Source organism: Calonectris borealis, chromosome 13, assembly GCF_964195595.1.
Source record: "Calonectris borealis chromosome 13, bCalBor7.hap1.2, whole genome shotgun sequence".
Lineage (NCBI taxonomy): Eukaryota > Metazoa > Chordata > Aves > Procellariiformes > Procellariidae > Calonectris > Calonectris borealis.
Window position 1 is genome coordinate 7,354 of NC_134324.1, and position 284,783 is coordinate 292,136.

A 284,783-nucleotide genomic window follows, 5' to 3' on the forward strand; every position below is an offset into this window, starting at 1 on the left:
GAGCTCCCAACCATGACGGAGCAGCGGGGAAATTAACGAAAGTGAAGGCCAACAGCAGCAACACGAAGCGACATTTGGCTTTAATTCTGATCACGTACTTAAGCGGCTCTCCAAGTCTATGCCTCGAGCCTATGAATGACTAGCCCTTTTTTGGAAGGACCAACTTTTTTCCTTAAAAGTCCTAGACTGAAGACTCCACTGAACAGAACGTGGATTGAGCCACAGGACAACGTGCCATCAACACTCTCAGGAAAAAAAAAATGAAGTAAAAATCAAGTTTAAATATCAGTTTCCATCGTGTCTCATTCATTCCGTTTCTAGTGATACCTGGGTGCTCCAAAATTCACTATCCTGACACCACGTAGTACTACAAATTGAGTTATGCCTATAAAAATAAAAGGCTATTTCCAACCTGCCCATAAAATCAGTATGAACAAACAAAAGAGAAACACTTGAACTTAAAGAAGGACACAGGCAGCTCTTAATTTTTCGTAGATGAAAGCTCATTCTTTTCCCTGAAAGGAAAACACTCGTAACTACCCAGGGTTAGTTACGCTAACGAGGGTACGTAGGCACGCTCTGTTCACGGCAATTGTTCATCAGCTTTTCTGCACCGGCAGCAAATTTGCCTTTTCCCTGGGTTTGACGTGGAGCACCTGCAGCGTCCTTGGACGCGCCAATGTTTCTCCTGGCTCCCCCGGCCCCACACGTGCCATTACCTGAGCAGCAAGCGGCGTCAACCACGCAGGATTTTCTTCACGTGACGCAGAAGGTGACGCTGGGAAAAGAGGAGGCACAAAATGAACCTGTTTGTCGCACCCAGCCAACGGTGAAAACCCAGGGAAGGATTCTGCCGTGCGGGGCCGGGCTGTGCACCCCGGGAGCTCCAGCCGGCCGGTTTCGCTCCCCTTTGCCGGGTACCGGGGAGACACCGCCGCCTCGTGCTGCCGCCTGCCCCCCCGGGGGACCTCGCTTCAGCCCTCGGGAACGGGACCGGGAGAGACCCTCCACGCAAAGAGAGCGGATCCACGCGTGGCGTGGATTTAATCCCCGAGGGAAGAGGCCGGGCTCCCCGCTGGCAGAAGGACAACTCGCCTCCCTGCCGCTCGGAGCGCCTTGCCGGGGACAGCCCTGCCTGCGCCTGGCTGCTCTTCAGCCGTGCTGGGAGTGCAGTCTGGCCGACGGATGCTCCGGCAAACAGACACTGCAGCGAATCGCAGCTCCCGCTCGTTACAGCTGCTGGTAATTTTGCCTCTGGCTAAGGCATGCCCCAGACAGCGGACACCCCGTCTCGTTCCAGCTCCTGCTTGCGACGGTTCTGGCTAATTGAAGCTCCAGCTCTGCACCGTTGATTTCAGCTCCTTCTCCTTACAAGCTCCAGCTATTTGCAACAGCCTGGGCTTTTGACAAGGTCGTAAACCAATCGCCGTCAAAACTCCACTATTAGGATAAAATATCATAGTTGTACATTGTATAAATATCAATTAGTTTGTACGACTAATCAGTTAATAACTATTCGAAGCAGTCGACAAGCAAGAGCTGGACTCGAAGAGGGCGTGCGGGGTCTGAAAAGCAGAGACCACCTCTTCCCCCCAGAGACCACCGCAGACGTTGAGTTGGGCCTGGTGCGTGCCGGCCTCCCGCACTTCGGGGTCCAGCAGGACCAGAGCCCCTCCCCCCGGGGAGGGTCCACGCACCCTGCCCACCTCCTGCTTTCCCCCGCAGCCCCCAATGCCCTCCCAGCCCCCCGCACAAACGGCCAAACCGGCTTCTGCTTTGGGCCCCCAAACCAGCTCACTTGGCACCCATTTCTGAGCCCAAAAACCCAGCTGCTGCGCCTGTTCTCAAGGCCCAAAGATGCCCCCGGGGAGGGCAAGCGCTTGTGTGATGCTTCGGGCAGAAACAGGGCTGAAAGGTCCGATCCCGGTGCCGGGGGAGCAGAGGCGAGCTGGCTGGGACCAGCTTTTGCTCCTGGAACAACCCCAAGTCCCTGCTCCGAGGTCTTCCCCTTGAGGCCCTGGGGTGGACCTGTCCCTCCCCTTCAAATGCTCCAGCAGTTTCGGGGGCAGAAGGCCGTTTCTAAGCCCTCTCTCCAGCAGCTCCTCCCTCGACTCGGCCCGTGAAGCCCCCAGGCTCGAGCACCTCGCTGGGGCGGGCGGCCTCCATTGCCTACAGGCTGCCCGTCTGCCTGCAGGGAGGGCTGGGGGGTCCCCGGCCCCACGGGGCGACAGCGGGGACTCGCAGGGAGGGTCTGTTTGCACACAGCGCCCACCCCCGCCCCCCCGCCCCGGCCCCACTGCGCGGCCCCGCTAGGGCACACAGCCCCCCCCCCCCCAGCCCCACTCCCCAGATGCTCACAGCCCCTCCCCCGCCTGGAGCCCCCCCAGCCCCCGTCCCCGGAGCCTGCAGGACCGCCCCCCCCCCCGCCACAGCCCCACTCCTCGGCTCCCCGGGCCCGCGGCCCCTCACACTCACGCTGCGCCGCCGCCTCGGTGCAGAGCCCGCCGCGCGCCCCGTTGAAATACCCTCCGCAGCCAATCAGCGCGCGGCTCCACCGGACCGCCCGCGCGGGGCACGCCGGGAGTTGTAGTCCCCGTCCCGGGACCGCGCATGCGCACGGCGCCTCGTGCAGCCCGGCTGGCTGTACATCGACACCCGTACAATGGAGGTGATCGTGCACCGACCCTGGTGCAACCCTTGTGCCCCCCCATGCTCGCAGCCCCTCCCCGGTGTTTGCAAGCGCCTCCCAGCCCCAGGACCCCCGGTGCTCACAGCACCCGACCACACCATTTTCCAGCCCCGTGGGAGCCCCAAGCCCCACTCTCAAGCCCCACCAGGACCCACAGCCCCACTCCCCAGCTCCTTGGGGGACTGCAGCCCCCGCCCCCAGCCCCACTCCCCAGCCCCCCTAGGACACACAGCCCCCCCTCCCCGGCCCCCTCCGGGACGCACAGCCCCCCCCAGCCCCCCTCCCCGGCCCCCTCCGGGACGCACAGCCCCCCCCGGCCCCCCGGGACGCACAGCCCCCCCCGGCCCCCCTCCCCGGCCCCCCCCGGGACGCACAGCCCCCCCCGGCCCCCCCGGGACGCACAGCCCCCCCCCCGGCCCCCCTCCCCGGCCCCCTCCGGGACGCACAGCCCCCCCCGGCCCCCCTTCCCGGCCCCCCCGGGACGCACAGCCCCCCCCCCGGCCCCCCTCCCCGGCCCCCTCCGGGACGCACAGCCCCCCCCGGCCCCCCTCCCCGGCCCCCTCCGGGACGCACAGCCCCCCCCGGCCCCCCCGGGACGCACAGCCCCCCCCGGCCCCCCTCCCCGGCCCCCCCGGGACGCACAGCCCCCCCCGGCCCCCCTCCCCGGCCCCCCCCGGGACGCACAGCCCCCCCCGGCCCCCCTCCCCGGCCCCCTCCGGGACGCACAGCCCCCCCCGGCCCCCCTCCCCGGCCCCCTCCGGGACGCACAGCCCCCCCCGGCCCCCCTCCCCGGCCCCCTCCGGGACGCACAGCCCCCCCCCCGGCCCCCTCCGGGACGCACAGCCCCCCCCGGCCCCCCTCCCCGGCCCCCCCGGGACGCACAGCCCCCCCCCCGGCCCCCCTCCCCGGCCCCCTCCGGGACGCACAGCCCCCCCCCCGGCCCCCCTCCCCGGCCCCCTCCGGGACGCACAGCCCCCCCCGGCCCCCTCCGGGACGCACAGCCCCCCCCGGCCCCCCTCCCCGGCCCCCCCGGGACGCACAGCCCCCCCCGGCCCCCCTCCCCGGCCCCCCCCGGGACGCACAGCCCCCCCCGGCCCCCCTCCCCGGCCCCCCCCGGGACGCACAGCCCCCCCCGGCCCCCCTCCCCGGCCCCCCCCGGGACGCACAGCCCCCCCCGGCCCCCCTCCCCGGCCCCCCCCGGGACGCACAGCCCCCCCCGGCCCCCCTCCCCGGCCCTCCCCGGGACGCACAGCCCCCCCCGGCCCCCCTCCCCGGCCCCCTCCGGGACGCACAGCCCCCCCCGGCCCCCCTCCCCGGCCCCCTCCGGGACGCACAGCCCCCCCCGGCCCCCCTCCCCGGCCCCCTCCGGGACGCACAGCCCCCCCCGGCCCCCCTCCCCGGCCCCCTCCGGGACGCACAGCCCCCCCCGGCCCCCCTCCCCGGCCCCCTCCGGGACGCACAGCCCCCCCCGGCCCCCCTCCCCGGCCCCCTCCGGGACGCACAGCCCCCCCCGGCCCCCCTCCCCGGCCCCCTCCGGGACGCACAGCCCCCCTCCTCAGTCCCCCGGGGGTCCGCAGCCTCCCGACAGCCCGCCGTGCCCGCCCGCGGCACCTCAGACTGCCGCCGCCGCCGCCGCCGCCGCCGCCGCCGCCGCCGCCGCCGCCGCCGCCGCCGCCGCCGCCGCCGCCGCCGCCGCCGCCGCCGCCGCCGCCGCCGCCGCCGCCTGGGTGCAGAGCCCGCCGCGCGCCCCGTTGAAATATCCTCCGCAGCCAATCAGCGCGCGGCTCCTCCGGGCCGCCCGCGGGGGGCACGCCGGGAGTTGTAGTCCCCGCCCCGGAAGTGCGCATGCGCACGGCGCCTTGTGCAGTGCGGGTGCCTGCGCAGGGACCCCCGTGCAACGGTGGGGATTATGCAGGGACCTTTGCGCAGCGGGGGGTCGGTGTGTGGAGACGCCCATGCAATGGGGGGGGCAGTGCAGGAAGACCCTTATGCAATTGGTTGGTGTGCAGGGGACCCTCGTGCAATGGCGGGCAGGTGCACGGGGACCCTTGTGCGATGGTGGCGATTGTGCAGGACCCTCGTGTGACAGTGGTGGTTATTTTTCTCGGCAGTACCCTTGGGTTCGGGAGCAAAACAGCCGGTGCCTGAAACCACTGGGGTGTTTTGACTGCTGCTGAGCAGCCTCGAGGCCGCCTCCGGTTCCCACATGGCTCCCATGGTGTGCGTGGACCCTCCTGCAACGGGTGCAGGTGTGCAAGGAGGGTGATCCGGGGTAGGCGTCCCTCTCTGGAGGCACCCAGCTCGAGCTGGCACCTAAGAACTAATCAAGGAGTAATGAGGAACCTTCTCTTGCACCTGACGTTAACCAGCGGGATCCCAGGGTCAGACCCTCTTACGGTGATTGGACCCTGGGGAGGTGGCAGAGGGTGCCCTGGACAGGTTGGGGGGGTTCCGTGGGGAGGAGGGGAGCCCCCACCCCCCTGACTGTGGGCACTCCCCCCAAGGAGCAGAGCATGGTGCAAGACTTTAGGGAGGATGAGGGCTAGCAGGTCCCCGAGATGGCAGTGCCGGCTCTTCCCAGTGTCTCCCCAGTGCTGGAGGGGGTGTGTGTGTGTGTGTCTCATGACCATGTGGATGGGGGGGGGGGGGGGCGGCCTCAGGATGGGGCAGGGGGGGCATCCTGGGGTCCGGGAGGGACCCTGGGAGTGGGGTAGGTAGGGGGACATTGGGGGACAGAGGTGTTTCTCGGGAGATTGAGGACACCATGTGGGGAGTTGAGACTGGGAGGGATGACCCTGGGGAGGTGGGGGGCACCGCGGGGAGAAGGGATCCCACCCCCGACACCTGCAGCCACCCCCAGGGGCAGCTGGGACCCCGACCTACTGGCGGACCAGGATGGGAACCATGGGGACTCACTCATGGATACTGCACAGGTAATAAAATAGTTCATGCTGCACCCTGTTGTAGGGTCTCTGGGGTGCCCTGGGCCCTGGGCGCCGAGTCCCCATGACAGCCAGCCCTTCCCGGGGGTCCCCAGGCTGCCGTGCTCCTCTGGCCCCAGCCGGCGGGAGCTGTGTCCTCCCAGCCGCTGGCCACGCAATGGCAGCACCGACCCACGGCCACGCGGAGACAGGGCTGGGGACACGGCCAGGGTTGCCTGCGCTCCACCTGGGTCTGCAGGGCTCGGGCAGGGGGGACCCGGCATCCTGCAGCTCCGCTCCCACCCTGGGGACCCCAAACACCCCCGGGGGTGCGTCGCTGTCCCTGTCGCTGGTGGCAACCGGCATGGGGGGAAGGTGACAGTGAGGGTCCCCGCCAGTGGCCCGGAGTTCGTCACCACTGGGGGGACAGGGGACAAGCAGGGCCAGCACCAAGGAGCGACGGCAGCACAGCCTACTCTCTGGGGGTCCCCACCCCCTGTCCCCAGGGGTCCCCTCTGTCCCCGTGTTTTATTGGGGGAACACAGAGCCCAACGACCAGCCGCAGGGACAGGGGACGGGGAGCTGCCCCAGGGATGGGGACAGCACCGGGACACGCCGATACTCTTGGGGGTGCTGGCATGCGGGGTGGGGGCACCCTAACCATTGCCGCCCGGGATGACGAATGCACCGGGATGAGGGAGGTACCGGGATGGGGACGGCGCATGGAGGGGCCAGAGCCGGCGCGCGAACGCCGGGCTGCAGGACCACGCTTCGGCTTCGGGGCGGCAGCAGCGAAGGCGGCGGCGGCGGCGCTGCTGCGCACCTGAGCGGTGCCGGCGCTGCAGTACCGCGATTCGGCCACGGGGCGGCAGCAGCGAGCAGCGGCCGGGCGGCGCGTGCACGGGGGCGGCACCGGCGCTGGAGGTCCGCGCTTTGCAGGCCCAGCGCCCGCCGGCACCGCGCACGTGGGGCGGCAGCGGCGTTTCCTTACCGGAACGAACCAACGAACGCGGCGGCATCACCCCGCAGGCACCACAGTACGGCATTGCCGTTACCGGCGGACGGCAGCGCGGAGAAAGGGGGCGCCACCGCGCATGCGCGGCTCAAGGGCTGCAGTACCGAATTTTGGTCGCTCGGTGGCAGCAGCGAGCAAAGGAGAGCGCATGCGCGGCTCAAGAGCTGCAGTACCGAATTCTGGTCGCTCGGTGGCAGCAGCGAGCAAAGAAAGGCGCGCCACTGCGCATGCGCGCCTCAAGAGCTGCAGTACCCAGTTTTGGTCACAGGGTGACAGCAGCGAGCAAAGAAAGGCGCGCCACCACGCATGCGCGGCTCAAGAGCTGCAGTACCCAGCTTTGGTCGCTCGGTGGCAGCAGCGAGCAAAGAAAGGCGCGCCACTGCGCATGCGCGCCTCAAGAGCTGCAGTACCGAATTCTTGTCGCTCGGTGGCAGCAGCGAGCAAAGAAAGGCGCGCCACCACGCATGCGCGGCTCAAGAGCTGCAGTACCCAGCTTTGGTCGCTCGGTGGCAGCAGCGAGCAAAGAAAGGCGCGCCACCGCGCATGCGCGCCTCAAGAGCTGCAGTACCGAATTCTGGTCGCTCGGTGGCAGCAGCGAGCAAAGAAGGGCGCGCCACGGCGCATGCGCGCCTCAAGAGCTGCAGTACCCAGTTTTGGTCACAGGGTGACAGCAGCGAGCAAAGAAAGGCGCGCCACCGCGCATGCGCGGCTCAAGGGCTGCAGTACCCAGCTTTGGTCGCTCGGTGGCAGCAGCGAGCAAAGAAGGGCGCGCCACTGCGCATGCGCGGCTCAAGAGCTGCAGTACCCAGTTTTGGTCACAGGGTGACAGCAGCGAGCAAAGAAACGCGCGCCACCGCGCATGCGCGGCTCAAGGGCTGCAGTACCCAGCTTTGGTCGCTCGGTGGCAGCAGCGAGCAAAGAAAGGCGCGCCACTGCGCATGCGCGCCTCAAGAGTTGCAGTACCCAGCTTTGGTCGCTCGGTGGCAGCAGCGAGCAAAGAAAGGCGCGCCAACGCGCATGCGCGCCTCAAGAGCTGCAGTACCGAATTCTGGTCGGTCGGTGGCAGCAGCGAGCAAAGAAAGGCGCGCCACTGCGCATGCGCGCCTCAAGAGTTGCAGTACCCAGCTTTGGTCGCTCGGTGGCAGCAGCGAGCAAAGAAAGGCGCGCCACTGCGCATGCGCGCCTCAAGAGCTGCAGTACCCAATTTTGGTCGCTCGGTGGCAGCAGCGAGCAAAGGAGAGCGCCCCACCGCGCATGCGCGGCTCAAGAGCTGCAGTACCGAATTCTGGTCGCTCGGTGGCAGCAGCGAGCAAAGAAAGGCGCGCCACTGCGCATGCGCGCCTCAAGAGCTGCAGTACCCAATTCCGCCCGCCGGGTGCCACCGTCGCCTCACCGGCCCTTTCCCCTTCTCTCCGCCCAGTTCGTACCATCGAAAGACGGTAACTGCTTACTGGCGGTACTGGGCTTCGATTTCCCTGCCCTTTTCCCACTCGCGGCCCGGGCACTAATCTTCATCGCCTCTGTACCAAAAAGCACCCGGTGGCTCCAGCATTTCAGTCCTTTCCCTTTGGCCGCTTTACAAGTCCCGTGGTTGTTTCTGCCCGTGCCCCCCAGCCCATTCCCCGGGGAGGAGAAGCAGCACGGGGAACCTGTGGAACAGGTTTCTTTCTAACCCGGAGGAAGCCCCAGGGATCGCTGTCTCGGTCGGCAGGTGGCATCGGGATTATGGGAGTGACAGCGGCGACTCAACAGATGCTGGAGAGAGATTTAAAAAAAATAAGGCCACACGGGTGACACCCTGAGAGCAGGGGAGGGGCAGCTATGTCCATCAGGAAACCGCGCTTCTGAGCAGACCCGGTGCCAGTGGCTGACCTGCAAACGAGCGATACGCTGGTGGTCCTGGGGCTGTGTTGCGGTGTTTGCACCTTTCCTCGCCTCTGTGCTATCAGCACTCTGCTCTCCTCATCCTGCACACACGCAGGGCTTGCCACTTGGAGGAGAGACACTGCACGACGTCACTTACCACCCTGCCCTCCAGCGTGCAAAGGAATTAGAAATGAGGCAGGGAAAGCCAAGAGGCCTGCTGGTGTATTAGGCGTCCTCAGCAGTTGACCGTAGAGCCCGGCAGGTTCCATCCTTGCTCTGTGCTTTTGTAGCTTGAACCCCCGATTGTTTTGCCATCGAGACTGCAAGGCGAGGAATACGCCTCTACTCGAACAAGCAAGACCCCTGCCAAATAGCTGAGCTGTGCACAGTGATAGGTGGCTGCCTGTGACCGACACCTTTTTCTGCTAAAACCAGAGCACGCTTCCCTTGTGAAGAGCCATCGGCAGTACAGAACGTACCTGAGCTCTCCTTGCACCGGCTCCCCAGAGAACGGCGTCTCAGTTCGACTGAAGCGTGCAGCAGCCTGTCGTCACCCCAGCCCCTCGCCCTCGAGCAAGCGGCTGCCTGTAGCAGCGGCAGAACCGCTGCTGCGCAGAGGGGAAAGGAATGGCTTGGCCTCAAGCTCTGCGGGCTGCCTGTGGCCCCTGCGGAGCCGACGACCTCGGCAGCCCATACAAAGGGCGAAGCTAGCAGCCTGAGAAGGAGTCACAGGGTGCTGCAGCTCCTGCCACAACCCTCCTTCCCAGCCTGCTGCTGGAGCACAAGGCACTTGAAAGCAGCAGGAAAGAACAAGGATGGCAAGATGGCAGGAATAACACGGAGAGCCTAAAGCGTTTAGCCAGCAGGGCTTGCAACTCACCTTGTGCCGTGGTTTAATCCCAGCTGGCAACTCAGCACCACACAACCGCTCACTCGCTCCCCCCTCAGTGGGAGGGGGGAGAGAACTGGAAGGGCAAAAGTGAAAAAACTCCACTTGTAAGGAAAAGGGGGGAAAAAACCCCCAAACAACAGAGAGAAAAACCCCAGACAGACAAGCGGTACAAACGAAAACAATGGCTCACCGCCAACCGACGGATGCCCAGCCAGCCGCAGCCCAGCAGCGGCCCCCCTGCCAACCGCCCCCCGAGTTTTATTTCCTGACGTCACAGGGCCTGGAACATCCCCTGGGTCCGCCGGGGTCAGCTCTCCCAGCGGTGCCCCCTCCCAGGCCCTCGCGCACCCCCAGCCCGCTCGCCGGCAGGGCGGGGCGAGGAGCAGCACAGCCCCCGGCGCCGTGCAAGCGCTGCTCAGCGGGAACTCACGCAGCCCCGCGTCACCGACGCCGTTTGCAGCACAAACCCAAAACGCAGGAGGAGGGAGAGCGGGGTGGGAGTGGGGGGCGGGGGAGCGGGAGGGGGGTGCCAGAGTTTGGGCGGGGGGCAACGGGCAGGTTGGCGGGGCAGGCAGCACCCCAGGGGTCCGGGGCAGAGGGGTTACGGGGAGGCAGTGCGGAACACGGGGGGTGGGAGGAGGGAGAGGAGAGAGGGGGGCAGTGCGGGCACGAGGTAGGAGGGCAGGGGATACGGGGGGCGCGTCACGGGGAAAACCTCGCACGGGGGGAAAAACCTCGCACGGGAAAGGCGGGGCGGACACCGGGAGCGGCGGGGGGGCACATGCGTGGGGGTGACCTACGCCAGGGGGTCCACCCGGGACCACCCACAGCAGAAAACTCGCCTGGGATAACCCGCAACAGATAATCCGTTCCCGATGACTGACCCTCGCTGGATAACCACGAGCGATGCCCCTCAAGTGGCTGGTGTTTCACCCCAAATCTTCCCCAAATCGGGGCGTTTTTTGCCTTTCCATAATATCAAAATTGGGGTTTTTTCCTTTTCCAAAACATTCCACCATTTGGAGGTTTTTCAACGCTTTTTCACAACAAAAATTGGTGGTTTTTGCTTTTTCGTTTTGTGCGTGAAAATGGGTTTTTTTTGCTTTCCGGCTGCCCAAATCCAGGCGGATTTGGCTTTCCCGGGAGCTCCAAGTTGGGTATTTTTCCCCCAAAATTGCGGGCTTTTTTTTCCCCACCCCTTGCAGGCCCCGAATTAGGGGTTTTGTGGTATTTTTAGGCCATGGCGGCAGGTCCCGCTCTGCGTGCGCAGCCCTGCAGGGGAAAGTCCCTGTTGGGGGAACTGGCCCCCAATCAGGATGGGAAAAGGTGGAAAAGGAGAACAGGGAAGAGGCAGCTTTTGAAAGCGCTTTTATATCTTCAATAGAGGGGTGTTTCGGGGCGGGGGGGGGTGTGTGTGTGTGTCGAGTTTTAAAATCCTTTCTATAAACAGGGTTTCTTTGCATTTTAAAAACCTTATTATCATAGACATTTACACTTAATGTATTTACACATATCTCTCTATATATATTTAGTGAATATATTTATGTTTCACTTATATCCCCCTGTTTCCCACTTATTATATATACTACCTGCTCAGACTATGGATCTGTTGACTTACATATTTTGAACACTTAAATGTCTTTATAGACTTCTCTATTTACACTTACATATATTTACACCTATATCTTTATAGACTTAGATTTTAGACTTAGATGTCTATTTACACTTGTACATAATCTCTTAGATTACATATAATGTCTATGTAGACTCTCTATGTAACACGTAGTAAGTGTAGATAGCGGTATCTATTCAGACCTTTTTCTATTTTAAATTCCTTCATGTATAAAATGTATCATCCTTTTTGCATTTGGAAGTTCTTTATTTTTTAATTTATAGAGACGTGAGTTATTTTTGTATTTTAAAACCCCATATACATCTTTCGAATTTTTTTATACTCTAAAATCCTTTATATAACAGGGCAGATATAGGTTCTTATTTTGAAATCCTTTTCTACGTATAAATTAATATTATTTTTCAATATATGTAACAAGGAGAGATTTTTTTCTATTTCGAGGCCTCACAGATATATTTACAGTTTTTAAAAATTTTTGAAACCCCCCCCCATGAATTTTCAGGCAATTTGGGCTGTGACCCCCTTTGGGGGGGGGGGGAGGGGGGGACATGGACCCCCATGACCCCCCATTCCCCACTCACCTGCTCCTCCACGGCATCATCACCCCCGTGGTGATGCTGGGGTGCCCCAAATGACATCATCACCCCTCCAGGCCCCCCAACCCCCCCTTTTTATTCACCCCCCCCAAAAAGACACAAAACGAGGGAAATGGCCCCAACCGGCAGCTCGTTACTTTAATAATGCCGTGTACGTATGTACGCACGCACCCCCGCCAAAAAGGGGGGCTCTGCTAGAAAGATAAAGGAGGGGCGGCCCCGCCAAACGCTTGCAGCCCCCCCCAGCCCCCGTCCCGCAGGCTGCCAGCCGGCCCCTCACCCTCAGCACGCCCAACGACCGGCAGGCAAACCTGGGCCGGGGGTCTCTCCTGAGCACCACGGGACGCTCACAGCGAGGCATCTGAAAAACAAAAATCCCAACGGATATTTCAGCACGTTAAAAAAACAGCACCGAAGGCAGCAGAGGAATTCGGTCAGGACAAGGGAGAGGGTAGCAGTCGAGCTAAAGGAGGATGCCAGGCAAACGGGTCAGCTCGAAATACAACGCGTCCTTTAAAAGCTCGAGCGATTCGAACGCTTAAAATCAGCGTGAAGACTAATTGACGCGATTCTGAACACGTTCTTAGCAGAGAAGTAAACGCTCTCGCTGGTGTCGGAAAACGCCTCGTCCCTTCCTTACAGCACCGCTGCCGGGAGATAACCCCGTGAGGCTGCAGGACAAGGGCGCGCCGTAATCAGCATCTACGCTCACGGATCCACCGCCGCAGCTCCAGCCCTTGCGCTGCTGCTGCTGCTGCTGCGCATCTCGCTCGCTTGGCCGATAAAGCTGAAAGTGAAGCGTAAAACTTTGAAGAGTAAAATGAAAAAGAAAGAACAAATCTCAGCAATTCATTTTATGCTAAAAAGGCGTGCGCACGCTTACATACGTACAATGAGAAGACTCGTACTATAAAAATATTTGATTTTCCTTTTGCGTTAATTGAAATTGCGTAGCTGTGAATTCATACCGTTAAATTATCTACCTCCAAGCTACACAGCTATCGTTTGACCAGGGGTTTTGCGTGTGTGACATGACTAGGAGGGACGCCTGGCCAGCTGCGCCGAGACCGATGCTACCGAACTGCTGGGGAAACGCGCCGTCGAAAGCGAGACAGAAATAAAGTGCTTCAGAGCACTCTGCCAAAAGATCAGGAAAAAAGCCCCTAACGTTCCGTTGCCTCTCTTTTTAAACGTTTAGAGCAACTACCCAACTGCTTAAGCACACCTAATAAATTATACGCTACAGCTATTTAGCAGTTGCAGTTTAAACAATGCAAGTCAGTTTGGAAATTAGACAATTTTAACTTTCTTTTTAAAATTTCATTTATGATAGAAAAATCAGTGAGATAAGAGATCTCCCATACGGTTTATACTTTTTTTTTGGGGGGGGGGGCAGGCGGTGGGGAATATCAAATCCCCGGTGCTGCAATACATCAGGCTACCAAAAAGGACTGGCAGGTTTGCTAACGCTGTTGGCTGTACCCAAGCGTGCGGAGGAACGCGTCTTTACGATCTCTCGACCGTTACACCCGAGAACCAAAGATCAGCCATACGTCGACTATTGGAAGATGTGCTGCGCTTGGGTCCTTGCAAGGAAATCGACTTAACTCCTTTTTTTTTTTCCAGAGAGAGTGAAAAGTCTCCTTGCGGATGACTTCTACTGCCAAGCACGTCATCTCTGAAGATCCATTCTGATGGGAAGTTTGTAAAAGGCAACTCCTTTGAATGAAAAAGATTTCCATTCTGGAAAATCTCTTTCCAACCGAAGTCAAAATTACGCGCTGCAGGTTAGGAAAAAGGACATTATAGAATCAGTAACTCACCGAAAACACATCAGGACTCTCTGTCGCTAGTTACGAGGCTGCTACCGCTTCTCGGGAAAGCCTGGAAAACACACCGAAGCGACGCCGATTTGTCCCGTGTTGTCCACGCCTCTTCTTTGACCTTGATTGCTTTTAGCACAGATGCTAGTATCTCAGTAAGGTTTTCCAGTGCTCCTGTAAGGTATTTTAAACACTGACTGACTGAAAAAGCATAAAGCTTTTATCGTGAAAACAAAGCCTGTTTCTCCCGAACATCCGAACTCTTACAAACGGTTCCTTTCCTCTTCTAGTCCAACATTATTTTCACAGCACCCTTTAATAGCAAGCACACAGAAACAGAAGACTCTGCTTTCAGGAAGAGAAAATAGACGAAGGAAAGCAAGCCTTGAATAGGCATACCACGCTCCAGAACAGACCTTTATTTTTAGTATTTGTGTTAAAATATTTCATGTTAAAAAATCAGATAGAAGGAGAGCTGCCACATTCTTCGTGTTAACTGTAAAGTCCACACTACAAGCACCTTAGGAAAAATGCAGACACATATCACAGGCATACCTTGTACTTGCAGACCACTATGGATCCTTTCCATCCGTCTCGTACTTTCACGGCAGTTGACATTCTGCTGAGAGGAAAGGAAAAAAAAAAAAACACACCACGTTTAGCACAAAGCTTCCTTTTCTGTGAAGACTACAACTGAGTGGAGGAGAAAGTATTTTGCATCATCTTTGGTGCAGTTGTTGAGACAGGCCACTAGAGCTTATGCATGTTTTAGACAACCGTGCCTTTTCTTTTGGCTCATCGGCAGCTTTAGTTTCGCTAGAACTCGCTTGCCTAGAGACGCGCAGGTGACAGGCACAGACACCTACGTACGTTTTCTCAAGCCTAAGTAGAGCCGCGATTTCCTCACCCGATACGTCCCAAGTTGAGTATTTTTGTTAAAGAGTACGGCAACCCGTCCGTCCTCGCGAACTCGCTGCAAAAGAGGAATCCTTTTTTCCAGGCCGTTTCTCCAAACGGTCGAGATCTTTGAAAACTGCAGTTGTGCCACCAAACCTGCTCAGGGTCCCTGCCAACCTTCGACCATCGTTAGATTTAACAGGCACACGCTCTATTCCGTCTTCCAACAGCAAAAATACATAACGCCCCCAGACCCCTAGCGCAACCCTACGGACGTCCACACACACCTCGCTGTTTTGATGAGGAGCCACTGAGCACCCCTGCGAGCACAGCGGGATCATGCGCAAGACCAGTGTCCTGGTTTCGGCTGGGATAGAGTTAATTCTCTTCCTGGTAACTGGTATAGCGCTGTGTTTTAGATTTAGGACGAGAAAAACGTGGATAACACGCTGATGTTTTAGTTGTGGCTAAGTAGCGCCTACGCTAGTCGGGGACTTTTCAGCTTCTCAAGCCCTGCCAGCGAGAAGCAGGGAGGGACCTTAGCCAGGACAGATGACCCAAACCGGCCAAAGGGACAGTCCTTACCATATGACGTCACGCTCAGTACATAAGCTGGGGGAGTTGGCCGGGCGGCGGCGACTGCCGCTCGGGGACCGGCTGGGCATCAGTCGGCCGGCGGTGAGCAATCGCATTGTGCGTCGCTTATTTTGTATATTCTTTTATCGTTACGATTGTTTCCCCCTCCTGTTCTGTCCCATTAAACTGTCTTTACCTCACCCCACGAACTTCACTTTTTTTTCCGATTCTCTCCCCCACCCCACTTTGGGGGCAGGGGGAGCGAGCGAGCAGCTGCGTGGTGTTTAGCTGCCTGCCGGGTTAAACCACAACAACCAGCTTCACCTACGCCGATTTCAGCGAATGCAGCTTCTGAAGCTTTAAACTGAAAACCGTATCTTGACACTTTGCCGCGGCAGAAACGATCCGTAACTAGAACTCTACAAAAACGCAGTAACGCACGTTGCAAACCCACAGCAGCGACAGCTTCAGAAATATTTCTACCGGGAACAAGGGAGAAAAAAAATACAGTTTCATCTCACGCACAGGAAAGCAGCAGGCAGAGAAAAGGGTCGGCATTCGTAGCCCTTGCAGAACGCAGGCATTCTCCTTCCATTCCTAAACCCGCCTCTTAGGTCGAAATATCACAACACTACTACGGCAATATCGAGAGCAGGGAACAGCAGCCCTGCCGCTGGATGTGCTACTGACTGATGCTATTTACGTAGCAGGACACCTAGACAGAGGGGCACGTTTTTCCACACACAACCCTGAACTTCCTGAAAATTTATGTTTACCAAAACGAGCCATTTGGAACACATTGCCAAACAATGTTTGGCAATAAAACTTTGATGTGTTTGACACACACAAATTTGGGGTAACTTGCTACTTGCTTCCTGCTGTTGTTGTTCTTCCTTCAGAAGAAATTCTACTTGTAGCCAAGTTATTCGCTACCGGTTCAAGCATTTACCTTCCAGGTATTACCAGCACATTTACACAGGCGAGGAACTAAATCGCTCTTCTAAAACTACCCGAGTGAAAATTACAGCCACGGAAGAGGAGTGACAGAGAAGAAAAGGAGAGGTCAGGCAGCAAGAGAGCTCTGCAGGCTGCCACCAGTCAACATCGCACTCTTTTAAAAAAAAAAAAAACCACAAACCAAAAAATAACACAAACACAAAAAGCCCACAAAAACCAACAACAAAACAAAACCTTGACGTTGTACCTTTTTTTTTTCTTTTGGAGCTCGTCCCTGTCTCGGCAGATTGTCTCGTCAGAGCATGAAATGCAGATGATCCGTATCCCGATGACATCTGCACGCGATGAACACGTGTTCAGAAATAGTCCAGATCTGTAAGACCGGTGTCATTTGTGTGGTTTTAATAATCATAACTCCGTTTTATCGACCGATGCATTTGCGAGGAAACTAAGTAACTTTTAAACGTAGCCTCTCCTTGGGGAGAAAAATGCGTTAGGGAGTGAAAAAAAAGATGATTCAGAGCTCCCAACCATGACGGAGCAGCGGGGAAATTAACGAAAGTGAAGGCCAACAGCAGCAACACGAAGCGACATTTGGCTTTAATTCTGATCACGTACTTAAGCGGCTCTCCAAGTCTATGCCTCGAGCCTATGAATGACTAGCCCTTTTTTGGAAGGACCAACTTTTTTCCTTAAAAGTCCTAGACTGAAGACTCCACTGAACAGAACGTGGATTGAGCCACAGGACAACGTGCCATCAACACTCTCAGGAAAAAAAAAATGAAGTAAAAATCAAGTTTAAATATCAGTTTCCATCGTGTCTCATTCATTCCGTTTCTAGTGATACCTGGGTGCTCCAAAATTCACTATCCTGACACCACGTAGTACTACAAATTGAGTTATGCCTATAAAAATAAAAGGCTATTTCCAACCTGCCCATAAAATCAGTATGAACAAACAAAAGAGAAACACTTGAACTTAAAGAAGGACACAGGCAGCTCTTAATTTTTCGTAGATGAAAGCTCATTCTTTTCCCTGAAAGGAAAACACTCGTAACTACCCAGGGTTAGTTACGCTAACGAGGGTACGTAGGCACGCTCTGTTCACGGCAATTGTTCATCAGCTTTTCTGCACCGGCAGCAAATTTGCCTTTTCCCTGGGTTTGACGTGGAGCACCTGCAGCGTCCTTGGACGCGCCAATGTTTCTCCTGGCTCCCCCGGCCCCACACGTGCCATTACCTGAGCAGCAAGCGGCGTCAACCACGCAGGATTTTCTTCACGTGACGCAGAAGGTGACGCTGGGAAAAGAGGAGGCACAAAATGAACCTGTTTGTCACACCCAGCCAACGGTGAAAACCCAGGGAAGGATTCTGCCGTGCGGGGCCGGGCTGTGCACCCCGGCAGCTCCAGCCGGCCGGTTTCGCTCCCCTTTGCCGGGTACCGGGGAGACACCGCCGCCTCGTGCTGCCGCCTGCCCCCCCGGGGGACCTCGCTTCAGCCCTCGGGAACGGGACCGGGAGAGACCCTCCACGCAAAGAGAGCGGATCCACGCGTGGCGTGGATTTAATCCCCGAGGGAAGAGGCCGGGCTCCCCGCTGGCAGAAGGACAACTCGCCTCCCTGCCGCTCGGAGCGCCTTGCCGGGGACAGCCCTGCCTGCGCCTGGCTGCTCTTCAGCCGTGCTGGGAGTGCAGTCTGGCCGACGGATGCTCCGGCAAACAGACACTGCAGCGAATCGCAGCTCCCGCTCGTTACAGCTGCTGGTAATTTTGCCTCTGGCTAAGGCATGCCCCAGACAGCGGACACCCCGTCTCGTTCCAGCTCCTGCTTGCAACGGTTCTGGCTAATTGAAGCTCCAGCTCTGCACCGTTGATTTCAGCCCCTTCTCCTTACAAGCTCCAGCTATTTGCAACAGCCTGGGCTTTTGACAAGGTCGTAAACCAATCGCCGTCAAAACTCCACTATTAGGATAAAATATCATAGTTGTACATTGTATAAATATCAATTAGTTTGTATGACTAATCAGTTAATAACTATTCGAAGCAGTCGACAAGCAAGAGCTGGACTCGAAGAGGGCGTGCGGGGTCTGAAAAGCAGAGACCACCTCTTCCCCCCAGAGACCACCGCAGACGTTGAGTTGGGCCTGGTGCGTGCCGGCCTCCCGCACTTCGGGGTCCAGCAGGACCAGAGCCCCTCCCCCCGGGGAGGGTCCACGCACCCTGCCCACCTCCTGCTTTCCCCCGCAGCCCCCAATGCCCTCCCAGCCCCCCGCACAAACGGCCAAACCGGCTTCTGCTTTGGGCCCCCAAACCAGCTCACTTGGCACCCATTTCTGAGCCCAAAAACCCAGCTGCTGCGCCTGTTCTCAAGGCCCAAAGATGCCCCCGGGGAGGGCAAGCGCTTGTGTGATGCTTCGGGCAGAAACAGGGCTGAAAGATCCGATCCCGGTGCCGGGGGAGCAGAGGCGAGCTGGCTGGGACCAGCTTTTGCTCCTGGAACAACCCCAAGTCCCTGCTCCGAGGTCTTCCCCTTGGGGCCCTGGGGTGGACCTGTCCCTCCCCTTCAAATGCTCCAGCAGTTTCGGGGGCAGAAGGCCGTTTCTAAGCCCTCTCTCCAGCAGCTCCTCCCTCGACTCGGCCCGTGAAGCCCCCAGGCTCGAGCACCTCGCTGGGGCGGGCGGCCTCCATTGCCTACAGGCTGCCCGTCTGCCTGCAGGGAGGGCTGGGGGGTCCCCGGCCCCACGGGGCGACAGCGGGGACTCGCAGGGAGGGTCTGTTTGCACACAGCGCCCCCCCGCCCCGGCCCCACTGCGCGGCCCCGCTAGGGCACACAGCCCCCCCCCCCAGCCCCACTCCCCAGATGCTCACAGCCCCTCCCCCGCCTGGAGCCCCCCAAGCCCCCGTCCCCGGAGCCTGCAGGACCGCCCCCCCCCCGCCACAGCCCCACTCCTCAGCTCCCCGGGCCCGCGGCCCCTCACACTCACGCTGCGCCGCCGCCTCGGTGCAGAGCCCGCCGCGCGCCCCGTTGAAATACCCTCCGCAGCCAATCAGCGCGCGGCTCCACCGGACCGCCCGCGCGGGGCACGCCGGGAGTTGTAGTCCCCGCCCCGGGACCGCGCATGCGCACGGCGCCTCGCGCAGCCCGGCTGGCTGTACATCGACACCCGTACAATGGAGGTGATCGTGCACCGACCCTGGTGCAACCCTTGTGCCCCCCCATGCTCGCAGCCCCTCCCCGGTGTTTGCAAGCGCCTCCCAGCCCCAGGACCCCCGGTGCTCACAGCACCCGACCACACCATTTTCCAGCCCCGTGGGAGCCCCAAGCCCCACTCTCAAGCCCCACCAGGACCCACAGCCCCACTCCCCAGCTCCTTGGGGGACTGCAGCCCCCGCCCCCAGCCCCACTCCCCAGCCCCCCTAGGACACACAGCCCCCCCTCCCCGGCCCCCTCCGGGACGCACAGCCCCCCCCAGCCCCCCTCCCCGGCCCCCTCCGGGACGCACAGCCCCCCCCGGCCCCCCGGGACGCACAGCCCCCCCCGGCCCCCCTCCCCGGCCCCCTCCGGGACGCACAGCCCCCCCCGGCCCCCCCGGGACGCACAGCCCCCCCCCCGGCCCCCCTCCCCGGCCCCCTCCGCGACGCACAGCCCCCCCCGGCCCCCCTCCCCGGCCCCCCCGGGACGCACAGCCCCCCCCCCCGGCCCCCCTCCCCGGCCCCCTCCGGGACGCACAGCCCCCCCCGGCCCCCCTCCCCGGCCCCCTCCGGGACGCACAGCCCCCCCCGGCCCCCCCGGGACGCACAGCCCCCCCCGGCCCCCCTCCCCGGCCCCCTCCGGGACGCACAGCCCCCCCCGGCCCCCCTCCCCGGCCCCCTCCGGGACGCACAGCCCCCCCCGGCCCCCCTCCCCGGCCCCCTCCGGGACGCACAGCCCCCCCCGGCCCCCCTCCCCGGCCCCCTCCGGGACGCACAGCCCCCCCCGGCCCCCCTCCCCGGCCCCCTCCGGGACGCACAGCCCCCCTCCTCAGTCCCCCGGGGGTCCGCAGCCTCCCGACAGCCCGCCGTGCCCGCCCGCGGCACCTCAGACTGCCGCCGCCGCCGCCGCCGCCGCCGCCGCCGCCGCCGCCGCCGCCGCCGCCGCCGCCGCCGCCGCCGCCGCCGCCGCCGCCGCCGCCGCCGCCGCCGCCGCCTGGGTGCAGAGCCCGCCGCGCGCCCCGTTGAAATATCCTCCGCAGCCAATCAGCGCGCGGCTCCTCCGGGCCGCCCGCGGGGGGCACGCCGGGAGTTGTAGTCCCCGCCCCGGAAGTGCGCATGCGCACGGCGCCTTGTGCAGTGCGGGTGCCTGCGCAGGGACCCCCGTGCAACGGTGGGGATTATGCAGGGACCTTTGCGCAGCGGGGGGTCGGTGTGTGGAGACGCCCATGCAATGGGGGGGGGCAGTGCAGGAAGACCCTTATGCAATTGGTTGGTGTGCAGGGGACCCTCGTGCAATGGCGGGCAGGTGCACGGGGACCCTTGTGCGATGGTGGCGATTGTGCAGGACCCTCGTGTGACAGTGGTGGTTATTTTTCTCGGCAGTACCCTTGGGCTCGGGAGCAAAACAGCCGGTGCCTGAAACCACTGGGGTGTTTTGACTGCTGCTGAGCAGCCTCGAGGCCGCCTCCGGTTCCCACATGGCTCCCATGGTGTGCGTGGACCCTCCTGCAACGGGTGCAGGTGTGCAAGGAGGGTGATCCGGGGTAGGCGTCCCTCTCTGGAGGCACCCAGCTCGAGCTGGCACCTAAGAACTAATCAAGGAGTAATGAGGAACCTTCTCTTGCACCTGACGTTAACCAGCGGGATCCCAGGGTCAGACCCTCTTACGGTGATTGGACCCTGGGGAGGTGGCAGAGGGTGCCCTGGACAGGTTGGGGGGGTTCCGTGGGGAGGAGGGGAGCCCCCACCCCCCTGACTGTGGGCACTCCCCCCAAGGAGCAGAGCATGGTGCAAGACTTTAGGGAGGATGAGGGCTAGCAGGTCCCCGAGATGGCAGTGCCGGCTCTTCCCAGTGTCTCCCCAGTGCTGGAGGGGGTGTGTGTGTCTCATGACCATGGGGATGGGGGGGGGGGGGCGGCCTCAGGATGGGGCAGGGGGGGCATCCTGGGGTCCGGGAGGGACCCTGGGAGTGGGGTAGGTAGGGGGACATTGGGGGACAGAGGTGTTTCTCGGGAGATTGAGGACACCATGTGGGGAGTTGAGACTGGGAGGGATGACCCTGGGGAGGTGGGGGGCACCGCGGGGAGAAGGGATCCCACCCCCGACACCTGCAGCCACCCCCAGGGGCAGCTGGGACCCCGACCTACTGGCGGACCAGGATGGGAACCATGGGGACTCACTCATGGATACTGCACAGGTAATAAAATAGTTCATGCTGCACCCTGTTGTAGGGTCTCTGGGGTGCCCTGGGCCCTGGGCGCCGAGTCCCCATGACAGCCAGCCCTTCCCGGGGGTCCCCAGGCTGCCGTGCTCCTCTGGCCCCAGCCGGCGGGAGCTGTGTCCTCCCAGCCGCTGGCCACGCAATGGCAGCACCGACCCACGGCCACGCGGAGACAGGGCTGGGGACACGGCCAGGGTTGCCTGCGCTCCACCTGGGTCTGCAGGGCTCGGGCAGGGGGGACCCGGCATCCTGCAGCTCCGCTCCCACCCTGGGGGGGGGGGGGCGGGCATCGCTGTACCTGTCGCTGGTGGCAACCGGCATGGGGGGAAGGTGACAGTGAGGGTCCCCGCCAGTGGCCCGGAGCTCGTCACTGGTGGCGGGACAAGGGACAAGCAGGGCCAGCACCAAGGAGTGACGGCAGCACAGCCCCCTCTCTGGGGGTCCCCACCCCCTGTCCCCAGGGGTCCCCTCTGTCCCCGTGTTTTATTGGCGGAACACAGAGCCCAACGACCAGCCGCAGGGACAGGGGACGGGGAGCTGCCCCAGGGATGGGGACAGCACCGGGACACGCCGATACTCTTGGGGGTGCTGGCATGCGGGAGGGGGGAGGCACCCTAACCGTTGCCGCCCGGGAAGACGAATGCACCGGGATGAGGGAGGCACCGGGATGGGGACGGCGCATGGAGGGGCCAGAGCCGGCGCGCGAACGCCGGGCTGCAGGACCACGCTTCGGCTTCGGGGCGGCAGCAGCGAAGGCGGCGGCGGCGGCGCTGCTGCGCACCTGAGCGGTGCCGGCGCTGCAGTACCGCGATTCGGCCACGGGGCGGCAGCAGCGAGCAGCGGCCGGGCGGCGCGTGCACGGGGGCGGCACCGGCGCTGGAGGTCCGCGCTTTGCAGGCCCAGCGCCCGCCGGCACCGCGCACGTGGGGCGGCAGCGGCGTTTCCTTACCGGAACGAACCAACGAACGCGGCGGCATCACCCCGCAGGCACCACAGTACGGCATTGCCGTTACCGGCGGACGGCAGCGCGGAGAAAGGGGGCGCCACCGCGCATGCGCGGCTCAAGGGCTGCAGTACCGAATTTTAGTCGCCTGGTGGCAGCAGCGAGGAAAGAAAGGTGCGTCACTGCGCATGCGCATCTCAAGAGCGGCAGTACCGAATTCTGGTCGCCGGGTGGCAGCAGGGAGCGCGGCAAGAGCGCCACTGCGCATGCGCAGCTCCTTAGCTGCAGTACCGAATTCTGGTCGCCTGAGGGCAGCAGCGAGCACGGCAAAGCCCTGTTCTGCGCATGCGCGGTTCCCGGGCTGCAGTACCCAACTCTGGTCGCCAGGTGGCAGCAGCGAGGGCGGCAAAGCGCGCCACCGCGCATGCGCGGCTCCCGAGCTGCAGCGAGCGTCGGTAGGAGAGCCACCGCACATGCGCCTCATGGGAGCTGCATTTTGCGGCACGGCGGTTCGGGGGACGGGCGGTGCGCCAACGCGCATTCGCTCTCGAGGCGCCTCCGCAACGCATTTTGGGGAATGACCGTAGCGAGAAGCCCGCTGAAAACCAACAGAAACCGGCCACAAAACTACACCGCGTGCTGCGCCGTGCGGGCCGCGGCGGTAGCAAGGAGTACGCCTCCCTGCGCGCGGCGGAGAGCAATGCAGCCGCCAGGCAGTCAAGTCCGTAAAAACTACATCTCCCAGCATGCACTGGGAAGGACATAATGGCCACCTAGCAGCCGAGTGCCGGAAGACTACACCTCCCGGCATGCCCAACATGGCCGACCGGCAGCCCCCGGCCCCAGGACTGCAGCTCCCGGCATGCCGCGAGAGGCAGCCTTCCCTGCTCTCTGACCCTGCGGGGACACCGTTCCCCCACGTCCTTCTCCCCGCCGACGCGCCGGAAGCTACGCCCAGCGTTGAGCGCAGACCTGCGCTCCCCAGCGCGGGTCCGGGCTTGCCATGGCTCCGGCTCAGGCACCCCGCGGTCCTCCTGCACCCGCCGCTCCGAGCCTCCGCCACGGACCCCGCCGCCCCCCCGCCTTCCCCGGGACCCGCTGGTCGATCACGCCGCCCTGCCACCGGACCCAGAGTCCCCCCCCGGTGCTCTCCACGCCTCGGTGATCCCCCAGCGCCCGCTCCTACCGGGCCTCGGCGCCACCCAGGACGTTCGCGGTCCAAGGGACGCCCGCCCCACCCCCTCTCACCTTCTCCCTCGGTGCAGCCGCAGCCCGGCGACCGCTCTGCTCCTCCCTCAGCTCACACCGGCCCCGCCACGGCCACCCGGGGCAGGGCAGGATCAGCCCCTCCACCAGCAGCCACCCCTTTACAGGGAGGGGCAGTCACCATCAGCCTCGCTGCCTGCACCTGGGGCTCCTCCAGCCCCGGCCCACAGCTGGAGCCCAGCAGGAACGGGGGGCCATCACCCGACCCCCACAGCACATCACCTCCCTCCCGGGCTACGTCAAAATATAGCCCCAGAGCACACAGGAAAGCATTGGGAAAACTCTGCAATGGGAAAAAGATAAACAGAAAACTTTATGGCACATTGTAAGATAAACAAGGACCTGAAGCACACAAAAAGGCTCAGGGGCAACCCAGAATGTGAACTGAGAGGTACAGAGGGCACTGGGGCACACTCACAACACAAATGAAGGACCTTGCTGCACAGCAAAAGGGCCCTAAGGCCTGTCGTGGGGCAAAAGGTGGCTCACAGAACATTTCCTGCAGGCAGCCCCTGACCCTGTGGGAACCCTGTCTCCCGGCACTGCTTTTGCTGGCCCTGGCCCTCAACTCCAGACATTGCCCACGTAGCCGAGAGTACTGACAGCAAATCCAGGAGCAGCCTGGGGACTTCACAAGGCGCTGGAGTGGTCCCAGGTGCTGTCAGGATGATTGGAAATGCCACTGACAACTCTCAGATTTCCATAGCGAAGGGGAACTTCGGGAAATCCCCAAAGGGAAATCCCCCACAACCCTGTGAACAGCACAGGGCTTCCTCCGAGGTGGTTCATAAAACCTTGGGACCAAGCCCCTCATACAGTGTGTAACCTCCTCCCCCAGACACTGTCCTGACATACTTTTTTCTGAGTGCAAAGGGACCACAAGAACCACAGCCATGAGTGCAAAGAATAAAGCTGTCAATTAATTAATGCACAAAAGCAACAATTGAGAGTCAGTCTGCCACGGGGCTCTGTGCCAATACACTCCCGGTTTGCCTGCAGCACCTTAAGACCAGCGTTCATCAATCCAGTTGCCAAAAGTCGGCTTGGGTTACTGCTTTCGATGTGGCAAATCACTGAGGAGCTGTCCACGTCCTCCAAGCTTTCTCCTTCAAAGGTAGGATTCAGGTCTGGTATTTGAGAGGATCTGATCTATATGTGCTTCTGCCCTACCCCTAGGCAAGAGTCCTGCAAGAAATTTTCACAGCTCTTACCTCCCCACCACCACAGCAGTTTGGCTTACTGTCCTGTGCCTGCACCGTATCGATCCTAGACCTCAGATCAGAGCACAGAACTGAACAGGGGGCACAGGGGAGGTAACCGTGGTGATCCTAACCAGAAGACTGTTGCACATCGAGGAGTTGGTGATCCACCCAACAGTTAACCTGAGAAGGCGCAGGTCTGTGCTGTGCTGCATGTATAAGTTGGTTTTCAAGCATATTCCTTGCTCATAGGATAAATTTAGCCAGCTAATCGTAACAAAGGAGTCTGTAGGCAGCTCCCACTTCACATTGGCAATTACACCACCTGCACGTCCTTGTCTTTTATCTTAAAGCAAAGCAGCAGTTTGTCATGTGAACATTCTTTTGTTTGATAGTAGAAATAATGAATGGAATTATTTTCTTCTAAGAGAATCCCATAAGAGCTCTAAAGACAAAGATGCCTGCAGAATCTCCTCCACAGACAGGATCTGCACCGTGTGCCATGCCCTGACTGGAGGTCCCTCTGATTCTGCACAACTTGGGGTTCCCGGCATTTGAAGAGATGTAAGATTGTCTACACTATTCCCTTTTTCCCTCTAGAGTTAGCTTCAATAAATGGAATTTCAGTCAATATTTTATGGACTCCAAGTGCCTTTCCCTCTGGGATCATAACAAAAACTACCCCTGGTGCATTACAGTTACAAACTCCAAAGAAGGTTTCATAGCCTACTGTTTATTTTCTAAGGATTTAGACCTTTCAACAGTATGCCATCAAACTTGAACTCTAAATAATTTGATAAACTGCAAATCTCGGAACCCAAACGCTCATTGGGGATTTAGAATTTGTTTATGAGGTTAGATCTAAAATCCTGTGCCCTGATCAGTAAGAGTAAACTGTAAACTCCGGTTGATAAACACGGAGCCCTACAAAATAAAGTAATAAAGCTCAACTCTTGAGTGAGAAACCATGCAAAACAAACTTTAAACAATAAACGTTAAGTGAAAAACTCTGAACTCTCAGTTTTAAGGGACAAATACCAAAGCGTGTATGACCAGGAAGACAGTAATGAGAAGCTGAGTAACTTCAGCCCATAGTTTTAAAAGTTTCCGCTTTATTTGGCAGAGCAGCAGAACATGAACACACCAAGAACACTTTACAGTCACTGTTCACAGGGTTGGTTTCAGCCACCATTCATATGTGACCATATGCATGAATCGGCCCCTATGGTTGCAGTAAGCTGCACTTCCACAGAACCTACCTGCAACACTGAGAGCACTGATTCATCTCCACTGCAGACAATTAATATTTGTGGTCCTCTCAGCTCCACGGGGAAACAACCAGAGCCAGTGGGGCTACATCTGGCTGGTGACCAGTCACCAGCCGTGTTCCTCAGGGCTCAATCCTAGGGCGAGTGCTGTTCAATATATTTGTCAATGATCTGGATGCAGGAGTTGAATGCACCATTAGCAAGTTTACTGACAATACCGAACTGGGAAGTGCTGTTGACTCTCTTGAGGGACATGAGGCCTTGCAGAGGGATCTAGACAGACTGGAGCATTGGGCAATCATCAACAGCATGACATTTAACAAGCATAAATGCCGGATTCTGCACCTGGGAGGAAGTGACACCGGGCACAAGTCTAAATTGGGAGAGGAGTGGCTGGAGAGCAGCCCTGCAGAAAGGGATCTGGGGGTGCTGGTGGGCAGCAGGCTCAACAGGAGTCAGCAGTGTGCCCGGGCAGCAAAACACATCCTGGGGTGCATCAAACACAGCGTGACCAGCCGGTCAAGAGCGGAGATTATCCCACTGTATTTAGTGTTGGTGCGGCCTCATCTGGAGCACTGTGTGCAGCGCTGGGCCCCACCATTTAAGGATGTTAAGGTGCTTGAACACGTCCAGAGGAGGGCAACCAAGCTGGTGACAGGGCTGGAAGGCATGTCCTCTGAGGACTCTGGGTTTGTCCCGTTTGGAGAGAAGGAGGCCGAGGGGCGACCTCATTGCTCTCCGCAGCTTCCTGGGGAGGGGACGTGGAGAGGGAGGTGCTGAGCGCTTCTCCCTGGGATCCAGGGACAGGACGCCTGGGAATGGCTCAAAGCTGCGTCAGGGGAGGATCAGACTTGGCATGAGGAAACATTTCTTTACCCGGAGGGTGGTCAAACACTGGAGCAGGCTCCCTGGAGAGAGGTGGTCGATGCCCCACGGCTGTCAGTGTTTAAGAGGCACTTGGACAATGCCCTTAGTAACATGCTTCAACTTTTGGTCAGCCCTGAAGTGGTCAGGCAGTTGGACTGGATGATCGTTGTACATCCCTTCCAACTGAAATATTCTATTCTATTCTATGGCACCTATAACCACCAACCAGCACCTCTCTAAAGGAAGTGGTACCTGCTGAGAGAGAGAGAAGCATTTATGACAACCAGTAAGACAATTCCCGCAGTCACTAATGCTGCCTCAAAAGCCTTTTCCTCTGGCAAGCAAATCCCACCCTGAGCACTCACCGGAAAGTATCTCACAGACTGGCCCAATGCTTGGGCACAACACAGGAGGAGATGGTGATGGCAAAGAACTCACGGGGAAGCCCAGAAGAGGCATCAAGGAACTCACTGAGGAACTCATATCCCAGAAGAGCCATAGGGGACCACTATGTCCCTGAGGAGGAGAAGGCATCAGGCTGCTGTGCCAGCGCTGGAAATATCCAGATCCCAGCGTGGTGTGTGGATGCCTCGGGGACAGGGGATCCTTATGCTTTGGAGCAGCTGTACAAGCTGTGCAAGGCTTGTGGATGCTCAGTGGAGGTTTTAATTAATTAGCACCTGGTTTAGCTGGTGCCCGTGTTTTGTGCGCAGGGACAGAAGTAGCTTCAGAGTGCCCAAGGATGTCTTTCCCCTCTGTTTTTGTTTCCTCAGTTCTCCCGTAACTAAGCTGGGGCTGCACTAATTGTCCCTTACTCAAAAGTACCTTAAATCTGTTTAGTTCACCAGTTTTAAACTTTCATGTTGCTCACCAGCACTCTTGGGCATGCTTGCCACAACGAGCTGACCTCCTCCCAGGGATGCCGTGCCAAAATTCTGCTCCGGGGCCTATCTGCTTCCCCGCAGCTCCAGGGTGTCCGAAGAGCCGTGTGCGCGCACAGGCCCACGCTGGGGAAGAGCCTTCGGGACCCAAAAGCGAGATAAGGAAAAGGGAAAGTCTGTCCCGAGTGTCCCAGCGCTGAGCGTGGCGGGGCCCAGCCCGCCCCGCACCCCTGCCTGCAGGCAGCGGCCGCCGCCGGGCCGCACTCCTCCCGGGGATGCGCTCGCCTCGCCGCTGTTCTCGTGCCCTCAGCACCGAGCGCCGCCCGCCCCCGCTCGCTCCCGCGCTACTCCCGGGCATGACGCCTGCGCCTGCCGCGAACACGGCAGGAAGGGGTGGCGGGAGCGGCCGGTTGCCTGACCCGCTACCGAAACACCAGCGCAGCAGCGAAGACGGCGGCGAGCCGCGCGCCGCCGAGAGCCCGCAGGCGCCGCAGTGCGGGCACTCTGTACTGCGCATGCGTCACGCCGCCGGCTGCAGTGCCCGGTGTACTCAGTCGAGGGCAGCAGTGCGCGGCAGGCCACAGTGCGCATGCGTGCTCTCGGCGGCTGCAGTCCTTCGTTGCAATCAAGACACGGCAGCAGAGCACCTGGCAGGTTGCACTGCGCGCGTGGTACTGCCGTGCGCAGTACTGCTCCAAATAAGTCGTCATTGCGCATGCGTGCGTCGGCCGGCAGGCTGCAGTACCGGGCTTTGAGCACTTGAGGTCAGCAGTGACCAGACCGGCTGCCGGGGCGCGTGCCAGCTCACTCGTGTACTGAAGCCGTCCCTGCTCTGCGGACGTCATTGCCGGAAGCGCTTCCCCGTGATATCCGGCGTGCGGGCGCCAGTGGCGCGTGCCGGAAGGCTCCGCGGGGGAGCGCTAGCGAGGGCCGCGGGGACTCCCTCAGCGGTGGCTGGGTCCGGTGCGGCTGCTCCGTCGCTGTTGTTTCTCCGGGGGCTGGCGAGCTACGGGCGCGGCCTGAACCGGGCCCTTCGGCAAGTGCACAGGACCCGCCCGCCCTCCCAGTCCGGGGCCGTCGCTGCCCGGTTCGGGTGACAGCGGTGCCGTTCTGCAGACGAGCAGCCTCGATGGCGTTTCGGTGACCCGGCAGGACCCGAAGTGGGGCTGGTGGCTGTGGCTGTGCCGCGGTGGTGGGAGGATCCCTCCAGCGTGGTCCGCGGCGCGGTAGCTGCGGGGCCCTGGGAAGGGGCGGAGCGGCGCGGGAGCGGCCCCTCCTCGATGAGCCCGCGGCGCTTGTCTGCCCGGCGACGGGGCCGCTGCTCGGGGCCTTGGGCAGGAGTGGCGCCTGGGGAGCGCAGCGGGGGTCTTACAGCTGGAACGGGGACTGCCTGGTCAGTCCGTCTGGGGCCCTGCGGAGCAGCGCTCTGTTAGTGCTCTCCTCATGTAATTCAGTGAACTTTATTAGTAAGGTTCAAAACAGATGCTTCCAGGGAACTTCTAATACAGCCCTGGATTTACGTTGTATTTTGCTCCTCCTATGGTACCCTGGGGCACTGGCTGTCCCTTACTGCCTGCTACCTGGTTGGCATCTCAGTAAATAGTCATAGTTTTTCATGATTTCTGAATTCTGTGGGTTTTTTTTTTTCTAGATGTAAGAATCTACAAGTGACCCCGAAGTTAAGTTGTATGCTGGTTCTCCCCCACCCTCCTCTGATATTTAGGATGGAGTAGGTACTAAAATACCTGAGAAGATAGATGATTTTTGGTCCACTGAAAAACTATGCAAGTTGGAAAAGGTGGGTTTTCTTTAATTTGCACATAGTTCTCAATAGCTGTTTTTCTGTGTGCTTTGCAATGTAACCTGCTTGTTTTCAGAAACTTGCTGTTGTCTCTGGAGAGACTGATGTCATGATTCCCTTATAGGCAGGGATTCCCTTACAGGCAGGGAATCTATGGCAAGTAGAAAGCAGAGAGCAGGAAGCTCAGCAAAAGCCTCAAAACTACCTATTTATGAAAATATTTTGAATTATATCAGTAACGTATGAATGTCGTCTGTGAGAAAAGAAAGTCTGGATGTTGACGTCTGGCATTTTGAGTTTTAACCATACCACTCACTTGAGTGTGGATAGTTACTACGGCTGTAGTCCATATAGCTTTCTCCTGATGCACAATGCTATTCTCAGTCTTGTTCTGCTGCGATTTGTAATAAGACTCCAGAACAGAATCTCATCAGCCTGTTTTGTCTTCTGAAGATTTCTTTATTACAGCTGGAGTAAAGAAGGGTATGTTTCACTTGTTTGTTTCTGCAGCTTTGTCAGGATGATGCCAGTGCGTTGGTCAAGTTCCTGATGTGAGTTACTGGCATTGGGTACAACCTTTTTTGCCCTGTTTATTTGATGGAGTTATGAACAGAAACTGGGAGACTGGAGACTGAGAAGAAAGAATTTCGCCTTACGCTGCAGTGCCCAAACTGAGACACCAGATGTGAAATTCACTGAAAGGAAGGGGTGCAGAGTTGCCCAATATGGATTTTGCAGTAGAGGAGTGGTGAGTATATGCTTACAAGCTGAGAGAGGAGCTGGTCAAAAAGAGAGCCATGAAAGACTGCGAGTAGTAGAAGTGGGAAGGCAGAGTAGGAGCCTTTAGACATATGGGGATTAATTTCCCTATTTCCTTTGGCACCTGTAAGAATAACTAAATACCTTTGTGATTGTACGAACAAGTCTGGCTTTTGTGCAGATTGCTTTGACTTGCAGCTCCTTGTCTAACCTCGCAATGTATTTGGCAGTTCGGGGTAGCGGTGGGTTGCTCGGAATACTTCGGCAGGTGCCGCTGGTGGGGCGGGTGCCGCCGGAGGCCTGTTCGGCCCGTCGGTGGGGGCAAGGCCAGTGACGCGCTTCACCTGCGGCGTGCGGGGAAGGTCCGCCCCGCCCCGCGCGAGGGAGCGGCGGGCGTGGGGTGCCTGTTGGCGAGCAGGGCTGCTGCGGGCTGGCAGCGGTCTGGGACCAGCTGCCTCGTGAGGTGCCACCCGGGGAGGCCTGGCGTGGGCCAAGAGCGTTTGCGCTGGTGGATGCCAGTGGGCTGGGCTGAGATGGTGTTGGGAAGGTTCCGGGGCAGGGGAGGGCAAGGGTCGTGTTGTAGCAGTGAACTCGGCACTCCCCCCAAAAGCTCTGAGCCCCGTGCCTGCCCCAGCGCGCCCAGTGGCCCCATATCCACTGCTAACCTCAACCCCCCGCACCGGCCTCAAACTCTGCCCCCAAACTCCCGGTGTAGTTACCTGCTGCTAAGCATAACAGCTTGGGTTTCTTAGTAACAACATTGATTTCTGAAATGTTTTCTAATGGATATTACATGTGATCTGTGTTATCCCCCTGCCCCGCGTCCCGTCCCCCCCCAAATTCCTTTTTTTCTCCTAATGGAGAGAAAGGAATTTTCAGGATATTTTGGTAAACAAGATGATGGGTGGATTCATAGATGATATTTGCTTGCTTGGTTGGTTGGTTTTTGTCTCTTTTTCTTCCAAACCGTCTTTCAGAATGCTCTGTCTATATAACTCTCTAAATGTGCCCAGTCTGGTATAGTATCACATTGCAAAATCCTTAAGGGGAACATGAAGATAAAATTTCAAGCTAAGGAATAGCCTAAGAAAATAAAAGGGTCAGGAAGAGCCAAAGAGAACACTGAAGGACTATGAGAAATCTCAGCCATGCTGCAGGACACAGCATGGGTTTTAGGCACGTCCTCAGGGAAGGAGAAGTGTGTTACTCCAGCTGATGGGATAATGGGCACTATTAATTACCAACTTTAAATAACACAAGTGTTGTAAAAGCAGAAGGAACTATAGATATCTGGTGCTCTGGCCCAGCAGATCATGGAGCACATGTAAAGCTTTAAAAACAAACCAACCAACCAAACAAAAACCCCCAAGAACAACAGAACATGCCAAGCAGTTAACCTAAAGCAAACTATTTAGGCTTCAGTAACAGAATTTTGTAGCTTTGTGTATTGAGAAGTTATTCCATCAATCACAGTTAAAGCTTTGGAAAAGCTCTCTGAAAGTATGATAGCCTAACTGGTCTCAACATTCTTTTTGCTTTGTTTTGCAGGGTAATCCTCCAAAGGAGGACACTTCAAGAGAAGGAGCTGGTCGTAGTAATACAGTAGTTCATTTCGGTGGTTTTCTTTGAGGCAAGCATCCAAGTATAGGAGACGTATCAAAAAGGTAATAGGTTTAAAACAGCAGAAATTAGTTAAGTGCTATCGCTCTTCTAGGCAGTTAAGCATTGAAAGAAATGCAAGTTAAGTGTTTCTATATGGAAGTTTGAGAGGGAGTACTGAGTAAAAGAACACCAGAAGCTGCTTGGAGCTGTGACAGAACCAAGTTTGCTCACTGATTCAAACTTTTTAGTTTTTATTATTTTCTTACAAATACGAATGAAAACAAACCAAACAGTGATGACATTTGTCTGAAAAACAGAGACTATTTGTGGATCTCTTTAGATAAATTAGGGGAAAAAAGATGGAAATAAGGATGCAGAGGACGGTAGTTTTCCAGGAAAATGGACACAGAAATGGGCAATTTTCATCCATACTCAGAGCTTCAACACAGATGACTGTACTGGTGTTTAGCTGAATTAAATGAGGTTTATATCACCGATGAGACTATGTATTTAATGATGTTTATGTTAAGTGGAATTAATTTTGAAGCTTAAACCATTGGAAATGCAACTTCAGTCTGACTGCTTGATCAGAATAGCAAACTAACAGAACTAAGATGCTGCAGACCTCTTAGAGAAAACCTGTGTAAGAAAACATCTCTTCTAACTACATACATGTAATGTCTATACTGTGATAGAAGTTTGCGTGCATCGGGAACAGAAAAAAAGCCCTTCTAAAGCTCTGTTTCCATTCAGAAAATGAGTCTTTAAAATTTGTCTGTACAAATTACCGTTTTGACTGTAGCGAAAAAAAGGCTGTATTTCCAGTATTCTCCTTCCCTCCTCATCGTGAGAGCTACTGTGGTCTACTGGATTCAGTTATTGTTACGTGGTCAGGGCCATTTTGTCTCGATGACAAACATATAAACCAGTGTCAATTAAAGGAGGGCAAAGAACAAAGAATTAGGCAGTGGGACAGAATAAATAGAAAAACCCAAGTACTGCAAGACACTGAAGATCTTTAGTGGGTCACAAATAAGTAGATATCGCAGATCTTTTGGTTTTTTACTGGTTTCTGGGAAGAGAGGGAAGTTAGAGTACGGTTAGTGAGAGTAAAGGCTGAAGAGCACAATAGTAGAAATTTTTAAGGAGTGGATTTAAGGCTGGTACAGGCTTTGGTGCCTTCCCCCCCACCCCACCCCCCCACCCCCGAAATAGGCGATTTTTAATGCTACACTTAAATATTAGAGTTAAGAAGATCAGGGGTTTGAGAGCTCATTTTACTGCAGGATCTTGCTAAGCTCAGGAGAATATGATGGAAGCTGATGTCGGTTATAGGGAATATTTCAGGGTTAGTTCTTAGGAGGGTATGAATCAGTGCATTAGCTGTGTGACTAAGTTATAAGTAATGTTACAGCTGGGGTTAGGATTAAGGAACTGAAAAGAGCAGCTGGATGAACAGAGATTAGTGCAGGATGTTTCAAAGTTTGCACAATTCAGATGGCAGTAAACAAAATCATCAGAAATCAAAATAATTTCTCTTATCTTGGGATGGCTGTCATGGTACAAATGAAGATTACGGCAGTCGTTAGGTTTTGTGGTTTATATGTGTTTGAAGACAGTACTGATGGAAAAAAAATCGTGCTGCTTATATTTAACCAAGCTCAGGTTCTGAGCTCTGTGAGGTCTGGGGCAGACATTCTTCTCTGAATCCAGGTATGCCAATGGAGTAGGTTATTTCTCAGAACTGTTTTCATTACCTTGCAGTAGGTTACCTCCTCTACTGGCAACGTACATCATACGTGGGCTTTCCTGACAGAGCTGGGTTAGGGAGTGCTCCCATAAGTTCCTCAGTCACTAGTTTGTTGAGAGAAGTAACTTCCAGCAAGCACTAGCAGAAGATATAATCTCCTAATGGCAAAGCAGGGCTGTTTGGAAGACAGCTATCCCCTCCCTTAAATCAGAGAGGGAATCATGTCTCTTGCTGCTTTCAGTTTAACTTTAGAAAGCAAAACAAAACAGGAGGTTCCTCAGTAGTAAAGAACTGTGAAGAATACATCTGGGTTTTGGCCTCTTGGCAATCTAGCACCTGACAGAAGGTGTTGGATATGACTCTCTTCTTTAAACTGAAACCTGTCTGAGCAAGACTTGTTCCCACCTAAGAGTGGTTTGTTTTGAATTAGTTTAAATTGACTAGTTCAAGCTGAAGCTCTGTGAATTGGTCACAAACTGAAATAAACGCCCTAGTCAGAGCTTTCAGTGGTTGAACTGCAGCAGAGGGACATGATTTCCTTGATATTTTTCTGTGTCTGAGTTTCATAACTGGACACCTGCAAATGTAAATTAGGCATCTTTATGCATGCAAACTATCCAGTTTCAGTGTTAGTAGCCAGTGGTAACAGAGGATAGGTTTGTTTCAGAAGTAGCTGGCTTGGGGAATTAGACACTGTTTCTGTGACTTTTCCGCAGATGCAGAAATGTTGGAGCTTAAGCACACAGGTCTGTGTTGTGGAAATGTGACCGAGAAGTTTGGCTAGGTTAACACCTGTCTTGCTAACTCCTTTTCCTTTCTATTTTCTAAAGCTCCTTAGAATGGATATCTCTTTCCCCATATTTATCTCCATAAAGTTTCTATAAAGGTATAACAGAATTGTGGCTAATGCATCCTGTAAAATGAGAGAGCCGGGGTTTACCTTTTGGGATGTGGCTGCTTCTCAGTAGCATAAGCAAATAACAGATGTGGAAATACTCTGCAGGAAGAAAGCATGACATGAAACAAACATTTATTAAAAAGGACTGTACAGACAAATTAAACAGGGAGCACACTGTTATTCCTACTGGGCACAGGAGTAAAATATTTAAAACATAGAAGCCAGTGAAAATGCCAGATATTACTAAAATATCTAAATGCTAAATGAAAACCTATGTCGGAAGAATTAGAAAACTGTAAAATAAAGGAAAGCACTTTTATGTATTTAAAGTGCTAGTAAGATCTTAATTTCTTGACGAGTCTGCTATTTAGAGTAACACATCAATGGCTATTCTTTCAAAATCAGATTCTATAACTTGAAGCCATTGGCAAGTTCAGTCAGTCAGTGTCCTGTTTAGAAAGCTAAAGTTGAATTCAGGAAGTGCAAGTATTAAGATTTGGCTTACATTTTCTCTATAGTTAATAGGGTCCTTGGCACTAAAGTTTGAACAACTGATCTACCCCAGCCTGAGTATGAAAATTCCTATAGCAAAGCCTTTAGACACAGTAGAGTGTTCGCATCCTTTTAGCATGAGCTTAAGGTGGGGGAGAGGCTTGTGATTTTTTTGCCATTTGGTTGCAGAACAAGAGGACTGTCCTTTGAGGCAAGTGAGGAACTAGGAAAAGATTCTGGAAACCATCTGTAACAAAAGAATCCAGTGATTTTGTTGTCACTTGAACACTCCTTGAAAAGGGAATGACAAAGCCAGAGTTAAAGCAGACTTTAGTAATATAAGTCTTATAAGCTTTGAGAAGAGTCTCTTTGTGACTATTAAGAGAATTTAACCCAAATAAGAATGAATTTAAGCCAGGTGAAGAAGTATCCTCAAAGAACCTTAGGTTCAAAGGAAAAGGCTGTTGTTGCTCCACGGAGCAAAAATGCAGTAGACTTGTGGTAAGAACTGTACTTCAGACAGCTTCCTCCTCTGACTAAAAGACAAGAAATCAGTATTTCATAATGATCCCTCTAGTCTCTTGAGAAAGGTGCCTGGGAGAAAAAGGCCTGGGGCTGTCGCAAGAAGAGCTTTTCAGTTAAACTTCTCTAGTTAATCTGTGAGAGAAAAGGAGAATACTGGTTCCCTATGAAAGATACTGCTTACCTCCCTCCACTCACCCCTAGTATCCCTTAATACCTAATACAGATTTTGTCTCCTTGAAATAGTTAGAATCATAGAATATTTTGAGTTGGAAGGGACCCATAAGGATCATCAAGGCCAACTCCCTGCTCCTCGCAGCACTATCTAGCACTAAACCGTATGACTAAGAGCGTCATCCAGACACTCCTTGAACTCTGACAGGCTTGGTGCCGTGACCACTTCCCTGGGGAGGCTGTTCCAGTGACCGACCACCCTCTCAGTGAAGAACCTTTTCCTAATGTCCAGTCTGAACTTCCCCTGGCGTAGCTTCATTCCATTTCCTTGTGTCCTGTTGCTGGTCACCAGAGAGAGAAGATCAGCACCTCCCCCTCCGCTGCCCACCTTGAGGAAGGTGTAGACTGCCATGAGGTCCCCCCTCAGTCTTCTTTTCTCCAAGCTGAACAAACCAAGTGACCTCAGCCGCTCCTTCTAAGTCTTGCCCTCGAGACCCTTCACCATCTTGGTTGCCCTCCTCTGGACACATTCTAATAGTTTGATGTCCTTCTTACATTGAGGCATCCAAAACTGTGCACCGTACTTGAGGCCGCACCAGTGCAGTGTAGAGTGGGACAGTCACCTCCCTCGACTGGCTAGCTGTGCTGTGCTCGATGCACCCCAGGACGTGCTTGGCCCTTTTGGCTGCCAGGGCACACTGTTGACTCATATTCAATTAGACTCGTTCTCAGCAATGCAGGCTATTCATATGGCAGAACTTTGTAAAGGATGTGAAAACAGATTTGTAAACGCTAGTACATGATTGATACAAACACAGTATGTCATATTCACATTTTTTTTCTTTTTTAAAAAAAAACAAACCTTGTTAAACACGAGGGCACAAGAGACGAGTTTAAAAAAGTAAAAATACAAAAATGCCATACCAAATTAGTAAATGGTGCATCCTTAAGCATACTTCAGTTTAGAGCTCTAGAGATCTCCCAAGAAAGAAAGAACCTGGCAAAAGTAACAGTAAGGTGAGAGCAGCTACAACTAACCTTATCTATTTCAGAACTGTAAGTCGAAGTTTCTACAAGTCTACCCTTCTATTTGCACTACTTCATTGCAGACCATTCACCCATTCTCACTACTTCTTAAATTTATATACAACTGTCATCAAAGTATGCTGCTCTCATGCATGCACTTTGGGGGAGTCCATATACTGTCCTTTAACTCTGTGTGCATTTTCCCTTAAACTCAACAGGAATTGCTCTGAACTGGGCACACAGCACGTGGCTGCTCTGACATTTAAAAGTAGAATCCAGTATTCTGGATTCCAGTGTTAGGAAACATGCATAATGATAGAGTTAACGCACTACTGCCATTTGGAGCGTGGGGTCAGACTATCCTCCATTATTGCTATCTCACAGAGACAATCCCAGTAATTCAGCTAGCAGAATCTGCTCTTCACATATTTTCAGAGGCTCGTGGTCTACATTCTGTCTCTGCTGTTGACAGATGTTTATTTGGCTATGCAACATTAAAATGGGAGAATACGAACTGAACTTGGCATAAATTAAAGGACTATATTCAATAAAATACTCATGTACTTTATGGCGGAGTTGGGAAATCAATGGCAACCTATGTGATTTGGCCAGCAAAATTGGTTTATGTGGATTTGTACAGGCCCCAGCATTTGGCAAAGATCTGACCAGAGACTTGGGGCTTCCCTGTTCTTCCTATTTAACAAGCAAAGTTCTCAGTATAACCACTCTAGCATAATAGTAGAGGAAAACCGGGGCTAAAGAGAGAAAAATGTAAACAGGCAGTCCCTGCCTCCTGACGTTACTGAAAAGAATATTTAATACTTGAGGTCAATTTAGACAACAAAGGCGGTGACAAAACTGGGACTAGAAATGAGTAAGTTTTAAGCCCAGGTTCTGTAGTTGGGTCACTGCCATCCTCCCTGTTGGAGGAACTGTTGTTACAGGAGGTGAAACAAAGGGAAGACATGGATACAAGGAGTGGTCTAAAGGATCCTTCAGTCAGGGTTCTTTTGGCAGACATACAGAGCAAGAAAAAAACCTGGGCTGAAATAAAGCTTACTTGAAAATGACCTATTAAAAGATACAAAAATAGGAAGTTTTGGTTGAGGGAGGACAATGACACCAAAGCCAGGCATTTCTGGTGAAATACATAATTTTTAGTTTACACTGTTCCTGGTGCATGTTACTGAACTTCCCTGTGCTCCAGTGGAGGAGATTTTGGCTGTAGAAACCAGGAGTAGAAGACGTGCAGGATAGCTGATGTTGCAGCCTGTGCGCGTAGAGATTTGAGATATTTCATGCATGTTTCCTAGAGAACCACAGTGAGCTGATTGGCCATAGAGCCGAGGAGGAGCACTAACAGTTCATTTGAGCCTTGTACTTAAGTCAATCAGTCTTCTGACTGCTGAAAATAATATCGTATTAAGATGTTAAAAAATCACAATTACATAATTTTTAGGAATTCATACACAGCCAGCAACTTGATCCCCCTTCCAAATTTTAAGTCAAGTTTGAGGGAATGGTACGATCAAACTCAGTAAATCAAAACTCACGTGTGTCCTTAATGCACTGATTTCCTGTATAATCAATTTCTTTTTTTCCCTGAATATTTCCTGTATAAAAAGAGCTCTACTGGATACCCAAACCTATGCAGTCTTACTAGCTTGGAAAACAAATTGTTCTTTAGTGAAACAAAGAGACAGTCTGCTATTTCAGCACTTCAAATAGTCTCCTGTTATCAGGAGAAAACAGAATAATCTTTTAGTAACATCTGTTTTTAAAAAGAGAACATAAAAGCATTTGTGGTGATCGCATTTGGCCAATAGGAATAGCCTGGCATTTAGGATACTTGCATAAGAATTCTACTTTGTTTAGGAGTCCAAAAGATGGAATGATCGAAATGTTAAACTGTAGCACCAGTAATACTTACTTTCCTAAAACCAAATCCTAAGGACTGGAAGGAAATTAAGACAGAACAGGAGCATTGTGCTTACATTGCATTAAATAGTAAAACAATGGGTCGGTCGTACTTGAGTCTGCACTTCAGTAAAGTCTGGCCACGTTTGCAGTTCTGCTGGAAGAGTACTGGAACAGGTCACGCGTGTGCTTGTCAATCCTCTGGGTTTCATTCGTCCTGTTTCCTCTTGGGCTTTTTGGGATTCCGAGATCGGCTCTTTGCTTTGCAGAGTGGACATATGGGCGCATTCCGATGAATTTGTTGGTGACACGATAAACATGCCTGAAATGCGACATTGCAGCCTCTTGTTACAAACATTTAAGTGGCGTTGTTACACAGGTTATTAAGTATCGTATTCTAAGTTACAGTACAGAAGAAAATAACTAAGGCTTCCTGCCTTCAAAGGCAAACCAACGCTACATTCTATACAATCCCGGTCTCTGGATTGTACAGTAACTTCAGAGTATCTCATTGAATTGAAACCACAGTTCAGCAGACACATGGTTCAGGCACGCATCAATAACTTTAACGTTAAAATCTATTTTGTGTTAAACATTCCACGTGTTTTAAAGATGTTTACGTGCATAATAGCTCACTGAGTCAGAGAAGTTACAGTGAAGGGCAACTGTGATGTCACAGAATTCAAGCAGCAGCGGGTGATTAGATGAATTCTACATATTTAACACAAGGTATAGAACTCTGCCCTTTAACTTCCATTTGACTGAAGCATATTACTTTCAGAAAGGCTTTTCGATGGCCTAACTCCAGATAGTAAGTACATAACTACGGAGTGTGCCTATGTCAGTTTGCCTCCTTAGTCAGTGAATCTTTGGAACTTGGGTGGGATGAATACTCCTATGGAATTACTTAGCTCTTTTTACGGACTACAGAAGGAGCAGGGTAAAACTGTCACTTAAGTGCCTCTGGTTATGTTAAATTAATCCATATGTCAGGCTTGACTTGAAAACCCCAGAAGAAACAATAACCTTTCCTGGTAATTTGTACCATCAGTAATTACTCTCCCTCATAAAATATGTGCATTGCATCTAATATGAATCCATTTGAGATTAACTCCCAGCTATTAGTTCTTCTTTTGCCCAGCATTTTTTTTTTCTTACATGCCTTTCTCCCACATGAAACACAAGAGGAGTGGGAATTGCCTACATCTCTGCTGATGGAGACTCTTAAGTCATAAAGGAGTCAAATGATACAGAGCCTTCTCCTCAGCCCTTGATGACTGGTGCTACTACTTTAAGTCTACTGGGGTTGCTCTCGATTTGAACCACTGCAGGAAAAATCAGAATCAGGACACGTCATTTTTCCTTTTCGTAAACATTGATCAACTTTATAAACGTAATACATTCCAATGGCAAAAGAGAAAACCCAGCGCGTTCCATCTCCTGACCTTCATTGGAGGTGGCTGTTGTCTGAAAGTTGCTGTCTGTCTGGTATCTTGTTTCCTAGCCACTTGCAGCTGTTGGGCAGCCGCTGCAGCTGCAGCCAGAGACTCTGGGATGGGAGGCTCCTGTGGTTCTGTCTGCCATTCTGCTTTCTGCTTTTCAAAGTAGCTAGACAAAAGAAAAACAAATAAAAAATATAACCGTCTTCTGGAATATTCCATTAGTTTGTAAAGGATATTTTGTGTTAAAATATAATGGATCACATTTCCCTATCATGTTCCTCCACTAGAGTCAAATTGCCTACACTTAGACACCACTTGGACTATTTTACAAGTAGAATTGACGGTATTTTTCTCTGCATTTATACACTTCAGCCAGATTCCAGATTGTCAGCTTCTAAGATATCTTGATGTACGACTGGATATAAATCTAATAGGATGGAAAATAGGCAACATATATATTTAATCTCTAACAGCTTTAGATGCACCTCTGTCAAAATTAGTTTGTATATTTTATTCTGTTAAAATGAATAACTTTTGTATGCAGTAGATTAATACATTCTTTGTAGTGTCAGGGTGCTTGGAATGGAAAACAGCATTTCTGAAGAGATGTGAAAGAAATCCTGAAAAGTGTGTGTCTGTGAAAATGATGCCAAATGTGTTGGGCGTTGAGAGATGTAAGTTTCTTAAAACATCACTTGCATTTAAAACTGATCTGTTAAACAAAGGACACTGTTCTTTGAATAGTAGCTAATTCTGTCACCCTCCTCCACCTAGGTTATACCTAAAAATGAAACTGTAATTTATTATCCAAACCTATTCCACATCTAGAGTAAACTTACTTGTTGACAGTCATAGATGTATGGCTAAATGCCACTGCCATGTGCATGCAGCAAAAAGTAAATTTCTGATTAGCAGTAGCACAAACCAACTGAAGAATACTTGTTTTGTATCCCTTTCTTATATTGCATCCTACCTCTGCTTGGTAAACAAGCGAAAAAAAAATTATTTTCAGGAAAAAAAGTCTTGCTAGAAAAGGCAGCATATGGTATAAAAATCTAGAGAACCAACCACCCTTGAATTTTTGCATGTCATGTGTAGAGCTTGCAGCTTGGAATAATCTAAATTTAACTTCCAACAAATTCAGACTGAATGTTATCAAATACATGTGCTCCCACATCCCTTTTTTGTTAACTTTTGTTTTTCATGCTTACCTCTTAAGTTCTTTTTTCCACCTACCAACAAAAGTAAAATGACAAAATAACCAGTAGAATCGAGAGAAGATATAAAGCCAGATAATGTTTGCTTTGGAGACTTACTCAAGGGACAGTTTCTCTTCCTCCTCACATAGATCTGGCAGCCTCTGCAATCCCAGAGTCATCCGCAAAGCATCTACATGCTCCTTCAGGGGTTTGTACTCCTCGTGCAGGCGACGAGTAGATTCCAAGAGCTTGTTGAGATCGTTCTCAGACTGCTTGATAGTATTCTCCATCTGAAACAGGAGGGTGGACATGCTTTTAAAGAACTTCCTTTAATAGCTCTCTGATTGAGCAAGAGACTGTATCAGAAAGAAGATACTTTTCTCACTCAGGTTGGAAGAGATTGAAGACAATGCAATAGTAAAACAAAGAGTGAAGACACTGAGAGGATGAAAACTGGGCAAGGAAGAAGCAACTGAAAGTGACATGAGATGCATTTTCATTTAAAAAAGGTGCACTCAACCTATGTGACCTTCTGAACAACAGAAAAAGCAGGTAGACAGGCTACAGATAAGTCAGCAAGTGAGGAGCTATGGAAAACTCTCAAGGGACATTAAAAAAGAAATGAAAGTAGAATAAACTAATTTTCTGTGTTTCTAAGATACCTGAATACCGATGGTTAGAAGTAAACAAACAAGCTAAGGAAAGGTTCCTGCTTCTCTTACTTCTCCTGCAGTAAATGGGAAAAGCAGCAGAGAAAAAGACAATCTGACAGGAAAAAGAGGGAAGGATGAAACAGAGGCTGAGGTTATGCAGCTGGGTAGGGGAACAGACGTTTCAAGTGATAAATAAATGCAGTCTGCCCATCCAGTACATAGCTTGTACTTGCTTACAAGGAGCTTTTTTTTTCTGGTGCAAAGCACGGATACCTTCAGAGCTAGAAACCACTGTACAGTCATGTAAGCGCCCTAACAGTAAAATCTGCAGGTTTAAAAATATATTCCCCATTTAGCCCCTCTAATTGGCTAATCTTCCTTGTTTATAAACTGGTTTTCTCTTATTTGTATTACTTCCCTTCAGGCTGGTGCTTCTTAGTGTTTGGTGGTTCCACTCAGTGATGAAGGTCAGCTCTTACTAGGAACTTAGTAAATATAATATATTTTCCCAAAATCTCTTTTTTTCCAAAAACCTCCAATCAAAAGTCCCACCTAGCTGCCAGAGTTTCTCTGTTTCCAGGTGCTAAATAAGAAAAGACTAACAGGAAGAACATTTTTATATGAGACTGCCAAAGGGATGTTACTGTGGCTACTGGTAAGTTGTAGCCACAATGGGCTTGGTTATCTATCCTCTTGGTGGAAGTGCTTACTATGCCAACGTTACAAAATAACCTGCCCAACACAGACAGGAAAAAACAATTATCCTGAGGTAAATTTACTTTGCAGTCTTTGTAGGATCCTAGGATGGTGTTGTAAAGTCCAGATTATTGAACCAGTGATAGTTCACTGGTGTGCACAATTCCACAAGCTGTGGAATGATTCATATACAACTGTGTCTTAGTCAGGCTGTCCGCAGCTGGACTGTTGCATACCACATTAATATCAGCATGGATCAGTCGCAGCTCCTCCACGTGGGCCATCTTCTCTTGCAGCAGCAGGTCCATTTCTTGCTTGTATTCTTTCAGGTGCCTCTCCTCAGACTCCAGGGCTTCAAATTCTGCTTTCAGTCGTGCCTTTATTTTTTCCATCTGCAAAGTCTTATTCCTGATCCCCGTGATAATTAAAAATGTAAAGAGACAACAGTAAGTCACTGCAACATATTTTTGTGAGGTGTCACTTTATATGTGAATAGATGGAAGAAGGTAATAGCAGTAATAGACAAGGGTGAGACTAAACGTGTCTGAGAAAGGATGAGGTGCAATGAGAGAACTGAATTCTAATCCCAGCTCTTTTGCTGAGCTTTTCAGTGCGATGAGAATTCTTATACTGAGTTATGAAATTATCAGAACTTTGTCAGACTTCAACAGTTATGTAGATTCAGAGAATTTGTACCACTAGTGTTCTACTGCATCAGTTAACTCGGATTAAACCCTAGCTCCAAAATAGAGAAATCCAGAAAATCTGGGAGGTTTAGCACAGGATTCTGAGAAATGTAAAATGAACTGAAGGTGATTATAGTGTCATATACACTGACTAAAACTATGTGGACAGTAAGCTGAACTGCTAAAATACTAACTTCAACTTCAGGTTAAAGAAAATTCCAGAGCAATGACATATCAGAATAGTAAAAACTCAAATGACACTGGCCATCAACAACCCACTTGCAAGTAACTCTGCATTCTCTTGGTTCTTTGCTAAGATCTAGTACCTGTCACATATTTGTAAATGTTTCTGCCTCTCCTGCATTCTGATATTTTTTTTCTTTTGTGCCAATCTGTAATTCCACAGCAAAAATGTTTAGATACTCAGTCCTTATCTCTCTTCAAAGCTAATAATCAAAGGGTGTGAGTTCCAGTCATCAGACAGTTTTAAGCAGCAGAACAGCCTACTGCTGTTGTGATTCAACACTTGTCCAAGCTGTTGCACAGAACAAACAAACTGTTCTTGTTCCTGCGATTTAGTTAATAAGAGGCCTTATTTTTCCTGTGCTGGAAGTTAGAATATGATACTGGGTAACCAACGTGTCAAAAACACTTAAATGTTTCTAATAAGAGGCTGCAATGTAACATCTCAGGCATGTAATCCAGACTTCCAGGACTCCTTGCTTTACCTTGTGTGAAAGGAACAAGAATGTAGCATTCCTTTTTAGTCAGGTAACACCTAGTACAAATGGATCCATACTGGTTTCCAAGTGCACTGCTGAGTAACACAGTAGGCTTCCTACAGGCATGGTGTAAAAGGGGGCTGGGGAAGAAGAGGTTTGCATTCACATTTAAATATCTTATTCCTATCCCAATGCAATGTGTGGTCAGTTTGATTCAAATTCACCATAAGCAGCAAAGCTGACTATAGAATGCAGTCTGTAGATTATAGGAAGCTGCCTATCAGATTAGCAATGAAATCCCACAACAGGGATTTCACCCCATCCTAGAACAGGGAGCTTGACTTCCCTTCCCACTAGGCCCTGACTTGCTCCCATTGAAGCAAGCAACACAGACCTGACGTTTTTAATGGAAGCAGAAGGCACTGAGCCCCCCAGAGGGAGATGGTCTATCACCTATTTCTAGGAAAGGGGATTCCTAAAACTCTGTGGGGCATTTGTTCCCTTTACAAACTGTTTCCCTACCCAGTCTCCAAGGGCTCTTTCTGAAACTGCTCCCACAGCACTGAGGAATGGATGGTTTATCTCAGTGTTATTCTAAATCATACTTGTAAGAATAGGAGAATATATATATCCTGGGCTTTAACAGAGTTACTGTTTTCTGTCACTCCAACCAAAATTCCCAAAGAAATTTTAAAGCTAGCCTGAGGACTCTTCTTTAAAGTATATGGCAGGTGTCTGTGTAGATTTTATTCTTGCTTTCATTTGACCGAAGCTCGCCCTCTGTCACCATCCCTCTTCGGGAAGCGCTGACATGGTGCCTGTGAATCCTCCTCTCAGTCCCCTCATTTCTGTTTCCAAATCTGTCTTTGTGAGTTCAGTATCTGCTGGTGCACCTAGTTTTGGTAACCTTTTCTTGAATGCGTGAGACATCACTGGTACAATGGGCTTCCACCATTTGCTGAAGAGCGTGGCAGAAAGCAGAGTCAGTCCCTGGGACAATTAATTATGGCTATCTATTCCAAGTATTATAGCTAGTAATGTAACCAGGGTTCCTCCCTCTCTCACTTCAGGAGTTTATAAAGCTGCAAGAGATAAAAATGGTATCATAAGTAACTTCCCCAATATGTATTCCAAAATGGGCTGCCTGGTAGGGATAATATGAATGAAGGAGATTTAAAACGGAACAATTAAAAGATTGAAGGTCAGAGGGACAGCTGTTTGTTTCCTTAGAACAAAATAATACAAAATTCTGCGTTGCATCAGTACTTCAGAAATAATCTTAACAGTAAAGTTGTTTCCTCCATATAAATAAGTCATAGGAGATACGGCTTACTATTCTTAGTGGTGGCAACCCATGACTGTTACGAAAAAAAATACCAGACAGTTGAGTAGAAAAGTATTGTTCTTAGTCTGCAAAGTATGTGTTGTCCCATCTCTTTCTACAAATAGTTTTGGGATGCTAGACACACAAATATTTTTGCTTGATCTTTGTTCACCTTTGTGGTATTGTGTGAAGAAGGCCGAGGCCCATACACTGCTGCCTGATTCACCTCCTTGATGGGTAAAATGCGCTTCTTAGAGGTGCTGTTACCAGCCAGAAGTCTCTCTGACCACCTGCACGCACTGCTGGTGGCAGCGCCTTTGTCCCCTGCCCTCTCTCCTCTCTCCCCGATAGCCCCTCTCCAGCTGTTGTGTCCCAAAACACTCTCATCACTCTGGGGTTACCCACTGTCAGCACGCCTTGCACCTCCCAGCTACATCCAAAATCACTGCCCTCACTTTCCTTGTAATGTGTTTTGGCTTTTGGATGCATGAATTCCTGCTCAATATAGACAGCTCAGGCTTTGTCCTGAAAACCAATGCCCTAAGCCAAAGAGTGAAAATGCCCTACCTTAAAGCTAAGAAAAAGGCACGCCCCCGATGTGGGCACACATGATGCCGTGCCTTGCTGTTCATGAGCCCCCTCCTTCAGTGCGGCCTGCCATTCACATACGAAGGAGGCTATATACGGATTCCTGGTGTTCCTCGCACGGCACAGCAGCGAGGGCCAGCCGCCTGCCCCGCGGCCCGCCCTGGAGGGGACAGCAGAACAAGCCTGCCGGTGTCCCCATCCGGCTCCCCGGAACACCCTGCCACCCCCGCACTCGCCGCCCTGCTCGCGGCTTCGGGGTGGTGGCCAGAAGCAGGAGGTAGGAAGGCAGACCTCCGCGGGGTCTCCTCGCCCGCCTCGGCCCCTCTCCGCCGTCGGGAAGCGGAGGGCAGGGCGGCAAGAAGCCAGCCAGGCGCGGCCGCTTCCCGGGCCCGGCGGCTCCCTCCCGTCGCGGGCGCACGAGTCCCAGCGCCCCGCAGGCCACAGCCCAGCGCGGGGCTGAACCCGACCCCCGACACCGACCGCTCGCGGGGGCCGGCGCCCGGCAGCTGGGCAGCCCTGCGCCCTTCCGCCGGCCCCCGCCCGGAGCCGCCGCGCTGCCCCGCCCGGCCGTGCCGGGGCATCCGCGCCCTGCTCGGGCGCCTGTCCCTGCCGTCCTCGGCTCTCGGCGCCATGCGCTGCTTTTCGTGCCACCCCCTTCCTTTCCCAGCCCGTCAAGGCTCCTGCCGGGAGCGAGTGGGGCGAAATAACAGGTTTATGACAGAGCGCCTCAGGAATAAGAAATAATAATTCAAAGGGCTTAAAAAGAACCACCCGCGGCCCGACACCACTCCCCCAGCTGCGTGGGGCTGCTGCGTCCTTCCCACCCGCGCACTCTTCCTTCTCGTGTTATCACTCGGGGCCAATTCGCTGGAAATGCACGACCATTGCCGCCCTTCACTGCGCATTCCAGCGGCGATTCCCAGCAGCAGATGCTCTTTCCCTACTTAGAAAAATGTATTTTCAGCTCTTATCATAAAGGCCAGCGGTGGTTTTCTTTCCCTCAGTAGCACAATAGCTACTTTCAGATCGATGCAACTCCTCCGCTCCCCCGAGGAAAGAGCTGCTTCACGTAACTGATGCGGCACAAAGCAAACATACCTGATCTCCTTGATGCTCTCGAGTTTGCACATAATTTCTTGCTCATCTGCCATGCTTTTCACTCCCGATTTAAACCTCCCGTGAAATGTACAAAATGCCAGGGGAAAAAAAGAAAAAACATACAATAGACACAATGTAGTCACCCCCTCCTAGCATATGGTCTCTGAGCCTGTGCGGTAGGCTCTAGTGGGAGCTATGGGACTTAGAGTCCAGCTTCCATTGCTGCCTAGGCAGATAGACAGCAGAAAGACTACAACACCCACAAGGCAGAGCAGAGCTTTCCTGCCCTTCTTCCTGCAACTACATTTTAAATCAATTTGTCACACCTCATTATGTCAAAGGTTGTTAGGAGTGCAAAAAGCACAGAAGGCTTCCTCCTGAGATCTGTGCAATGTTCAGCATTTCGTTAAAATTATCGAGTATGCATTAAAAGACTGTTGAATGAGTTCATGATTTTGATTAAAAACTTTTTTGACATAAAGGCATGCTGTAGCCATTATTACTACCATGCTGGTTTCTACTAGATGCTCTGAGTGAAGTGACTGTGTCTGGAGTTCCGAAAAGACACATTTTTTTTCTTTAGGTTCTTCTTTTTTATTTCTGCTACTATACATAGCGCTTGTAACTATGGAAAAGAAAAACAGAATGCAAATAAAACTGCTGGATTGAGGAAAGTGACCATTTGTCTTTCTATGGACATTCTAGCCAAGAATATCAGAGCACTTTACAGAGATTGATGAATAGACTCTCAGTCTTTCCTCAGCCAGGTAATTATTTTCCTTTGGCTTCTGTAATGTACTAAGCACTGTGTTTTAAGTTACGAAGATAACAGTTATATCTCAGCACTTTGGAAGGTCTCTTCCAGGATCTGTCACAGTGTAAATTCATGATCCTTCACTTGTATGCCCAAGCATTTACCCTGGGGTTTATCCGCTCTGATGGTCAGGGCTGAAGGATCAGCACGTTAGAATGAACATTAAGCTCAAGGTCTAGACAGTCAGTAGGGAAATCGGATTCTGCAAACACAAACTTCTGTGTGTTACAATGTACAAGCAGCAGTACCATAGTCTTAGCAAATATAGTGGGCCACTCATCAGTCAGTAGTGTGAGGCTGATGAGAACAGGGCAATTATTCTGGAGTATATTACAGAAATCTTATATGGAAGTACTTAACCTCAACACAGATCAAACTTGCAGGTGTCTGGTCTGGGACTCTGAAAAGGAAGTGAAAAAAAAAAATGGACAGAATGCAGAGGAGAGCAATGAAAATGGTAAGAGTTTTGGGGAACACGAAAGATGGCTGAATGCAAGACAGTGTGGCCGTATTTACATGGGCATGTGGTAGATCTGCTTGAGTTAGGGCTTATGGTCACAGAACTGAATGTCTTGAGCCAGTTGCGTCTAGGGTTGCAGACTAAAGGGCAAGTGGTCCCCCTCATGTATAAATATCTGTGCCTGGAAAGCTAGAAAACTAGAGTATGAGGTAATAAGCAGACAGTGTGAGCCATTGGGGTGTTGTGCTCTGGCTCCAGCACTGAGCAAATCATATGATATAGACGTAGCTCATAATAATAACAGTCTTTCAGTGTGAAGAAGGTGTTAGAAGAGCCATCATAGCAAATAATCCACTAGGTCAGCTGAGAGAGAAGCCTAAAAAGTAAACTATTTAATGAGCAACACAGAAAGTTTAGGACAGATTTCAGTAAAATGTCTGACTACAGAGTGCTTCATTAGGAAAGGCCATCTGGGAGGTGGAGTCGTCTCCGTATTGCTTTTAAGAACTACTTAGATAAAGGTGTCTCCATACTAATCCAAGTGCTCAGATCCTTGCTTTGAGGTAGGGGTTTTGACCTGATCAGGGTTGAGTTACCCTTACAAATGTGGCACATAGCCTGCCACTACAATGACCTGCTCCTGCTTCTTTAGTGACCTCTCAGCATGGCCAGGGGCCTGGGGACTGGATTAGTTGTCACACATAAGCGTGGATTTAAGTGTCTGCATTAGGTTCTCAAGCCAGAGAATGCACTCTTGAGAGGGCTGAAAAATGAAAGTATGTGTCCTGGCAGAGGAGGACCTCTCACCAGGAGTCACTGAGAATGAAAAAGGGTAGGCAACAAGGAGGGTTTGTCTGGAGAAGGGATGGGGCCTGAGACTGGAGTGGAAGCTGGGAGGAAGGCAGGCAAACAGATCTAAAAATAAAGCTAATTTGGAATTTTTGTCTATCCAAGGCTTCAAAGGGGTAACTCCTACTTATCTGTAAATATTTCTACTCCTGCTCATTTATTTTAAAGAAATTGAGGTGTGTTCTCATTCAGTTGCTGATGCATTTATATCAAATATTGTCTGGAACTTTCCCATTTATTAAGTGTCATGATGAGGAATCACACATCTTCTCTTGTGCACTCAGCTGAGCTAAAACTAAAACTACAATCAAAATATCACTTGCTACCTTTGGAAATGACATGCATAGTCTGAAACAAATGCAGAAAACCTACTGAGAAACCAGGCACAAAAATGAAAGCAAAAAAGAAAAACGCAAAATGTTCTGTGTAACAAAAGAGATTTAGGCCTATAGAAGGGAATGTGACAGGCTAACATTCCCTCTACCTTCTCTTGAGTTCTTGTCAGGAAGGAAAAAAAGGCTTAAATTCCTGAATTCTGATACCAGGCCAGTCTCCAAAGAACTTTTGCTGGTATATACCTTCTCTGCCCTGCCCTGCTTGCCTAATGATGATGTTTAAGCAAACCTTTTGTAACTGAGGCAGCAAATGTTTATCAGTGGGATTTTCTTTTTCTTACACAAATTACATTGAGTGGTCAATGTAATGTAACGCAGATCAGACCCTGTCCCCGGCAGTGGGAGAAGCTGAAACTCCCCAGGGATGCAGTTTGGCCCTTTTTTCCTGCTTTCACTCATCACTGGAAACAAGTGATCCAGGAAATCAGGTCAGTCATAAAAACTCTTCAGCACTCAAGGATGACATCAGAACCAGTGCACTGCAGCTTTCTGCTCATTTTTCCTTGATAATAATAGCTTTAGTCATCTTTTTAAATGCTTTTAATTCCTAGTGATGTAAATGGGAATTTGGAATGAATGCAGACTCCAGTATCAGACTCCCATTTATTTTAAAAATTGGGTGCTTTAATAGCAAAAATTATTAGTTTTCATTAAGCACAGATAAGCAGGTTTTTTTTTTTTTTTGTCCCCTTTGGTTTACCTGTGTTCTCCAACCTGCTCTTTACTATTCTCTTGTTCTCTGTGGCAGTCTGTTTTCTCTAAGTGCTTTTACTGCTGCTTCTATTTACCACTGTTGACCCTTGTGCTGCTTTGGAGCATGGACCCCATTTTTGTATACACCTGTAAAGTAATATAAATTTGCATGAAGTTATGAAGCCAACATAAATCTTGGAAACTTAATGCCATGTATTACTCCAATACTTGGTAACTGAACTCACATAGTCTAGGTAAAATAGCTGGTTCTGAGCTGAAAACTGATCTTGGAAACTCTTCACATGCCATAGTACCCAGCATTTCACATGGAAGTTTTGTGCAGTATAATGGACTCGAGGTGTTGGGAATCACCCTTACCAATTTTCTACCCGTTTTTTTTTTCCCCAGGGAAGTTGTAAACTGAAGCTGTGGAGAGGCTTGGATGAAGGGTGCTGGAAGAAATAAAAAGCCAGAAAACACGCTTCAGAGCTGAGCTGCTGTGACTGAGGTTTGTCCTCAGTCTGAGGCAGGGAAGTTCCTAATAGCTGGAGTGAACAGCCCCAAACTGAGATTCCTAAAATAGCCATAGTAAGGAAAATAGCTGAATTGATTTTTCTATGTCCTGCCTTTCACTCTCTTACTATCTTAACCATAATAAAGATAAATCCCTTGATAGATTGCTGTTGACCAGCTACTGAAGCACCTGGGCTGATTCAGGATGTGAAGCAAGCCACATTCTCTCAAGGATTAATAGTGAATAGTTTGATTACTTTTTTACACTTCATTAGTAAATTGGTATTTGCTTTTCAATAAATGGTTTTCATGAGAGTAGACATGCCAGCTCTAAGACCATGTGAGTTGTAGGTAGTTGGTATCTCTGAACAGTGAGATCTTCCCTGTCATGAATTTCATCACATTAGCGTCTACAGTCTTAAGCTATGGAGCAGGATCCCTTCATAATTAGCACTGTAGAAATCCAAGGACAAAAGCTGGTGCATCCTGTTCCAAATAATTTACCTAAAGATAAGGCAAGAAATAAGAGGAGAGAATGAAGAAAAAAGATGAGAGCACTGGACATCATGAGAAGCAGTGGTTGACGTTCACCAACTTGCCTGAGCAAGTGGCAGTAGTGATCAAAAATTCCCCTCAGACAAAAGATTATTAGTGTTGATAATCTATTTATTGTTAATTATAATTAATAACCAATAGTTACAGAGAGTTAAAAACTCAGATAACTTGCACAAAACATCTACCTTCTTTTTCTATCAACTCCACTAGACAATAAATTAAGAAACAAATTGAAGGTTTCAAGCATTACAAAAATTATTTCGGAGTCTCTTATGAATCTTCCAAGTAATGATTTTGAGGATTTATCTGTATTATACAAATGCAATTTTTGCAAATGCACTCTTGCTGGCATTGCAGAAGATGTATTTCTGGAACAGATAATGAATAAGCAGTAGTTGTGAATGGGGAGATGTTTTAGTTATTTTCTGCATTATTTAAGGACTTTTCCCTATGATGTCATGTTCTTCAATTAAAGAAAAAAGAAGATGAAGGAAAATGGTGGTAGGCATCAGCATCCTCTTCATCATCTCACAGCTTTTGTAAAGAAATTAGAACATTCAAGGTCTGATCCTGATATAATTTGAGTCAATTGCAAACTCTTGCTGCCTTAAAAACTGAAGACTGTAGGATTGAGCCCTAAGTGAGCTGTGTGCTCAAAGGGGGCAGGCTTCTTTAATGCATGATTTAAATAAATGAACTAATTGATTTGAGGGGGTAGGAGACAAATCAGCTACATTGGGCCAGTGAATCTTGTTGCTAAGACACTGAGGGAGTGAGAGCAGGCAGGGTGAGGATATGAGAGGAAGAGAAGGAAAGTCCCCTCTAACAGGAGTGGTGAGAATCCCAGCCAACGTTTGCAATGTTTATCCTACTTTTCATTTCTGATTTTACAGGTTAAACTAAAAGGTCGAGGACAGAAAATGAAAATGCAGATGTTCAGCTTGTTACTTTACTCTGCTTTGAATGACATAAAGAAAACAACTTCACAAAGTGTTATAAAATATTTGGAAGTTCTTAGACAGGAAGTGAGCCAACCCACAAGCATTAGCAATTATTTTTCTCTCCATGTTTAAAAAAAGGACAGAAAATACTACATCTACATATTTCAAAGTACTTCAAAGCGGTCGCAAATACTTATGGTGTGTTATATGAATTTAGGAGTACTTTTAATGATATAATACAGATGTAGGGATGCTGTTAACGTTACATAAACAATAGCTGAGGAACAATTCCTATCACCTTTCTTTCTTATGTCTGGGATACAATCTTCCAGTCCACTCCTGCATTGCTAAAATTCAGATCACTTATCTGTTTGGGCTGTTCTTGTTTTAATAGAGAGGATGGCGGCTCTCTCTTCACAAGGAGCTACATGCAGAAGACAAGGGGCAATGGGTAGAAGTTGCATCAGGAGAGTTTTCATCTCGATGTAAGAAAGACATTTTTTATGGTGAGAACAACCTCCCCAGGGATGTGGTAGAGTGCCCATCACTGGAGGTTTTCAAGATGCAATTGGACAGGGTGCTAGATAATGTCATCTAGGCTCCCTTTCCCAAGAAAGTTTAGACCGGATGATCTTTCGAGGTCCCTTCCAACCTGGGGTGTCCTGTGATTCTAATACTTCACCCATTGTATTTGGTTTGTGTGGCAAGGGTTTGGTAGCGGAGAGGCTGCAGGGGCGGCTTCGGAGGGTGCCAGAAGCTTCCCCCATGTCAGACAGAGTCAGTTCCAGCTGGCTCCAAGGCAGACCCGCCGCTGACCAAAGCTGAGCCCAACAACAACGGTGGTAGTGCCTCTGTGATAACATATTTAAGAAGGGGTAAAAACTGCTGTGCAACAGCAGCTGGGAGAGAGGAGTGAGAATATGTGAGAGAAACAACTCTGCAGACACCAAGGTCAGTGAAGAAGGAGGGGGAAGAGGTGCTCCAGGTGCCAGAGCAGAGATTCCCCTGCAGCCCGTGGTGAAGACCGTGGTGAAGACCATGGTGAGGCAGGCTGTCCCCCTGCAGACCTTGGAGGTTAACGGTGGAGCAGATATCCACCTGCAGCCCACGGAGGACCCCACGCCAGAGCAGGCACATGCACCCTGAGGGAAGCTTTGGATAGTTGGACTAGATGATCATTGTAGGCGTTACGGAAATTACGCATGCCAGCCACCATAACAGGGTTCGACTCTAGGTTTCTGCATAAGCTGAAAGACAGATTTCTTTGTGAAAGTACTTTTTATTAATAGCGCTACAACTCAAGCTGGTGCCTCCGAAGATGGACCCTGAAGAAAGAAATCCCTGGGCAATTATATCCTCACAATCTAAGTTCCCCACCCCTCACGCGATAGTTTGGACCAATAGTAATATTAAGGTCTGGGGTCTTCTTGCTTTTTTATTGGTTTGATTTATTTGCTGTTTTGTTACTAAGCGGTTGCCAAGTGTCATCTTCTTATACAATAGCACATCCTCTTAGATCGATTTTGGCCGATTCTGTAGTTAGCTATTCGGCATGTTGTAATATGTTGTTACAGTTCATATACCACAATCTATAGGCTTTGTCTACTCTAGCTATTAATGTTTAAGCTGCTAGCTCTAAGTTTTGACTAACTTTTTCTACAACAGTATGTCCCTTCCAACTGAAAATATTCATTCTATTCTATTCTATTCTATTCTATTCTATTCTATTCTATTCTATTCTATTCTATTCTATTCTGTTCTGTTCTGTTCTGTTCTATTCTAAGCTGTCACCCCGTGGAGAACCCATGCTGGAGCAGGCTCCTAGCAGGACTTGTGGCCCCATAGAGAGGAGCCCAGGCTGGAGCAGGTTTTCTGGTAGGACCTGTGGCCCAGCAGGGGACCCACGCTGGAGCAGTTCGTAAAGAACTGCAGCCCGTGGGAAGGCCCCACGTTGGAGAAGTCCGTGGAGGACTGTCTCCCGTGTGAGGGACCCCACGCTGGAGGTGGGTAAGAGTGTGAGGAGGAAGGAGCGGCAGAGACAATGTGTGATGAACTGACCGCAACCCCATTCCCCGTCCCCCTGTGCCGCTTGGGGGGAGGAGGTAGAGAAGTTGGGAGTGAAGTTGAGCCCGGGAAGAAGGGAGGGGTAAGGGGAAGGTGGTTTAAGATTTGTTCTTATTTCTCATTATCTTGCTCTGATTTAGATTGGTAATAAATTAAATTAATTTCCCCGAGTAGAGTCTGTTTTGCCCATGACAGTAATTGGTAAGTGATCTCCCTGTCCTTATTTTGACCCATGAGCCTTTTGTCATATTTTCCCCACCCTGTCCAGTTGAGGAGGGGGAGTGATAGAGCGGCTTGGTGGGCACCTAGGCCAAGGTCAACGCACCACACCCATCAAAACATCATTGGAGCATATTTAAGACAGTCTCTTGGGACTAGCAGCTGCTTTGTGTAAGCCTGTCTTTCCCCTTCATTTCCCCAGAAGAATGAGACTTTAAAGGTTTTTATATAGTTTAATTTTTGCTTTATTTATGCAATACACATCAGTTTATATAAAAGCAAGGTCAAAGAAGTACCACTTGTGCTCAATATGCATAAGGGTCAAAAACCAGTTGGGTGTGAGGTGTGTTAGGTCTCATATAAAGTAATGTAAAAAATAGAAGTATAAACTTCATTATTTGTACAAAGCTACAAATAATTAGCTGTGCAGAATAACGAGGGGAAGAAATTACTTAAAAGCATTCAAAAGAAATGAAGGCTTGAGGTGAACTGTATTTCATATCAGTAGGTAGATTCCCATTGCTTTCAACAGGTTTTAAATCAGACTCTAGATAAATAGCAGTCTTCTGGAGCATGCAATTAGCTTGAGCTCAGTATCCACAGGAAATCAGTGCCTGCTGTGGTAACATACCCTGTGCTTCTCTCAGTTGTGGAATCAGCATGTCTATTTTCTAGTGCTCTCTTCCCTATGCTGCCTTTGAAGTACTGTGAATCTTCTTTGCTGTTTGTATCCTCTCAACTCTCCCTGGTTTTGGTAATGTAGCGGCATTTTTTCTCCCCACCGTCGAAGAATACAGTCCTTTATATGCTGCTTCTGCTATTGCTGCCAAATTTCTAAATATTTTTTTAGTGTAACTTTCAGCAGACAAAATGATAGAGGAAGAAGAGGGAAGTACGTACTTTCACAGCTGCTATCAGGTGAGGTAGCAAGGTGAGGAAAAGGCACAAGGTACCCTAGAGAGATTTGTCAGTGTTCTGAAAGATGTACACTCTGAGATCCCTAGTGCTTCTAGGATGAAAATCCTTTTCCAGATTGCAAAGTCAAGAATCAGTACCTCATGAGGCATGTTGCTTTGAGAGTAGAGCAGAAGGCCAGAGGTCTGGACATCAGGATTGCTCTTTCAGCTCGGATGCTAATACTTGCAGTTCAAGCACATTCAAATTGGTAGCATTCAGCTTTTGCTTCACGGCTTTGGTTAAGTGTCTTAATGTGTTCGTGTTTCACTTTTCCTTGTATACAAAATGGGTCTAACAGTTCTTTATACGGTCTGAAATCACTGCACTGATATTCAATGTCTGTTCTGCTGCTATTTATAAACTTTGATATGTGGGATCCAAATAATGACCAGTTTTTCCCAGCATGCGGATTAGATTTTTTGAAGAGAGCTAAGGGACTTAAGCACAAAACTGCCATTCAAAAAAAATCTTTCAGCTAAGCCTGAAAAATTCAATCTGGTTTCTATTTGATCCTTTCTAAACCAAAAGCTAATAGGCACATACATTTCAAAACAAGTTGCAGTATTATGCAGAATGAAATCAATGCTAAAATACTTCCCTGCTCCATTGAGAACAGGATTGAATTTTGTTGCATGAAAAAAAATTAGCCGCTTCCATTTAACAGTCTTAACGTCAGTCCACAGAGCCTTGTCATTGTGACGACAAATCTGGTACAGAACAATTCCGACTGCAAGAATGATTTTTTTCTCCCCCGTAGGTAATAATCCCGGCTAGAGCAATCAATTCTACAAGACTGGATGTAATGATGAAAATTTTTCTTTCTTAGTATATGCTAGATAGAACACACTAATGTATATTCTTTTCTAATTTCTTCACTATTTTGTTAAAAAAAAAAGTAATTCTGGGTACAGAATACCTTGAGTATTTTAATGTGTTAATTAATTAACACATTAATTAATTAATGTGTTAATTAACACAGTGTGCAGTTCTGGACCCCACAATTTGAAAAGGATGTTAAGGTGCTTGAACACGTCCAGAGGAGGGCAACCAAGCTGGTGACAGGGCTGGAAGGCATGTCCTCTGAGGACTCTGGGTTTGTCCCGTTTGGAGAGAAGGAGGCCGAGGGGCGACCTCATTGCTCTCCGCAGCTTCCTGGGGAGGGGACATGGAGAGGGAGGTGCTGAGCGCTTCTCCCTGGGATCCAGGGACAGGACGCCTGGGAATGGCTCAAAGCTGCGTCAGGGGAGGATCAGACTTGGCATGAGGAAACATTTCTTTACCTGGAGGGTGGTCAAACACTGGAGCAGGCTCCCTGGAGAGAGGTGGTCGATGCCCCACGGCTGTCAGTGTTTAAGAGGCACTTGGACAATGCCCTTAGTAACATGCTTCAACTTTTGGTCAGCCCTGAAGTGGTCAGGCAGTTGGACTGGATGATCGTTGTACGTCCCTTCCAACTGAACTAATCTTTTATAAAAAAATGTGTGCAACATGTTTTATGAAACAAATAGCATTTAAAGAAATATTAGAGAATAAAGACTAATGGAGAAGAGCCCCCAATGAAACATACAACAGGACTGAACTTTGGCTAATGTACTGCTGGATTCGGTACAAGTCACCATAAGTAGAATGGGTAGCAATGTTGTCAAACCTGAACATCAGAAAATGGATGAGTCAAAATGGTGCATCCTAAGTTGTGAAATTTGCTTTAAATTCCTGAGTTTTTTAAGTGGAAATGGATTCTTTCTGTATCCCATTGGGTTTTTGAGCCTTCAAAATGTATTCAAGTCACATTTGCAAGATTTTTTGCTACAACTGGGCCACCCCAATTGTATTGGCCCACTGTATATTTTAAGGGAAAGCTGATACTGATTTCAGGAAGCTTTGGGACGCCGAAGGCAGTCATCAGCAACACTGAAGCTGATAGGAGGCAACTACATGCTAGCCCTGAGATCTTGAGAGCATCTAGTCTTTAAATGTCAAATTCATGCAAAGCCTAAAGTGTTAGCAGATTTTTTTGTTGATCTTTCAATATATACGGTGTGTAAGAGTTTGAGCCATTAGCATCCTAGCGAACTAAAGGTTTAAGTACCTGCCTATGTTAATCTTGGCCCATTCCAAAGGTGTGCCTAAATATATATCTGAATTTAGTCATGTCCTTTATTTCATCCTCCATTCCTGTAATCTGCAGAACCGGGAAAACACAGTATTTTCACCCGTACTGCCTGCCATCCGTCTGCCCTCCCTAATCCTCCCCACCTGGTTAGGCGTCCCCACGGGACAACGCAGAGGGAGGCCGTCTCCCTCCTCCCGTCCTTTCCTGGACCCGGGCACACGAGCCGCCTCACGCCTTGTTGCCAAGGAACGGTGCCGTTAGCCGGTACGACGTTGGTTACGAGCACGGACACGCACCAGCAGTGCCCTCGCTGCGCGCGCGCCCCGCACAGCACCGGCAGTCGCCTCCCCGCCCCGCGCGCCGCGGCGCCCCCGAGCGACCGTCGGCCGCGCACGTGCGCACGCTCGCGCGCCGCGGAGGGCGCGCGGCTCCGGCCCCCGCGGGCCGGGAGGGAACGTGCCTGCGCCGCCCCCGCGCCAGGCGGGAGGGGGAAGGCTGCCGCGCGCCGCGCCGCGCAGGCGTCGCGTGCGCGGTCTCCGGGAGCGCGCAGGGCGCCGCGAGGAGCCGGGCGCCTGCGGCAGCGGGGGCTGGGCGCGGTTGCTAGGCGACGGCGCCCGGGCAGCGGCGTTGGCCCGGCTCAGGCGCAGGCAGGCATGAGGTGGAGGCAGCGGCCCCCGGGCTCCCTCCGGCGCTGAGCCCCACTCCCACACCTTCCCCCGTCCTTCCCCGTCCCGTCCCGCCCTGGCTTTGCTCCTCCACCCCCCTCCTCCTCTCCCCTCGCTCCGGCCTGCCCTTCCCCCTCCATGCGGCGGGAGCGGCCGGAGCGGGGCCCGTGCCGCGGCCGCGCCGTCCCTCGCCTCTCCGCCGCCAGATCCCGCAGGGAGCCGCGGGCGCTGTCTGCAGCGACGACAGCGGGTGAGGCCCCGGCTGGGGGAAGGCGGGTGGTGAGGGAGGGCGAGGGGCGGCCCGGCGGGGGGGGCGCCAGCGCAGCGCCCCGGCGGTGGCGGAGCTCCCTCCTCCCTGGCAGCCGGCGGCTCGGCGGAGGGGGTCTGCGTGCTGGGAGAGGCCGGTGCGACGGCCCCTGCCGCCCCGCCGGGCGGTCTCCGAGCCTGGCAGCAGTCGTGGCGCGGCCTTCTGCCGCCCCCCCGGCCTGGCTCCGCGGTGAGAGCCGCCGCCTCTCCCGGCCACGCCGCCGCTACACCGGGGGCGCCCCCGCCGCCCTGCGCGCACGGGGAGGGGCGGGCGGAGGGGCGGCTGCTCGGCCTGGCCTCGCCTCTCCCTCCCCCCGGCGTGGCCGCTGTCCTTAGCGCGCTGCGGACGGCCCCGCGTCAGGTGCCGCCTGAGCGACGGGGGCGCGGGGCCTTCGCGCCGGGCTGGCGTAGTCGTTCTCGCAGCTGCCTGCAGGAGCATTCCTGGGGTCCAGGAGGCTGTTGTGGCAGAGCGGTCGAAATGGCCTAGACAGTGGGTAGGGAATCAGGAAATTCGCCTGGTTTCATCTAGTAATGGTAAGTGCCAAGGAGGGATGGCGAAGACTGCGTTAGCACGCTGTTTAAGAAGGTGTTCAGTGTCTGAACGAAGGGTAGCAAGAAACTTGCATTAACGAAAGCGAGGTGGTGAAATAAGGAGATGACTTTTGTAGAGGATACCTGATGATCACTACTCGCATCCTTCCATTTTGCTTTATAGTGCAAATGTGAATAAGGAACTGGTCACTTACTGCAGTATACGTGAGGTTTGAGTTACTTTTTCTAATTGGTTCATTTAAAAATGTCATTTTTCATAGATGTCTGCCTTTCTAATTGTCATTTAATCCTTTGGAGATTATATTTCACAAGAGCTGTATATTTCCTTCAAAAGTTAGCAAACAGTAAAATTGAATCAAAAGCCATATTGTGTTTTCTTAAGTTGATAAATGTGGATCTAAATTTATTCAGGTTTATTGAGATACCTGTGATACTTTTTTACTTTTTTTAAAATCTTGCAATGTGTTTCAGTGATTAGCATGTATTGTCATAAATGGGAAGTAGGAATAGAAAGAAAATTAAAATACTGGTCATTTATGAACTTCCATTATGCATATCAGTAGTTCTGAATGCCTGGGAGTGTGCAGCATTCCAGATCCATCTGATTTCTTATGCTTGGTATGTTTGTTTATTGAAATGGATGTGTCTGTCAAGTAGACATTTTTCTACAGGAGGTATCCTTTATTGATGAGATACATCTTTTGCTTGCCAGATGTTATAACTGGGCTATGGTATGTGAACTGAAAAGTGTATTTCACAAGTGTAGCTAATGTCACTTATAAAATTAACTTTGCCTCTTGCTGGAAAAATGGGTTAGTGGGAATGTCAAGGTCATCCTCAAATTTGGAACAATTTAACTGCAGTTGGATTATGTCTTTTCTTCTTCACTGTCATATGTTTTCCATATATCGATCCTGTGGCTGTTGACATTTTCCAGACCCGTGATCTGTTTGTCTTCTAAAATGATCTAATGCTTAGCGAGTTTTAATAGAAGCAATCTGTAAAGCTTCCTAAGTCAATTTCATTTGAATGACCTCTTTAAGATGTATTTAAAAAAAAGAAAATCTAATAGCATCCAAACTCACTATTCAGAAAGAAAGGAAACAAAAGGTGTTAAGAGAGTGAATGGATACCAGTTACACTTTATATGCAGATGAACTAGAATCGTAGAATAGTTTGGGTTGGAAGGGACCTTTGAAGCTCATCCAGTCCAACACCCCTGCCGTGGGCAGGGCCATTTTCAACTAGATCAGGTTGCTCAGAGCCCCGTCCAACCTGACCTTGAATGTTTCCAGGGATGGGGCATCTACCACCTGTCTGGGCAACCTGTGCCAGTGTTTCACCAGCCCCGTTGTAAAAATATTTCTTCCTTATATCTAGTCTAAATCTACCCTCTTTTAGTTTAAAACCATTCCCCCGGTCCTGTCGCAATAGGCCCTGCTAAAAAGTTTGCCACCATCTTTCTTATAAGCCCCCTTTAAGTACTGATAGGCCGCAATAAGGTCTGCCTGAACCCTTCTCTTCTCCAGGCTGAACAACCCCAACTCTCTCAGCCTTTCCTCATAGGAGAGGCTTTCCATTCCCCTGATCGTTTTCATGACCCTCCTCTGGACCCGCTCCAGCAGGTCCGTGCCTTTCTTCTGCTGAGGGCTCCAGAGCTGGACGCAGCACTGCAGGTGGGGTCTCACCAGAGCAGAGTGGAGGGGCAGAATCACCTCCCTCGAGCTGCCGGCCACGCTTCTTTTGATGCAGCCCGGGATATGGTTGGCGTTCTGGGCTGCGAGCGCACATTGCTGGCTCATGTCCAGCTTTTCATCCGCCAGTACCCCCAAGTCCTTCTCGGCAGGGCTGCTCTCAATCCCTTCATCCCCCCACCTGTATTGATACCGGGGGTTGCCCTGACCCAGGTGCAGGAAAGTAAATTCTTACTGTCAACTGCTGTGAATGAGGTAAGTTCTGGCTCTCTGTTCTTTGATCTTTCTGGATGCCTTTTCCAATGTAAATTATTCCATTGTAGACATCTACTGGTTTTGACTTTCCTAGCCACTTTACAGTTTGCAACTGAAATGTCATTTTGTTAAACATTTATAATTCTACTATAGATCTGTGAATAATAGAAATAAAACAAATTGCTTCTGTCACTTGCACTCTGTTACTGTTTAGATCAAGAGCAGAAGTATTGGAGCTTTTGGGAATAAGGAAGGCAGCAGGTAAGTTCAGTTATGGAAGCAGGGCTTGGAAAGATGAAGAAATGTAATTTATAAACTCAGAAGAAGTTTCCAAGTGTTGCCACATTGTAAATTAGTTTGACATATTGATTTGTCCATCTCATAATGTAAAAAAAAAAAAAAAAAAAAGCTGTAATGCTACTAGACCTCACACACATCCCCGAGAATGCTATCTTCTTTTGATCATGGAATCTGTGAGACATAAAGGGCTTTGAAGAGCCATGTGTACATGGATGGACAAATATATATTTTTATATATATAAACTTACATTTTTTGTAAATTCATTGTAAAAGGCTATTTTTTTCTAGGCATTATAAATGAAAAACATGTTTGAGTAATAACTCTGATATTTTAAAAAATTCTTTACATCTGTTAATGTGGTTTTTTTATTTCCTGTGAATTGTCCCTTTTTGTTGATAAGCTATATTTGATACGATATATTCATGGTAACACAGATAATTCATCTGGAAGTAGGAATACCACGACCACTTTTACAGATCTAGGCTTTCTGATGCCATGATATGTGGTATTGTGTTTGTTATATTTCAGATTTAGGAAACATATTTGGAAGTGCAGAGCTAAGCAGTATAGCATCTCCTAAGATGTAGTTTTATTGTTTTGAGGTGAACAATTTATTCATGAGATTGGCCATAATAAGAAAAACTCTTCATTAGGTGGCAGTTTTGATTCAAATATATATGTTCTTTCTATATTTAAACAAGTACTCCAGCTAAGTGTCTTTGAGTTTTAAAGGTAACTATTGTATTTCATTTTCTTACATGAGTTACTTTTGACATTGCTTGCTAGAAAAGCAGGTTGAATCACCATATCAAAATAAAACCTAGGCTTTACATGGTTTGTTGTGGGCCTCTTCTAGAATTTCATTAGAATATCATGATACAGTATAACTAAAGCCTTTTACAAATCCTAGCATAGGCCAAGGCACTTGTTGGTTACATAGTTGAAATATAAGAGCTCCTTTTCCACATTCAGTCCATCTGGAGAGAGTCCCCTCATCGAGATTAATATCTGTTCTGATTATCTGAGTCAACTTCTATTTCAGTGGTCTGGAGTAGAATGCTATAACAGGGACAGAGTATGAACCTTAGGCTAAAGCCAAAAGTTTAGACGGTAATTATTTTTAGTAAGGGTATTCACAAGAAATTTAACATATATGCTCCTTTAATGAGCCTACAGACACCTCAGCCAAATCACATAAAATCAAAACTAAGTCTGAGAATTTCAACCTAAAAACCACATGTGATTGCCCCCTTTGACCCCTCCCACCTTTTTTTTTTTTAAGATCAAACACTAATTTCAGATTCTTTGCCAAGTCTTTTCCTTTTCTGATTTCTAGGTTGTCCTGAGTTAAAAAACAAAAAAACCCCCACCCCCTAAGACAAAATAACCCACCACACCAAAGAAACTTCCTCTCTCAGGCTTAGTCCATATATAGATCTCTCTTTAGAAAGGGAGAGATGAAGTTGCTGGAGCATAGGGATTTGCTGTTTTCATTTTTGAAAGCAAAGCAATAGGCTTTTTCTCTTGTCTTCTTGAAGATGACTTTCCAGCTGCTTCTCCTTGGAAATGAGCACTGTTGTCATGATAAGAATGAAGGAATCTTAGAATAAAAGAAGAATTAGTTTGGATTGGACTTCAGGAGGTCATCTAGTCCAACACCTTGCTCAAAGCAGATCTAATTAGCGACAGACTGACTTTGTTTTTGCAAAAGCAAGGTAACAGGTGTGAAAATCTAAAGTCACAAGATGCCTTTAAGCTCCTCTTGCTGCTTTCCATAAATGTACTGTTTGATGCTTACTGAGCGAGGTGTCTCCCTCTGCTTCTGGCATTTTTTAGTAGCTCTAGAAAGCATGTGTCCTAACAGCTGAGTACATCCTGCCTCTTGTTGGATGGCATAGCATGTGAGGATCTACCCAGTATATTGAGACCTTTAGAAACAGAATACCCTTTGTTTTTCAGGTTTCTCAAAGATTGCTTCTGGATGAAATTTTTGTTAAAGGAACCAGGTTTAGTCTATCAAAGTAGTGTTCTAAATATTCAATTGCAAAATTAGAATTAGTGTAAGTTAAGATGATAAGATGCATCACATCCTTGATGTGTCTTTGACTTAGCTGCAATCACAACTTTTTTTTCATTCCCAGAGCATTAATGAGTCATTTAGATCTGCAGACTAGGTAGTACAGAACAGCCTGCTATCAGAATGTGGATTAGGAGAACCAGTGTATTGCTTTGGTTTTAGATCTGAATACATTATCTCAGTTTATAAGGAACTGCTGACAAGTAATCTTTTAAGGGGTTACACTCCTGCTCCTATTTTATGTAATGGTGTCAATTGAAGTGTAAATGTTGCCTTGGTAGGGCAACAGACTTTTTGAGTAGCGATAATGCCAGCTGTAACTGCTTAAGATTATTAGAAAGAGAAGATTGGTGGAAAGAGATACTGTATTATTGTCAAACACCTTTTTTTGAATGCATCTTTACTGTCTACTTCTTTCTTTTTTTTTTCTGTCTTAGGAAGTGTGGTTGAATACCTAATGCAATGGAAATATTCCATTTCCTTCCTTTCAGAAGTCTGGCCTGTACTTTATACTTGTCTTGTGCTCAGTACTACTTGTTCTTTCTAGGTCAAGAAATCAGTTAACTCCATACCCAAATCATGTATCTTAAGAAACAGCTAAAACGCCACTTCCTCTATTTATAATTCCATCTATGTCCATCCTATCCCTTTGAATTCGTACTTATGAGTGTGACAAAATGAATGAAATTTGAGGTAAGATGCTTAAATTCTATACTACCTATACGTTTCTCTTCAGTTCCTACTTGATTTGTAGTTGACTCCTTCACAAGCGATTTCAAGTCCTCTATTTATGTGACATGCTAGACCCAGCTTGCTTTTATGTATAATCTAATACTGATATCAATGATCATTTGAAGTATTACTGAAATAAATTTGAAGTACCTCAAACATTGAGGTGATATTGTAGTTTCTTAGTACAATTTTTTGGTTCAACAAAACTCCACAATATGCTAAGAATGAGGTGAAAATGGGTACCTTCCTACCAGGTTTTCTATTCTATGATATTATTTCTATTCTATGTTTTGAATTAAATCCTGTAGTCATCACCAAAGCAAAATGATTTCTTTGCAAGTTTAGGCTCAGTAAAGGCTGTAGATTTGGGCCTAGGGATTCATCACTTATTTGCACAGCAAAGAAAACGTTTTATTTAATGTTCCAATCTACTGTGACCTTAGTGTTTAACAGGTTTTATTTTGGATTTTCAGAAGTGGCCATGGTTTCTCAAACTTCTAGCTAATCGAAATGCTTTTACTCATTTCCTGTTGTCTGTTAACAGGATCATGTTTTTCTTTTCCTGGCATTGTCTGAAATGGTCTCTAGGTTAATTTCTGAATCCTTTATGAAAGGTTAGCCATGGAAAAGTGCCACAGATGTTCAGTCATACTCTTTAAACTTGTCAGACAATCCTGCAGGGCAGATACCTAATGTTTGTGATGTACAATACTACAGTTTGAGCAGAGTTAGAAAAATGAAGTTCTGAGCACCTTCTTTGAGGTCTTACTTCTGATGCAGCGAAGTGCTATGCTTTTCTGTTTAGTGTCTTGCTTGTTGAGTGGAGGTTGAGCATAATAGCGTAGTAACTCAGTACCATTTTTGCTAAGCTGAAGAAGGAAGTTTTCATCAAGGTCAGCCCAAAAAAGATCTGTAACTTTGTAACCTGCTGGAACTCAGTGGCAGATGTGGGAAGTTCTTTTTTTTTTTTTTTTTTAAGTCTTGATCACTAGAATTGTAGTATTTCGTCTAATTTTGCTCAAATAAAAAGACCATAAAAAGGCAGAGTTGTGCTCATTAACTTTCACAGTCTGGGCAGTAAGTAGTGGGTCTTGGATGTAATTCAGCTGAATGTCTTGTCGTTGCTGAATGACACTGTCACTCTCTGATGCCTTGTACAGTAGTCCAGCCAAACACCAATCGCTTGCATTCAGCAATGTTGAAATGGAAAGTGAGAAACTGAGGTCCTTAGGGGGGTAGTAGCACCATTACTTTCTTGTATGACAATGCTTGTATAAGGTATTTTTGTCTACCATGATGGTTCTTTCTTGCCTTTGTGTTGCAGTATGTTGTTCCCCTTTGCACAAGTGCAATTATTTTTTTGAGATGCACTGTAAACTTGATCTGTGTTTAAAACCAAACATTTCTCCCTTCACTCCCTCCTCAAAAAAACCCCACCCAATCCCGTTTCCAGCTGGCATGCATGAGCCCATCAGCCGCTTCGTACTGTAGGGAGAGTCATAGACAAGTAGGTTCCTAGCTTAGGTGTTTTGGTTAAGAGTCTATGGCAAGATTGCATCAATCTAGGTTTTCATACCCACAGATATTCTCATCAAATTTGAAAATTAACTGATCTGCTAGCTCAGTGGCTTACCTTACGTCATTGGCAGTGACCCTGAATTTCCATAGTTTTCGCACACAGCATTCATCATTTGTTTTAAACTGAGCCAACTGTGGTAAAGGGATTTCAGGGACAGTGGGCTAGAAGTTGGCGAGGAAGAACAACTGTGTGACTTAAGTTTTTGCAGCATTTGGGAAGGAAGAACTCTATTTCACTTTTCTAAATTGGTCTGTGAAATGTATCAAGTGATACATTGACAGATTCAGAACTTAAATATATATATGGACGTATCTATGTATGTATGTATGTTTGTGTGTGTATGTATGGTGGGTTTTTTTCCCATCACTGTTCTGGCTAGACAGGACACATGTAGGCACAAAAAGATACAGAAGATCAGAAAGGTTAAGCTTAGTGGTATTTCTAAAGTCATTACTAGTTTTATATATTCTGGTGTGTGGATTCTTCAAATTCAGTCCTCTCTGCACAGCTGAGGACACATTACAGGTGTTCCCTCAGCATTTGTTGAGAAAGAATATCCCCTTCAAGGTTGGGTGTTGGTGATGATTACATTCAACTTAACTGGTAAGTCAATGCTGAAAATCTTCCTTTGCTCTTTGCCTCTGTAAGAGAAGTGGGTTAAGTCACATTCCTTATTGCTCTACTCCAGAGGTGGTTAAGGGAGGGAGACAGATGCAGAAACAGAAATGGCAAATTTGCTTTTCTTCTAAAATACTACATCTGAATTGATTCAGAAGGAGGAAGCTTCTAAATAAAAATTATTACTAACCATAGCCAGCAGGCTATTTTTAATTGCGGTTTCAATATTAATTTTCAGGACAAGGTGTTCACTACTGGTGTTACCTGCTAGTACTTTACTTTAGACTTAATGTATATCAGTGTTTTATTTCAGATAAGTCATAATGAGTAGAAGAAGTAAAATACTTTTCTTGATGTTGTTCCAAGTTTGGCTTGATAAAAGACTATACAATATTAGGCCTTTGATTTGCGTAAATTTAAGGTTTCTCTGTTCATCAAAATGACAGTGTTGAAACTTCTCATTAACATGTTGAGACTGACGTTGCATAGTAAGGTAAGAAAAAATCCATTAAACTGAATCAAAATGCTGTCATTTGTATGACTTTAATTATCAAGGGACTAAAAACTCTGATCTGCCATTTTAACGCTTCTGTTAAAAATGCTATTTGACTTAGTGCATACTCTGGGAATACTGATTATACATTTCTGTAAATGTATAAATGAGGGGTAGATCTGTGCTCAAGTCTTTGGTTTAGACCATCTCTTCTAGAACGGAGAAATTAGTTGGTTCAATTTATTAGATTAAAAAGTACAAAACCTATTTGAACATGTGTTCATTTTAAGTATCTTAAAATAAGAGTATTCCTTTTAAATACGGAAGATTCCTCACTCCTCAGTGAGCAAAGTACCGTAAGTGATGTTAATGCCAGATGTTTGCATCAAAAGGCAGCTTCTTTTATCTTGGTTAAAGCCTGATATACTTGTTTTCCTTCACTGAGTGACTCGTATGTATTTTGGACTTTTTATGGAAGCTGTATCAGAATATATATGCTATACATCTGTCAATGATTTGATGCTTATATGAGTGTTGTTTGCTAAGTACAAAAGCTCTTAGGGCAGTTGTAATAAAACTATGTAAAATACAGTTTTAAAGGGAATAAAAGGTCAGAATTCTTTATTCCAGGTTCTGGTAGATAAATTCAGAGTGCTTGGTCATATGATCTTGTGGACATTAATGCGAGGTGCACTTCAAACTGTGACTATAAATTATGAATATTATATTTTTGCAAAAGCATCACACTTTGGAGTAATTTTAATTTCAAAATGGCCAACTTAAATAGGAAAATTTTCTACAAAGCCTACTTTATCCTGTTTTCCTACAGTCTTTCAACAATTGACACAGTAAATGAAAATTAAATGTGCTAAGCTACCGCATTTGTTACATGCTGAAAATAATTCATTCTAAGGTTCAAAAAATAAATTGGTGAAAGTGATTAATTCCTGTTGAATTACAACATATGTATTATAGTGGTATGCGTGTGTAAACTGTAATGTATTCCTGTTATCTGTGTTTAAAATAATAATAAATATGGAAATCTAGTGGTTCGAGGTGTATAAACATACAGGCAAAATGGTACAAATCACCAACCCTTTTTCTTTTTATTAAGGACGAAAGAGAATTGCACATAATATCATGCAGCACAACTTTTCAAATTTTTTTTAATCCATTCTGAAATACCCAAATGTTAATTTTAGAATATTTTCTGCTTTCTTCAGTTGTGAATCTGTCTCAGCAGATGTGTACCACCTAAGTGTGTAATTAGAATGAGAAAAAGCTACCATTTTTATTTGTGACTCATATACTTTGTCAGCTTCAAGTGCTTCTTTGTCAGTAGATGAAATAGTTCACTACCTCAGAAAATATTCAAAGCAGCAAGCAGTAATGTGTAATATCTGTACCGCTCCTGAAATAAGAATACAACAAGAAGATTGTGTCTTCAGTGCCACGAAAATGCCAGTGTTGAGTTGTGTCACTTTTTTCATGAGAGCTGTAGAAATGCAGTTTTCAAAATTAAGGGCTAATCCAAAGTCCAGTGCCATCTATGCATCTTGAGCTGCTCTTTGCCTATGTCCTCTGACAATACCTACTGCCTAACAAGTACTGTTTTGTCACATTCCTGAAGACTTGTGCAATGCATTTCAGGGTTTTTTTTTTTGTGCTGCAGGCCCAAATTGTAATGTCTTTAAAATGGTCATTAGTCGTGTTGGGGAAGTTTTTAAAGATCACAAAAACGTACTCCGAGAACGTGTCTTTGGAGTAACCACTAGTCTGTGCTGCAGCACACTGCAGTGTTGAAAATCCTATCGGATGTAGTGTTTCTGAACACTGAATAATTTTTAAAAAGACTTCTCTTTCTCTTTGTCTCTACTCATATTGTTTCCATGGTTTTAGACTCTTAATTTACTGTAATCAGTATGTGTATAACCAGGAAGTTGTCAGCTTTTGTGTTAGTAAGCTTATACACTGTCTAGACTGCAATCATGAGGCATGGTTGTAGTAGATATATAGAATACCAGCCCTACCTGTTGTTTCGTTGTGAAGATGATAGAATGGATTTCATTGATTCATGCATTGTAGAACAAGTAACTTGGGATCATGCTGGGTTTATGCAGTCTGGGTTGAAGTCCGTGTTGTTATGATTTGGTTGCTCTTAGTGCCTGAGCTAGCTACGTGAGTAGTAGTTTGGATATATGTCTTTGTGTACTTCAGTCAGCTTCTGATGATGTAGAAATAGCCACAGTAACCAAAGACCTGGCTAATCAAAGATCCCTCTTCCTGTGTGCCTGTCTTACAGGGAAGAATCTATACAGAGGAACATTCTAATGGTAAGTTAGTGAAATGAAGAGCAAAGAGAGATACTAAGACATTACAATTTCATAAATACTACAGTACTCTATTACTGAGCGGACGTTTTCCCTCTGTTTTAATACTAGCAAAATTAAATAGATCTTTCAGTTTGGTCCTTTCTGAACAAAATATAGTTAATTTTGCCTCACTCTTTTCTCTGAATCACGTTATCAATTCTACTAGTCAGTCGTGACTGTGCTGAAAGAGGTGTTTAGTAAGAAAACTTGGTTGCTTAGCAATGAACATCATGAGAATTAAAATTTTAAAGCTGCAGTATATATATTTCTGGGTTATAATATCTTCAAATCAGAAATTGGTAATAGGTTTCATTTTTCTCCTTAAGTGTGTATTCATATTTGGCTGTCTTTGGAGAGCATGTAACTCATACTAAACACTAAATATTCTGTCATACAGTGTTATTGTTTATGATCTGTGAGATGAGCTTTTATTCCATCTTTGAGAAAATTTTGAGGCATGCTGACTCATTTCTCAATTTTGTAGTTATCAGCAAAATCAAGTGTTACTCAAATTATTTATGTTTTTTAATGTTTGTTCTGTTTTTGCTTGCAAGTGGATTTTATTTTTTTAATTTACACCTGTGTGATAACTCCTTAATGCAGCTAAATTAACTTTAAAAAGTGTACAGTACAAGCAATAACAAAACAAAAAAAGTGGAAAATTGTCTGCAAGGATAGTTCTGTAAACTGATTATGCATGCTTTTTTCCCAGTAACTTTTTTTCTGTACATGTAAGGGCAAAGTGAGCATAAAGGCAATGAGATAATAGAGAATTCTCAATGGATCACCTATTGCTTCCAGAAATAGAGCTCAACTAAGATATCCCTGTCCAAAGACTTTGCCTGAAAGCTGTCATTTTATTCTACATGATGCGTGAATTGCTTGCTCTAGATTAAATGTAATCCATCATTCACTCTTGTACTCTTCAGTCTGTTACTACCCTGGTAAAGATATAGTGTGTTTGCAGGCTAACTTTCTGTCCAGAGTTGAGATTATCACTTTGTCCTCCTCCTTCTTCCTTCGGTAAAGGGTCCCAGAGTCTCATCACTGTTTCCTTTCAGTCTTTATTCTATACGATGTTATTGGGGAGTTAATTCAAATGGCTTGAACTGCTCATTTGCTTCACAGATGTCTCATCTACAAATCTTCTCTCCTTTTGCTCAAACTTCTGGCTTGAATAGAATTTTACAATTTCCCCCTAAATGTTCAGCTTCTAATTTAAACTGAAAGTGGCTGAAACCTGCTTTCATTTTTTTTGGATACGTGGGTCTGAAATCTAGGAGTCCTTTTAGACTTGGCTATCTTCTTAGACCCATGCAGCCACACTACTTCTGAGATTTCTCAATATTATGGCCAGGGACATGGCTGAGATCGAGTCTTCCATTTCTGTTAATCCACCAAAACATTTATCCAGGCTCTCACTTCATATTGAGATCCTTTCCTAAGCTGCTTATTTTCATGTATATGTGTATGTTTGCACACGTGCATATTAAACAGATAATTTCTTTCCACTTGCCCCTTTCAAGCCACTCCATAAACTCCCTTTGTGTGTTCACGAAGTACTACCTTCTAAAGGTGTCTGGACGAACAGTGAACTGAAACAATACCAAAATGTTTCATGTAGTCTTTCTGATATTCCAGTTATCACTTGTTTAGTTCATTCATAGCCTGTCAACATAGTTCTAGGTTGTATTTTCTTTTGGGCAGGGACTATATAGTTAGAATAGAATAGGAACTGATTGAGGTCCCTAAGTACAGCTGTACTACCACTGCTAGATAATGTAAATCAGAAAGAAAAGGAATTCTTCATTATTGTCAGTATTCTGCAAGATGACGTGTTTGAATTTCTGAGAAGTGCAGTGTGGAAAAACAAACAAACAAACTATACTATACTATTGCAGCTTTGAGGTTTTTTAGTCTAAATGCCGGTGAGTTAATTGCCTACATGTGTTGCTGCTGACTGGAAGTTCTCTCAGAGATGTGGCACTGATTGTGGTTGTTTTTACAGGTATCAAAGAAATGATGAACTTTGTCACTTAAAGTGGGAAGCAGGAGGAAGATTAATAGCCAGGAGTTGTTTTCATATGGATGTGGAAAATGTGAACTTTTATTTTAAAAAAAAGTTTTGTATTTTTGCACATACTTTCTTTTATACTATATGTATACAAATTATGCATATTACATGCAGGCTATCACTTTAAAGTTTGGATATTACGTTTACTCCATCTCTTTCATTGTAGAAAAATTTAGTGGTGACTTGGCCAATTCAAAAATTAATCATGTGGGCCTTGATGCCATTGTTAGAAAAGAAGTTGACTATATGTGGCTTTAGGTGTTTCCTTTACAAAACAGAAGTTTGAAGGTTTAAGTGCACCGCATGAGATGTGTGCTTTGTACGGTTACTTTGTTGCAAAAGAAACAGTTGTACTGCTGAGGTAGGTGGTGAATTCAAGTCACTGATCTTAAATGCTTTGGCCATACAGAAAACTTATTTCCCTGATATGTCTACGTAATAGATGACTCCTTTATTTGAAGGAGAACTGCGTGGCCCACTAAGGAGGGATAATGTACTGAATGTTTGCCACACTGTAGGTGGAGGGGTAATGATAGCAAGTAGATGTACTTAAGTGGAAGTTAGAAATAAACTGAGACCAAATATAGTTTCAGACATAGTGGTACAGAGCAGGGACATCAGCTTTCCAAGAATAGGGCATCTGAGCCTTTTCAGAGTGGTGGTACTGATTACATCTGGATTACTGGCATTGACAAAGGCAACTGACTGACTGAAAATAGATACTATCTGTACTATAGTGATCCTGGGCTCCAGAATAGGATTGCAGATTTATTTAAAAAAAAAAACCAAACAACTGCAATTTGAGGACAAGTAGTAATTAGTTTCTGTAGCTATGCCTTTTCTCACTGTTGAGAGCTGGCTTGCTCAGGGACAAGGGTCTGGATCATAGTCTGAACACACATAGTAAATCTATAGTAATAACTGTGGGGCTATAGGTAGTTCCAGGGGTTGCAATAGGGTATAGATTGGACTGCTCAGGGCTGTGAAGAAATGAGGGAGAGACCATAGTGCTGTTTTTGTAGCTGAATGATGGTACTGCAAGTCTGATTTCTAATCTGGAGGGTGTCAAGAAGGGTGCTGTATTAAAGTAGTGGTAGTTGCTGCTGCTGCTTTCTCTTACTCAGTTCTTCATTCCACTATGTTTGCTGGCTTAGGAGCAACACAACACTACTTCCTTCCTAGGTGCCTTCTCTCAAGGGTCAGTGGGAAAACTTGGTCCTGTACTGTAATATTTTTGTTGTTGGTTTTTTTGTTGTTGGATTTTTTGTTTGTTTTGGTGCTCCTGACCCAACAATGAGATGACCCTCAGTTTAAGAGACCTATGCATTTGGGAGCAAATCCTACAATGTCCCAAGTCTGTGGATGCAGTGGAACAGTTAAGTTGCACAGGTGGAGTGACTGGCTAAGAGTGGAGAGATGTTGGTGCAAGCTGACTTGTTTCCTAGGAGCTCTTTGTATAAATGTGTACAGGATTGTAGAGATGGGCTCTGGAGACTGCCTGCCTCATTTTCTGTCAATGTGGCAGTTGATGCTAAAACAGGTTATCTAAACTATTTGACAAAAGTTGCGCCTTCAGCAATTGGCTTTCTGTGCTGGGTGTTTAAAGAAAATGGGGAAAATCTCCTTACTTTTCCAGAAGTTACAATGTCTACATATTGTATCTTTTTTTTTGTGGAAGATCTGTGATATATCTTGGTAGAAATGACTACAGTTGGTACAGACAGGACCTTTTGACTTTTAGTACTTCCCTCACAAGATCCTAGATGGATATGAAGAGGAGATTTTTATAAAATGCTGTGATTTATTTTTTAAATAGTTTGAAGATAATTAGAGATTTATTTCTTTTTTTAGCGGATCTTTAATTCCCATCTCAAATATTTGGAAGATAATGGTGATCATTATGTCACAGACCAAATATTTTCCACTGCTATGCAAGAGAGAGATGAGACAGCTAAAATTTCCCCAGTTAGTGGCTTTCAACCAAAGGCTGACATGAATGAAAACAAAGGCCAGAAACTCCAAGATGAGTCATAGAAGTGGGTGTTTCCATAGAGTGCGCTTTCGTAACAGATCCACCAATCTATCACTAGCGACCAAAGAATAGTAAACCACAGCACAGGACTGGCAGGGAGCACTCCTCCTAGATATACAATACTGCTTCCTAACATGGATTGTATCTGAGCTGCTTTCTTCATAAGCATGACAGAAGTAAGTATGACTGCAGCAGTGATAGAAATGGTTCTTAGAATTATATTTCTTTGTTTATATTTTAAATAATTTTTGAATTCAGGATTATTTAGATCTGACTATGATCGAACTATCTTCTTGCTAAAATAAGATCTTACTTTCAGGGAAGGACAAATTAAATTTATGATAAGTTGCTTAGATGATGTTAAATAACAGAAAACTAGAGATATATATGTGGAATTGGGACAATGCAACAAAATGGTGAAATAAGTTTATATGCAGATAACATATATTATTTTCCAGCTAAGAAAGAGGGAAAAAAAATTAAGAGCAAAACTTGGATAGTTGTCATTTACCAAAAAAAAAAAAAAAGTTTGAAAAATCTAAATGTGGAAGTAATAGTGATAGTGTTACCCAAATTATTTTATTACTATTAAAAAAATCATAGTCTCTTTAAGTGAATCCAGCTCATTTAATTAAAAGTTGGGAAGGAACATATTTTGCTTGTGCTTTACATTAATATTTAAGTGTTAATAAGAGAATGTAAATTTGGTCCTCTAAAAATTGGTTTAAATGGATTACTTCTGGAAAATAATTTGTTGAAATAAAACCAATGGAGAAGTTAACAGTAAATTTGAAAACCTTAACAATCTCCTTTCTCTTCATCATATTTTCAAGGCTATTTCCAGTCTTAAGATCCTTTGGTTGATCATTCTTACGAGATTTCCACTGGCAAAGGGGTTAGGATTATTTACTAGAGGTGGAAAAACAGGCATGATAAGTTTAACAAAAGCCAAAAACATTCTTTTGACATTACGTTTAAAGAAATGATGACAACTTGGGAAAAAGAATGGAGATCTTTAAACTTGGACCAACAGAATCACACTGTTCTTTGTCCAGTGCCGAGGCAGTACAGTGTCATAAATTTGAAAAAATGAGTCTTACCGCAGGTATTGTTCCTTAGTTGCAATATTTTGTAAGCTGAGGGTGCAGTGTGTTGATAACCTGTTTTTTTAATCTTCTTTTATAATCATTTTTTATATCCTTTTGTTTTAGTTTTGGCAAGTTACAAGGTTATACGTGAGGCCTAATTAAAATCCAGTCCAGATTAAGCTGATTAATACATCTATGTTGGCAAGTACTTGGGTTGTAAATATACTGCTATTAGTGCTATGCGAGAGAAAATCACCTCAAATGAAAATAGAGAGTACTACAATAATAATGGTATTTAAGTATTTAGAGGGATACTCTTTGAATGCGTAATATTAAAGAACAGCAAGTGTCTAAATCTAACCTAATCTAAGTCTAACCTAAACCTAACTAATCAACATTGGAATTTCAATGCAAGGAAACTGTGTTTTTATTCCATTTTGCATAAAGGGCTTAGAATATGGTTCTTCTTTATTAAAAAATAGCGTTGGTTGACTCAAAACTTGGCCTTTTAGGTTTTTTTTGGATATAAGTGATTAACATTTTCTTTAATTATCTTGATTTCCGAAGGAAACTAGGCTTTTGAGCAGCCCTCTCTGCATGCGTGTGTGTTTGTGTTTGCATGTATGCGCATCACAAAAAGAGCATGAACAAGTGAGAGCCATTACATTTGGCACTGTTTGGAGTAATTTTGAGACTATTAATGGTTATCAGTCAAGCTAGCCACCTTTGCTGTGTACTTTTCTTGCTTACTTAAGAACCACCGAGTTGTAGCTGAAAATGTTGCTGTTCATATTCATCAAATGAAATTTGCACTCAGACTGTGCTTCACATTATAGGAGAACTAGAACTATATTTTAGAATATTCTATTTTATTCTTCTAAACCTTTTTTTTCCACTGTACTGTTAATGATGGGAGTAATTCCCTCTTAGCCACTCTTAAGAGGTCACAAGTGAATTGAACAGAATATGAAAGATCTTTATCCCCAAAGCAAACAAAGCACACAAATAAATAAAATGTCAATCTAAGATACTTACCTAAAATTGCTCATTTGTAAACATACATATTCTTAAAATACCTACCTTTAGTAGTATTGAGTACTTTCCAGTGTCACTGGAAACGTGGGTTGAAGTTCATTGTATTCTGGATATATAGCTACCATCTCCACCAGTATGTAAATTTACCACAGCGAAGTGAGATGTATAACTAAGGAGCATAAATTAGAGTGCAGTCTTGTAGAATGTTACTGTTTCACCTGTTTAAGATAATTGTATATTACTGTGTAAATGTTACGCAGATTAATAATCTTTGTTTCACTTTGAGACAATTTTAGGTGGTGGTTGTTGTTGTTAGGCCAATAGGGACCTGTCTTAGAGATCCTTTGACATTTTTATGGTTTTTGATTATAAAATTTTATCACTTTTCTAGACCTGTTGTTTTCTGAAACAGTCCCATAGGCAACAGAAATCCACGATTTAATGTAGGGAAAAATAGTCAAGGAAGAAAGCTTTCTGAGATGAGTGGTATATCAGGGGCTACGATTTTCAGCATCTTATTACCTAAAAAAGAAAGGATATGAAAACTCAGAATGAGTAAGCTTTGACTTATGTGCACACTGGTGGTTCTTTTATTTTTCTTTTGTGGCTTATAATGCTTTTTAAAATGTCCGTAATGTTTTTCAGAAAAAAAAAAGATCAGTTTTTCATTTTAAAGATACTTTTAGTATCTAAGATTTTGGTGTTATGTTTATTATATTTGTTTTACATCACTAAATTAATGTATTCATGCATGTCAGCACTTTCATTATTATTCTCTTGATTTCAGTATCTACTGAACTTCGTTCTGTGGAAAAATTTAAAGTTCTATTTTTAGGAAGAAAATAAAATAAATAATAAAATGAACAATGCCAGAGATGCCCTTCTTCTAGCTACACTAGACACAACTTTCCCCCCAAGACAGATTCCAATACTTATTTTTAGTCCCTAGATTTGGCATTAGTATATATCAAGGGAGTTACACTGCTGTACATTAAGGGAGTATTTCTCCCACTATTTGCTGTTTTGGAAGACCACAGTAATTAAATAAGAGCCACTGTGGTCTCTTGGGGATATAGGAATCAGATTTTTAAAAAGCTTTTGAATACAAGGGTATTTTATAATGTCCTGTATATAAATAATTCATGTACATTGTTGAGTGCTTATGCTCTTTTGAGGAAAACTTTGTCTTCTTTTAACGCTTGCTCATAGCTTGAAGGAGTGGAAGAGATGCGAGAGGAGACGAAAAAGATGCATGAAAGAGAGACAAATTTATTCTTAGTTACACTAGTGACCAACAACCCCCCAAAAAAGCATGAGTTATACTTCTGAATTTTTATTTATTTATTTTTTACTTCTTTTCGAGTGCATGAGGAGCTTATTAGGAAAGGACATCTTTGACCAATCTCTGTTCCAGTGCCAAAGTCGTGCCTATTTTGTGTCACAAAAATTCTCATAGGAGTCCTGGGAGAGATCTTTTTATGCATCCACGGCTTATAATCTACAGCATTCATTAGAACACAAAGGTAACTGGCTATGCTGTTAAAAGCAAAGGAAAACTGGTGTCAATACTAGGTCTTTCTTCTGTGATTGCTGTTTAAATCCAGGATCATGCTTCTCATGCCTCTTCAGACTACATCTTTGCTGACAGAAGTCTCTGCATCAGCTTTAAAACTGCTCTTTCAGAAGTTTGGTACCTTTTTATTTTTCTTTCAGTCTTTCTTCTCTTTGATATTACATCTAAAAGAAGTGACTTTAACAAAGGCAAGATTTATCAAAATGAGAAAGTGCATTTAAAATAAATGGTTTCTTCAAGACTATTACATCGTTATTTTTTGTTACTCACACTGGATCCTGCATTCTCAAGTCTGCTGTTTTACAGAGGAAAGTGGGACTTGCAGCTTTCTGAAAGTAGGCCTCTAGCTAATTACTTTGGTAATCGATTTTCTCCAGTTACCTGCATTTATACCTAGGTCTTAGTTTATCATTTTATCTAAAACATGCACTGCTGTAAGGGCAATTCCTTTTAAAAACTATTTTTCCAAGGCTTCGTGACATCAGTTCAGCCCTTCACAGGTCACTTGAATCTTCTGGTTTGTCAGACCTCTCATTAGAATTCCTTGAACAATTTTTCTTCTGGTATAAGACAAGAATTATGAGTGTATATCCTGATTTTTTTGACAAAATGTAGTAATATCCATCCTTGATTTTGGAATTTTCAGTGCAATAGGTACAGTAAACAGAGCACAAGATGATCATCGTGTAGAACCTTTGTTGTTGACCTTTACATGTCTAGCAGCCAGCTTGCAGTAGACTTAACTTGTTGGTTCTGATACTAAACCTGAGGCTGAAATGGTTATGTTAAATTTTGTGCATACTGGAACTCATCAATTGTCCCTGATGTAGACAGGCTGTTCCTGCAGTAGAAGGCTGCAAAGACAGGTTTCTAGTCAAAGTGGTGGGTCACCCTTTTCTGTTTTATTGTCTTTAAATATTACTGAGATAATCCATTAATTCCAGCTGTAAGTTTATTGTGTGGGAAGTGTAATTTTTTTTTTGTACATAGAGTAACTGGGGGAGGGAAAGAGAGTTTAATTTGTGATTAGAGAGACAACATAATTATATGCTTTATTATGATCAATTTTTACACAGAAATGTGAATGACTAGGGATCTCTACTGACTTGTAAACAAAAATCATTGTAGTTGAGTATTTCGCAGAATTTGTCAAAAGCTAATTTTCTTTTTTTTTTTTTTTAAGGGAACTTCATGTTGGTGGTGTTTATGCCAGAACATAGTAAGCAAGGCAAATTAACTCCAGCCTCGTGTAAACTTTTAATTGGCCAACATGATGCAATTGAGTATGAATTCCAGGTGGCTTTGGAAATGAAAGAGAACTGAGCTCTCTGGCTGGAAGCTGAACGTGATGACGGCCTGGTCTATGGTAGGGAAGCTGAAAATGGAGAAGAGGCACTCCAGAGAAGACCGAAATGTGGAACAAGATGCTGGGGAATGCAGTGCTGAATCTGAGGAATGGACGAGCTCAGAAAGTGAACCTGAGCAACCATACTTCAGAAGCAGCTGTAGCAATACTCAGTGGAGAGAAAAGGAGGTTTCCAGTAAACCACATCGGCCACTCTGTCGGTCCCCTTGTTTGGATCGCCCAAGTTTTTCACAGAGCAGTATCACACAAGACTTGAAGCTAGACGAATGCAAAACAAATTTGGACAAGGAATACCAAGCTAAAATGGATTTTGCTCTAAAGCTTGGGTATGCAGGAGATCAGATCCAGGCTGTACTGAATAAATTGGGAGCAGATGCGCTCATCAATGATGTTCTGGCAGAGCTTGTGAGACTTGGCAACAAAAGTGAATCAGAGGGACAAAGCAGTGCCAGCAGTACCACTAGTACTCTGGTGCCAAGAGGCCCTTGCCCAAAGGAGATAGCAAGCCCTGAATTGTCACTTGAAGATGAAGTTGTGGATAACAGTGATAACTTGAGGCCAATTGTCATTGATGGAAGCAATGTGGCTATGAGGTGGGTCTCCCTGACACAACATTTGTAGCTGTAGCATGCTTTGTGTGGATGGGTTTAATTTTTCAAAGTCCTTGAACAATGCTGAAAATTATTTTTCTTTAATGTCCAGAGGCAACTAAATAGGAGAGGAACAGTTGGTTCTTTCTAAAATGACATGCAGTGTATGCTGATGATATGCAGTGGACTTCAGGGTGTTTGAGCTCCTGCTTATAAACCTGCTCAGAATTCAAAGCAATTTAGCTGTGTCAGTACAGGGATATGCATGAGCTGAACGTGCTGACTCACACAGCTGTAGTGCTTGTGATTTCAGACGTGTGTACACACATGCACTTGGCTGCTTGGGTCAACACTAACTCAAGATATATCTGTCCCACGCCACTTTCGAGCATGTCTGTAGAATACACAGTTCAGCTAGCCAGTGATTTGTTTATCATTGAGAAAGTATGATTTTCCATGAGGGATTTCTTTAAACAGTCTGTTTAGTGATCAGTGATACCAAGATTTCCTCAGGTAGTGTTTGCATAATAGATTTCCTTCAGTATCAGCTTTCTGCTCTAAAAGAATTTATGATCTGAATTTTTTTTTTCAATGTATTAAGAAAATTCAGATTTTTATAGGTGTATTGAGTACTCTGAGTTGTGAAATATATAAGCCCCCCAAATCCTATAAGAATAATTTATATACAGGATTTTCCAGTGCCAAGTTGTGGTTACATCAATCCAGAAGACGTTTCTGTCAAGCAACATCACCAATATTGGGTTTAACTTTTTTCTTTCCTTCTATTCTGTGCCTGTTGAATTTGCAGTCTCTGTACTGCTTGAGTTACTCCTGAGATAATGTGGCAGCAACTGGAGAAAAGTGTGTGTGTACTCCTACTATTGCATAGCTTAGAACTGATACTTTATTTATAGAATCATAGGATATCTCAAGTTGGAAGGGACCCATAAGGATCATCGAGTCCAACTCATAACAAAATACATTGTACAATCTGTACAATTGTACAAATGCAATGTACAAAAATCTAAAGAAAAATGCTTTAGCAACATTGCGGCTTCTGTATTCATTATTTAAGATGCAAGGATTTGGACTACGCTGGTGATCCTAAGCCTTAGTTATACAGATGGTATTAGATCTGTCTGCCTTTGGTCTGTTTCAGTGTTAACTTCATGTAACATTTTGAGCCCAGGAAGAGCATGCATCTTATGACGGTCCAGTAATCTGTGATGTTGTTCTATGATAATAATAACAACAACAACATTGAAGTAAAATTTTGAATGATAAACCATAGAATATTGCTAAAGACAATTTTAATAAGATGCAAATCTCTTTAATTATGCAGCATCTGCTCTACAGACTGAGAATATCTGAAAAATGCAAGGGTTATACACTTCTCATGCTTAAAAATACTGCAATTATTGATGATACAAATGGAGGCCTTGCCTTTATGGTAAAATGTATATGTTGTAACTGAAAGGTGGCGATATATGGAAAATGGAACCATTTCCATTTTCAGTATTGAAATTTTCTTTAAGTAAACACTTTTGGGGGAAGCTACACAGAACTAACAGCTTGGAACAGGATGGTGCAGCAGCTGGATGCCACTTCCTGTACAGTCAAATGCCAGCTGCTTTAAGTAGTGGGAGGAGTTCCACAAATTCCTCCTTAATTACAGCCAACTTGCGTGGACTGCCCACGCACTTCAGGGCTGCTATAGCAGAGTCCTCTCCTGTGTTTTCTGCCCAGCACTGCTACCTAGGCCCCTTGTGTGTTTTTTCTAATAGGGAGCATCATTGGTGCCTTTGGAGTGTTCTGTAACCCTCCCTGACCTGGCCACTCAACCACTTTTTCGTGGTGAGGATCTCACTCCTCAGTACAGCATCACTGAGGTGATTCAGTTAGCACCTTTTGCAATGGATGGAATGATTTGAAGTAGTTAATTTTCTTCACAAATTAATATAGAAGTCTCTTCAGAAATAATGACTGGTCGGTGCCAGACTAACTGGGCAGCATCACTCCTATCACAATAGATGAAAAATTGCAGCTGTGTTGAGAAAGGCAGGGGGGGAAATTGAATTACTATATTTTGAAGACTGTGCATCAGGAAGCATAGCATTGGTTTACTAGTCTACCCTTTTCAAATGCAGTTTTGGAAGTAGTTCACTTTGCTAGCCAAACTGAAGTGTAACAAAAAGGGTTGGTTTTGTTTGGGGTTTTTGGGGTAAAAAGGGCAGATCAATTTTTTTTTCTCAAGTAGTTACAATATTAATTGAAAAGAACCAGAACCCTTAGTTTTTCTTATTCAATTATATGGTGTAGCAATAATATATGCTGTTTTTCAGACAACGTTGGCTTGAATCTAAATATGAAATCCAGCTATAATGCAAAGATCTGTGTCTCTCCCTTACCTGAGTAGACTAACTACTAAGGATATTATAATTAAATGTTGCCATCTTCTCTTATATATGTGCTTATGTATTATTCAGGCATTCCAAAACTATTTCCTGAGAGGATTTAAAACCAGATTCTTTAGTTCACTCTTTTTTAGCAAATCAAGATAGGGGCACCCATGAGGTAGACTGAGTAAGATTCATAATTAAGCTTTTACTTAGTTTCTATCAAACCTCTAAAGAATTTCTTTTTTCCTTTGCAGAAGCTTCTTAGGCCATTTTAAAAATTAAACCCCTTTATCTGAATTGTGTGCTGTTTTAGAGACTCCTGTGTGTTTCAAAAAACAAATTTTTGATGGTGGCAGGGCTTAAACAACTTTGAGAGAGTTTCTTTCCCTTAAACAGAAAAAGGCCTAATTAAAAATGCAGAACATTTAGTATTAGAGAAACATATTTTTTTAATCTAGATGTTTAAAAGCACCTATCACCCATGGCAGCCAGCATTGTTAGTCCATTCCTTTTTTGTTATTGATAACTTTTTATGCTGCTATTTAAGGTAAGCTCAATTTATTGGGGAAAGTGATATTTTTCATTAGCTCAGCTAATAAAATGAAAAAAAGGAAACACTTCATGTTTATTTTGTTTTGCTTTTGGGATAGTGAAATTTCACCATTTCTAGAGTTTTAAGTAGCAGTAGTGTTGCTGTAATCTGATGGCTGAATAGCTCTGGACAATTGTCTTTTTCCAATTATGAGAGCTGGTCTAATAAAAAGGTTTACCTATCTTTGTAGGTACCAGACTTTGTACCAGACTTTGTTTCCCTTATATCCTTAGACCACGGCAGCTTTAGGAAAAAACAAACAAACAAAAAACCCCCCCAACAAAACCACCACCACCACAAAACCCAAAACCAAATGTAACTTTTATCCTTGCTGTTTCTAAAACTTTTGCATGTTCTTCAGCCATGGCAATAAAGAAGGATTTTCCTGTCGGGGAATTCAACTAGCTGTTGATTGGTTTCTGGAAAAAGGACATAAAGATATCACTGTGTTTGTACCTGCATGGAGAAAAGAACAGTCTCGACCTGATGCACCGATTACAGGTAACAGATCAAGATTTTCTTTGACCCCTTGGTTAAAAAGAAAAAAGTGTGTTGCATTAAAACACAACCATGTCATCTTTCTGATGGGTTCATGATTGGGTTGCATGATGATATTGCACTCAACTGTTCGTTTGAAAACACAACAATTTCACTGGTGAGGAAACAAGCATTTAAGTATCTGCACCTGTAAACAATGCTTTTTTTTGTAACATTACTAGATCATTTCAACACTTCTGAGCAGTAGTAGTCATGATTTTCCCATTAGCAAACATTGTTAAGAATATAGGAACTGATTCTTAGTTGCTGGGTGAGTATAAAATAAGTAGTATCAGGCCAGGGACTCATTTAGTAGGATTATCTTGAACACTGAAGAGGCAGCATGTGTTTTGACCTATAGAAAGTACTTAATGTTTTACTCCAGACTAACAAGAAGGCTATTGTAATACAGTAACAACTGAGTTCTTGACGTGTTCAGGAAGATTGAGTAAAGGTACATGGTTGTTTACAGAGGAGTAGAGTAGTTATAAAGCTTAAATATTGAATATTTACCCAGTGCTTTGAAACCTCAGAAATAAAATGGCACTCTGCATCTAGGTATTTTTTAATGATAAGGGGGACCGTATATGAACATAATTACAAAATATTTTGTCAGAAAAGAGGGCAAGAAGTTTAATATTTCAAAGGCTGCATTTCTTCCTTCTAAAACTTTTTTAAAAGCTGCTCAACTAAAATTATTTTACAGATCAAGAAATCTTACGTAAATTGGAGAAAGAAAAAATTCTTGTTTTTACCCCATCTCGGAGAGTTCAGGGAAGAAGAGTAGTTTGCTATGATGATCGATTCATAGTAAAACTTGCTTTCGACTCAGATGGCATCATTGTGTCAAATGACAACTATCGGGATCTTCAAAATGAAAAACCAGAATGGAAGAAGTTCATAGAGGAGCGGCTGCTAATGTATTCTTTTGTGAATGACAAGTATGTTTTTTTCTTCAAAAGTAAGGGAATTTGCTAATTCAGGATCCTCAGTAAAAACTGAAATTCACATTTCAGTTCTTTCCCCTTAGATTTATGCCTCCTGATGATCCTTTAGGACGCCATGGTCCAAGCCTTGAAAATTTCTTAAGGAAAAGGCCAGTTATTCCTGAACATAAGAAACAACCGTGTCCTTACGGTAAGTGCCTAAGTCAGATTGATTTGTGGTATTCAAAGGTAGGTGAAGCAGGCAAATAATTAACATCCTGTCATACTGGGGGAAAAAAAAAGTCATTTTTTGTGTTGCCAACCAAGCACTATACCCATTTTTATACCCTTCATATACACATTAATAAAAAAAATGTAGCAGAAAATTAAGGATTACCAGATATACCTTGTGGATAACACAGCTTTTTGCTATTTTCTTCTGGTTTGTATTCAAGGAAGGAGATTCATAGCTACACAAACTGTGTTAGAGCTGTTTTGTTCTATATAGCATAGAGTATGTGGTCAGTATTGAAATCATGAGCCAGTTGGAAGAAAAGTGATGTGTCTTGCCCTTGATGCAGTCATATATGTGGATACAGGTAGCAGAGTCTGTGACTGCCTGTATATACAATATATATAATTATTCCTTAGGGGGTTAATATAGAAATATTACTATTGAGAAGTGGTGAAATATATAAAGAAAAAAGATAGCAACTGGTGGTATTGATTAGTTTTTGGTTTATTTAACCTGAAAACACTTTTCTTCCAGGTAAAAAGTGCACCTATGGGCACAAATGTAAATATTACCACCCAGAACGGGCAAACCAGCCTCAAAGGTCAGTAGCGGATGAGCTTCGAATAAGTGCCAAATTATCTGCTGTGAAAACTATGAGTGAGGGAGCCTTGGCCAAATGTGGCACAGGGCCATCCAGCTCCAAAGGAGAAATCAGTTCTGAAGTGAAACGCATTGCCCCAAAACGTCAGTCAGATCCAAGCATTAGATCAGTAGCTGTGGAGCCTGAGGAAAAGTTATCAGTAGCCCGCAAGTCCGAGGCCAGCTCTGTCCCGTCTCTGGTTTCTGCATTAAGTGTACCAACGCTCCCTCCACCAAAAAGCCATGCAGCTGGTGCATTAAATACTCGTTCTGCAAGCAGTCCGGTGCCAGGTTCCTCACAGTTCATGCATCAGAAATCCTCACTGGAACATATGTCCAGTGTGCAATATCCTCCTATACTAGTCACCAATAGCCATGGCACCTCAGTTAGCTATACTGACCAGTATCCCAAATATGAATCATTGGGGGACCATGGCTATTATTCCTTACTCAGTGATTTCTCCAACTTGAGCATAAGTAGTATCCGTAACACAGATTATTACGGGGCTGATATGGACCAGGGGATGTATTCTAGAAACTCAAGCCCCTGTCCTGACAGTTGCTTAAGCCATACAAGTAATGATTCTTATTCCTCTTACAATGACTTGTATCTGGGTGTAGCAGATGCCAGTCCAGAAGACAATGTGAAGATCCACAGACTGCCATCGCAAAATCGTCTTCAGCCTTTTTCCCATGGTTACCATGAAGCCTTAAATAGAGTTCAGAGCTATGGAACTGAAGAGCCTAAGCAATCCCTTCGCAAACAGTCAGTTTCCCACCTAGGCCTACATGCCCAGCATCCAGTTGTTGGAGCACGGTCCAGTTGTCCAGGAGAATACCCTGTGCCTCAAAATGTTCATCCATCTGCACAACCAAGCCGTGCCTTGGTCATGACAAGAATGGACAGTATTTCTGACTCACGGCTTTATGAAAGTAACCCTACAAGGCAAAGAAGACCACCTCTCTGTCGAGAGCAGCATGCTAGCTGGGATCCACTACCATGTGCATCAGACTCTTACACTTACCACTCATATCCATTGAGTAACAACCTCATGCAGCCATGTTACGAACCTGTAATGGTAAGAAGCATGCCTGAGAAGATGGAGCAGCTCTGGAGGAATCCCTGGATTGGGATATGTGGTGAGCCACGGGAACCACATATCATCCCAGAGCATCAGTATCAAACGTACAAGAATCTCTGCAATATTTTCCCTCCAAGCATTGTCCTTTCTGTGATGGAAAAGAATCCACACATGACAGATGCACAACAGCTGGCAGCTATGATTGTTGCCAAATTAAGAACAGGGCGTTAAAGCATTACAGCCTCTTTTGGACAAATGAAACCATAGCGTATAGGACCTGGGGGAGAACTTAAATGAAGAAGGAAGGGGCCAATCTATTGTAAATATTTTCTACTAAGATAGTACAAAATTCTGTACACAGTAGCAATCCTATAGATGCTGAGGCACTATATAAGAGTTGATTGTATTGTAAATTTTAAGATTTTAAATATAGGGATTTTTAATAGTATTTTATAGGAAATGCATACCTTGCTGCATGGATAGCTCATTAAGAACTACAATGTCACGTTCAGTGTCTCAAAGCTGTTACTACAAAACTATTGTTAGCAATTATATTGCATGTATTAGTGTACACTTTCAATTTGCTTATAAATACCTAATCGGCCTTTAAAAGTATGGTCTATACACACCCAGATGACTTTTAGGGTTTCAGCTTTGTCATTGGACCCTGCCTACTGGCATATTAAATATTGAAGAAAAAGTAAACTTGACAAAAATTAAAATACTCAATTTGTAAAAGGAAAAACTGTTTTCAGCTTTTGAATGTCAGTATTGTTGTTGGTACTTAAATTTCAAAACTGTTCCCCAAGAGTTTGACTATCTATTACATCGTCCAATATGTTGGCTCAATCCAACAGAAGCCAAATACTTTATTAAATTAGGACCAAAACATTGAGTGTGAAGGCTTGAGCGCCATTCAATAAACTAAAAGAAGTTTAACTGTAGCTTCTCTCTTCAGAATTGCCTCTCAACTGTGCAGTAAGCAGCTGCTGGCCCAGATGACTAGACAAGCAGGAAGTAAATTGTCAGTTTTATGTAAATTGGATTACTCGACCTGAAGCAGCGGAAACTGGATGTTTAACATGGAAGTTCATCAGTAACTACAGCCCTTCCTCTGGGGGCAAGGATGGTGTCTGTGTGAGCCTAACATTCAAGATGCTGTACAAGGTCAACTTGAGAAGGGGGTGGCGGGGGAAGGCTGCTTCTTGAAAAGAGATGCTACAGTTTGGGTTTGTGGCTACGCTGGCCTGGTTTTTTGCTCTTCAGATCCACGCAAAGGTGTGCATTTGCCTCATGAAGGCTTTTAGAGTTCCTGTTTCAACAGGTGAGATAATTTTGTGTGGCATTGTTTGCGCAACTGGTATCTTGCTCAGGGTGGGAACCTTTGTAGCTAAATGTCTCCAAAAGAGGCGTTTATTGTTTTTTAAGCTGCACTGACTGGACGCCCTTTTTTGAAACCATTGTATATTTCAACATTTCGAACCATTACTAACTCGATACGTCTCGAGCTAGGACTTGTTGACTTCTACTGTAGTTTTTTTCATGAAAGTTGAGAAGGCCTGGTTTATGGCCTTTTGTTTCTTCATGAGAAGGTGTGACACTGCCTAAATGTTTCTTACTGTGAAACACACGGAACGTGAGGCTGCAGTCAGGGTTGTTTCTGGTGTTTTGATAATGGCTTGCATGCTGCTTTCTAGTTATCTGTTTGTCTGAGGAACAAAGTTATATATTTCCTCCACTTGTGTTACTGTAATGGTTGGTTTGATTCAAAATATCTTGTGGGCTCTCTACCATGTGCAAAATATGTTCCTGTCATATAAAAAAACCCCAAAACAAACCAACAACAAACCACAATTACAGGTGCAACAACAGTTAATCTACTGATATTTGATAACCGTATCATTTCACACAGGATAAATATTCTTGTGTTGGTACAGGTAACATATATAATGACCATGTCATTATGTATTTAAAATGAGTTAACTTGAAGGTGATTCTGTATTTACACTTGGTATTTAAAAATAACTTAAGTTTTAATTAGTTGGTTATCATCTCTGTTAATGAGGAAAAAAAAATCTTCAGACATTTATAATAGTTGGGGAAAACAGATTTAACTCTTGGCCAGTTTTCAAAAACATTTCTTACTAACCAGCATTTTATATTTTTAATTTGCAATTAATTCTTATTCTCTTCTCTTGCATGGCATAAGCAGCTGAGAGCAATGCCTCAAATAACCAGAAATGACCTTTTGTTTGTTGATACAAATTGTATCTCTTTTTCTTGATTGTATAAAAACTGTGTATAAAAAAAAAAAAGAAAAAAAAAACTCTAGATTAACTTCAGTATTACATTTTCACCACAACGTTTGTGACACCATGTGTCACAGGGAAGTAGCCCATGAGTAATTATGGATCTTTTTTATTTAAAATGGGCACTTGTAGTTTATAGACAAACAAGGACAACTTTTCAGAACCAGTTTATTATGTGCACAGATGCTGCGTGTACACCTCAAAGCATTACATAGTTATCTTTAGTCTATTTATTAAGCAGATACATTCTTGCACTAAACTTTATGTAAAAATGTTGCTGTTGACTCATCTGCATGTGTTTAAAAATGTAACAATATAATTGCTATAGACCCTGCTTTATTCTTAACAGATTAATTTATAAACTATTGAGGTATAAAATGAAGTTTATTGTGCACTCATGTTTTCCATCTTGCATGGAATTAAATATTTGTATGTAGAAAAATGTTTGTTCCCTTTTTCTCCAATTATATAGATAAGCTATTTTAAGAGAGGCTTAGTAGGTGTTTTTGATGTTTTCTAACGTGGAAAACTGAGCAGAAATTTCTGTATGAAGTGTTGGGTGGTTTATGGAGATACTCATTTTTGTAGGATTTGTCTAGTCATTTTAATTTTCACTAACTTTTGTCTTACTGATAGAATAATTCCTTTTTAAACAATGGGAATGCTATGCCAATACAAACCCAGCATACTATTTCCCTAAGGCACTTTGAGGGCAAATTGTCTTTTTCTAAGAAGTTATTAGCATCTATCATGCATAGAGTTACAGGATGAGCAGTGTAGCCTTGTGGAAATAATTTGCAAATTTTGTGCTTGTTTAGTCCTCCTTAGAGGTAATGAAACTTCTGTATGTGATGTAGTCTTTCCTAATCAACTGCTTTAAGTGATAGTTCAGTCATCCACATCTGTTTTCAGATATGTTTACAAGCCGATTCAAACACTGACACATTCATTAACCTTCAGCGCATAAGCTTAGATTTCTTCTTACATGGAAGAGTTGATCTTATTAACACCTGATCATAACTGTCTATATTGTAAATATAAGACTTTGTATAAATGCTCTTTTTGAGAGCATGGTATTTAAATGTTTTTAAAACTGTAAGAGAACAGTTCTAGAAACTATATTTTAATAAAATCCATGAAATTACAATTCTAGATGGGGGGGGGGAAAGGTGGGAAGGTAAAATCCTGGCCTACTGCAATCAGCAAGAGTTAAGCAGTAGTCTTCAGTGCTTTACTGGGGCCAGAGCATTCTCTGGGAGTTCTGACCTACTGATCTTTCTTCTTTAGCTATATTACTTTCACATGATTTGTCACTTAAAAGTGTATATCCTTAAATTCATGAATCAAAAAATCAAATGCTTTATGGGATGTCAGTCTAAGTTATTTAATGTTTTTTGTAAGAATTACATGTCAGTAATATATTAAATTGTACATATAGATGATTTCATTACTGTTAGTCCCGTTGTTGTCCTATTGAGCTGCAGTAGTTGGCTTTATTCATTTGTAGAATTAAACATTACTGTTTAATCGTTGTAAAATTTTATAAATCTCTTTGGGTTTTTTTGGTTGACCCAAATATAATGTAAGTCTTAATGACAAAATGAGTGAAAATGGATGTTAAACCAGTATGTGGTATTCGTAAATCTCTGTAGTAATAAGCGTGCACTGCTCTAGTTGCTGATGCATGTAAATTCATTCACTAGCACGAGTCTGTTTAGCTTTTGTAAAAATGCTTTGACTGTAAACTTAAAAATAGAAGGAGTGGGTGTGGTTGCTTAGAACAAGCAGAAGGATCCTCATTAAAAAAACCAAACAAAACCAAAACATCTACATACTTTTAATGCTAGTTTGCCTCAAATCGTGAATTTTGGCATTTTGAAATTCTTAGTGATAAAGTCAGAACAGGCAAAGAATCTGTCCAAATAATTCAGTTAAAAAATACTTGTATACATGCACGTCACCCTATGATGTATACCAAACCACAAACAGGAACACTTCAAGGGACATACTTTGACTATAGTAATTTTTACAACTCCATGCTGAAGAGGAGGAACATGCATCATTTCTGTGAGACTTTGCTCCACAGAGTTGAAATATTACTTGACTTGCCAAAAGTTTACCTGAAGCATTAGTACTACAGGACTCATAGTAGTCAGATCATTAGATCTGTCACTATTATTTCTATGGTGAGTGTTCAGCTTTAATACTCCTCTGATGTACCTATAGCTTGTCTGTGTGACAGAGCCCTTATTAAGTGTATTTCTTGCAGTATTTCAACTGGAAAAATACAAGTGCACCGTCACTTAAGTTATTCTCATGCCAGTGTTTGGTTAGCCTTTGAAGAGCCATTATACAATATCTGTAATTTTGGTCTGTGGTATTTAAAGTTTGTAAATGTATTAAAAGAATTGAGAGAGGAATCTAAAAGAAATATAGGCTATTACCTGTTTCCCCCCTGCTCTGTGTAAAAGGTTTGCACAATTATTTAATAATATGAAACATGTTATACTTTATATAAAAAAATTTGCTTATTTAATAAAACTGAGAGCCACTGGATTATTTGTTTCTAGCTTTTTATTTTGTAACTCTCTTTAGGTGAGAGCTCCAAAAAGCTGTTTTGTCCAAAACAACTGTTGTAGTCCGTCCAAATTATTTCTCAATATTTTTAGCTGATTTACTGAAAAATACCCAGATTCTGAAATCATACATAATGCTTAGATTTTCCATCTGTGCTTAAATGCATCTGTGAAGAACTGGACAAGAGTTTTACTCTTCTTTAAAAAGCAGAGGAAAAGGTACTATTTAGGTCCTGTCTTGTCAGAATAACATCCTATGTCCATCTCTGTATTACACAAATTTTCTTTTGCTATTTAAACACCTAATCATTTCCCTTACTATGGGGGAGGTGATACAAAGTCATTTACTACCATTGTTTTGACTCAAAGCACTTTCACTTGTTGGGGGCGGGGAGCGGGAGTAAAGCTAACAAAAGGAAAGTGACATACAAAGATCATCGCTATCTGGATTTGCCTGAACTCACCTGGCCAGGAACCGGGTGATTCAGAAGGCAGCTCAAACCCAACAAAATACCTGTATTACATAGTTGCTTTTTCCTAGGCCCAGGCCCTTTGTGTTTAATTTACATCCTCAAGTATACCACTCCTGAAAACAAGTACTAATTAGATTCCACAGGATATTCTTACTGTTCCAGTTTTCTCCCCAAAACTGTAACCCCTGGGTAGAGCTGAAGTCCTTGTCAGAGTAGCTGCCTTCAGGAATGAGAAAACAGAATATTAAAGACTTGAATAGCCAGGAACAAATTATCCTAATAAGGTTCCACTACTCTGTCCAATTATTTACACTGAAGAGAAATTCAAGAAGTGGAAAAAGCCAAAAGGGATCACAGGCCACAAAAGCAGTGGACCCAGGCCTTAACTTCCTCAGCAATTCCTATTTACATGATTTATTCCATATAGTCCTAGCTTCTATCTCCAATCCTTTCTATAGCTTCCCTTTGGAGATGTTTTCACACAGTAAAAACCTGTCTGGAGAGATTAATTTACAGTGAAAAAGCAGTCTCAAGAAGTCCTGCCAAATCAAGTCGTTTAGGAATACATCAGCATTGCCTTTCCTATCCCCACTCAGAATATGCTTCTAGCAAAGAAAGCAATTAGCATTTTGAAAACAAATTTTACCAAGTAAACTTTTACCAAAGGGGAAAAAAATTATATGTAGCACGCTATTTTGCCAGCATGACCCTTTCCTTTTTGGACTGTTATGTTTGCATTGACAGACCTCAGAAGTACCAAATACAGGTAACTCTTTACTTACGTGCTTTTTAAGTCATTTGAACTGGCTGCCTTTAAATGTTAAGGCTATCTATGCATTTATTGTGTATTATTCATAGCAACGTAGTCATTTCCCAGGTACTTGGCGAAGTAGCTACAAAATTGTTCCTCCTGTGAATTAATCAGATCAAACAAACACTGAGTTTCATAATCCTGAACAGAGCAATACATAATTGTCTAGGTTTTACACTTTTGGTGTTTTAGTAGAAGCCCCTTCTTCATTTTTTAAAAATCGAAACATTTATGTTTCTTTTCTCCAGCCATTCCCAACTTCTCTGTTTTCCCCTTTGTTTCAAGCCTGCTCCCACCCCCCCCCACCAGTAACACTTTGTGTAAAATTCATGCCATTACTACGGCTTCTCCTCAAGTCTTGGTATTCTTTTTTTGAAGGATCTGGCAGTTTTGTGCTTTTCTACAAGTCATCCACAGCACTGGATTTAACTATTTTATTTGACTCTGCAGTTAGATCAAAGACCAGGATTTTTATTCCATAATTCACTAGGTGGGGTAACGGCAGATGCACAGGGCAGTAATACAGCTGACAAACTATAGTAGCACATGATTTTACCAAGTAAACCTTTACCAAAGGGGAAAAAGGTTACGTACAGCACAGTATTTGCTAGCACCACACCATCCTTTTTGAACCGTTATGCTTGTTTGCATTGACAGACCTGAGCAGTACCAAATACAATAATTTAACTAATTGGATACTCTATCAAATACAATAATAAAAGAACAAATCCTCTTCACTCAAAATTTCCTAAATAAGCTTGAGGAACTGCTGGGTAAAAGGAGAAATTTCTAAAAATACCAGAAAGGGGAAGGGCTTACATGAAAAATCCCTCCTAACAGAAAGAGAAGTTTGTTTTCTTTTGCATTAGCACTGTTTGTTTTTAGAGAAGGAAATGTACAACATATCTTCCATTTTAAACAACTTTTGGCTGTCTGGTAAAGAGTAACTGCAGTAGAACGGGATGACAAAAAATTAGAACAAAGAAATAATACTTACATTACGGACATTTAGCTAAGCCGTTACTTGAGAGCCAGATGAAAGCATCTATGAAGTTGCTGTTCTAAACTTGCAATTCAGTCCTACCCGATGTACTGCTGAAGTTGTATGTCCTTTTTTGTATCTCTTTCTACAGAACATTAGCACGTAATGTCAGCAGTAGCTCTAAAGAGCTAAAAAGATTCCATTTCAGAATGCTGCACTGACATGTTCCTGTTTCTGTTTAGTTTGTAAATACTGCAAATTATTGGACTGACTCAGAGAAAGGCTCTGTCTTACCCTCTAACAGGTACACTCCAACAAGTTCTTACTAAGGAGTCCTGCAATAAATATATCCTTAAACTCCTATTTTTTGTCAGGTAATTGCAGAAGCCTCCAAGTTCCAAGAACCTTTAATATAGATAAAGATGAATTTAGGAAAAACTAGCTGGAAGTCCTTTTTCTCAACAACTTTCCAACAAGGTAGTCAAGTCCATTTCTGCAGTAATCACACTAGCTCTCAGCAAAGACCACAGTATTGGTTATCAACCTCAGCAAAATCATGAAATAGAAATAACATCAAAAGAAAACTTTAATTAAAAAGAGATAGTAGCAGCCTCAAGACTATCACTTGAAAAAAATGGTGAGAAAAAGAAATGTCGAAGATATTTAAGCACTACAGTGCATTCAGCCATGCTATAACTAGGCTTGATCCCTGAAGCTCCATGTGAAATCCTAGCCAGATGAAAACTGTAGCACAATCTTATCCTGGCAAAATCATGCAAACTCATACAGGACAATATTAGCGTCACTGAAATAGGAAGGGCTCAACAGTCTGGCTAACAAGGACCAGAGGACACTTTCCAGAATACCTGAGTGAAAAAGGAAAAACAGGATCCAGAAAGAAGGTTTGCCTCCAGTCAGTTTTATTTACTAACCATGAAAATAATCAAGGAACACTGAGGGATTCCGAAGCACTTTAAGTGTATTTGGCAAACATCAACTAGAGCTAAAAGTCATGATAGTAGGTAGGCAAGACAATGGTTACTACACATGGAACTTAAAACACCACCTTTATAAAATACTGATTTTACATGGTAAAAATCAGTAAATCTTCACGAAAAAAAAAAATATCCTGGAGTGGCTATTTGCCCATCACCATTACTAGTTCTTCCATGCCATTTATTCTATGCAATACGGAAAGCTGCAGAGCACTCTGCCATCTTAGAAAAGTTGAAGGCCACTTTTTATTTTATGGAAGTCATTCTGGGTCCATAACAATCCTCCTGTCACAGGAATATTCAACTCTGCAGAGCTGTGAGAGGAAGAGAAATAAAGCACATAAGCACTGAGTTGATTTAGAAGCCCATGTCACCAAAGTAATTTTGATAGCACTTTAAACTTGCTAAGAAGTTTTATTTCCCAAACAAAATGTAATTTCTCATTTTTAGCTTTGAACATTTAGCTGCTGGAATGTCCTTAGTTTTTAATCAGTTTATTCAAGAGAGGCAACAGTCCCAAGGTGCCAAAGGTACCAAAGCACAAAGCAAAGGAAAGGCTTACCAGTTACTAACAACTGTGAGGGAGACATGACTTCAGAAATAACCACACAACAATTTTCATCTGAACCTTCATCTGTCCTTTGCAGCTCGGAATAGAAGCTAATCAGGTGAAGTGCTAACACAGCAAGCAGTTGACATGAAAACAGTCTGTCACAAGTTACAGATGTCACAATGCCTATACATTCTGCACGTGGAAACTAGCCATTCCTATGGCTTTACAAAGAAGTCACAGAAACTAGTGCATTTACAGAGAATTTAAAGGAAGTTGTTGTTTGGTGACACTCACAGCACGCTAAGTAATTTCTAATTTTAGAAGGTGGTTCACTCAAACAGGCGTAAAATCCCTTTTTGTTGCAGAAGTTACCCAGTTAGGGCTGAGTCCCAGGAGATCCCCCAGACAGGGACCCATTTACGTGACTCGCTAACACAGCATACAAGGGAACAAGTAAGATTTTATATACTGTTCCCAGACATAAGGCACTGTCAAACACAAGGCTCAAAGAACAGCTAGAGAACATCTGTAAACCTTTCCCTGTCTAAAGTTTTACTATGTGAAGGAACTTAAATCACTACCATGTTGTTAAGTAGGTCAGATAAGGGTTTGTTTTATCATTTTTATTCATTTTATGAGAACGGTGAAGAGGAAAGCTAAAATTTATCAATAAAACAAATCTTTAAAGGATCCACTTGAAACCTAGTATCTGACATTGTGAAGGAGAAAAAGGGAAAATCTGGTTGTTTCGTGCATGTTTTTCACTTTCTGTATTCATTATGCCCAAGGAGAGGTCACGCACTCCTAGCTACAACCTAGCATCCTCCAGGATAACAATATATTCCTTGCCTATTCACTGTCTTTACCCTTCAGCACATATTAACCATCCCTCTCACTTACCTGCTTATGCATCTCATCCTTAGGACAACAAAATCCAGTCATTATCCATGGCCATTAAATGATAAATCCCATTTTTGAAATGTCAGTGCAACTGCTTGATGCAATCCCTAAAGCAACTCTACCCTCAGAAAACTCTCCAAGTGGTCATGATTTGCCAAATTTGCCCCTGCTGTCAGGTAAAACTGACACTGGGAGTAAACAAAAAGCACACGTGCTTATCACTAAAAACAACATGTCTGCCTGAGGACGACAGCAGCTATTCAGCGCTTCAGAGGTTGCCACAGCAACACTAAACATAAACTTTGACAAAGCACACACGCAGCATACACCAGAAAACCCACCAAAGAACACAATCTTTTGTGACCAGGGAGGAAGGAACTTGGACCTGAAGTATCCAAGTATCACAGGAACTTAATGTCTCATGTTAAAACAAAACCAAAAACCTCTGAAGACAAAATAATTTCTGCAAAAAAGACTGAGATGTTTGGAAAGTTTTATTTATACAGCAACTGCAAGCTATACACCGAAAAACTCAATGCCTTTTCCGAATGTTCAGTACTTGAATAACTGGCTATATAGCAGAGGTTCCTGCTCAGAACTCCTCAGAGACGGATAATTTCTCCTTTAAGGTCAAAACACCTCTTGGACACTCCCTGTTCGGAGGAAACACTGCCAGAGGCCTTGCGGACAAAGCCAACACAGAAACATCACAGCTATCACACCCAGTGTAATGACCTGACAGTCTTCCTCTGGCTGCTGGAAACTCTCCCGAATTCAGCCTGCTAACGGGCTGAGTTTTCCTCCCTTGTGATGTATACTCCTCATTATTCATGACTTCACAGACCTGCTGTCATTCCCAGGACAGGGACTCAGGGGACAGACACTGACATCATTCTCTGCCTTAACTTACTCCTTGAGGGTTGCCAAGAGCAAGACCGTCACAGATAACTGCTTTTCAGGGGGGGGTGAAACTGGAATATTGCCAAGCAGAGTAATAGCACTTTATTACTTGGGATTCAAGGGAGAAAGTGCCTTTTCCATAATCAGTGCTACTTTGTCCCCCAGCCACTTGTTTGCCACTAGTTTTTTCCAATAGTATATCTGCAAAGACAGCTAAATATGCAACAATGGAGTACAGCCTCAAAATTCACTGGTTTTGGTTGGATTCAGCTCTTTTTGAACTATTTTGCTTCTCTGAGATTCAGGTTATTCTGTTTTGGAAACAGCATGCTTGCCTTCGGGAAGATCTGATGGCAAACCAGAGACACTGTGTGTAAAGGGTTCTACAAGAGGCCCAACTGTGTGATAAGTGGCAGGCAGAAAAACAGGAGCAGGGAAAGACCAAAAAATGATTTATTCAGCAACCTTGTGGGGGAAAACTTTGTGGATAGCTAGGCTGTTGTTTCTAGCATAGGGAAAGCACATTCTCCAACTTTCTGAACCTCCAGAAACAACAACAAAAGCAGAAAAAGAGGTGAAACACAGGAATTGAGATGGGCTCTTGATTGTCTCTCAAGATTGAGTTCATCTTTAAAAGGGAGAGAGGTTGTCAGCTGAAACCCATTTTTCCTGTTACGTAATCAACTTTTGCTACAGATTCATAGGAACTATTTAGTAAGAAGCAGAGACCTCAAACAAGGCAAGCAGAATTCAGGCAGATGTTAAACAACATAGATTAAACGCATCGTAAGATCACCAAGCGCTCCATTCTCATCTGTGGACCTGGTGAATTAGGGCTGCAGCAAGAGCTTCTGCTTCTGTTACATGACTTGTCCAAAGCCCTTTTTCCAAATTAATGCCAAACTCCATGCTCCAGGAAACCCCTTCTGCAGTTCATTACTTTCATTTGCTTTAAGTCTGCGGAGCCAGAGAGAAAGACAAAGATGGCCACGGCTTTTAGAAAGGGAGTGTCCCATTGCCTATGCTGCAGATGCTTTTTCCAAGCATCTTATGGATATTTTCCAAGTAAAGCATCAAATTTTCACAATCTCTTATACCATACTGCTGTACCCCTACAGTGATCCTGGCAGAACAGCCCTCTGCAGATAGAGAAGTTGGAGTGCAGTATCAAAGAAGTAAACAGCAAACACCCCTTCTGGAATAGCCCATACAAACCCCTTTTGAAGGGGAAGCAGAAAACCCACATAGCTGAAAGACAGTGGACAAAGCTTCTAAATAGAAGAATACGTGAGAAGTAGCCAAGAAAATCTGCTCCCCTCTGCCTCTGGGCAAGTCAGACAATCTTTCCGATGCCACATGGCCTTTGACAAACGGAGAAGCTGCTATGCAAGGGAAATAAGAAGAACGAACAAGCTGCTATTGTAACACTCCTGATGAAAGTTGGATTGTTTCCAGGCACAGCTACAGGAATAAATCAGGTTCTGGTCCTTTTTATTTGTGGTAACAACAGGTTTTCCTCACGCTTCTTTCTGAGGTTCTTCCTTGGCCTCCTGCTAGGCTGTGATCTGAGTGGCAGAAACTGTGTGCTCGTTTCACCCACACAAATAGATGCAGAAACATGTGTTACATTTGGCCTGGTATGTGTTTTTTTCATTTTCTACATGGGTATTTTGTAGTAATACGAACTGCATGACACATCACACTGTTCAAAAAACAGCCAAGCGGAAGCAGCACATGAAGAGAAAAAGAAAACCACCTCCTTGGCTGAATACAGATGAAGCTCTTGCAATCGCTCCTTTCTGCATCTTAGGCCACATGGAAAGCAATTACTGGGGGCAAAGGGGAAAGCAACACCTGCTGGCTTTTTCCAGATTCTGCACAATGAAGCACTGAAATCTATATATCTGGCTTGCAACCTTTTAGTCTGCAATCAATATACAATCAGCCCTCACTATGACTAAATCATATTTCAAAATGCAGTCCAGCCATCTTCCTCCAAAGGAACCTAGTGCTACTGATAAGGGAAGGAAACATTAACTGGTCAATTAGTTTGATCTAGACCGTTGCAGAATTTGATCTGCCAACACAAGGGACAGACTTTTCTTTTGACAGATTATTCGCTGCTTGTGACCCACTTGCTGAAATGGTTTACTGGTAGTCCTAGAAAAAACTCAGTCACAGAGGTGAAAGGACAGCATAATACTTGCTAACCTATGGGAACTCTACCATTTAATGAAAATAAAAGATATTTAAAGACTGTTTTTTTCCTGTAGTCAATCACAGATCAAAAGATCTTCAGTTCTGAAGCCAGTAAAGAAATGATCATCCTTTCAAAAATGAGAAAAAAAAAGATGTATCTGTTTCTTTTGCAGGCTGTAAGACTCCAAATACTGTTAGGTGAACAGAAGTTGCACAATGAAATCAAATCCACAGCAAACACTCCCATGTTTGCTGTCTGAGTAGCCAGAACTAGGTGCTTCAGAAGACAGCACAAAACCAAACAGAAACAATAAAATATAGGTATTACAAAATTGCTTTTTCCTAATCCCAAGCCCTCTGTGGTTAACTTGTATGTCCTCAAATATACTACTCCTGAAAACAAGTACTAACTAGATTCCACAGGATAGTATTACTGTTCCTATAAACACCTGAAATTGGTTTTCAGTTTAGACAAAAATGGTTACATGTGGAGGCTTCTATTCAGTTACTTTTTAGGTCATTACTAAAACTACTTCAGCAGTTTATTGCTATTATCAGTTTTCATTGAGGAAGTAGGAAAAGAAATGAGCAGAGACATTTTCATAGAATCACTGAGGTTGGAAAAAACCTCTTAAGATTGTCTAGTCCAATCCCCCTGCTCAGGTCATCTGGAACAGGCTGCCCAGGCCCACGTCCAGCTGGGTTTTGAATGTCTCCAAGGATGGAGACTCCACAATCTCTCTGGGCAATTTATTCCAGAGTGACCCAGCTCAAACAATTTGCTGACAGCTATGCCTAGCATGCCCTTTTTCTTAAGGATAAGAAATGTCACCTTTGCGTGCTCGCTCCTGCTCTTTGAGGACTCTGCTTTCTGTAATTCAAATTTGTCCCAGACCTTTCTACTACTGCATTGAGACTGAATTTCTAGAAAACAAACCCAGTATGCTACACCAGGTCACTGCATACCTCTGATGCCATTATATTTACTGTTTTTTAAAAAAATCTTTAAATAAACAAATTGAGGTTGGTCTTCCACAGAAAGGTTTCCATGAAGTTGTCCTCCGTGACTACCATTGTGACTACCAGACATCTTGAATAGTTTAAGCTAAGCGAGAGCCGTTCCATGGCTATCAGTAGTCTAAATTGTGTCCAATGCTGCATCACAGTGCATTTATTCATACTGATTTGCATCATCCAATTGCCTAGTTTTAAGAGAAGGAGGGGGGGAATAAATCACATGCAGCAACATTTAAGATACTGCTTCTAGCTGAAATGCATTAATTAGGTGTCTTCAGCTAAATGCCCTTTCTTCCATTTCAACAAAATAGTTCTCGATGGTCCTGGGAAACCACAAGGCAAACAGTATCAGGCAGTTAGGTATCAGAAAGTATCTACCATAAGAAGCAAGCAAAATATGTCATGCCATTGGAATGTGTGCAGATAAACAAATTCAGCTGCAAACATAGTCATAAAATACACCAGACTAGGGAAGAACAGATAAACTGGTCATCCTAATCCCCTTTGCAACAGACAAGTCATTTTCAGAATTGTATCTTCCACTTCACCTTGAAGCTGCCTCCACATTCCCGCTATTCCCTTGCTATCTTCTTGTATTCCAACTATCTCTGTCTGTCATTTCCTAATAAATCCAGGAACCTCTCTCCCCCCTTAGGAAGGGGGCGAAGCCTTCTGCAAAGAAAAAAACTCCCAAGCTTTACACTAATCGCTTCCATTCAAGGAAGGGCCCAACAGCTCTGTTCTGGTAGCACAACCCAGCTTTTGCAGTGCACCACCATGCTACTCTCTTGAAAAGACTGCATTAAGTCTGTAACAGTACAGAACAGTGCAGGCAAAATACTGCTGTAGGCTCAAATGAATGTGGATGTTAGAGAACGTTTTGAGCCTAATCTCTGTTTGGTTTGCTAGTTTAGGGACAGACAGAGCTTAATGTTGAAAACAAAACTTTCTCGCTCGATACAAGACAACCTACGGCAGATAGAGCTGAGGTAGGATACACACCAGCAGAAGTGATAAGGAGGAATGAACTTTTTTTCTCACCAACTCAATCCTATTTTTCTAGTATAAAAATCACTTAGACTGCCATGCTAATTCTTCACAGCATCAACGAGATTGTCTACTCTGGCAAAGGGTGCCTCTTTATTTCCAGCATTCAAAAGCAGGCTTCCTGCCTGCGGGTGCACCAGCTTCCTGCTCCGCTGGTGCAATCATGCTTTTCTTCAAACGAGCTCAGGTTCTAGGTCTTTCAGATTCTGTTGTAACTACTTCAGTCCACTCTCCATCCCCACATCTCTGGCAATAAGGGAACAGAGGTTTGTCATGAGAAATGGTTTGTCATCTCTCCCTGCTCCTATTCATGCCTAAATATAAGATGAGGAAACATGCCTCCAGCCATCAACCCATGCTCCTTTCCCACAGGTTTGCTTTTTCTCCAGTATCAAAAGCAGTTAACAACAACAAATTAAAATCAATCCACCTTCTGGATTTGCCAGTGGGTTTTGACTCCTCTTTTTCCTGTCTTTTAGGCTAGAAAAACTCTTTGAAGCGGTACTGTCTTGTATAGCTTTACAGTCATGATGCCACCGGTGCCTTAAGGCTCTTCAGTACCTTTGTGCCACAACTACACGCAGTATAGAAGCCAAGGAGGTATGAACAGAAAGAATGGTATGATTTGAAGCAAAGCCTCAGGTTCTTTTGAGGCACCTTCTGGACAACAAGGTCTTGTAACTTACAGGAGAATTATGTAAGAGCAATTATAAATCTTGTCATTGACATTATTTAAAATGAGGTCTCTTCAAAGATGACAGCAGCAAATTCTGATTAAAGCAAGTTTCAAGGTAATTTACAAATTCCTAGAAGGAATTAATTATATACCTCTATGGCAATTTCACCATTGAATATATGCTGAAATTGTTTCATATTAAAATATGAAGAAAAGGCATGCAGCAATCTACACAGAAGACTACTTTCAAGACAGTATGAAAAAAATAGCCTACAGTGAGCAGAAATTGGTAACTGCGACCTTTGCTATTTTAAGTTTCCAGGATACTACTTTCCAGCATACTTCTGCTATGCTTAGCTGCTACCACGTTCCACCCAAGAAGTGGCTGAACTTTGCAGTTAGCAAGATGATTCCTTATGCACCTGCTTTGTAAATTGCTTTGGTTTTCTCTGCAGTAAGAGTTCGAGAAGTACAAGTAATTCTATGCTACACAGAAGAGGCAACACACTCTGTGCAGGTCTGCAATGCAGCAGTTAGTGGGGACTCATTCTGCTTCTATAACATAATCATGCACTGCACTGCAGCAGAAATCAGTTCTTATGCGATTTCTTCAGGAAGTTAGCTACATCGTGTACATCACTTTCCCTCTTCTTTTATTTCCACGGTATATGAAGAGAACAGAATACTGTAGGTGAAAAGTGAATGATACCCTCAGCCTTACCTGCAAGATATTTACTGGTGGCTCAGGCTTCCCCTCCCTTTTTTAAAGCAAGGTTTCTAAACCAGTTTGTGTAATTGGTTTCACTGATGGCTAGTTCCACGGCAACATCAGTATAAGCCTCTGCTAAGCACCACCATAGAAATTCCACCCTTGCCCCCTGGACAGGCATTGCAGAAAAGGTTTAATTCTCTCCAGGGTAATCTACTACTTTGCACTATAAAATGAAATGGCAGCTTCCTCCTAACCATAAAACTACGAACAATCAATCTGTCATGAATTCCGTAATGTCACCGCATCTTTCTTCATATCCTTGCAAGCACCAAATAACTAAGCATTACCTACAAGAAAAGCACCAAAGAAACTGGAAAAAAAAGGTCCTTCCAGCTGTCCATTTGCAGGTATCAAGAGGAGTGTTTTGGCACATGTGAGCAAGAATTTATAATGCAAATTTGGTTTGTCTCTTCCAGGAACAGAAGAGCTGTGCGCCTTGGCAAACACTTCTGTTCTGGTTACCGGCAGCTTATTCTCCAAGTCAAGGTAGAGGTCACAGTCAACTGTGTAGGCAAGTACCACGGCACAGAGCGCACTGCTTCCTGAAGATAACCCATGTTATTCCAAGGTTCTTGTCTCTGCTAAGTATCTTCAGCAAAATTTCCCATTACAGTTACACAAGTATGGTACATAGCAGAAACTCCTGGAAATCTATATCCTTCAGCTAAGCCTTGAGCCCAAGAACCTCTTGGAACTGGATGACAGACAGTTTTTTCTATCCTATAGCAACATACTTGCTCTTCTTCTGTGTACAGACAGGTTGACCTAGCATTTCCCCATAGCCATGTCTGTTCTGTATGACTCGCTGCTACTTTTCATATACTCAGAAGCAGGGATCACTTCCTTCTAATTTGTTGCAAGCAATGGAATCATAAACAAGTCCTAGAAAGTAAAGCCTGGAGAACATTACCTGAAGTATGGATAAGTAATGGCTCACCTGTGGAAAATCATTGAAGAGTGCGTTCCAAAGAACAGCTTACAAATAAAGAAGATGGTTCATTTGTAACTATGAGAATCCATTTCAGTATCTAATTAGCAGTATAAATATTTTTCTCATTTTGTTTTAAAACTAGAGTGATTCTACAGCTATGCATTTTTTTTCTATGCCCATGTAAAAATCTGACTTTCCAATGCTTTTTACAGCATGGAGGGGAGAAAAATACCCCGAAAAGTTTATTATGAGAAAGAGGCCTTTTAAAAAACAGCCATGCATATTTCCTAGACTATTAACATTCAGGGAGAAGGGACGATGAATGCATCCTAGGAGACCTTCCAGAGCGTGCATCATGGTGTAAGAGTCCAGGTTTAGCTGCACATCAGTTCCAGTATGTAAAAGTGTTTGCACTAGCTGAGATCAAAGGTCTGAGCTGCCTGCCTCCAACTATGTACAAAAGCAGACGTGTAAGCAAGCACACAAGCACACACAGAACAGAAGAATAGTGTTCCCAATTACCCTCCCACCTGCCAGCAGTTTGTGAATCAGAAACCTGCTGAGCCAAAGGTCAGCCTTGTGTTTAGATGCACTTGTTGATATGTGGGTGTTTGTTTTGTGTTTGGAGTTTTTTCTTAAGATCCTTTAAATATGTGTCTTTGCAAACTATTCAAGCAAGAATCTCAAAGCACCTTCACAGACATCATAACTCCCAGTTCCAGCTTCCATGTTAATGACACTGTGATGCTCTCCTCTTGAAGGATAAGGAAAGCAAGTTTTGGAAAACCAGAAATCTTACCCACTTTGGACATTTAATGGATTTGCAAAAATCCTAACACGTTTTACCTCCCAAAACTCTTTCCTACTACCCTTATATGCTCTCCAAAACCAAAGAATTAGATCACATTTATTCTGAAGTCACAAAAGGTGATATTAAGTCAGGGACAGACTGGAAGCTTTACCAACTCACCATTTAATCATAACACTCAACCACTGCTTGCCAGTGCTGTAAAACTGCCGAGACTTGAAATGCTTCACATGACTCGCTGCAACAACTGAGCATCACAAAAGCAGCTACAAGTGTCAAAGTTTGATAAGAAGGAGAAAGGAACATAACACTGAAGGTGCAGCAGGACCAGGTGCACCCAGTGGTTGCTTGCTTCATGGTTCTGCTTTCCAGTTGTTAGGAACTATGATGGAACTTTAAACACAGAGGGCTTTTTCTTGTTGGAACATAACCAAAATACATTGGAAACACTATGTAGAAAACATCTCCAGGTCAGCTGCCAGCATCCACAACTGAGCCTTTCTTATGAAGAGCTAGCAAGCAAAACTTTTAACAGTAGTAGGAAGAAAGATTTAGTGGGGATTAAATGAAAGCAGCCAAAACCAAAGTAAAAACAATGAGAACACAGTTAATTACCTTGCTGATGACAAAGCAATAGAAATGGCAAGGTGTTTTGCCAGCTGCAGGAGCAGCTAGCAATATACTGATGGCGCAGACTTTTGAGGAATTTGGGATACAGGAGAATGTTGTCATGGTGATAAATCTCAATTCTTCACCTTCCCTGTGAGAGTACAGGAACATATCACCACTGTTGGCACTTGTATTCAACTACCTGCTCACTCTCACCACCACAGATGCTGGAAGCTGCAGCAGAATTACCATTGGTATGGGGAGGGAAAGGGAGGCAAAGCAGCTGGGGCTGGGAGACCAACAAAAGAACAACCAGATCATCTCTCCAACCACCTGCAACTAGAGGATTAGAGGTAAAGAAACAGACAGAGCTTACCAAAGATCCTAAACCACTGCTGTTACCCCATAATGTGTGGAATAAAAGCAGCAAGGATAAAATATTGGTAAGCACATCAGCTGCAAAAATTGGGCAGCGCCATAGCAATAGTTTCTGCTTGCTGTTTTCTCTCAAAAAATACTCAAATTTCTCAGGAATCCAGAAATAGAAAAGCCTGGTGGCTTTTTTTTTCCTCTTCTGGGGGTCTTTTGCACTACCCCTCCTGCTATCAAGCTTAGCCTATTAGATAAGAGGAATTTGGCAAGGATGGAGTTTGTATAATCACATCTAGGCTCCCTTTCCCACAGAAGGTTGGACCAGATGATCTTTTGAGGTCCTTTCCAGCCTGGGCTATTCTATGATTGTATCACGTTACTTGGAATGGAACAGAGATGCTCGTGAGATGATACTCCACAATAATTCGACCAAAATTTTCTATTCTTAATTCTACTCTAAATTTTATTTAACAGAGCTGTTTCCACATGCAGAGTAAAGTTGTAACTAATCACACTTCGATACTAGCACTCACTTTAACTCCTGCTGACACTAGCAAAGATTTTGTTGATGTCCAAAGCAAAATGACAAAAAACCCATTTATTAGTAATTTTAGTGATTTTTTATTAACAAATGAATTGAGTAATACGTGCTGTGGATTTTCAGACAGCAGACTTTAGCATGGCCAAGTTCTAGCTCCTTTAACGTCTACATTAGTGGTATGATATAAAGTTTATATCTAGAGGAATTCCTTTGCTTGTAGAGCAGAACCTGGAATCATTAGGTGATTTTTAATTCCTGTTACTCTAGAAACCACTCCAAGAAATATACTGGGATTATAGAACACATGAAGTCTACAACACAAATCAGAAAGGGCACATGCTACATGATTTCAAGTAGCAGCTTACAAACAAGACAGAACAGTGAATCACACTATTCCACACACACTTCATTACAGCCTCCATAATGATGATTCCAGATACCGTGCATAGAAAAAACAATTGAGCCAATGAGGATCAGATCAAGAAACCCCCATCCATCTCTTGTCAGAGCCCGCTGGCTAGATGCCAAATGGTACTGATTACTGTAGCCAATTAGAATTCTGCTGCAGCTCCTTATTCGTATCAGTGATCTCACCTACCTAAACATCAAGTCGAACAGCTTTATGTTTAAAGTCTCTGAGATCAAGTATTCTATCATTTGTGACTACAGTGAGAGTGCCGGGCTCTGCAGACTAGAAGCAGATATGCAGCTTCCAGGAATTTGCCTTATTCCCAACATGGAACACGTGCAAGAAACATGATTCATGGCTGGCTGACACCAAAGGGTTATTCCGCTGAATCAAAAGGGATTTTTTGCATTTAGTACAGATTTACTCTTCTTTTTGGGATGATAAACTATAAGACGACAAATGGTTACCTGCTCTCTTCACAGTCTGAGAGGAAATTCATGCAGCGCTCAAAGCATAGGTCTTGTCAGTGACTAATATAATTCAAAAGGACTCAAAAAGGAAAGTCATTTAACCTCTCGATATAGAGGCAGGTTTGGTCCTGCGTCTCGTAAAAGTGTTAGAACCAAGGATTTCATTAAGTACTGCTCTTCAGAAAGAGGAGCAGTAGGAAAGGATAGTTTCTTTTTGAAATCTCTGAGTAATCTCTGAGATGCTAATTTTACATTTTGATTGGATGAATCAAGCAGAAACAATACCCTCTCAGCAGGCCTGAACTGACAAAAGAACAGACTAGTCCCAGGGAGGATGACCAAGAGGATGGAAAACAATGGAAACCTTGCTCTTTGGAAGGTTTGGAACTGGAATCTAATCTGAAGACAACTCTGAATATGTGAAAATATGAATATGTGCAAGAGCTCTTCCCAATGCAACACCCCAGGCTGCATGACTGTCACTGTTATTCATATTTTCTGGAAGCTACTAGATTGGGTCCATCAACTACAGGAATCACTGATTAGAAAGTTATCCCATCAAGTGTTTAAGAAAATAACTGCCATTCATTTATATTCTGAAGTGTTCCTTGGATTAAAATACATATAAGCCCATCTCCTATTGTATATGTGATGAAATTGATTTGACAGCTTACACGCTGACAGCAGTCAAGTTCCTTTGACTCGAAAGGGTGAAATAATGACCCCATTAAAATGTCTTCAATGGGATGGTTTAACTGGATAAGCTGCACTTAGTAACAGAAGTGATCTAACTAAAGCTTTATAGAACGCCACTATTATTTCCATGACAACCTGTGTTTCTTTACTGAGATCAGATCTGCAGCTTAAATTACTAGCTGCAGCTCTGAAAAGGTCACTGGGCAATGCCAACATACTGTGGCTGAGGATCAGAGCCCCAGTTAATAGAAACTGAGTTTTCAAGCCTGCTGAGGCTGTGCTAATAACTTCCAAACTGTTAAATAGCAGTATCTCATAATCCTTGCAATGGTTTCTTTGAGAAAGAGCAGGAGGAGTGAAGATGGTAAGATTATAAACTGGCTTCCTCAAAGGATACCATGGAAATCACGTTTTTGATTGCCAATTATGTCACTGCATTTAACTTTCAGATAGTGCAAAAGACCCAAGGAGGTGCAAAACAAGAGTACATTCCCAGAAGGGAATGAGAACAGCAGCAATTACAAATAGCAGCTCTCAGACAGGAAAAGATGAAGGAGACATATGCAGAGAGGTAAGTGTTGAGTATATTCTTTCAGCTTCAAAGGATGGCTGTTAGGGCTTCATGAAGTAACTTCCTATGATACCGGTGAGTTGTCACAGCAATACAGGTAGCAATACCTTCTGTCTGACTGTGTCCATCAACAAGGCAAGCATACTGTCAGATTAATGCAGTACAAACAGGCAGGAAGAGTTTCCTGTTGCAGTAGGGGAGGGTGAGGAGAAGAGAGTTTGTCTCATGCTGGGTTCACCAGAGGATGAATAACTGGGACTGCAGTGACATAGACCTTACTCAGGAAGCGTACTATAGTCTCCATTTCAAGCACACAGAAAAGAGAGTTGATGTGAAACTCTCAGCATATTCACCACCCAGTTATGTACAGCCAATTCCTTCCTCAAGTGTTACAAAAGTAATCTGCAGTCAACCACTTCCCGTGGCTACCTTCTCTCCTCATCTTCAGGCTTTCCCACTAACGCATCTCAGAGTGCTCCAGCAAACCACTGTGCGTTTTCGAATGACTCTTCCATACAAGATTAGCTAGTCTGGGCAAACTGACATTGGGGGAGGCTAAATGACTTCCAAGGCTTCTGGTCCTTAACGCTTCAGTTGCAAGGCCACAGTTCTTCCCATTGAAGTTATTCATCCCAGAGTATCACCAGGCAGATTCTGCACCAGCTCTCAGTACCTTGTTCTAAAAATTCTGCACTTCCAGACTAGTAACTCTAAGGGATCAACAGACTGTATCTTACTAACAGCATTAGACAACACTGAAAGTTGCCAGCACAGTCTGAAGAGCAGACTGTTATGCTATTACACTGGCACTGCAAAGGTCCTTCCAAACACACACATTACTTGAAAAATCCATGAGAAGCACATGCTAGAAGTAGATGCTAGAGATAGTAGTAGATATTTGGGTCAAACTATTTAGTCAAACAGAAGTAAAAAGGAAATCTCATACTTAATTTTTCACATCATATAGTACAAGGCACAGAGAGACAAATGCATTTCATGGTTCAGGGGCAAAGGCCTGCCCACATCATTACTCACTTTGTATTGGGAGACTTCCACTCATCTCTCACTGGCTGATCAAGCAGGGACATCATGGAATAATTATCCAACATGAGACCATCAGGGTCATCTGTCTGACCTGGGAGTTTCCCAAGAGGAAAGTCTTTCCATCGTACTTCATCTGGGTAAAAACAGTACATAAACAAGAAGTCTGAGCTCCCCAGCAGAGAGATTTTCAAAAAACAAGATCTCCCCCAAGTCCACAAATACTGTCTCACGTAACTCAGCCATTCAGCAAAAATGAACAATCTCAGGTACTCAGCAAAAATAAGTTTGAACTACAGTTTTAACTAATTTTGTTTCTAACCTTACTATCTCTTCCAAAGAAAGTCACTGTAGTATGTGAGACAACAGGGACGCATGTGGAGTCATGTAACATCACACAGTCTACACAGTGCAGCACATCCAAACCACTGTGACACAACGCCCATTAAAAGAAACCCCACAGTATTCTAGAGCAAGCCTTCATATTTACCTTCCTCTTTTAAACTTACTTTCCTTTGAAACATACACACCGACTTACATACATTAATTTTAAAAAATTAGTCTGCATACATGTTGTGGTTTAACCTGGCAGGCAGCCAAACACCACACAGCCAAACACGCTCGCTGTGCGGTGTTTGGACACCAGGACACTCGTGTAAATGGAAAGAGCCATTTGTACACATATGAAGATACAAACCAGCACCTTTGCATCCAGTAGCTCATACCTCCAGTGAGACTAAGCATCTTAACAACTTGCTGAATTAGCAGCTGCCCAGTGACTAAAGAAGAACTGAAGCCACAAAAGTAGACGAGTATAAGGCTGGGGAAGTCTAACCAATAAAGCAATTCTGGACAGACAGGTGGGCTGGGATGAGATGGCAAATAAGAAGAATATGACAATGTCTTGGAAATTCTGCTTTTTTTTTTTTTTATGAGCACCTATTGCTGTTTCCTGTTCATGACTTCACATTTGTTAAATGTGCCTTCCAATGGGGGACAGAAACTGCACAATGGGAAACCATCCATCACAACTGATAACATCAGTGAGTCCATTCCCTTATATTGTGGTGCCAAAATTTCAAAGGCAGTTCACAATAGGAACTCCATATCAAAGGAAATCCCCCTTTAAATTTCATTCTTATTCCACATCTAAATGAAAGATACAAATTATTATGTGTCATTGTTTGACAATAACATTTCTTAAGCCTATGTGCTTTCTTGATACCAGAACACTTATTTCTGGAATGCTTACTAGCAGCTCAGCAAAGACTAGCAGACAGAAGCCTTCAGAAGGTAAGACACTTCACTCCTGAGAGCCAGCAATAATTACACAGACTATTTGAGAACCCTGCTAATCACGTACAACTTGGCCATTTCCTTCTCTTTGCCTGAAACTGATTTGTTTTGTGTACCTGGTATCTGCTCAAAAACCCAAGCATTGCCCTAAAGAACCAGCAGATTTATTTGTTTTTCCTTTTATACCAGTCTTGGGCATTTAATAGAACAAAAAAATCTTGAATAGGATAGTGCTTTCTGAGTGTTATAATTTTACAATTAAAAAAGGTGCAGAAAGAGCAGTTGGTAACATCCAACTCTACGGCAACTCTAAGGCAAATTACCATTATACATATTTAACAGGCTAAGCCCTCTCTTTGGGGAACAACCTAGTAAATAGTTTATATACCACATGCTGTCATGGGTTTGTACATACCTACTGGCTATAGTTTCAAATTGTTTAAGGATGGTAACTACACAGATTTTATTCAAACAGAAATTAAGTTTAGCCATGAACAACTACATAAACAGAATCTTCACAAAAATCAGATGATTCAGGACACAACGCGTGCTCCTTCTGTGTAAGCTTTGCTTGATCTGAACCAAAGTCACTGAAGCAGAGGACAATTTTGCTTCTGTTCTCAAAATGTCCAGCTCTAACAAGCTGTTAACATCAGCATAACTAAGCCAAGCTGCTTAGGCAGATCTCTTTTTTCTTTTTTTTTTGACTTGGGAAAATTTCCCTGTGAGTGGGGTACAAGAGTTCATTGTCTTCTAATGGCTCTTTTCTTCTTCTTCCTTTAAATATCATTTTGCCTCCAACTCCTCTCCACCAACCTCCTCCTCCTGTCTTCAAGTCCCTCCATAAATCACTCATCCAAAAATCTTCTTAGCTACAGAACCCTCCACCCCAAGGAGAAAGTACAGCTACCGTAATAAAGCTAACAGAACACTGGATATACTGTTTATTCCCTCTAAAAACTTGCCTTGCTCCTTTCTTTTGCTTGCCACCATGTCAAAACAGCAATTTTCCTGGAGCATGGAACTTATGAGCACATGACTGGTGCTTTCCAGCACAGCCAAACTGTGCTTTCAAATACCCCCAAGTCTGACAAACAGAAGCCCAAGAAACATCCATATTTTCTTTGCCATTCACAGCTGGCATACATGCTGCCCCACCAACTGGATACATTGAAATTTTAAACAGTTTGGAAAAGCCTGATAAAGAATTTAATGAGGGACTAACAACATACTCCTGGAAAAAAGCACTCACAGTATTTTAAGAGTTTAAGAGAGATGACTGCTGTACATAAACAGAAGACTGGAAAAAAAACCAGTTTACAGTGATTTGGCATTTAGATGATTTTGAAGCACACTTCAATTCTGGCCAGGCCCAGAGGGCTGAGATGCCTTTGAATTTCGATTAACATTTGCCAGTGACGAAAACTGTCTAAGTCTTACAAAGTCATTTTTTACCTGCAGTGATCTGCCAGGCGGACCCTTGCAGTGCTGCCCTTTTCTCAGCAATAGCCACCATGTTACCAGAATGAGCAAGTCCTTCCAAAGGATTTGTTTCAGTTACCATCTCTTCTTCCTCCTCCTCCACCTCCTCTACACCATGATCTCTATCCAGCACATCATCTTGTTTCTCTGCAGTCTGCCCTTGACTTTTAACCTGATTTTCTTGCCTGGCCCTCCACTGTAAGCTCTCTATAGTGTAAATTGGCTGTTCACTGCAGTCTGAAGAGAGTCCTGGACTGGACAAAGGGCCACCTCCTTCCGTGTAAACAGAAGCAAGATAGAGAAGGTTCTTCCGCGAAGAACGTGGCAAGCGAGGTCTCATGATTGTGAGGATCCTAGAAAGGAAAAGGGCAATGTAAAAGTCTTAAAAGCAAAAAAGATTCCAGATGAAAGTTTATCAAGCTGAGCTGCCTTTTAAGTGTGAGTTTCTTCCAGGACAGCTCGCTCATATATCTCCTCTAATAGGCAAATCTGATTATTCCCTGGTGGGTGGATGCTGGAATACTCCCTCTTTGTGACTAAAATTAAAGACTTGGGATACTTCTAACTGAATTCCTGCTTTGCTGTTTTCATGTGAAAAAGTTACCACCTGTGCTAAATTCCTATCACCTGTATAAGCAGTCACATCTCTGCTACCAAGTCACTTTTCTTCTGACCAGGTTGCTTCTTTAATACCTCCCCAGATAATCTCCGCTTTCATTTTGAAGGTGCAATCCTTTTAAATTCTCCTCCTTCTTCTCTTCGTAGAATCAAGGGGGAGATGAGCAGCAACAAGCAGGGTTTTATATGCACCTGCCACAATTTCTACTAGATGCAAAGGAAGGGAATGGAACGCAGCTATAACTCAGCATTTCACAAGGGACTGGCCAAAGCTGTTACAGAACACTGTTTGCTGTCCCTCTTCTAGGTCACAGGATCAAACTTACAGCTGAAGAAGGTGTGGGGTTGCCCAGCAGGGAGCTTCCAAGCAATTATCAGTCAGTCTTATCCACTGCAAAGGAACTTTATGGAGGAACAGCTCCTTCATGGACACCTGTTTGTTACAGTGTTGTCTTTTCTTCCCTTCAAAGAAGATAATGAAAACAACAAGGTGCTCAAAACTCATTAAAAATATGCCCTTTATCCCTTTCCGTTTTTATTGGAACACTCATCTTCAAATAAGTTGGCATTCCAATCCAAGTCCAAGACGAGATGTACTGACCAAATACATCAAGGTTGTTACAAGGGACGGGCCAATGCACTGACAGCTAGGTTAGCTCCACGAGGCATGACCACAGTGAGAAGCAGACATTCCCAAGCTGGTTCTGTGCATGCCATCCCCGACAGGAAAGCCACAAGGTGTGTTTGTACAGAATTGACCCAAATAAATGCAGTATACTGCTTCTGGGACCTGAGATCATTCCGGATAGTACTGCAATGCGTAGACTTACCAGCTGGGAACTACTACGATTCAGGGATCTGGGTACATAATAGATATGCTCAGCGCTGACTGAAAGCATCAAACATGAACCCATGACTGCCACAGTTACTGGCAAAATCTTGGTGCAGACTGAGCCAGACCAGGAGAGGACAGAAGAGGCGGCAAAATTAACCAGCTGGAAACCTCCGCAGGGATACACTATATTGCAGTGTAAGAGTCCTGTTAACAGAACTCCTGTGACACACTTCGAACAATTAAAGCTCTCCTGACTCTGAAATGAAACATACAGTTTGCCAATTTAAACAGTTCTAAGGAGTTAGGAACAGAAAAAATACTACTTAGTACTTTTGTGTAAGTTTAGAAGGCATGAAAATCCTGTGATAGGATTAAAAAAGGACAGCAAGACTATATAAGTGTCTTGCAAAGCCAGGCTTCTGTTAAGTGAGGAAAGAACTGGGAACAGGGAACTCATAACAGGTTGCATATAACATCTTTATTTGTTATCTACTACTGTTGCTTCCTACAAGTACTAGTATCTAGAAAAAATAGCACTTAAGGGCCTGATCTTTCATGGGAGAGATTGGCTTTTCCTATCTTGAGGAGGCTGCAGCACTTGCCAGTGACAATTTCAATTTTTTGCTAAGAAATGCATGATATACACAAGCTGCAGGTTGAAAAGTGTAAGAAATGCAACAATAAAAGCTCTATGTTCACATGACAAAATGTAATAATTAGATTATTGCACTTTCCATCTAAAGCTCACACCACTGTCCCAGTTTTCACAATAGTACAGAAGAGACTCTTTGTTGTTGTTTTTTTTTTTTTTTTTTTTTACACACAGAAATTCCAGACATACTCACCAGCGTTTACTTTGGCAATACCAGTCAGCATCTCAGAAATCCAGCTGATCAAGAACTGAGGCCGGAGTTCTGAAGAGTCAGAACATTCCTTCAACTCCATAAACATTTTCTCTATTAGGATCTGTGTAAAACTTCGGGAAAGAAGGCCTGTCAGCAAAGGCTGCCAAAAGCAGTAAAATGTCTGAGGAATTCTGAACTGCCATACCTCTTTATTTGCTGCAATAAAAAAAAAAAAAAAAGAGAAGCCAAAAATCACTGTTTTGTAATTTTTTGTGAACCACAGGTGTGACACCTGTTCCAAACTAAAGTAGTTTATTCTGAGATCACTGGTTCCGGGGTATTTCCTGGGATCCTCACTGAAGCTGGAATTATTATTTTCTTATGCTAGGGAAGTAAAACAAGCAGCAAATTGATAATTAACACAACAGCTCAGTGAAAGCAAAAAATACAATGCCTGGTCTAATCACATGGTAAACCACAGGGAAATCCTCCTGTTTTGCTAATGCCTTTCCAGTTTCAGCTTATTTCAGACATAATGAAGAGCTATTCTGTCTAAAAATACACTGCAAAGAGAAGGCACATTGAGCAAAGCAACACAGCATCAAAAAGCTCCTAAATTTTTACTACTGTAATATAGTCACAGAAATTTGAGGATCTTTCTTGGTAAGTTCTTTGGCTGGTGTTTCCAAGAGGTCCCAGGGAACTAGAAAAATTATTAATTTTCATTGCCTCTAGGTACCTAATTCTCTTGCAGAAAATCCATGCAACTCCACACGTATGGGCAGCAGCATGGAACTAAGATGCAACTGGTGATGACGCTCAAAAAAAAAACATTTAGGTTTGCTTCAAATCTTCAATGTAGAAAAGAAACTAGTGGGAGTTCATGAAATCAGTAACTATTGCAGCTAAGGGCAGAGATGCAAGCTTTGAAAGACGTTTTGGCCAGGCAGCATTCAGTGCTGAAAAGCTATCTTTCTGTGGTAAGAGATTTATGCAAAAGCAATAGCTAAGCATGGCCATAAGGGGAGACCTGGAGAACAGGTCAAAAGATGTTTAAGGACCCAGATATATGAAACATATGCAGAGAATTACAGATTTCAATATAATGAGAAAAACAGAACGGACTTGGACATAACACTAGCTATGCACTTTTTACTTATGTGGTGCCCAAAACACTAACCTTCATACTTGATATTTAGCATTTTCAGACAATCCATCTTTGGGATGAGAAAGCCATCACTGAGAAGAGCTTCAGCCACTGTCTCCCTAGAGCAATCAGAGAGTCTTATTAATGCCACGTACTCCTTTACATATCAAAACACCACTTGCACCAGTTCTGAAACAAGTTTGAGAGCCAAATACCTGGAACTATGAGGAGGTGATGTAGCTTGTTGTAAGGCACTAAAATCATATGCCAGTTTTGGGCTGGATATATCCCACTAGACTTGGAGGGAATGTGCAGTTGTGCAAACTGGAACAGAACCAGAACGTTGAAGGAAACCTTTCTGCTCGAGTTGTAGAGGCAAATATCTTGATATTTCAAAAGCCCAGGAACATTTGTCATAAACATTTCAAAAGCCCAGGAACGTTTCTCATACTGAAATACCTATGGTTTGCAGTATGACCCAAGTCTTCTGCCAGCAGGCCACCAAGATTTGAAGACGTCTGACCCACAGAGCTAGGTTACATTTCAGGGGAAAAGCCAACCCTGTTGACTTGCTGGCAAGACACACCTTAAGGTGCAGTTCACACAGCTGTTCAGCAGATAAGTCAGTTAAATCCAGTTGCAGTAGGGTCACAACTGACTGCTCTTCACTACAGCACCTACAGCTCTTTTTTGGATGTCTCTTGCCCTTGTAACTATCCTGCGAACTTCAGTTAGTTTCACAGCACTGAATGGTCCAGCTCAACGACCACTTCATCTCCTATTAGGCTGGCTTAATGCAAGTGGAAGACTGAGGGGACCCACATAGCTAGGCTGAACCGAAAGTAAAATACAGCAAAAGGGGCAGAAGTAAAATTCCCACAACTACCCCAATATCCAGCCATGGGATTCTCTTGAGTTCTTCTGTTCATGCTTCTATCCATGAGCTTGTCTATCCAAGCAAAGATACAGCACTAAAATAAACACTTCTCAGAATAAAAATCAAGGTGGCCATTTTCAAACACTGAATAAATTCCACAGAAACAACTGCTTTTGCTATCAGACTCATTGGATTTGGAATGGTAGCACCCATGTCAAACACGGCATATTTTGGTATAGAATGCATGAGAAAATTTGTCTTCTCCAATAGGGGTAACTTCCAAATCTAAACATCCAGGCATGAGGGTGACTTCGAAATCTAAACATCCAGGCGTGAGGGTGACTTCGAAATCTAAATATCCAGGTGTGAGGGTGACTTCCAAATCTAAACATCCAGGAGTGACTTAGATCCAATACAGGATTTTTATAAATACAAACAGCAGCTGAAGATCTCAGAATGCAGAAACAACACACACAAACACTAAACCACTTTGTCATAGTAGATGATGTGGTGGGAGATCAGAAGGCAAGTGGTAGAATGTAATTTATTTTTAAAATTAAAATCCAGCTTCAATCCTTCTCTTCTCTGGAAACTGTTCCAGCATAATTACCATTATTCCTACATGCAATGACTGATCATCACCAACTATTAAGGACATCTCCATGCAGATGGCAGCTTCAGTAAAGAACCATTTAAGCAGAAGAACATCTGACTAAGAAAGGTCCACTGGGTCAGTTCTCTGATGCAGACAGGAGAGGATCCTTTGCAGTTAGCTCATTTTGCTTTAGGTCTAAAGGAATCTGCCCTCTGCACAATCCAAATTACAGGGTATGTCGATAAGGGAAATGAAAGGCTTTACTCAGAATTACATAGGCATTCTAAATTAAAAAAGCACTTTCACAGGTCGCTTGACATATTCAAGAGAACTCCTAAACTCTATTATCCCTGAGTCCATAATGCAAGTTTCCAAACCTAATGAAGTCACAACCTTGTCAAATGCATTCCGTGCCAGCCTTCCTCCCTCCCACGGGGTCTATTTTCCGTGAGTGAATAATCAAAAAAATTTTCTCTCTTAAATGAAAGCAAGCCGAGTCCTTAAAATAAGCATCTTCAGAAATACATAGGAGACTGCAGGAACAACCCTGTCGTCAGCTGAGAAGGAAAGTACCAAATGGGATCCACCCAAGGGTACTGAGAGAGCTCTTTCAAACATCGAGCCACTTTCAATCATTTATCAGCAGTCCTGGCTAATCAGGGAGGTCCCAGCTGACTGGAGGTCAGCAAATGCGATGCCCATCCACAAGAAGGGCCGGAAGGAGGATCTGGGGAACCACAGGCCTGTCAGCCTGACCTCGGTGCTGGGGAAGGTTATTGAGCAGATCATCTTGAATGCCATCACGCGGCATGTACAGGACAACCAGGGGATCAGGCCCAGTCAGCACGGGTTTATGAAAGGCAGGTGCTGCTAGACCAACTTGATCTCCTTCTACGACCAGGTGACCCGCTTAGAGGATGAGGGAAAGGATGTGGTCTACCTGGACTTTAGTAAAGCCTTTGACACCGTTTCCCACAGCGTTCTGGAGAAACTGGCTGCTCATGGCTTGGACGGGCGTACTCTTCACTGGGTAAAAAACTGGCTGGACAGCCGGGCCCAGAGAGTTGTGGTGAATGGAGTTAAATCCAGTTGGCGGCCGGTCACGAGCGGTGTTCCCCAGGGCTCAGTGCTGGGGCCGGTCCTGTTCAATATCTTCATCAATGATCTGGACGAGGGGATCGAGTGCTCCCTCAGTCAGTTTGCAGATGACACCAAGCTGGGCGGGAGTGTTGATCTGCTGGAGGGCAGGAAGGCTCTGCAGAGGGACCTGGACAGGCTGGATGGATGGGCCGAGGCCAATGTATGAGGTTCAACAAGGCCAAGTGCCGGGTCCTGTACTTGGGCCACAACAACCCCATGCAACGCTACAGGCTTGGGGAAGAGTGGCTGGAAAGTGCCCAGAGGAAAAGGACCTGGGGGTGCTGGTTGACAGCCGGCTGAACATGAGCCGGCCGTGTGCCCAGGTGGCCAAGAAGGCCAATGGCATCCTGGCCTGTATCAGAACTAGCGTGGCCAGCAGGAGCAGGGAGGTGATCGTGCCCCTGTACTCGGCACTGGTGAGGCCGCACCTCAAATACTGTGTTCAGTTTTGGGCCCCTCACCACAAGAAGGACATGGAGGTGCTGGAGCGTGTCCAGAGGAGGGCAACGAAGCTGGTGAAGGGCCTGGAGCACAAGTGTGATGGGGAGCGGCTGAGGGGTCTGGGGTTGTTTAGTCTGGAGAAGAGGAGGCTGAGGGGAGACCTCATCGCGCTCTACAACTACCTGAAAGGTAGTTACTCCCAAGTAACAGCGATAGGACGAGAGGAAACGGCCTCAAGTTGCGCCAAGGGAGGTTTAGATTGGACATTAGGAAAAATTTCTTTACTGAAAGAGTGGTCAGGCCTTGGAACAGGCTGCCGAGGGAAGTGGTGGAGTCACCATCCCTGAAGGTATTTAAAAGACGTGTAGATGTGGTGCTTAGGGACATGGTTTAGTGGTGCACTTGGCAGTGCTAGGTTATTGGTTGGACTTCATGTTCTTAAACCTAAACAATTCTATGATTCTATTCTATGATTCTATACACACACACACATATATCTATAAATAAAAACATTCTTGCCAAAACTTCTCTCTGAACAGTGAGCACACAAGGCAGTTAAATGCAATTGCAAAATCTCTCTGCAGTAGCGTCACTACTGAAGGGTTTGGCTCTTTGCTAGTTTTGCAAGCTGTGAGTTGTGAAACAGTCCCACATTCTTGGCTGCTCTAAGTGGGGGATTTCCCTGCATATCAGAGCGGCTATTTTAAAGAAGTTGCCTGATCATTAGGAGTCACTCAGGAAACCACGAAACAGCTAACAGAAACAAAACCCACAAGACAGAAAAAAATACATTTTTATAGTCATAGAAACCAGCTTCCTCCTCTCGGTTTTGTCTTATTTGAAGCCTGTGCTTAAGGGAACCATCAAAAAAGCCTTATTCAATGTAGCACAATGCAGTGAAGACAAAGTTCTTATGAAAGCATTACTGCCAGATTTGATTACTTAAGAAATGACAGATACTCTAGAGATACTATACCATCAGACTTTTTTGTTGGAACAAAGGATCTGGTGATGCTGTTTTTCACAGATTCTTGCCCCGTCCTTGAAATTTCTTTAGGCCACACCTAGTATCCGAGTTTCATACCCTTACCTAGGTTACTGGGCTGGAATTCCAAACAAAGCTCTCAGAAAACTGACAGGGAAAGCTGGAAACGAAATCAGGCCCTTGAGATGTGCCATCTAGTTCTAGGACTTTCCCAGACAGATGACAAACTTCTTAAACTGCTTTAATTTTGGAAGCAGCATCTCCTAAGCACACCAATTCATTGGTGCCCTGTAATCCATGCTATCACCTACACCTCAGGGAAGGATGTGTAAAAATTCTATACTACTGCCACTTTACCTTCTAAAGAAATGACTGCAAAGCAGTGAAATTCCCAACACATTGTGCAGGAATTAAATGTTTCATTTGTAATGCACAGCTATCCTAAAATATTTCCACAAGTAGGACTTTCTGAAAGACAGGAAAAGACTAACCCTTCCATTTGACTTACCAACATATAAGGACACAAGCCTACACATTGCAATGACAACACTGAAGCATCTTAAATACTCATTCACAATAACAGCTTTTCAGAAGAAAAGATTCATGCATAGGCACTTTTGGACTAACAGAAGCTGTTTAACAGAACATGATAACTGCACAGATTCCTTCCAAGGTAGAGGTGGTGTTTGGGGCAGGATGGTTACTTTTCAAGTCTTCTCTGCATCTGCCAGACCAGAGTTTCCTGTAGAAACAGTAATGCAAAAAAGGCTGCCACATTCTGGTGACAGCACCCTGTACAGAACAGCATTCCACTGAATCAGATTCAAGCAGCTTAAAGCTGCACTTGAATTCAAGCCTGTTAAACTGTTCCAGAGGTGCCAGGCTGACTGCAGGAAAACAAACTCTTGCTTACTTGCCCACTGGCCAGATACACCACAAGCAGGCCTACACAGGTTCCCCCCCAACTCCGCTGCTCTCAGAATATTTGCTCAGGAGCACCCTTCAGAAGCAAGGGGCAAAATGTAACCAAGCTCGGCAGCAGCAAAGCTACTTATGACAAGCTGTGATAACTGTTGATGCTGAACACAAGCACCACTTTGAGTCAGACTACTAGTATCCTGGAGTTGGGAAGTGCTCTGGAGACATTGTGTCCTCTGCAAAGCAGAAAACTGGCTATTGATGTTAGGGGGTATGGGTTTTTTGTTCGTTTGTTTGTTTTAAAGTTACTACTTCCAAAGAAAGACTAGAGATTCCCCTGTTTACTGCACACTCCTGGGTCAGCAATGGCTCCATGTTAGGATGATGTTAGAAAACTCATCATGTGCTGTAATCTTTTCATTGAACAGAACTCCAAAGAGGCTTCCCTTCCCCTGCCCTCCAGCCGTACACAGACAGGCACAGTAGTGAAGGTTTAATCAACAGCCCTGCCTCAGAATCCCATCCCACTTACTTGCTGTCCATTCTGACAGTTTAGGCACTGATGAGATGGTGAAGAGTTCTTCTGAGAATCACCCATGAAATATATAAAGATATAATGTGATATGCTTAAGATGGAAACTGGAGATTATTTAAAGGGAAAAATGTTAGCATGGTTTGGTTGTGCTAGTAGTAAAGAACAAGCATTGCAGAGCCCTCGGAACTGGCTGGGTATTCCAAGTGTTTGTATTTTCAAATATGCCATCAGTTCCAAGGGTTTCAAAAATGAAGCTGCTCCAAATCCCCTCCTCACCCCCCAGCACATGGTATTTCGCAGCTTGATGAGGAGAACAACTTTGAAACACTGGTGCCTCAAAGGCCACAAATACAGTCACTAGCATCTAAATTCTATGTTTGAGTATTCTGGGGGAAGATTTAATTTGATACGTGAAGTAGATTCTTGATTCTTTTGGAAATTCACCCAATCGGGGTTGAATGTACTTTGTGCAGCTGCATGGGACAAATAGCAAGAGCTGATGCAACAGATGGTTCATACAAAGATGATGACAAAGAACCACTAGAACGTGATTTAACACACTTTCATGCGATACCACAAGCATGTTTTGCAGAATTAGTGCACAGCAAGCGAATCAAAAGCACAGTATTTTCCAAATTAAGTACTTGTTTTGATCATATACTTATAGAACAGTACTGTTATGAAAACTAAGTTTTGCACAGACGTAAACTAACAGGAGAGCATGCCAACAAGGCAGCATTAGAAAGACCTCAAATACATGATTATCTTAAGATCTTCACTACTTTGGTTTTCCTATATGGAAAGGGACTTCCTACGATCTTTTACCTGTTACCAATGTGTTACAACTATTGCTTGAACGTTTCCTGCAAAATCCATTTCACATGAGATGAAGTCTCTTGTCCTCACTCGAACCTTTCAAAATCCTTGTTTCGTACTGTGGCAGCCTGTTTCTCCTCTACCATCTAGCTGATGCCAGGTTCAAATACCTATTTATATATAAAAGCAGCTGCACTTGGTCCATTCGTGTTCTGACAGTGGCTAACAGTGGCTTAGGGAGAGAGTATCAGAATCACAGGTAGGTACAGTGGCTTGCTTCCACCAGTACCTTCCAACCATCTAGCAACAAGACAGTTTAAGTGATATAGAAGTCGCATGTTTAGTAAGTTATGCTTCTCGTAACAGAATCTTCATGCCTTCTAGCTCATTACTCCATCCTCAGCAACCGATGGGCAATGCAACTAAGGTGCAAGTGTCTTCCACAACATCTGATAACCTCTTAAACTAATCAGCAGCTTGTATGGCATATATATTTATATTCAAAACATCAGGAGTTATAGCTCGTATCATCTCTCTACAGTTACACTGATTACATTTCTCAGAGTGGGACAAGATCTTCATGCAAATTTATATAGTAATCATGTCTCAACACACTGGGTCCTAGAGGCCCTGTAGTAATAGAAAGATAGAAAGTATAGAAGAGGCCAAGTATTGCCCTGCAATTTTGAAGAATTCTAAAGGTTACTGTGAAATCAAAGTCTACACAAGGTTGTTGGGAGGGCTTTTGAAGACACTGAAGATGCTGACACGCCTTGGGGCCAGCACAGCTAAGTCAGGGACAACACCCTGGAGACCGTCTGGCACAGGAAACATTACTCATTAACACAGACTAACAATTCAATCCTCAAAGATGTTGAGGAAATCAACCAATTGCTTTATCCATGATCAGCTGAACAACATGGCGAAAAGGTAGTGCAATAGGTCTACAGGCCCAGCTCTGCACTGTACCTTTCCCCTCAGTTCCTTATCAGAGACATACCTGTTCTCTTGCATCAGGTCTTTGATCTGAGCCAAAATCCAGTCCACTTCTGAAGAGGAATCGGACCACAGTTCTCGAGACTTCGAAACAGACTGCACAGTCTGCATAACCTGAGTGAAGGAAAAATCCAAGCATTAACAGAAAACATGCTCCAATGACGAACAGAAAGGCATTGCTATGAAGAGAAGATGCACATGCTATACGTACTTCACCAACAGCACTTCAAAAAACTCACGGAAGTTCCCCTTCCTAGGAATATATTAAAAATTAATATAGGCCATGTCATACTTGGAAAAGGCCTGAATTAAAAAGGCAGCAGCACCAAGGAGTCACAGTCCTGGCATCCTCATTTTGGTTCTAAACCTTGCTCTCCCTGACTTCGGCACGAACCAGGACAGACTCATTTTGAATCATTAACTCCACATGTGGGGTGGGGATGAGGTTGCCTACTCAGGACAAGGTTTTGCCAGCCATATTATGCATACAGTAGACCAAAATGTCAAATCAACACAGCCATTTAGGCAACCTGTAATCAGCTGAGAGCATCTGATGAGACTACCAGGTTGTACCAAGAATGGAAGAGAGAATATTGGAGGTTAGTACTCCTCTGAAAGTTAGTGATTTCTTGGTTTGAGTTATACCTTATCTGAGTCTGTCCAGCAAGGTAAGACATGTCTTCTACTTATGCTCACAACCTACCCAAGTGGGAATTTTACCATCACCACGTTCTATAAAATATTGGCATGAAGTATGCTACATCACCAACAAGTATCTAGCAGATTCTTTCTGGAAGACAATAACTACTGAGAGAAAAAAAGAAATTATTTTTCCTGCCAGGTAGGAATGTAATGTAAAATGAGACTGGAAAACCAAGGTGTCATTTTCAGGACTATGATAAGCTCTCTTAACCTCTATGTGCAAAGCTACTACTGCATGCAAAAGATACTTTAGATGAAATCAAGTGTAAAGACATGATCTAAAGTGACTGAAGAACCTCTAGCCTACCCATACAAACAATCAGACAACAAAGTATACAGCCCCCATGACAGAGCTTATTTTGGCCTAGTTTACACCTTACAGATTTATATAAACTTCTAAGTACAATAAGTAGTTAACAAAATAGCTAGAGAAGTATCTGGATCAGAGACTGTACAGTTACACTGTTATAAAGATGACTTAGGTATAAGTGATTCTCCTTCTTACATGAAAAAGATTAGAGACAGACTATATATTTATGCAGGGAGACTCGCAGCAGAGAGAGCACACCCTGCAGGGAGACTAGCAAAGATACTGTACCAGTCTTGCTATGCCAATCCAGGGTGTTTAAATACAAGCCTAAAAAAGCTTCAAGTAGTATTTATTTGATATTTGAAACATTCAGTTGCTGTCACGGTTAGGAAATTATTTGGATGCACCAAACTATCTGCCCTTAAAGGGCACAAGAACAAGTTCACGTCATTTTTTTCAATCAATTTCTAAGTTTCAGAGATTTTATCAGCTATAATCAGTTTTACATTACAGGTCTATTGTTGTACAGAACAGAGTTTCAGAGGCCTACAAAGGACCAATGTGCTTGCATCTATTCAAATTACTGGCAATAGTCATTAATGCCTAAAAGTAGTATTATACTTTTTATTAAAGACAAACTTCAGTTAAGAACTTGCAGGTACCAGCCATAAGGAGTAACACTCCTTTGCTGCTGACAGATTTTGGCAAGTCGTTTACCCATCCCTACTCAGTGTACCTCAGAGTGGCAAAAATGATATAATAAAAGAAGCTACATCCACAATACATGTATCTACAGAGCATTCTTTTTCCACAATTCAGGTGTATTTTGTTATAGTTGACAGACTTTCAAGTGCACCACTTGAAATCAGTCAACAGGAAAGGCAGCTTACAGGGTGAACAAAGAAATTTCAAAAGCACAGTATGCAGCATTCAATTAAATTAAGGCATATAACATAAGAGTTTATCCTTCAGCCTGTATTTACACCATTTCGATGAGATAAGGAGAGTTTCACACGAGCTTTGAAACAAAAGTTTTGAAATTACTCTTTAGCAATTGACTGACCGCTCCTTTCCTCCATTCAACCCTGGCCAGTTTAGATTTTGAAGTTGCATTTTCCTATTCAGTTTGAAGTACTTCCCTCTGTTCTGTTAATATGTTAAGAGGTCGCTCACCACATATAATCAATTTGTCTCCTTTACGATGCAATGCAAAATGTACAAAATAAGCCAGTACCAAATACAGAAAGGGAACAATGAACAAACGAGAATCACATTATATATTCCAAACCCAAGACAATGAAGGAAACTGGATGTTCATTTTCAATAAAATTCCAGACCCTTGTTCTCATTGCTGATTAAGTCTACGCTTCACTAGAATGTTAGCACACTCTCTCCTTTAGCCCTTAATGATATTAATCAGAATAAAAGTGAGAACAGCTCCCCAATAACAACAGTATGTTGGTGAAGTCATATCCAAAGACATTTTACAGGGTCTGTAACCCAGCTCTCAACACATCTTACGAACTATCCCATTATTAAGAAGGGAAGCTGACCGGAGAGGGTTTTCTGGGGCAAATTATTCACAAATCTGAACTGCAGCACCTCAGCCACTGGGCCACTGCAAAAATATACAATGTATGATAGAAAACATGAGCTAATGACTTCTGAATGACAAGTCTCAATTTCCAGAGACACTAGGATGGACGAAAACAAACTGAGTACTACGCACCTGCACAAGGAAGACCTGGGATCTCCAACAAGTACATACCATTTTATAAAAATGAACAAAGTGTTTGCATTAGAAACCATCACAGCTCAAATTGCTTGTTCTCTGCAGTGAAGCTTTACTTTGGCAAGCCGTGTATGACAACACTAGGAGAGATATCTGAACAAGGAAGTAACCAAGCCCCTCTCCGCACATGCAGCAGTCACACGGGCTACGCACTGGACAGCAGTACTACTTTAGGCAAGAGTACACAACCTGGCAAGCCTTGGTAGCACGTTGGACACGGGCGTACTGCCACCTCTGCAGCACTGATACATATATCACTTCTGTATCACTGACGCTTCTGGACAGATTCAAACTGCGGGAGGACGCTACAGGGAGAAAAAAGGGATCCCTGCAGTTATATGAAATATAACTGAAACTATGAAAATATGAAACTCCTGGCACAGCAACTGTGTCGTACTAGCACTCAGATATTTCAAATGAGGCCTGGCCAAGAGTACCATTCTTCAGTTTGGGCAAGAATGAAGAGATGACTTACTGCCCCAAGCAGAAAAAGAGAAGAACCAAAAGTGCTGATGATTAGACTGCACTTACCCGAAACTGCTCAGTCTTGTAGGATAACAGCACATCTCTGACTTTTTCTAGAAATAAATATAAATATATAGTTTAAACAGGGAATGGATCAACTATATAAGCGAATTTTGTATCTGGGCAAGCTGCTTAGTTCTGCTGAACATACACTCAAGGAAAACATCAGTCAAATGAAGTCATAAATTGTGATTTGGATAACATTCTTCGACTCCTAGAGCTCCCAGACTTTTGCAGCAACATAAATTTTATCAAGTGGGGTTGAACCAGAAGTTCAGTATTTTATCACTAACAGTGGGCAAAGACAGGCAAGTTGGATAAATCCAGACAGCTCAAAAAAAATCCCTAAATAGATCAGTTTAGGAAGAAATTGCTTCCATAGACAGTTCATGTTCTGATGCATATTTGTATTCCTTATACTTGCATTTTAAATCTATTGCAACAGCACTGTGTCACAAACCAACCATATCCTTATTGGACTTCATTAAACTTTAATTTACCATCTACATGAAATGTCCTTTCTCTATCCACGGACCACTTTTACTGTACCTGAAATAGCACCATCTTTCAAAATACTTCACCATTCAGGTGTCATTGCCACCTATCAAAGATGCCCACCACCCAGTATCAACTAGATAAAACTTCAGATGCATTTGAACTGTAGGACTGATTACCATTGCCATTCCACTACTCTGGACATATAAATCACTGAATCTACTGTATCATTCTGTGGTTCTCTCTTTTGGCAACTGGGGGTGGGGTGGTTTTTTTTTTTTAGGGTAGCCAGGGAGAGGAAGGAATAGCACATGCTTGGATCTCATCCAACATGAAGTCAGACAGGAGCCCAGATATACACTCTGACAAGAAAAGTGGTAAGTGCTGCTGCCAAGTTTAGTACTGCCCCTAGGTTTGGACTGTTCTAATAAATTCTGTATTAAACTCAAAGCGCACAACAAATTAGCTACTATTTTCTGGATCACAGCTACTGTATCTAAGTATTAATCCGTTATAAAGGAATCTAGAAAAGACTTGCAACAAATCCAAAGATTCTGAAGCCAGAAAGATCATTACAGTCACCTAGTGTGACCTTCCAGGGAGCAATAAGGGTCACTTCAGCATTTCTGCACTCTCTGCACCTTGGATTGGGCTGCTGTAACCTGTTGGGTGAGTTACTCCCCGTAAGCACGCCATGTTTTGTCAGAAAAAATTATGACTAATTGGTTTTACTGTTTGAAGTACTGTTCAATACCTCACATGCCTCAAACTTGCAGATCAGCCATCTAATCTCAACTCCTGCTTCCTCCAGTAAGTCATTCAAACTAGAAATCCACTTTGAAAAAAAGCTCCTTATTTTGGATTCAAAGACTTCTGGTGATGGAAAAGCAACCACTGGAACAGTTTACCAAAGTTTTCCCATTGTTTTGCACTTTGTATCTTAGATTATGTTCAGGTTGAGATACCTGTGATTTTTTGCTTTTTAATATTATTGGCAGCTAGTGATTTTTCTGTCCACATGCAAAGTATTTTGAAACGGGCTGAACTGCTTTTATCCTGCTTTTGCTCAAGTTATGAATCTACAGAGTTTTGAGGGGTATAAAAGGACCATAGCCTTCTTTGTAGTAGTGGCCTCAATACTAAAACTGTGGTTGTCAAGAGACTACAACTAATTTTTCAATGCTTGGTCCTAAACCATCCCAGCATAACTGTTGCTACTGATTAGGATACTCCATATTCAATAGAAGTAAAAGATTTTATGCTAAAAATTCAGTGAGCTAATACCAGAAAAGTCAGTCACCCCAAGAATCCACCTAGGCCCAAAGAGGAATCCCAAAACCTGAGCTGAAGGTGTATCTTTATGCATTGTCAGGGCTTTAAAACTGCTTTCTCTAGCATGGGACATATCTAATCCTCGTATCTGCTGTTGTTCTAGGGACACCTACCATGGAATTCCTTGTGTTTCTGACAGGCCTCATGCTGTGGGGTTCGAATCTCCCATGCATCATTGTCCAACTCTGCATTTGCTTCCACCCCTTCCTGCTCCTCGTCCTCGTCCTCACTTTCTTCACACAAGTTATTGCCCAGCTGACGGCTCCAATATGTCTTTCGTAGCCAGTCCAGCACAACATCACAACCTAAGGGAGAAGAGAAAACATTCTCTTCTCAGAGAGGTTTTCTTTGTTATCGAAAAAAAATAATATAGGTGATGCATTGCTAACTTGCATTGTGGAAAAAAAATGCTGTTAACAAGTTACGAACCCTGAAATCACACACAACTCCATTAATGAAAAGGTGAAGGAGATTTAAAAAAAAAAAAAAACAAAAAAACACCACAACAAAAAAACCCCACAAGCCAGTATCACAGGCCTGGTAACACCCACCCACTGTCTTTTTGGCAACAAAAAAGATTGGACACTGCTATAGCGCTGCACCTCACTCAAGCTAGGCCAAATTTAAGCAGAAACTAAGTCCCAGCAGTGGCGTTCTGATGAGAAAATGAGTCAATTCTTTAGTATTACCATGATCAACATAGTATCTATAACAATAACATTAACTTTTTGTGCAGACTACACTAGGCATACATTAGATAGAATGGAAAGGAAACCCCTTTTTCTACATCACTATTTCACTATGCAACTCAATCTAAGGACCCTGCTGAAGGTTATTTAACTGGCTCCTCAGTGCTTAACCCAAAATTCCCAGGAATCCCTTCAAATGCCATGAGCTGGTCATTCATTCAGGCTTGCAATACCTACTGCATTTCTCCCTAAATGGGACTTCTTTAAGAGTCTCAGGTATCTCTAAACCATCAGGAAAAGCATTCACCTCTTTCCCTGAGATGAGCTTCCTGTGCTGTAAAGAAGCAAGAGGACTGAACTATTGTTTCCAGTATTTTTTTCAGGGAAAGGAGAAAGTCTCTGAACACCTTCCCTGTGATGCACCACAGCCTGGAGCCACTGGGCACAGTTCAGCTACCCCCACAGGGCAGCGGCAAACCCTCCCAGTGTCTCATACCACAACTCTGCCTGCCCTGCCCTGCAGCGCCCCAAAATGGAGGAGGGATGCTCCCCTCAGGCTTCCCACCGCCGGCAGCACTCACCCTTGCGGCACAGAGCCAGCCGCGGCAGCTTCCCGTGGGTCAGCTCGTGACGGAGATCCACAACCCAGATGGGGATATCCACCTGGAATTACAGCCACTGGCGTTACCCCACAGTTCCCACTGCATCACGCCACAACCGTACGCAGCCCTGCAAGGCTGCAGAGAACCTCTGCCCTGGGAATGGCCTCTTCTGGGCCACCCCTGCACCGCAGTCCCCCAGCTTCCCACTTCAAGGTGGGCTGAAATCCCCTGCTCTCTGATCCCGCTCCTCCTGTGGCCTAGGATCCATACAAACTTGGGATTTCACAGTTTAAGTTCTTCAGTGTTACTTGCAACAACAGATGTCTTTTTAGACAGAGGTGCTATGTATAATTTAATGAGATACTGAGAAGCAGTTAGATTATGTTTAAAGTGATGAAACATTCTGGATGACAGTTTGTATATCAAAGATACAAATCCTATCATATATAATACTCAAATCATACACACTAAGTTGCATGCAATTTTTTGCAACTTTCCTAAGGACTTTAACTATGCAAGACCTCTATTTTTAAGCTTGATCAGTTTTAAAAGGTGAGAAGCAGCACTATTAAAAACCCAGCAAAAAAAATTCAATTCATCATTCTCACATAGGGGCCCCAGACAAGGCTGTATATATAAGAGAGTCTCAAATACTGTCTGTCCTTCACGTTCAAAACTTGCTGTTCAGACCCAGATATGATGCTCTGTGCAGCTGGCAATAAAAGGACTCAAGTTGGTCCTGCTACTACAATTACACCTTGAACCTTCCCTCCTCCACACAAACAAGCTCACCTCAAACGAGACACGAGTTGAAAATGCCTGCAAATGTGATTAAGTGCTTTTTATATATAACCTTGCTTGTCAAAGACCAGAATTTATAAACCATAGATTTAGCTAGGAAAGAAACTAGCTAGAAAGTAGCTAAAAAACGAAAATGTGTGGTGTACATGTCAAGTGGTACTATTTACATGTAAATCAAGACTTTTGATCACACGATTCAAAATGCTTTAATGATCATCAGCCTTTGTTACTCGTAATCTGACTTTAAAGAACAAAGTTTTAGATCTAGTTACATCAAGCCTCTTTAAAACTCTGCAGCTGGAAAGAACTGGCATCTATATCCATTATTTTGGTTACAAAAGAATGACCTCCCACAACTCCCTCCACCCAGTGTTGTTAAAAGACAATGCATATGTTCTCTGTATATACATAAGCTATCGAGTAACTCTTATTAAATATTTACCTCTCTGGCTAATTGTCTCAGAGGAATGCTGACCATTTTCTGTTTCCTTTCTGTGATCAAGTTGACAAACCTGCAAGCAGGTTACAGAAAAGATAAATGACTATCAAGAGCTGCAGAGAAACTTGGAACCCCAGAGACAAACTCCCCACATGCTACAACACTGTGGTCCCAAAGATGCAAAGTGAAATTAGACAGCTGAATAATGCTATCCGTCCAGGTCTCTCTCTCTCACAGCACACAGGTCTTCAGAGCCCCACCTTACAAGAGCCAGCCCATAAGAGAGGATGAGCTCATGCGACTTCAATCTGCCAGATGAATCCAGGACCTTGCAACGAATCAGTTCAGCGGTGCAATCCACTGCAAGAGGCATTTTGGGACCATACCTAGAGAGAAAGGAAAAACAGGTGAGCAGTCTCACAAGAATACACTCCCTCTGCAAAATGCGTGGCTTTCCAGCTACTTTTTGTGCTTTGTGGTACACAACAGCCTGAGAAACAGTATGCAGAAAGACAGCATCAAAGACCCTTTCCAGAAGACATTTATTTGGAACAGAGTGATCACATGACTACTCCTAAGCATATGTTAAATGAGTACTTACTGATATGCTACGCACATACACAATACAAGATGCCATACCTCGACTGGTCTTGCATACGAGTGCAGCAGGGGCAACACAAACAGAATAAGGGGATTTGGAGGCCTCGGATATGCTCACTGCAGCACTCTGCCTTGAGAAACCAGCCTGTGAAGCTGCGGGCAGGCAGGGCTTCTGCCTCCCCTGGTGCCCACGGGGCCAGCCTACTTCTGGCATGAGCTACATGCCCGAAGGCTACTGCATGAAGAAGGCGCCCTGCAAGACGGAGCTGCCTGCCCGGCGGCGCCGGCGGTCTGCACACACAACCCCGCCGCGGAGCAGCACCGGGGAGCTGCGGCCGGGTCCCGGGCGCCCTACGGGCCCAAGACAGAGAGCGTCGGGAGCAGCCTGGGGCGGCGGGCCGGCAGGGCTGCTCCAGCGACAGAGGAGGCAGCCTGGAAGGCAGCGCCGGCCCCGCAGGGCCGCAGCGCGCTCCCTGCCCGCCGTGTGCGGCCCCTACCGACTCTTCCAGGCCGAGACCCGGTCCAGCGCTTCCTGCTGCAGCCGGCTGTCGCCGCAGTACAGCCCCACCATCACCTGGTCCCACTCCGCCCTGCCCCTCCATGCCACCACAGTCCGCAGCGGCTTGAGCCGCTTGCGGGCCGGCGACAAACTCGGCCGCCCGCGGCGCCACGCCAGCTCCGCGCAGCCCGCCATGCCGCCGCCTGCGCCGAGCTTCCGGTCCCCGCCCCGAGGCGGGGCGCGCGCGGGCCGCTTCCGGGGCGGGCGGTGGCGGCGGTGGCGGCCGGCGGGGGCGCGGGGCGGGCTGCGGGGCGTCGTGAGCCTGCGGGGGCTGTCGGCCGGTGCGGGGACGCCGGGCTTGCCCGAGGGCTGTGGGACTCGTCTCCCGAGCGAAGGGGGATCCTGCAGGGATTCGCAGCAGGGCCTGTGGTCCGCGGCCAAAAGGGGCTGGGGCGTTTTGAGGCGTGCCCTCCCCTCACGGAGCTGGGGGGAGCGGGGGCGCTGGGATGTGTTTGGGGTCAGGGTGGAGGGCGGCCGGGGGGCTTCTGGGCGGGGTGCTGGACTCGGTGGGCTGTGGACACGGTCCCCGCGGCAGGAGGTGGAGGCAGCCGGATAACGCCGGGCTGCAGGCTGTATCTGCGTGACCTTACCGAGCCCGGCGCTGCCGTGGGCCCGAGGGGAGAGGGAGGAGGCAGCTGTCGTGACTAAAGCGCGTATGGTACAGCTGCTTCCAGCGTCCCTGACCTTCCAGCCTTGGCTGTGCGCATCTGCGCTTGCAGAAGACTTAACTGCTCTTCTTCCCAGTTGCAACATTTTACATATCAATCATCAATAAATGATCCAGGCTATACATCACCTTATTTTTGGAGGCTTTTTTTTTAAACTTCTCTTTTCACTGATGTGTTTGCATAATCCCAGGAATACACTTCTGTTAGAGGTCAGAGGGGAGGTAGAACTGAGATACGGGATGGGAAAAAAAAAGCACTGGAGGTGGGGGTCCACAGAAGCTACTTACGCTGGGTTTGCTGGTAGAAAAGCTAAGCCTGTAGGTTCTGGTGCTACTTCCAGAACCTAAAGAGTAGCTTGGTCTTTCCCCAAGGCTGTCAGGACTTCAGGATAGATGAAGCGCTTTTTGTTCAATATTCCGAAGCGAGATTTTTTTTGCAAAACTGTTAATCATCCTCACCAGCTTCTTATGAACATTATCTGAAGAAATCCTTATACTGGAAAACTAAAACTCTTCTTATATTCTAGCACAAAGGCAGTTAACGAAGCCCCCTGTGATTTAGGCTAATATGAGTGTGCCTGAGTGCATAGTTGAGACCACGTGCAATATGAGTGAACGGGAAAAAATTATAGAGCTTCTGCCCTGTACAAAATACTTACTTTATTAAATACCAAAGATTATGGGAAAGAAATGCTGAATGAGTTCTGTTAAAATAGCATCTTTGAAAAATGCCTTAGTTCGTTAAAGTTTCAATCTCCTCCCTCCTGTCTCCCCCCAAAAACATCTACCTTGTTCTTTGGTTCTTCTAATAAATGTAAGCCAGATTGAAACGAGTTTCATTACTCAAAATAAGTGTAAGGTTGAAGGAACAGATTTGACATTCGTTGCCAAACTCCCACAGTGCCTCATGCAGTGAAAGCGAATTCTCAGAAGATATGAGGCAGGGAGAAAACTTGGCCAAGGCTCTGTTCTCTGGAAATGGAGTTGTACTTTTCATCTGCTTAAAAAATGTTCTGAAAGGACAAGCTGTTTACTGCAATCAAAGGGTCTTATTCAGAGCATAGAACACTGTGTGTCATTTTGCTTGCCAGATTATTTCTGGGTCTCAGAAATCAACTGTAGTGCAAAAGTTTTAAAAGGCAAATACTGCAGTGCTGTGGAACAGATAGGATACATCAAACTTGTTCAGATCACCTGCTTCCAGAACCTCAGAGACATATCAGAAATTAAATTGAAGAGAGTATTTTTCATTCTTATTCTCTGTGGAGAGGGAGAAAGATGTGAAGGGTTTGGTGGCTGTTACAGGGATGGAAGGGAGCAAGGACTGAGCAGCATAGATTTCACATGCTTCATGTGCTTTCAGAGTCTGGATCTATGGGGAATTGCGCTTGTGCTGTTGCTCTGCTTGTGATGTCTGGCTACGAGGTTGCTCAGTACAGAATTGGGAGGTAATAGGCAAAGATGGCTTGTTGCCCAGAATCTCCCACACAAGATTGGCAGCGATTTGCCATTCTAGTTTCTGCAGCCTTGCTGTGGTGTTGGCTGAGAGAAGAGGCCAGGACTGTCTACGGTGTCCCTGTAGTACTTTGGGAATCTGGGTGGTTAGGGTGAGTGAGGTTACTTGCACCTGCAGATGAAGTGCCAATGAGGAGCAAGGAACCAGACTGCTATCTAGGTAAAAGGCCTAAATGGAAAACCTATTTTTTAAAAGAAAAGAAATTTCAGTGTGTCAGGGTAATGTAGGTAGTGGATTAAAATGAAAAATCCAGCAGGTGAAATGTGATAATACTTCCTCTAAAGAGACATGAATCTGCTTTTCATTTGTATAACTGAAAAGCAAGCCCCCAGAGCCTTCATGAATAGTCTTGCTCTTGCTGGGAATAAGGAAATTCCTTTTCCTACTTTCTTTCCAGAGAGTTTGAAGTAAGCAGAGGCGATACCTGGAACCGGCCTTGGAATGTCAGCTGAAAGGAAATTTCACATGCAGCATGTCTTTCTTGACTGGGATTAACAACTTTGTGCCAATCTTCTTCCTGGAGTAATCAATGACAAAAAATGCATTTAAAATCAGTGGTTGCAAAAGATTAAGCTTTGGGTCATCCAGAAATGAAGAAAAAGCCCTTTAAACCAAAAAAGGAGAGAGTGTGACAAGAAGATGGGAGGTCAGGTGGTTTTCTGTTTGTTTGTTTGCTCCTGTTGTTTTCTACACTATTTTTCAACTCAAACTTGAATGAGGCACAGCCAAGAAAGAGCCATGCTCTGTCTGCCTTTCTGTGGCTTGGTACTTTAATCTCTAACTGGTCCCAAGAGATTTGAGCTCCATATATTTCCCAAACACCATGGCCCTTTGAGATTGTTAGTAGAGCAGCGGGTGGCAGAGCAGTCAGAGCATATCTGGCCTGGCAGTGGTTGCCTTCTTGTTTGAGTGTTCCTCCTGGAGTGGGGAGCGCGACTGCTGATAGGGCAGAGAAGAAGGGAGAGGGGCCTCTGCATCTTTTCAGTGCTATTGGCTGGTTTTGTTTTCTGGCATCTGTGAGACTTGAGCTTTGGAGACTAGCCATTGAACATCCTGTTTTCACTGAATTTGTCTCTGTTCTTCCCAGTCTCTTCTCCTTTCTTCTGGTGGCAGAGTTGCTGCAATAGCACCAAGGTAAGAATATGAAACGGCACTTCTTGGCTCATTTCTCACATGGGGATTGTTATGTTTGAGCAAGAGGTATCTGGCATTCTAAGCAGATAAAGGCAAGTTTAGCTGGGATCTCAAAAATCACTATGCTCTTTAGAGAGCTAGGCAACAGAGGCCAATAACGTAACTCCAGATTTGTCGAGTGCTGAATTAAACTAACCTGCTTACAGTCCTGCTGCGTGGATTCCTGTGCAGCAAGTACTAAGCAATGCCTGCACACTTTTAGTCCTTATGCTCAATCCTGCTCTCTTTGAAGTTAGTGGAAGTTTTAGGGTAAAGCTGCATCAAGCCTTACATACGTTGGGATTGTCAAGGTCAGCAGATGGGCAGTAATTCTCTTGTGCCATGAGTGTGTGACCAAGCTGCGGCTTCCAGCCTTTTCTGATAAAGCTGAATGAGGTGCTGTATGTAGTTCTTTACTTCTGGGAGTCTCCCCTGGTGCAGAGCTTGTTTTCCTGCTGATCCTGGATGGAAAGGTTTGTTGCAGAAGTGACCTGTGACTCCCATGCTCAGCACTTTCTGCAGAAAAGGGAGGAGGGACAACAGGAATTCCTGTGTGCGTGGTCTCAGCACACTGAGCAGCCATCTCTGGGTAAGAGAGTCAAAGCAGGAAAGACAGACAGGCTCACCCTGTTACAAGAAGAGAAGGGCTAAGAGAAGGTTGGATGGAAATGTGTAGGAATGGAGGAGAGGAAATGGAGGGGTACAGACAGTCAGAAGTGGATACATGTGGGTGAAAGACAGCCCGAGTCACTTTCTCAAGAACATCCTGCCCCTATTCTGCACCTCTCCTACGTGCTCCTGAGGCTACAGAGATCCTTGGTTTCCCTCCCCTTTCAGAATAATATTCATAAAGCAGGGCTCGACTTTCTTCCAGGTATGTTGGATTTTGAAGAGCAAAGCAGGGGATGTATTACAGGAAATAAGGAACTGAACATGCTTTCCAATGCCAGAGGCCTTGGCAGCAGGTTCTGGTGCTTTCTGAGATGTCAGCCAGCCCTGAAGGAGGAGGCAGTATATAGTTTTGCATTTCTAGCTAGTCCAGGAATGCTGCATATGGATTCCAGGTAAGGAGCAGCTTCCTGCAAAGGGAAAGGTCATTTGGCTCAGTGGGACTCTCTACAGGGAAGACTCAAAGAAAAAGCCTAACTCAGACAACCTAAATGTTCCCACCAGTCAGCAGCATCTCTTGTGAAACTTGTTATGCCAGGCTCAACACAGGACATGATGTTTAAAGACTTGTTTGGAGAATAAGCTGTTGATGACTGTTTTACTTCTTTGGCACATGCAAGAAACTGCTTGTGGAGAAAGAAATTGGGGACGGAGATAGAAGAACTAGACGAGGGGAGAGATAGTGGAAGGAGTCTTGGGAATGAGAACTTTACCTCAAATAAGTTTATTGCAATGATTCTCTACAGTATATGAACAAACATGGTGAAACAAACTCTGGGCTGTGTGCTCTGTCCCCAGGGGGAGAAGCTGAGAGAGCACAATGCAAACCAGATGTTTGCCATTTTGTTTAATGCATCTCCTGAAAAGTGCTCAGGCAATATGGCCATGGAGCAGAGTCTAGGAACAGGCACTGAACATGATGAGGAGTGGCAGAAGTGCATTCCTCCCTAGAGGAGATGCAGGTTTCAGGTACAAAATGTGCTTTAAAAGCAGTGGATTGAGGCACCCTGGAAAACCTTTCTGCTCCAAAACTTTCGTTACCTCTTTTAATTTGTGTTCTTCTCTTTTTGACTGAAGATAAACAAGAGCCTATGAAGACTTGCACCTCCCTCCTCCCTCACAGATGGAAGGCTCCAAGGAAAAAATCATCCTGAATATTGGGGGAGTCAGATATGAGACATACAGCAGCACCCTCCGGACCTTCCCAGGGACCAAGCTCTGCAGCCTAACAGAGCCCCATGCCCCAAGCATCTACGACTATGATCCCACCACCAAAGAGTTCTTTTTTGATAGGAGCGCTGAGATCTTCAGCTACGTGTTGAACTATTATAGGACCAAACATTTCCACTGCCCCATTGATACCTGTAGGTCAATCTTAGAAGAAGAGCTGGCTTTCTGGGAAATAAATGAGACACAGCTAGCATCCTGCTGCTGGCTGAAGCTGAATAACAAAGAGGTGCAGCCAGAGGAGTTTAACATTTGGGATGAAAATGAACAGACTGATGACCAGTGCCTCATAGTCCAGACAGAAAGAAGGGATTTCAGCTGGCGAACCAGGTGGCAGCCAAAGATTTGGTCTATATTTGAAAAACCCTTTTCCTCTTTCGGTGCGAAGGTAATGTCCATATGTGGAGATGGACACAGCCTGTGTCCTTTGGAGCGGGTCTATGAAAAATGCTAATGGGTTCATAGCTTTGATAAGTATGCTTTGAGTCCCAGATTAAAAAAGAAGATAAAATTCTCTCTTCTCATTAACAGACACCTCCTTCTTCTCTCCTCCTCTTGTCCCTGTTCTCTGTATAAAATGCATGCCCCGTGCCTCTTTAAAATGTCAGGCATGCAGGACAACAAACGCAAGTCAGAGGCTGCAGAGGATGTTTTCTGTGCTGGTGGTATTTCTGGAGCCAGTATTTAGTGCTGAAGAGGCCCTCAGTGTGAATCTGTCCACATTACTCCAGCTGTCAGACATTTCCCCTTCCTTACAAACTCTGATGTTCTGGTGTTTTTTTCTTTGACTCCAATCTTCTCTATTATTTTTCAAATCTGGAAGGAGAAAAATGCACTCCATGTGAACAAAACAATGGTGATTTGAGAAAGATTAGTCTGGGATTGTACTGTGGCTGTGGAGAGGATCCTGGGGTTGTGGTGGGGCAGTGAGGTTATACGATACTTGTTTGTTGGACTAATTGCATGTGTGCCCTTTCATCCCTCTGCAGTGCTTGGCTTTTGTTTCTCTGCTGTTCATCATTGGAATTGTCATCATATTCTGCGAAGAGACCAAGGCACAATTTGAGTTCTTCACCTCTGTTGGCTCTTCTGAGGTCTCGCACGATGACCATGAACCCTATTACCACCAGGCTGCCTACTTGCTTCATCTGGAGCTTTTCTGTGTCCTCTGGTTTACTTTTGAGTTCTCTGTGCGATTTTGTTTCTGCCCAGACAAGAAGTTGTTCTTCCAAAATCCCCTGAATGTGGCTGACTTCCTCTCCCTCTTCCCAGTTTATATTGAACTCTTTGTGGCGGGGCAGATTCAGAGAAAGCCAAGCCTGGGGCTTTGGTTGGGCTTTGTTCGCATTGTCTATCTCTTCAAACTCCTGAAGATATCCAAGCTGATAGAAACGCCACTGATCCTCAGGGTTCTGTGCTACACCCTCAAGTCTATCCTTAGAGAGATTTGCATCCTGCTGATGATTTTGGCCTTTGAGACCCTCTTCTTTGGCTCTCTCTTTTTCTATGGGGAGTTGCTGGGTAGCCATCCCTCCTACACAGGGGAGCTGCACTTCACTGACATTCTTGTTTGCTTCTGGTGGGCTTTGATCACACTCACTACAGTGGGCTACGGAGATATTCTCCCTCTCACTACAGTTGGCCAAGTGACGGCAGCCTTAGCTGCGATATTCGGCCTGTTAACTATTATCATCCCAATACCCATTTTCCTGGTGAAATTTAAAAGCTATTATGACATTGCTATCTTCAAACAGAAGCTGAAAAGAAGCAAGAAACATTAACACTTCAGAACCTCTATTCCCCTTTGCCTTTAGCAATAAACATTCAGCACGGTTTATTCCCTTTGGTGGGAAGGGAGTGCAAATAGTTCTTACTGCATTTACTTGCTGCCTTAGCATATTTCAAACTATTGGTGAGGCCTCACGTTGCAGTACTTGATATACAACTGATCAGACCTGTTGAATCCCATGGGTCTTTCCCATATTGTACTTCCTCCCATGCTCTTTTACATGCCACAGTTTCTCTCTCTCATCTAACTGTTTGGAGACAGGCTGTGATGCTGCATTATAGCCTGAATCTGCACAACATAGCCCAGTTCCGTTACCTGGGGCCACAGCATGTTCCCTCAGCTGGCATACAACCCATGATGCTAGCTATGCCCTCCACCACCTGACAGATCGTAATCTCATTTTGCGTGCTGGGAAAGAAGATTTGTACACAGTCTGGCTCTGACAGGGAGGAGGAGGCATGGATATATCTTTTTTTAACAGTGTTCTGTTTCCTCATTTTACCTAAACAAGCCAGTACATCTGATTTGCCTGCACTCACACATTGATGTAAAGGCGGCAGCGGGCTGAACTGAATATCTGTGGTCCTGAGAGCCAGCACTGTTTGATCATAGAATCACAGAATCATTTAGGTTGGAAAAGATATTGATAACCTGCTTTGCGGGCTCACAGGAATTGCTGTGGCATTCGGGTAGCAGCAAGGGAGCCCTCCAACAGCAAATCCTTTTTGGCTCTGCTGAAGTCAATGGCCTTGACCTCAGTGAGATCAAAATTTCATTGGACACTTCCAGTGGATCAACACATTTCAACAGTTCTTGATTTTTATGTAACAAAGTCACCGAGCTATTAGCCAAAATATCTATATGGTTTGTGCTATTCAAAAGGAAGAACATAAGCGACAGTACTCAATATAATTCTAATGTCATTTACTTTCTTAAGGCATAGATATAAACTAGGAATATTTATCTTTTAACTGGATAGTCTTAATTATTACCTATGTTTAATTTTGAAATAACAAATATTGTTGAGGTATGAAAAAAAACCACATCCCATTGTTTATATAGCAGGATGATGTGCTAATATTATTTTGTTTAGTAAGTAAAAAATTCTGTATACAATAACATTTATGTATTTAAATTTCATTAAGGCTGTATTTTAATTGCAACTTTGATTAAGTTTTGTCTGTCACTATGATTTTTCTGTTCAGGATAGCATTTTAAGGCTGCTTTATTTTTATTGAAACACCAAGTAACTTCCCTCTATTCCAATGCAATTACAGTGAATTAGTTTTTGTCTAAAGAGAAGGAAAAAACACTGCAAACATTTCAGGCACAAAGCACATGAGAAGCTGGAGACACTCTGGCAGTGGAAGGAAGGTCTAGGTGTTCTCCTGCATGCACCTTTGCTATTCATAGAGTGGAGGGGGTGAGCAGGATGCATGCTGGTGCATAGGAATTTTTCTTAATTAGATTGAAGTGGTGCTATGTTTTCTGTGGACATATATCACCTTCTTGGAAATTCATATAAATTGCAACAGTTTAACAGAGATTTACCAGGTCCCTTCTTGAGTTTTCCCCAGTCTAGGAAAGGGTCCACGATATAATCATAGGCCATGACCCCATTTTAAGACTCCAAGTCAAATCCACTGGAACAGTTAGGTCTTACTGGCTGCGAAGTTAGGAGGTGGTTCAGAATGCTGCAGTGCTTATTTCTTTGTTTAGCCAGCTCTGTTGGTGTACATCCGTTTTTCAGCAGATGCTTCACGGGAGACAGATTTTCTGTAATTGAAGGGAGCAGCCTTCACTGCTGCCCCCAGAAGAGGGTGCTCTCTAAATGCACATGGCAGTCCCATTTCTGCACAGGAAGCATGATGTGAACATCAGAACAGGGTATTACACTGCTCTCTGCAGCACGACTCCATTTAGGTCCAAATGTACGTTCCTGTCACATCAGTTAGTGTCCACTCCTGTTGGTCATAAAAACAGAAGTTACAGCAGCAACATCAAGCCGATGTCGATGTGACAGAGGAACTGTAGTTCCTCCGGATCAAAGGATCTAACCCTGCTGAGAACTCAGCACGGGTTTTATCAGAGGAAGAATATGTACTGTAAGCTCAAAAAACCTGCATGGACTTGGTGGCAAGTGGAACTGGCTAGATCAACAGTTGTTCTGTTAAAGAGCAGTATATGGAAAATCATCATGTACAAAGTGTTGCCAAGCTTTAGTTGGATTTCAATGCCTTGCTCATGATCTTCGAAATGTAGATGTTATGTATCCTTGGGGAAAGAGTCTCATTTTCTGAGAGTCAAAGTGCTATATATATATAAGGAAAACAATGACTTAAAAATACATTTACCTTAGACAACAGTGCAATGAATGATATAATTCACGCCAGAGAATAATCATCCAGCCGAGTTTCAAAGTGCCAAAGACAGAAATTATTATCTTGGCTACATGCTAGAGTTGCCTCTTTGTCCAGTCACCAGAAGATACTGTGGAAAAAGAGCTTTCTGTATATTAGTAATACATAAATCATAAAACTATCTCCATGCTTGGGTTAGGGATTTGAAGGCTTGGAGAACAGATATCTCGGGGCTGAAAATAAGATTAGTGGTTTTCAAAAACCCATTTAAGTTATAGCTGTCATTTGTGAAAACACCAGAAGGCAACTGTGTTGAAATGGAAGGACATAGATCACAGACTGTCCTGCAGGAGACTCTAAAGTACTTGTGACTTCTCTAATCCTTAGGGTGTGTTTCACATATGCCTCAAAGCAAAGAGAAGTTCCTCCAAGATAGAGGTGTTGCCAAGATAGACGGTCCTGTTATTTGCCCAGCCCGTTGCCACAAGGTCAGCTGGATCACCTGAATGCGAACAGAAAGTGGTTTCTTACTTACAGTACTTACAGTACTTACAGTTTTCAAAGTTTAATACCTCCTGATGTCCGCCTTCACCCCAAACTAGATAGGTGTCCAAGCTGTGGCATATGTATGGATGCAGGACTAATTCAACTCCAGCAGTGAGGAGTGGCAGTGCTACTCTGGTTTCACTGACATCCACGTGTGGAACTGCCCTGGCAGTCAAAACATCTGCTCTTGAATCCAAGCTCCTTCGGGCCTTCAGGCCTCCCCAGTCTGGGCCTCTGAGGGCATCCGAGTCTATGTGGTCAGTAAAGCATGGGTCTAGCTTGCTCTTAAGACCATCTTGTGGGTTGGTGCCTGCAAAGTCACCTCAGCCCCCGCCCTAGAGTGGAATAAAGAGGGACGGCCTGAGCAGTCACAGCATCTTGGCCAAGCTCTTCTGCTTGGGTGGCGCGGGCAGCAGGACACGCTTTTGCCGCATTGCTAATCGCTAATGCCACAGTTAAGCACGCGGCAGACAATTTGACCACGTGCTATATAGCCTGTCTGGGACCGGTCAACGACGTGTGTCACTGCAGCGGGTTGACCCCAGCCAGCAGCCAGATGCCCACGCAGCCGCCTTCTCACTCCCCTCCTCAACAGGACGGAGAGAGAAGGTAAGATGGAAAAGCTTGTCGGTGGAGATAAAGGCAGGGGGATCACTTACCAATTACCGTCACAGGCAAAACAGACTCAACTTGGGGAAAATTAGATTACTACCAATTAAAATAGATTCAGATAGTGAGAAACAAAACCAAAAATCCAACCAACACCTTCCCCTCCCTGTTTTTTCTGGGCTCAAAGTCACTCCTCCCTCCTGACTCTTCTACCCCCTCCCACCACCCGCTTGGCTGGCAGGCTCAGCTGTGCCCTGCCGCGGGCCGGCTGGGGCCGGCTGGGGCCGGCTGGGGCCGGCTGTGTCTGGCACAGGGCGGCCCCCGGCCTCCGCTCGCAGAGGACCCCCTGCAGCCCCCTGCTACCGGCACCCAGTGCAGTTGTGGCTGAGCACGTGCTCCCCTCCCGAGACCACCGCGCGGCGCCGGGCAGGCCCTCTCTGAGCCCGCCGTGCCGGGGCAGCGGGACGAAGGCAAGGGAGGAGGCCCTGCTCCCGGGTGGAGGTAAGCACAAGGGTGAAACCATCCTCGACGCGCAAGCTCATCCGCCCCTAGCTGGGTGCAGCACACTTAGCCATCGGACTTCGATGAGTCCTGGAGCTAGAAATCACGGCGGAGATGCTTTCCCAGCACAGGCTGTTCATGTCAGCCTGGCTGCACGGCCGTCACGTTTTTCCTAGCTGGGCCACGGACACACAATCCTTACAGAGGGCATGGCAGGCTCTTCCTGAAAAAAGGGGAGAGGGTACGAGCTTTGACAGCGGACTGTGAAAGAGCCTGTGGCAGATTTCGGTATTGAGAAGGCCGGGATGCACAACAGAGAGCAAGAGAAACTGCTGCCATTTTACATCAGTGCACTGCCCCCACCCGAACCTTCAGCTTCCCAGTCGCTGGAGCATTGGACATTACAAGATGTTCTTTGCTACAGTATTAACTACCCAAATGGGATTCAGGTAAGTTTTTCATGTACAGTGAAAGTGGACTTTGTCAGGATTCCCATCCCAGATGGGATCCCAGCAGTTGGTAATGTGCTTTTATTTTGAATCAAAATAAAAAGTCAAAACCTGGATCTCTCTTAAGAATCAGATTGTCAGGGTGCAGTGGGGGCCAGAGGCTCCTGAAGGGTCAGGGAGCCAGGAGTCAAGCACAAAAACACAACTGCCAGAGCAAGGTCCTTGTCAGCCGGGACCCAGCTACAAGTGCCAAGTGAGGCGGGGTGAACAGGGCAGACCCAGAGATGGCAGCCAGATTCAGCCAAGACAGGCTCCTCATCACGAGGCAAATTTGTGGTGATAAGAAGTGAATCTGCAGACCAGGATTAGGATCACGTCCAGTGACAGTTGCCAGGGTCACACCGTCCAGTGAGCACCAGGTAGGTCCGGAGTGAAGCAATCACTTTGAGAATACCAAATTGTCTCATTTTGATTCGGTAAAACCACTTGATTGCAATAAATGCAAAACAAGAGAAAACGTCTGTATGTGTTTAACATGCAAACACAATAATGTATTAACACAGATGTAATGTCCAAAATAAGAAAGATGTAATGAGGCATTTCTAGCTCATCAAAATCCTTCCATCTTTATTGATCCAAAAGTAAAAAAACCACTTTTTGCAGAATCATAGAATCACAGAATCATAGAATCATCTCAAGTGGGAAGGGACCCATAAGGATTATCGAGTCCAACTCCCTGCTCCTCACAGGACTACCTAAAACTAAATCAGATGACAAAAAGCACTTTTGACTTCTTTCATGAAAATATCAGTAAAAAGAACACATTCGTGCAAAACAGCTTAGGATTTCCCAGCAGAAAATTCCCGTGTGTATGCTGACCAGTGCTGCTAAGTTGTGCTGACCTCTGAATCAGCATGGAATAGATATAGCTCCCCCTCTTTTCATGTTTCCAGTGCTCCCCAGTGTGGAAGGATGAGGAGTTGCTTGTCACTGGGAATCATCAACACAGCTTCACACAGTGCAAAAGTGATGGGGAAAAGGGGCCTGTTCTTGGCAATACGGCTTTGCCAAAGGAGACAAGAGCCCCTTCCCCTCTCTAGACCACGCTTCTCTCTCTCTTGTGGAGCCTTTTAGCTGCAGATTTCCCAAGCGAGAGGACCACTGCGAGGAGTTGTGGTAAGGGAAAAGCATTGCTGCCTGCTGGTGTTATCCACCATAACAGCAGTTTGTGGGACATTTCCCTGATGACTCCAGCGCAGCCCAATAAAGGAAGGTACTGAGGCTTATCCATGCTTATGACCTGCTCCTTTGGCCCTGCTGGGGAGCTGGTAACTGTAGCCTCTGATCAGCTTTCAATCTCTTTTGCAGTGTTTGGGTGGGAGCAGGGAGTCAGGTCTCAGGCCACAGGTGATCTAGGAGTCGATGAGAGCAATGGAATGGAGATGGATTGTATTGGACTCCCAGACATGATTTTTAGGTGGGTGGTTTCCTTAACCAGCCATGCCATGCACTTTGTGCTTAGAAGTCACTATCTTCCAAGGTTGCTACATTCACCCCCAATCTTGTTTCCTTACCCTATTCCAAAACTCTTTCCTCTTTCACTTAAAAATAAAGTATTTAACACAAATTGTCTCACAATGGGTCAAGGACCAAGCTGTTTCTGATGCCCTGCATGATAAATAAATTTGTGGTCATGAGGTCTCCGCTAGACCCCCACACCCTTTGGCACTTCCGTGTGAGAGTGGTTTCCAAGCTAGGTTTCTGAAGAAGTGTGTTGTGGCTGCTCCCCATCCCAGCCAAGCACTTTCAGACTAGCGTTGTCCACTCGCAGGACAACAGAGCAGGAGCAGCAGATAGAGGAAGAATAAAGCTGCCTGCAGCAAGACAAAATGAGCCATCCTGGTTATCAGTTTTCTTGCTTGAATAAGATTTTGAGGCGTAACTGCACAAAGTGAGGTTCTTTGCTGCCACTGCAAGTGGAAGCCTGACCAAGGTAGCCAAGTGTGCTGTGTCCCACACCCTTTTCTTGCATTGATTTGCAGCTATTTTCATGCTCCATCTCCCTACCCCATTTGCCACAGTGGGAGCAAATTAGCTGATGCGATTTGATCTTGTGTCTTCTGACACAGCTGCAGAACTTATGAGGTGAGCAGGATTCAAACTGAGGTAGAGGACTACTCGCAGTGACCATTCATCACTGTTAGATAATATTAACTCCTACTTGCTTCCCGGCCGGTGACAGTGTGCAAGCGGTTAAAAGTTCGGTACTCCTGTCCCTCTCTTCTAAGTCTCTTTTCTTAATATTGTCTACACTCGATGGGCTGAATTTCCAGTGGTTTTAGCCATGTTAACTCCATAGCATCCCCAAATACTCCAAAGCATGTGCTTGCTGCTGTGCTTCCTGGGGTTGTGACAACTCCATGCTCCCTGTGCTTTGAACTTGGTGCAGTTATTGGACTCAACCTGCCCAAGGCTGGGACGAAGAAGCCATAAGCCCCTTGCCAGAAATCTCTTGGTCAAGTGTTTCATTATGGGAAGGGTCAAACCCCATCCACTGCTTCTCTCTTCTCCTACAAAGGCTGTTACAAAGATGGATACTGTTCACAGAAGGGATAGGATGTCAGACTTACTGTACCCATGAAATGGATGAGAAGGCCACTGATGCAGCTCAGGACACTTTCAGAGAAACAAGCCATGTTCGCGGCTACCCTGTATATTGCCAGCACCGTGGCTGGTTAGAGTTTGTTGTGCCAGTGAGGGCAGTGACTTTCCTGGGCCCTCAGGGTATGGAAAATGTAGGGTTTGGTGCAGCAGCACACTCCCACAATCATTCAGCCTGCATCTGCACAGGGCATCTGCACAGCCTGTCTGTGGGCAGAGTGACTCAGCAGCAAAGGGAAATTCAGTTGCGGATGGTGAAGCCCCAGGCTCTGACTCACAGAAAGCAAATGCATTTGACATATGTGGGAAGTGAATGAAAGTTCCCAAATCTGGATGTTTCTCAGGACTCAAGAACAAGCACCCTCAAGAGATACACTGACTCTCTAACTGACTGGTCATGCTATTAAACTTTTGCTCACTGAAGTGCAAGTAGTGCCCCTTCCAGATATTTCTGCCTTGCTGTGTGTCTGTGTATTTGTAGCGCTGCTCTCCTGGACATATTTAGATTTGATGTTGTTGCACTTGTCCGAAGAGGTTTTCATTCAGATCCACTAAGTCTGCAAAGAAGTGATGGAAAATCCTTGGTGACTGAATGATGGGAGAGTGTGTGGTGTGTGTGTGGGGCCTGTCTACTTGGTGTGGCCAGGCAGCTTGTAACCACTCTGATGCTACCACATGTTGAACAAACCTGTTTTCAGACTAAAGGTTGTGCCTGGAAAAACAGCCGCTTGCGGTAAGGCTATATCGTTCCTATCCAACACTCTGAGTTTCCTTCTTTCAGCCTACTCCTGCCTGCAGAGGAGCATTGGAGGAAGACTGGTGAGGAGTGACTCTCTCTCATAATTCCCCACCAAAGGCCTTAATTGCAGCCACTCTCCCTCCTGGTTGCCAAACTGCAGAAGTCATTCTCCAGTGAGGCCACCTTTGTCACTATTTAAGAAGGAGGCATGGCTGTTGTAGTGAGGTGGACTTTGATCTACTGCTTGCTTGTGTCTCTTTGAAACAAATCTCCATCCCACCATTTATCTGGGAGCAAAATACGAGTGAATATCCTTCCCTCGCTCCAGCCTCGCACAAAGTTGACCCTCTGTGCCCTCGTGTTAGCACTGTTAAGAATCATATCCATATCTATGCACATGGTTCTTGGCAGCCAGTATGGTTTCATAGCATAGATCAGGTTGTAGTTTTAGGCCATTGTTTTTTGTCTGTTAAAAATCTTGTGACAGAGTGCACAATTCTCTCTCACATTGCTGCCTCGGAGGTATATTTAATAATAATAATTAGAGTGCACAGGACTCTTCATCTTTAAAGTGCTTCCTAAGGATGAGCTAATTAGTCCACACAACTTACCAGTGGGTAAACCCTTACAATTTGTGTTTGGGATTATTAAAGAGAGGAAAGCCTCCACCCCTCATTCAGCAAAGCATTTGAGATTGTGCTTCATTTTAAGCATGTCTGGGAGTGAAGTACATGTTTAAGTGGGCTTAAGATCCCAACTACCTGCTTGGGGCAAAAGCTTCCTATTTATTCCAGGCCAGGATAGACCCATGCTGGAGGATAATGAATGTGTGAGCATTGCTGGGATGGTCTTCAAAAATCCTGCCTTTCTGGCTTCTGAAACTTAAAGTGAGCATGGAGTTGGGACACTCAAAAGCTAAACTCAAAGGGACTGAAATAGCTATTCAGCAATTGTTTATCATTTCTATTTTATACTTAATTTTCTATTTTATACTTAGTTTTCTATTTTATACAATAGAACTGTATTAAGTATACTTAATATATAACATTTAGCTTCCCAAATGTTATAAAGCAGATGCCCGGGGATGTTATCAGTGGGCAGACCAACTCGTGCGGCACAGAACCTGCTGTCTCTACGCAGGATAAGCTCTCATCTTGTGTGTTTGTTAGTGGAGGAGTAAATTTTCTATGTGCAGCCAGAGTGACTGAGAAGTCTGGTGTAAGAGACTCAGCTGAGGGACAAGGTGGCCAGGAAGAGAGGGAATTATTTCTAGTGTGATTTGTGAGCTGGGTGCTTTACACCCTCTTCATCCTATAGTGACTTCTTTTTCCTGCTGGTCAGACAAGCGTTTTTCTCCCTTTTTACACTGCTTTGGCTCTCTGGAGTAGAAGCGTAAAATATTTTGGATACCTTTTTTGTTATAAACGTCATAAATGTTATAAATGTCATAAATGTTATAAAACCACAAATCAGCTTCCTCACAGCCCTGATTAGCTGCCTCAGGTAGTAACATCATTGGTAATAACATTGAGGACATAGAAGCATCGGCTTTAATACAGTTTGTATCAGCTTGTCACTGACCACAGAAAAGTATTTGAGTAACTTAAACCACATCTTTGTGGTTCCTGTTCCTTCTGCTAACTGCTCTAAATTGCACTTTACACTTGCAGCATAGATGCAGGGTGTAAGTGCCTCTGCCTCTATTTTTTTCTAAAAGGTTTTCCTGTCTTTCTGCTCTTGAGCTTTATGGACTGGAGATTTGCAATTTCTAAATGTGCTGAACAGAGCCATGGTATCCTTCAGGGAAACATGAACTGCCCCAAAGCCAATTAGTCTAGCAATGCTCCTGTTTTTCCTCATTGGAATCCCTTGACTTCCAGATACTTCCTTACATCTTCCTCCTTCTTCCCTCCATGTTAGCAGGCTGGAAAGGACAGAATATCTAACATTCATGCTGTGCATCCCTGGTCCAAGCAGTGCCTGAAACCCAGCCCAACCCCAGCACCTTCACTCACCCTGGCTGAAACCTGATGTTGGCCTCAAATTGTGGCACAGTCTCTGGGTAAAGTTCACTTGCATCCTTCCTCTGACCCAAGCCCTGAAAGTGTGGCCTCCTCCTCCTTGGGGTCCATCAGCCTATGCCATATATTTTCAGATGTGCCTGTGTGGCAGAGCTTCCCCAGCCACGGGGAAATTCAGAAGCAGAACTTTGCCAGGGAGATCTCTTTTGTGACTCATTTGTGCTAGGGAGGGGAGATTTCTTTTTCGTCTCTGCAGCTTGGAGAGGTACATCCTCCAGTGCCTCAGCAGGCCACGTTTCTGACTGTGTCTGGGCTGCTGTGCTAACACAGCGCGCGTGGGGCCAGCGGGGGGATTGTGCTCTGGGCGAGTGATGCAAGGAAATCATCCTTTTAAAATATGCCTTTCTGTCTCCCTCCCCCATTTTCCTTTTTCCTCCTTCAGTGTTGTCACCTTGTAGTATTTTAATCGGAGGAAGCAGATATATCAAGGAAGTCAATGGCAGGGGCGAGGTGGGTGGGGGGGAGGAGAGGAAGAGGAGGAAAATCACATCACAGCCCAGTCTGCCAGTGTAAACACTTGATGATTTCCTGTTATTGTAGCCTAAAATGTACCATGACATCATTTGCGGGCCTCCCAGAATCACCCAGAAGGAGGAAAAGCCAGCATTCCCAGCCCGCCCCCAGTGTGAATCCAGGGGATTCAGACCCTATAAGGCAGTGAAGCTCTGCAAGCAGCAAAGATAGGATTTCGAAAGCTTTCATGTTCTTGGCAACGTGGAAATTTCACAAACAGGAAAAACTGCTTTTACTTTTCCTAAAGGGGAACTGTTTATGCCTCATGAAATATTGATGCCTTGAACCATGGTTACTTTAGAAGCAGAACTGAAATATAAGAAATGCTTTTAGCTGAGGACAAGCACAGGGGAGCCCCTCACCAAAATCACATCGGTTCATTGTTCCCAGACATCCACTTTTTATAGTACCCACTTTTATTCCAAGTCACTCTACAAACAAGATGGTTAAGTCAAAAGCTGTATTATATAAAACAGTCCAATATGGAACTAATTTGATAATTTTGAAAGGTGAAGCTAGCCCTCAATATAGCAGAGATTGCCAGTGAAATGTTCTTCCTCCTTTCCTGGGCATCAAATCAATAGAGACATTTACCCAGAAAGCGAAGAGCCTGGATACACGAACTATCCTGGAATTTGACCCAAGGGGTCAGATTTGTGTCTCAGTTACTGTTAATCCTGAATCACTGCACTCAGTCTGCACCACTGTAAGGAAGAAGAGAATCAGGTTCACAGGGATGGGCTCTCATAACTTTTCTGAGAGGGATAATAACTAGGCTGATTCTACACCACACCCTTCAGCTACAATCTCTTTGGGCAGCCTTTCAGATAGACGACAGTGGGATATCTGCAAAATTTGTTTTTTCCTACGCAAGGTAACAAACTCCATAAATACAGTGCTGTATTTGTAATCATTTTGACTTATACCCTCCCTTGCACACCTGCTAACTGCTTGGCAAACATCAATACCTTTTTGTTCTTGAAACAGGAGAAATTAGTGTTTTCATGTTATATGTAAGGAAACTGAGGCACTGAGATTAAATGAACCACTACCTTACGGAATAGAATACATTCTCTTAATGTGGACTTAAACCAATCCCATACCTCCAAATAGTATCAAAAAATCAGATTTGTCTTACCATAAAGTAGACTTGAAAAGTCTGAAGAAAGTCAGCCTAAAGAAGAATGATACAAGCAAGTCTAGTAAATAAAGCACACTTGGGATTGACATTAAAAACAAACAGAATGGTTTTGCAGTTTACTGGACAAAAAATAACAACTACGTGTAAGTTTTGCTGTTATTACTCTCACTTGGACTTACTGGAATACAAAAGTGGGTTGCTCCCCATGAGCTATTTTTGGATAGGAGAACCAAGCCATTCAATTCTTCACCATGCTGAGCTCTTTCCAAAGCTATATATACAAGATGATTATCACTCATTAAGTAGTTTGCTCTTCATTCCCAATGCTGCAGGGTGCAGCACTGGGAACTGAAGCGAACTTAAGTTTATGCACAATGTCAGGACCCAGCATCCAATGACATCAAGGGCTAGGTTCTGATGACAGCATCAGGAACCTGTGTATTTATGCCCAGCTCTGCAGTGAGCGAGGTACCAGGAGAGCAAATTGCTCAGATACCACTGTGATAGCTGTGGGGTGTCGAGGCCTTGAATTAACTTTTATTATTCTGTATCTCATCAGAGTGCTGAGGTTCTCGGGTGGGCTTGGCAATGGAGGCGAGGAGGGGAGTTCCTTCTTCTAAGCAATGCATTTGCCAGACCTAGTGTGCAGTTATTCTGTCTCTGGGATTTTTGCTGAGTCATATGAAAACACGTGGCCGCTAAACGACAGGGGAGCCAGCAGCAGGGCTGAGTACCTGGCGATAGATGGATGATTGCAGTTCTGGGGGGGGGGGGAGGTGGTTGTGGAGCTTTGTGTGGTGTGAATGTTCATCTGAGACGCTGTCTTGTGTGTTTCTAGGATATTGATCCTTGTTTGTGCAGGAGAAAGTTTGGGTCATGTGCTGAGTCTCTCCTGTTTCATTCCCACAGTACAGGAATGGCTTGCCTACACAAGACTGCTCTTCACTTTGTGCTTCGCTGCCTGCGCACGGCAGGCTGCTTCAGTTCTCGGCAGGGCAGGTTAGTGTCACATGATTTTTGACAGCTAGCCTTTGATGCTAAACATTTCCCATTTTGGTTTTATGGCATGATGTGATGCCATGTTTCCTGAGTATGACAAAGATAAAATGGCACAGTACTGTGATGTAGTATGCTTGGGATTTATGAGAATACTTCATCCCTTATGACAAATATGAAGTGGTGTAGAGAGAAGATTAGTAAAGATGACAAAGTAGAAATGATAGCAGTTTAGGTTATGTTGACGAGTTTGGGAGAGCAGCAAAGTGTGCTTGATTGCCGCTGATTTGTACAGGATTATCTCTGCTTATAGCCAGGGTGAATCATCCCGGAAAGTTTGACTCCATTTATTGTGGAAAGCTAGGCAAAAACAAAGTGGAAGAGAATCTGGAAGAGCAGTCATTCATTAGGGCAGTAAATCCAGGTTTAAGACTCTAAGTCAGACCAGAAACACATTGGCCTGGTGAAACAAGGAGCCAGTCCAGAGGTGGCTCTTTCTTCTGGCTCAAATTTATTAAGAAAACATTGCTGAACTTGTTTGTTCCAGGAAGATGGATCAAACATCACCTGTCCATGCCCCTGTAGATTTATGCCAGATCAAATCTCATCTCTGCTGAAGCGTGCTAGCATTAAAGCACGAAATCAGCTAATCAGACAGAAATGTCCTTGCCTGCTCCAGATGAAAAGTTTGTTGTCAGCGATCCAGAACTCTGTGGATCCAGTATTAGGGTTCACAGAAACACAGCCTGTGTGAAAGGAAATAATCTAAAAAGAAATAAACATCTTATTTGTGTTTTGCTGGTCTACTTCCTCTAAATACTGTAAAATGGAAACTGCAAGAAAATGCAACTGGAGGGAAACTGACACACTTCACATATATGATTTGGCAAACCAGAGAATACTGGGCAGTATTTAACGTAGTCTTTCCCCTGAAAGTTTAAGGCTCCTGGTAAAAGACATTACCCCAGTGTTGCAGATGTAGTGACTGAGACATGGAAGGGGCAGATGACTTCTTCAAATTGGGGCAGAGTTTGGATCAATACCCAGAGTGATGCTCAGCACCTGGAATATACTACCATTCGGGGAGGACCATGTAGCTAACAATGAAGAAAGGGAACGTGGCTCTGAAAACGATCACTCAAAATCCATTTGACTGAATGTCACACAAACCAGAGGACTTAGACTGTGTTTAAGAAGCTAGCCAAGATTGCTTGGGTTAACTTCTCCAGGCAACGTCATTAATGCTCGTTTGACCTTATTAAAGGTCGTAATAGGGAACTACAAAACATTCCCAAACTGTTTCATCATCTATCTATCTGCTAACTCAGAAGGAGGAAAAAATTGCCAAAGGAGCATCCTGCCTAAGCCTGTTCTGAAATTTTACATCTCTCTACTGTATATTCACTAAAAGAGTCCACCAGACTGGGTTCCTGAGTCTCTGGAAACCAGGAAACCTTCTCTGTATTTTGTTCTTAGTGAATGCCATTGAATGGTATCAGAGACAGTGAAAAAGAGAGTCCCTTGATACCTGTGTAAGAAGAGAGCCTTTGGACACTGTCCGTACAGGGTGGCTGTGCAGATCAGCAGCTTTTTCTGGGTAAGCACATTCATGGAATTGTGACTACCTGAGCCCCCAGGGCACTCTAGATCTGGGTATATGAATGCAAGTGGGTAGCAAAATTCCAGCAGCGAGCTAACGTAAGGTCAATATGCCTGACCAAGGCCCTTTTCAGGAGAGACTGGAGAAAGATTCAGGTAATTTGAACATATATTCTGTCCTCACACTTGGCCTTTTAGGTGCCCTGAAGTCAATAGACAAGATTCACATGACAAGTGGATAGATATAAAATTAATGTCGGTGCCGAAGAAATGGACCTCATGAAGTAACCTGAGAGAAACCCAGGGAAGGTGTTGGCTTTTTAAGCTTTGTAGTTTATTGGTGTATTTGTGTTTTGGCCTGCTGTGGACATGCAGAGGCCTGGGGCAGGGACTGAACAAGCATGGCAGGGTGTGGTTGTAGGACTAATAAAGTAGGTTAGTCTATATAGGTTTTGGGGAGGAGGGAAAGGAATGTCTGCTATCTTTTAATGTCAACAACCCAGGATATGTGATGTATTATGTGGCATAGGAAGCTCCAACATATACCATTTCAATTAATTCAAAATCATCTACATCTGCATGGAAAGGAGGAAAAAGCCTGAGGAAAAAAGAGTTTTCTGTGGTCGTTTGTGGTGGATGAAGCAGCTTCCTAATTTCATTCTGTTTGAAGTAGGTGTCAGCAGCCTGCACACATCTACAAGTCAATGCTTTTGTCTGCATCCATGGGAGAAATGGGCCAGGTCATCCGAGGCCAAGGAATGTCTTGGGAGATCAGCTGCTCAGCAACCCAGAAAAGTAGGTGGGCACTGTTTTTTGACATATTTTGTATGTATCTAAGGAACAGGATCTTCTGGCCAGAAATAAAAAGTCCCAAATGTCAGGCTCAAGGCCTCCACACAGGGACTGGAGTTTGTACATGGTGAGCATTGCATTATTTTGACATTTCCTTGTCCTGTTGCATAATATTGATACCAGCCATCAGGCTTGGGTGGACTGAGCATCACCTGTGCAGAAACGTGCAGTTAAGGTAACACTACATTGCCATCTCTATTCTGAAATACAAAGAGCTACTCAGCACTTGTCAGCCAACCCCCAGTAATCAATATCTGTTTTCGTCTTGTTGTCTTGTGTCTTTTATTTGTCCAGAGAAACAGGGCTTTATATTCCCTGTTTATTTACCAAGAGCAGAAGTGCTGGGGCAAAGGGAGTGGATCAGCTTCCTGCATCCAAGATCTTGGGCAAAGATCTGGAATGTGAAACCTCTTCTTGTGGTTACTGCAAGTCCTTAGCAGTGTTTCTAACAGTACTTTTAACACTTTCCCACCATAAGATCCCCACATGCTCAGAGGATTCCCCAGGGACCAGTGGTTGGACTAATAAGGTATAAACTAGTTCTGAATAAGGCAGATTCCCTGTCAATCCACCAGAATACTTATAATACCAAATGAATCCTGGGAAGCTGAGTAATGCCCTAATCTTTTTCACCTTTGGCCCTCAGAGTGCATTGCAACTGTTAATTAAGACCGTCAGCATCCCAGTAATTAAGGATTAATTGGGGAAACTGAGGCAAGACAGAAGAACTTGCAATGGTTCCTCTTGAGATTAATGAGCCACTCTTTCAAAGCAAACCATTTTCTCAGAGAGAAGGCATCAACCCAGGGGTGCGTTAATGAAATACAATGTGGTGTGGTGATGTACTTCACCATTTTTGCATGTTGTAGTGGGGCAATACAGGGTTTATATTTTGTTCCAAGAAAGCTCAAGTTATCTAGGCAGGCTATGCAGGCGGTGTCTGACCCTGTGTTGGTTATTGTGGGAGTGGCTCTAGTTATATGTTTGTGTTGCTGAAATGAAATATTTACTGAATTGACATTGCCTGAAATCTTTACTATATTGACATTGTAAATAGCAACACGAGGACGTGATGACCACGGATAAGAATAAGTTTGCATCTATGCTCTGTTATACTATGCTACCCTGTCCTACCTTACACCATCCTATTCCTATACTTATGCTTCTGAAAGCATTCAGCTCCTACAAATGCGTCAAGGAATAATAGAAAACAGGAATGGACCCTCAAGAAGCCACCTAGTACATATACCTGTCTTTAAAGCAAAGTTAACTATCCAACTTCATCCTTTCTGACAGTGCTGACCACTCTGCAGGAAATGAAATACTAAGGTCAGCCAGTGCACAGCGGAAGCCCTTGGAGGCCTATGGCAGAGTGAGTTCAGCATCTAATGCTGCCCTCCACTGCCGTTGGTGGCACTGACAGGACCTGCGTGCCAAGTCCAGGACGGGGGCATGCCCCAGTTTCAGCGTAGGACCGAGCACCTCTCTGGAGCAAATCAGCTGTGTTCACACATTGTGCTGAGGCCTTACCTTCAGGTGAGCGCAGGGAATGCAGTTCCCTCCTCTCCCCGTGTCCAGCTTCCTCCACTAAACAAATGGTGCATTTGGATATCCACCAATGTTTTGACAGTGCATGTTTGAGGGGGAGAGAGAGAGAGACTGTGTCTGAAGTCAAACGTGGAGCACTCTAGCACCACCTCATTGATCAGCCTACCTTTCACTGTAGAATGGACCTTCTTATTGTGCTTCACTTTTCTTCCTTGAACAGAAAATATTCAAACCCAAATTCCTTTATAACCATCCTACATCCTCCAAGATGCAGATCCTACGCAGAACTGGCTCTGTTGCCTGTGTGTCAAGCAATGTGTGCATGTATGATGTTCTGCAGCCCACCAGTGGTCCACAAAATGGGTATTAGATAATGCTGGATGACTTTTTGAGGCCCCTCATAAACCTACTTTCTCTGTTCCCATGACTCTGCAAGAGAAAGCAAGAAAGCTACTTCCTTTCTTGTTTTGGGGAAAGAAGGTTATTTACTTCTGTAATATACAGCTCTTCCATGCATTAAAGCAGGTAAATTTTCAAGTCTCCTCTGGGAGCACCAGCAACCCTCTGGTTTTCTTACCTCTGAAGCGCTGTGGGGCAGCCCACTGTGCATCCACTCGTCCTGTCAGCAGTTCCCATTGCAGAATAATCTATGGCAAACACAACCATGTGGGTGAATGCCACTAAACAAAGAAAAATCTAATGGGCTGTGGTTTCTGCTCTCTTTATTGATTTTTCCTAACTACAGCCAAGTAAAAAGGAAAAAGTGGTTCTCGTATGGTTCAGCTGTGCAATTTTAACCTTACTGGTGTAAATCCCCTGAGGAAACAGGCAGGATGGGTGTGACCTGAGGGAAACCCTGTAACTACAGCTGCGTTAGGGTTTTGCTGTGGCCAAAGGCAAATAAGGCCTAGGAAAGTTTCTTAGCTCTTCATGTATCAACTCAAGCAGAAGATGGAAATTTGTCACAGTGGAGGAGGATCAACCCAACAAGCTTCTATTATTCATTATTCAACTCCTAGACAACACAATGGAAAACTTCCTATTAATGACTTGGAGGGGTGAAGATAAATTGTTCACTTTTCTGCTATTATTATCTGAAATAAAAACCTTAAACACTCACCTGATGGACTCCCATGACCAGATCAGAATCTCAGGCTTAGTTTTGAAAAAATACAGCTTTTTGTCTTCACAGTGCTGATCCATGTCTCATACTAAGGTGAAAAAGCCAGGTAGCAAATGACACAATGATTAAAAAAGCCAAACCTCATGATTTATGAAACGCATCATGGTTTACTGGAGCCTGGCTTGTAGTTTTAGAGTACTAAACACAGCCAGTAGTGTGGACCAGTCCTTCAGGGAGAGTATCTAATATAGCATAAAGCTTAAAACTAAATCTTCTTCCAAAGGAGTGGTAGTTTAATCACTTTCAGAGATATGGAGCCAAAATTTCTGTTATTGTAACTCTGGAGCTATATCAGTAGAGTATTTGGCATCCATTGGGTTAAAGTGAAGCAATATTGCCAGCTTTCATGATTTAATCTTGAGTTTTTAATATACTCAGCATTTTTTATGAACCTGAGCTTCTGGAATTGGATGTGTGGGGGTATCTCATATTCTTTTTGCGCAAAGTTCAGCATGTTGCGACACATCCCTGGGACTGTTGGAAGGCCATCTACCTCCTTGGCTTCAGTGATGACTTCAGACATCTCCTCTGCTCTTGAGGAGCCATCCTTTTTCCTTAATGATTATTTTTAGCTGTACACTAGCCTTTCACTGAGAGGGACTTTGGTATCTTGATGGCCGTGTGGTTTCTAAAAGGGAATTACCAGAGAGCTTTTGTGTTTTCAAAGCACTGTACAAACATCAGTAAGCTAATCCTCCCTGCCCCCCAGGATTGCTGAGGATGGAGGTTTCTGGTGGGGAAGGGGGCAGGCTCCTGGACTTGGGGATCTTCTCAAAATACGTGTTTGGGCTTGAAAAACTAGTTTTGACATTGGGGGCTTTTTTCCTTGTCATTTTAACTCAGGGGATTTTCCTTTCTTAAAACAAACAAACAAACAAACAGAAACAGGTTAAGTGAGAGAAAAAAATTGTAAGACAAAGAAAAAAAAAGTTATGGCTGTGTTTTAAAAGTGGAAGTCTGTGTTCGCTGTGAAGATAGAAGAATTCTGAAACAGAACAGACGTAATTGGGACTGGGTGTCTGCTTCTCGGTGTCTGTTGCTGAAGACAGCCACTTCTGGGACAGAGAACAGCTAAGAACACAGCATGTATGTATATATCTATATATCTACCTACCTACCTATCTGTTATATATCTATCTATTTATGTAGTCACCTATCCATTCCTTTTTTTTATAACCCACTCACTTTGCTGGTACAAATATCCTAAATGCCTTAATTCTCTGCTTTAGGATCAGAGATGCCATGTGTTTAGTAAAAACCTAAGAAAAATAAGTGATGCCATCTGTCACGCCCGTGTCTCACTGGGCGGGGTGGAGTGTGCTGTGTGGTGCACCACTGTGTTTTGCTGTGGCGAAAAGAACTGGATGCAGAGTGTGTCGGGGAGTTAGGGTTGCCCAGGGGTGCCCGCCTCTCACAGTCACGCAACCCTGACTGCAGATCACACTGTGTAGTGTTAACAGGGTGGGAGGGGATTCCCTTCACTTCCGAGTGAATCAGCTGGGTGGGAGAGGTAGCATGAACGTTCCCAGATTAAACTGCTGCTCTAGGCATCTCCCGCACGATAACGTTCTGGGGTTTTTTGAGTCTACTTCATGTTCTAGCCTAGAAACAGCTGCAATACTTACCTAGACGACATTGTCATTGTCAGGGTGGAAAAAACTGCCGTCTGAGCAGGAGCCAAGGGTAATGTCTTCAGTATATAACGTTCCTGCATTGGAATAAAAATGGCTGGCAACTGCCTGTATATTTTTAAGGTTTCCAAAAATAGATCTAAGTCTCAGGCAAAATGAATGAAGCCAAGACTTAGATGGAAAGAACTGGTAAAGAGTCGTTTGTCTGAAACAGTTAGTGCTGAGATCATCTTCCATATTATACGCCACTACCTGGAAACACGGGCCAGTTTTCTTCTCCCTCTTTATGGCTGTCTGAGCCCTACATTCCAGTGCATTGATTCACTTGACCAAGTTTCAGCAGAGTGGGGAGAATCGACTTAATGCTAGTGGTGAGACTGAGAGCTCCCTCCCTGCTCTGCTTCTGCTCTGTAGGAGCTGGAATGCCTGGAGCACCAAGTCAGGCTTGGAGCCCTGGAGAAGCAGAGGGAAGTTAGATTGTAAGCAGCTGCTCCGTGTGTGAGGAGAGAAGGTTTCTGAATCACAATGGCAGGTGAGAGAGAAGGTTAGGGGGAGATGGGTGGGAGTAGGGGCCAACTGGAGGGTAAAACCTCTGGGGAGGTGCACGCTTACTTTCCAGGAGGAATTTGACGTCAGTAAGTGAAGCCTGAGTCCATGGGTGAGCCTACGGCATTTTGCGGAGGGGAGAAGGAGAATTTAGGAGCCAGCTTCAGAACTGCAGTGTGGTGCTCAGTGCACCCGTGGGCTAGCCTGGCTCCCAGGGATGGCTCCACTGGCCTGAGGCTGAAGGTGCTATTCTGGCTGCATTTGAGACTGTCTTCCTTGGAGGTCACTGTCCCCACAGAGGTGCCAGTAAATCTGCATGTCTCCTTGCTCCCTAACTCAGTTCTGCCACCCTGATCCAGGTTAAAATCCATTCTGCTAAAAATGTTTGAACAGGTTCAATGGACACACAAGCAAGCCTGGATCGTTTTGACAGGTAAGTATGTCTACATTAACAAGTAGTGTGGTGTAATAGAAGCAGATCTGGAAAACAAAAGAGCTGCTGCTGAATATTTAACATTCACACTAAATGTGTTTCAAAGGGAGCTTATTTTGGACTTGCTCTGTTCTGGTCCGATTAACTGAGTGCCTGCCAATACCTGGAGCACAATAGATGCATCCCTGAAGCACATCTTCTGGCTTATTTTCATCCAAAAGGAATTCATTTCACCAGGTACGAGGCTGCACCATGATGGGAAACAAAATGCAGTAAATAGGAAATTAATTTCAAACCCAAACTCCTGATCTGAACTAAAAAGCTAATGTGGATGTGGCTTACTTACATAGTTTCGTGGTTGAGGAGCTGGTAATCTCCAGGAGAGCTAGAGGTGGTGATGATGGGGGTGTGTGAAAACTTCTCAGTCCAGCCCAGTTACAGCCTGAACACCGCACTGGTCTGCAGCTGAATGCACTACAGCCCAAACCACCAACCCATCGGAGGCAGGGCTGCCTGGGGGTTAGCACCCGGCCTTTTCGCTGCTACTGCTTCCTGATAGAGAGCTGCTACTTATGACGGACGATTCTTGGAGGAATGATCCGGCCCCTCTCCCACAGCGGCCCCGCTATGCTGTTGATGAATGCAAAGGGGAGACAGCCTTCGGCTGGGAATATTGAAGTGATGGGACATTTGCTTGGGCCTCCCTGTGCGCGCAGGAAGGCAGTGAGCAGCCTTCTGCAGACATGAAACGGGGTCACAGAGCAGACTGTGCGTGCAAGAGCCTACATGTGCTGCCCCTGGGCACTAAATGCTCTGGACCTAAAGAAAAAAGAGGGCAGGGAGAACTGTCCAGGAGTCAAAGGGCTGTTTTTTACTGAGTTTAACATAGACCCAGACTTCATCAAACTGCAGCTTTGTGCTGAAAGCTGATGATGGTACGGCAGCAGCTTATTTAACGGTCTGTAGAAACTGTTGCTCTGGCTGCAGCAAGCTCCGCCTCGCTGGTTCTCTTACCCACACGTGCACACTCACACAGCACAGGGACTGTATCCTGCAGCCCTTGGCGCTACTGACATGCTCAGGTAGGAGCAATGCCAGGATCTGTTACTCCCTCTCGCTGATTTAGTTTTGAATCTTGCCAATAAGCAAGGAAGTTTTTAGGCCAACAGGCTGCACCACCCGCTTTCTAAGATGATCAAGATGCAGAAGTGTATGTGCTGTAACACTGAGTTGTTCAAATCCTATTGTACAGAAATACAGACGGATTTCTACCTGTGCAGAGTGAATGGGTCAGATACATGATCCTGACTTTCCAGCTGTTCTCAACACCTGCAACATGAGCACAGAGACACTTTCCAAGTAAAGGGGCATATTTTAGACCATTGCTGTGCATGATGATACAAAGTACTAAGATGTGGAGAGTGAGACTCCATAATCATCTGCATCTGTTGTGCAAATTTGCAGTTGGTGGGATTTGGATTAGACTCCTGTGCAGTTTTTCCCTTTTTATGTATCACAGAGCCTGGACAAGAAAAACAGCTGTTGTTCCTGTCCTGCCATCTGCCTCTCTGGTTCTTGCTGTTAGCAGTACTCCAAAGTACTTGAGCTATAAAACCTCAAAAGGCTTTAAAAATAAACCCTTCGCAATGACAGCTTCAAAAAATATCCAGGAAACATTTCTTTTAAATTAAGAATTTAGATAACATGTACAAACATTTATTTATAAATAATTAACATAAAGTATAGAATTTGCACTGTTGCCTGAAACCTTACGATGACAACTTTGTCAGCCCCCTCTAAGATAGCCAATATTATTATATTACTTTTATAGCTGGGCTAATAAAACATAATATAAAATCATCCAGTCAGCCACTGGCACAGCTCACAGGACCAAGGAGAGCTGTCTTCTAGTCTCTGTCCCTAATCTATAGGACAGTACTTTAACAGCCTAATTTTTCTTAGGCTGGGGGTTGTGGATTTTCAGTGCCTCAGCTGCTTTTACTTTGCTCATGCAGAGGCAAATTGATCAGGCATTTTTTGTAAGAAAAAGAAAGCTGTGATGTTTGAACAGTGCAGGCAGGTCCTGTGTTGATGGCAGTCTCAAGACTGCCGAAGAAACGAGGTTTGTTATTGCTGTCTCTGTAGAGCTCTCATTTTCCTGTTCACTGCTTTCTACCCCCATAAAACAGGCTCTTCATTTCCTCTTCCATCCATTCTTTCATTCTTTGCTTTCTACAGCAGCACAGAATGACTTACTGGTCAGAGATTCTCCTTGGAATGTTTTTTGAAGATATTTTCATGGGTTCTGGTTAATGAGGTTTAGGAGAACACCAGAATCCAGAAATTTATTTGATTGGGAAAAATGGAGGGATAGGAATGAATAGCTTATATGGGCTCTTTCATAACATATTTTTGGACTAGACATCAACCCCTAGGCAGAGTCCGTTTCGCTGCCATCTCAGCACAGCTGCTTTGCTACCTAGTTGATTGGTAACAGTCTCCTTGCTTCAAAGGCAATTGCAACTAAATTTTAATAACCACTCTGTAGCCAAAAAGTGAAAGTGAGAGTCTGAACCATGATGAGCCAATAGATCTTTCCTTCCTTGCACCAGCATCAAATGTGGCATGTAGATGACTGGGCACTTGAATTCAATTAGAACCTTTTTAACTCCTCCAGAAGCCGTTTGTGAGGAAGGCACTGGGTGATTCACTCATCTCTGTGTATCAGGTCCCTGGCTGGTGCTAAAGCTAGATCCTGTTTAATCTCATAAATTACTCCGTATAGCAAAAGATGCGTGTGTATGTGTGTGTCTGTGAAGAGGGGATGGGCAAGAAAAGGAATTTACAAAAGGTGAAGAGAAATGTGAGATGTCTTTCCAAAGGTTTCTTTAAATGTAAGTTTACGGCCCTTGTAACCAACACAAATGACAGGTCATTGTTTCACCCATCGCTAAAAGGCAAATTAATGGAGGATTTCCTCAAGCCCTTGAAAAAGTTAAGAAATTCATAATCACTTGTTGAAAATCTGGTCCTGATCTGCATGTCCTCTGAGGAGCCGCTGAGGACTCTGGGTTTGTCTCGTTTGGAGAGAAGGAGGCCGAGGGGCAACCTCATTGCTCTCTGCAGCTTCCTGGGGAGGGGACGTGGAGAGGGAGGTGCTGAGCGCTTCTCCCTGGGATCCAGGGACAGGACGCCTGGGAATGGCTCAAAGCTGCGTCAGGGGAGGATCAGACTTGGCATGAGGAAACATTTCTTTACCCGGAGGGTGGTCAAACACTGGAGCAGGCTCCCTGGAGAGAGGTGGTCGATGCCCCACGGCTGTCAGTGTTTAAGAGGCACTTGGACAATGCCCTTAGTAACATGCTTCAACTTTTGGTCAGCCCTGAAGTGGTCAGGCAGTTGGACTGGATGATCGTTGTACGTCCCTTCCAACTGAACTATTCTATTCTATTCTATTCTATTCTATTCTATTCTTTCGATGAGCAGGCAAGCCGTACAGCTCTGGAGGACCGGACTCCTGAAGACTGCAAACACAACAGTCCAAAAATGTGTTCTGAATGGTCACCCAGAAGATAAAGCCTGGGGAATGAAGAATGGGAGGGGGCAGGATGTACAAGGGGAGAATGAAATACTTCAGTAAATACTGCCGCTTTGAGATCCCTCAGCTGATGATGACAAATGTGAAGTTAAACAGACTCGCCTTCTTTTTTTTTTTTTTTTGAGAAATATCTTTATAGATCATCAGAATGGCGGAATAAAGGGTGAACAAATATCTGCGACAGCTTCCCTGGATGACAAGTAATGAATTGGTTACAGCTACAAAGATCATTGACATTTCATCACAGAAATTGTTGTGCACCTAATGAAAGCTCAACAAAGACTAGCAGTCGCTGGTTATAATCAGTAAGCTTCTTCCCCTGAACCAAGGCTGGCAAACTACTGGCACTTGTGCAAAGAACTGGTATTTCTAATAAATTTGGAACCAGTTGCCAAAATAATCTGCTGTCACTTCATTATTCTCAGTGAGTTAAATTCAGCCCTGATACAATTCTGTTAGTTCCACTGGAGGTACAGGATACAGGATGAATATATTTTGCAAGGTGTCCTTCCTCTCTGATTGCAGAACTCCTCCTTTGTCATGAACGAACCCCATGAACGAAATACAAAAAGCCCTGCCAGTCTTTACAGTTTTGCATGGACTAAAACCTTTATGGGTGAAAAGTAAAAGTCGCCACACTCTGCCCAATGTGTCACAGCACCACTGGTCTGCCTCCACTATCTCCTGTCATGATCGGGCTCTGTTTGCAGCTAGAGACTCCTGCTGTCATATCTCATGGCGGGTGTTGGTGATCCACGTGCCTTTGGGAGGGCCAAACCAGACTGACCTGAAAATCTCTCTCAGAACAGGCTTCTCCCTGGTTCCTGTTCAGTAACACTCAGTTTGGTCCTTCTATGGCCCTTTTAATAGCCAGACCAGATTGACCTGAAAATCCCTCTCAGAACAGGCTTCTCCCTGGTTCCTGTTCAGTAACACTCAGTTTCGTCCTTCTATGGCCCTTTTTCAGCGTCTTGGACTGACTCTGTATACAATTACTCTGATTATTACATGTTGAAGCCTTCAGAAGACCCCAGTGTAAATAAATGCATTCCCGATAGACTCCTACCCAGTGGTCACCTGTATCAGAGCTATCTGGAGCCTGGTACTCAGCCCCAGAGGTTCGGCTGGGCGTTCACATTCTCTGGCAGGCATGGAAGGAAACGCCTGGTGGCCTTCATTACAGCCTCCAAGTTCCCGATCTCTGAGTCAGAAAGGCAGTGGCCCTACATGGTCATCACACTAGTACCATCATCTTGGCTCCACATCAGCCATCCCAGAAGAGGCAGAGCAGGAGAGAGGGAGGGAGAGAGGAGAAAACTCCTAGAGAGCCTGTTTCTTTGGGGCACTGAAACTGCGAAGATCTTTCCTGAAGACTCCAAGTTGCCTCCCTTTCTGCAGCAAAGCCTGTTAGTGTTGCGTGTAAGCTCTTGCTGGGCTGAGCAATTGAATAAAAGATTTGCTAGATTTTATGTCTACAAAGCCTTGAATTGCCCTGTTAAGAAAGTAAGGTGGGTGAAGAACAGAGCGGCAGGTTTTGTTAGGTTTTGGAGCTTTATTGTTTTTTCTGTCATCGTTTGTTTACAGTGAGGCTTTGCTGGTCTAGACAGCTCTGGTGGGTGTCCCACAGGCTTTGTGCACTGCCTCAGGGGGTAAAATGCAGTGGGTAATGTAGTATTTTACCTCTAGCTCCCCACTTCCAGTATGTTTTTAGTTGACCATGACTACTGTAAATGCTTAATGGCCTCTGGGAAATACATGAGTAAGCATGTTTCCTTTTGGATACACATCACACCATCAAACCTCTCAGAATAAATATCAGTGGAGGTACTTTTTAGATTAGATATCTTTTCTAAAACTGAGAGCCCTAGCTTGATTCCTCCTATCACCCACAGCAATAATTCCTCTTCACTAGTTTGAGATGGAACAGACCAGCGGGACTTACCCCACCTTCCTGCTCAGAGGAGAAGGCGTCAGTGTCAGTCTCCAAAGCTCACACTGTTCCAATTCTGCATAGATTTCAGAGCATTTCTACATTAGTACCTTTCACCCAAGCTGGCAAAATATATTCCCATTCATTGTTTTGTCCTTGCTAGTTATGTCATCTGTTATTTGGGCTGTAAATATTTGGAGTGAGGTCCCAGAAAATCCATTAGATTTCCCTTTGTTCCCCACATTGCTGCAAGCAGTACAAGGTGCAGAAAGCAAGCAACATAGAGCACTTGCTCCCACAGATCAACTGAAGAAGAGAGAATTCTAGCAGATGGGCGGTTCTTACATTTTTTTCATATGGTTGTTGCATACATTGCACACCCTTTGTCTGGTTTGAAAGTCTCCTCTTTAGTGTCTTGCACAAACACAGCACATCCCCAGACACACAGGGTGAGGTGAGTGGTGTGGGCCATTCAGTGAGTCATTGTCCCTAGTCCTGCCTTCTCCCTTGTTCCTTGCAGGGCCTCACTGGCAATGGGGGACTTGTACGCCGGAGGGAACTAGGGCTTTACAGAGCATGAAATCCCTGGGATTTCCAGGCAGTTCCAGCTATTTCTGCCCTGCGGAATGGACAAGCCTGGAGCTGGGACCATACACTGTAATGAGTTCCATTTCTTGAGGTGGAAAGGGGGTCAGATAAATGGGGTCACACATCCAATGGCCCCATTAGCTTCTGCCCTGTCCCAGCAGCTGAGTGGGAATGGAATTATTCTCAGCCTTTTCAAATCCTGCCTCCCTAGATGTGGTATGCTCTCCCTTTCCTTTGCCCCTCTCATCCTCCCGGCTTGAGAATCACTGCAAAAGATTACTCAGATGCTCAAGGCATAAAGGTGTTAAAGAGGCAAGGGTGTTTAGAAAGAATGATTGTGTTTGTTTGGGAGAGAAGATGCTTTTTACCTCTAAACACAATCAATCACTAAAATGATCCAAGGTCATCATTGAAGGCTTCTCACTGTGAACTTGTAGGCATTAATATCTGAGCAGAAGGAAACTGGAAGAGCAGGAGAAAGAAGCTTACCTGCGATTCAAAGAATAGCTCATAACCAGACTAGTTAAATAGAGGACAATCCAGGACTACTGTGTGATGAAGGTGTAGTTCTCATACTATGGTAACAATTTCATTTTGTGCCTCCTTTTGCCTATGTGAATCAAACTAAATTTCTTTCAGCCTTCTGAAATACAGAACACCTTTGCTTTGCTTTTTTTTTTTTGTTCATTTTTTTTTTTTTAACTACACTGTGGCAAGCTAGATAGAATAAGGCCTCTATCTGTTGTCAAAGCTACACGAAGGGCAGTTCAAGTTGCCCAGCATTAGTCCAAAAAAACTGTATGCTGATGAAATGGCCCCTTGTTTAAGCGCTCATACTAAATGATTCTGGTATTTCAGACCAAATAATTTATGTCCTTTTTCTGCTTAAAAAAAGGTACTACAAAAGGTTTGATGTAAATGAAACCAAGACAATAAATCCCCAGTGAAACACCAGACCTCCTCCCAGGAGAATGCTTAACGTCATCCTGGTCTAATCTAATTCTGAAATACTTTAATATTATTTGGGCTCTGAGCAGTTTGGAAATAACAGCATTTCTGAGGCCCTGGGTAATGTTACTCATCTCTACAGCCTCCTGCAGGGAGGATCTTTAGTCAGCTGACACTTTTACCCCTTGGAATCTCATCCTGCAGTCAGGGAGGAGAGATAATAACCCCTGCCTGCGGCTATCAAGGAATCCACTGATGTGCTTGTTCTCACAGACGGCCAGGCAGGGAGGGCTCAGCAAACCACCGTTCCTCCCCAGCAGCTGGCAAAGGAGAGGTCTGTGGGGGAGGTGAGATCTTGGTGCAGCACCTCTGCAGCAGGAATTCCTCACGGCGCTGTCGCTGGAGCATCACGCAGTTCAAATGTTTCAGACATCTTGTCCTCCCCCTCAACAGGGAAGGGGAAGAGGAAAGGAAGAAGCACAAGAGAAGTAAAGCGTAGAGACTCATGTGCCTGTCACAGGGAAGCCTTGTCTTTCAAAGTGGCATGAATGGTATTTTGTTTGGCTATTGCTACGAGTAGTAGAGAAGGACAAGAGAAGTGGCTGTGGTGAGAAAGAAGAGCCTGCCATGCTGTAGAGTTCACTTTGCTTTGTCTCGCCCTTTCAGACTGCTTGTAGGCTGTTCGACATACGGTTTACGACGTTCTGTGCACACGGCCAATGCCTGGCACACTATGAGTGGGAACGCAGTTGCTTCGGATCTGATTGTTCCGCTGGCATGGGGCTTCATTTGCATCATGGCTCCTGTCGTTAGCACTATGAAGAAAATGTTAGGTCCCTGGATGCTAAACTATGGCTCCTTAAATTTGGCAAGGAAATAGCTAGACTTTTATCATCTGAAGTTTTATCATCTTCGTGAAAAAGAATGATTAACTCCTCCAAACAGTTACCTCAGTCTTATGAAGGAATGTTGGAATAGAAGTCCCAACAGAAGCAGAATCAGGCTGTCCCCATCATATATGATATTGTTGGCATAGTAATGAAGAAGTCTCCACAGAGCCACTTGAATTCAGTGAGAAAGCTCACACCTAACATTCCTGGATCCAAACCTAGCAAAAATCACAAGCAAGTGCCTTTATTATTCTGGATCTCTTCTGTCAATATCAATTTCTGTAGGAAACAGGTGGAACCCTTTCATGGAGCAGTCTCGTTTGACTTAGTCTAAGAAAGTCCCAATGTAAAAACAAGTCAGAAAAGGAAGAAAACTTGGTAAAATAGGCTCCTAGGGACCCTGTGATTTTTTGTGTAGGAAAGTTACACCAATTTACATCAATCCAATTATACTGATGTTTTTTCCTATGTAGACACAAGCATAGAGATTCTAGTTTAAGTGAAACCTGCATATTCAGATGAGGCAAACAAAGCTTATGGACCCCATTTCCATCTCCTGCCAGGCGGCAACAGGAATAGTTTTATTACTCTCTATGTAGTATTTCTCCTAGTTTACTCTGGGGTGAGGCAAGGCCTTGTCTCTTACAAACTTCATTTTTCTTTTTTATAGGGTGAGAACTATTCTGGATTTTCTCTTTCTCACATAATGCTGCATGGTGAGGAAACATCACATTGAAAAGCAAATCAACACATTTTATAAGCTTCTAGTTTAAAAATTATTTGTGTTATATTACATATACATTTACAACAATATTATTCCTTGGGGAAAAAAGAGAAACTTCCTTTCTGCAGATCCTCAGGATTTAATTATGGGTATTTACAAGGTATTTTTGAATGAACTGCAATTTTTAAAGATGTACAAAGTGTTGTTATGAATTCGATGTCAATTCCCAACATACTTCAGTTTAATATTAATCCCAGCAGAATCCTGTAATCAAATTAAAGAAAACAGTTTACTCAGCAGGAGTCTGTGCTGAACTGCCTAGTAGAGCTTGGCTTGCTCTCTTCCTATTTTATATCTGAATTTATGTGTTCTCATATTAACACAATCTTCATTTATTCAATATGCTGGGAAAAAAGTAGGTATGAAGTACAGCTAGTCTGCATGGTCTTTCCATCAACCGAGACAGCTTAAAGATTGAAAATGTTTAGCAGATTTGACAAGAAGACACAAATTCAAGAAAAATAGGACAATAGGTTTCTATTTTCCCTAAAAAAATAAGACGTTAAATTTATTGAGAACATTTAACTTCTTTCTTCTGGACACAAGTTGTTAACTTTAAAAAGAATGACTTTTTTTTTTTTTAATGGGAGAAAATAGGACTTGGGTTGCCATTTGACAGTTGAGATGGCTTCTCAAATGAGATGAGAGGACTTCTTTAAATCCCCACGAAAATGCTGGACCTTGATTCCCTCCATCAGTGCTTCCAAAACACGGATGGCACGGGAAGCTTTGGCGAGTGGTCCTCGAACTATTTTCATCCATGAATTCCATTGCTCGTTTATATCACGTGAGTATGGCGGTGGCCCCCGAGAGGGCTTGGGGAGCGGAGGTGGTTTGCCTGCCAAGCTTCAGGGAGCCACAGCCCCTCGTGCTGTTGGAGCACCTGGAGCTGGATGGGTGCTTGGTAGGCGAACATGCCGCTGTGAAAACCTTGCACCCGGCAGCACGCTCACCGAACGCGCCGAGGACCGAGGGGGCTGTTGCTGAGCACCACCCCGAGCTGCTCCCCAAGCGTGGGTGACTCAGGCTGAACGAGAGACAAAGGCCTCTGTCACACGTCAGCGCCGTGGTCTTCCTCTGAACGGCGCCATCCCTCCCTAAAATAGCGTTATTTGTTTAAATGATGCTTTTAGCGAGGACACCTGGTACGCCAACACCCGCCAGCCTTCGGGGCTTTCTCGGCTTTCTCGGCTCCCTCGGCACCTCGCGCTGGGGCGCTGGGTGCCCCCCGGCCTTGCCCCGCTGGGCCTCTGCCGCTCCGCTCCCGGGCCGCCGCGCAGGGGACCGCTCCGACGGGTGGGCGCGAGCGCTTCGCCCTCCACCCGCGGCGAGGCCTCCGGACTCTCGGCGGCGACGCCCGGCCCGGCCGCCCCCCGCCGCGCCGCAGGGCCGGGCCGGGCCGGGCCGGGCCGCGCCCCGCTGAGGAGGCCGGGGCGGGGGCGCCGCCGCTCCAGCGCCGGGCGGAGGCGGCCGGGAGCGGGGCCGGGGCCGGGCCGGGGGGCGGGGCCGGGGGCGGGGCTTGCGCCGGGGCGGGCGGGCGGAGGGGCGCGGCGCGGAGTCCCGTTAGAAGCAGCGCGGAGCCCGCGGAGAGCCCCACCGGCGCAGGAGGAGCGACCTGCCGAGCCCAGTCCGCCGGAAAGATGCCGAAAACGGTGGGTGCCGCCGGCGCGGTGCGGTGCGGCGCGGAGGGGGGGCCCCGCCGCGGGAGCGGCTCTCGGCGGCGGCCGAGCGGGGCTGGCGCCCGGGGCGGGTGCGCGGGGCTGGGCGGGTGTGGCGGCGCCCGGGCCTCGCGGCGGGAGAGGACGGCGGCGCCGCGGCTGCCCGCGGCCCGGGGGCTCTTCCCGCCTGGGCTCGCCGGCGCCCCGCCGGCAGCGGCCGCGGCGGGCGGCGGGGCCCGGGAGGCGCCGGCGGCCGCCCCGCGGGGCTGAGGAGAGGCGGCGGGCGGGAGTCCTGGGGAGCGCGGGGCGCCCGGCGGGCGGGGGGGAGCGGCGCCGACCGCCCCTCCATCTTGCGCTCCCGCCGCGGCACCCCCGCCGAGGGGCCGGGCCGGGCGCGGGGCGGCGGCCGGGCCGGGGCTCCGCTGGGCCGCGGCCGCCCCGGGGGTGGCCGGCTAAGGGCGGCGGGGCAGCGCCCTGCGGAGGCCGCCCCTCCTCTCCGCCCTGTCCGGCGGAGCCGCGCCTGCCCCGCACGCCTGAGCGCCGCGGGGTCGGGGTGCGCCCGGCTGGGGAGAGCGCGCTGGATGAAGCTCTCCAGAGCCTGGTGGGGAATTAAAGAATTCTATGGCCGCCTCTCACGTGCTCTGTGAAGAGGAGAAGCTGGGGTTTTCACAACGTGTAATTAGTCAGCTTGAGTTGCTAGGGAGCCTTGTCCCAGCTTGACTCGAAGTATTTCTTGGCTGGAGAGATCTTAGTACTTCAGAAAGTCTGGTCAAGTCTGTACTTGACTCTCCTCGCAGCAGGAGTTCGGTGACTAATAAGGAGCATGGGGTTTTTCCATTTAATTTCTCCTGGTTGGAGTAAAAGAATTGGTCCTAGCCCTTCATTGATAAAACAGGAAGGAGCAGGCTGGAAGGCTCTGGATGTTTCCTCACTGGGAGTGATCTGAAATGGCCTAAGAACATCTGATGTTTAAGCTAGGAGTCTGTGGTTTACATACAGGAGAGGAAAAAAAAACCCCTAAACAAAAACCCACCTCTATGCAAGTGGAGGTTGAAATGGAGTCCACCCTGATTTTTTTTTTCAGATAGTTTGTTCCTTTAAAATAGATAGAAAATGCCTGTTTGACTGACTTCTGCTTTTCCTGCTGTCTTAAATGCCAGCTCTCTGAGACAATAGCTGGATTTTTTTTTTTTAAACATCAGCATCTTAAAGGACATCAAACTCAAGCCATTTAAAGGTTAAGACAGTATTTTCTGAAGCTTTAGAAAGGCCTTTCTTCAAACATCAGCAATGATTAGTGAAGATTTACTTCCTAAAAAAAAAATAAAATACAGGCAACAAGTTCAGTAAGATTAGCAGAAGTAGCTCAGGTTAGGGACTTCTGTGTAAAAGGCAGCTGAGAGCTTTTAGCCAGAGAGTTTACAGTTGTGATGAGTGACTTCTTTCAGTGTGAATCGGCCAAGAAATCCTGAACACGTTGTGGAGACGCTTCTGAGGCAGGGTTCCCACTGGCAGGCTGAATCCAAACGCTGTGACGCTGCACTTGCCAGACGGTGCTCACTGCAGCCGCTCTATCTGCAGACACACCCTGGGCTGGATGCACGTTCTCAGGCTGCTGCTTTCTGGTTCTGACAGAGCAGTTCTGCTTTTGGAGCTTTTAAAAACTGGAACAGATAAAGAAATGCAAGTGCTTTGCTGTGACACTGTGTATTGCACACCGCAGATTCCGCAGAAAGCGGTTCAAATGTTTGTGCCTGTTGAGGTACGGAGCTGCAGGCCTCCTGCTCTATCAGCCTTCGGTTTCCTGCCTCTTCTGCCCTAGTTGCAGACCCAACTGAAATAATATTTTAAACATTATTTCTTGAGCTGTGGTTTGCAGGAACAGGATATGCTGGCATAACTGTGTAATCAGTTCTTCATGTGAAAGAAACATGACTACTAGTGTGCTAGCTTAGGACTTGTTAATAGCTACTTAATTAACAAAACAGTAAAATGCAAGTGACTTTCCTCAATCAAGGTCAAATGTGGGTGAAACTTGAGCAGCTAGATGTAGCTATATGTGGGCTTCATCACAAAAATAAATCCATTGTGAAGAAGGCAGATGGAGGAAATGTTCCAGGGAACAGTTCTGGCTGGGCAGGAAAAACATTTGTGTCTAAAGTGTTTGGTAGCTCTTATCATTCATCTCACCAAGCTTACAGAACATGCTGCTGCGTGGCTTGAGCAGCAAAACCTGTCGAGTTCTGAGTCCCTACTCCTCGCTAAGCTAGGCTAAATGTTAACACATCTAGCTAGAGATTGCCATTTTGTTACACGAGATTTGCTACAAGTGGCACTATGCTTTGGTGCACTATTAATAGGAAGCCAAGATTAACTCTGGTAACCTTTGAACTAGTGGCACATGATTTGCTGTTGTGAAGTGTAATGTCTGCACAATCCAGGGGTTTGGGTGCTGGAGGCCTTGTAGGCTACGTAGAAAGTCCATTGTGGATTGGCATGCCGATTCTGCTGTGCTCTCCACAGGAAAGCTTCACTGTTTTATCTAGAGTGATCTTGTAGTTAAGCAACCAGCTCTGGTTCATAATTGTTTTTTTTCTGAAAAGTTTGCAAGATGTAAACAGTTAAAGTGCACACCAAAGAGGGCATATAATTCCCCCCACACTTTGTACTGCAGAGGGGTGGAAGGAGTTGAATGCTAAAACGCCTCTTGCAAGCCGTTGTCAAGCTCTGAGAAGTCTCTCCCCCGGTTGTGAGAAGCCTGTCTATGGGCCATGAGCAGGCTCCGATCTCATGCTTACTGACTAGTCCACCGAGTCACTTCAGGCTGGGCAGAGCGGGAAGTCGCACTCTGCTCCAAATCCTGATAGAAGTGAATGAGGTGTCGTGTTGGTGACTAGTCCAAGCCCCATAGTTAATCACTTGAGCTTTAGTATTACAAAAACCATCTTAGTTGGAGGAGTGGGAGGGAAAGCGACCTTTTTTGTACCAGTCATGCCTATTCAATGGGCTAATACTTTACTGTATTTTTAGCCGTTAGAAAAAGCAACGTTTCTGTGTCAGGATTCATTAACTATTTCGCCTATGAATGTACTTACTTTGTGCCTATATGAATGGATAGGCCGCTGAACTTGTGAGCATCGTCGTGTATGAGATGTGCATTCAACTGTCCTGTCATTAGTACTTGAGTAGTTCTGTTTTAGGTAACGTAGTCTTTACTTGTAGAGAAATGGGTTTAATCAGAGCTAGTCTTGTGAATACAGAAAGCTTCAAACTAAGGCATAATAAAGTTTGGACTCCTCTTATTGTATTAGCAGAACTAAGCATTTCTCTCAAAGTTCAGAACATAAGTGTCCAGGTTTCTAGGGCAAAGTGTTACTACAGAGAAGATCAAGTTGGACAAGCATGAAGCCTTCAGCACAAAGAATAGTGGAATTCATAGGTCTCAGCTCTATGATGCTGTTTAAGATTTTTTTTAAAAAAGTCCTTTTTGCTGTTGCCTTTCCCTTAATGCTTTCTAAAACTCAGTGTAGCAATAGCCATTAGGGCCTTCAGGGACTCTAGCTTAAATTGATGGTCCCAATTCCCAGTTGGACTCCAAAGGTCCTTGAAGCATACCTCCCTTTGTTCTCTGGAATGACATAGATCTGGTTGGAAGAAAGGTAACTGAGGGACTGGGGTAGGTCTCAGGAGAATCCTCTGGATAATTAGTTTCTTGATGTGTAGCTACTTGCTACCAAATACTGCAATGAGATGGAAGCTATGAGCAGAGTGCTACACTTGTTTGGGTGGTCCTTTTTTTCTTGTGGAATTTGCTAGAGGTCTTGGAAGCTGAGGGGGAAGGGTGGACAGTGATGGAAACCATGACTTGTAATGGATGGACACTTTTCTTTTGATGCCCTGGGTTTGGATCCTGTTGTGCTATGAAGGAACGCTAGAAGCGTTCCAGATGACTTATGTCTTATCTGAGGACGAACCCTTTGGTGTTATATCTCCTCCTCTCCCTCAGTATTACTTGGGAAGCTTGGCAGCACTGATCAAAGTTAGACAGGCTTTGGTGTGACATGGGTACTAGCTTGTTAGGCAAACTCAATGCGTTGTACCTTTCTTCGAACACTATCAGATACATGGAGTTGCTGTAAAAAGGTGTGTTTGAGCCCTCAAAGACCTTGCTTTATACAGAAGTCTGTTGCCCCTGTTGGTGAATTTCAGATGACTTTGTACTTCAGAAGCAACAATAGCTAAAACATGCTGAGTCCACAGTGCAACCAGGTAAACTACTGGACTGGTATACGATGAATTATCTGTAGCTTTATACCTACCATGGGATTTTACAAACCAGGAAAGGCCTTTACACCCTAGCTTGTATTGTATTCATCAGCTTGGTTCCTAGATTCTGCAAGAATAGCAAGGTTTTACCTCTTGTGCAGATAAAGCAATTAAGCCTGATAGTGAGCAAAAGCTTCTATTTGGTACTTCTGGGCCTTCTATGTTAAAGTTAAACAGGGAGTTTAAATACCATTGATAAACTAGCGTTCACTTTGTTTTTATATACTGGTAAAATCTCGCTTCCCCCTTTTATGGCAAGCCTTTCACCTAATTGGCAGTGTTGTCCAGAAAACATCCGCTATAGTGGCTTCAGACTGTAGTGAGCTAGAACTGTTCTGAGAGCCTGATCTGAATTGGTAGTCATGATCCAGTTCTTAAAACTCTAATGTGACAGCGTTAGGCCTAAGAGTGCTTATCATACCAGAGGTTCTACATGTTAGATTAAACGCGTTAGTTGAATCCTTCCTTTCTTTTTTGACCTCTTGATTTCTTGCTTGAGGCAGATGAGCAAGAGGCAGGTTGGTGAGGTGCACACAATAAAAGGAGCCCAAGAAAAGCTCTAGATCTGCTTCTTCTGCTATAAGAATCCTATGGGGAAAAGAGTGCCTAGTATCAGGGGTTGGTCATCCCTCACCTCTTGCGAATATCCTGTCCCCTTAACGTTTACAGGCAGTCCCTCTCTTGGGCCTGCAAGGGGTTGCAGCACTTTCCTCGGGGTGACTGCCTCGTCTGATTAATCACCCCTGAAGGTTACTTGCAATTCTTGCTTTTCTCGTGAGGATAGTTCAAAAGATGTCTTAATATGGACTTCTTTTTTTGACAGGAAGTGGCATCACTGCCTCCAGAGGCACCTTGTTTCAGTTGTTTTATGTATAATGTCTGGTCTGAAGTGAAATCCTCCTGCACGGAGCTCACTGAAGTCCCTAAGCAGCTGCATGAAAGACAGCTGACGTCCTGAAACCGGATGGTTCAAATGCCGTCTGTCTTCGCGTCTTGCGAAGCTGGGCGTGCGGGGGGAGCAGGACCCTTCCCGAGCTGCTGGGCTTGGTGTGGCCTCGCTGACCCACGGACACTTCTCAGAGAAGCTCCTCGGGAAGAGGCAGCGCTGGCCCCGCTCCAGGTTGCAAAGGAAGCTGACTAAAAGCTTCCTCTGGGTACGTCATCTCCTGGACCCCTTCCTGGCTTGGGCGGCTCAACCAACCTTACTTGGCTGACTTCCCCTCCGTGCGGCGGGAGGGCCTCCCTGGGTTCGCACAATAAAGCTGTTATCTGTGTGTAATCGCGGTTCTGAGGACTACAGTGGGGGCTGCTTGAAAAAGAGTGCCAGGTCTCAACACTAACTAACACTACCCGGGTGTCCCCCCGCCCGGTGTCTTGTTTGTCTGCTAAATGATTACACTAGAAATCAGCATCACCCTGCGAGGAGTCTCTGCTGTTGCAGACACTATTGGAAAAGAGGAAATCCCTCCCTGCCCAGGAATAATCCAGGGCAATTAACTGATGTAAATTAAGAGCACTAGTAAGCAGCCAGTTAATTGCTTGCTTTTTCCCTAGGGGTGTTTGGGAACAGCAGGAATTTGCATAGTGTAGCCAATAATACTGCATCAAAGGAGTTTGTTTTTATTCCATCTGAAACTTCTAAAGCAGGCTGAAGACTCTAGGTTCATGGAAGGCTTCTTTTTTGGGCAAACTTCTCTTTAACACTTCTATGGCTGTTTCTAGGTGGAGCATTCCAGTGTTTTGGAAGTTGTGGGCATAAAACCCACCCTTCTGACTCCAGTAGCTACTGCTGACTCTTACTGTATATTTAAAAGATAGTGTAGCAAATACTTGGCAGGGATGTATGAAGAGGCAGTCACTGGCAGGCCTGGTGGTTATAAAACCACAGGATCGGCTGCAACTGTTTGGAGGCTTAAAACCTGAAATTGCAGATGTTTGGGCCCTATACTGACAAGAGACAATTATGGCTGCAGCAACTGTGGATACACAGGTAGGTGATCTACTGCTGCTTCCTTCCTGTGCAGCTATGAAACGATATCTTCTTCACTTGTATGAACGTGTGACCCTCCAGCGGAGTACTGGGGCAAATAGAAATTCCTGGTCTTCGTATAGCAGCTTGTTAAACTTGTATTCAATGGGGAGAAAATACTCTTTGAAGAGGCTTTTAATGGTGCGACTCCTGCAAAATGCTTTTTCCTAGTTGTTCCAACATCTCTGAAGCTGTAGTTGTTCTGAGGAACCTATTCAAAAATACAAACTTTAGATGAAGGAACGATGTTGTGTTCTCATCCCATTCCCAGGCTAAGAAATAGGAATGTTTGGCCATGCTAGGTTTCTCTCCCTTTGGCCATTGCTGGTTGACAAATAGCTACAGACAAAGGCACAGGGGTGCTCCTAAAGGAGGAATAAGTGAAAAAGCTACGAATCTGATCTGCTCTGGAGAGAAACATGCAATTATGTTGGACTAAGAGGGGGAAGAGACAGACTCCTTTCCCTGCCAGTGGTGATTCTGTATAGAGGATATCTGAAGTAGTGAATAAGAATGGCATGGTATGCATGGTCCAGAGTGATCTATATTCTCTTGCAAGTTTCTAGCACTCTTGGTCAACTTGTTTGTTTCCTAGCAGAAGGCTACTCAGGAGAACAGACTTCACTGTACTGGAGTGTGAGTAGTGTAAAACCTTGGTGGGTTTTTCTTTTTTTTTTTTTGAGGGGGGAGGGGGCCAAGTTGATGTCAGAGAATCTTGCGTGCAGCATATTGGAGAACTGCTATTCTGCGATTGTATGCCTTCCTATGTTCCCCAGGTATTTTCTTTTTAAAGCAAAACTGATGACTTCCTGCAGCCATGAGCCATTCTTGTCCGTCTGACTGATTTGTCGTCTTCTCCTTGGTAAGCCCTTATGACTCACAACCTCTTTTCTCTCTGGATTTGGAGACCTAGTTACGGTGGGGAAGTGACTAAATATAGGAAAAATCTGCCATTGCAGTCTGATCAATCACTTAGTCACACCATTTAATAAATGTATTTGGTTTTATGTAACGCAGGCTAATAAAGCGTGGAATTCTGGGCTAAATCTTTCCTTGCCGTAGCTTTTAAACTGTACTGAACTTGACTCTCTGGTATTAATTCTGTGCTTGGTTACAGTGCAAAAGATGAGCTGCTAAAATTATTAGGGTGAAGTGTCAGGGCTCTCAACATCCCTCACCTGCTGGAGGTGTGGCTTTTTGTTCATAATGTCTCTAAGAATAATAAGGTATAATTTTTTCACCCTCTGAATATGCTATTCTGGAATAGTGAATTAAAAAAAAATCTGTTTCTTCAATACACTAAATGTCTTTTCAGGCTGGCTGCTGGATGGACAAGAGGGTTCTGGTTGTGTGTTTTTTTCCTCTATTAAAATCCAGAACTTGATTATCATCCTAAAATGATCATAATGCACAGGATTTGCAGAATGGCAGCAAATGGTTCTGAAGGCACTCTGTAAGGAAGTAAGGCGGTTCCACTGCTGACAGATTCAAGCAATATCAAGTTGCCCAATAAAAAAGTGGTGACAGAAAACCCACACAATACTTTGTGGTCCAATACATCCTCTTATATGAAAACAATCCTGTTAGTCCTATCAGTATGACAACTCACTGGCAACCTTGGAGTTCCAGTTAGAAATGATAGAGAAGGAGGGATTTGTATTAAAAGTAAGGGTTTACTTCCTGATCCATTAAGCAGACACTTTAATGAGTGGTTGACCTGTTCATCTGCAAGTTAGCAAGAGACATATGGCATAGAAGTCTTTGTATAGAGATCTTCAGAAATGCTTCCTCCCTGCGTGCAAGAGATGATTCTTGCAGAAGCTGTATCTGCGCAGGTAAACTAAGAATGGGTGCTCCAGATACACTTTTTCTTTTTTTTTTTTTTTGGGGGGGGGGTAGCAAAGTAATGCTGACCATTGGTCAAGAAAGGGTCAGCAAATCAAAATTTCTCATAAAAGGGTAATAATAAATATGCTTAATATTTATTTCAATTGTATGAAGATATTCTATTTAGAACTTAAACTAAAAGAAAACTTCCACTCTCATCCTTCCTTTCCCCTTATTTTAAACAAGGATTTTCATTTGCTAACATGTTGGATATTGGAGGCATGGATATAGTTTCAGATATGTTCACTTATTTTCTTGGTGAGTTTCTTCTTGCTTTCATATTGTATCTTGAACATACAACTTCAAGGTTGTTAAAGTAGCTTTCCAAAGGTGGAAACTGGAATGTTAAAGGTTCTTAGTGAACTTGGTTTCTATAGCTTCCTTCAAAGGAGATAAAGTGTTTTTCTGTCTTAGGATGAGTAAGAGCTTTTAACTTTTGAGGGATTTTGTCCTGTAATGAAACTACTTTCTGTTCAACATGCCTGCAATATACAAGTCGTGGTTTTTTATCTTTTTCTTGGGCTCTAAAACAAATAGATAGGACTGTCCACCACTTAGAATAGAATAGTTCAGTTGGAAGGGACATACAACGATCATCCAGTCCAACTGCCTGACCACTTCAGGGCTGACCAAAAGTTGAAGCATGTTACTAAGGGCATTGTCCAAGTGCCTCTTAAACACTGACAGCCGTGGGGCATCGACCACCTCTCTCCAGGGAGCCTGCTCCAGTGTTTGACCACCCTCCGGGTAAAGAAATGTTTCCTCATGCCAAGTCTGATCCTCCCCTGACGCAGCTTTGAGCCATTCCCAGGCGTCCTGTCCCTGGATCCCAGGGAGAAGCGCTCAGCACCTCCCTCTCCACGTCCCCTCCCCAGGAAGCTGCGGAGAGCAATGAGGTCGCCCCTCGGCCTCCTTCTCTCCAAACGGGACAAACCCAGAGTCCTCAGAGGACATGCCTTCCAGCCCTGTCACCAGCTTGGTTGCCCTCCTCTGGACGTGTTCAAGCACCTTAACATCCTTAAATGGTGGGGCCCAGCGCTGCACACAGTGCTCCAGATGAGGCCGCACCAACACTAAATACAGTGGGATAATCTCCGCTCTTGACCGGCTGGTCACGCTGTGTTTGATGCACCCCAGGATGTGTTTTGCTGCCCGGGCACACTGCTGACTTCTGTTGAGCCTGCTGCCCACCAGCACCCCCAGATCCCTTTCTGCAGGGCTGCTCTCCAGCCACTCCTCTCCCAATTTAGACTTGTGCCCGGTGTCACTTCCTCCCAGGTGCAGAATCCGGCATTTATGCTTGTTAAATGTCATGCTGTTGATGATTGCCCAATGCTCCAGTCTGTCTAGATCCCTCTGCAAGGCCTCATGTCCCTCAAGAGAGTCAATAGCACTTCCCAGTTCGGTATTGTCAGTAAACTTGCTAATGGTGCATTCAACTCCTGCATCCAGATCATTGACAAATATATTGAACAGCACTCGCCCTAGGATTGAGCCCTGAGGAACACAGCTGGTGACTGGTCACCAGCCAGATGTAGCCCCATTCACTGCAGCCCTTTGAGCCCTGCTGTCCAGCCAGTTCTTCACCCAGTGTGCTGTGAACCTGCTCATCTCACAGTTGGACAACTGGTCCAGAAGGATACTGTGAGGGACAATACCAAATCTTTACTAAAATCCAGAGAAACTCCATCCACTGCCTTCCCTTCATTAGGTGGGTGACCTTATTGTAGAAGGATATCAAATTAGTTAGGATTTTCCCTTTGTGAAGCCATGGTGACTGTGCCTGATGATTGCATTGTCCTTTAAATGCCTTTCAACAGTGCCCAATTACTTGGTTAATCTAGTTAATATCTGACCACAAAAACAGATCTTCTAGTAACTCTATATCAAGAAAGCAAAATTGCCTGGAAAGCTGGATGGGTTGAAAGAAACTTGCTTGTGTTGTAGCTGATAGTGAGTATTCTATTGTCTCAGCTACACTGTCTAAGCAATAACACCATGCAAAATTGTGACACAGTTTGGTTTGGGGTGTGTGTTGTTGTTTTTTTGTTTTTTGTTTTTTTTTTTTTTAAAAACCAAAGTCATCCTTTAGGGATGATACTAGATAATATTACTCATTATATTCATATGTTCCACTGTTTTGTTTGTCAGCATTCATTAATGGAGACACTGCACAGCATGCATAAGAAAGGTGTTGCTTTTCTAGTTTACCGTTCATTACTGTATGTTACATACCAACTGTTAAAGTAACCCTGTGCTCTGTGAGGCAAGATCAAAAGCCTAAGCATGAATAACTATTTTGCTAACATCTGGTTATTTCATTTGCCCCTACATATATCTATATATTAAAGAAACTTAAAATGACTTTTGAAAAAGTGGACTGGTTCACTTCATTTGTTTTGTTGGGTAGATAATGAGAACTTTAGCTGAGATGTGTCTGGCTGTATTCCGTGCTTCTGTGGCTACAGTTATCCTTAGTGAAAAATCAGGATCTGAGCTTACCTCAAGCTGAGAAACCTTTCTTCTGTTTCTGAAAACGTGCTGTGTAAGCAATTGGATTTTTGTTGCAGTGTTGGTGTTTTTCACCAAGGAGCACTCAACATGTGAATTTGTTTGCATTGGTGAAATACAGGAAGCAGAGAGCAGTAAAATGATTATGTTCCAGGCAATATACACAATCTCCTAGAGAACCAGAAGCTGCTGTATGAATGAACTGTTACATGACTGCTCATTTTGTGAGCTGCCTCAAGCTGTAAGGTTACTAGTAGCTTGAATAATGGGGTAGAAAAGGCTAGTATTACTTACAATACCTGAAAGGTCTGAGTCCGTGGTTGGAAGGTGGTAGGCTTTGACAGCGTTCTTATTCAGCACCATAAACCACTTTATCACTAAACCAAAGAAAATACTCGAATAAGCAATGTGTCTTAGTTCTCCAACCTGCAGCCCCATTGTGCTGCCTTTGTTATGGGATCTGGACTGTAACTTACTCTTTCCTGGAATACTGAGATGACAGGCTTTCCTTGCTGCTATAACGTTAGTCCTTTGCTCCAAAAAGCAAGCAAGGAGCCTCTGTTACCTGAACTTGGTGTTAAAAAATCCAAACGTGTTTACTGCCTGCTGATGTAATCATTTTTTTGGCTTAAAACACTAAGCTGTGCCTGAAACTGATGGTATTCTGACCCAGCCATGACTGGGAAGCAGTAAGTTCTAGCAGTAAGTTCCTGAAGACTCAGAATTTTCTTACTCTTCTTTTAAGGACTTGCTGCTGCAAGTGTTTTAAGCTACCTGAAATTTATAGATCCTGATGTCTTCTGCACTGGTGGGCACAATGTATACCTAGGGTGTTGTGGTGACAGCCATACGTGCGGAAGCAAGTTAAAGCTCAAAAACCCCCAAGTTTGTTGTGTTGTGTTTTTGGTGTTCGTTTTTTTTTTTTTTGCTTTATCTTGCTCTGTGGCTTGTTACTAACACCTCAAGTTGAAGGTTGGCTGCAAGCTGCAATGCGGCATATTATGCTCGGTTTGAATACCCCTTTGCGCACCCAACAGAATAGGGCAGAGATCTCTTTCGAATGAGGATACATGTCAGCATCTTCAGCTGTAAGAACATGTCACTGTAGTGTCTGTCTTGAATATCTGTATCAAAAGATAGAGCAAATAGAAGGACTAAGTAACTTCCAAATCGCCGAAAGATCAGAGCAATCAACTGTTCTGAACAATACTTGCTTCAGCGTCATACACAGGAAATACGATGCTATCTTAGTGCTTGTTCTGACAAATGCTAGATGATCAAGTAGAAATCTGACAGAAGGCTGTCCTGCTTCTCCTTTGCTGCTTCAGTTCTGACAAATTTAATATGTAGGCTTTGTTGTTTGCTCTGTACTTGGCTCACCGCTGTGCAAAGTCTCTTCTGCCACTAAGCACCAAATAGCTTAGTCAGAGGAGGTGACCAGCCACTTCTCCTATGGCTAAGCTTTGAAAGGGTCTTTCATTCATACTGCAAAACAAGCTGGTTGGTGGGTGTCTCTTCTTTTTATATAGAATCCCTCAAATTCCTGTAAGGTATTTCAAATTTAAGATTCACTGCATCATAGCTTGCTTCTCAGTTAGCTGGTTCCCTCAGTTTGGAGGAGGGGTGCATCTTAGTGACTTTCCGTTGTATCTTGGGACTGACTGTGTGCTGCCTTACTCTGTCCTTTCAAGTTTTTCTTTATCTCTTTACAAATGACTATGTGCAAATGCTTTGGTCTCAGAAAAGTTTGGCATAGAGGACTTTCCAGTGAAATGCTTTTACAATATTCTAATGACAGCTTTGATTTGGCAGTGTTTGGAAGGATTTGAAAATAATTTGGAGCTAAGGGGATTAGACAGTCTTGTAAACCAAGTGATTTCATTGGTCTGCCATTCCCTTAGAGAAAGATGGGTTATTAGCTGCATTAATGTGGATCTATCTGTTTTCACAAGCCTGAGCAAGAGCAGTTAGCTGCTCTTACTGCTCCTAGTGTTCTGGAGATGTGCAGTTGGGGGTGAGGTCTCTGCATGCAGGAAGATTGAAGGAGCCCCAGGCTTTGATCAAAGTTGAATTAATGCCTGCAAATCCTATGCTGCTGTTCCTTAGCATATGGAAAAAACCTGAAAACATAGCAAAAAGCAACCCTACACAGCAGGTCTGAATAAGAGCTAAGCTCTCAAGTTGACTTTTGAATGTTTCTTGCAGCAGATTGCTTTGCAGACTCCCTGCCTCTGGTTAGTCTAGTAAGTTTTGCTGTTTGCTTTTGTAAGTTATGTTTGCATGTATGTTGACTTACACAGGAGATGTACTCGGCATCTGGCTACTTCTCTTCCTACTACTCAGTTGTGTTTCTCAGTTTTGACCTCCAGCTTCAGGAGGACCACTGAGAGTTCAGCTTATCTGTATGTTTGGCTGCATAAAGATAGTCCATAACATCTCTGTTTGTAGAGGAGGTTTAAAGGATCTAAATACTGAAACTGCAAATCATGTAAGGAGATGCTCCTGCCTGCTTGATACAAGAAGTCAGTTTCCACCATGAGCATTATAAATGTTTAAGCTCCCCAACAGCCTCTGCAGTCTTGTAGAATTACTGAAAAAGTTAAGCTGAGAGAGAACCCTGGAAGTCATCTGGTCCAATCCCATGCTCAGAGCAAGGCCAATTTCCAAGTTGGATCATTTTCTAAGTTAGATTGGATTGTTCAGGGTCTTGTTTTTGTTACAGTGGGACAATAGTTCTTGACAAAGATAACTTGGAAAGTACTGGAACTTGCAAAGTATTGTGTAGGTGCCTCAAAGTTCTTAACGTCATCTTCTGGAGTGCAGAGACAGGGAGAAAGTAAAAGAGCTAGTCAAGTATAATGATTAAAAACTATCAAAAGTAAACCCTTTTTTAAGGAACACTTAATATGAGCCCAGTTACTTGTGAGTACAGCTATCTTATCTGTTGTGTTTGCTGGTACAGTTGATCTATGCAGGGTGTCTCTGGTTATGTCCAGGCAGTATTCTAAAAACGCTTGCCCACAGGAAGCTAGCATAGGCCCGAAGATGATGTTAAGCTGCGAGAGTCCTGAGGCAGTATGTTACTGATGCATTGACAGCTGCTGCTTAGCAATGCTTATAGCACTGTTTCAGAACGTGCAGCCCGGTAGCAAACTGGGAATAGCTTGACTCTGTAGCAGTCACTGGAAGTCTAAGGCTTCATTCTGTTCTTTAAATTGTGACTGTCTCTCTGTAAAACTGTAAAGACAGCTACAGCCTTTAACTCAAGTCCACCAGATACAAATTATGTTCAGGTAGCTGTAACTTTTTTTTTTAATAGACTTTGTGAGAACACCCTGAAAGATTAAAGAAGAAATACTCTGGAGTGGAGGGAGTAATTAAGTGTTTTCTTATATTTAAAAAAAAAAAATCTGTTTTGTGTTTTTTTTTTTCTTCAGTTTAGTCAGGCCTTCTGTGAAAGGCTACCTGATGCAGAATGTTATTTATTTTTGCATCTGAAACAGTCTAAGTGATACCCTCTAAAGTGATACCCTCTACTGTGGCTGGTTTTTGACTGCTTGGTCTCATGATGTCTGCCTGATCTATAGAATGTCCAGCTATCATCTACCCTTAATTCTGTGCATTGTAAGGGTGGCATATGATGGACCTGTATTTAAAAGGAAGACACGTTAATAGATCTTACTTGACCACGGGGATTCCTGGGCATTTAGCAACATCTTCATGCATGCACCTAGGTCTCAAGTGATAACTGAAGTTTATCAGGCATTCTTTTCAAATAGCCCAATTTCAAACAATGTATTTCAAGAGGTGTATGAGTGTGAACTCAAGAGTGTGCATTTAATTGCAGCCTTTAATGAACTAGATCAACTTGGTTGCATGTTTGAGAACTTTGATGGTTTGCTGCCACTGTAAAGTTTTGCTCCCATCTGCGTGTTCCTGCCTTGCACTGCCTCGGATAGTCCAACTCAATAGTGCATCAGTTCTGTTCTGCTAGCTCAGCAGAAAACTGGGTTAATGGCATGTGCATATGTGGCTTGAAGAGGGATAAATCTCACTGGGGGTTCAGTATCAGAGCTACGGCAAAGGATAAAGCAGGAGTGCCTGGGAGCGAGGAATAAGAAGTGGTTCAATAGCTTGGCCTATCTTGTCCAACTGTACCCAAAAAGCCATCTTACCCTTCCCTCTTCCTGTAATCTGTGCCAGTAGCGGTGCCTCTGAGTAAATGACGTGAATGGGACCAATGAAATGGTTCTGCTGGAAAAAATACCAGATGAGTTATTCTCAGCCTGACTCATTCTTTGGTCCTGCTTGTGGCGTAGTCATGGAGTGCTAATAGGAACCCAAAGAAGGCAGCGGGAGGGTGCAGGCCGTTTGGGATGGTTGGCCGTGGTGGTGGGACCACACCCTGCCTGCGCTGGCACCGCGCTCTGCGGCTCCCCGAGCAGCTCTGCGCCCGTTTGGGAGCCGTTTGGGACACGGGGCCTTGTGTATCCTGGTGGTGTAGCTACTCCCCTCTGTATTAGGAAAGCTCAAGTGCTTGAACTAGATGGAGCTTAAAATAACAAAAGGTAGTTCAGCAATCTCAAGCTGGTCTCTTATAAACTATGTACAGTCCCAACAGAGCTATTTAAAACCTAAAATAGGTTGGTGGCGAGGGAAGCAAATCTGGGTGGGGAAACTGAATATTAAAAAGAAGTGTAGAACTGAGCTGTTTCAGGGAAATCCTGCATTTTAGGGAACCATGACCTAAATAGATACAAAAAGGCAGCCAGCCTAAATGAGACCCTGTTCCGAGAGGAAGTTGCAGGATTTTTCTAGCACACTGGAAATGATAAAACTGAAAATCACAGGATGATGAAACAGCTTTACCTCACACTTGACTGTGCCTGCAGTTATATTTGGAGGGATGGCTCATAGTCTGGGCAGTCAGATCCCACAGTAAGGCTGTGTTCTAGCTCCTAGAAGTCTGGCTATTGTTCAGATAGTCAGTGAGAGCTGTGAGCTGGCCAAGAACTCGACGTGCCACACCCAGGCAGTGCTTTGGAAGTCTGAGCAAGGGAACAGGCAGCCCTGTGTTCAGCTGCCCCTCTCATTGCCAGTGGGCTGAAATGCTAGGTGTCTCTTGGTTGAAGAACAGAGAAGCCTGTGAAACAGATAAGCATGCTTCTGACTTGTTCCTCCAAACATGTAAATCCTTTGGAAGGAAGCTCAGTCACAGCAGTTATCTTCGTTCTGGCTTCCCTGTGGAAAGGCTCTTGAATGGTAAGCCGAGCGTCTGAGCATAGCTTTTTTTATTTGCCCTCAATTCCAAGCTACCTCTAAAACAATTCTTAACTGCAGGTGAACTTAGAGACCTTTACATAGGGAATGAGCATCTATTCTATGAGCTCACGAACCTCAGGTACTTACAGTGTATGCGGTGCCTCTATGCAGCTCACACCTGTCTTGTTAGCATCCTGTCTTGATCTTGTTTTGAGCCCCTTCCAGCAAAATAGCTGCTTGTAATTTTGGCAGACATCGACTGGATGCTAGGTTTGGAAAGCTCATTGGCTGCCTGGAAATTGGCTACCAGGCTTGTCTGCTTAACCCCTTGAACTGGGTCTTTGCAGCTGTTAAACAGTACTGGGAAATGCCCTGCCTTGGAGTGAAGCTGGGGAGGGAAGAATTAGACTAGGGCAAGTTTAGGGGTGGGGGAAAAGCTGCCCTCTAAGAGTCTTCTCAGAAAACCTGAAATGCTTCCAGTGGTGGTGGGGAGTGTTGGAACTGTTTTTCTGCTTAAGGTACTGCAGGAGCAGCCAGGATCGTAACACTGGTGTGTGGTGTACAGTTTGGGGGGAGGCACAAAATACTTGTTTGTAACCTGTGAATAGGATCGCCTCGGAGGGGCACAGAATAGCTGCGAGGAAGGTCACCTGTACCACTGCTGGCGTTTCAAACGCGCCCACTGCCCCGCTGACTGCCTTTAAGTTGAAGACCTTTAGCTAGGGATGTGGGTAAGCTCAGACATGTGAAGTACAACTACCAACCCTACTATTAGGGTGCAGAGGCCATACTAGGCATATACTATTTCTCCAGAGAACAGCACCTTCTAACAGGCACAAAACAAATGGGTGTTTACAAACAAAAAAAACCCCAAACAAACCCTAAAGCTACCCTGAGTATAGAAGTTGAATGACGGCAACTGCATATGGATAGATTTTGCTTCGAGTTCTACCGTGTGATCCAGATGTTGTGGAAAAGTGGTCAGGGTTTTTCCCCACGATTTTTTAAATCTCCTTCTGGGCTTTGACTAGTAAAGGATGTTCCCTCTAAGTAGCTCAAACAGGTACAAAAATAGTTATTCTAAGGGCCTCTTCAACTAGCTCTAAAAGAAATAGCAAATGGCAATGTTAATGGCTTGGAACAGCTACAGGAAAGCAAAGGGAGGTGCATGAGGAATCTATTTATGAGAAAGGAAATGGCAAAAATAGAGGAATTGATCCATTGCACAAGGTTGTGAGTAAGTTGTGTAAGTAAGTGGCATACAAGGATCTGGACTTGACTGTAAATGTAGGGATCCACCCACAGCTGCTTTTACTGGCTTAGTACTCTCATCTTCCATCTCCTTTTGTCAAACTGAAACTTGTTTGCCCTCTGGACAGGGTGGCAAGCTGCTAGCAGCCATGGTGTTGAAACACCACTGTAAGATGTGACTACTTACTATCTGCTTGGCTGAAAAGGAAGGAATTATATTCAAGTAACTTTAACTTGGAAATATGTCATTAATGATTTCGGAAGCCATGCTGTGTAGGGGGTAGGGGAATTCCTTGTGGGTTTTTTTATTGTTTTGAATGAATAACTTCGTAGTAATCTCCTTATAAAGTAGAATTTTTATTCCTGAAAAAGTTGCCTGCCCAAACCAGATCACTAATTAAATTGGGTAAATGATGCCTCCACATCATTTCTAAATGCCGAGTTCTCCAACCTATTAAGAAGCATTGGCATAGCCCTGCCTTTGCATGGCATTCTTGCATTACTAGTGCGTGCTCGCTAGTACTGATTGAAGACGACAGCTCTGGACCTTTGAAACATTGATTATGAGAAAACTGAAAAGTTGGGGCAGGGTGGGTTAGTGAGTGAGGGCCTCTAAAGTAAGGCAACTGCAAATGTTGGGCCCCTTTACATAAGGAATAGGCTTTTTTGAAGCCCTCTTGTGAGCTCTGTGAATGTGGTTTGAAGGAGACGTCACTTTTAGAGAGACTGTCCTTGGGGGTAATAAATCTGATTCTCCACCGCTTGAGGAAAAAAAAGTCCTAGTTTATTTGAGGATGCCTGAAGTAGACCCCCTGACTAGCGATGAGTAACTCATCTCTGGACTGATGGACATGTCCTGCGAGGAGGATCCCCTCTGGCTCCACTTGGTTACCCTGTACTCAGGCCCCTCTGCATACCAGGTAGTGATCAGTGGCAAAGGGGGACTTCAACACGAAGATAGTTGTGGCTTCTCATACTTGGTCTTGAGAACCAGAAAAGCAACAAAACACTGCTGTGTTGCTCTGCTCTGTAGGCATTACCTTTTTCAATGGCAGCAAGTGTCTTCAAGGAAACTGATTTTTTTTTTTTATGGGAACATTCCTGTTTACCACTGGCTGTATGGAAGAATTTTATTTTCCTTATGACTGGGAGATGAACAGTGCAAATTCATCTCAATAGTCTCTTGTGTTAACAGCCAAACAGATACATATTTGGGGCTCTGACACTACAGCGTGACAGCGTTTATATTAGGATAAATCACTTGGTTTACTTTTTGAAACTGACTGCTTTAGCATTATATTTTGTACCAGATTTTTAGAGCCATCTCAATCTCCTCTCCTTACCCTTTTCAAGAATAGGGATTGGCTCTTTGAACCACTGGATACAATGCCTGCTATAAACCCTGTCAGAACACTTGTATAGAAAATGCTGTTGGAGTGGACACAGGATCAGCTTATTTTAAACCCCTTTGTTAGATAAAGCAGAAATTTGCTGCTCTTCCAAGCTCTGCATGGGGCAGAGGTACTTCTAAAAACTTCCAAGTTGGTCACCAAGTGCTAGAAGAGTGGGTAACCTGCAGCGTAGCTTTTTAATGGCCAATGTGCTGTAACCAGCTTCACCCCCCACCCCGTGTTAGTAAATCAGTGCTATAAAGGTGGGTTTTGCTGGAAGTTATGGGCAGAGCGTTTTCTGCACTGGCAACACCCCCGCGGTGTCTCTGCTGAAGCGAGGCGAGTGTCAGCCGCGCAGTCGTGTCGCAGGGCATGCCTGGCTTCCTGCGGCTCAGGCGCTCCCTCCTCCGCCCTTTCTCAGTTCAGTTTCTGCAAGCAGACTCTTCAAAGCCGTCAACTTTCTCAGTCTTACCTGATGTTGCTGTGGCTAGCTTCCTGTGGCAGCTTTTTCATCTTGCTGTCCTCAACAGCTTGGCTCCTGAAGCTGCATGAGAGCTGCAGCTTGCTGCCCACATAGGCCATCTCGCCTTGCTGGGGACTAGAGCAACCAGCGGAGGTGGAGGGGGACACGCAGCTCTAATGCGACTTCGTTAAGATGTGGCTACACAGCGGTTTCTGAATCTAAGCTGGCTTGCTGCTGTGCTTCTTCACAGGGAAGGAATAAGACCACGTGAGCACAAATCTAGTTAGATTTAGCCCGATTGCTTTCCTGACCAGGCTTGCTGGTGCTCATGTGAGAACGGGGCTGTGCAGTGAAGTTGCGCTGCAGCAGCTGCCTCTTCCCTGCCTGCAGACCAGCCTGCGCCGCAGTGGAGCAGGGCACAGCTCAACACCTCCACGGCTTCAGAGGGCACCAGAGCCAACAGAACTGCCGGTCCTTCTGGGATGTCAGCTGGTGGTGCCTTCTCCCAGCTTTTCTTCAGTTTATCATTTAGCCAGTTTGCTCGTAAATGATAATCATGCTGCAGTTCAAGTGATCTGCTCTTTTATCATTTTTAGTTCAAATGCTGAACTAAGTATGAGATTTTATTGATGGGGCGCTGCTCAGCCCTATCTGCCACTTGATTTTAAACGAAGTTTGTTGTTGGTTTTTTTTTTAAGTGAACTTATTAATATGTGTGGTATACTTAGGGTAGAGCAGTATAATTGCATATGTGGCTACAGGGCTCTGCACATAAATCCAGTGGTTGAGGACTCGGATCACATTTGTGATCTCTAGGTCAGTCAGCAGCAATATGCACTTTGCAGTGGAATCTGGAGGATGCTGCCAGTTCCTCATGTTTTTGGTCTAGAGCCCAGTGATGTGTGTTTCATAGCACACTAGATGTATGATCTCCTCCATCCTTCTGCAAGGGACGTGGTGGTGGGGATAAGGGAACAGGCCAGAAAAAAATGTTTGTTACTGAAGCTAATAAGTGGAGCTTCTTTCTGTGCTTCTAGACTACAGTTCTTGATGTCTCTGCCAAGCTGAACTCACAGTGGTTGAGCCCATTAATTGAGATTGGAGTATCCAGTCCCTTGTTCCTTTTGTCACTGGCTGCTTACAGAGAAGACTGTCCTCCCTCTGCGAGTGGCTTTCAATTTAGTTTTATTATAGGTACGAACTGAAATTTCCCTCAGTAGATGACACTGAGCTGTGGAATTCAGCATAACAGTGGATGAAATTTTACTGTAAGCTTCATGTAAACCTGCCATTTCTTGCTGAGTCTGACTTACAGTTGGCATTTTTTGTGCTTTAATGACAGCCACGTGTGTCTTGTTCGTGTAAAGTAGTCTGAAGCTTGTAATATTGACCTACTTTTAAATGGTGGTTGGATGCATAAAGAACTTAACGCATAAGAAAAACAGCAAGCTGCAAGATCCTTAGGCATCTCGGTACCTTCAGAAACTTGATCCACAATCTATAGCTGACTGTCCTGTGTTATGTCTTAACATACAGCAGGTGCAGATAGTTGGGATGTGTTTATAACTAGTGTATTGCTGAAAGGTACAGTCAACTCCATATCTGACTGGCTTTGTCGGAAATAACATTAAAAATAGCCTCAACTGAATAACTGACAACTACTTTGCAAAATGGGTGCTGTCAAATGTGCAAAGAGAACAAGGGATGGGTGGGGAAAGTGCAATTCCCCCCCCCCCCCCCTTTTACAACAATCACGGGGGTGTCTTAGATATCTGGTAGAACGTTTTCAGATAATGATCTTTGCTTGTGTCTGTTTTTAGTCTTAGCCTAAGATGACTAAAAGATGTATATGCAAAGAAGCTCAATTTTTCTGTAACGTCAGCTCTTTGTCTTCAGGCTGAGCACTAAAATCACTAGGGATTCTGTAAAGGGTGAGCTCCTGCTACAGGCTGTAGTTGGGTACCAAAACAAGACACAGCCAGTGCCTGTAAGGGTGATGTTATAACACGTACTCTATAGCACATAAGTGGTACTTCTGGCTCACTGGTACGGAGTGCATCAAAGGTGGACAAGCTTCCTCCTCCACTGTATTACGGTGACTTTATTCAAATTGTCATAGTGGGGCGGAATGGGAAGCCTTCCTGGGCCTTATTGGCCCCCCTGTGGCTCCAGTCAAGCGCGGAGTGCCGTGTCCCCGCCTGAGCGGGGAGGAGGGCGGTGGAGGGGGCTGGGAAGCCCCAGGGAGCTGTCGGGAGGGTTAATGCTCTCTCTGGGGGCAGCAGGGCCAGGGCTGGTGCCCAGGGCGTGCCTGCTGCTGTTCTGTTCCCTGATGAGCTTAGGGGTATGAAAAGGCCCTTTAAGACTGCTGGAAGTGGGCTTGGTTTAATTAAGTGTAATCCCTTTAGAAATTGCAAGCGCTTTCACATGACCCGATCCCAGCCTCACCCTGGCACAGAGGACCCAGGGCTGTTTCGGCAGAGTGCTGGCACTGGGGAAGGAGCCAGATGTCTGTGAGTATTGCTGGTGCTGCAGGTGGGGGGCATTCTCTCTGACGCTCTTCCGAGGCCGTGCAAAGCGTGATGCCCTGGTACGCTCTGCAGGTCAGTGGGTGACGCCTGTCCTCGTGGCGGGGCACGTGTTGGCTGGCCAGCGCGGTGGGAAGGGAAGTACGGCCCTGGGGAGCATTTGTCCTCCAGAAAACACTCGTGTGTTTTAAGGGACAGGGGAGCAATTCTCATTATACTTACTATACTGTTGCTAATCTTGCTGAAAGCCAAAACTGGGAAGGCTTTTAGATTATTAGGGTGCCTTACGAGATCCTGAGTTCAGAGGTCATGCAACTCCAGCTGGATTTGATGTGCTTCTCTGGTCAGAGCTGTTGGAACGGATGCATGGTGTCAGTCTAGTATCTTTACCTGCAGTAACTGCTGGGTGCCCTATAGCGTAGAGGGCCTGGAATTTCTTTTTAACTGAACTTACTTCTGTTCCCTAACAGTCAAATGGGCAATAAAGTATGACTTTTCTCTATGCCATTTTCTCCAGAAATGGTCCACTTGGTGGCTTGAACCTAGGAGGCGTGAATATCTGAAGCTTGAAGCCTACAGACGAGGAGGGTATAACAGCTTCCTCGCATTCAGGAAATCCAGGGAGGAAAGAAGCTTTAGCTCAGGGTCAGGGTTTTGTAGAAGTTGATACTCTGTTGTGCTGACTCTACCTATTATTCTGACATGAATTTCCTAGTACTCTGTTCCTGTCTCAACTTATGACAGACAGAATTGTCTGTTCTCCCTCTTGCACTGCTCAACACGCTGAGGCACTAGTACAAGTAACACATCCGTTACTGAGTGCGGTGGTGTCAGTCTTTCCTGTTTGTCCTGCCATATGCAGCTACAAATTTTCATCTTAGGAAGTAGTTATAGCAGGTTATTAGTAGGGCTTACTCAAAGACCTGGAAGATAACTGATAATCACTGCAGCTAGTAAAACTTACTGGGAATCTCAGTGGGGCAGAAAGTGGGACTTGGAGGTATACGGGCAATGTTAAAATTCCTGAAAAGGTGTTGCAGATAGGTGCCTGGTACCACTGTCTATTAAGTCTGTCGCCTGTAGTCTGCTAAACACCATGGGAGGAGGGTGGTGGTGTCCTGTAGCTTGTGAAAGCTTTTGCCTGTCAAAAGGAGCTTTCTTTGGCTGCAGCTGCTCTGGGGGCTGGAACAGTGTCCCTTCCATGCAAGAAGTTCTGTCTGTGCGGGAGGTCTCGCCCTCGCCACAACGCTGTCCTTGGCAGCAGGAAGTGCTTTCGTATGCTCTAGTAGTGGCAATCTTTAGCTGTGCTTAGACTGGTAGAACAATGGTGACTCCTCAAATAGAGAAGAGGAAGAGTTGCTAGGTTTCTAGCTCTTTCCTGTAGCTGTTATGAAATGAATCGGTTAAATATGGGCTTTTTTCTTGAGTGTTTTTTAGCTTGCTGAGTGTAAATTTGCCTGTTGAAATGTGGTACTTGAATGTTTTTGTAAGAAAAGGCAAGATAGCCTCCTCTGGAAACTTTTCATATAATGTTGCTAGCTGTTTGTATGCAAAATGTTATATTAAATGATGATGGAAAGACACAAGTAGGCTATTTAGAGGCCGTCTACTAGGCTAAAACTTCTGCTGGTTTAAGATCTAAGCAGAATTTAGAGGGTTGCAGACACCTGGATGCAGCAGTGAGTGCATTATAAATGCTAGGATGAAAAAATTCCATGAGTTGCTTTAAATAGAACTTGAGTATAAATTGCTGCACTAGGATAGTATTTTTGGTAAATCTGTTGATGATGAGATCCAGCAAGTCCTCTAAAAACACCTCCTGAGTGTTGAAAGTTTAAGAAAAAAGTTTACTAACAACAAATTTTGGAAAAGGCGTGTAGTGTACTTGGGGATGAGTGCTGCCAGTGTAGACCTTGTGATTGATCACTGGTGGGCGATGTCTTTCTCTTACTGTATTTACTCCTATTCCTTGCATCTCAGCAGTGTGCACCTTGCCTGTCCGCGCTGACAGAGCTGGATTTGTATATCTAGCAGTCCAAGTTGGTTATCTTATTGAGGAGCATTTTATTCTGTCTGCAACCCAAATGGCAAGCATGCTGATGGTTATGTCAGCCCTCAAACCTAGGAAAGCCTCATTAGATGGCTTAGAAATACAAAGTATAAAAGCTTAATGCTAATGAATCTTGAGGCTTTTCTTAGAATAAGCATTGATGGTGAACTAGATAAATGGTTTAAAAGTGCTTTGGCAGGGTAATTCTCAAGGGACAAGGCAAACGAGTCTAAATTATAATGGAACTGGATCGTGCTGGCTTTCTTCTGGTATAGCACTTCTGTGACCCTTGTGTAACATCTGTGTTGGGCAGTACTCAGCTGTGAATGCCTCAGCAAAGTGGTTTTTCTAAAAATAAGGCTTCAGATGAATGAGGAGGAGGAAGGTAAAGGTGCAGTGCCTGGCACTTACTTGTCAGGTGGAGATTATAGCAGTCTGTAGGTCTCTTCTTGTAGTTTGAGCTGCAGGCAGAGCACATTAAGATGAGTGAAACTGCCTTGCCGATAGTGAGGTGGCCCCTGAGTGTCCTTCAGAACGAAGCTCCCTTGGTGCTTGGTTTCTCAGCCTCTTTACATGCTAGGAGAACCAATTTGTATTTCTGTCCCAGTACGCAGGCTTTTGAAATGAAACAAAACACTCGGTAAAGCTGCATCTGCTCTGAAGTATTGTCGGGCCTCGTATCTGCTGACTGGGAATGGAGTGCAGTGCCTCCCACCACCTGAAGTGGTAGAAACCTAACTTTGTTTTTCCAGTTCACAACAACTGGCTCAAAAAGACCCTGGCTTGGTAGTGTATGGGGAAAAATTCTGTGTGTTGTTTCCACACCAATGAGGCTTGACAAAGCTCAATTTCACAGCAAACTAACTTCTCGGCCAAGTATTACATTACTATGAAACTAGTGGTTAAAATGTCACCGGCGCAGCCCAGGACATGCTTTCCCCAGCTGAGTCTGCTGACAGTTAGCAGCAGTACGCTATCGAACGTGTTAAAACTGTGCTCGGATCAGGGAAGCTGGCATTACCGGGGTGTGGTTCTCTGAAGCACAAGCCTGTTTCCTGTGGTATCTTAGCTCATGCTGTCTTCTAAAATAGCATAGGCTGAAGTTGCAAGTGCAAACCCTGTTCAAGACTTTGCTACTCCTAAACCTTAGGTTGCTACTCGTCTTGAGCACAGGGGGCTTCTACTAAGGGAAAAAAGTATATTTCTTCCTACTGAATGTACTAATTGAAGGATGATAACTGGTCAGGTAACTTAAGTGCATTTAAGTGAGTGACAATGAAGGAATTTTGCTGGTTCCAGCATGGGACCTTATCTTACTGTGCTAACGAAGATGTGAGTCTTACAAATAAGTATTCTACATGAATAAGTATTCTACATGAATTATGAGGATACTTACTGAAGCAGCTTTATTTCAAATTTTAAGGTCTGGTTTGCTCTGAATAGCTTAAAAGCTATTCGGGCACAGGTTGCAAAGAGCTCCCACAAATGTTTCAGTTCTGTTTTCTGGTGCTTCCTCTGTGCTCAGATACTTCAGTGTTCAATCACCTATGCAGACGGTATCAGATAAGAGTAGCTACTGTGTTTTATCCATAAACAGTGGAGCAAAAAGACTATTTTTCTTTCATGGTAGCTGGTACATTAGTGTTTTAGGTGAAAAGGAAAGACTTTAAAACAAACAAAGCAACCTGTTGCTTAATGGCTCTCAGTGGTGGGTGTGCTGGGCAAGTCAGGCTTACAAGCCAGCACTTTCTGGTAGAAGAGACTGCTTCCAAGTATAAGTAGCAAAGCTAGTTTTGGGAGTGTTCAGCTCTGCTAGGAAGTGACTGGATTCCTGGTTCACCAAAGTACTGTGAAGTTAGCCAATTGTCAACATCTAGGATCTGAGGAGAATAATTTTGGGAAGGTATAGCAAGAGAACTTAAGGCAACTGCATGCTATTGAAAGCTGCTAATTTTAAACAAAGCTTGATTGCTTATGAGTTTAGGTTGTTTGCATTTTCCTTGCTACTTCTATGGGATGGTTCTTCCTCAATTTTCCTTTTCATTGTGTGAGAAAGTTCAGAGGGTTTAAAAAACAACTTATTCCTGGTCTGCTTGTTCATGATATCTTTGCTCCAATAATGTCTAAACAGCATTCCTTATGCATGCAACAATTAGAACTGCAACTCTTCTTGATTTCAGCTTTGCTGTGCTAAGCCTACTTTTAACCTCTTCCAGAATATACTTAAATTGTTAGCTAAACTTAAAACAAGAAAACCTTTAGGCTCATCATGAGGGGATATCAAGTACAAAATAGTGATGTGCCTAGGCTCAGTTAGGCTTTTTGGGAAACTTCAAAATTTATTTGGATGTAGTGGCCTCTTTCGGCACTTGACTTAGACTTAACTAGCAGAACGCTTCTTGCTTATGGAAAAAAAAACTAGTTGTAGCTCTCTTACAGTCTGCTGCTGTTTTCTTAGTAAATGAGATGTGAAGTCTGTCCGTAGACTTGGTAGAAATACAGGGATCAGATATGGCTGTGATCACATCAATATTGGGTGGTTCCTTGAATATTTCTCTGCTTACTGAAGCTTTTTTTGGTCTCTAGTGTCATGTGGTTAGCTTATAGTCTAAATGTGAGTTTGACTTATTCTTACTACAAGTGTTCACAGCATAATTCCCCCCCCCATTCCTCACCCCTGGAAGGCTGGTGGAGTGTGCTAAGGGGATTGATTGCACTGAAGAGCAAATAAATTAGGATTTGTTCATGCAGGGTAAATGGCTGTTGGCAAGAAAGAGAACTGTGAATGCAAGGCCTGTATGCTGGGGTTTGGTGCGCTGTGAATATCTCGTCTGTACAACTTCAAATTTTGAACCCTTGCTTTGATGGAAAAACATTAAAACAGTTTGATCTAAAATATCTGCAGCTTGTGTTCATAAATTGTGAAATATCTTTACCTTTTTTGGTTGATAGGTATGCACACAGAAATGATTTCTCAGACAGCTTGGTGTACTTGCAGGCCCTACTTTGCCTGGTCAAAAGTTAAGGCATCTGCATTCAGGCAGGAGTATTCCTATTTACCCCTAAGAATCTACATGATGTTTTCCAGTAATGATCAGGAGTTGTGAATGGAATTGGCTATGTTTTACACTAATCTCTGAGATGAAATGCCTCTGCTGTTTAACTTGCTTCATGAGAACTATTGGTGAAAGATGTACAGATGTCTTCCTGCTTCTGTGGGATGAAACTGCAAACTCCCTTGCTGCAATCCCTTCCCACTTTAATTTCACATGTGAGAATGTGATGATGAGACTTTCCTGTCAAGATAGAGCGCGTCATATAATGTTTCTTCTGGAAGACTATTCATGATCTTACTTCTTACGTCTAAGGCTAATAATGTCATAAAATCTTGACTGCAATATTAAATTATACCTAAACTGTTTCTGCAGTGTTTAGAGGTCTTTCACCTCTCTGAAAGAGTTGGAAAGCAGGAGGCAACTATGTAGAGATACTTCTGCTGCTTTGTGAAGTGTCTGCACATAGTAGTGCATATGTTAATTCAGCATGCATCCTTTTTGCCTTAGCACATGAGATCATCCTTGCGTTCTGTCTGCTTCATACCCACAGCCCTTGGAGCATATTGGGGATGTGCCTTATTTCTCCAAATACCCATGGCGGCTTGAACAGTATTGTTAGCATTGACTAGTCTTCTAGACGGGTTGAATTGTTAATGCTTCCAGCGACTTCCTTGACTGGAAGGGTTGGATGCCTGGTTGTGTGTACTGAGGTTTGGAACATCTCTGCCTTTGTGAAAGACACCAGAAATTCAACTTCATAAGCTGTAAATGGCTCTCACACGTGTCAGTGTGTAGATGGGAATATTAGTAGGAACAGAGAGGATCAACTCTTACGCTGCGAAACAGGAAGTTACGTTCTATAGGGAAGCTGGGAACACCGTACTGTCAGGGCAGATGACGGTAAGCGCTGGCAGTGAAGTTCCTGGAGGCTTGGGAGCTGGTCCCTGGCTGTAGGCAGATGTTGGTTTTCAGTATTGGGTGGTGTCACTTAGAGCATGTGTTCTAATGATGCATTTTCTGTCTTCCAGATCAGTGTGCGTGTTACCACCATGGATGCTGAGCTGGAGTTTGCCATCCAGCCCAACACTACAGGGAAGCAACTCTTTGATCAGGTAAATGATAGAGCTGCAGAAGATCTGAAGTTGATACAGATGTTGTGATTCTGTTAAGGCAACAGCAAACCATTTCTAAAGGACTTCAAAGATTAAGTGACGGTGTGTATAATAACTTCAAGAGAACTCAGCATAGTAAGAAATTATACATTTTTTTCAAAACTACTGCATTTTTTATCTCCATGATTGTGTTAGGAGCTATTCTTGCCTCTAATGAACTGAATTGGTGCTATAGCTCATAATAATAATTGGAAAGCAGTAGATGTCTGCAGTCATAATTCATAAGATAAGTCTTATGAGGGAGCTAGTAAACTATCTTTGGTTGGCTTACTTGCAAGCATTGTGTAATTGATTTCAAAGAGTAGTTGGTCTCTAAAACAGGAGAGGCTTCGCTGGGTTTCAGATGTTGCTGCAGCCCTTAAGTGCAGGTGAAGTGATATTCCATAGTCCCATCAGGCCCTGAGGGAAATTTTAAAAGAAATTATATACTGTACTGTATTGAGCTGTTTTCATCTGGGTGCTTCAGCCTTCCTCTGCATTCACTGGCTGGGCAAATTTCCTCCTACTTTGGTCCAAACAGAAGCAGGGAGGCATGTGCAGCCCAAAGTTGGAGCAGCTGAAGACAGACATTATTAATTGCAGCAGTTAAAACTTTGACAGGCTCCACTATGTTTCTCTGCTGTAATCCTGAAGGCTGTGGATTTGCTACTTGGAGGAAAACCTGGACAAAGTTCATAGCTTAAAGAGAAGTAAAATGAATCTTGGATTAATGACAAGATGAAGGAACTGTCAGACCAGATATGTCAGATGTGGGTGTGGGTCAGTAGTGCTAAGCATTCTGGGGCCAGCTCTATGTAGTCCTGATCTTAATGAAGAGAGAAACTTAAGGGCTGACCCACCCATAGAAGTCAGCTATTTCATCTGGAGCCACCAAACCTAATTTAAAATTTTTTTTAGATGTTTAACCACAAACTACTACTTTCTCTTATACTCAGCTGAACGATTCAACACTAGATATTATATTGCTCTTTGCAGCCCAGCCCTGAAATGGAGGGAATAGTGAGATCCTAGGCTTTACTAAAAGAGCATCCTTTCATAATGGGAAAAGCAGAAAGGTTTTCAGGGAAGTTCTGAGTTGCAGTGTAGTTCTTAGCTGTCTGTATATTACTACATAGTAGCTCCTACGTATTTTAGCCCTGTGTGGTCTCAAATCTGACAGTTTTTGATTGATAGAAGTGAGAGCTGGATTCTGTCCAGAATCCATGTGTGCAACATGGGACTGTACCACAGTTAGTACATGGGAGCATATGCCAATGAAGCTGAGGTGACATACCCCCAAGATCATCAAAAGGTGAACTTTTTTTTGGAGGGGGTGTTCTCCATGTGGATACCTCCCATGATTATTTTTCAATATCTGGTTTCTGACATTATCCAAGCAAAGCACCAAGTGCTAAGAAGTCGTACTACTGAAGTCAGTAGTATTTTTAATCTGCACATGATTTTTTCAGTCAGCTCTAGACAGTCTGCAGCTTTTGCTGCAAACTGACATTGTGGTGGCAGGCCTAGGCTTCAGCAACTTGTCTCTCTTTGAGAAGCATCTGATCATGTTTCCAGTATGGGAATTCTTCATGTCTTAGTAATTGATTTCACTCCTTTGTGTCATGTTCTTGAACAGCTGCACCTTCTCCTCCCTGCAGTGTGTTTCACATAGCACCTGTCTAAACAGAAGTTTTGTTTTGTTTTTTTTTCCATAGTAAACACTTTGCAAAGGGAGAAAGCAAATGCTGCTGCAGAACTAAGTTTCTAAGTTGCTAATGTAAATGAGTCAGTGCTTACTTCAGCTAAATTGGGTTGTAAGTGGAGTTGGAAGAGGAAATACAGTGGGGAAAAAAGCATCTGAAGCTAGCTGTTAAACACTTGCTATTTCTAAAAGGTCTGGTGGACACAATCTCTTTATACTGTCCATATGTCACTTTTGTTGTAATAAGAATTAAACTGTTTTCTACTGCCTAGCACACAAGATTTCCTTGTGGGGGTAGTGATATTGGTTTCCTGATAGGGCTGATACTGAAATGAATGTCCTAGAGCCTCACCAGTGGCAGATGTCCAGGCTTTGACTAAATGATTAGTCAAAGACCTAGCACAGCAGTGCTAGGTGGTGTTAGTGTGGCACCACCACAGTGATGGTGGTAGAAAGACTAACCCTCTGCCAGGGCTTGAGAGTGTTGTAAGCAGTAAGGTAGGGAGTTAGCAGTAGATGTGGGGATGTCAGAAGTCATCCACCTCTAGCATGAATAAGGAGTTTTGGAGGGTTCTGCTTTGTGAGTTCCCAGCTTCTGTGGCTGCCCTGCAATCTAATCATTGGCCCTTAACAATTAAGGAAACTAATTGCAAACGAGGTAGCTGTTCAGCTCTGCCACAATGGGAAATGTTTCGTCTTGGTCTCTGAATGCAGATACACAACAGGCTGTTGTTTGTCTGTCTCTTTTTTTTTTTTTTGATGGAGAATTCAAGGCTCTTTTCTATTGCAAAAGAGGCTTTATAGTCAGACTTGCATATAAAGGAAAGCAAGTACTTCTTTTATATGGACACGCTCAAACAGGTTATTGATCTTTGCATAAAGAGCTAACTACGAAACCAGAACATGAGACCCTGTAGTGAGCTGACAGTAAATACTAAACTTGCGCCCTTCAGCATGGGGATGGGGCTTTGAATACATGGTCAGCTGGCATATACCCAGTATCTTTCAAATGGCTGAGCTGTTTGTGTGGATTAGTTCCTGTAAAGGGATAGTCTGGAGCTGTTCTCCCTGCTGACACTGCTAATGGGGACTAAGCAGCGACTGCTGTCTGACTGGTAATCTGTTCACTCTATCTCAGTTTCTATCCTGAGGTGGTCTTGGGTCCCATGATGGGGTGTGTAAGAACAAAGTTATGGCTGTTCATTTTCTAGCTCCCTTAACTATGTTGTGCTCCTGGAATTGCTAATCTAGTATTTTCTGCATGATGCTGGTTCTGAAAAAGGAGCTGCTTTCATCGATGCTTTTTTGAGGGAAGGCAGAGTTCTTCTACAAAGCAAACTTACGGTTTTGCTGTTGCAGCACATAAACCTTCTGGTGTGAAACCTGACTTTTGACTATTTCACAGAAAAATTTTAAGATATCCTGCTGTCTTCTGCAGCTTTGCTTCTGTACCTCTTTGCTTATGTACCTCAGCATCAGCTGCTGAACTCCAGTGCTTACCAACTCACTAGCAAAAATGGTAACTCTGCTCCCATTCCTCAGCCACTAGTGATGGATTAAAAGAAGAGCTTGAGGATGGGCTATGCCTGTCAGGGGTGCTGCTTATCCCACAGGCCTGATTACTTCACGGGTACTTTGAAATACTGTGTTCCTGGGGATGCAGGGTACAGGCACTGCAACAGTGATAGCTGCTCATTTTCCTTCTTTGACCCTTTTCTGTATCAGACTGGAGTGCAGTTGGACTGGCGGCTCGTGTGTAAAACAAAGCATTGCTTTGCTTTGTATGTCTCCTGCACAGGAAAGATTAACCGTTTCTCTGGTAAAACTGCTTAGCTACTTATTGCTGTAGATAGCTTCTGAAGTTGTGTCCCTCCAATCTTTTTTCCTCTCAAACTTCCTCTTTTTGGGTAGACTGATTCTAGCTTGAATCAGTGAGACTTTGGCCTTTTGGGGGGGCGAGGGGGGCTAGCCTGTACCTTGGACAGGGAGAGGTAACTAAGTGTTCCACAGCTGGCTGGCTGGAAAGCTTTCACAGAAATGTCCTGGTTTAGTGGACACTGCATCTTATAGGCTCCTTGGGCAGCCTGCGCACAGACAAGTCGCAAAATCCTCAACCGCTCTGACTTCTGCGGTATGAAAACATACTCCCTTCTTCCATGTCCCCCGCGTGCTGCATGAGGTAGCTTCTCAGATGCTTTGCTTCTGATCGCTTCTGACCTTGGATCCTGCTGGCGCCTTGTTCTTTCATTCCCCTTCAGAGCCCCGTATTCCTTCTAGTCTCTGGTAGAGGAGTCCTAGCTGTATGCTATACTGGTCTGTTGGGTGGTGAATGCAGTTGATGGGTGGGGATCTCTACCCATTTGATAGGCCTTACATCAGGATCTTTTTAACAATGAGCTGTGGTTACTAAACTGTTCAGTCAGTACTTCCTTCCTCAACCTAAAATGAACTCTATTTCTCTAACTTCAGAACTGATTTGCTTCTCAGCGATGTGCTTAGTGCTCTCTGAGCCTATAGCTGACCATGTAAACTTCAGTCCTTCCAATGCTAGCTTTTAGACATTGCAAAGTCTAGGAGATGGTGGCTTCAACATGCCACTCCAGAATAAGCCTTTAGAGTAACCAAAAGCGCCCAATCTCATTAAAGGTGATCTCTGTCCAATTAAGAGCTGTGAAGCTAAGTCACAGGTTAAGGAGAAATGTGACATTAGAAAAACTTTAATATCTGTCACTTCAGACTTTGCAAGCGTGCGGTTAACCTTCCTAGGAGGCTTTTCCTCAGTTTCGTGAGCTTTTGGGTTCAAAACTAAGCTTGTACTAGAAAAGTGCTCTGGGCTATGGGTTAAAATTGTAACAATAAGCATCTCTCTGCTTGCTCTAAACCTAGTCACTGATACTGTATTTTACGTTCAGCATTGAGCTTACTACGGAGTGTGGGGGTATTTTTTAATTTTTTCTTTTTAATTCTTAAGGATCCTACGGATCTCATTAAGAGCCAGAGCTCCTAAGATTCCGAGTTCATGTGTCCTGCCCTGGCTTGCTTATCTGCTGCAGTGAGTTTAATGGTTTTGTAGAGTACCAGTTTGTCAGTCTCTTCTTTCATGGTTGCTAAAGCTTACAACACAGGCTGACCAAATCCCCCCTTGACTTTTGAGTAACTCCAGCTGAGTTGAGCTGTGTTTGGAATAAAAGTGGCTGGTCTCTCATGGCCTGTAAACTAAGCTTTATGAGGAGGGAGACTGTAAAGAAGCCTTTAGCCTTGGTAAAGTCCTACCTAGTAGTGTTTAAATACATAGGAAACTGGTCTGCAGCACTTGATCCAGTAGATGAAAGCACTGAACTGAAAACTTACTATGGCACTTTCATGGTAGAAAGCAGCAAGTCTTGGGACAGCGGCCGGTTCCTCCAGCAAACCCCAGAACTCTTGTTTGTGTAATGAAGGCTTGTGGTTGAGTGGTATGGAAATGTGTCTCAGATTTCACAGGAACATGTGGAAACTTACTGGCTTTTATAAAAACAGTAGTCCAACCAAAAATGGACTGCTTGTTGCTAACGAGGTCAATGGCAAACTGTAATAAGCTTAAAAACTCAAAGAAGACCCTGTCACTTAGCACTTTGGCATTTTAGCACTTTGAAAGGGAAAGTTAGAAATACATCCATCAGCCAAATGGAAAGGCAACAGTTGAATATTTATGGCTGTAGATGGAGCCCATCTTGGGTGTTAAGTTAGGGTACCTGGAAGACCATGTTCTAAGTCGTTTTTGGCTATGGCGTATGAAACTAGTTGCAGATGTGGCACCAGTTCGGAGCTCCTCCAGCAATAAGGTTTGCTAGCAGTTTTCTCTCAGAAGTACTTGACATGCCTGTCATAGAGAGGGAGAGGGGCCTACTTCATCTTTAACTAGGACAGCAGGTGAGATTCAAGACAATTTGTTGCGGTGTAGCCTGGGATGCTTTGGCTGTTGGTGCAGGCACTAGGTCTGAGTGGAATGTGTTCTCTGCTTGCATGCTTTGGTCTTGCCCATGTGTAGAGAGTGCTTTCATGCAGGATCTGCACTTTTTTGCCACTGTGGTGATGTATTTCCTGGGCTGAGAATGAGGGCAATCTTCAGTCATCATCTTGATGCCAAAATCTACATTTAAGAGGCTGCTTATGGCTCTCCTGCTGTGGGGCAGCACGAAATGGCAAGAACATAGTTTGGAGGGAGATGGGTGAGTGCTGAGGGGAAGGACAGGAGGAGTCATGCAGACCTGGAAGATGTGGAGTAAGGAGAAGTGAGAGAAAAGGTTACCTGGAAGACCTTGTGTTTCTTCTCTGAACATAAGTACTGCTGCGTGCTTAGACTGTCTGCAGAAGGTGAAGCGAGAGTCACTAGAAATGCACCTTTTCCCCTGAGGCAGTATTGCTTGCTAAGTGGAATTTTAAGCTAAAGGTACTTGATGAAGAGCTTTGTCATGGCTGGTCAAGGTACTGTGGGACAGCTGGATTTTAAGGCTGCCTGTAATCTGTTGCCAGTTGTAGACTAAGCCTTATACTGCAGGCTAAACAAGATCCAGGGACTGACGTAATGTTCTCTGGGGCACAAAGAAAAGATGTCACTTTCCAGCTGAGAGTGTAAATTTTAGGTATTTAAGTATAGTGGTCTGTGTTCTCACAGTACTCTGTATTCTCCTGTTGTGTGCCAGCCCTTCTCCATCCTCAGCCACTGCCAGGAACTGCTTGCTTTTTGGAACATCTCGCCCTTCGTCAGGGCTCTGAATGCTGTACACCCCAAACATAATTGAGCTGCTAGCTGCCAGCCAGACTCCTTGCAGCTGTAGAAAGCTGTTTCTTCTTCATGCCCTTTCCCTTGCTAAATGGAACTGGATAACCTGCTAAAGCTGAGGTGGGAAGGAGGGAGGAGGAGGAGGACTATCTTTTCCCCCGCCTCCCCCCACCCCTTGATTCAGTAGCAGCTTGGGGGTGTGATGTTGCGTGCTGTGCTGTCTCCCCTCTCCTCTGTCCAGTCCGTTGTTGTCGCTGCTATTGCTGTGCAGACTTCGGTGGAATAGAAGTCCTTTTGTGCGGGGCCTCAGTGTGATGCCTTTCAGTCCGTTGCTGGCAGTCCAGCTTGTTGAGTTCCCTGCTGACAAATGGAGGAGAGGCAGGCAGACACATGCAGCGGGGAGCGGGGGGGAGAGCTTCCATCCCATTCAAATGTTAATGCTGCCGAGAACAGAGCTTTCCTTGGGCTCTAGGACAGCCTTTCTTCCTCTCCTTGTACCACGTGCTTTCAATGTATACAGCAAACTCTGATTCTTCTCCGACAGTCTCCTTAGTTGTGTCCATCCTACTATGTGATATGCACAAGGGAAGGCTTATCTGCCCCGCGTTCCCCTGTGTTTACAGGGGCTTTAGGCCAGCTCTCCAGTTCATATTCAAGCGGGGACAGGCTGAATAATTTCATGGACTCCAGCGGATGAGGTATATAGACTACATGACCTTGCATAGGTTTTGTCTCTGTGCTAATAGCATGCCTCTGCTGAAAGCTCCCTTTGGTTTTTGGGCCTGAAAGGAATTAGGGCCCTAATGCTGCTTTTGTAAGGCCAGAAAAAATGCCTGATCCAAGCCCTAAAGAATCTAACTAGTAATGTGTTTGGGGGGAACTTGCGTCTTCGGTGTGGTATCTTGCCAAAGCGAGGGAACAGTGCATCCTTAGGACTCAACAAGGAAGTAATTTAAAAGGAAGTAGGCATTTAGGAGAAATCATAAAACATGAGACAAGGCAGTACAGAATTACCTCAGCTTACCCGGCAGCGGGGACACCATGATCAGGCTGCTGGCTTTCCCAGCGCGAGGCTCGTCCCCTGCTGTCCAGTTGAGCCCCTCTGAAGGGAGGGGGCTGTGAGCCAGCCCGAGGGTGGGTGGTGTGTAAAAGCAGCTTACGGTGTCCTACTTCAGGTACCGTGTTGACCTAGAGGCAGGTGTCTTCTCCCTCCCCCTACCTTGTCTAGTAATGGAGGTGATGGGCATGTGCCCTGTCTGCCAGTATGAGAACAGCTCCTGGGGGTTCAGGAGAGATGTGGGGGAACTTCAGTTTCTGGACTTGCTGCACCCTGTGGCATGTCCCAGACATGCCAGGGCACAAAGCTGTGGCCTCATGCTAGTGAACATGCTTCACCGAGAAACTTCCCTCTCCTTTTTACCAGCAGTACCATTGTACTGCAGTAGTCTTGCCCCCCCATGAGGCTCTTGTCTCTTGTTACAGTATGTCTGTAAAGCCTTCTTAACTCTTATTTACATAGCACCCGTGGTGTGCTAGGGAAATGACTAAGGAGAGAGCTTACATAGTGGTGTAGTTAATTTCTGTGATGGCTCTTTGTGCTGACACAAGGGATAACATATCGATTTACCCACTGTAGTACTTCTTAATGGTGCTGCTCATTAAAGAGCTGCATGAAAGGCCCGTGCACAGCTATCAGTGGAGTAGAATACAAATCTTAAAGTAGGACACAACCTAGCAGGGTGATTCATGGCTTGCCCAGGAGTAGTACCTTTGCATGATAAGTGAGGGGTGTACCTGAAAATGGAGCTGCGTTGTTGATTCCTGGCAGCTATTACACCTGTCAGACCTGTTGCATCCTATTTTGGCTATCCATGTTGGTTTATAAGTAGCTGAAGAAAATAGTGTCCCAGCTGTTGTTTATAAATAGCAACAAGCCTTAAAGAGTTGAGGGGGAGGGAAGAATACAATACATCTCCCACTTAAGACCCCTCAGATGCCCTATCATCTATGTATGTGCACCATAGCACGGGAGGCAGAAGGCTACGGCACTGGTTGTCTTCGTGTTTGTCTGAACTTACCTCTAACACGTTCTCTGCCACCAGTGAGATCAGTCTGTCTGGCTGGGCCTCTTGCTAATCATCTTTCTTCCAGGTCGTCAAGACAATTGGTCTTAGAGAGGTCTGGTTTTTTGGACTTCAGTATCAGGACACCAAGGGCTTCTCAACATGGCTGAAATTGAACAAAAAGGTATGTTTGCTCCAAGCTTTCACTTGTCCTGGTTCCCTTCTCTTGGAGGGCAGGGGCAAATTCAGTCTCCGTACTTCTGTCAGGGATCTGTTCTTGCCTCTCCACACACCTGAAGTACTGCAAGATAAGTCAGTTGGTGTTGCCTTCCTTCAGCCCACACACCCCTCCCCAAGGTACAGGGAGTCGTGGTGTCTAACCTGGTCCTCCTGCATCTAGTCCTGTTTGTTATCCAGGCGGACCTGTTACCCTTCCCGGTAACACGCTAATGTGGTGCTCATGTGAGCATCTTGGTTGGAGAGGAACCTGGAAAGTAACTTACCTAGCACTGGTCACAACTAGTGGCTTGTCACAAGTCCTGTGGGGAGAGGTGATGAGGTGTTTAGCAGTAAAGAATTGAAAATCCTTGCTTTTCTGCTCACTCACTTCTGCATTGGAAAGGAGAATTTTTTTCTAATGCATGCTTGTCCTCCTGTTTGTAAACCTGCTCCCCTTCACTTGGTAGGTAGGCTATAAAATCTGATAACTCTGTTCCAGGTAACAGCACAGGATGTACGCAAAGAAAGCCCCCTGCTTTTCAAATTCCGTGCCAAGTTCTACCCAGAGGATGTGGCAGAAGAGCTGATCCAGGACATCACGCAGCGCCTTTTCTTCCTCCAAGTGAAGGAGGCAATTCTGAATGATGACATTTATTGCCCTCCAGAAACAGCCGTTCTTCTGGCTTCTTATGCTGTCCAGTCAAAATACGGAGACTTCAACAAAGAGGTGCACAAGTCTGGCTACCTTGCTAGTGACAAACTGCTCCCACAGAGGTAAGTGAACCTGGGTAGTCTTAGACCTTCTTTGCCTTAAAGGGTTTGGGATTTTAGGGCGGGGGGGGAAGGGGAGGAGTGTGTCTTGATTGGAATGATCAGAATAAAATATAGCCTGGTGCCTCTCTGAGGATTGGGATTAGTATTCATTTAATTACGAACTTTAATCTTAAACATCCTATTGCTACTGGAGAAACTCTAATCAGAAGTAGTGAGAGAAGTTCCAAACCAAAAAATGTAATGCTTCAAGCAGAAGCACAACTGAATACAACTTGTCGTTTGTCAGAAGTTTGAATATTGACCAGTGTGTCTCTAGCTAGCCTTATAATAAAACTGTATTTCCTGGAATATTTTTGTGGGGGAACTGGGATGTCAATGGAGTATTTAATGAAGCATTATTCAAGAGTGATGTGTGACTGTGCATAAATGCAACGGCTGGTCTCAAATATCCCATGTACTCTTTCTAGGGTTCTGGAGCAGCACAAGCTTAACAAGGACCAGTGGGAGGAGAGGATCCAGGTGTGGCATGAGGAGCATCGAGGAATGATTAGGTAACTGATGCAGTGTGAAACTCCTGTATTTAAAGTAGTGTGATATATGCTAATGTGTAATGTATGAATGCATACAAAAATCTGTGGCTTGCTTCAAGATGATTTAGCGTTCTTCAGGTTATTCTGCTCAGAGTAACTAGGTTCATGTGCCTCTGCCCTTGCTAGTCCAAATCAGCTGGCTGTTCTTAATAAAACAAAACTGAGTTTGCAGAGTGAGTTTGTTATTATCTACTAGGGTCATGCTTGGAACCGTTGCCAGCTTGTTGCTGCTCTGCCCATGTAGGAAGACAGCACCTTCTTGCTCTAATAGTTTATAGACTCAAAAAGGAATATCTGCTTTCTTTTTGCATGCTGCAGAGAAGATGCTGTCTTGGAGTACCTGAAAATTGCACAGGATCTGGAAATGTATGGTGTAAACTACTTCAGCATTAAGAACAAGAAGGGCTCTGAACTCTGGCTAGGTGTAGATGCTCTTGGACTCAACATTTATGAGCAGAATGACAGGTAATAAACCCCCTCTCCTCATCATTGCCTTCAGCTCCTTTCCAGTATAAAGGCATTCAAAATTAATCTTTTCTGGAATTCAAGTCTTTAAACTCTACAATTTCTATATCATTCTTGGCTGTGTTTTTGATACTGCCAGAATGATACATAAAATGTACTGCTTTGGACCAAAAAATTACAAAAAATTGGCAAATCTTATCAAGCTACTTTTACTTGTATCCCTAGTCTTCCTGCCACAGATGCATTCTCCAGTTCTGTTTTCCATTTAAAAAAAAAGCGGGATTGAAAAACTGCTTCTTATGGTTGTAGTTCATTTGCATGACTAATTTTATTTGCTGATTCCAGTCAATGTAAGAGTACTGAAATATGAGGGCAGATTTGGTAGAATTTTGAGCTTTATATTGTAAATCGAGAATTTGGAATGACTTGGGGCTTTTTTATTTTTTCTTGCTTTCCATTTCTGCAGGCTAACACCGAAAATTGGATTCCCTTGGAGTGAGATCAGAAACATCTCATTCAATGACAAGAAATTTGTTATCAAGCCTATTGACAAGAAAGCACCAGTAAGAAGCAACATTCAAATTAAATTTTTGGCTTCTTAGCTGAACGATCTCTTCTTTTTTTTATTGCACACAATCTTTTCATCAGTAATGTCAACGCTGACTTAAGCAGTGCTCTACCTGATCTCTTCAGGGCAGTATGTACAGAATGGGTCTAATGGTAGTAAGGTGATAGTTGGGATTTGTTTCTGGCTGGGAGGGTAGACATTTATTCAGTATAACCTTAAGCTGTTCAAAGTCAGTGGCAGTGAGAAGTTCTTTGCCTAGGGTTTCTGATTCTTCTGATTCTCTTAAGACTGTTCAGGTTCTCTGATAATTCAGTTGGGGATCTGAGGCACCCATGTTAACTGTGAATGCTTCCTTTGCAGCCTGTTGGCTTTAGTAGTGTGTGGGATGGTCTTTTGCAGTTTTTCACCTTACTTGAAGCTGAAGCTTCAAGTCATTTTGTAGGGTACACTGGGAGGGTTTTTTCTTGCAAATTTATAATGAAGGTAATTGGTTATCTTTAAGGCTTATTAATTTCCTGTGTCAGCTGATACCTTCTGTTCTTCTGGTCATTCTTGTTGCATTGCTGCTTGGAAGCGTTTCCCTGTTGCTATTGCTCCTTTTTAACAGAACAAAGTTATTTATCCATTAGACATAATGTTTTAACACCCTTTCTGGCATAAGACAAAACATTACACTTGATGTGGCTGGCCAGACTATTGCATTAAATAACTAAGAAGAAAGGTGAGAAGTCATAGTCTCAGTGTGCCTGGTAAACCAGCCCCTGATGGTGTTTGTAATGAAACAGTGAAGCTGAGTCACTGTGTACGCTATGTGCTAGGGATGCATTACAATGAAACCCAGCACACTGTAACAACAAGTTGGGCACTTCTGCCCTGTGTGTATTTGTCAGGTTGAAATTCACTCCTGAAAGATAACTACCACCACCGATGAATTAGACACCGTTAAGAAAGGCTGGCTAGCAATTCTAGAAAGCTTAGAGTCTTGGAGTGTATTGCATACACAGGGGGCTTCTTATGCTGAAAGAACTGGTCTAATGCTGCCTTTTTCTTGTCCCAAGGACTTTGTATTCTATGCCCCTCGGTTACGGATTAACAAACGAATCTTGGCGCTTTGCATGGGGAACCATGAGCTCTACATGCGCAGACGTAAACCAGATACCATTGAGGTGCAGCAGATGAAAGCACAGGCTCGGGAAGAGAAGCATCAGAAACAGATGGAGAGGTTGGTAGGATTCTGAGTAACCTGGACTTGGCCGATCACTGCACAATAGCATCATATGCTAGATAAGTTGCTGGCAACACCTTAATCTGCTTGAGCCAAAAATAAAGCAGGTCGTTTTCTGCTTTGGTAGATCTAATGGGATGATGGAAATGGCACTCATCACAAGTGTGACCCACCATCACTTCTTTAAACTTAGATTTGTCTGTCTATTTGGTGGGACTAATATGGATCTTGATATAAGGAGACTTCCCTTGTAACATTGCTATTATGAACTTGCCGTCGAGATGAATGCCAGCAGAGCTTTTTCATTCTGCCCTTCTCTAAAAGGGCAAACTGGAGTAAAACTCATCAGCTGAGTGCTGTAGTGCACATCTCTTGTGTGCTCATGGCCTCACTAGGAAGTGCTCCAATGTGAGTAGTTGTTAATTTGAAATTGCATTATGACTTCCCCTTCATCAGAGCCCTGCTAGAGAATGAGAAGAAGAAGAGGGAGTTGGCAGAAAAGGAGAAGGAGAAGATTGAACGTGAAAAGGAGGAGCTAATGGAGAGACTCAAGCAAATTGAGGAGCAAACCAAGAAAGCTCAGCAAGGTAATATGAAATGTTCCAGTATTTCCTTAGATGCATAGTCTGAGTGAGAAGGGTTCAAGTAGTAAAGCTATGAGCGTCTCTGAGCCATTTGGCTCTGCAGTATTGTGTGCTAACTGGTGTTAGGGCCCTGGTTTAGCCTTCTGAAGCTGAACGTAAGCCCTCCATATGCAGCTGCTGAAATAGGACTTGCATTAAATGATGGGTGGCAGCCAAGCTGCCTCTCAGGCAGCGAGAGTACCTTGCAGTTGTTCATGTGCTGGCTGGAAGCTTTATCCCAGCACATCTGTAGAGGAAGGAGTCAAAAAGTATAGCAGGGGTCACACCAGCCAGTACTCTGGTATGATTACTATCTAATTGCTTGGCCAGTGTTACAGTGTGGTGTTGCCCAACCAAAATGCTGTATGCTTCTCTGCCTTTAAGGATGTCATTTTGGGATGGGTACTTCCCCACAAATCAATTGGGCAAGTAATCTGATGGCTTGGAACAGACCTGGCTCTGAGTCTTCCAGCTCCACTTACAATGTGAAGGAGAGAAAAGGGGACAGTTGCTTGCATCTCTCCTTTACCTGTCCCTCTGAAGGAAAACCCTCATCCAGAACGTAGGTGTAAGGGCACCTTCCTCTTCTACTGCCATTCTTTACTTGATCTCCCTTCAAATGCACTCCCCTATTTTCTTTCAGAACTGGAAGAACAGACCCGCAGAGCTATGGAGCTGGAACAGGAGAGAAAACGAGCTCAGGAGGAAGCAGAGAAACTGGCTAAAGAACGTAGAGAAGCAGAAGAGGCAAAGGAGGCCCTATTGAAAGCATCCCATGATCAACAAAAGACCCAGGAACAGCTGGTAAGTGGGTGAGCTGAAAATTGGGTAGGGAAAATAGTGACAGGGCAGGCATCTAAGCTCTTGAAGCAAACCAGGCTATGAATATAGTAAGGAAGCATAGTTTGGTTCTTTAATTTTTAGCCTCAAGCAGATGAACTTATACCTAAATACAATTGTATTTGTACAATAGATCTGGATTGTTGTGCTTTTTGCCTTTTTTTGTATGTGATGCTGAGAACAGAGTGTAGTGCTCACTAATTGCTTTCCCTGGTTTGGATTCAAAGAATTGAGTTCTGTAGCTCTGTTTAGAGGAGAAGAAAAGAAAAGAAAAAAAGAAAAAACAAACAAACAAAACCACAAACCACAACAAAAGCCAAAACTTTTTTGGCTTCTTTTTCCCTTGCATTATGGAGATATCGGTGGGACTGAAGTTTACAGGAAGGCTTTCTCCTTACTGAAAAGATGTTAGAGACACTGTTTTTATTCAGGACTTGGACTAAATGCTTCATTTAGCAAGTACTTTGGTTTCATCCCCACTAAAAGCCTTTGTTTTGCAGGCTGCTGAGATGGCAGAACTCACGGCTAGGATCACGCAGCTGGAGCTGGCCAGGCAGAAGAAAGAGAGCGAGGCCCAGGAGTGGCAACAGAAGGTAAAGCAGAATCTGAGCTAACGGCAGTACTTTTTGTGGAGTAGTTCTTCATTCTGTGTTGTGGCCTAAACTACTGCTCTAGATACTACACTAGACTGAGTGTCTGCAAGCTTGAGGCTGTTGTAAATACCCAGCTCTGCTTTTCTTGGTGGAATGAGCGCCTTATTCTAACTCCACATAGAAATATTTTGATAATTAGGCCTATAGCCCATTTTCCATGAATTAGAAACATTCTTCAAATCTCTGAAGTGTTAGCCAGCAGAAAGTTTTGCAAATGATTGTGGCTGAGTAGCTTTCGAATATACCACTTCAGTGTGCAAGAGGTACAAGGTTCCCTGTAATAAGCACTGGGTAGTGCTTTTGTGCACTTCTGCAAGAAGTCTCATGCACTCAGGATTATATTGACTAACTCACTGTGGCACGCCCTACTGCAGGCACAGATGGTGCAGGAGGACCTAGAAAAGACCAAAGAGGAGTTGAAGACTGCCATGAGCACCCCTCACGTCACTGAGCCCATGCACTCTGAGAATGAGCATGATGACGAGCAGGATGAGAATGCAGCAGAAGCCAGTGCTGAGCTACGATCAGAGGCCACAATCAAGGACCGCAGTGAGGAGGAGCGTACCACTGAAGCAGAGAAGAATGAACGGGTCCAGAAACACTTGAAGGTAAGAAGTTGGCAGCAGAGAGGGTATGTGATTGGGTGCTGCTTCTATTCTCACAATTAATTGCAGCTAGGAGGTGTTACTGGTATTTAAAAGAAAAAAAAAAAAAAAAAACAAAAAAAACAAAACCAAAACAAAAAGAGCGGGGAAAGAGGGGTGATAATGATCTCGCCAGATAGCTGCTTAACCGTTGAGCATAGAGGCAGATCTTGTCTCCTGGCACTTTACTTCCAGTGAAATGGAAGTTGTGAAGTATTTTCAAGCAGTGCCAAAAAGCAGCATCTGTCAGACGTAGTGTGCTTGTGTGAGTCTTGCCAGCCATCTGACAGCTGTTCGTAGCCCTGGCTGCAATGAATCAGAGAACTTGGTCCAGTTCCTATCAAGCAGCTGTCTGTAACTGTCTTGTCTGACGGGGCTGCATTGCAAAACCCTGAGAGCAGCCCACTAGGGCTCAGCATAGAGGGAGCTGTGCTGCACCGCCTTTTCATAAGGAACTCCAGTGTTCTGGTATTGACTCTTGCCAAGCATTTTGTTACACTGCCTGCTAGCTGCCTGACTTGCATCAGGCTTTGCTTGTTCTGCATCATGCTGTGGTGGTTATGCATAGGCAGAGCGACAGAGGTGCGCTTTATCTTCTGCAGCAAGTTTCTTTTGTGTAGTAGGCTAGTAATTGCTCAAATTCTGCAAGATGCTCCTGTTGTCTTTAGGGATCCCTCCACTTGACTCTTCTTCTGAAGTACATTGGAGACAGTCTTTCTTACTGGGCTAGACAAAGATAAATAGGGTGCCTGATGTTTTCTACCATCAAATGTTAGGGAAAAATATTAACAACTTCCACAGAATCACAGAATTGTTTAGGTTGGAAGGAACCTCTTAAGATCGCCTAGTCGCACTTCCTTGCTCAAGCAGGGTCAGCTAGAGCAGGTTGCCCAGAACTGTAAACATGGAGGCTTATCCGTTTCCTATCTCCATGGATATTGAATCTTTAGGAGGATCAGCAAGGAACCTTGTTGTCCAGCTTTGAGTCTCTGGCATGTGCTAACCCATTGCAATCTGTTTCCCCTTCTCCGAAGGCTCTTTCCTCAGAGCTGGCAAATGCTCGGGATGAAACGAAGAAGACAGCCAATGATATGATCCATGCTGAGAACATGCGTCTGGGCCGAGACAAGTACAAGACCCTCCGTCAGATTCGGCAGGGCAACACCAAGCAGCGCATTGATGAGTTTGAGTCCATGTAAACTCTCCCCTGCACCTGCTGCCCTGCACTCTCTTCTCCCCTCTTTCTCATCCTCTCCCGTCATTCATTCTACGTAATCATGCTACGCTGGAACCACTACAGAAGAGTGACCAGGGTCTTATTTATCAAGTTTTGGGCAAATGCTGAAGTGAAGCAACAGAAAGAATAGTATTTACATCTTCCTGGGGTGGCTTGGGAAAGCAAACATGTATTGGGGCAAAACTGAAATTGTTTGGCTTTGGGTAAAGTCTCACTGCATTTAGTTTTGTATTGCGTACTGAAGTAGCTGTGTTGCTGTCCTCTCCCGCTGGGTACGGAGACCAGCAGATACTTTTACTGAATTACGTACGGTAAAGTGCTAACAATTTGACACCGTGCCTTCCTACTAACTTGCACAAGCTTCAGTATTAAGCTTAATAGCCAGGGTCTGAATTTCTGACTTAATACAGGGTCTGAATCATGTAGTTGAGAAGGGGAGGCTGGAGCCTAGGAAGAAGGATTGGAGGTAGAATATGGACTTTCTTTCTAAAAGACCAAAGCTCTTGTCCTTCAAACATAAGCAGACCAAACAGATTCTGTGGTGTTCCTGCTGGTGTTGCCTTTTGTTGTTTAATGATGGAACTTTGAATTTCCTAATCATGAGGAGGCCTTTGGAATATTTCCACTGATGCAGGGTGGTTTGGAGCCTCGAATTCCCCGCTTTCCAGAAGTTTTGTCTCTGGTAAATGGCTTTGTTCACTGTCATTTGTCTGATTTGAATGTAACCAGCGAGGCAGAGATCGCTAAAAAACCCACTGCCTTGGGTTTTTCAATGGAAACGTAAAGGGGTAGGTAGAAATGTAAAAGACTAAAAATTCCTGTAGCTGTAATTTTTCCCCTGCTGAACCAGTACATTTCTAGTCATGTGAATAGGATTTCAGGTTTTTCCGTAAGAGGCCTTTTTAGCACATAGTCGTTGGTGCCTTATGACTGTGTATAGATCTACTGTAGCTCAGATATCTTTAGTTTAAACTAGATGCAATCATAAAAAGTCATCAGCAGCTGGGGACCAAAAACTATTCTTGTATCTGGGTCATGTACAAGACTGCATCTGTCTTCCTGGCTTCAAGGAGCATTTGAGGGGAGAGGATCCTGAGATATTTGTCCAATTGCTGCCTTAATGCTCACTAGCATTCTGCCAGATCCCTGGCTCAGGTGCTTTTCCTTCCCCAGAAGGATGCTTTGCCCCTTTGACTTTGAGAACAGAAGGCTCTGTCTCTTAGAAATGGGACACTAGTGGTTGTGAGACTGGTCCTGAGAGCCATTTGTACCAGTTGTTGTAATACCCATCACCTCCTGTCTTCCAAGCTGTCCATGCTGTAGCTATCCAGAATCCTTCCTGCCATTTCTGGGGAGGAAACAGCCACGTATGCTCAGGGTTGAATTGGATTTTGGCTTGATCCTTCATAGAAGGAGATGTTAACCTTCAGAATAGGCCTCTTAAGTGGATTCCACCTACAATGGAGTCGTCCTTTGCTTTGCCCTCCTTGGATTAGCCTGTACCTATAGGAAGTCATCAGGCTAGCCTGTGATTTATTTTCTTGCCTAGCACGATCCTAAATCTTGTGACTTTCTCAGTTTCGTGGATTCCCCCTTTGTATGGTATCACTGCTGGTGGTGATGGAAGGAAAACATCTGAATGCTAGAGCATTTTCAGCTCCCTGCTCTATGGGAAAGGTAAAGGGGGACTGTGCCAAAAAGAAATGTTCATGATAGTGTTAATAAACTGCAGTATTTCCCCGAGAATTCCTTGGGCTGCTGGGAATGACCTTACCAGTGCTGTATTTATTTTATTTTTTGGAAGCAATACAAGTCTGTGTGGAGATCCACAAAAATACCAACCAACCTCTGTTAGGAGCATAGCTTAGTGTGTTGCTTCTAAACATCCAGATAAATCATGGGACCCCCTTCTCTCCCCTGGACACAGCATGCTTTTTGGGGGGACATGACACGGTAAGCTTTTGGTTGGCCAAAAACACATGTCTCAGTACTTTGAAAGTCACAAATGAAAGATTGCAGTTAAATTTGTCAGAACTGATTTGCGTGTTTCTATACTGAAGGGTTATTGGCACTGGCTCTATGTGGGTCTCATTACTGGGGGAACAGACAACCTTTACACTTCTATTTTGGTGCTTTAAAGCTGGTTCTCAGCACTTCTGCTCTGTCCATGGCACCTATTGATGCATTTGTGGGGAGAAAAGCATTTATTACATTTTAACAATTTCCTAACAAGCTGATGTATGGTGCCTGGAATATGTCTTCAAATAATAAATCAGTAAACATTTTCTGCTTTGATGGGTCACACAACACTGCTGAGCTCATGTATTATGATGCTGGCATGACTTCTGTTTATAGGGTTTTTTAAATCGTTCTAATTCCAAATGGTCCAATATAGGAATAGAACGGCTTGTGCCAGTGAGTGCACCTAACTCTTTGTAGTTGTTTCAGCCCTGCCTTCTTCTTAACCAGTATTATATTCCAGTGGTATCTAATGATATTTGATTTCAATACTTCTAGCTATGCACAATTAGAAAATATTAGTCATGGGATGAAGGATATGTTTATGGTCCTCCTTCCCTTGGAAATGTATACTGTATTGTAAAGAAATGATATTTTGCAAGAAAACTAATGTAAGAAGCTTTCAGTATTACAGTGAGATTTGTAGACACGTTTTTTATTTGTTAGAATACAGTGGATTGTTCTTCCTCTCCATGTTCCAGTTTAATTGGATAACTACTCCTCTTGGGGGTGGGGGGGAGGGAAGTACTTTATCAAATGTTTGCCTGGCTTGTTTTTTCTTGTTTTATTTTTTGTTGCTGTAAATTATGTTGAGGTTTTTTTGACCAGTCTTTTTACTGGAATTATAATAAAACATCAGTTCCTTAAGGTTGTGGAGTAATTAATGGGTCCATGTGCTTATTTGCAGAGAGAACCTTGATATTAAGGCTTTTTTTTCGTGTTTGGAGGAGTTGTTAAAATTCATACCCTGTTCTTCCTAAAGTGCCAATAAAGTTCAGAGAAATTCAGCAGATGGTGTCTGGCTGGTTACTTAAGGCTTGCTTTGAGTCTTGTGCTGTGTCTCCAAGCTAAACAGGTCTGCCGTGTGGTTCCCAGGAGGTCAGCCTTGTAGCACTCTTGCAAATAAGGAGATCTTACTTGCATGCTGAAAAACCACTGCTTGAATAACATCCTTTTCCCCCTCCCCAGCCCTCCAAGCTGTCTGACTGGAGCCAGTACTGGAATTCCCATTTCTTTGTGGAGACGCTGAGTATAAATTTATATTGTGTTTAACTTGCAAATGGACTGGTCAAATGGAGGAGGAGCTGCTGTTGGAACTTGCCACTGGTGAACGCCTGCTGTGCCATGCCCAGGCCCGTGTGCATCCACGACCAGGTTAGCACGCGGAGGGTGGCTGGGCCTCGATGCTGCTGCTTTCCCCTGATGTCCTGCTGGGTCTGTCCTGCCCTGCCCTGACCCTGTACTGGGGATTTCAACCCGACTTTGTTTTGCAGCTACCTTGCCGTGGCTATCTCTACCTGTGTTTCCCGAGGCCTCAGGACTGGGTCCAATGATGGAAGAGGTACTGCCACCTTTCCTGCTAATGAACTGTGTGATCTTTCTTTGTAGCTGCTTTCCATGTGGTTGTGAAGAGGGGCTTTGCAGAACTTCTGCCTCATGGTTGCTGCACTGCAGAGTAAGACAGAGATTTCATCAGAACGTGTTAGTGCTCAGAAATCTGGTACTAGGGGAGAAACCTGAACGTGTCTATAAACAAAACGTTAAGTGTGGAGCGATGGAGACTTCTACAATCCCCACCAGGCTTGGCACGGATCCAGTTTCCATAGGTGGGTCTTTCTTGTTCCTTCCTTCCAGGATTCCAAAAACCTGAACGTGCTGGAGGAATTGCATGTCTGCTTCAACGCCACTGCAAGCTTCAAGTGAAGTTTGTTGTGCTGGTCTGGGGAGGTTGCTTTCACAAATGGGGTTCTTGCTGCTTTTGTTGCCCTTGCTTCTCAATGGACAATACCTTTCAGCTTGTGCTTAAATTTCTGGAGTCTCTGGGGACTCTGTGCTTGCAGCCAGATTACTCTTCTGCATGAGTGGCCTAGCTTTCATGGCATTCCCTTGCCTGTATCTGTGGAGACTTAAGAGGCTTAGTAATTCTCCAGTTAAGTATATCTATATTCAGTTTGTGAAGAAATAGAAGTGCAAAGTATTAATGGCTGAAGGCTGCTTCTATGCAGGACCACATAGTAAAAAAAAAAAAAAGTCCAAAAGCAGCCGATTCTTCTAATCTGTTGGAAGGCATTTTGAAGTTTAGAATCAGAAATTTGTATTTAACGTCTAGTTTGTGTAGACAGCTTCTGCTGGATTTGCTATTCTGTCCGTGATACGTTTCAGATTCAGTTTAGGCTACACCTACAAGTGTTGGGGGCCCAGATGCTTTTGTCTGTGGGACAGGGACAGACTGGAGCATAAAAGGCTCTCAGAAGAGCAGGGGACCAGAAACACTGTCTTTTTGCAGGTTCTGGAACGTGGCTTTATTAAGCAGTGCAACTTACCAAGAACTCTAAAGAAAAGCCAAAGTAACTGTGTAGAGTCAAGTTTTCATTGAGATAAATCTGTCTGGACTAATGCATTTGGCCTAGGATACTTTGTCCTCCTACTCGGAGTCAGTGCAACTGTAGAAATAAGGCTGTGATTGCTTTTTCCTTCTCTCTTTCTCCACTTTCTAAGGCAGGGAATTGCAAAGGGTTGGTCTCCAAGTTCTGATTTGTTCTGATGTAGACAAGTCCTGTAGGGACTTCTCTAGGTAGATGACAGGCTTATCGGTTGCTTACTCAGGCTAATGCATTTGGAGGGAAGCACGGGCATTTTTATTTTTTAAGTGACCTGGTGTGAGATTCTCAGTGAACAGATGAGCAGGCTTGGTAGCCTTCCAGCCACTTCCTTTTCTTCTGTGGTGAACAGTAATAGACCGTGAACACCCCCTGATGCCACGCTTATCAGTTCAGGTCAATTTGTGTAGGATACTGTTAGTAACTATGGCAGCTTAGGAAGGGAACTAGATTGGATTTTGCTCTCTACTTATCACTATCCTCTTGAAATCTGTTTTGGGTTGTGGAACCAGTAGATAGTCTCTGAGATACCAAAGAAGATTTGTTACCCCCTTTCTCATGTTAGCTGGTCCTAGAAGCTGCTACTTCTGTCTGTAACCTGGCTTCAGACTTGGTGCATCATGCTGCAGTAGCTGTCCATTAAGTAGCTGCATCTAATAGCTGTTTTCCAACATCTTGCAAAGCTTGATAATGCAATATACAAGGTAAGGTATCGTAATCATAGACAGTTGTATGGCAGCTGCTTGAACATCTACGAAGGCAGACTGTGTCCCAATGAGAAGGCGGAGAATCACTGAGGTATGGCTTGTTTGCCCTGTGCAATCGGTGTGACTGTTCTGTTGAGTGCCAGCTTTGCAGCTATACATAACTCAATCTTGGGCATACAGTCTAATTATCTTATACCAGTGTATAATCGGAGCACATGGCAACTGGCAGAGAACAGTGTAATTCATCTGTGATGACAACCCATAACTGATGCATACCCTTATGCAAGTGAACTCCACATATGATGTTAATGTCTCCCTTGCAGAAAAATTAACTTATCTGTAAGAAAAAGCATCTGGGCCTCAATGCATCAAATGCATGCTAGGCTGAGGCTGGCTTTTGTCTTGCAGGTCTGCAGCTCTAATTTAAGTGCGGTTTGTGTACAAGGGTGCAAGTCCTTATGACTGAACAATGCCTAAATGAACATCTAGTGCCACGTGATGGGTCTCTGAAAGTTACTAGTAACTTTAAACTAGTAATTTTAAGATGGACTTTCTCAGGATAGATGACAAGATGAAGTGGGTATAGGGAAAAGTAGAGGAAAGAATAGTGCTGAGACTGCAAAAAAGAATATTGGGAGCTTGTGGAAGGGACTGTATCTCCAACTTCTGCTGAGAATGCATTTGCTCTAAGCAGGTGTTAATACCATTGATACAGCTTTCTGGTGAGCAGAGCTAGTTGGAAAATTACAAGCACCCATGATTGCTACTGCCTCTGGTTGTGCATCGTCTTTTAAAGAAATACAAGCCAGGGTTGATCTTCAATCATCAAGATTAACTGAAGGGTCAAGGGGATACTGCTCTTGAGCTGGGAGGTTACGATGAAGGCTTTCTATACCCCATGTGCAGCAGTACTGCCTTCCCATCCATCTTTGAAGCATCCTTGACTGACTGAAGGAGAAGCATCTGCAAGTAAAGGCCTTGGCTGGGGCACTAACTTCTTAGTGGCCTTCACCCAGCCAGGCAGCAGCTGTGTTGTCAGAGGTGGCTGCTGTCAAGAAGCCCTGTTGTGAATTAATTTTGTTTCCTTGTTGCAGTGTTAGCCCATCTCTGATGATTGCCATACTACCCTCTTGCTTCCTGTGGTAAAAATTTGGCCCTTGCTCCTTTTGTTTATAGTCATTCTCAGAAGATTGCTGAACATCTAGAGAAAGGTTGGAGTGGGCAAATGGTAGTCTTGTTTGAGAGATGTAGAAACTGAAGCACGTTTACAGTCTTCCCCCCAAGCCTCTAGCCTCTACGAGGCAGTATCTGAGACTTGAGCACACTTAAGGTAAGCACTTTGTCTGTGCTTTGTGTTTGTGTTCAGTGCATCTGTTTTGGGGCAGACTCTGTACCTGGTCCTGTGGGCTTGGAGAAAGCAGAACAAGCACAAGTTGCCCTATTTGCTTTTATTAGCAGCTTGTTCTGGAACAGGAAAGGTGGTTGATGGACTTTCATGGTGGCAATGGGGAAGGGGAATTTTAGTTTTGTTCAGTGGCTTTAGTTCTGTGTACGTAAGCAGGCTGTATCTGCTTCCTTACAGGAGTATTTGTGAGGTGGTGGGCTCGGTAGGAGGTGAGGGGGAGGCTGTTCTTGCCATTCAAGTTAAGAACGAAGGCTGCGTTCTGGAAACCTCCATTGCTCAGGTCTGCGTGCCTGCTGCTCTGACTGCAGTCCCGGAGACTTTACCCATGGGAACAGCACGGGCTTGCCTCTGGCTACCTCTTGGCAGCGACTGAGCCAGTGCAGCTCTGGCAAGAGCACTTCTGTCTCAGGCGTGTGTTTTATCCATCATCCCTCATTCATACTCCTCAGAGGCCAACCAAGAATCCTTTCCCCCATTTCTTTGAGAGGTAAAACACGGCGCAGAGGACGATGTGCTTTTTCCAAGGCAGAAGAGTTGTGAATGAACCTTGTGGCCCATTTCACAGAACTCAGCTCAGACTTCCACCTCTGTGCCCTTCACGTGGCCAGACTGCCTGCCTTCCCACAAACATGGAAGAGAGCGTGGGCCAGTCCTGCTGGCTCCAAACAATAAAGGAGCGATGACTTCTGTACCGGGGCACAGTGCTGGCCTTCAGCTTTGTCCTGACTTGTTGAACTGCTCGCTCAGTTCCTCCCTCCCCTCTGGACACTTTTCCTTTGGGAGTAACACTGTTGAGCACCTGGGATTTTATCAAATACTGATTTGATAAAATGTTCCAGTGTCGGAGCAAACAGGTGTTAATTTACTTTCCTGGATGACACCTGTAATCTTTCTGCATATGTTGCAGCTTGCTTATGGATAGGGGCCAGGTGGTTTCTGACTTGTGTGTGATTTCTGTCTCTTCCCTCTGCTGCTCTTGTGGCTGCTCTGCTGCAGGACAGGCTGCTTCTCCTGATTCTTTCTGCTCGTTCTGATTCTTCTTCTCCCGCTCCTTCGCAGAGGAACTTCTTTCTCCCTTAATTTATCAAATGCATCAAATCTTGATTCAAATGGTAGTGGAGTTACTCTTGCAACCCCAGAACTGCAGCATCACTAAAACTATATTAACGTGTATATTAACTACAGGATTACATGATGATTTTCATCTGCTTTCAGAGAGGCAGCAGGCTAGTACGGTAATTTTAAACCTTCCATCTAGGGTTTCTTGGAAGCCACAGAGTTTACAGAAGAGCTCTTCTGGTCAGAGCTGTTTGCACAGTGTGTCTTCTGCCCAAAGGAATCGATGCAAGTCTGCTTTGTGCTGACTATGCCTACGTGTTTGCTGAATCAGCCCACGGAAGCACTGAAACTCTAGTGGTGGTCAGAGGAGCTGGGTCTGGTGTCTGAGCAGTCTGAGTGGGCTTCTGGCTGTGGAGGCTGCAATGGTATTGTGTGACTTCTTGTTGGATCAGTGCTGATTTCAATCTGTTTACTTCTTGTGCAGAAATCAGGGATGAGGTGTGGTTAATGGTACCTCAGAGCTGTTTTGGACTTCTACATGAGAGTCCCTAGACTGGGGAGGGGGGAGGTGAATTGTCCTTTGTGTGGTGCAGAAGAAATTGGGCGATGTCTTTCAAGGTAGAAAACCACTTCCTTCCCAGCATGTGCTAACACATGGCGAGACGTGTAGGCACAGCCACTGCACTGACAGCAGTGTGACCTGCTGGCAAGCAAGAGGTGGGGCCGGGGGGGGGGTGTGTGTGTGCATGCTAGTGGAAACCTGGCTTCTGCCCAATTTCTGTGAAACAGAGCTAAAGATTCACTTCAGCTCTGTCTGTCCTACCCATAAAGTGTGTGCTGACCTCCAAAGCAACACGTTGAGGGCTTTTTCAAAGCAAGGATATTCTTGGTTGGTTTGTTTTTTGTGGGAGGGGTGGTTATTTGCAAAGGTTTCTATTTTTGTGTCCTGGGCTAAATGAACACTGGTTTACTCTGGAAAGGCTGCATTTACTTCTAGGCTTGCTGCTAGAAGGTGGGGGAGAGGAGGGGAAAAAGGAGATCTTCTGCCCTTTTCCTCCTGTTTCAAATACCTTAGAACAGGCTATCCGACGCATAGGACATGACTCTCCTTACCCCAGCAGGGTTGTTCCTGCTTTCACCAGAGGACAGTTGTCCCCTTCACTGCTGCTCACCTCCCTGCCAAGACTGGGTACGATGCTCTCAGACCTGACTTCCCTGGTCTGTGTTGGCCTCTCTCCCATCGGGTGGCATTGACCTGTCCTTGCTGTGCTCTGAGTTCCTGGCAAGGAGAGGGGTCAGTGCCAGGCAAACACACAAAAGTCCTTGCTGTGAAAACTGCTGCGCATATACTAGTGTATCTCTCAATTCAAGGTTGGCTGGAGAGATAGGATGCTTTGTGGTTTGTTTGGATGTGCTGTGGCCCCTTTCCTTGCGTCTCTCTTGGAAGCCTTGCTTTCCTTCTATGAAATGACTGAGAGGCAGAACTGGGCTGCCTACTGCATCTCTGTGGTGCCTGAAAAGTGAAGGGCAGGACTGGGCAGAGTCTCAGCTGCAGAGGCTGCACAGAGCGGATTTTAAATTCAGGGGTGAGCTGCAGCCCAAGAATGTGGGTTTGAAGGCTGAAGTATCCGCTTGCAGGAGAGAGCAAACCACCTGGAAAAGCTGACCTGAGACTGAGGGGCCGCAGACCAGGGACACTGGCCAGAGCTGCGTTCAGCTAAAACAAACCGCTCGCCTCACTGCCAGCTCTCCTCTGTTATACAAGCAAGGGTGGGGAGGGAAGCCTTCGAAGGATATTCTACAGATGATTTGAAATGAGGAATTTTTACCTTAACTGGGGTCGAGGGGTGGAATTAGAGAAGTCCCAGTGGTCCTGGGCATGTCTGGGCTGCTGATGTGCACCCATGCCTGCCATGTGGCATCCCTGCTTCGGCATCGTACCCCTGCCCAGCTGCTGCCAGGGACATGCCATGGGTGCCTCTTGGCAGACGGCAGCTCTCTTGCTGACTCTGGACTTGGGGGTAGCACTCACTCTGGATTAAGATCCTAGTGACACTCAGTGGTTTGCCCCACTCTCCCTGCACTTACAGAGCTGTTGGCCTGAACAAAGCCTGAGGGGCAAATCCTGCAGCAGAAAAATGCATTTGTGGGACAAGCAGGGGCTGGCATGAGGGTGCTGCAAGGCTGTGATTGCTGATTGCCAAGCCCATCACATATTGAGCTAGGAAGTGTCACCCGTGTTCAGCAAGAGGAGTGAGGAGACTTTGGTCAGTGATGCCCTGCAAATACAACTCCAAGTTATGTCAGATCACATCCCTCCATAGCAGGGCGCTGCATGTTTCTCTTGCACGTGTCCTGTCATGGGAGCAGTAATGCCCAGCCTGCACTTGGCAACTCATTGCCCGTGAGTTTCTCTCCACTGAAGCGATCTCAGTGGTGTGTTTGAATGCTTGGGCCCTTGCCTTTAAAACTTCATTGGACTGAAGAATAGGATTTCCCTCCCTCCTTATGGAAAATACTTGTGGTCCTTAATGTCTTCAATGCTTTTCTCAGAAAGCTTAAGCATCCCCCTTCCAACCTGAAAGCTTTGGGTGGAAAATTTTCATTTTGGGGTGAAAAGCCAAAACTTTCCAGTTATCTTCAAAACTATGAATCCACTCTGTGTGTGTGTGTTGAGGGGATCATTTTCCAGCCAGTTCTCGTTCTTATGCTGTAGTCTCTCTCCCCTGTACGGATTGGTGAGTCGAGTTTCAAAGGTTTCTGCTTATACTGGCTACTATGTTACTGCATTAAAAAACTTGATTAAAGCAAGCATCCTACCAAATGGTGAACTGTTAATTTGGTATTGGGGACAATTCAGGCTCCTGAAATGAGAGCTGTTCTCAACTCCACAAAAACCAGGAACTGAAACTGTCTCTGCTGTTGCATTTTGGTCCTCAGAGGCAAATTGATTTACCCTGGAGAGGAGGGTAGACTAAACTAGTGACAGTGTTTCTGGGAATAAATTAAAGCGTTTTTTTCTTCAGAAGTCTCACTAGCATGGAGTATCATTTAGCGTGAAATGAATGATACTTATCTGTGCCTTTACGGCGCTTTTCAGCAGAGAATTTAGCAAATGAGTAAAGTGGCTGCTTCTCACCACTGTCTTGTGAAGTAAGTGATATTCACATTTTAGAGCTGGGAGCCTGCAGTATCGGAGAAGGCAATGATGTGGCTGGGCGACATCCACATCGAGCAGAATCCGCAAGTCTTGCTCTCACCCCGTTGCTGTAAGAACTGGCATGCCCGTCTCTTCCTGAGGCAGCAGCCGTCAGTGCTCCTGCCAGTCTGCTCTTCCAGCCCCCAGCTCGCAACCCCTTTGTGACTAGACGTTGCAATGAATATTGCTCCTGAAACTGGATTTAGGTCTGCTTCCTAAAGGGAGGTCTGTAAGGCAAAAACAAGGTGAGCATTGCTTGAGGACTGGTGTGTGGAGATGATGCTCATGTTACCACGCGTCCCCCAATTCCCATGCCCTGACGGGCGGGACTGCAGCAAGATCCAAGCACAATCCCTCTGTCCCATCCCTCCCTCCTCCCTCCCTCCACCTCCAGGGAGGCTGTCCTAGTGGCTTCTTTTTTTTTTTTCTTTTTCTCCCTCATCTCAGCTGTACTTATAACTCTTAATCTAGCTGGCCTTGCAACAAACGCCAGCCCGCGAGACGCAAAGCAGAACCCTAAGTAGCATGATAGCTCAAGGCATCTCGGGGCTCATGCGACCCTTGCTAAGTGGACTGAATGTGAGCAAAATTCGCTTTATCTGTCTCTGCGGGGTGACTGAGCAGCATCACGCGCCAGCTACGCAGGGGTCGGAAAGAGGCTTCGGCTCCCCGCGCAAGCTCCAGGATGCCCCTGGGGAACGAGGTGAGCCAAACGCTGGACCCTACCGTGCTGCGTCGGGAAGGGCCTTTTCAGGAGGGACACGCGCTCGCCTCTGCCTCGCTCCGCAGAAGGGAGGGGAGAGGGGCCAGCGCGAAGCTCGGCCGGCAGGAGGTGGTGGGCGAGGAAGCGTGGGCTAAGCAGATGCTGGCGGGAGGGAGGTGGTGCGGGGAGCCAGCCTGAGAGGTGCCGCTCCCTGCTGCTGGAGCTGTGGAGGCTGCAGCCGGTGGCCTGGATCCAGAGCACGAGGATGACGACGCGGCACAAGAGTCCGTCGACCTCTGAGGCCCAGGCACCAGCCTTTGAGGAACAGGGATGGTGGGCAAGGTGTGTCGCACAGCTGGGCCACGAGCCTGCTGTATTCCTGCTGTGGGGAAGCTGGGATGACCACCGGGTTGCTCTGGGAACTGTAATTTCTCTTGGCTTTCTTGTCCCTGCTGCTGTAAGGGCAGAGTAGGCAGCTGATGTCTGCAGCTCCAGGGAGCAAAATGCTCTCTTTAGGTCACGGGAAGCCACTCTGCCAGCTCTGTGCCTTGCTGGCGTGCTCTTGGCAGGGAGACGGAGGAGCCGGCTCAGCCGCCCCGATGGTGGCTGTGGGTGCGCCCCCACGCCGCAGCACTGCTGTCCTGCCGGGCTCCGGAGGCCGGTGACTTGTGCCGGGCTTTGCCGAGACCGCTTGCTTGGGGCAACGTGCACAGTTTGTCATGGCGGTTGAGTTTGTGAGTTGCACTCTGCGGTGGAAATTGGGCAGAAGCTTGTGTTTAGAAATGCCTCTAAATGCATTTGGTCCCTGCCGGGGCGGAGGGCTCCCAGCTGGGCGTCGGGAAGGGCAGCCTGGGCCTGGTTGGCAGAGTCCCGTGGGAGGCAGCCCTGAGGGGCAAAGGAGTCCGAGGAGGCTCGACGGCCTTCAAGAAGGAAACCTTAAAGACGCAGGAGCGGGCCGTCCCCGCGTGCCGAAAGGATGGGGCCGACCAGAGGGGCTGCCTGGCGAGAGGACTCGTCTGTCTCTACAGCAGGAACGACAGCAGACTCCCTGCCATCTTACCTCTGCCTGGTCCTTATGGGGCGTTCAGGAGACTGAACTTCTGTCAGCAAAATACAGGGAATTTGTAGATCTCCTAGACCAGTATGGTCTGGATCATGCTGTAATCTGCTAGACATTGAGAAAAAGACCCAACCAACATCACATAAACTACAATAAACTATTTTGCTATCTGACCTTAGAGAAGAGTTATACTGATAACCCTGTTTAATGGGATAAATGAAGACTGGTTATCAGTGGGTTTTCTTTCTGATTTGTTTGTTGCTTATGAAGTTCTTTCTGGCAGTACTTGTGGGCATCTTGCTATTTTGTATGGCCTTGGAAACTATCTTTTAGGGAAAAACACCAACAGGGAGAAGAAAAACCTTCTTGAAACCCTCTTTACTTGTTCCCTGTGTCACAGGAAGTTTGAGATTTTTTAAAATAGGGAATAAATCAGTTGGCATGCATTGAACTTGCAGTGCTGAGTTTGTCACATCCTGATAAGATCTTTCCAAGGCTCTGACCCTGTGTCCCGTGACAATAATGCCACTGTAAAATAGTTCAGCCTAAATGAAGCAAAATTTAGTCTAATCAATTCTGAGTTGTTTTTAAAATCCTGGGTCAAAATTATTTTCTTAACAAAATGTGAATTTTTTCATACTTTCGAAAATGCTGATAAACAAATTCAGAAGTAAATAGAAAATAAAAGCTACAGATTTTCTCTCTGGGCTTTCCTGAACCCTGGGGTACCCAAAGCAGGTGGCCTCTGGGAGAGACTCAAGCCTGGGACTGATTCAGGGGATATGAAGGCAGCTAGGGCAGTACGTGAATGGGTCTGTGGGAGATGACTGAACTGAACAGTGAAAACGGGGAGTAATCAGGCTGGGTTTATGCCCCCGACAGAGGCACCTATACTAAGAACACGGACAAACGGCTTAAATTTCCCCTACAGCCAGCGAAGAGAGAAGCTGCTTACAGGTGCTCTCTATGTTGTGGTCTAGGAGTGCTCAGCATCGTCCCTGCTCTCGAGAAGGGTGAACTGCTGCACCCAGGCTCCTCCAAAGTCATGCAGGGGGTCTGTGACAATAGCATCTGTACTTCCTTATATCTAACTGGATACCCTGTGTGTTGTGCCTGGCTGCAACTCAGCTGTCTCACGGCTCATTTAACTGGCAGCGACAGTCAAAGCAGGGCTGTGTCCAGGAGGAACCGCAGGGAACAAATCCCCCTAGCATTCGCGGGAGCCTGGTGCAGGGATCCTCCTGGGACTGATGTCGGCTGAAGCTTTAGGTGCCTCAAAGACAACACAAATGTAGTTTTCTGTCAATAAATATGCATGCAGCTTTGGGGATTGTTGGATCCAGCACACTGCTTGCAGGCAGCCCGCTCGCATTATCCTGTTGAAGAATGCATTGAGTTGCGGCATTAAGTGAAGTCCTATGACTTTACCATTTCTGTTGTGTAACAAATTGTTTCATCCATAACTGTAAAACCAACATTGCCAGGAAACCTGCCTATTTGCCATAAAAATTGAATAAATGGGTCTAATGGATCAAAATACAGAGAGGGTTGGTTTGCTTTGTTTTCTTTTGACATTTGAGAACTAGCCTTTAAATTGCTTATTCACAAAGAAATGTCTGTGGGTGTTTCTATGGAGGAGACTGAAATGTCTTAAAGATGTTTTTTGGCTGTTTGCATTGGGAAATAGGGTGGTCCTGCTTGGCTGTGCTTGACTGCAATGTGGTCTTTCCATTCTGCACGTGAGAAACTCTTCCCTCTGCAGCATGGTCTCGGCGCTAACTTCGCAGCTGTTTTCGCAACCAGGGGACCCTGTTGTAGACTAATGGCCCAGGCATTGTTTTCTGCTGAAGCTTTCTGAAAAACGGGAAGCTGGCTGCCTCACGTGAAGGTACAGTGGCCCCTGTGTTCTGCTTCTGCTAGCTGAATCAAGATGCAGCTGAAAACAGAAGAGCAGAGAAAGCAAAAAATGTTGCTTCCTCTCTTCTCTCCACTTCCAAATTTTGATGGAATATGGGGATTGGCTTTCCAAAGAGTTAATTGTTCAGAGTTTTCTGTGCCTGAAGTCTTGCTGATGAAGTCCATGTGACAACATTTTAAGAAACAGCATTCTGAATCACTTAGAAATGTACTGCAATTATTCGTCAACAGGTAAATGGGATTAGATCTAGATGATGATTATGGCTTATGTGAAGCGGAATGAATAAGGCCTGCAAATCTGAAAGAGAACATTTCTTCCCCCTTTTCCGTTACATTTTTACAGGAATTCTTTCCGGTCTCCTATTTCAGCTGTACATCCTATACATCCCCCGTACTCCACCTCTGCCTCTTGTGAGTTAAGAAAGAGCAAAGCAAATTGTTTAAACTTGATCCTTATATATTTCTGTGCTTAACATTAAAAGGAAGTCAGCAGAGCTCTCCACATGCTTCGTTTTCATCCGCCACAGAGCAGAGAGGGATGAGCAGACAGGGTAAGTCAGCTGCTGGTGTTGCTATCCCAGGGACAAGTCCCATTTAACCAATTCTTCCTCCCAATCTCTGTGACTTTCCAAGAGAATGCCTGGCACAGAGGAGTGTAGGTGCTAACGGCACTTCCTCGGCTGGTGGGTTTGCTGGAACCTGTGACAGTTTGTATTCAATGTATATTGCAAATAGATTGCAAGAAATTGGGAGATAATACTAGAAATTCTGAGAGCTGGATGCTGCTTCGCTCAGCCTTGTGTAAGTGAGAAGAATCAGGGGATCGTGAGCTTGGCCAGTTCTCGCTGTGAAATTCACTCTCTCTTCAAGGCTGTGGTTCGTTCTTCCTGTACCAGAAATGACAGCAGCAAGGCCACGGGGCAGCGCTGGCCCTGCTGGTGCTTGGGAGTTTCAGAGCTGCGGGAGACAGAGGCGGATCTTTCCAGAGATCTGGGCGAGTGGTGGGTGTTGTCGGCTTGACGGAAGCGAAGAAGGTGGACCCAGCTTCTGCCGCTGGAAAATGTCCTGGGCTTTGAGATGATGGGCACTCGGGCAGTGCCACGTTGAGAGGTACTGGGCAAAATACCCACTGACTCCAGGGTGCTGCCCTGTTTCAGCACAGGAGGTGGGACCTTTGGGTAACTGGGACCTCCTGCTTCTAAGTGACCGTTTGGGTATATACACCAAGAAAACCCACTGTTTGCTCATGTGCTTCCCCTGGCAAATATAATAGATGGTCTCAGAATATACTGTCTTGGTGAGAAATCCCTGACAGCGCTGTTCAGGGTGGCAGCCTTCCCCACACTAGCGGGGAGAGCCTGGTCCGAAGGAGATGAACGGATGCTGTTTCCCTCTTATTTGTAGATGTGGTTTCTGCAAGTCAGCACTAAGAGATACTGATGGCCTTGTTCTTAACTCTCTATCAGATTAAATCTCGCAGGCTGTCAGAATAACTAGCAATTTCTCCTGAGCAAGGATCACATCAGCTCACAGGTTACTCAGCATGGTTGCTCTGTAAGCTGGGGCTGAGCATGTCTCATCACAAGGCTCCCTGTGATTGACTTCAGGGAAGGAGTGGGCACTTCATGAAAGAACAAACAGCAGAAAAGGAACAGTCATCAAGTAATCCCCTTGGGAAGGGAAGGGGAAACAAAATGTGAATGACAACAGCCCTTATTGCATGATTAGTGTCTGATCCTGAGCACTTTTCTTGTTATTATATCGCTCCACCCAAGATTAACATCCCAGGCCCAGGACTTGCAAACAGTTTGCCTGCCTACGAATGCTCCCTCCACCAGCCAGCCCAAGCAGAGGCAGCGGGTGCAGAGCATCTGCACTTGTTCACGTGCAGCTAAACTTGTATTCTGAGGGATGTTTGATGAAGTGGGAAATATTTTGGATCAACTCAGATTTGTCCACCACTGAGAGCTGATAATCTGAATCTTCTGACACGCGTGGTGTAATCCTTCTAGAAAGCGTTCGTATGCACGTTTCCCTCCAAGTGCCATGTCTCTAGTGCTCAGCCAAGAGACCTCAACAGTGGGTGTGCAGGAAAGGGTGGGCCCCTCTGATTTTTGCAAACTTGTCTTACAGCACTGCAGACCAGGTGACGGTGCATTTTATAAATCGGGATGGAGAGCGACTTACGGCCACGGCCAAAGAAGGGGAGAGTTTGCTGGAAGTGGTAGTCAATCAAAACTTGGCCATTGATGGATTTGGTAGGTGTTGCACAAGGGTATGTGCTCTTAGGATTTATGTGTCTGTGCTGTGACCAGTGGGGACCTGAGAGTAGTGCAACTGTAGACATGCCACTGTGTGCCAGTGAGACCATGAAGCAAGCTTCTCTTCCCCAACACCTTCTTGCTGGGCTGGCTTACCACACTGAGATGGCAGTGTGACTTCCAGACCGTCACTGCTGGGATTCCAGCGGCCTGTGTCTATGTGTTTGGCTGGTTAGAGTTGACGTACAAATTCGAAAACTGATTGTGATCCTCCCAGAGGAGAGGCAGGCTGAAATCTGCATCCATCTATTGTGTCTTCTGGCATCTCTTTTGACATGCTCCAGATCTGTTAAGAGACCTTTTCTCACATGGTTCCCGAAGATGATCTCTCTCACCCTTTGTTTTTTCTGATTTGCTGTCATTCCTTTGTTTCTCCACCAGGTGCATGTGAAGGGACATTAGCCTGCTCCACCTGTCACCTCATCTTTGAGAAGGACACCTTCCAAAAACTGGATGCCATCTCAGATGAAGAGCTGGACATGCTGGACTTGGCGTATGGACTCACCGAGACGTAAGCCTCCCTGCTGATCACGGTAGATTCTCAAGCCTCTGAGGCAGGTTCTCAGCACCTGGCACCTGTTTCCAAGGGACAGGACTTATTCTGTATTATGGTTGTGCCTCTAGAGCTGCTTTCTCTTGGGGCACGGGAGACCTTTAACAGGAACTCTAGCGAAAACCCAGCCTGGACCAGACATCCCAATGTGGGCAGGGAATTTCTTCCTGTACTGTGGGAACAGGTGAGGCTCACTAATGTTTTTTTCTCAGATCTCGCCTTGGTTGCCAGGTGTGCATTAAGAAGTCGATGGACGGTCTGACGGTGCGGGTCCCCATGGATGTATCAGACATCAGGAGGCAGCTGGAGGTTGGAAAGCAGAGCAAACAGTAACTGGAAATGACTCCTGCACAATTCATGTCCTCATTTTAGGTGTGGCAGGGTACTTTGCTTTTGGTTAACTCTATTGCTTTTTGTGGCTGGCTTGCAGTAGACCCTAGAGTTCTGTTTCAGTATAAATGCCTGTTCGGCAAATCTCTTATTTAAACAAAGCTTAATGCTAGGCTCTTTGGTACATGTTTTAAGTTAAGTGCTTAAGTGCTGTGCTGCATGCAACTGGAGTAAAGTGTATGGCTTTACATTTCCCTGGGTGGGTGACAGTAAACATCTGTGCTGTATGTGACTCACCCTCTCCTTTGAAATTTAAGGAATTCCTCTATTCTAAGTAACTGCTGGGAATTTTGCAAGGCTTGGCTTTTTAACTGTACAGCAGACTTTTCCCAATTTGGGAAACTTAAGAAGAGATAGCTGTTCCAAACACAAGATGGTATACTGATTGGCTTGATGATATAGGCTGAGTTTGGTCAGGAAGAACGTACTGATAACCATTTGAATGCTGACATTTCCTGTAAGAGGGAATCACTTTCTATGAATTTGAGATGTTGCATGTCACTGAATTGTTATGTGCCATCATCTGCTACTTTCTCCAAATATTAAATTTTCCCATTGCTGTACTACCACATATGTCAAATAAAATTCTAATAATCACGCTTTTAGACCTATGAGGTGCACTTTTCTGGTAACATGAGCCTGGTTGGAATAGAATGATTTTGAGGGCAATTTAGATATAATACCCTGTTGCTCTAGTTTACTTGCCTGGATTTTCCCCTCGTGTTTGAATATGTCAAACTTGCCATCTAAATGTCGTAGAGAACCCATGATCTATAAGCGAGTTTTCCAAACAGAACTCTGCACAGAAACCTTTCCTATGGATTTAGTTAAAACCCAGGCTATATTTAGCAACCAATTTGAACCAACAAGTTACTGTTCTTAGGCAAGGTATCAACCCCATAGAAGATGTATACATTTTAAAAATGCTTATCTCATATTAGAGCATTCACAGTTTTATTTGGCATTAATTGCAGAGTTTTGATCGGGGGGGGATGATGATGCCCTGTAGGAGGGGCTGGGAACTGCTCTGTGCCTGTCGCAGCCCCTTCCAGCTGGCTCTGAAACCGGTGTAAAAACCCCTTTGCACACCGAAAGTTTAATCAGTCAGAGGAGCGTGTGGCGCTTGTGCTCAGATATGTTTAGGGAGGAGTGGTAGCCACTAGGAGGAGGAGGCACAAAAGGAGACGTGGGGGTTGACCTGGGAGGGAGTGGAGGAGGCAGGTGGCGGGGGGCAGTGTTGGTGACCCAGTCACAGGAGGAGCTGCTCTGTCCCAGAGGCGGCTGTCGCGAACGGGTGGTTTAGAGGCCGCTTACCTCTGAAGGGGCTGTAGCTCACAGATGACCCACGCTGGAGCAGAGGCAACCCTGGGGGACTGCAGCTCATGGATGTCCCGTGCCAGGGCAGGGTCACCCCTGGGGACTTGTGGCCCCTGGAGGATCAACGCTTGAGCAGAGGTAACAATTAAGAAACCAGGAGCACTGGAAGTAAATGAGTAAGAAGCCAGGACTGGCAGAAAGAGACTGTTACGCACATACCCTGACCTCCTGTGCCACTCTCCCCTCACTGAAGGGATTGGGAGGGACTGGTGAAAACAAGGGGTGTTGAGGCAATGAATTGGGTTGGGGGAGAGTTGGGTTTGACTGAAGGTGAGCTTGCAGAAGGGTGAGGAAAAGTGTGTCCCTGTTTGTTTAATTGTTTGTCATCTCTCCCCTCCCCCCCAATACCTCAATTAGAAAATAAAAGTTTATGCTAATTGGCAATAAATTAAATTAAGTAAAATTCCGCAAGTTGAGGTGTTTCAGCCTGTGACAATAGTACCTGGTTAGATGGGTGAAAAACAAATTTTGAAAGAGGGAGAGGGGTAACAGCTTTCATTAGACCAAATGCTTGTAGCTGGGGGGAGAGGAGGGTAAGCACTTTCAGACATACAAGTCCTTCTTTACATTTGAAACAAGAGCTGGAAACTCCAGGTTTAAGCATCCTGCTGCAAAGTGAGTGGAAAGGATCTTTTAAAGGTCAGGATCTCTGCAAGCGTATTAATTGATTTTTGTTTGGGACCACCTTGTAACTCTGCCTCCTTCTGGAGTTAGTTTTCCCCCATTACCTGCCGGGTTTGACCTATGTTTGTGTTGGGTTTGCAAGCCAGGATCCACTGGGAAAAGTTCAGCAAAACAAGAACGTGGTCTCCCAGCTCACCCAGGTTTCTGGTCGCTAGCATCACGTACCAGCACTGTGCAACGTCTCTGCCGGCGCCCGCTGGCCCCGGTGTGCCCGGGCGAGGGACGGCGACTGCCGAGGGCTTTGCTGGGACGCGAGGAGGAGCTCGCGGCGCATCCGCAGCTCCTTGCACACACAGCAAGCAGAGAGGAGGAGGATGCGGCTTCACTGTGTCTCCATCCCTCCTTCCTCATCTCCTGCACTCTGACTGATGAGTGGCTCTATCTCGGAAAGCTCAGAGCTGCTGTCCATGTTTGATGATTGCAATGCTACCTCCATGCCTTCCTTTAAGGCAGTGGTAATGCTGACACGAGCCCTGCCCCTCTCAGGGTGGTCCAGTGTTCGTGTGGGGCTCTCGGGCACAGGTGGAGAGTGACACCCTGTAAATCCCCACTATAGGCTTTGCCTTCCTCTCTGGTCCATCATGCAAAAAGCAGTACGAAGTTTTATCCAGGGCAGCTAAGGGAAGGCTACCTACTGGGGGAATTTTCTAGTGTGGGCCAGAACCACATCCTGTAGGAGGTGAATGCAGGAGGGTGGATTTTTTGCAAGGTCCCAGCCCTGTTTTGGGACCATGGATGTGGTGGTGTAATGGGGCTTCAGAGGCTCTTGATGATTGGCATTTCACACAAGCCAGTGCAAGGCCAAACCTTCTGCAGGGTAGCCCTTTGCTATACCGGGAGCAGGTCCTGAAGGCCAACTTGGACTAAATCCCTCCTTTTGATCTGAAAAAGGGCAGCGAGAGAAGGGAAACCTATTTGTGTGTGAGGGCTGTACATTGAGGGAAAATGTGGCCTTTCTGGGGCAGAAAGCCAACTGTCTGAGTATTTGTTATTTCTTGTTACGAGCAGGCTGGGTGCTGTGGAACTTTTTCAAGACTGCTTGGTGACTTCCAAATGCATCTCTGCATCTCAGGGAGGGGAACATCCCACTTGGGAGTTTTGAGAAAGAAATTTTGGTAGCAGTTGGATATAATGAACACCCTAAGGCATCACTGATCACATTCTCAGCAGGTGTAAATCAGTGTCAGAGGCAATGACTGTGAGGATGGGGTACTCTCCTGTTAAGGAAAGGGGCCCTTATTTGAAGGTTTTGTAATTGTCTTCCTTGGACATTCCAGGATGCTGGTTGTCCTGGTCTCGGCTGGGATAGGGTTAAATTTCTTCCTAGTGCTGTGTTTTGGATTTAGTATGAGGAGAATGTTGATAACACAGAGATGTTTTCAGTTGTTGCTAAGTGCCCTCCTAGTCCAAGGACAGCTCCCGTGCCTACTGACAGAGCTAGGTACACAAGATGGGAGGGAACATAAGCAGGACAGCCAGCCCAGCTGGCCAATGGGGTATTCCATACCATGTGACGTCATGCTCAGTATATGAAGGGTAGGCGTGATCCAGGAAGTACCGATCGCTACCTGGTTATCGGTCAGCGCGGGTGGTGAGCAATTGCATTGTGCATCACTCATTTTGTATATTCTATCATTATCATTATTATTTTCCCTTTTTCTGTTCTATTAAACTGTCTTTATCTCAACCCACGAGTTTCTTCTCACTCCTACCCTTCCGATTCTCTCCCCGTCCTGCTGAGGGGGGGGGAGTGAGTGAGCGGCTGCGTGGGGTTTGACTGCCTGCCAGGTTAAGCCACGACACTGGTCCAGAGACTCCACCACATGACAGAGGATGAATGAAACGTATTTACAAGGAAGACAAAGCTAAAACAGTTGCACCTTCCTTCTTTGCAGGAAGGCGAAGAGCATTCCTCTTTGTCCTTATCTTGATTTGTCAGCTGCCGCGCCGCTTTCCGCTCCGTGGGAGCACGGACAGCACATCCCCAAGCCGCTGTGGGAGCGTGGGGTGAATCGGTGGCACGGTGACCCACTGCTGGGTGCCTCCCGCCAGGGACTGACAGGAAAGCGGGGTGCTCTCATAAGAATGAAGTCAGAATTTGTATTTCGGGCAATTTATACTTGTGGCCTCGAGTTTCCTGGGATTAAAAGCTGTAGTTTGGCATTATTGTTCAGCAGAAGCCGGGAGCTCCGGGTCCTTTTTGTCTTTATGGCACAGTCCCATGGGGGCTGTGGCCAGGATTTGGGGGGTTGAGAGGCGGGGCATTACAGGAAGGCACTTACCTGTTCCTCAGCTACCCTTGGAACGTGCTGGATGGTGGCACAGCTCACAGGTTTCCCCATCTGCTATCCCTAGGAAATCTGACTGATTTGCTACATGTATTTTGATGGCCTGGAAGAAAGGGGAACACTTCTGCTAACTTAGTGGATATAGGATTGGGTGCCAAAACATGGGGAGAATCTCGGTCTCCAGCAAGCCGCACTCTCAGAATTGCGTTATTGCCTGGGCGGATGGGACAGGAGCGCTGCAGCTTTCCTTGCCCCGGCCTAGAGGCAGCAGGTACGCGAGGTCTCTGTGCCCTGTGGGGGCCAAGTCTCCTCTGTCGCGTGGCACCCTCCCAAAGGGACCACTGGTTTGTGCTGTCTTTTCTGCTGAATTGTGGAGGATTTTGTTTTGTTTTAAAAGAAGGAAAATTATTAATAGAGAGCTGGGTTAGAGCAACTATCCAGGGAAATGCGCCCATATTAGGCAGCCTAAGATGAGAAGAGGAAAATGTGTGTTTTGCCCCACCTCTCCCAGTGTTTCTATAAACGAATCTCTCTCTAACTTGCTTGTTATTTTTTTAGGTGACGCAAATTGTGAGCTCTTACTCTGCATTTGGTCCAGGTCGCCCTCGTTTGAACTGAGACCAGCCCAGACGCTGAGCAGGGTTACAATCCATTAGCATGTTTAGAATATAGGACAATCTCTCTTCTAAGTACAGACTGACTTTTCTCATAATATTTAGTGCTGTTTCTCCTTCCTGAAAAGACACAACTAAGAGTAATGCCTGAGCTGATTTGCTGGAAGAGGGCTCCTCGTCAGCGTGGCCAGCCTTGCAGATCTGGGGTGGGAAGCATCTGTGTTTCACAGCACCGTTCGGTGTTTTGCAAACACCCCCACCCAGGCACGGAAGAGAGGGAAGTAAGAGCAAGGGAACAAAAGGCGATCACTGCACCACAATGACAAACAAACTTGTGTGTCTTTTATTGAAATAGTTACAACTGTAGCTCTGGAAAAAAGACTGTGAATGCCTGGTCAGCGTTCATGTGTGAGGGAAATGAGGGCGGGGGGGTTGTATTACGATTATATACACATTTCATCAAGGTGATCTGGGACACAGAGTGCCACATCTGAGCGTTAAGCACCCTGCATATAACAAACCAAACTCTACACACCTTGGAAAGTGGGCTCCGGGCTTCCTACTCTCTCCTCTGCCCCGGTATTCAATGGTGAGAATTTGGAGTGCTGGCCAGTTTCCTGGCACTGACTGTCACAGCACCTGGCAGATGAGGAGAGGTGTCTGATACCTACTACATCATTTGTACCTACTACATCATTTTACAGAGGCGGCTTCCCCCTCTGTGCAAGGACTGAACCGTGGCAGGTGTCAAGCAACTCCAGGTATGGCTATTTGCAGACTCTCAGCAACTTGCAGGGTGCACTTACTCCACAAGGACTACCTTTCAATCATTAGGACTCTCTTGTCCTTCACCTCGTCACTGTTAACTGAGTAAAAGGAGTGTCTCTCTGAGAGAAACCACCTTAGAAAACTCTCACATAACTTTCAAATGAAATATCCTGAACCTTTTAACCTTTGAGACTTTTCCCATCGTTTTCCTAACGCCTGTCAAACCAACGTGGTGCTCGCAGCTTCTTTTTAGAGCTCAGCTGGCAGCATCCCAACCCTCTAAGCCAGTCCCATTACGGCTATGTCGTTTCTCAGCATTGCTTTGAGTGGAATCACAGGGATGCTCCGAGTCCGCTGGCTGCATTTCTTTAGTGGTGCAACACAAGCAGCCTGCTTAGCGCATCCCTGCCTGGCACTTCCCCAAACTTAATTCTGCTGGAGCACACTGGGCCACGTGCTATGCTGAGTGGGAACTCACTGTTTCTCCGAGACAGCATCAGTGCTGTTGAAGTCTGGACACTCTCAGTTTGTGGACTGTCTGACAACTTTCTGGCCAGAGGGGACTTTGCTTCAGCACCCACTTGATGGCATTCTTGACAACTTCCACAACTCCTTGACCTCATGCTAAAGCCAAATCCCTCTCAGCATGACGAGGAATTTGGTTGGTTGCCCCATCCACACTGCCTCTGGAGAGGGCCTTCTGAAATGTCACCATCATTTACAGAAATATAATGTCAACTTCTACTAGAACTAAAAGGACCAGCTACTCCCAGAGGACACCGAAGAAGACAAACGTTCATAGCCCTGCCAAAGTGACAGTGCTAAAATCCTTTATAGTAACTGTGGCTCTGTCAAATGCTAGCTTTGGGGGAGGGATGAGAAGAGAGAATCAATGCACAATTAATCGGGGGGGGGGGGGGGGGGAAGCAATCTTGGGGTTAAAATGTTACATATGCCATCTGTGAGTAAAAGCTGGGCTTTGGGCTCTATTTGGTGTTTCTGGAACCCAACCTCAAACAGTAATGAACGCAGACTGTGAGCGAGACCAGTGGGGGACAAAAGATGAGCAGAGAGAAGCAGCAGTGATTTCTGGGATGGAGGTGAAGGGTCTTCCTTTGGATGAATGGTGGTGATGAACAGTGAATAGTGGAGGATTTTGCACAAGCATAAAGATTTTTAACTACTTCTGATGGAGCATTAGCTGTCCCGGTTCTCCAGTCATCCGCACACATCAGCAGCGGACTGGAGAAAATAAAGCAGAGTTTCTCCTTTCCCGCTTTAAAAAAAAAAATGGAGTCAGACCCTGTACAGGTCAGCTAATTCGTGGCCAGGGAATCTCTGGTGGCATTCAGCCCACTAGACACCCAGCCAGTGAAGTCTCTTCCATAGAAAAAGGGTGTAAAGAAAAAAACAAAAACCAACCCCCCCCCGCCCTCGCCCCAGCCAAAATGAACGTTAAACCCCAACATCACATACACATTAGTGTAACTTTACACTTATTGCCCCATGCAGCCTGTTAGATTCTTCACATCCTGATCCTATCTTACAGAATATTTTCTACTGCACATACACAAAAAAATATTCAGTTCTTCCACACCCATCTCCCTAAACAAATGTCTCTTTTGCAAACACCACTGTATCACGCTCCTCTGCGGCCACGTCTGCCAGTGGCTGGCTCCTGAGCCACTCCACCCTGCTCCGAAGGAGTTCATTCTCCACCGCTTCTGCCTCAGCTGTGGGACAGGTCTTAGTTTCATCGTGCTTGAAATACTCCCTGACAGTGTTTCGAATGGAGGCGGGGAGGATGATACGGATGGTGTGGCTGAATGTGTTGAAGCCCTTGCTCTGGGTTGGCGCCTGCGCCGTTTCCACTGGCTTGCTCTCCAGCTCCTCGGGAGTGGAGGCACTTTGGGGACTCTCTTTGTGCTCTGCCTGGGGGGACGGGATCATTGGTTCATGGTGGTAGCGCCTGGAGATGGACTGCAGGACAAGGGGGGTATTCTGCCCGTAGAAAACTGTCTGGGGGATGTGGACATTCACAGTCTGCAAGCTCTTGGACAGGCTTTGCTCACTGCTGCTGCTGCTGGGCGAGTCACTGCTGCTGGTGTTTGCCGTGGATCTCTCCTCTTCCTCTTCCACTGGAGACCCCCAAGAGCTTGCTTTATGTGGGGCTACGTAAAAAGTTATCTTGGTGCGCTTCAGGCTTTCCTGGCTTGGAGGGCAGGCATCAATGCTTTTGATTTCTATGATGTTCTTCACTGCCTTCTCCCTATGCCGCTGGTGGCTGACCTGCGGGGATTTCTCGCTGGCTGGGCTGGCAGCTGGGAGCTCAGGGTTTTGTTCAAACTCTTTGGTATAATCCTGGCTCCTGAGCCCTGGGCCAGGGACCCCTACACAACCCAGCTGTCTCTCCTCTTCTTCCCAGTCCATGTCAGTTAGTGGGCTTCCCACGGCAGCTCCGCTGACAGGTGGAAAACTTTTCCTCTCTCCAAAGCAATGACTGCTCTCTACAGCCTTGGTTTCATTCTCATGGAAACTGTGCAGGTCACACAGTTGTAAAGGCACAGGAGACGTGAAGGACTTGGGCCACTCTTTTGGGGACCTCTTGGCAGTCTTGGGGGACACAGCATGAAGCCTGGCAGACGTGCCGAACATGAACGGCAGGGATGAGACATCTGTGGGACTAATGGCTGATGATTCTGAGCAGTAGGAGAAAGCACTGTCTAAGGAGCTGAGTGAGGAGGCAGATGGGGAGGTGGTGGTAGAGGACAGGCTAGAGAAGCTGGACCTGTTGGACAGGCTGGATTTCTGAAGACTGAGCTGCTTGACCCTGGAGCTGGTCTGAGGCGACTGCCGCAAGTTCTGCCTGGCCTTGTTAACCCCAGGGCTTAGGCCTTCATCAATCAACTTCTGGCTCTCCACCTGCAGCTGCTTGAGCCTGTGGATGTAGTCTGTATGGCTGTGCATGATGGTGGCATCGCAGCTGGACTGGCGGGCCACCGGCTCATGGCTCTGAGCAGGCAGCTGGGAGCTGAGGCAGACGCTGGGCTCTGATGAGCACCGGTCCCTGGCCGGGCTGAGTGAGCGTATTGAGCCGATGGAGCAGAAGGAGCCCTCCTCTTCCAGGAGGTCATAGCTGTCTGCACTGGTGTTCTTCCGGGCTTTGCTTTGGTAGCAGGCTGTGATCTCACTGAACAAGTCCCAGTCTTCCTGATCCTCATCGAGTAACAAGCTGCTGGATGTTTCAAAAATGGCATCTGTTTCGGGTACCAGGTGGTGCTTTGGTCCTTCTGGGTCACAAGCAGAAAATTCCAGCTCATCAGAGGAATCATCATGCTGAGCCACGCCTATGCCTGGGGCAGAGAACACAAATAAATTTGTTGCCTATGTCTCCTAACCCCATATAGTACCTTACAGCCAAGGCAGGGAAATATTATCAAGCCTATGGAAAAGCAAAGACGATACATTATTTTCACAGGGACCAGAGCAGGACTGGCAACAATATCAAAAATTCTGCCTTGATGACCTGAGCTTTCAGCACTGGCCTATATTCATAGGATAGTTAACAGAGACAAGCCGATCTCTTTCCATTCAACCATTTGGTTTAGCTTTACAGAACTAACCTGGAAGAAAAGACTGCTGGGACCTGGCGTTGCTAAGGCTACACTAAATTCTTGTGATGGCTGGAATAGGTTGAACAGCAGCCACAGAGAAAGACAACCACCCTCAGGGACACATTTGAAGTGATGTACCGCAGCCCTCTGCTTTGCCCTCACTTCCTGACAGGCAAAGGGAGAACCAAATCCAACTGTTTTTCAATGCTTTTCCTTGGAAGAGACATGAAGGGAAAGCAAAATCTTTTGCATGAGGAGTTTACCTATTAAAAGATTTTAAACATTTATGGAAGATACAGTACCACCAACTTACCCAGAGATTCCTCTGAGTTTTTGGACTTCTTTTTGTCTGGTCTTTGAAACAAGGAAGCAATGTCACGTCCAAAAATCTCTCCTGAGTTTTCGATCAGGAACTGCACTAACAAGGCCACCTGGCAAAGACATGAATTTATATAGAGTCAGTTTCATGAAAATATAGCCAGCTATATAAAGCAAGTCAAATCAGTCCCAGAATGTTCCTTTTCCTTTGACAAAGATACAATTTCCTACAGAACTTTTGCTCAAGAAGCTGCTAAGAACGTGGCAATGCGTCTGTATGAACAACAGCTGGGGCAAGAATATGAGCTACGTGAACTGGTACAGCACGTTCTACAATTTTCCTTACTATTGATAACACCTCATAAGCTACAAGCAAGCATTCCTCCCCTCTGATGCGCCGTCTGTTCATTGCTTACTTTGTCTCTGCAAGATGGCTTTAGACCCAGCTGAAGTGGCAGTGTCTAACTTCAGCTGCTCCATCTTTCTTGTGCTTGCTTGACCATATAGGAAGTTCATCTGGTAAAGCAACCACAGCTTCCCTTTCCACCCGGGATAAATTGAGTGGCTAAATTCCCCTACCAGCATGGGCACAGCTGCACAGGGGAAAGGACGAAGCCTGGAGGCCACTCAGCCAGCACTGTCACTGATCCTATGCTTTCCTTTAGTCTACAAAATACAGTGTCCACAAAAAGCAGTAAAAGGGGAAGACAAGCATGAGGCCAAACCCATGAACGATTACCTTCTTTGTAGACCTGCTCTCCTCTTCAGGCCCAGTGGGACTTGGTAGCCACAGCATATTGGGTGCTATGCAAAGAGCCAGGTTAAAGGCATTCATCTGATTCACGCCGGAATTCTGCTCAATATGATGCAGGACTCCAAAGAGGTGTCTGAGTAAGATGAGGTTGGCCTCCGGAAGCTGGTTGACTAGACTATTCAGGGGGTAGGAACAAAGGAAAACAGTGCTGTTCACAAAAATCCGCTCTTCAAATATCAGAAGTTGCTTCCCAAAGCTTTTGCCCCCTCCTGCCCTTTTGCAACCGGTTTGAGACACTCACATTTGATAATAAAATAAGACCGTGTCACTCCCCTCCACCAACTTATGTGAGAGCCACAACTTTACATCCACATTGCCCACCCACTCTGGTCACAGAGCTGGAAAGACCAAGAGACTTAGGCCCAGAACGTGGGCAGAAGTCCCTTAACAAAACAATGATCGCCCAAAGGAGATGCATACAGCTCCAGGCCAGCAGCACACGAGACAATGCCATTGCCTGTGTCCCATGCTATAGAGACAATGGAGGAAGGAGGCCCAGGCCAAATGATAAGGTTCAAAAACTGAGCTGAGCCATTGACAAGAAGAGGTTTGATATACTGCATAACCCACAGGATGCTGATAGACTATTCTTGCTCAGCGCAGCAGTTTCAGGCAGTAAAGCCGTTTTCAAGGTCCCAGTCACCATCTTGGCAAGGCTATTTCTTCTAGCTGCCAGTATGATGATCAACTTCATTTTGTGCACATAAGAAAAAAGTTACCATTGTTAAAGATCTAATTCCACTAACATTTGATGTACTCCAGGTGGCTGAATTATTGTGCTTTTTCAGTTTGCTGGTTCTGGTAATTTGAACTGGTCATCAGAAAATAATTTTTTAATGACCTTTTTTGGGGTCAGAGATGTTAACAATGTTCATAAAAGACCATTGAAAGAAAAACGTTCTGACCAGTGACACTGGGAATCAGCAATAGCTCTACTGTGGCCTGGAGCATTGCCAGGAGTCTCCCAGAAGATGAAGTCTATGCTTAGGGCCGTATGCTCCCCCCTTCTCCCACCAAAAGCAGCTTTTACGAAGGCTTTTACAAACCTTTTGATAGCTTCAATCTTATGTGCCCGATTTTCCGTGTCCACAGCTTCCATCCACAGTCCGTGCATGTCTGAGGATAGAACACTGTCAGGTATATTTCGGAGAAAATCCTGAATTAAATATATATATGCAGAGCAGTCTGGTCAGTTTTGAATTCCTTGTTTTGGTTTCATGATGCATATAGTCATTGTTTATTCATACTAAGCACAAGATAAAACAAGACATGACACAAATACATTTCTCCTCCCCTCCCCACTTCCACCAAGCTGTCCTCCTCAGGGCTCTCCATTGCAGCACTGCAGAACTGTGTTGCAGCTGCTGGCTGGGTGAGCAGAAGGTGCCCTGCCCCTTCTCCAGAACAGGACTGATCTCTATTGCAGCAGGCAAAGGACTCCTACCTAAGGCTGTGCATAATTCTGTTTGAAACATTTCTCAGCTGCGAGGATTGCTGTTTTATTCTCAGGGGACTGTTTAACAACTTACATGGCTTGCGTTGGAAAGTGCCTGAATATCCTCCCAGTCAACAGCTTCTTGGATTAGGCCAACAAGAGCAAGAGACAGGGATGTGTTTTGATACTTTAGGTGCCTGAATTGTTCTGACCAGATTTAATTGCCAGTGCAAAAGATAGGCTTTTTCTTACTGAAACTTGGGTCTTATCGCAAGCTTCATCCTTCACCCACCACAACCCCTCTGCTTGGATTTAGCAGCCGTTTTCCCTCTTGCCTGCTAGCTGATTAGAGGGTGAAGGCTTAGGGTCTAGACAGTACAGGCCAGCTCCTTTGAGCATGGCCTCTCTGTTTGGGGGGTGCAGAGCAGTTGCACTTAAACGGCACGAGTCCTCCCATATCTCCCTGCAGCCTCTTCTGTGTGTCCAGAAAGGACAAAGAACATCTGTGCTGCGGTCACCAAAGGGCTTCATGCCTATGTCAGTGCAGCATCTGAATTGCTGAGTCCAGACTCTGGCATGTTATTTGGCATTGTATAGATACCATGGTTATCTTGGAGGTGCACATTACTCCTACAGCTGGAGGCTGTTTTGTACACGGAGGTGCAAAATGAAACACTGGCCTGAGGGCCACTGCACATATCTGCATGTGAAAACAAGCGCCACGGGGTCAGGCAGATACCTTTGTGCACACAGATGGGCCAAGCCACCAGGTCAGAATGTGCCTTGCGGGAAAATGCTTTGTGTTCCCCCCAGATCTTCCCTACCCATAAAGACTCATGTTGCTTCCTTAAAGAAGGAAGGTATGATCAGCTCACAGCTGAGTTTCTTGGCCAAACATACCGTGATGACAGCTGCAGCCACAAAGACTGACTCTCCATCCACCTGGACATCATCTCCAGAGTTCAGCTTCTCTTTCAGCTCTTTGCAAGTCTTGGCATTGGCAGAACGTCTGAAAATGCCCCTGGTAGAGGGACCTTCATGGTACAGCAGAAGCAGCATATCCTAAGAGAAAGCCCAGTTGTACTTAAGAGCCTAACACTCTATCCTGTTGTTTCTGTATATTATACCTCACATATTATAACATAATTAGTGTAAGACCTAGTCAGTACTGGGAAGAGGACAGGCATACAAGAGATTTGTCATGATTTAACCAGGGGCAAGACCCTGTCAGCTAAGTTGCAGGTACAGTTCATGTGGGTATACTTATCTTGTGGCAAGTGTGAGTCCAGTGGACTCTTGTAGTGAATGAAGTCTAGGCTATGTAGCATGGCATAGTCCACTGACATTACCCCTTGTTAGCTTGTGATGACCTGGTTGGAGACAGCCAGTGAAACAGGATGGACATCTGTGCACGCAGTGATAGGGATTACACAGGAGAGGGATGCTTTCACCTTGTTACTGAGCTAGATCTGAATCACAGGCAAATGCTGGTCTTCTTCCCCATCCAATCCTCATAAATACCAAAAGTGACTTTAAATTCTGGGCTAAAAACATCAAGTTTATGTCAGGACAAACAGTCCAAGCCGCTCCTTACCATGATTGGCTTGGGAAGGATCCCGTCAGGACAGACAGAGGACAGAGACAGGCCGAAGAGCTTCCGTGGGGTGGTAGGAGACTGCGAAGGAGGGCTGCCCAAGGGGGTGCTGGTGCTGCGGCGCAGGGCCCAGTCAATCAAGGACTTCTTCCTCTTGGTGTGTTTCTGCAGTGACTCTGAAAGAAAACACAGACCTTTGTTACATACCTGTCTGTCCTTCCTACTGGCCAGTGAGCGATCTACAGCGGAGGCAGAGTTCCCAGCAAAGCGAGGACCTTCTACCATTGCACGTTTAATAACTACACTCTTAATGGGAACACTCAGATAATATACAGCAGTGAAACCACTAGTTCATCTCTCAACCACCAGCAAAACTTTCATTCAATCACTGTTCTTCAGGGAACCTTGCTGTCTGTGCAGTGTAAGAATGGCTGGCAGTTGAAAGCTAATCAAGGACTGAAAGCTAATTCTGAACATTTGCACAGACAAATTTAGCCCCTCTGCAATCTCCTCCTCTTTGCATACACTCAGGTATGAGAGTGACTCTGGAATACATGTACGATGCTAGGAAGAGTTTGGCATTGCCATGGAAAGCAGCAAAGTCTCTGCCTAGTCATAATGCACTCCTGTAGCCCCTACCTCTCCTCAGCGGCATTGGAGCTTGGAGCCTGGGTTTCAGGACAAACTGACACTGTTTTTCCTTTGGGAGCTGATCAAGGAAGGAAGTCTCTGTCCCATCAGCCAGGAGGGTGTTATTGTTGGTTCCTTGTTGCTGGTCAGGAGAGTCCCGGAGACAGTTCAATGCGATGCTGAAAGGATGCTCGTGCCCTGTTGAGCAAAGAGGTGTGTAAAAAGCAAGCAAAGATGCAGAGCTATGTGAAAACAGCTCCAAATCTGGGCAGGAGGAAGCACACACATCCAATGGCTCCCACTGCAGCTGGGCCTCTAAGCAACGTTGCTCAAAACCTCCACCTGGGAACTAAAGAAGCCAGGGCACATCTATGCATCACTGCTTTACAAATAAGTTCATCCAGTTAAACCTGGCCAGCCACCCTTCATTAGCAGCTCTCCAGAGCATTATGCAACAAAGCACTATTAACTGGGTTTAAGCCCTTATTAATAGGCTTATGGGCCCCACTGCACTAACAAGATACTGTAAGCATTGCTCTGTGCAGGAGTTAGCTTACTATGACAATCCAGTACGTATTGGACAGATACAAAAAGTAAGCATGCGCCACGATGACTTGGAAAACACCAATAAACACCCACAAATAAACGTGCAGTCTAATGAGCCGCAGAATAATAGTCTTACTACAACAACATGGTCTTTGGAGCAAGATCTCTTTAATAAACCAACATGCATAAACTTCCTTGGAGAGCCTGGGGATGTATTTTTGGGGTTATCACTGACAACACAATGCAGAGTTAATGCAGAGATTACTCGTTTGGCATAACTAAGCAGTATGCTATAGGGCAAAACAGTCTGAGCAAAGGCTGCACCATTGATACACCTGTCAGAGAAGCAAGTTTAAATGCATCTAACAGCTTTGGTTTAGATGCTGGGTAAATCAGTGTATTTCCTTGCTTCCTCTCTGGCTAGATCTAAATGGTGGGCTCCTTAGGGCAAGTACACGCTGTCTGTCAGGACTGTCAGTGCTACCTCGCTCCGACCTAGCAGTAAGGCCATGAGGGCTGAGTGTGCCCCAGACCACAGGCACTGCCTGTGAGGAGAGGAAGCCTGCAAAGCTGAGCAGGAGAGGACGACCGGCCTCCAAGCACGTAGCCCTGCAAGCTCATACCAGCAGCCACAGGGATGGGACCGGGCTTTGAGGCATGTCCTACCCTTGCATCACATCCGCTGCATAGAAAGAACTTCTTAGGCCAGCCTAAAAATCTCCTGTTTATTTGGAGCATCTGCTGAAACGTGTCATGGGCTCCCATCCAGAAATGCACAGATTTGCTTGGAAAAGGGAGGTAAGTGTGAAGATCTTCAAAGATGTCACCATGTGTTGATTAAACGTGGATCCTGAGACCATAAAAGCCAAGCGACATTTCACATCAGCTTGATGTCACATCTCACATCAGCAACAGTTCCCCTACAATTCCTTTTTTTAAGTGAAGAGTGCAGTGTTTGAGGTCTTTCTCTGCCACACACACCAGTATCATTTATCACTTGTTCCTGTGGTGCTAGAATTGAGGGAAAGTGGGAGAGCTCTTACCAATGAGAGGGTAAGCAGGGTCATCTTTTCCTGAGATCACCCAGAGGTGGTGTTCGCTTGTCCTGCCCTGGTGGTTGAGGAACAGAGAAGAGAAAAATATTAGGTGAAGGGGGCCAGGGTGAGGGTCCACGAGGCTGCACTCCACTCAGAAAGCAGCAGACAGACATAATGGCTGAACAGGCCAAGGTGCCGGACGTGCACAGCTATCTCCAGGACAGCCACATGGCTGGGAGGGACGGCGCTCTGGATCAGTCTGTCTGATATGAAGTGGAAGGGGAAAGGTTCAGGAGCAGAAAAGACTGAGAGCCAGCAGGATGTAAACCCACATGATGGTTTCCTGCACTATTTTAGCAATATATTCCTTGGTATTAAACAACCGGAATACTGTCAAAGCTACCTGTTAAACGCTGTAATGGAAAAGGCTGGACCACTGCAAAGGGCAAGGCTCATCTGATAACATCACTGATTTGTTCAGTATTTCATGGCTATATTAATAATCCTTTCACAAACTTGGCTCAATCCTAATGCTGGATTGCAAGCATTGAAGTCCTCTGAAATCCAAAGGACTTTATTATACAAGGTTTGAATTTAATGTAGGCACGTAAGCATGTCTGTGTTTCTAATACTTGGCACCCACACAAATAGATTGCTTCATCTTGTAGTCCAGAGAGTATTAATGCCTTTCTGGTTAGCTACAGCAAATCTAGACTTCTCCACATCTGCGCTGTCCTGTAAACCAGACCTTGCTAGCTTCCTTAGCTAAGATCTGGCAGACTATGCAACTGCCACTTACAGGAAGTCCAAGTTGTAGAAGGGTCTTCTTCATCACACTGTCTGCAGTTTCCACATTGGACACATTGACTGCGGTAGTCTAGAAAGGAAAACAGAGAAAATATAGGAAGCTAATAAGAAGGCATGAAGTTTGGTTGAAGTAGCTTTTGTACAGTTTCTTGTAGCTTTAAAATCTGGGGAAAATGTCACTCGTCTGTCTATTGACTGTCTTTATTAAATGTTCACCACTAGAAGAGTTGTACTAATTTAAACTACGCTGGAATCATTGTTAAGGGTGAGGGCTATACATTGTGAAAACTGTTCTCCGCTACTTCGTCTATCACAGGTTTATTATACCATCCAAAAACTTCGTCCAGCAGAAATCACAGGAACTGGGTGGTGTTCAGATGCTGCATTTGATCACATCAGTATTTGACTGATAGTAGTGCCACTGTCACTCCAAAGGGTGAACACGGCACAACACTAATAAACCACGAGTGTCTGGGGTCGCTCTCTGAGGGAAGAGTCCCCAGGACATAAATGTGACCCACCAAGCTTGGCATGAAGCCTAGAAATGTATGCTAGTAATATGAAGAGACTGGGACACATTCCAGTAAATTAATTCAGGAGAACACACCAGTGACTCTTTCATCATCAATATCCTCAACTTATTGCACTGAAAATAGGGATGACTGGGCACTCGACCACAAACCATCACCAATTATGAAGTGAAGCAGAAGAAAAAGAGGAAAGAAGCCAGAGGCCAAGAATAATTTTAAGAATTAACTGTTCTTTGGAAAGGGTCTGGCTACCTCCCGATTTCCCAAACCAAAACTCTCAGAGTCAGCTTCCAGTGGGAAGGATGCAGCTGCCCAGATGCTCACCCTCTAAAACCTTTTCAGGTGGGACTTGAATTTTAAACAGGGATAGCAGCAGCAGCACCGCAGCCCTGCCTTCCCGCCCCTATCCCACAGACCTCCATGTAGTGCTGCATAAGCACGTTCTTAGCTTTACTTACAGAAGAACAGTTGTCAGCATCCAGCACAAAGATCTGAAGGGTTAGATTCTTTACATATTCATTCTGTTTTACCTCATTGATATGCCTGAAAGGCAAAGAAAAGGGGAAGGAATATAATTTCCCAACCAAACTTGAGAAGGACCCTAAGATTTGGATCTAATATGTCCAAGGGACCTGCTCCTTGGCACTATAATAAATACAGATTAATTACGACAGTAACAATAACATGCAATGTTTATAGTGTGGTCACATGCTCTTACTGGCTTCTTTATCTTTCTTTGAGGCCCCAGACTAGTAAAACCCCACATGGCAGTACTTTAATGCAGAGAGATGTGTCTAGCATAACACCTTCTAGCATCCTTAGGATCATTACTGTTCTCCACAAATCAAGAGACTTCTTCCCCTCTCTGTACCTATACAAACACTTCTGCCTGGATGTTAGTGCAAACAACATATAAAAACATAACATGAAAAAGAAACAACTTTAGCCTCTAGATGCCACAAAATACAAACTTTAGTTCGAATCAAAAAACATCTGAAGAACCAGTAACACTTGTAACATTTCCATAGTGATTAGCAAAGCCAACCTCCAGCTCCAAAGGAAAAAAGGTGCTCCAACAATGTTATCTTCTAGTGGATTTCATCTTTTCTGCACTGTCAACACCAATTTTGCTTTCATCCAGGGGCTTCTGCATTCAAGTTTCAAAGGCGGATTTTTCAAACAGTAGCTAGACACTTAATGTGCTGAAAATCAGAGTGCAATTTGATGCCTAGCATGACAAATTTCTCTGAGGACTGTAAAGGAACCACCCAGGAGGAGGATGAAAGGAGGGTCACTTACCACAGTAATGCTGACAGCCATCGTTCCTTCACGTCAGCTGAGCTGAAGGTAAAAAGGAAGACAGATCATCAAACAAGTCCTGAGTTGGTAACAGCCTTCGGAAACTCTACCCAGTTTCATTTATATATAGCTGTAAGTCAAAGTTCCTTCCTGCAAAGCCTTGGAACAAAAGCACAGTCCTTTCCTGCTTCTGTCCTATTTTAACAAATAACAAAAATAATAATAACAAAAAAATTTCCTGCCCAGGCTGGCGAGTGTTCAGATAAGGGACAAATATCTTTCCGTGATGTTGGAGTTAACTCATCTTGTGGGCCCTTATTATTTTTGCAGTGACCTTAAATTGCTATTTTCTTTCTCCTATTATTTCCTTCCCAATGTCCGCCATTCCTAGAAGCTTCTGCTGCCAACATGGGTCACCCAGGTCTCAGTGACGTGAAGGAAACAGAACTGCTGTTGAGTTTGGACTAAGACACAAACGGCAGCTTGCATGTCAGAGCATGAGACCTAAGGCCAGGAATGCACCATCCTGACCCTTGGAAATGATGAGACAGCATGTATGAAACCATGGTATGGTTCCCATTTCTTTTTCCACCAAGGCAGCTGTCCCACAGAAGGAGAAGCATCAGGCCAGATCAGTCCCTCCTAGCTGTGCCAGCAGAACCCCTGAGGACAGAGCGACCCTTGAAGACTGCTGACCTCTCTGTTTTGCAAAAGAGAGTATGAAGCAGAGATGCCTGAGCCAGCAGTGACCTGAGCTCCCTGCGGATACAGCAGCTCTAGATTCAATTTAGCCAGGCTAGACAGAGCTCCCGGTAATAAAAATCTCACCTGCTTTTTCGTGAGCCTTTTTAGCTCAAGCACAACATTGGGACAGCCTTTGAGATGGCATTTGGACATGAATAGGCTACTCTCTAGCCTGCTCCATGCTCCCCTGCATTTCTATTTTTGGGGTTAGCAAGGGCTAAGCAAGCTCTGGACCGTGCTGCTTGTGCAGACCCATCCTGAAGAACCTTTCCATCTTTACAGGCTGTTGCTGTAGGCTTGGGACACCCTGGCAGACAACTGCAGGAGAAAGGTTTGCCCAGGAGCTGCCCAGGCCACTCTAGGGGTGGATAAAGGATTTAATCCTGCCACAAGGCCATCTGGCATTTTTCTAACCTGTCCTTTGTAATGAAAAATTCTCAAACCAGGGCTAATCTCCTACAGCAATGGCTGCTGGCAGGCGCTGAAACAACACGCTTGTAAGTTATCTGATGGCACAAGCTGGTTTGCTATGGCAGATTTGGTTGCGATGTCCCAGGATGCTCTGCAGCAGGGTTAGCTCTTGCTATAACAATGCTTGCAAGGGCTGGTCCTCTAAAAGGCTCTCAGAGACCAACCTGCAGATACCTTTCTAAGATGACCGTCTGCCAACATGCAAGTTTTTACCACACTGCCTCATGTGAGTGGAAGTCCTCTACTCAACGGGGAGAAGGGTTGTAGTAGAGTTCAGGGCCCTAAGCCTCAGTCATTGTTTTGCTGGATGCATGGGAGACTTGGGCAGCTGCCAGGCTGCAGAGGGAGGTCTGGTGTCTGATGGGATACCTGAAGGTGACAACATAGTTGGTGGTAGGCCAGCCGATGACAAACGAATTTTCGGGACCCATCTTCTTCTCTGTCACTTCGCTGAGACAGGTGCCGGTCCACACTTCACTCAGATGCACCTGCTTTTTCAGCTTCAGGCTGGAGGAGGATCTGCAATTCAAATTACGGATTTCTTAGGCCAGTTCCTAACATCTAGACCCCCCACAGCCTGGTCATGCCTCATTCCAGTCATGCAGATGCAGTGACAGCAACAAGCCCCCCAAAACTAAACGTCTGGGCATGTGGAGGCACTACACGGAAGTTTTGCAAGTGGATTTTGGGGTTGGTGGCTGCAGTGGGACAGCTGTGGCTTAGGGCAATGTGATTCACTAGAGCCACGTGCAGGTAGATGGTGATTTAGGCTAATTACTGTCTATGCTAATAACTGAAATCACGTAAGTTCTTAATTCATGTGTGGCAGAAGTAGCCAGACCAGGAGTCAGTTTTCTGTCCTTACTGCCTTGTGCCCTCATGCTATTTCTTCAAGAAGCCACATAAGGGAAAGGGCAAAACCAATTAGACAACCTTTTCTTTCAGGAAAATCGAGTGAAACATTAATACCAAGAAGAATTTCTGGAGGACATGCCACATTTTAGATCTACATTTGTAAAGAAGAGTTGTTTTGATGCCTGCTCCACAAATAGCTCAGGGCCTAGCTTCAACAGCACATACTGGGGAGAAGGAGTGAGCGTGAATTCCTCTTACTTGGACTTGGCGATGACCAGCACATCACTGAACAAGATCAAATGTCTTTCCTGGGTCTGCAGGCCCACGGTTAGCTGTACTCGTTCGTCCAGGACGAAAGTGGAGCCTGGGCCGCTGAACACCCCACTTGGCAGCCCATTGTCTGAATGGGAAGAGGAAAGGGTAGTTTCCCTGGAGGAGGAAGGAAAATCATAAGACTTTGTCAGCAACTTTTCTCACAAGGGTTCGTGATTGGACACAGGCGACTCTTTTGGGACAGCCCCATAGCCCCGTGCTTCTCCCAGCACTGCCCCTATTGCTCTCAATTATGAACTGCATTTGCCTGCCTCTGCCCAATTAATTTTACCAGCCTCAGACAGATGGAAAACTGCCTAAATGCCTACACAAACCTGGGGAGGTTAAGCTGCTGAAATATTCATTTTTGAGTCATTTCTCAGTCAGGTAAAACACTTATTTCCTGCACATGCATGTGAGCTATGACTTGAAAAGGACACGGAAACCCATGGCAGTCCCTGGCTCATGCCTGGCATGGGGAGGGACTGCCATTTCGGCCCGTGCTTTCCATCCGTACTGAACTGCTTGTCAATGCAAGAGCTGCAGCACAAAAAAAATGAACTGCACGTACTCATCTAATTCCAGCCATTCTGGTTTTCCTGGCTGCAATCCAGCATCTTTTTTCTGCTGAGATTGATATAGGTGCTGACCATTTCCAGAAAAACCCTGATGGTTTTGCAAGTTGACTGCAGTCAACAAGCCATGGTCGGGATTGAGCCAGATCCCTTCTCTATGCTCTCCCCAGCTGGAAGAGCTCCACCAAGTGCTCACCTCCCCACTTGCCTCTCAGCACCTTCCCAGAGCACCTTCTAGTGCTGCTCCTGGCTCTCGTCGGCAGTGCTGGCAGCACAACAGGTCCCACAGCCATTTCCTGGGTCTACCCTTGCTCTACAGGTGGGATTGTGCTGAATGAACAAGGAATAGTTCTTTGCTGAGCCTTGTTCAGAGTCTGTGTTCATGTGCCCAATCCTGACTGAATTAGCTAGCCTCTGAGACATGGCCTTAGATTTATGTAGATAGAAAAACAACAGAAATCCTCCTGTCTCTAAAAATGGACAAAAATGTGTATCTTGCCTGCAGGCAAGGACACATGTGGAAGAGATACGTACCTTCCCTCCACCCCTCAGCAATACTACTCTAGTCTGAGGGCAGTCTCTACATAAACAAATGAAAAAACACATGAGCTTTAAGGGTAGTATTTTTGACATTGTTACTCTAACTCAATTTCCACTGGCCTCATAACTGGGCCCCTTTGATTTCATGGGAGTGAGGTTAAAGCTAGCCATTAGCTGCTTTTTTAAAATCATCCCCCAGTCACAGGAACACCCGCACTCCTGCAAGCAGAAATTCCCTCTTCCCTCCTCAGCCACCAAGAAGCGAATTCTTAGCTTATGCATCTCTTGCCTCTACAGGTGAGACCTAAATCACCTTTAAACTTGATATTTAAAGCTTTCCATGTGCATCAATTGAGCAGTGGGAGCCACACCATCACACAAGCTCAGCAGTGGATTTCCTAAAGCTGGAGGAGTTACACAGCTTTGTAAACACAACAGCAGGAGAGCAAAAAAATCTCACCAATACTCTGGTGGCCTAAGCAAAGATGGCATTGTACCAGCTCCCTCCATAGCAATCCATCATGAGAAACGTTTAAAGCTTCCCTCCCTCACAAGGATATTCTCCAGCCAAATAAAGTCAAGAATTTGTTTCTCCTCTTTACTTTTTTTTAGTGCAATTTAGAAGGCGGGGGAATGACAAAGAAGCCACATAACTCGGTCAGAAGACAACCAAATGAAAATCAGCCCTGCCCTTAATTTTAAATGATCCTACGAGACTGACCCCACACACTTGTTTCAGAAAAGCAGGATGTATTATGCACCAATTACCTATGGTGTGATACAAAAGGGGTATTCTTCAGGAGGGCTGGTCCAGATCAAAATGTCAATCAGTTCAGCTTTATCATCTCTTTCTCAGAAAGAAAAAAAAATCAAACCAAACAAATCACTCAGGAAATGTTATTTGTAAGATTGCTATCAGAGCAAGGCAGAAAGGAGCGTGGCATCTGTGTCTAGTAGTTACACAGTGCTGCAGGAGGAAGAGGGGACGACGTCGAAGAGTGCTCCCAGTAAAGGACCAAGGAGCTCGGCTCATGGCTAGCACTTGGTATTTCAGCAGAAGATTTGCACGTCTGGCATATTTGTACCTGACTCTCTCTGCTGACGCTCCTGGTGCTTTCTACCTGCAGGAGCAAAGCGTCAGCAGAGCACTGGATGGCTCTGGAGTCGCAGGCAAGAGAGGGAGCTTTTCACGTCAAGGTCACTACTCAACCTATCCACCCAAGCTGGTAGTAAGGGAAAGCTGCTGTCATCTGATGGGGACGTGACTGTCGCGGAGGACTGCCAGATCTGGCGGCTCTCCCATCAAACGGCCTGAGCTGATGCCACCCTACGCAGCGCTGGCAGGGCACGGACAGACTTCCCAGCGCCCCCTCCATCCCCAGTCGCGGCTCCCAGCCCCTCACAGGCCCAGATGAATCTGCATCTGAAACACGGCCAAATCTCAGGGCCAGCCCTCCCGCCGGTGGTCCAGCAGACAGAGCAGGGGCCAGAGGGGTCTCCGGCGGCGAGGCCCCAGGGGGTGGCCGGGCAGGGTGGAACACCAGGATGTTCCTCAGGGACGACGCTGCCGCAGTCCTGGTAGGCGAGGCGGTGTGCCACAGCAGCCTGCGTCCCGCGTCCCGCTGCGCCTTCCTGGCGCGCCTTGTCCCCCCTCCGCCGCCCCGCCTGCTCCCGCGACAGGACCCGCGGTCAGCGCGGCGCTGCCTGGCCTCCCCCTGCCTGCATCGGCTCTGTCAGACCTGCTCGGCTGGGGACAGTTTACAGCCCCCTTCCCGCTAATTAAACTGAACCACAGCCCTTCACCGCAGTCAGAGCTGAGGGATGGGGACGACTGTGCCCTCGCCCAAACCAGCGGGCCTTTGCGGAACATGGGCAGGCCCACGCGGGGCCTCTCTGCACCCCAGCCCTCTGACACCTCCCAGTTGTGCTCCTCACCCACAGCCACGCACTGCTGGGAGCCGAGTCCCCACGTACTGGGCTGCACTGGGCAGGTTCTCTCCCGCGGCTGCTTCTGTCTGTCCTTCCTGTGGCACCAGCTCTTTCCTTTCTCTGTTTCTGCTTCTCATACCACTGCCTGTGACGGGTGAGAGGCAGACTAAACAGCACGGAACCCGTCAGCCAAACACTCACTGACTGCTCAGCCAGGAGCACACGAGGAAGCTTGTCTCACGCGCAGTCCAGCAAGAGGGGGAGGACGGAGCTTTTTCTCCTCTTTGCAAGCATAGGGGACATATATATACATATATATATAAAAAAAAATACACGCACACATATATATGTACACATATGTACACACATAAATATATATATTTAAGGAAAATATCTTATTCCTTCAGGAGGTATGGCCTCCCAGCGTCAAGACAGCATGTGCGTGATGATGAGCGACTGGTCGCTGCATCTCAGGAGAGAGTCCGCTGGGCTTTGTGTCTGTGAGCTGGGGCTCATTGCTCCCGCCTGGCAGGAGCACGCTGGCCTCCCCGCACTGGCTACGCGACCGGGCAAAAGGGAGGCAGTGTGGGCTTCCAGCGGAAATGCGATTTCGGGAAAAAACTCCAGGCTGACAACCCAGGAAAGCAGGTCCTCTCCTTACCTAGAGGCCGAGCGTGACACAGCACAGAGTCACAATATGCCCCATGCAAGCTCTGAACAGGCCCATGCCTTTAAGTCTGCCAAGTCAATTGGCAGATGGGGGTCATGGCACATGAGAGAAAAGCCAGGAGAGCTGTCAGGAAGAGATGGAAGCTCTGCTGCTCGGTCCAGCTTGCACTGTATAGAGCATTTCATGCCCTGATGGCAGGGAATGGCTCTGCAAGGGATGGAGGAAGGGCACTCTACCAGCCAGTCCCAGCTCCACTTTCTGGACCTCGCTGGTGAGGTCTGCACCGCCAGCACTGTGAATACCCCTCCGAGCTGAATGACACAAGTGTCAGCTCGTTTATGCCAGCCAGGTCAGCAGGGAAACCACACTACAGAAACTTACACTCTGTTTCTTGTACCCGACTTTACTTGGGTGTCTCTGCGCTGTGCAATATCGTCCTGGTGTATTTATACTTGGATATAACAGGCATCAAATATCTAGACCTAATATTATCTGCACTGAAAATAACCAGCTAGCCTTGCGCGGTGGGTTGACGTGAGCTGGCTGCCAGGCCTCCACCAGCTGCTCTCTCACTCCGTCCCAACAGGACAGGGGGAGAAAATAAGATGGGGAAAAAGGGGAATTCATGCACTACTTCCCATCGGCGGGCAGATGTCCAGCCTCTGCCTGGGAAGCAGGGCCTCAGCACACGTAGCAGTTACTTGGGAGGACAAACGCCATAATGTGAATGTCCCCCCATCCTCCTCCTTTCCCTCAGCTTTTACTGCTGAGCACAATGCCATTCCAGTAAAAAAGAAACTCTTCCATATCTGTCCACAAACAAATTGCCCTTGACACCATTAAATGAATTTGAAAACCATAGGCAGAAAGGTGGAAAAAGGAGTCAGAAAGGTATTTCCTCTACCTGGAATAGTACTTTGACTTGCCAAGAGCTTTAGTAATGGCAGAAGGGGTAGATCGTCGTCTTTGTACTATGGGCTTCATCTTCTGCAAGACAAAAAGACATTCCAGTTAGCCTGGCCACCTTGGAAGCAGATCTGCTCATTGCACTCTACAAGTTCTCTTTTTATCTAGTTAACACTCATGAAATCTCAGCACTGAGAGCCATGATCTGTATTTTCAGACACCTCCCTCCCCCTCCTTATTATTAAAACGCTTGTCAACTCTCACATTTATGTGGGACACTTAACACTTTCCTAACTTGAAATGCTTCCAGTTTTCACAGCCAAAATTCAAAGTAACGACATGAAATTAAGCAGAGAAAAAAACCACAGGTTGAAGGTCAGGAAAAACTTCCTAACACTCACGCCATGGAATAGTTTGTTAAGGAAAGGTATAGAAATCCAATTTAAAGCTGGACTGGACAAAGCTATGAACAGGATATAATACTGTAGGGAGCCATATTTTATGGGCTGAAGGAATGGATGAGGTTACTTAATAGATTTTTCTCTATCTTCATTTCCCATATTTACAGATTCAGCAAACAGACTGTTATTAGGCCCCTCTCCAGGTCGTGTAACCTCAAGACACTTGTATCTTTTTTAACAGCCACAGCCACCAAGTCTTGTATGACACAGAAATGAAGTGACTGTAACGGCCAGACTTATGAGTTAGACATGATAACCATCCAAGTCCACATATACACATGAAGGTCATAGGTCTCCTTTTATTTGTTAAGTGAATTTTGTGCTGGAGAAAGATAACAGATTTTAGCCTGGGAGAGAAATCCTTACATCAATGGCTCTTGCTTAGTAAGCATGGGAAAATCTGTCCCACGGCTCATTTCTAATTTCAGCATTTGCCTGTATTAGAGCTTTAAGTACCAGGAAGTTTAGAGTATGCTGAGCATTATTGATCTTTTGACTTCTGAACGTATCAAAATATGGAATAACCTAAGAATAAAAGAAACCAGGATTGCTGGTTGAGGAGAGGTCCTACGGAGAAAGCGTGTTCCTTTTATTACCCGTATACTTTTCAAACTCCGTGCTGAAAGCAGAAATATTCGTTGCATGTGAGCTCACTAGTCCCATCTCTGAGTACACGACACTATTACAGCTCAGTACCTTAAAACCACATTAACATGACATTCTTATGATGTTAGAGGAAGGTATTATCCTCATTTCACTGATGGAAAGGCCAAGAACAAAGTGATTACAGTGAATTTGGCTGCCTGGTGTTCAACACATTGGACCTGATTTTTCTGAGCAGACAGAAAGGTTGGCAGAGGGGGCTGGTTTGAAGTACTGCTCCTGCTCACTCTTGCTGGAGCTACAGGGGCTCAGAATGGCTGTAAGTCTGCCTCCAGGGATTTATGTGAGGAATCCCCAAAATTAAGAACAGGGCAGCAGTGACCACTTCAAAAGTTGGTCAAGTGATTTACCACACTTCAGAAAGGAAATCTGTGGCAGAAGTCAGCGTGGCGTCCCGCTGCCAGGGAAGGCGCGCACCTCCTCATGTCCCATTTCGTTGACAATACACCTTTTGACTTCTGTGACAAAAGACGGGGAATTCTACAGCCAAAATTTTCTACAACACAGACTCCTGATTCATTGCCTCATCAGGTCCACCAGAGCCCTCGTGGACAGACAACCTCGTGAAAAAGAGAGTATGATCACGTAACTCAAAGTTGGAGTAGGACTGCAAGCGCAATTTAATAAAGCAATTTCCTAATGTATGAATACTCAGCTTTGCAACATCAGTAGTGCTCTCTAAGTAGATTCTTTGTGTACGTGTATATATGTAGACAGTGACGGATGGCAATTTCTCCCTCATTCCCTGATATGACCTTGCCAAGCGAAGATCTGTCTTCGGAAGTTTCACAGAGAGAATTAAATAAAAATAACATCAGCTTAAAAATGTTTGTTTTAAAAATAAGAGAGTCCCTACTAAATGGATCATCTGGCTTTCAAAGGTGCCTTAATAGGATAAAATGTTCCTACAAAACATAGTACAGTAAAGCATCAGTCATGCAATATCTTAGGAAGAAAGGATGGGTGTGGTTGCCTGGTGGAAAACCCCGGCAGGCTGTCAGCTGCAAAGGTCACTTGAATAAATAGAGCAGGCACGCAGGGAGATCGGATGCGTCTTTGTGTAATAACATCTTGAACGGCATTGTAATAAAACCTTGCACGTGATAGTATCTTCCGTGCTGAAGAATCCTATGGCACATACCTACCTTACTGTAGGTAAAGCAATCATTTTGCCCACCCCAAAACTAGTCTCCTCTGTGGTACAACGTAGTAAGGAGTACCAGTGACATACGTGATGCGAGTGTAGTGCAGGAGGACATTTTACTCCGAATAAATTTCAGGGGAGATATCAGAGAGTCAAGTACTGGTGGATTTCTTCTCCTGACCATTAGGAATGGTTTCAGGTTGTATCTGAACGGCGGCAGCAATGCCTTCCACGAAGCCTCGTCTTTGCCCACTCACTGCACTTCTCCACAGGAGTCTGAGGACCTGTTCACTAGCATCACTTCCAGCAGGCACTGGACTACCCATGGAAGTCTTAGAAAGACAGAACTTTGCATTTCACAGTGAACTGCTGTGACTACAGGACACAACGTATTCCCCATACCTGCTATCTCCAAATAAAATGCTGAGATCACCAGTTGCCCAGAGGTCTAGTTGCCTGATTCCAAACAGACTCTAGGCAAACCAGAAAATCGCCTTCCAAGCCCTCAGCCAAAGTCTCTTTGACCCTAACCAGTCAAGTATCCTTGGCAAGACATCATTGAGATGATGGCCACAAGATCACAGGAGTGGCATCTTACTGAGGGAACAGGACACAACTAATTGGCATAATTTCACGGTTAACATACTTGATTTGCATATTTAATAGAGAAATAATAAATTGTTCTGCCTTTGGTTTCAGTAGCCATGCAAGGTAAAAGAGTTGCTCATGTTCTCGTTCCCTGCTTGGGAGAACCTAGCTGCGTACCCCATTTTAAACAATTTTGGTTTGTATCGGCTAGCCCATGTAAATGATGTTTCCTTAAGAGGCTGCTGGACAAGGAGCCTCCTAACACCTTGAGTGTTCTTCCAGTGCCATGTAAAATGTGCTCTGAATCCTGCATGTTTCTAAGGTCTACAGTTTTATGGTTTTCTTGCAAAAAACCCTCCCATCTCACCACACAGAAGAAACACCACAAGGCCTCTGCCTCACACAGGAGCTCTCTGGAGCGGCCACAGCCCCCTCGCCCTCCTGCCCAACGGCTGCGCTTGAGCGGAGCTGGCAGTGCTTGAAGGGGGCGGCTGGTGGTCCACAGTCCGGGGCTGGCCTGGGTGCTGGCAGCATCACGCAGCCTTTCCCCACAAGCATCGCTTTCGGTTGAAGGGGGGACTTCGCTGTGCCCCTCCATGTTAGAGCCAGGGAGTGCTTTCGCTGGAAGCCAGCTCTGTTCACATTAACCAGGCACTGGAATCAGAGAACCACCAAAGGGACACGGTGTAATCCCTGTGCTGTTTTGGTGCCATGGAAACAGATACTCATTTACCCAACATACTCTGAAAGTGCTTGAACACTTGCAACACCCTGGACCGTGTTTGTGCATTACTCATCTCAGAGCTGCCAATTTTAGCTGTGTGTTTCTTGGCACTGGGGAGGTTGTGAGTCTAATGCCCCTCATTCCAAACCCATGTATGGCCTACACTATCGGCTCAGCTGGCCAGCATGAGCGGGTTCCTCCCCCCCCGCCGACCTCTGCACTTGAATGTTATTCTTCAGATAGTTAAGGTGGGATGGAGCTGAAAAATAATGACACCTGCTTAGTACAGCTACTCCTTCTGTCAATAGCTGATCAAAGCCTGCAATGTCTGTGGCACCGGAATACTGCTGTTTGGTTTAGTTCACATTCAGAAATGAAAGCAAATTTTTTTTAATACTGCAACTTTTCTGCAAAACATAAATTGAAATATTTGTTTCAGAAACATTGATACACTGTCTTCAAAAACACCACGTGCTTTCTTTGACCCTAGCATCTGCTGCAAGTTGACAAGACTCATGCACTCTGCTAGCAGCAGCGGGAAGCTACCTGGTCTGACCCATCTCCGTCAGTCAGTGCAAAGCAGCAGGGAAACACGTCTGTCACTCACGAGCTGCTGATGCTACGAAAGACTGCAGGGTATGATGGCACGGACCAGAGACCCTGATGCTTCCAGACCAAATGTGGGAGGTAGACACAGCCAAGGACCTGGTTGGCTTGGCCACCTGCAGGGCTGCCTGGATGCAGGACCACCTGCACAGTAAGATGTGACAGATCCACAGGACTTTGAATTTCTGGGTTAATCCATATGATAGAGCTGCTGCAAAGCTGCAGACCGTGGGGCTGGGTGGGTAAGCTGGCATGAATCGAGGCCATTTTCCAATGGAAACTTGCCTGGCAAGGAAGATTTAAGATCCTGTGTGGCAGGAAGAGTTCCTTCAGAGCCCTCCCTTCATATTACTGGAAGGGTCTTTCAAAGCAGCGTGTTTCGATAAAATGTTTGATTTCAATCAATCTGCATTTTCCAGGGAAAAAAGACCACACTACACGAAGGCTCCTGGGTGGTTCTGCTTTGGCCATTAGGTATGTCATCACTCAAAGAGAGATTGAAAAGCAGTCTGAAAACAAGTAGTTGTGTAGAAATAGTAGGATGAAGCTCTGCAGAGCCTCTGCCAAGAAACGGGGCTAGCTAGCATGTTTAAAACTAGCCTGGTACGTCCATACCACCCTGCAGTCCATAGTGGAAACGTTCTTCATGAGGACTGAACACACAGCAAGGAAGATCAGTCAGTTAGCCTGGCTCCACCCCATACGCTCTCTGCTGAGGCAGGGATGATAGCCACCCCCTCCCTTCTCTTTTGACGAGGGGAGAATTGTGCACTGATTTTATTAATGTTTTTCCTTGCTAGATAGAGATGGACATAATCTAAAAATTAAGATGTGACTCCAGATCTTGGACATTCACCCATCACTGTCTAATGTGTTGTGAAGGAAAAGTCCAGCTGCCCCAATGAGCTCTGAATTTAGCTTGAGCATTTCCCCTTCGGTTCCCTTCTATGTGGTTGTTTAACGAGCCCCTGCACTGACTCTGTTGCCATCGCAAGCAGGATTTAAAGAGGTTTGAAGCTGCATTTTATTATTAGGGTATCATATACTCTTTAAAAAAACCAAAAAAACCAAAACCCTAACAAGACTTATAAACGTGGACTCTGAGTCAATTCCATGCTGACATTCAGATCGGTTAGGGAGGCTTATGTTGCTAAAGGCACAGTCAGAGAGAGTAAAACATGGGCCACAATGTCCTCACAGTCACAGCAAGGCCTCATTTTGAGAGGAAGCCAGACCAAAAACCGATTTTCCCCATTTTGGTGCCTGGCCTGCTGCACATCTAGGAGCGTTACCCACAGCGGCTCCATGCTCTGTCTCTGCGCAGAGTCAGGCTCTGCAGGCAAACTTCACACCTCTGTCAGATATTCCACCTCAAGACACCAGGTGAGTCTTTTCCCGCTAGGCATAGCCAGAAGATGAAGCAGGCTACGGCGTCCAGCTCACGGTGCTCATCCGCCAGCTATGCCGCCAGGTTTCTCATCCCAGGGACAGGAATGTTTTCGGCAGCTGTAGGAGCCGCTCCACACATTGTGCTGCGACACCACCCCATTCCCAGCTCCCAGACAGCTGCCACGCAAGCATCCCTGCGGTACCCGAGGCCTTCGTGGCTGCTCTAGAGACATTTCAGGGCAGATATAAGAATAAGGGAAGAGAAGCAACCCCCAGGTGTCTAGAGGAATGCCCACCGCTGTACATGCCCACGAGCAGGTGGCCGACTGAGGAGCTCTGTCAGGACCATGACTAGCTGCCAGTGCTGCCAGAGGACTGACAAAGCCTGTTTCTGAGCCAGTGGTGGCCTTAGCAAAGTGACCTTCTGCTTTTCCCTCTATATAACTATTGTACTTCACCACAACATTTTCCAGCTGATGGGCTCTAAAACAGATTACAGTCTTCATTCAAGCAAGCCCTTCCTTACTCTTACCCCATACATCTCTACTCCATCTTCGAAGTGACTGCTTGGAAAATGGAGAAACTGAGGCTCAGAATGAAGACTCAAGTAACGTGCCCACAGCGATGCAGAAAAGCAGAGGCAGAGCTAGGCTTGGAAGCTAGGTCTTCATTCTGGGCAAGGTCTAAGCTAGGAGTCCTTTCTCCTCAAATCACAAGGTATTTTCCCCTGGAGTCATTACTGCAACTTTTTCATTGTGAAAACAAGACAGACGCAGTTCTTGATGCCGGAGCTTATCCAAAAGCACGGACCAACAACATCTGTGAGCAGACAGAATCAGAGCAGATCAAATCTCATGGAATATTATCAGGAATTCCTGATACCTAAACATTTGCCACCTGTCCAAAGAAACAGGTCCTTCTGCTACCATTGGGGCTACAAGAGGCTTTTCCACAGCACGGATGACTCGCCCCACCTAATACGGAGCAGTATTAACTGCTCATGCAGCCCAATTAACGCTACGCTAACTGCCCTATGCCTCCTGCCACCCTGAGACTGGCAGTCCATTCCGTTTTCTGGCTAATGCAACCCTGTTCCGATCCATCCAGCCTCCTTTTTCCATATTGCTTCATGTGTGTCTGTCCATTTATATTTTAATAGTTTGCACTATTTCACTTTGCATAGGGTGAAAATTCAGTGCCCAGAAGGGAGGAAAAGAAGTGCAGCTGTTTTACGAGCTCTTTGGGGTGAATTTTGCCAGCACAGGCATATGGTAAAGCATTAACATTTCCTTGCAAATGCTACGGAGAATCTTTAACTCTCCTGCCACCACTTTAACCCTTTGAATTCCTTAAGATCCATAATTAGCCTAATTAATCAGAGGAGGAAGTGTAAAATAATGCTGGGTGGCCACAGCCCAGTATTTTATTTGTGGATGCAAGTCTTCAGAGAGACAGGGCAGGGTTCAGGGTGAACTCAGAGCTAAGAAACTTGGGTGTAAATGTTTATCTGAGCCGTTTCATACAAGTTCATCTTCCCATGTTGTTTCACTAATTGCTTCCCTCTCCCTTACTGCTACGACGCGGCTCCAGCCAAACTGAAACATTTCTTAAAATATGCAGAGCCTGATGGCAGTAAATCAGTTTGCAAGGACACACTTTGAAACGTTTCCTTTTCCTTCCAAGAAATGGAGCCCTGCTGGTTTATTTTGAAGTGTCCCATATAAGGGGGACTGGGAGAAACAATTCTCAGCTGCCAAAGGCCGAGTGGGTTTTCCACTCGGAGGTGGCTGGGGATTAGTTTGACTCACACTAATCTGTTCCATGCCACTTATTTTCCCTGCTCTCATGAATAACTTGTGCCTGCAGGGCCTGCCTTCCTCAGGAGTCCAGAACAACACTGACAGCGGATGGCAATGAGGGAGGACGTCCTGCAAAGCACGGAGGGGACTGCTGCCTCACGGAGCACCAGAGGTCTTCCCGACTGAAGAGGGTCTTTCTGAAGAGCTGCTGTAATGGTCTGTGCTCTTAAATGACAGTGGGCTGGACCCCAGATCAGGACACTCGGAACTTGTCAAGGCTCGGGTCTGTGTTTCTGGCTACTGAACACAGCCTTGCCCGCCTGGCACTGCCCTCCACCGGGAGTATCCATGCCTGGGGACGAGCAGGAGGCTTTGCTCCCGTGACACAGCACTGCCCAGGTCCGAAAACAAAGTGAAACTCTCAACTGTCACTCAAACTGCAGGACAGGTACCTAAAAAGGGACCCAAAAGCTTTAAGTGGGAAGACAAGGTCACAGCTCCTGTTCATCAGCTGTGCCTCTGTAAACACGTGGGTGCCCAGCTGGAGCTCTGTGCTTCCTCACCGCGGCATCCAGTTTTCACTGAGGAATACAAGAATAAAAAAATTTCTGCCGTTTCCAAGCCTCAGCCCACTGATACTGTGTTGGTGGACAGAAGCTGTGAAAATTATGGGCAACTGCTGCTGAAAACATCCATGGGTGGTCTTTTCTCTGCAAATCTGAAGGTTCAGCAGGAGGGGGTGTGTCTACGTATTCTGGGACAACAACAAAAAAAGCACTGCAAGAAAAACACTTACTGCCGGTGAGGATGATCATTAGCTACCACCTTCAACAGGATCAGGCTCTGAACTTCTGAAGGGTACACTTGGACAAAGTCTTTTTTGCATCTATATCAATTTGAAAAACTTTGAGTAACACAACTGCAAGTCTCTTCTCTGTAGCCAGCACAGCACAGTAAATTGCTAATTGATGGAAACTGAAGAGATCAATAAATATTGATGTTGATTTAGAAATACTTCGGTACTTTGTGCTTCTGGCCTGGTGAGGAACTAACAGCTGCTAGAGGAAGCACTTCCCCCTTCTAGTACTAGCATAGGAGGCCAAAAGTGGTGGGAAAAGTAAAACCTTGTTTTGCAAAATTTGTTCACCTTTTCTTGGAGGTCCTGATGGTTTGGTTGCAATTCTGATGTCCAGGGCTGAGTAAATTTGAAATATTTGCTGACAATGGATTACACCAAACAGCTGCTGCCTGTTGGGATTTTCCTGCAATGCTCATTCCCATGGTGAAAACCCACTGAAACAGATTCCCCCTATACGTTTCGATAGAACTTTATAGCAGGACTCTTTCCTCATGCCTTTCCTTCCTTTGAACCAATGCTGAAAGCTACCCCAGGAACCTCTCATGAGGAATTCTTGCCTCTATAGCTCTTAAGAAAAACTCTACACAGTTCTACACATATATATGGTCTCTAGCATCAAGCTGTGGCGTGCTCTGATAATGAGCATGGCATCAAACAATTATGGGGTGACTACTGATAAGACTCGTGGGAAATCAGTGGGGGCACACTTTTATAAACCCCTTTAAAGCATTTAATTCAGGCTGGTACTTTGAGGTTGAAGTTTCTGTTGTAAAGTTGGATGTATATATAACATTGGAAGGGAACTTGCTGGATTTCACAGTATAAAAATTCATCACTGAGGCCAAAGTAAATTAAGAACCGTGCTCTTTCTTTAAAAATGCAAATAAATAGTTCACTGAATTGAGCTTTGGCAAAACGAAAAACTTGCAGAGCAGCCAAACCTGAGGAACAGAAGAATGTAACACATTCCTTCATGCCTTTAAAATAACCCCCTTCTCTTCCCCTCTCTTGCTTCAAAACTCCTCCTTCTGCCATATTAAAAATGAAAAACTCATCGACAGCTGGGTCTGCCCGGCTACAGAATTACTTCAGTCTTTCCGAAGCAGGGCCTCTGAGCTCAAGTTCGCTGGTCCAGCCCCTGCTAGGGCCCAGATTAACTACCAGCGCGTTCAGGTCCACTGAGCAGACGGCGCGTCTCCACCTGAACGCTGTGGTAGGAATCCTCACCTCTCCCTCACCCAGTGCAAGCGGCCAAGTTGCCAGTGGTCCACCAACGCATCCCTGACAGAGACTGACCAGACACTCACCACCTTTATACCTGCCTTGGCTTTCTCTTAGGGACAGATGCAGGCTTGTTTCCGAGCCAGCTTCCCCCAGCCCTAACGTAAACATGTGCATGAATTGTGCTCCCCAAGAAAGGTCCCAAGTGCTTACAAATTATCTTGCTGCAAGCAGAGGGTCAGTGGGTGACGCCATCCTCCCCACCCAGGAACTGCCAGCAGCCTTTGGTGCCTGTGAGTTTAAGTACTTAGTGCATGTTGCAGGTCTGGTGTTTCTCATCTATTTACAATGACTAAATCATTTTATTTGCAGCTTGGCCATGGAAAAGACCTTGAAAAGAGGCAGCTCTGTGCATCTGGATTTCATTAGAGCTGAACATTAATCCCTTTATGCCTTATAAGCATCCTGTTAGCATTATACAGACTTGGGGTTGTTAAACGGCATTTTCAGAGCTGGCTGGCTGAAAAAAGGGTTAATCAGCAGCAACTCTGCTAGCACACACACCGTGAAAGGCACTTTCCTCTTTCTGTTGCTTGCTCATCGGCCAGTCAGCATCAGGACGGGTAACACACTTATTAGTAACATTCACTGTCCAACTCCTCCTCAAAACTCATGATAGGTTTGTGCTGAATTGTAGGATTTAATCCCACAGAATTCTGCAGTTGATGGAAATGAAAAATAGGCATCTCAGACTCAAATGAGGATCCAAACATCATGAATTTCAGCGTGGAGCTGCAAGTCTAACGTTACATGAGCTGGGCAAATAAAAGTAGACTTTGGCTTGAACAATTGCACTTTCTTGCCAGTTTTTGGAGTTGCAGGAAGACGTTAAGGGTTGAACAGTGACAGAGGCCGGGAGAGACATCGCTGAGCAGCTGGGCAAAGGTCAAGAATGGAAAGGCAGGCGGGAGCAGCATTATGTCAGCTGAGCCCATGTGAAAAAGAAGGTGTGAAGAAGGGGCCTGAAAACACAGCCTGAAGGGATGCCGGTGGACAGAGAAAGGGAAGGAGAGAAGCTAATCATGGAGGATGACGAGCTTAGAGATCAAATAACCCGGAGGCCAGAGGATAGTTTGCCAAGTGAGGCCAACAAAATATGCACATTCTTACAGTAAAAAGCTCTTGCTATGAACCAATGCAAGTCAAGTTGTGTGGCCTTAAAGAATGTGTCCCAGTTCTTTGATGGCACGAGTGGTGGAAAAAGATAAGCAGTGGAATCAAACTATTCACATTAAGTTCCTTACATTAGGCTGTCATAATTATTCCGTAGGAGCAACTGCTGCAAGCTACTGCAGAAACTCATAGATGAGCCAAGGAGAACAAACGATTAAGGCAGAAAATGTCTTGTTCCACTGAAGTCAATGATAAAATGCCAGTGCTTTGCAGAGGCTAGGATTTATCAGAGTGGATACAGCATCTCCAATGACTCAGACAGAGGCTAGATAGCATAATGACTGGGGCTGAACAGTAGCCTCTTCGTTTGCTCTCCCTACGCAAGCACATGTGCACATACACATGCGCACACACATCCACAAAGCTTTTTGGCTGATAGACTTCCCAATAAACACGGTGGGCAACTTCAAAACCAAATCAAAACACGCCTTTCAATAGGAATTATGAAAAATAAGTGTTAAATCACAAAAACATCCTGTTTTGCTTCAGTTTCTCTCTCACATGCCACAAGCTGGACTCCACCCTACCTGTTTTCAGAGGGGCTAACTATGGGCGCCAGGTTTTGGAAACTTTCACGTCCTTATCTGTCCTGCCATTTGCTCTCCGGGGAACATGAGGAGGGCAGCACTGTGGAGACAAGAAAAAAAAGGTTGATCCCCTGCGCCTGTGCGCACCCATCCCTGTGCCAGTCCTCTTCCCATAGCCCTAAGATCCCTCAGGAGAAAGTGCTGAGAAGTGGAAGATGAACAGAAGTGGGTTTTACTGGTTTTTGTTGTTCGTTTTTTAAATTCCAGTGACTGCCACATCCCAGCCTCTGGCTGAAATGGAGAAGGTGGTGTTAAGCAGACTTGCTATTCGCTCTACTAGGCGACAGTACTCATACTGATGACACTTCCACAGACACGTCGAACAGAATATCCTGAGGAGATGCCAGGTCCCTAACCAGAAGCACACGGAGAGGTGGGGAGCCGGCAAGGCAGATTTCCTGTTTTAGCTGAGAAACCAGCCACGCCGATCAGGTGTGTACCATACTTTAGCACTACTAAAGGTACTAGGTGACCTCTGCACATCAGCTTCCAGCCAGAGGATATGGGTTATCTTCCGAGCAGCACTGCCAAACAGCCGATGGGCTGCGGGTGCTCCGGAGGCCCCTGGGGGTGTTCGTTTGAGACGGTGCAGTCCAGTGTGGGTGTGATCGTGCACAGCTGTAAGTGGGACACAGGTGAGTAACAGTGTGAGTGGCTGAGTGCTGCTGTAGGTGTTTTCGGAGATGCGTGTGTTTGGATCTGCCGGGGTGCTACTTGCTGTGACGGTGGCATTGGCAAGGGTGGAGGAGTGAGTAATATGTGGATGAAGGTGAACAGAGCAAATACAGGAGTCTGGGGGTGTTTGTGAGGGTGCTGAGGGTGAAACAGCAGAGAGGTGGTGAACCTGTGGCAGGCAGGAAGGTGGAGCACAGTGTGCTGGTGTAATGCTGTCCACGAGGGACTAGCAAAGGATCCACAAGAAGGATCTCTGCATCAGAGCGGCAAATCAGAATCTTCCATATTACAAGCAGGAGGGGATCTGGGATCCCTCATGGCTAGTCTTGAAGAATGAACATCCACGACATCTTCCAGCTAATTAAGAGAAACCATATCAATGGTACGTTCCTCAACATCTCCCATACCTATGAAGTAAAACCAGTCTGACTACACAGATGCTTGAGTCACATCCCCTGGTTACAGTCTAAAGGAGTTCTAGTCCCCGGAGCTAGTTCCTCTGCAAAACCAAGGCCACACACTTCTCATTTCTGGGGCCAGCCTAGCTGAATTATAATGAACAAAGGTGAAGCACCAAGAAGCATAAACGGTCCCTTCTGCAAATGCCAAGCTCACCTACACCAGAGCTGCATTAAGCGATCTACATGTGGGTTCAGCCAAAACCTCAAGTGCAGCAGCACTTAAAGACAGGTCAAGAGAAAGGAATTGTGTCCAGTGCTGTTGATGGAAAGACCTTCACTAAGCACCACTGAGAGTCTGCAGGGGAGGCAGAGACTATCGTTATGTCTCCATGGCTAGAGAAGCCTATCCAAAATCAGGTTATGCACCCATCCAAAGCGTGGTATTGTGTTTGATAGGGATTCCCTGAAGCAGTTGACTCTTAGAAAATGCAAATCTTTTTAAACCAATAAACTTTAATATTTGTTTTCCTCTTGAAAGGAATCTATGTTAATTTTTAAAATATCACTAGAGGGCGTTAAATAAATAGGCTTTCCAATCAAGCTAACTGACTGAACAGGCAGTGAGATCTCTGAGAAAACTGTTTAGTCGCAAACCTTGGGGGGAAGGTTTAAAAGGCCTGTGCATATCAAAACAGCCTTCTGACCACTTTCTCTCTGGCTCACAAACTAAATGCTTTACTTCTCTTTAGGTGTGCCCTGGAGAGCACCAGCCCAGGGGCCCAGGAAATATACCCAGGAACTTCCTGCAGCTGGGCATGAGCTGTGCCAGGTCTCAGCAAGTTGCTGGGCAGCTGTCCCATGACCAGGAACACTGCCATTTACACATATCCCATCATGTACCAGTGGCTTAATAAGCTAATTAATCTAGCATGACTTTAAGCTAAAAGTCATGCTAGACAAAGTGACGATCAGGTCCTTGAAGAAATCACTGGGAAGGCTGAGGTGCAGTGCCTGGTGGTGCTCTATGCATCCCAGGGAATACAATGCATGTAGGAGCTCCATGCTCCTGCAGAAGCAGGTGTCCACGGCCCTACTGCTCTGGCTGTGCAAGCTAGCAACCAGCTGTGATGCTGAGGCAAAGAACGTGCTGCTAAAGGCCCTCATTTTCCACCTCTGCAGGTAATGCAGAGTTGGCACACCCCAGCAACACTTTGTCTGGGTTGCACAAAGGCATCAGCAGACAGAGGTCTAGTTAGGAACAAGAACGTTAAGGGATATTCTAAATGTAGAAGAAGATGGGAAGGTAAAGGGAAGAACAGACATCTCTGTCTTAGGAAGGGCCTGTACATAAAAACTGCAAGCGTCTCTAAATACCTGGCAGCAAAAGCTGCAATAATGCATCACTCTGGATCACAAAGATCTATCTGGTTGTGGGCACCCTCCGGCCCCTGGCAAGCACTACAAGTATTACAAATAGTTGCAGATTTTTAATTTTTTTTTTTAACAGAACTTGCTATTTATTCTAGTGGAAACTCCCTGCAAAGAAAATAGTTCCACTCAGCTACTGTTTGTTTTGGATTATTTGCTTGAGAATTTCAAACTGGCATTTTGAAGTATGTTTACAGTTTTCCCTCTTGTTTTCCATTATTTCAGGCTAACCCCATGCTAATATGATATTCTATTGTTTGTTCTGTTGCATTTTAAAAAATCACCAAGGGCAGCTGCCATTCAGTCCAGACTGAGCCTCTCTTCCCCACCAGCATGCTCCCTGCTCTGCTGGAGCGAGCACCACATGCTTCCCTCACTCCAGAGGAGACTGCGGTTTCTCCTGGAGAGTCTAAAAATACGAGGCAGTAACAAAAGGACTGCTTTGCCTGTCATTGTGTCCTGACATGAACGCAAAGTAACATGCACTTGACAGGTCTCCTGGAATAACACTGGGACGCAAAAGCGCTGCAATTCTGCCACCACTCTGGAAAAGCGACTCTGTGAATACGTCTCAAGCAAAAAAGCTCTCAGAACCCCGAGCTGCAGAGATTTTCAGGATTTTTCCTTTCCGACCCAGTCCAAAGCCAAGCGGGTCCCCAGCTGCGCACACGCGTGCAGACACACACCACGGATCCCCCACCTGCCCTTGCCTCCCTTCGCTTTTGCAGCCGGGCCGAGGAACCGGAGACCTTCGCCTCCTCCCCGGGCTGGCAGCGCTTCCTCCCCAGCGCCTCCCGACCCGGCTCCGCAGACCCTCCAGCTTCACAGATGAGCGACCCTGCCACCGACACGCAGCCACCTCCGCGGGAGCGTGCGGGAGACCCCCGCGACATGCAGGCAGCTCTGGGGAAGGGTACGAAGAGAGACACCCCCTCCCCGCAGCGCAGCCCCCGGGGAGCCGGCAGCAGACGCCCCCTCCCCGCAGCGCAGCCCCCGGGGAGCCGGCAGCAGACGCCCCCTCCCCGCAGCGCAGCCCCCGGGGAGCCGGCAGCAGACGCCCCCTCCCCGCAGCGCAGCCCCCGGCGGTACCTGCCTGGCCCGGCGCGGAGCCCGGGGCGCGGCCGCGCTGTCATGCCCGCGGCCGAGGCGCGGCGCGGCTCATGGCTGGCGGCGGCGGCGGCCGATGAGTGGGCTCGCGCGGCGCGGGGCGCGGGGCCGGCGGCCCGGCCGGCCGGGCGGGGCGGGGCGCTGCCAGCGGGACGGCTCCGCCCCGCGCGGGGCCCGCCGGCCATTGGCTGGGCGCGGGCGCGGGCCCGGGCGGGCCCGGGCGGGGCCGGGCGGCGGCGCCCCCTGCCGGCGCGGGCGGCAGGCAGGGGCGCGGAGCGCCCCGTCGGGCGGGCAGAGGCCGCGCCCCGGTGCCGCTCGGGCGGAGCTGGTGCGGGCGGGAGGCCGCGGTGAGGCCCGCTCGGCGCCCGCCCGTCCCTCCGGGGCCCGAGTGCCCCGGGGAACAGCCCGATCTGCAGGAGGCAGCCCTCGGCGGGGCTCACTCCCGAGAGACTCGGCGTGGGAAGGCAACGGGGGAGATGCCCCCGGCGCCCAGGGCGGAGGCAGCGGCACGTTCCAGGCTCGTCCCGCCTGGGATGAACGCGCCGCTCTGCATGCTCCCCTGGGAGTCCTCAAAGCGCTGGGGGGAAAAAGGACTCGTGCTGGGGGACAGGGGCAGGACCCGCCCGTTGAAAACCGGCGTTTCTGAGCAGGGTTTAGGCACGGGTTGGTGCAGGCTGGGAAACTACAGAGCAAAGCAAAGCGAGCCGGGCATGGAAGGGGGCTCAGCAGATTTGTTCACTACCCCCAGTGGTGCAGAACCCCGCTTTCCATGGTGGGCGTTGCGCAGGAGCAGCGTCGGGGACTAAGTATGGACAAAGAGCTACCCAGAAAATCATGCTAAAAGATAGCTTTTCTGGGCAAATTCAGTGGAAGAGCCAAGAACTGACAAGACCCGAGACAGTCATGCTCTTGTTCTGGAAAGCAGTTGTTCCTGCAAGTCAGGGCACCTAAGCAAGAGGGCATGAAAGTAACTTTACAAGGTACCATACACAGTTCCCGCACCGCTTCCTTTCTTCACCCTCACCTCCAGCTATGAGCAATGTACGTGCCCACCCAGTTTTCCAGCTTCTCCTAAAAGCAATCAGCTTCCCACTTCGCCTATGGCTATCTGTGTCATTCCTTACATCCATTTCCATAGAGAGCTCCAAAAAATCTTGTCCAGTTTAGCAGTCCATGCATTCCTTTGGGAGGAAGATTCTGGTTACAGCTGAGTGGTACACGTCATTTGGGACCATCAATTGTAGTCATTTCCTCTACATGTCGTGATCTCTTCCTGATCCTCACTCTTCCTCCTTCCAGCTTTCTCACCTCCTTCGTTTCAAACTTACCCCTTTTTCTGCATCTTTCCTCCAACTAGACTGCAGCTGTTTAGGGGAGAGGCCACAACCTACTCAGAATTCTGACTACAATCTGTTGCAATACAAACACAAAAATAATGGTGAGAAATTTTCTAATGTAACTATTTTTTTCCCCAGTGGAAAGAGCTGAACGGTTCATATTTGGGGGAAACCTGTTTGCTCTGGCAAGTCTTCTGATGGAACTCAGGCAAAAGCCCACTGCAGGAGGGCGTTGGCATGGACTGGTTTGCTGCCAACACAGCTCAGCTCAACTTCTCAGCTCAAAACCTTGTTTTTCGAGTGCCTATGAGTACAGGCCAGGTCAGTTATCTGGGGCTGGTCAGATGCTGGAGGCCTTGCGAGTGGGGCTCCTACTTTTGAGGGAGGCATCTGGTGTCTGGCGTCTGGGTTGGAAGACTAAGGGTCTGTGACGATAATGTCTCCAGGAGGGGCTTGTCTCTGTGCTGGGAGTCCTGATGGCTTACAGAAATGGACATAAATACTGCCAGATTAACCAGGCGCTGCTGCTATTCAGCGTCCTTGCGTTCTCGGCCATGTAGAAATTCCATACATTAATTCCATAATTCTACCATGATTGCTGGACAGAAATTACTACAGAAAGCAATTAAAGCGTGCACTGACAAGGTACATTCCTCTCTGAAATTATTCCTACAACTCTCCCTGTATTGACAAAACCCATGATTGCAGCACATTTCATGGGATCACAAATAACCTGCTGTGGCAGTCACCCAACTTTCCACTCCTCTGTGCCTTTCATGGAGAACTTGGTACCCATTTTCCCTCCCTGCTATATGAAGAAGACGCATGTGCCATGTTCACAACACTGTGATAGAGCTGAAGGAAAAGAAACACAGTAGGTCCTAAAGGGAGTATTAGTGGAAGAGAAAAGATGTTTAGTAATGCAGATTCTTGTTTTGGAAAGATTTCCAGATCAGCCCATTGCTTTTTCCTTTCTAATTAGTATGAGATGAATATTTGTGGGAAGCCATTTATCACCAGTTTTGCTAGATCTTTCAGCGCTTTTTGTGTGCCCCAACAAAGCCTGTATTGTTCCCTTTTGTATCCCTCTTCTCTTATTAAATATCTGCTTTGAACATTTTGTCACTTATTTACTAGGAGTTTTCTACCTTAATCTCTCCTTTTTTTTTTAATTTTAAGCAACTCTTCCTGCATCATGGAAGGTAGCAGACAGATGACCTTGCAAGGGGAACTTGCGGTGCACCCACAATGCAGGTCAAGTACATGGGCTCCTCCTGTATCATCCCCCTTTAATGCTGGGCCCTAGGAGGAGAGTCGCTATCTCATTTTGGGAAAGGCTTGCTTACCATCCTTACTATATTTGTTTGACCTCCTCCTTGATTTTTCTGCAAGGAAACCAGTTAATGGCAATTGTGCTAATAGATTTTATCATGAAGTTATTTGTTAGTGTTACTAATAATGTACCGAGCTGAAATTTTTTGAAAGAGCCCCCCAAGTAGGGGCTTGAGTCCCACTGAAAGTTAAGAGTAACTGGGCAGCTAAAGCCAGTAGGCACTCGGTTAAGTTCTGACTCCAAGATTTGTAAAGCTCCTGTCATGGGAATGTTTTGCCATCATAAACAGAGTTGAGAGGTATGTAAATGCCCTCAGAGACTAGTCCAAACTCCTTGCTGTACTCCATTACCAGCGCTGCTTAAAGTGGGATCTGCCTGGGTGGCTGTCTCACAGGCTGAAGTATCTGAGACCATTCATCATTGAGAGACAGGAAAAGCAATAGGGGCCAAGTGTATTCCCTCCCTGACACCCCTCCCTTTTTTTTTTTTTTTTGTTTTGTAGGAAGTTTCCTTTAGAAAGTTTTCTATCTGCACGGCAGGGAAATTTTGTCTCTGTGGGGAAGTCTGTTTGTGTTGAGAAAGAAGCCACTTGAGAGACTATTCCAAGGTAAACACGTACCAAGGGCGGATACTTTCACAGTTCCGTCACTTTGAGAAATATCTGTGCTATAAAATCCTCTCTGGAGATGTGCTGAAAAGAATACATTACATGGGGAGAATGTACTTTAATCTATGCTAAGATATTTTGCTCTCTTTCACATTATAGGTTCAGTCCTGCAAACAAGTACCTAAAGCGTTGACTGAAGTGTTTAAAAAAGAGTGCACCACATCTCAGTCACACAGACTGTCTGGGAAAATCAAGTGATTTTTAAAAGCTATAAAGAAATATGAGGAATGCTTTATTTGCCAGCTGGTACACTGTGGTCTGATCTTTATTTTCTCTACGCATACAAGATTTGAAAAGTTGCAATTTTTCAGTAATGACATCTCCTCTGTCTCTAAACAACCCTTACAAATATTTTTGAGCATAAGATACCCAAAAGATGCTTTTGGAAAATGAAATAATAGACACCCCCACTTCCCCAAGATGTGTATGTGGTTTGTCTTTAAAAAGACAAAATAAAGCTGCCAGCCTCCCCCCAGCATACATTCATGGGGTATTACAAACCACGCAGCTCTCATCTCCTAGGAAATACCTCAGGAGGCATTTCCTGTAAGCGAAAAGCTACAAATGGGCCAGACAAGTTTAAGATTGCAGACAATACTAGTGCTTATTAGTGCTTTTCATTCGTATTTTTCCGTGTCTGGTGAGGTGGATCTGCAACCCTGATATGGCTCTGCCCACTGTCTTGTTGTAGCAACTATACTATAAGTAAAATGGCACAGCCTTTTCCAAAGGAGTGCCCCAGGTAAAATTTCTTGACCTTTTCTTCCCAAAGTGCTAGTACCTCTTTCCTAATCTAGTGAGCAGAAAAAGTTTCCTTTGCAGTTGCAAGTTCCTGTGAATTCTGAGTTTAATAACACTCATTATATTAATTAAAATGCTTTAGAGCCTCTAAGCTTATTACACTCCCGTTGGTAGCTTGATGGAATTCAGCTATGTTTCTTTATCTCCGTTGCAAGGGCATAGGGTTTCAGAATATTGGTGTTCTATACATCAGCAAAATGCGTCAACAACCAAGACAACATTTCTCCTAAATTTTTAAGCAAACTTAGACAGAGGATCCTCTTCCCTTTGCTTTGCCTCCTGCCCAAGAAACACCCACGAATGATCATTTTCTGAAGAACAGTTAATCTTCATAAGAAAGCGCTCAGAAGTAGCCTGCTGTTTTCTCAAACTAGTTTGTTTTATGGTATCACAGCAGCCATGTAGAGGATCAGATATGGAGAAAGGAAATAGTTGTATCATGCTAAGGTACAAATGCTGAGGCACTCTCTCCAAGCAGCAGAAATAGTGATATGGAATTTAGGAAGGTCATCTCTGCTTGGGTTGTCTTTGCTTGTGACTTTGTTGCTCCACTCCATCATCTGCGTATCTTTTTGAATCACTCTGCAATGTTGGTTTTTTTTTTCCTTTTTGAAATGTGAATACACATCAAGCATTTTTTGAAGATACAACTGCTCCAAGCCAGCCAAATTGGCTGCAAGCCTGGATATTGTAGGGAGGAATTCAGTCTTGGAAATCTGACAGCATCGATGGTCTTTAGGTCCCTGGTGTCTTTCAAAGGGGCGCTGAATGTCAGCGCTCGACAGAAACAGCCCTTTCTAGCAGGGAAGCCCATTTGCGAAAAGATCAAAAGCAACTTGTTCCAACCATGGCCCTTACAGTAAGTTTTTAAAGAGCCCTTAAAAAAAAGAACCCAACATCCCCCCCCAAAAAAAAACCCAGCAGTTGGGAATTTCTTTTCAAAAGGACATTCAAAATAAATTCCTTGGCAACTGTTATTCCAAACCATTGTGCTTTGGAAAGATGCAAACTGCACATTATCACATGGGAGGCATCTCAGATGGACCCAATTCCACACCTCTGGCCCCATCTACATTAGAAAAGAATCAGCCAAGGGATTCCACTCCAATGGAGTTGTTTCCTTTGTTGGTTATGGTTTTGTTTCAAAACATAGTGTAGTCCAGTCCTCACCCTCCTGTGCAGGCAGGGAAGAGCTTGGAATACTCCCCTTGTTTATGGAACATGGCTGAAAACTTTGCTCTGCTGCTGTCAGATCTCCTTGACCCTGTTGCATGAGCAGATGAGGTCTCTGTCTGACATGAGCAACTCAAGCAGAGACAGGCCAGTGCTGTAAATTTCTCAACAGATAGGAATATTTTGTTTTAATTTTTTTGCAGTTGTTATTTGATAGTGCAGCGAAACTATTTGAAAGAGTCTGCCAACACACGGGATCAACAAGTAAGTTCACTGTGCTCCTGGGTTTGCTTTCCATACTACAGTGCTGCAGAAATACAACATGACTTATGATTGCATTTGCCATGCTGCTGACATTGCTACCTACATTTGTAATGCACTGATGTCTAGTGGTCCTAATTAGGTATTTGTTGAACAAATGCAGGGATCAGCTAAGAAAGTTTTCCATGTCTAGCACTGCACTGTCAGTGAGCTGAAACCCAGGGAAGTTCCTCCTTCCCTTCAAGCATTAATTCATAGACTATGGCTGAGAGCAGGAAAGTGGGTTAGCCGGGGGCACGGATCAGATCTGTACAAAAGTCTATGCTCCCGTGCCGTGAATTTTGATGATAACCTTTGACGCGTGAAGGCTAGCCCATCACATCCTCCCTACACAATGTCATTTAACATGGTTGCCCAGGCTGGATCTTGTTCTCAAGCCAAAGGTTGAGCTGGCCCCTGCTGTAGAAAGAATACATCCTATAGGCATTGTGTACTCCTCTCCCTGATTTACATCGTGTTTCCTTTAGCAGGGCTTGCTGGCATCCTGTTTGCCTGGTTCCTTTGTCTGCTGTAGCTTCGTTCAGTGCTGAAAATACCATGAGGATGTCTGTACAATGATTTGGCATGTCTAAAGAGCATGAAGGCTACTAAAAGGAATATGTTTCCAAATGGCAGATACTCCTTTTTCTTTCCTTCCTCAGGGCAAAAAGTCATTTTTATAAGAGCCCTTCTTGCCACAGTCCTCTTAACCACCACTTCAGGTATGCGTTTCCCATGCAGTTTCCAGTCATTGCCCTTTCTTACCCTCAGCCTGATGAGCCTTACCTCTCATGACTGACTTGCTGCTTTGTGAAAGGTTTTTTTTCCCAATTAGCAACAGGTTCCTTCACTGCTTGGCTAGTATTCATTAGAGTGGGGTGTCACATAGTTTTGCTGCTAGGCCAGGAGAAAAATGTGTGTACAGCATATGTAATGTTCTCCCACAGGTAACCAACCCCTACCCCTTCCTAATGTGAACACAGTCCGACAATATAAAGATCTTTAAAAACCACCTCTAACTTGGAGTTGTGCTCCTGTTTGCAATACAAACGCGCAGTGTGTCTTGCCATGCTGTTAATCAAGCAAACAGGATTAGAAAACACCTCACTTGTGCTATTTGGCCAAGGTGTTGTTGCTTTTGGAATCTCATCTTTTGCATTTCCATGCACACTAGACTAGCCAGTTCCAGTGCGGTTAAACCTTCATTTAGCTGCAAGAGTAGCTGGAAATACCCATGCAAAAATCCACAACCCGCTGAAATCAGTGGGATAACTCATCAGTTGCTCCCTGTTTCAATGAAACATTAATCACATGAGTAAACCCAGTGAGATTTGGGCCATGATTTTAAGCAATGTGATTAATTAGGTTTTGCCTTGCTTCTGTTTCATACTTAGAGTCCTGCAGGCTCAGAGGAGAAAGCCACAGATTAGAAAAGCTGTATTTTCCAAACAGCTTTGCACTGTTGAGGAAGAGACCAGAAAGAGAAAGAACTGGAGAACAGGTCTTTAGATCTTTAATAGTGATGGCATGAGGAAGGCTCTCTTCCCATGCCTGTTCTTGTTATTGCCTGTCTGGAAATAGCTTGGCACAAAGCTGGTTTGAAAGGGCAGGAATATGTCTATTTACATTGTGACTGCTTTATCTCAGGTAGAATAAAAGATGAAAACTCAGGGCTTGATTCCCAACTGAAATGAGCATCTCTCCAGCAGTCTGTTCTCACACACTCTTCCTTGTTGAGCGCAGCTGAAATGCAGGAGTTCCCTAGATGCTGGGAGACTTGTGACTTTCTTTGATTCCTGAATAAAGGACAGGTCTTCTGAGGATTCTGCTTTGTGAAGGTGGTGTGGAAGTCTTCTTCATGCAAACTATCCCAGCAGAGACCCTGAAGCAGCAACGACTTGGCCAATAAGACTGGGGAGAATAAGGTTTGTTAAGGTCCATTACAAAACTCTAGGAGATGCCCAAAGCACACGCCGGGGGAATTTTCAAGCACTGGTAATAATTTCACTTCAGGTTCCACCCTCCTCCTGTCTCAGTGTAATGTAACATATATCGCAGCCAGAGATTTAGTGGCCTTGGATTAAATCCTGTTTCCAGACCTGGTCTGAGCACTGCCTTTCATCTCTCCTTGCTGGAGGCCAGTTGAAAAAAGTACTGCCTCAATATTTTTACAGAGGGGAAGATTGCACACTGGGGGTTTGGGTTTGTTTCTTTTCACTTTCCTTGAACTTAAAAATACCTACTGGGATTGCATTCCCAGTTTCGAAACAAAACAACCTCTCTTAAGAGAGACCAAGCATGGGAAATGTGAGGTCAAATACTCAATGGAAGTGTCCTAAGCAAACTTATGATGACAGTGGATGTTGTTGTGCAACTTTACCTCGGTGGTGGCTGATATCTGCCATATAACACACTGAAATGCATGTCACTGAGAGAAAATACGCTGAATGTTCGAAGCTAAGGGAGCCTTTTCAACACTCACTATATGCCAGAGCTTTTGAAAAATAGTTTAAATGGGTGATTAAAGCTATAGTTTAGAAAGGAGTTGCTATGGTTGTTAGACTATGCTGGTACGTTCTATCTACTTAAAGGTGGTTTGTTTAATTTGGTGGATACGGTGACACGCTGTCAGTGCCCAAGAGAGGCTGGAGTCAGAGGTGTGCGCTGCTTGGTCTGGACATTCAGGGAGCTGCTGCAAACCTACACGTGCTAAAAAGGGTCTCTGAATTGAGCCGCCTGTGAATTGCTCCCTGACACCTTCCCAGGCTGCTCTCACTCCCTGGCGAGGGTGGTTAACCCACCTCCAGTCGCCTTGGGTAGGAGCACGCTGCCAGGGCGCTAACCGGCCATAATGGTCCCCAGCAGCCCTGCCGGGGCCTCCACCACTGCCTCCCCCTGCCCACGGGCCCAGGGCCCCCACCTCAGCCCAGCCCAGGGCCTGCAGCCCGGGCCCCAGCTGCTGCAGGAGTGCTGGGCTCCAGCTCGGCTGTGCCTGTGCCCGGCCGGGGACCCTGCCAGGCCTGATGCCAGCCCCAGCCTGTGGCCGACTCCTGGCCCAGCCTCAGACCTGCCTGGAGGTCCCTGGGCTGCACCTGGCCCCGGCCACCATCCCTGGGCCTGAGCGCGGCCCAACCTGTGGAGGCAGGAGCCTGCTTCCTCACTGCCCACTTGCCCGTGGCCGGGGCTCTCGGCTGGGCCCGGCTGCCCTCCCGGCCTGCTGGGGCAGCGGGACGGCCTGGCTGGCGAGGCCCTGCCCGCCGGGCACGGTGCCGCTCGGCTCCCGGCCCAGCACCTGGTGCTCTTGAAACCTCCAGGGTCTAAAGCCTCCAGGGCCAAGCTGCCCTGGCTCCGCTGTGCCCCCCACCCGGGGGGAGAGGCATGGTGGTGCCCACGGGCTCCTCTTCCCACAGGAGCTGGTGAGACCCAGATTCGTTTGCACTGCCTCAGCGCACATTGGCACACAGAGAGAGCAGTGCCAGCGGCAGGGACGGTCTGGTTGCTCTGCGCCCTTCGAGGGACGCGGGCACGTGGAAGTCTCGAGCCCCGCGTGCTGGCCGCAGTGCCCCAAGCACTGTCTGTGAGCACCGCAGTGGCTGTGAAGCCACCTACAATTTTATCCTGTGGTCCAAACATGTCACAGACCTGCTCCCCCATCATTAACGGACGTTCAGGCTCCTCCCCATGCCCCTATCAGTTCATGGTGACTGGTTCTTAGTGACTGGCCATTTATGGGAAAATATGTGCTTTTGAGAGTAAGAGCTTTTGCCATGGCAGCGCTCTGGCCACGCAGACAGGGCTGTTCTTCTTGCCAGCTTCCAGCCTTGGCCCTGCATACACGATTCAGCCTTTGGAAAAGAAGAGGCGATTGGTGCATCCTGTGTGTGTTTGGAGAGGAATGCACAGCAGCTTGTGAAAATGATTTGTTGCACATGTTGAGCACCGAGAATGTCAGGCAGGCAGAGCACTGAGGGCTCCCTGTGGGATCAACCTGTGCTTTCCTAGCAGTCATTGCTGGGAGCAGTTCTGAGCAACCACCATCAAATAGTCATGGCTGTGAGGAGCACAATGTTCAGAAAAAAACTAGGATTTCCATTCTTTTCCTTCCACTCTTTGTCAGCTTCTAGGATCAGATTCTTCTGAGGCTTTGATTACCTTCCTTCCAGCTCCTCTCTTTGCTGTTTTCACACTGCTGCAGTTTCAGTTCCATATTTTGTCACCTGTAGGGCAGAACTGCCTCAGTATTACGCTATCTAAGGAGAGGGCACAGAGAAGGCAGTCAGGCTGTTCTCAGAGATGCAGAGTGGTAGGATGCCAGGCAACAGATTCGAGCTGCCAAACATGAAACTCTGATTAAAGATATAAAGAATATTTTTTTTTCACCATGAGGGTAAGTCAAACACAGACAAGGTTACCCAAAGAGTTTGCGGAGTCTCCATCCTTGGAGAAATTCAAAGCTTGACTGAACCAGCAACCTGGTCTAGCTGCATCTGCTTTGAGGGGCAGACTGGACTAGATGACCTCCAGAGGTCCCTAACAACCTAAGTTATTCCATGGTTCTGTGACAGTGTGCCAATATTTCACACTGAATCTACAGGATCAACTCCTAGTGTTCATCCAGAGATTTAGCTTCCGTTGAGTACTGCATTTTATGAGCCTCGCCTTTTGTCCTATTTCTCTCATTAGTACTAGATGTCAGTTTGGGCTTCTGTAGGATTGTTTACTCTTAAGTGTGCTGTTGCAGCATACATACACAGCCTTTATCATAACAGGACAGCCCTACCATCTCTCTCCATTGCACCTCTCTCCGTTGCCTCTCTTATATCTTCCTTCCAGCAACGATCACATGTCTGCTCACAATTCCCTTCACCTGTTTCTGCTCTTGAATCAGCTGGTACTCATTAGGCCACCTCTTAATTCTTCTCTACATCTCCCCCTTTTTTGTTTATGATTTTGTAGCATTGCCAAAGTCCTATCCGAAACTCCCGATTCCAGAATTCTTCTCCACAGTGTGCAGCCATTTCAAACTTGCTGAGCTACAAACACAGAAGTCAGATGGGGAATACAGATCTGGATCTCTGCATTCCTCACAATTTGGGGATGCACAAAGCAAGCTTTTTGGTTCATCTTTATGCTTAAAAGTATGTAAATGTGACCTTGGAAATACGCGAACATAGCTGTTACTAGTCCCTGTGTCTGCCATGCTTGGTACAACAGGGACAAAGCCGTGATTGGAGTCAGCAATCCTTACTGTAGCATGAATATTAAATACTAAGACTGGCTGTTGGAACACCATTTGGTCTGAAGAGGTCTAGGATTTTAATTTCAAGTTTGGTTTGCCTTCTGCTCAACTAACAGAAGTCACCTGTAGCTACAGACATGTAGCTTTCAGCATGTATTTCTCTTTCCTATACTGTCTGAGGGTAGGTGGGAGCAGATGAGCCGGGCAAGGCCTGTGGACCTCAGAATCTGCGGTCAGCCTGGAAAACTGGACCCCCAGGAACACCTTCCTTCTTGTTGGAAGTGGATTAATTGTGAGGAGCACAGCGAAGTCCAGATGGCTTACCCAGAACTGCTTTTAACCTGAAATAAGAGAAATAAAAACTGGGAATAGCCCCCACTTTGGGATCCAGGACCATGAACTACACAGGAAACAGCCGTACTGCACAGCACAGGTTACAAGCTGATGAGCTTGTCCACTCTGAGCTCATTTGCATTCGAGCTGTGTGTTGGGTCACCTGAGCTGTATGGTAAATAGCAATGGCAGGCTGACTGTGACTGCAGACCCCACATTTTCTATGAGGAGCATATGTGAGTTTATGTGAGATACATGATGTGTGTTTGCAACTGTGTGCAGCATGTGTTTTTGGACGGGTGTGCTTACGGATGTTTTTGGCCCACTTAAAATATCTTTGGCAAGAGGCAGCTCTGTGAATTTGAACCAAGCCAAACACACCTCTGAGGTCATTGCTGCCATGAGATCACCACCTAGGCACAATGTTCAGGACCTTTGAAGACTCCCTATGTGTTTTTTTAACATTTTCCCTCCTATTTGAAGCTGATCCAGGGCAATTAGAATCCACCAAGGGAACAAACAGCAACTTTTTGCAAACCAGCTAGGCATGGAGATTGCATGCAGGGGCTAAGACAAAGTGTATGTTGCTCTGGTCCGATTTTTCGGAAGGACTCCAAACTGATGAAGTCAGTGTAAATATCAGATTACCATGATCCTCTGGAATTTTGAGTACAGCCTCCTACTAGATCACTATTTCTATGTTTTCACTCTCTGCAGAATATTGATGAACAAGCTTGATTGGTTTCTCTATTTTTGCTTCAAATGAGCTAATTTTATTTATCAATCTACTTGGCTCATGCCAACTGTTGTTCAGGAACCGGGGTTAGAGAGGGGTCCAATCATAAACGTCAGATGTTAGCACCCCAGGTGTTGGGGGTCAGCTGCATCCTAGTCCAAGCCAGGCGGGCAGAGGCAATCTCCAACCCAAGACAATATTTTTTTTTAAACCAGAAGAAACAAAGCCTTGAACTGCAAAGTGTCAAAGTCATATGGAAGAGTGTGGTTGGAAGGCTACTGCAATGAAGGAGGAAGATTTTGTTTTCCCTGTGGTAACACTGATACATGTGAATACATTTAGTAAGAAGAAGACGGCTCATTGACTCAAAAATCAGGAGAAACATTTCTGGAGGGGTTGTTCCATAATGATCCTCGAACCACCAGCACTACAGCGACTCTGAAGTCTCTCTGTTCACTCAAGGGAGCTTTGAAAAGAGGCAATGTTTATTTGTTTGAAGGGATGGACAGCTCTTGCTGAACCTTGGCACCCTCCCCAGGCTGTAATACCACAATTTTTCTGCTTTGGAAGAGGATACTGGATATAGAGTGTTAACAGGGTAAAAAAACGGTGTAATCCATGGGATTGGAAAAAGCGGTCAGAGCATCCGGGATGGGGTGTCCTGTTTGGCGGTGTGGTGCAGGCGCTGTATCCATCTCTGTGCCACCCACAGACATTTTGTCTCACATCTCCCCGTGGCAATCCTCTCACACACACCCTCTGCTCCCAGTCCTTTCCAAGCAGACTCTCTCCTTACAGCCATACACAGCCTCTTTTGTCCTGTTCCCACTCCCTTGCCACCACCCACCCACCCACTCTCTCTCAAATACTTTCTTCTCTGGTTTTCATGCAGACGCCTCCCCTCCGTACCCTGTCTCGCACAACATCCCCTCTTGCCCGACACAAAGACACCCTCTCCAGAGCATATGCAGAGCAGAGGCATTTCCTTTTATTGTCCATACCACCCCTGCAACCCCACCCATCTCCCGTTTATTCACTGCAATAACACATTTGGAGTGGAAGTAGTCCTGCTGAGAGCAGCCACACAGACAACGCAGGGGAGCCAAGTCTTCGCCCAAAATTGCTCCTACTTGTAGACTACTGCTTCCTGCCTGTGCACCCAGAGGAAGAGGCACGCTCAGGCTTGGGAGAGGTGGCGGTGAGATGTCCTTTGCTGCTCAAGGACTGTGAAAATGTTCGCAAAGCCTCTCTCTTCTTTGTCAGGACAAATCTGGCACAGGCAGCTTCAACAGTGAGCTTTCCAGCACACGCTTTTCTGTGGCATCTACCTTATCTGCAAAAATGCATGAGTGTGGAGGGGAACAGAACAACATGGGAGTGTCTTCATGGGTGGTAAAGCACTTGATTTCCATGTTGAGGGTGATGGCAAAAGGGCTGGAGAGGACCAGTGGTGGGGGAGACCATCTGAGACCACCAGCTTATATTACAGAGGTCACAGGCAGAACAGCTTCAGTGCAGTCAAAGAAATAACACCAGGACTAGAAGGGTTTTCCAGCAGTGTCTCCGAGCTCTTTCCTCAGGACTCTTCCATGAGGAGCTCCTGTGCCAGTCATCAGCTGGGAACACTTTTGGCTTTCCACCACTGTCCACCCATGAGCAGCCAAACACAAATTGGGGACCACAATTTATAACAGAGCTCCTCAACCCTCTCACGGCAGATCCACATTTTCCCTTACTCCTCCTCATCCCCAATGGCCCCAGACCTCTCCACTGCAGTGCCAACTCCATACAGAGCCCACGAGAATGTTACAAAGCACTTAAGACCTAGTGCTCCTTGCTTTACTGTTTGTGTATTTTATTAGCAAGGTACACCTTGCCATTGAAGGATCAGTGTACACTCTGTACAAGGTCCAAGGACCCACTGAAATCAATGCTTCATCATGTTCGGGGCTTTATACACAGTTAGTGAAACATAGTCCCTATCCCAAAGAGTTCGGACTCTAGCACGGTAAGACCAAGAGATGCCCTGGCAGCACAGTCACTGTGAGCTGGCTTACACACCCACATACAGGCCTGATCTCAGGGTAACATATATATGCTTTTTTGCTGGGTTAAGTTGAATTGGGATAA

At 45.8% G+C, this 284,783-nt stretch overlaps 7 protein-coding genes and 3 long non-coding RNA genes across 38 annotated transcripts in view; 4 read left to right on the forward strand and 6 right to left on the reverse strand.

Moving 5' to 3' along the window:
* LOC142087538 (uncharacterized) overlaps positions 1-1,592 on the reverse strand; it is a 6,254-nt gene extending 4,662 nt beyond the window's left edge. For 2 of the 3 annotated variants that reach the window (XR_012675471.1, XR_012675472.1), the window contains exon 1: positions 1-703. This exon is cut by the window's left edge and continues 274 nt beyond it. This is a non-coding gene — a long non-coding RNA (uncharacterized LOC142087538). The other variant, XR_012675473.1, reaches the window with a different exon arrangement.
* Positions 1,593-11,725: 10,133 nt separating this feature from the next.
* On the reverse strand, positions 11,726-17,088 carry LOC142087539 (uncharacterized). Of its 3 annotated transcripts, none has more exons than XR_012675474.1 (4): positions 16,113-17,088; positions 13,991-14,054; positions 13,436-13,609; positions 11,726-12,399 (listed from the first exon to the last, which is right to left on the reverse strand). It is a non-coding gene; the product is annotated as an uncharacterized LOC142087539 (long non-coding RNA). The 3 variants fall into 3 exon arrangements; XR_012675476.1 differs by having other exon boundaries at positions 13,991-14,057; XR_012675475.1 differs by lacking the exon at positions 11,726-12,399 and adding an exon at positions 13,101-13,331.
* Positions 17,089-28,535: 11,447 nt separating this feature from the next.
* On the forward strand, positions 28,536-90,299 carry ZC3H12B (zinc finger CCCH-type containing 12B). Of its 16 annotated transcripts, XM_075161847.1 has the most exons (10): positions 28,539-28,860; positions 29,352-29,498; positions 30,012-30,249; positions 31,809-31,924; positions 78,252-79,027; positions 82,377-82,516; positions 83,259-83,493; positions 83,583-83,689; positions 84,248-84,314; positions 84,977-85,150. In XM_075161847.1, exons 5-10 carry the CDS (start codon positions 78,417-78,419, stop codon positions 85,056-85,058), a joined length of 1,242 nt encoding a protein of 413 aa, XP_075017948.1. In that variant the 5' UTR covers positions 28,539-28,860; positions 29,352-29,498; positions 30,012-30,249; positions 31,809-31,924; positions 78,252-78,416; the 3' UTR covers positions 85,059-85,150. The 16 variants fall into 16 exon arrangements, 7 of the variants coding, with proteins under 7 accessions (XP_075017943.1, XP_075017948.1, XP_075017944.1 ...); XM_075161842.1 differs by having other exon boundaries at positions 28,536-28,860; positions 84,248-90,299; XM_075161843.1 differs by lacking the exon at positions 28,539-28,860 and adding an exon at positions 28,867-29,093 and having other exon boundaries at positions 84,248-90,299.
* On the reverse strand, positions 34,626-47,220 carry ZC4H2 (zinc finger C4H2-type containing). Its single transcript, XM_075161850.1, has 5 exons — positions 47,050-47,220; positions 42,868-43,039; positions 41,400-41,572; positions 40,087-40,249; positions 34,626-38,963 (listed from the first exon to the last, which is right to left on the reverse strand). The coding sequence occupies exons 1-5, from the start codon at positions 47,100-47,102 to the stop codon at positions 38,850-38,852; spliced, it is 675 nt and encodes a 224-aa protein (XP_075017951.1). The 5' UTR covers positions 47,103-47,220; the 3' UTR covers positions 34,626-38,849.
* Positions 90,300-90,790: 491 nt separating the features above from the next.
* On the reverse strand, positions 90,791-130,623 carry LAS1L (LAS1 like ribosome biogenesis factor). Of its 8 annotated transcripts, none has more exons than XR_012675486.1 (14): positions 130,403-130,623; positions 129,566-129,691; positions 129,309-129,378; positions 128,045-128,126; positions 126,888-127,079; positions 124,954-125,000; positions 121,623-121,732; positions 114,349-114,434; positions 113,169-113,384; positions 111,815-111,950; positions 110,844-111,223; positions 108,087-108,228; positions 91,575-91,702; positions 90,791-91,012 (listed from the first exon to the last, which is right to left on the reverse strand). XR_012675486.1 is itself a non-coding variant. In XM_075161851.1 (14 exons), the coding sequence occupies exons 1-14, from the start codon at positions 130,597-130,599 to the stop codon at positions 93,841-93,843; spliced, it is 1,983 nt and encodes a 660-aa protein (XP_075017952.1). In that variant the 5' UTR covers positions 130,600-130,623; the 3' UTR covers positions 93,484-93,840. The 8 variants fall into 8 exon arrangements, 7 of the variants coding, with proteins under 7 accessions (XP_075017955.1, XP_075017952.1, XP_075017956.1 ...); XM_075161851.1 differs by lacking the exons at positions 90,791-91,012; positions 91,575-91,702 and adding exons at positions 93,484-93,894; positions 103,999-104,143; XM_075161855.1 differs by lacking the exons at positions 90,791-91,012; positions 91,575-91,702; positions 130,403-130,623 and adding exons at positions 93,484-93,894; positions 103,999-104,143; positions 129,945-130,354.
* A 3,067-nt stretch (positions 130,624-133,690) lies between these two features.
* Positions 133,691-138,624, forward strand: LOC142087485 (voltage-gated potassium channel KCNC1-like). Its single transcript, XM_075161788.1, has 3 exons — positions 133,691-133,781; positions 135,567-136,104; positions 136,706-138,624. The coding sequence occupies exons 2-3, from the start codon at positions 135,613-135,615 to the stop codon at positions 137,495-137,497; spliced, it is 1,284 nt and encodes a 427-aa protein (XP_075017889.1). The 5' UTR covers positions 133,691-133,781; positions 135,567-135,612; the 3' UTR covers positions 137,498-138,624.
* Positions 138,625-138,671: 47 nt separating this feature from the next.
* On the reverse strand, positions 138,672-140,690 carry LOC142087486 (uncharacterized). The gene is made up of 3 exons (XR_012675462.1): positions 140,419-140,690; positions 139,860-139,995; positions 138,672-139,469 (listed from the first exon to the last, which is right to left on the reverse strand). It is a non-coding gene; the product is annotated as an uncharacterized LOC142087486 (long non-coding RNA).
* Positions 140,691-168,165: 27,475 nt separating this feature from the next.
* MSN (moesin) lies at positions 168,166-215,585 on the forward strand. The gene is made up of 13 exons (XM_075161859.1): positions 168,166-168,283; positions 196,069-196,152; positions 204,810-204,905; positions 205,440-205,714; positions 206,182-206,265; positions 206,623-206,769; positions 207,236-207,332; positions 208,396-208,559; positions 209,019-209,149; positions 209,829-209,989; positions 210,526-210,618; positions 211,053-211,286; positions 212,357-215,585. Exons 1-13 carry the CDS (start codon positions 168,272-168,274, stop codon positions 212,519-212,521), a joined length of 1,743 nt encoding a protein of 580 aa, XP_075017960.1. The 5' UTR covers positions 168,166-168,271; the 3' UTR covers positions 212,522-215,585.
* An 8,431-nt stretch (positions 215,586-224,016) lies between these two features.
* LOC142087546 (adrenodoxin-like) lies at positions 224,017-230,565 on the forward strand. Its single transcript, XM_075161860.1, has 4 exons — positions 224,017-224,251; positions 229,370-229,486; positions 229,931-230,060; positions 230,315-230,565. The coding sequence occupies exons 1-4, from the start codon at positions 224,074-224,076 to the stop codon at positions 230,433-230,435; spliced, it is 546 nt and encodes a 181-aa protein (XP_075017961.1). The 5' UTR covers positions 224,017-224,073; the 3' UTR covers positions 230,436-230,565.
* A 5,210-nt stretch (positions 230,566-235,775) lies between these two features.
* Positions 235,776-270,817, reverse strand: LOC142087553 (rho GTPase-activating protein 20-like). 3 transcript variants are annotated; one of them, XM_075161874.1, is made up of 15 exons: positions 270,721-270,817; positions 255,848-255,930; positions 251,176-251,346; positions 250,432-250,581; positions 248,848-248,889; positions 248,007-248,091; positions 247,011-247,088; positions 246,218-246,284; positions 244,638-244,826; positions 243,999-244,174; positions 243,305-243,466; positions 242,016-242,125; positions 240,895-241,084; positions 240,151-240,268; positions 235,776-239,576 (listed from the first exon to the last, which is right to left on the reverse strand). In XM_075161874.1, exons 2-15 carry the CDS (start codon positions 255,925-255,927, stop codon positions 237,829-237,831), a joined length of 3,366 nt encoding a protein of 1,121 aa, XP_075017975.1. In that variant the 5' UTR covers positions 255,928-255,930; positions 270,721-270,817; the 3' UTR covers positions 235,776-237,828. The 3 variants fall into 3 exon arrangements, with proteins under 3 accessions (XP_075017975.1, XP_075017976.1, XP_075017977.1); XM_075161875.1 differs by having other exon boundaries at positions 270,717-270,817; XM_075161876.1 differs by lacking the exon at positions 270,721-270,817 and adding an exon at positions 267,064-267,137.
* Between the last annotated feature and the right edge of the window lie 13,966 nt (positions 270,818-284,783).

What these genes read in the sequence shown, in the direction of transcription:
- ZC3H12B (XM_075161842.1), top strand. Translation starts at nt 78,417, where the DNA reads ATGACGGCCTGGTCTATGGTAGGGAAGCTGAAAATGGAGAAGAGGCAC. An exon ending in ACCTGATGCACCGATTACAG is followed by an intron (nt 82,517 to 83,258) that starts GTAACAGATCAA and finishes ATTATTTTACAG; the next exon opens with ATCAAGAAATCTTACGTAAA. An exon ending in TATTCTTTTGTGAATGACAA is followed by an intron (nt 83,494 to 83,582) that starts GTATGTTTTTTT and finishes CTTTCCCCTTAG; the next exon opens with ATTTATGCCTCCTGATGATC.
- LOC142087546 (XM_075161860.1), top strand. Translation starts at nt 224,074, where the DNA reads ATGATAGCTCAAGGCATCTCGGGGCTCATGCGACCCTTGCTAAGTGGA. An exon ending in GGATGCCCCTGGGGAACGAG is followed by an intron (nt 224,252 to 229,369) that starts GTGAGCCAAACG and finishes ACAGCACTGCAG; the next exon opens with ACCAGGTGACGGTGCATTTT. An exon ending in CTTGGCCATTGATGGATTTG is followed by an intron (nt 229,487 to 229,930) that starts GTAGGTGTTGCA and finishes TTTCTCCACCAG; the next exon opens with GTGCATGTGAAGGGACATTA.
- LOC142087485 (XM_075161788.1), top strand. Translation starts at nt 135,613, where the DNA reads ATGGAAGGCTCCAAGGAAAAAATCATCCTGAATATTGGGGGAGTCAGA. An exon ending in TTTCCTCTTTCGGTGCGAAG is followed by an intron (nt 136,105 to 136,705) that starts GTAATGTCCATA and finishes ATCCCTCTGCAG; the next exon opens with TGCTTGGCTTTTGTTTCTCT.
- LOC142087553 (XM_075161874.1), bottom strand. Translation starts at nt 255,927, where the DNA reads ATGAAGCCCATAGTACAAAGACGACGATCTACCCCTTCTGCCATTACT. An exon ending in TGGCTGCAGCTGTCATCACG is followed by an intron (nt 242,126 to 243,304) that starts GTATGTTTGGCC and finishes TATTTAATTCAG; the next exon opens with GATTTTCTCCGAAATATACC. An exon ending in AAGATTGAAGCTATCAAAAG is followed by an intron (nt 241,085 to 242,015) that starts GTTTGTAAAAGC and finishes CCCCCTGAATAG; the next exon opens with TCTAGTCAACCAGCTTCCGG.
- LAS1L (XM_075161851.1), bottom strand. Translation starts at nt 130,599, where the DNA reads ATGGCGGGCTGCGCGGAGCTGGCGTGGCGCCGCGGGCGGCCGAGTTTG. An exon ending in GACCTGATGCAAGAGAACAG is followed by an intron (nt 114,435 to 121,622) that starts GTATGTCTCTGA and finishes TGATTGCTCTAG; the next exon opens with GGAGACAGTGGCTGAAGCTC. An exon ending in TATTGCCAAAGTAAACGCTG is followed by an intron (nt 111,951 to 113,168) that starts GTGAGTATGTCT and finishes TCTTCTTTGAAG; the next exon opens with GGAAGAAAAGACAACACTGT.
- MSN (XM_075161859.1), top strand. An exon ending in GACAAACTGCTCCCACAGAG is followed by an intron (nt 205,715 to 206,181) that starts GTAAGTGAACCT and finishes TACTCTTTCTAG; the next exon opens with GGTTCTGGAGCAGCACAAGC. An exon ending in AAAAGACCCAGGAACAGCTG is followed by an intron (nt 209,990 to 210,525) that starts GTAAGTGGGTGA and finishes TTTGTTTTGCAG; the next exon opens with GCTGCTGAGATGGCAGAACT.
- ZC4H2 (XM_075161850.1), bottom strand. Translation starts at nt 47,102, where the DNA reads ATGGCAGATGAGCAAGAAATTATGTGCAAACTCGAGAGCATCAAGGAG. An exon ending in GAGAGCATCAAGGAGATCAG is followed by an intron (nt 43,040 to 47,049) that starts GTATGTTTGCTT and finishes CACGGGGATCAG; the next exon opens with GAATAAGACTTTGCAGATGG. An exon ending in GAAGAGAAACTGTCCCTTGA is followed by an intron (nt 40,250 to 41,399) that starts GTAAGTCTCCAA and finishes TCTTTTGTCTAG; the next exon opens with CTACTTTGAAAAGCAGAAAG.